The sequence below is a fragment of the Neovison vison genome, chromosome 13 (assembly GCF_020171115.1).
Source record: "Neovison vison isolate M4711 chromosome 13, ASM_NN_V1, whole genome shotgun sequence".
Lineage (NCBI taxonomy): Eukaryota > Metazoa > Chordata > Mammalia > Carnivora > Mustelidae > Neogale > Neogale vison.
Genome location: NC_058103.1, coordinates 37,071,686 through 37,360,043, shown reverse-complemented (window position 1 = coordinate 37,360,043; position 288,358 = coordinate 37,071,686). Strand labels below are relative to the sequence as shown.

Here is a 288,358-nt window from a genome sequence, read left to right as displayed (position 1 = left end):
TTCAGCTCAGGTCATGATCCCGGACTTCCAGGATCGAGTCCTGCTTCGGGCTCCCAGCTTCGAGTCCTGCTTCGGGCTCCCAGCTTCTTGGGGAGTCTGCGTCTCCCTCTGACCTTCTCCTCTCTCATGCTCTCTCTCAAATAAATAAATAAATAAATCTTTTTTTTTAAAAAAAGTGCACAGGATTTCTCTGTATTATTTCTTACAACTGCATATGAATCTACAATTATCTCAAAATAGAAAGTTTGATTAAAAAATAAATCAACATTTTATTTAGGGGGTGGGCAAAGCAGGTGAAGGTGGTCAACCAATACAACTTCCAGTTATTAGATAAATAAGTCCTGGGGATGTACCCTACAGCATAGTGACCGCCGTTCACAATGCTGTATCGTATACTTGAAAGTGGCTAAGAGAGTAGATCTTAAAAGTTTTCATCGCGAGAAAAAATGTGGAACTATGTGTGGTGCTGGATGTTACCAAAATTTAATGTGGTAGTTATTTTGCAACCCATACATGTATCAAATCATGATGTTGTATACTAAAACTAAGACAATGTTCTATGTCAATTATACCTCAAATTTTTTTTAATTTTTTAATTTATTTTTTATTTTTTATGAACATATAATATATTTTTATCCCCAGGGATACAGGTCTGTAAATCACCAGGTTTACACACTTCACAGCACTCACCATAGCACATACGCTCCCCAGTGTATACCTCAAATTTTTAAATGAAAAAACAATGACTCTGCATTCAGGAAAGCAAAACAAAGAAGTTCATTTTTAAGTATTACTGTTAAGAAGTTGAATTAAAACAATTAGAGGCTTAAAAAATAAATCAATCGATTTATCATTAAATGGGATAAATGCTATGATAAAAATGGATATGGAAAGCTGTGAGAGCTTAGACCACACAGCATCAAAAGAGATGATTTCTGGAATAGTGACTCCAGTGCGTTGGAAGAAAATACATTCCAGGCAGAGACATATCACCAGAATTGAGGGCAGAATGTCTGTCCGTCTTGCTCACCGTATTTCTCCAATGCTAGAACACTGACCAGCTCACAGTTAATGATCAAAACTGTTGAGTGAATAACTGAAGACATGGAAGAGGGTATGGCGAGTTTGAAAAGGTAGAAAGGGTCCTCACAGTCGAGCACACAGTGCGTTCATGAAGAGAGACAGGGATGAGGACGGTAGCAGCAGATAGGCTCCGGGCCAGGTAATCTGAAGCCCTCATCCTAATTCTAACAAAATAGGAGCCAAGTTTGTGTTTTAGAAATATCCTGTGGGCACATTGAGGAGATGGATTGAAGTTAAGATGCCGGCTGGGAAGGCTGCTGTGCAACCCAGGTGAGTACTCTGCGCCCAACCTCAAACGCTAGAAGTCCTGCGTCTAAAACAGAGGTGGCTGTTAAACATAGACTTTGAGGGGCGCCTGAGTGGCTCAGTGGGTTAAGCCTCTGCCTTTGGCTCAGGTCATGATCCCAGCGTCCTGGGATTGAGCCCTGCATGGGGCTCTCTGCTCAACAGGGAGCCTGGTTCCCTTCCTCTCTCTCTGCCTGCCTCTCTGCCTACTTGTGATTTCTTTCGGTCAAATAAATAAATAAATAAATAAATCTTTTAAAAAAATAGACTTCGAAACACATATGCAAAAAAGGTGAAATTAATTTTAGTGATTACTCCCAGGGTGTTGAGTGCCAGAAATAAGACCGTACTTAACCCAATATCACCCAAAATTTCTACATTTCAACATGTAATCAATATAAACTATTATTAATGAAATATTTTATACTCTTCATGTATCTTTTCCTCATATGAAGATTTTGAGACCAACTGACAGCACCTCTCAATTCAAACTTGCCACATTTCAAGTACTTGAGAGCTTTGTGGGGTGGTTACCATATTGGACAGCCCAGGTCCATACGTGGGGTGGTTACCATATTGGACAGCCCAGGTCCAATCCAGAGACATGCCGCACAGTGGCAAGGAGTATTTTTTTGAGCTCTTAGATGCTTTTCATATGTCACATTTATTAATTCTCACAACAGTAATCCTATGAAGTATTATTATCTACCCTTTTTAATGAAGAAACTGAGGTCAAAACAAGTTAAACAAATTGACCATGGCCTTCCAGGTACTCAATGATGGAGCTAAGATTCAAATTCGGCTCTGACCGATCTTTACCTTATCTAGCTGCTTTAGCCACAGCATCGTGCTGTTGCAGGGAGCAACCTTGACCTACAGTGAGGGGATCATAAGCTCAATCTTCTAGAAATATCTGAGTCCTCAGCCAGCTGAGCCTGTGTCCATGATGCATGTGAAATTTCAAAGTTTAAAGCAGTAAGAGGTACATTGAAAAATGATAGAGAGTGAGACTTACCAAAACATATATTTTTTCAGATTTCTGATCTGCTGCGTCTGATTACATAATTTGAAAGTCTCAATGTTTTCTTACCTAACGTCACTGAAGAGCCTGCTTCAAAATAAATTATGGAAAGAAATCTCTCCTAAGTGAAGATAGCCTGCCCTGACATTTACTGAATGATGAAGCCACGGTGATGATCAAGTCTAGAGAAGGGAAACTACTATGATCAAGGGGCTGGAGTAATTTCATAAGAAAGGATAGGCTTGGGGCGGGGCCGGGGGGTGGGGGCGTTGGAAAACCACCAGCATAAAGGATTAGCTGGACAGGCAAAGGCTGAGGAGAAGGAAAAGACCATTTAAGATCTCAAAGCCAGGACAGCTGCGAGTATGTGAGCAACAATATTTTTAAGGCTGACCTAAGACCCATTTCCCTCTGTCGCCAAGGCCCCTGGGTCCTGGTACAAGTAACCCACCTTTGCAAAATGTTGGGCAAGGATTAGCGATGTAGTTTGAGCCTTTAAGAACTGAGTGAAGTAAAAGTCTCAAATCCATGATTCTTAGATAACAAGCCATGGATAAAAAGCAAACTAGTCCCAGAACATAAAGCTCAAACAGGCTGCACATGAGGTACAGAAACACTTAACACTATCGGTTGATTTCCTCACTATCTACATGACCTCTTTATTTGGATGTCACAGAAATACCCCAACTTCATGGTGTCCCACGGTTGTTTTATCTCTCTCTCTCCAGACTCCTTCCCACCCACTTCATCTGGCATTTCCGATATCTGCAAATGAAACCTCTTGAGACTCGTGCTAGGCACCTCCCTGTCCCAAACTCTCCCACTCCCCACTGCACACACCCCCAAAATCCCATCCATATTGTTGACTCACCTCCAAACCCTGCTAGATCCCCAGCTCCAAGTAGATGCTCCAGGACTCTCCCATTCACTCTTACATCCCTAATGCTTGCACATCATATGCAAGAAATGTTTACATGAATGAGTAAAAGACTGAATGATTGTGAGGAATAACAAATATCACGTATGCCCACTTTCCCCAACACAAAACTTTATCAGTCTCCATTAACATTTAGCAAGTATTTCCAGGAGAGCAGTCAATCCCACAAGAATTGTTTTCCCATATCTAAATAAGAACCCAGGGGGGCAGTGCTGGTGTTCTCATGAAAGGCCCCAAGCTTCGAGTTAGTGCTGTATGAGGCCCACACATGGGGGTATAGACTTTCTGGCCCAACAAGCAGTCTTGGTAGCACTGGGCCCAAGGAGCAGGGTCAGGGCCCACCTCCCCATTATCATCTTTCTGACTCAAGACACTGAACCTGGTGGCTTCCACCCACCCCAACACTCACAATTTTAATAGATCCCTCCATGCGGGGGTCAGGCAGGGCATATATATGCTTCGTGGCACTTCTTGGCAACTTGGTCTGTTTGGTTGGGTTTCATGACTAACTTCAATTTCTTGGAAGCAGAAAAACAATTTCCCTTTTTGCAGCTTGAAATATCTCATCAAAGAAATGTGGAGAGTATGAAAATTAGATTTGATTGGCAGCCAGCTCTTCGCTTCCATCACTTCTGTTCTGTAGCTCTCTTCAAAAAAAAAAAAAAAAGGAGTAGGGTTTTCTGACAGCCTGATGGGCAATGACATAATTTTAATAATCCTCTCCTCTTTAGGTGAAATTAAAGAAAAAAATTTCACAATGAAATTACTGTGCCTCCAAGATGTAGTCACTAGATTCACCCTCTTTGCATTGTTCGTGTCCAGCACTCTGGAAACAAGATGCATATTTCAGGCATGCCTAACACTGTTGTTAATGCTCTACATTCTGAACTGCCTTGAAGGTTGATGAGGCCTAAAGCAGATGGAGCCAGAAGAGTGAAGCTTTAGAAATACTGTCAGAGTCCACAGACACATACACACATACACTCAATTCAACTCGGTTCATCGCATAAAATTACGAATCTGATTCTCCAATTTAAAGAATGACAAGACCTTTTATTTTGAGACTCCAGCCTAATCTTTTTCTTCCAATGTTATGCTCAGGATTGGTTGGGGAGAGGGATGCTTATCTCCCATTCCCACTTTTCCATAGTGGGCAAGAGAGAAGAGTGTACATAGAACACTTCAGGCTTCTGTCTCTGTATTCCACACTCCCACCATGAGTCTCTTATCAGATCAGTTGCTGAGATTGGGGAATAAACAAGCATGGTGACTCAACATCCTGAAGATTCAGAGTTCAAGTAGATTTATCAGTGAGGATGGTTCTAGCTGCAAGTACCAAGGACAAAGCACTGAAGGTGGCATAAACATATATAAGTTTAAGTAGGAAGAAGTCCAGAATCAGGGAGATGGGCATTGGTGCGGCTACTCAAGGACCCAGGTGTTTTTGCATTTTTCTGGTTGCCCTCTGAGCATGTTGGCATGCCTCCCTTCATGACCTGCTCCAGCTCCAACCCGTGTCCCAAAACAAAACAAAAGAAGAAGAAAGAAAAGGAATAAGAAGAAAGCACCTGTTACAAGCATTTCTATTTTAAGAGAGGAAACATTTCATAGGAGTTTCCTGCTGATTTCCTCTTTAATCCCTTGGCCAGAATCAGGCCACATACTCACGTCCTAGCTATAAGGAAGTCTGAGAATGGAAGTACTTTCAGCATCCATATAGACCAGTTCTGCTGGCAAGGGAGAAAGGCAAAGAATGTCTGTAGGGTAAACAACCACCTGCGCTTGTCAAATGTTTTGATATTCAGAGCTAAGGCCATTTGACTACATATCAGGTTGTACTCTCTAATTTAAATTCATTCGGTAAGAAAGCCAATATTTTTACCTGCTCGCATCAGATCCCTGTGTCTCATTTTTCTGTTAGTTTCAAGCTCAGAGCAAACGGAGGGTCATGGTTACTTGTCCCCCCAAAATACTAACAATTACTGCCAGGAGCATTGTTGACTCTAGGAAGATCAACCACCACCACCTCTTTGGATCTCAGCTTTATCTGGAAAACAAAGAATTTGGATGAGTGCATCTCCAAAGCTCCTTCCAGCCTCTGGTTTCATGACTGTGCATTCAAATGTCTCCAAGCAGTGAATCAAATCACAAGTAGCCTAAGAAATGTTATAAAAGGAAGAAATTTGACTCACATTGAGTCGCATTAGCCTTGGGGAATAAAAACTAGTAAATAACGATGAACTCTGAAGCTAGTGTCAGTTTAATAAGAAGAGGAACTTGTGACTGTGCCCCAGGCATGTGAGAGAGAGTAGCCAAGTAATGGACTTACAAGAGTTTAGGAAAATCGCTGCTCCCTTGAAATGGAGTCCTGTAAGTCTAGCAGAATGACAAGGCACTAAAAATGGATCTCTCCTTCATCTCTGTATTGAAATAACCTCTAATATCTACAGTGTACAGCCCAAAAACCTTGATGTAGTTTATAAAGGGTCCTTTCCAGCCTATCATCGCCCTACATCCACACACTGAACATACTAATAATAACAGCGAATATTTTTAAAGTCTTACTCTGTGCTCAATACACATGAAGAACTTTATCTTTCATTGTCTCTTTTAACCCTTACCATAAGAACGGTGTTATAAGATACCATCTTCATTTTACGTATGAATAAGCTGGAATTAAGTAATTAGCCCAAGGGCCACACAGCTAAAGGTGGTAGAGTCAGAATTTAAATTTAGGCAGACTGTGCCCAGAGCCCATGCCCTGAACCACTATGTTGTATTTCTCTGACAATATTTAAATATTTTTTAAAACTTGTTTATATTTCTTTTTCTTTTTTCTTTTCTTTTTTTTTTTTTTTTTTTGAGCGAGAGAGAGAGAGAGAATGCAAGTGGTAGGGGAGGGGTTGGGGGGGAGAGAGAGAATCTTAAGCAGGCTCCATGCTCAGCACAGAGTCTGAGGGCTCAGTCTCACGACCTTGAGATCATGACCTGAGGTGAAATCAAGAAGCAGAAGCTCAACCGACTGAGCCACCCAGGGTACCCCATTTCTATTTCTACCAGTAATACATAAGGGCCATTTTCTCTTCATCCCCTACGTCTGACAACTAGTAGATACTCCCATAAATATTTAAAGAATGCATGCATGAATGAATGACTTCCCATGCAGACTTTCCAGTCTTCTGCAAATGCACTCTACTCTATTACACCCCCATGCTCTAGCTTATACTGCTCCTTCTGTTCAGCAGACTCCTACTTTTACTCTTCCTTCAGGAATGGGTTTAAATGTCACATCCTTTTTCTGTTCCTCCCAACAATCTTCCAAAGAGAAAAATAGGTCATATGGAAAACAAGTCATAGAAGAAGGAACTAGAATCAAAAGGCATATGATTTACTTATTAATCAGGGTCAATTAACGACAGCTCCCAAACCTCAATAACTCACAATTAAATGAGGTACCAACTTCCAGTTATAAAATAAATAAGTCACAGAGATGAGAAGTACAGCATAGGGAATATAGTCAGTAATATTGTAATAACATTACATAATGACAGTTGGTGACTATACTTATTGTGGTGTGCATTGAATAATGTCTGTATAGAGCTGTTGAATCCCTATGTTGTATACTAAAACTAATATAACATTACAGGCCAACTATACTTCAACCAGTCAATCAATAAGTCACAGTCAGCAGAAGCAGAGGACAGGGTTCTTTAATCACTAAGGAACCGAGGACCCATCTTGTGATGGGCTTATAGAAACACTCTGCAAAGGGAAGAAAGATCTTACAGGACCATGTGAACCTGCAGTGGATGCATCACTCTATATCCACATCCCATTGGCCATAACTAAGCCTTATGGCCCTGATCTAACTGTAAATAAGGCTAAGGAACAAGATTGTCCTGAATGCCCAAGAAGAAGATGAAAGAAATTTGGTGAGCATATGATATTGTTCTCACCATAGCCTCTCTGCAGTGATACAAAAAAATGGCTTCAAACTGTTAATGAAAATTATTTTTATCTTTGAAAATTCTGTATCCACACCAATTTTCAATCAAGCATAAAAGAGGAATAAAGAAATATTCAGATATGTAAGATTGCCTAAAGTGTGTAGACCTTGTGTATCCTTTCTCAGGAAGCTACCAAAGAATGTAAACATTGAAATAAAGGAAGAAGAGAACATCAAATCCAGAAATCAAGGATCCAATGCAAGAGAGAATTGAAGTCTAGAAATCATAGCTATATGGAAGAGGGAGCAACACTGGAGCAGAAAAGGGTAAAATAAAATAAAAGGAAGCTGGTGTGATGTGTGGGCTCTGTTATACCACCATGCCCTGGCTTATCCTGGTCCATCATCAACCACAGTATGCAGTCCACAGATAATATCTAAAAGTTATAAATCTAGAAATAGCAGTATATGCATATGACTTGGAAATGGAGAAGTAGATTACAAAAGGAACAGCTAAAATGGTTGCTCCAGGATACTGAACTGGGAGGTAGGGTGGGATAGCACAAAAGAATGCCATTTTTCATGACAGCTCTTGGTAGAGCATTTGAGATTTTAATCACTTCTTTGCTAAAAATTTTATATATTTTTTAAATAAGAGAAGAAGGAGAATGAAGTTTTCATAACTGCTCCTTTGTCTTATCCGAAGAGTCCACCAAGAACCTTATTATGGTCTCAAAATGTCAAGGAGGGAAGAAAAAGACAGGGCAAATGTGCACAGATAGGACGTCTTCTTTAAACCCCAAGCACCCAAGCGGTGTATTTTCTCTTTCATCCATTTCTTTTTAAAAACACTGGTCAATGGCCCCACCTTCGTGAATAGGTTCAAGAAAAGAGGGAAAGGACTGGAAACAACAGATAGGACCATGAACAGAGCCCCTGGATGATCACTAGTGACCACCACCTATGCTGGGCCTATCCACCATCTTGCCAGAAAAAGGTAAAATAAGACATTTTAGGCATTTTTTTCTGAAATCAGTATACTCTATATCCTCCTTATCTACTGGCTTCATAAACCTCTCAACATTTTTTTAGTTTGACATGAGTTTTTGGTGAGGTCATGTGGATTGCCATAGGTATTGGTTTCCTAAGTATTTGTACACATATCAGTCTTACCTGTCTTATTTCAATAATTCATCTTTTTTTTTTTTTTATTCAGGAAGCATTTGTCCATTTCTTGGCCTCTTGCTGTCCTCCATGCTTCCAAAAGTTAACCAATAATGGTTCTGGTCTCAGTTCTATAAGACTGATTAGATTTTTTTTTGCTCAATTCTAAATACTTAACCACATTTTTAAATGTGGGGACATCTCAGTTGCCTCTTCAACAACATTCACCCTGCAGTCATCTACTGAGCACCATTCTAGGTATGGGGGGGTGAAAAATATGATAATACTTACTGCTATTGAAGGACTCAGTCTAGGGGCGCCTGGGTGGCTCAGTGGATTAAGCCTCTGCCTTTGATTCAGGTCATGATTCCAGGGTCCTGGGATCGAGCCCTGAATTGTGAATCTCTCCTCAGCAGGGAGCCTGCTTCCCCCTCTCTCTCTGCCTACTTATGATCTCTCTCTCTCTGTCAAATAAATACATAAAACCTTAAAAAAAAAAAAAAAAGAACTGGGACACCTGAGTGGCTCAGTGGGTTAAAGCCTCTGCCTTCCGCTCAGGTCATGATCCCAAGGTCGTGGGATCCAGCCCTGCATCAGGCTCTCTGCTCAGCAGGGAGCCTGCTTCCCCCTCTCTCTGTCTGCCTCTCTGCCTACTTGTGATCTCTCTCTCTGTCAAATAGATAATAAAATCTTAAAAAAAAAAAAAAAACTCAGTCTAGCGGAATAGGCTGAAAATTAAGTCAATAATTTCATCAGTAGTAAGCGCTATGGTAGAAATATGCATATAGACTGTGGGTTAGGAAAAACACTTGAAGCATCCTGGAGAAGGGAAAGGCTTCCTGGAATGAAGTATCCTTTAAGCACATGAAGGACTTAGGAGTGAACATGTTGAGAGAAAGGAAAGGGGCATTCTGGGTAGAGGAAAGAACATGAAAAAGCTCTGAAGTTGAGAGATCTTAAAAGGGCCAGGGAATCAAAAGTCATTTGGGCATAGGAAGAAGATGTCAGGCCCATTCAGAGAACAATGGGGGCATGTTTTTAAAGGAAGACACTGAAGGATTTTATTCAAGGGAATGTTGTAATTAGATATGAGTCTCCAATAGATCTTGCTGATTCAGAGAAGTTAAGTGTGTAAGTCATAAGAAGAGGAAGGAGAGACTGGGGAAAAGAGATTCTGAGCAGACATGAGACCATTGAGGTACGAAGGGGAGAAATCCTGAGAGTGTGGATGAAGACAATGGAAGTGTGAATAAAAGGGAAGAGAGAGCAACTGAAATCTATAATTAGGAGGTTAACCCAACCAGATCTGGCTATAAAGTGTGAAGGAGGTGAGACACCTCGGATGGCACAAGTGTCTGGATTTTCTGAGTTGGCAGATGGTGGTATCATTGGCCAGTCAGAAAGGGACTCTGTTGGAGTAGATTTGGGGTCAAGTGTGTTCACTTTGTTGTGATTTTGAAATACTTGTCAGACATTTGAGTGGATATGTAAATATCCACTGTGGATATTTATATATTTACATATTTACATATTGATTACATTGATTACATATTGATTATATACAAATTTACATATTTACATAATTGCATATTGAGTGGATATGTAAATATAGATAGGTAAACACATAGGTCTACAGTCCAGAGAAAGGTCCAAGCAAGAGAGAAAACAATTGAGTCATCTGCACATAGAGGTGGTGGAGGAGGGGATGAATGAGATTTCCTAGGAAAGATGTGTAGTAAAGAAAAGGATAAGAAGTCAAATAAGGAAGCTCATGGCTTAGTACTGAGCTCATTTGGACTAAAGTGTTTATCTTCTCAGGATTCCTACACCTTGACTTAACCCCATCATTTTGATGTCTATGTACTTTTATCCTCTGCTTTAGACACAATCCACTTGAAGGTAGGAGCAAAATCTTGTTTGATTTAGTATTCCTGGGATCATGTATACAACTAAGAATGTTCTATATGTTCAATAAATATTTATTGAACAATGATCCTATATTCATAGAGTTTATGGAAGAGAGAAAAATAACAAGTCTGATATGCTTCAAATTCAGGATAGCATGAGGTTTTAGCATGCTACTCAAAATGAATTTTAATCTAACAGCACACCTCTTCTCTCTGCCTCTTCATTCTCTTAATACTCACATAAGAATAGAAAAATAGTTTCTAGACTCTACCATTTGCTTCCTTTCCTCACCATGAAAACAGGAGTATTTTATTTTTCTGGCATGCCTTAGCTCACTTTAAAACTAAATTTAAAAACCATAGAAATAATCTTGATTGGCTTCTCCTCTCTGTTAATCATCCTTTGAGCCCTGGTGGGCAGGGTGAGATCAGGCTCCCTCTTGGAGATAATACATGGGCAACAATTCCAGCTCAAGAAAAAGCAAGCATGATTACTCTGCGTGAGCCTCCCTGGGACAGTTTACTGACATTGGAAATTCGTCATGGTTACCAAGTACTTTGATTTCACAAAAATAAGAGGTCTTCTTTGCTGAAGTGGAAAGTAGTGTTTCGGTTCATACAGATTAACTAGAGAAGAACCACAAGTTTAGGGTCAAAGAGTCAAGATTTTTCTCCTCTCCCTGAGCCAGCTACCAGGCTATTCAGAAGATAATGATTGGTGTTTATAGTTACTATATTGGCAAGTTTGAAAGATGGTAAAGATGGAATGGATTTTGTCTTTGAAAAGAGGCCACCAGAGGCAGGGTACTTCTCCATCTGCCTGTCAAAGTCTTCATGCTCCCCAACAATTGTGTTCTGGTTGGTAACTAACTAAGCAAATGCAAGTTAAGGTTCCGTGTTTTGCATACTGTACACAAAAAAGCAAACCAAAAACAAAAATGTTAGGTGACAAGATTTAAGTTCTGGGCTTTGGTTTTGGTTAGTCCAATGCAGCCAAGAGCCAAGGCCAGGGGTCCAGACAAAGCTGAGGACAAACTGCACCTGGGAAACTGCACCTGGGAAACATCAGCACCTGCACCTGGGAAACATTAGCAACTAAATCAACTCTTCAATTTCAGTGTCAACTTTTAATGGAAAGTGTTCTCCTCACTCTCCCACCTCTGAGACCAGAGTCTAGATGCTGATGGTGCCATTTCATACCTAATATCAGAAAATATTATACATATATTATATATATAAATATATGTATATATTTATATATGTGTATGTATTCTATCCTGATAAGGATGCTGTGCAAATAACTACCAAGGTTCTAGAGACCTCATAAATTCATACAAACCTGTTGGGAAACACTGTGTCCATAGGTCTCAAAGTCATAGAAAGTTTTCTGCTTTCTATTCCTGGGAATCTGTCTTAAGGAAAAAAATTCTAAAATGAGAATAAAACTTAGGCAAAATGCACTTATTGCAGCATTATTTTACAAAAATAGCAATAGGAGCCATTCTACTCATACAGGACAGCAAGGCATTCAATTATGATCCATCCACAGCTATGTATAGAAGAATGAAACTCGACCATTCTTTTACACCGTACACAAAGATTAACCCAAAATGGATGAAAGACCTCAACATGAGACAGAAATCCATCAAAATCCTAGAGGAGAACATAGGCAGTAACCTCTTCGTCATTAGCCACAGCAACTTCTTTCAAGACAGTCTCCAAAGGCAAGGCCAAAAATGAACTACTGGGACTTCATCAATATCAAAAGCTTCTGCACAGCAAAGGAAACAGTCAACAAAATGAAGAGGCAACCCATGGCAAACAAAACAAAGAGGCAACCCATATTTGCAAATGACACTACAGACAAAGGGCTGATATCCAAGAAATATAAAGAACTTTTCAAACTCAACACCCAAAAAACAGATAATCAAGTCAAAAAATGTACACAAGACATGAACAGACACTTCTCCAATGAAGCCATACATTGTCTGTGGCTAGCACAGACAACAAAATGGAGAGGCAACCCATGGCAAACAAAACAAAGAGGCAACCCATATTTGCAAATGACACTACAGACAAAGGGCTGATATCCAAGAAATATAAAGAACTTCTCAAACTCAACACCCAAAAAACAGATAATCAAGTCAAAAAATGGACACAAGACATGAACAGACACTTTTCCAATGAAGCCACATGTGTCTGTGGCTAGCAGACACATGAAAAAATGTTCATCATCATTAGCCATCAGGGAAATTCAAATCAAAACTACACTGAGATATCACCTTACACAGTTAGAATGGCAAAGATTAACAAAGCAGGAAACAACAAATGCTGAAGAGCATGTGGAGAAAGGGGAATGCTCTTACAGTGTTGGTGGGAATGCAAGTTGGTGCAGCCACTTTGAAAAACAGTGCAGAGATTCCCCCCAAAATTAAGAATAGAGCTACTCTATAACCCAGCAACTGCACTACTGGGTATTTACCCCAAAGATACAGATGTCGTGAAAAGAAGGGCCTCATGCACCCCAATTTCATAGCAGCAATGTCCACAATAGCCAAACTGTGGAGAGAGCCAAGATGCCCTTCAACAAACGAATGGATAAAGAAGATGTAGTCCATATATACAATGGAATATTACTCAGCCATCAGAAAAGATGAATACCAAAGTTTTTTATCAACATGGAGAGGACTGGAGGAGATTATGCTGAGTGAAATAAGCAGAGAAAGTCAATTACCACATGGTTTCACTTACTTGTGGAACATAAGGAACAACATGGAGGACATTAGGAGAAGGAAAGGAAAAGTGAAGGGGGGGAATTGGATGAGGAGATGAACCATGAGAGACTGTGGACTCTGAGAAACAAACTGAGGGTTTTAGAGGGGCAGGGATTCAGGGGATGGGTAAGCCTGGTGGTGCATATTAAGGAGGGCACATATTGCATGGAGCACTGGATGTTATATGTAAACAATGAATCTTGGAATACTATGTCAAAAACTAATGATATATTGTATGGTGACTAACAAAACACAATAAAATTTTTTTTTAAAAAGCTGTAGTCCGCACACAATGGAATGATATTTATCAATTAAAATCATTATAAATACTGTAGCATGTAGAAAAGCATTTGAAATATGGTTAAGGAGAAAAATCAGAAGAAAATTACATGGTATGACTATATCTGTTAAGCAATTATGCAAGCCTATGGATGAAAACTGGATCATCATATGAAAAATAATTTATTAAGATGAGTAGATTGTATTAACTGTAAAAACTGAATGATTTCAAATCTTCAAGGGAAGAAAATTCTAATAATATTTAAACAATCCCACAAAGAAGAAAAACATCCCAATTCTTTTACAAAAGCACTAATACTGAAACCAGAACAAGACAGCTCTAGAAAAGAAAGCTATGTAATCTTATTTCTCTTATGAACACTGATGTAAAAATGATAAAGAAAATATTAGCAAATTGAATCCAGCAATATATTAAACAAATACTACAGCCAACTTGGGTTAATTCCCGAAATACAAGGATGATTCAGTAACAGGAAATCTGTTCATATAATTCTCCATATTAATAGGTCAAATGAGGAAAAACACATGATATCATCTCAAGGGAGCCTGCCAAAGCATGTGTTAAAATAAACATGACAGTTATTCCTGATTTAAAATAATATTTAAGGAGTGCCTGGGTGGCTCAGTCGATTGGGTGTCTGCCTTTGTCTCGGATTGTGGTCCCGGGGTCCTGGGATCCAGCCCGGGTCAGGCTTCCTGCTCTGCGGGAAGTCTTTCTCCCTCTCCCTGTGACCCACCTCTCTGCTTGTGCTCTTGTTCACTCTCATTCCCTCTCTCTCTCAAATGAATTTTTAAAATCTAAAAAAATAAAATAATATTTTAATTCTTAGGAAAATAGGCACTTTCTCAACATCATATGTATATTCCCATGTGTGTATAGTTTTTCCCTTATGTATATAGTTATGGGTCATTCAGAACTACAAAAATGCAGCAACAGTGGTGCCTGTGTGTCTCAGTGAGTTAAGCATCCAATTCTCAATCTCAGCTCAGGCCTTGGGTCATGAGTTCAAGCCCCATACTTTTTTTTTTTTTAAGATTTTATTTATTTATTTGACAGATGGAAATCATAAGTAGGCAGAGAAGTAGGAAGAAAGAGAGGAGGAAGCAGGCTTCCTGCTGAGCAGAGAGCCCAATGCAGGGCTTGATCCCAGGACTCTGGGATCATGACCCAAGCCAAAGGCAGAGGCTTTAACCCACTGAGCCACCCAGGCGCCCCAAGCCCCTCACTTTTGAAGAAAAAAGAAACAGAAAGGAAGGAAGAAAGGAAAGAAGGAAGGGAGGGAGGGAGGAAATGCAGCAATAATTATTTGATCTGATGAGTTCCTTGAAGATTAAGTAGGTATAATGACCTTTCAAAGGCTCAAAGGCAAGCCCTGGTATCACAGTGTGCTGGCCTTTGAAGGTTGCATCTTCAGGTCCAAGTTACTTTACCCTGTAATTATTAGGATGCTTTGAGCTGCAATTAACCCCATTCTCAGTATTTTCCAATAGGTTCCCATGGCCTAGATGAGAAATTCCCTTCTGCAGCCTCTAGGGACCCACTCTCCCTCTCACCACCAAGCTCCATCTCATTGAGCTATACTGGTCCCCCAGTTTTTTTCTAAGGCACACAAAGCACTTTCCTGCTCGGGACCTTTGAATTTGCTGCTCCCCCTGTCTGGAAAGTTTTATCCTCCAATGTTTTAATGGCTGGCTCCCTGACATTATTCACTTTCCTGACCAAATAGCATGTCTCCTCCCAGAGCCATGACCACCCAACAACACTTCCTATCTCACACTCTGCTTGATTACCTAACATCACAGTACACATTCACGTGGTATTTCCTCTGCTACCAGAAATGACATTTCATGAGGGTAGGCACTTTGACCAGATCGTTAACTACTACATAGTCAGTACCTAGGACAGCGTCTGGCACATAGTAGCTGCTAAGTAGAAACAGGGTAAACATGTTGCTAGAGCAAGAGAAACTCTGACTCATACAGATTTAAACAATTAAGGAACTTGTTTTCTCACAAGGCTAAATCCCCAAGGCTTTTTCTCTCTTTCTCCACAATTCCCTGGGTTCTCCCCTCTTTTGAATGTCAGCTTTGTCCTCATACAGAGGTTGCATTTGTAGTCTCAGGATAATGGCAGCAGCAACCGGAACAATGTGCCCTCTCTCTCATGTCCATTTGAAAGAGAAGAAGGCTCTCCTCTTGTGTTTGTCAGAACTGTCTCAAGATGACACATAGGGACACCTGGGTGGCTCAGATGCCTGGGTTAAGCATCTGCTGTCAGCTCGGGTCATGATCCCAGGGTCCTAGGATTGAGTCCCACATCAGGCTCTTTGCTTTGGAAAGCCTGCTTCTCTCTCTCCCTCTGCCTGCCATTACCCCTGCTTGTGCATACTCTCTCTGACAAACAAATAAATGAAATCTTTTTTTTAAATGACACATTAAAAAGAAAAGAACAATTACAGCTCCTATCATAGAATAGAAGCTATTCCCTTCAGTCTGATTGAGCTTCCTTAGTTCACATGCCCACCCCAAACCAGACCCTGAAAAGGAGGCTTGAGCTTCAAAGTTGGCTCACATGAATTAGGACCCACCACTGAAGAAGAGCTGGAGTCAGCCTCCACTGCCTTCCCATGGGTATGAGGAAGGTGTGGATTGATGCTTGTCCTAGATAGACAACTAGCCAGGATTGCTACAATCTCTGACTTCAGGGGAACTTCTCAAGCCCCTGGAAACTTTTCCAGAGTAATTGGCCTCTTGGGATCTTGAAACATGATCACTTCCTTGGGATATCTCTTGAGTTAAATAGCATTCTTAAATCAGAGAGCTGCCTCAAAAGTTTTCCTCCAGAAGAGCCTAAGCACTGGGAGAAAGGGAACCAAATACAGCCCTTTCATGGGAAAGAAAAGGAGATGGAAACAGCAATGCAAAACACATTTCACAGGAGAGCATTTCTTGCAAATTGGTATCAAAACACAAAGCATGTACAAAATACAATATTCTTCCACAGAAATTAAAGATCATTTAATTCATATTTAGGCAATATGAATAGAGACAGCAATTCAGCCCAGGAGAAAATATTTTGTCAGCCAAATGAGCAAGGTTGTAAATTACTGAGAACATATCACTAGTCAGATACCCTGAACTGGTCAACAAATAGTTTGACTATGAAGTTGCTCAGGGCACAGCTCTCACATATGGGTGATTTACTAGGGAACAGACCCACAAGGAGACATTGAGAATCACTGGACAATACTGAAGTGTTGTCTGTCCTTTGAACAATATTACAATATCCTATATCACCCACTGCAAAAGCACAAACTAACTTCTAACAGATCACCCCTGAAGGATATTCAATCATTTTTTTTTTACATTGTGACTCCTTCACTGAGAAGCTTTACATCCCATATAATTATTTTCTTTTTAATTAGCTTTTGGGTTGTTGCTTAATATACTAAAAAATTAGAGGTGGTGACTATTTCACATGCCTTGAAAATGCTGTTTTCTCAACATTAGATACAGTAACACTATTATCAGTTGGACTCCTTCCCCTACTCCCGACACTCAAGCCTGCAAACAATGCAAAGCAAATACAAGCCTTTTATTTCTAACACAGAGAAGACAAGACTTTGAGTGTAACTTTCTTGCTTCTCTCTAACTGTCCTGCAAGGGCATCTTCTTCAAAAGGGCTTCATGTTTTTCATTTCATAAAAACATCCACTATTTTTGCAATGGATGAAAGGAAAATGTATAAGACTTGAAGATGTACAATGTTGCATGAATGGCTTAGAAAGTATACACAAGTTACTCCAGAATACACCCCCAGAAAGGGACAGAGCTGAAAGCAGACTCTAGTAATGACTATTCCCCACCAGGGCTCCTCTGCTCCAGCAGGGCTTCTACTGTGGAAAGATTGTCCCTCAGCCAGGCAGCAGGTCCCTTTCAGGTTTGTCTTGCTATAGAAACAGTAGAATCCCAGTCATGTGCTATAGGAAAGCACAGATTTAGCTGTGAGGTTTCTTTAATCCAAAACAAAGGTCTAGTGAAAATTTAAATACCCATAAGGACATACAGGTACATATCCATAAGGTTATACATAGACATATCCAAAACAAATTTGCTGAAAAGTGGATATAGTCAATAATATTATAATCACCTTGTATGGTGACAGATGGCAGCCATACTTGTGAGGACCATAGCATAACCTACAAGTTGAATCATGATGTTGTATACCTGAACTATTGTGACATTGTGTGTCAACTATACTCAAAGAAAAAATATTTGGGGAGGGTGGGACGCCTGGGTGGCTCAGTCATTTGAGCAGCTGGCTTTTGGTTTTGGTTCCGGTCATGAGCTCAGGGTCCTGGGATCCTGCCCTGTGCCAGGGCTCAGCACGGAGTCTCCTTGATGATTCTTTCCCTCTACCCTTCCCCCCACTCACATGTATGCGCTCTCTCTCTCTCTCTCTCTCTCTCAAATAAATAAATAACTCTTTTAAAAAATCTTTAAGTTGCACAAAGGAATCATAGCTATTCCTAGTTCTGAATATGAGAGAACTTTCTCCCATCACCACATATTAAGCATGTGAAATAGTTGACTGGAGTTCCACTCCATTTCCATAAAAAGTACAAGATGAATTATTTAGGCTGTGGCAGCCATCTACCAATCAGGAGACAAGGTTGATGTGATGAGGACAGCAGAGTGATAAGATGAAAGTCCCTGTGTCTCATTGTTCCACTAAATTAACCAATCTTCAGACTTCTAGTTGTGTGACTTTCTAAATATTTTCCTTGTTTAAGCCACTGTTAGTCCAGTTTCTGTTAGCTGCATCCCCATCCCATCTGACACATACAATGAGACCAGAAGAGTAGAATCCCACATTGAATTCGCTTAAACTAAAATATTCATGCATTTAGGTCAGAAAGTTCAGAAGCACCATTATTTGAGTGGGTTCATAAACACATTGTTGATAATATTTCTGATCAGCTAATTCTGGAGAGACTCATGGAAACAGAGATAAAATCTAAGCCTCACTCTAACCAATAATTTGACCCCCTTTTTCCTCTTAATCAACAAAACTAATTCACATAAAATGGTTTGCAATTCATATTTGTTGATCTTAGTTTGTACCAGCCACTATATTGAGTACTTTATGCATATTATCTTTTTTTAATCCTCAGAATAATCTTATGAAATAAAAAATATTATCATTCTTTTCTTATAAATGAGGGAAGTCAAGCTGAAAGTGGCCATCAGACTTCCATCTTGCCATAAATCTCTTCTGTGTTATAATCTTCATCCTTTGTTGTAATCACTTATGAGTAATGAAATACACAAATATCAGGAAGTAAAAGAAAGGAACAGAACAGTAAGAGTCTCCAATAATCCAATGTTAGAATAAGTTCATCAGTGCTTAGGCAAACAAAGCCATTCAGAACTTAGAATAAGCTAATGTGGAAAAACCGACTTTACATAAATTTCTTCCAATACTATTATCCAAGTTCTCTCCAGCAGGCTCGGAGTGGGTTTCTATCACAGTGTCCCATGACTAGATACTGGGAAAGTTCCCTTCAGAAAGGATACCCACCTGTTAATGAAAAATTCTCCAGTCTTTTCCAGACTTTCCCCTAGACAATTAATCTTCCAATTCATTTTCATAAGTTGTCGATCAGATGTCATCAATGGTAATGAAATCCACATCATTAAAATATAAAGCTTTTAAACTACATCTGTAGAAAGAAAGGACAAAGACAACAAAAGGCATGTTTGTTTACTTTGGGATAACATAGTAACTCTGCACTATTTAGTCAACTCTCCAAGTAAACCATGATTTCTATTATTCATAACCCTGACATTTGATCAAAGTAAGCTACTAAAAAGACTAAATGTGGCTTATGTCTCCATGCTCTTTTCTCTGGTAGTTAAGCCAAACACAAATTTCATTATCTGGTTTCTAGTCACAATAATGAGTCAGATTTTTCTAAAATCTCAAGACATCATAGCCAAGGATTTTTTAGAGGGGCTATAGGTGAATCTGAAGAAACAGAAAACAGTAGTAATGGCAATGGGTTTTAGGACTAATTTGTCAAGTGAAGGGGAAAAGTAAAGGTTGTGAGTAGGGATTTTTCAAAACAGTAATATAATTCTATAATCTCTCCTCTTGGAAATTGTCACTCAAACTCACTAAGGTTCCAGGATAGCTTTAGGATAATGTACTGTCATAGCAGGTTTCCCAACTCTCCATAAAGAATATTCTGTAGTGGACTTCATCACTTTTTCTGTTTAAAAGCAACAACAATCGTTGCTTAGGGGTTACCACTTGAATTCATTCTCCTTATAGGGGATGAAGAAAAATGCCCAAGTATTCCTTGTATGGAGATATCATTTGCTGGTGAGGGGGAAAGCTATAGGACTAAACATACCCCAGGAATGTGCTAGTAAAGCCATCAGAGAGGAATATAAGACTCAGATAAAGTCAACATATTTAATCACATATTTACGTCCATAACCAAGACCATCAAAGGACAAGTGGAATCATGACATGCATTTTACAGACATCTTCTAATCCCAGCAACAACCCCATAAAATGGGTCATGTTAGTGCCACTTCGCTGGAAAAGAGAGTAATAAACTCCCAAGAGTGATATTAAAAATCTTAAAAATCTCTATTATTGTCTATCCTATCTATCATATTTCAATACACAACAAAAACACTTGACACATACTTCCCAATCATCATTGCACAAATATTAAAATGATTCAAGGATTGAGATTTAGTAGAATGAATAATATGTACTTCTTTATCAAAGACATTTTTAATTGAAACTGACATTATTTTTTAAACTAAAAATATGTGTGGATGAAAATGTCAGTGACTACCACTGTATTATGGTTTGGTGCTAGTGCCTTAATTCATGCTAAGATGCCAGCACCCTTGTGTCCCACTGACTCTGTGTTACCAGTGGAAATGCCAACACATTGAGAGCAAATGACATCCTAGTGCTATACTGAAAATAAGTTTTACCTTGCCAATTCCTAAAAGGATCCCAGGGTCCAAAGGCCACACTTTAAAAAGCACCACCCTACGGAAAAGATAGCTAAGCTGAAACTAGAAGGAATTGGGAAGAGAGAAAAGGAGAGAAAGAGAGAGAAATTTGATTTCCGGTTAATTTGTTTCTAGAATTCACTGTCATTTTTCTACCTAAACTTATTCACGGTAGAACTAAAATAAATACATCTCAACACACTTTCAATAAAACAATCACTAGCTTTTATTAGTGGTTATGAAGTCAGTAATAAATGGACTGGCACCAATTACTGATCTTTCTTTCTAAACCGCAAAATCAAATCTCTGTAGTTTTTAAGAAAAGCTGTTTTAGTTGAAAGAATGGTTTTTACCTTAGATGATCAGTCTATTAACAGTATTGGATTATATATAAATTTCAAAAAATGTATTGCCCTGCAATATGGGCAATACATTACAATGATTGTGATATGGTATTGGGAGCTACCAAAAATTTTTGTTTACTCAGTGAATGGAAAAAAAAAATTGAGCAGCACAAAGTGCTAGATAGAAATTGTTTTCAGTCTTTCCCCTTCTTAACCCCCTTTAGGAACTTTGGATTGCTCTTGGCATAAAATTCAAATGCTTTAGTGTGCTTTAGGGTCAAATGTTATGTATGCTCTGGCTTTGCTCCTTGCTCTTTCTTTATTCAGGTCATCCATCTTCTCAAGGCCTTTACTGTAACTACAAGAACAAATTACCAGACCAAATTAAAAAAATATTCCAGATAGATAACTGATTGATTTTATTTATATATCATATATGTTGTATTTGGAGAAAAAGAACCTAAATCTTATGTCTTTTCCTTTTCTTAAAAAATTAACATATTTACATTATTTCAAAAGCAAACCAATAGTGAAAGTCTTTCTCCTGTCCCATCTGCTCTTACCCAGAAAGGTAAAAACTTGTGTTAATTTCTTTTTTTTTTTTTAAAGATTTTATTTATTTATTTGACAGACAGAGATCACAAGGAGGCAGAGAGACAGGCAGAGAGAGAGGCAGAGAGAGAGGAGGAAGCAGGCTCCCTGCTGAGCAGAGAGCCTGACGTGGGGCTCGATCCCAGGACCCTGGGATCATGACCTGAGCTGAAGGCAGAGGCTTTAACCCACTGAGCCACCCAGGTGCCCCTTGTGTTAATTTCTTACTTGTCCTTCCAATATCATTAGGCAAATATATCTTATTTTTCCCTCTTTTTTATTACAAAAAAAGGTAAGTATACTGTATAAACTCTCTTTAATACTTCTTTTGTCACCCAATGACTTATTTTGGAGATCTCAATTTATCAGTTCTTAGAGATTTCCCTCATCCTTCATTACTAGCTGCATGGTATGCAATAGTGATTTCCATATGTAATACCCTGTTGCTTCCAGTCTTCTGCTACCCCAAACCATGCTGTAACCAATAACTGAACACATACATGATGGCTTCTTAAACCCAGCCTTTCACTTCCTGGCCAGGAAGAAAGTATAAGCATACTTGTATTCTAACCCCGTGACCAAAAATGTGATTCCTTAGTTTCCAATCATTCATCCTAGAACTCCAAGGAGTTTAATTTGAAACTGAATGCTGGCAATAATTGTATAATTGTGCAAACAAGAGAAACCAACTCTGTTGGACTTAAGTGAAAAGAGAAGCCAGGCTGGAGGCCAGGCTCAGATATCAACCAGAACAAGAATGACCTGGTTAGGGAGACACTAGTCACAGGCCACCACAAACACTGTAACACTGACTAGCTCTGCTTGGGCCTCCCCCATTGGACACCAGATGCGCACAGTGGAGTCCTCATTACTGAATTATGAAAGTTTGCATCTTCTAGAGGCATCACTCCAGATCCTAAAGCCCAGGAAAGTGGCAGAAGATGAGCTCTATGGATTTTCCCATGAATAGGTAGGGGATTGAGATGTTGGCAGTCAAAATGAATGTATACCAATGAATGTGTACCAAATAGAAATCAGTAGCACAGCCAAAATTGGAACCCAGGTCTCATGGACATGAGTGAGTTGTTCTCCCTTCCATTTAGCATCTTATTCTGTCTCAGTGAAGAAAGCACCTCCACAAACTTGTCCCCAACTAGAATGCAGATTCTCTGGCAGCTCTGATGATATCATTAGTGAAAGTCGATAGAGTCTCCATAACAGGTAACCAGGAATAGATATTCTTTTCCTCTTTTCTATTAAGATTAGCTATTTACAATTAATTTTTACCCTGTAAGGATCTAGATGTGCCCTTGTTTGTAGAGAGCCCTGACTGATAAATGTCAAATAAACTAGCTCCCAACTTCGGTCTCATAAAGTTATACCCACTCAGAGCTAAAAGGGACTCTGTCACGGCATTAGTCCAATGTTTCTTTTTTTTTTCCAATTATTTTATCATGGAAACATACATATTATACGAAATTTACCACCTTACCATTTTTAAGCATACTGTTCAGTGGTCAAAAGTATGTTCATACTGCCATGCAACTACCACCATAACTCTTTTCATCTTATAAAACTGAAACTTCATACCCATTAAACAATAACTCCATATTTCTCCCTCTCCCCAGCATCCTGACAACCACCATTCTGTTTTGAGTCTCTATAATTTTGACTAGTTTAGTAACAAGAGGCAAAGAAGGACACTATATAATAATAAAGGGGACAATCCAACAAGAAGATATAACAATTGTAGATGTTTATGTACCCAACATTGGAGCTCCCAGATACATAAAACAGTTAATAACGAACATAAAGGAATTAATCCATAGTAATATAGTAACAATAGGGGACTTTAACAGCCTACTTCCATCAATGGACAGATCACCCAAACAGAAAATCAGCAAGGAAATGGTGGCTTTGAATGACACACTGTACCAGATGGATTTGACAGACATATTCAGAACATTCCATCCTAAAACAACAGAATACACATTCTTTTCAAGTGCACATGGATCACTCTCCAAGAAGAGATCACAAATTTGGCCACAAAACAAGTCTCAACAAATTCAAGAAAATTGAAGTCATACCGTGCACTTTTTCTGAACACAACACTATATAACTAGAAATAAACTATAAGAAAAAAATCTATAAAGAGCACACATACATGGAAGTTAGATAACATGCTATTAAACAATGAATGGGTCAACAAAGAATTCAAAAATTAAATGAAAACACAATAGTCTGGGAGGGGAGCAAAATGGCGAGGAGTAGGAGACCTTCATTTCAATAGGTCCCAGGAATTCAGCTAGTTATCAAGCCATTCTGAACACCTACAAAGTCGACAGGAGATCAAAGAAAAGAATAGCCCAACTCTAGGAACAGAAAAGCGACCACTTTCTGGAAGGTAAGACATGCAGAGAAGTGAATCTGAGTCCTCAAATGGGAAGAGAGACCATGGGGGGAGGGGGTGGAGCGGCTCCAGAAGTGGAGCACAAAATCAGAACTTTTAGAATTCAGCTCTACTGAGGGACGTCACTACAGAGGCTAATCAGGGGGGTGGAACACTCTTTGGGACAGTGTGGTCTCAGGTCACTTGGGGTAACAGAAACAATGGGGGTGTCTGAGTGTGGCAGAATTCCCAAGTATTGGAGGGGGGGAGCCGGCTGCAAAGACAGACGCAAGGGATGCCTGGGTGTCACAGTGATTATGCGTCTGCCTTTAACTAGGGTCATGATCCCAGGGTCCTGGAATGAGTCCCACATGAGGGTCCTTGCTCAGCAGGAAGTCTGCTTCTCCCTCTGCCTGCCAGCTCCCACCCTCTCCCCACCTGCTTATTCTCTCTCTCTCTCTCTCTCTCTGGCAAATAAATAAATAATCTTTAAAAAAAAAAAAAGGCAGAGCCTAGGAGTGATCTCTCAGCTCAGGGTTACCTTAAACTGTGTGCCTCGGATCACTACTCTTCAAGCAGAGATCCCACGAGCAGCAAATCTAGGGAGATCTGGGAGAAGTGGTGCTGGAGGGAGTGGCAGGAATCTGCTGGGTTTGGAGACTACAAACAGGGCCGTGCACCAGAGATAGAAACACTGGGTCACAGGCTGGGTGAGCTCAGAGTGCACCTGGAGACCACGGAGATGGGAGTGATTGACTGCTTTTCTCTGAGGGTGCACTGAGGACTGGGGTCCCAAGTTCTTGGCTCCTCCGGGTGAGAGATTGGGAGGCCACCATTTTCATACCCTTCCTCCAAAGCTGTATGGAAAGTGTTTAGGGAACAAAAGCTCCCCAGAGCAAACCAGAGCAGATTACTTAGCCTGGCTCCTGGAAAGGGCAGTATAATTCCGCCTTGGGCAAAGACATTTGAGAATCACTGAAACAGGCCCCTCCCTCAGAAGATCATCCAGCCAAGACCAAGTCTACCAATCAATGAGAACTGCAGAACTCCAGAGCCAGGGGGAAAGCAACACATAGAATTCATGGCTTTTTTTCCCATGCTTCTTTAGTCTTTCAAAGATAAATTTTTTTAATTTTATGTTTTTCTTATTCTATTTTTAAAATTTTTCCTCTTTCCTATTTTAATCTTTTTTAAAAACTATTTTGTCTTATTAATACCTTTTAAAAATATTTTTAATCTTTATTGTTATAGTCATATTCTATCCCTTCATTGTATTTAACCTTATTTTTTGTATATATATAAGTTTTTCTTTCTTTAAAATTTGGGAGGCAATTTTTTTCTAACAGACTAAAATGCACCCAAAATCAAGTGTATGGCTCTGTTTTATTCACCAGTCTATCTATCTATCTATCTATCTATACACTTTTTACATGTACTCTTTTTTCCTTTCTTCTCCCCTGGTTTCAGGTCTCTTCTGACTTGGTTAGTGTATATTTTTCTGAGGGCATCGCTACCCTTTTAGTATTTTGTTCTATCATTCACCTATTCCTCTCTGGATAAAATGACAAGGTGGAAAAACTCACTTCAAAAAAAAAAAAACAAACAAACAAGAGGCAGTATTGACAGCGAGTGACCTAATCAATACAGACATTAATAAGATATCAGAAATAAAGTTCAGAATGATGGTTATAAATATGTGTGCTGGGCTTGAAAAAAAGCATAAAAGATACTAGAGAATCCCTTTCTAGAGAAACAAAATCCCTTTCTGGGGAAATAAAAGAATGAAAATATAACCAAGTTGAAATCAAAAAAGCTATTAATGAGGTACAATAAATAATGGAGGCTCTTACTGCTAGGATAAATGAGGCAGAAGAGAGAATTAGTGATATGGAAGACAAAATGATGGAGAAAAAAGAAGCTTAGAAAAAGAGATATAAGCAACTACTGAACCATGAGGGGAGAATTCAAGAGATAAGTGATACCAGAAGACAAAACAATATTAGAATAATTGGGATCCCAGACAAAGAAGAAAGTGGGGGGCAGAAGGTATGTTGGAGCAAATTATAGCAGAGAATTGCACTAATTTGGCAAAGGGAGCAAGCATCAAAATCCAGGAGGCACAGAGAACCCCCTCAAAATTAACAAAAATAAATCAATGCCGCATCATCTAATAGTAAAATTTACAAGTCTTAGAAACATACAATGGTAGAATATTTTTTTTAAAGATTTTATTTATTTATTTGACAGACAGAGATCACAAGTAGGCAGAGAAGCAGGCAGAGAGAAAGGAAGGGAAGCAGGCCCCCTGCTGAGCAGATAGCCCGATGTGGGACTCGATCCCAGGACCCTGAGATCATGACCTGAGCCGAAGGCAGCGGCTTAACCCACTGAGCCACCCAGGCACCCACAATGGTAGAATATTTGATTGGCAGCAGACCTATCCACAGAGAACCTGGCAGGCCAAAAAGGACTAGTATGGTATATTCAGAACACTAAGCGAGAAAAATATGTGCAAAGAGTACCATTTCAAGCTAGGCTATCATTGAAAATAGAAGGAGAGATATAAAACTTCCAGGACAAACAAAAACTAAAAGAATTTGTAAACACCAAACCAGCTCTATTGAAATGGGTCCTCTAAGCAAAGAGAGAGCCTAAAAGTAGTAGACCAGAAAGGAACAGAGACAATATACAGTAACAGTCTCCTTACAGGCAATACAATGACACTGAATTCATATCTTTCAATAGTTACCCTGAATGTAAATGGGCTAAAGGCCCCAATCAAAAGACACAGGGTATCAGAGTGGATTAAAGAAACAAAACCCATCAATATGCTTTCTATAAGAAACCCATTTTAGACCTAAAGACGCCTCCAGATTTAAAGTGAAAGTGTGGAAAATAATTTACCATGCTAATGGACATCAAAAGAAAGCTGGGGTGGCAATCCTTATATCAGATAAATTAGATATTAAGCCAAAGACTATAATAAGTAGTGAGGAAGGATACTATATCATACTTAAATGGTCTGTCCAACAAGAAGATCTAACAAATTTAAATATCTCTGCCTCTAACATGGGAGCAGACAACTATATAAACCAATCAATAACAAAATCAAAGAAACACATCAACAATAATACAATAACAGTAGGGGACTTTAACAACCCCCTCACTGAAATGGACAGATCATCTAAGCAAAGATCAACAAGGAAATGAAGGCCTTAAATGACGCACTGGGCCAGATGGACAACAGAGATAGATTCAGAACATTCCATGTGAAAGCAACAGAATACACATTCTTCTCTAATGCACATGGAACATTCTCCAGAATAGATCACATCCTGGGTCACAAATTGGGTTTCAGCCGGCACCAAAAGACTGGGATCATTCCCTGCATATTTTCAGACAACAATGCTTTGAAACTAGAACTCAGCCACAAGAGGAAAGTTGGAAAGAACTCAAACACATGAAGGCTAAAGAGCATCCTACTAAATGAATGGGTCAACCAAGAAATTAAAGAATTTTTTAAAATTCATGGAAACAAAAGAAAACGAAAACACAACTGTTCAAAACCTTCGGGATACAGCAAAGATGGTCTGGAGAGGAAAGTGTATAGCAATAAAAGCCTCTCTCAAGAAACAAGAAAGGTCTCAAATACACAACCTAACCCTACACCTAAAGAGCTGAAGAAAGAACGGCAAAGAAAGCCTAAACCCAGCAGGAGAAGAGAAATAATAAAGATCAGAGCAGAAATCAATGAAATAGAAACAAACAAACAAAAAAGAACAAATCAATGAAACTAGGGGCTGGTTCTTTGAAAGAATTAATAAGATTGATATACCCCTGGCCAGACTTAACAAAAAGAAAAGAGAAAGGACCTAAATTAGTAAAATTGTGAATGAAGGAGGAGAGACCACAAACAACACCAAAGAAATACAAACAATTACAAGAACATATTATGAGCAACTATACGCCAGCAAATTTGACAGTCTGGAAGAAATGGATGCATTCCTACAGACATATAAACTACCACAACTGAACCAGGAAGAAATAGAAAACCTAAACAGACCCATAACCAGTAAGGAGATTGAAACAGTCATCAAAAATCTCCAAAAAAGCAAGATCCCAGGGCCAGACGGCTTCCCAAGGGAATTCTACCAAACGTTTAAAGAAGAATTAATACCTATTCTCCTGAAACTGTTCCAAAAAAATAGAAATGGAAGGAAAACTTCCAAACTCATTTTATGAAACTAGCATTACCTTGATCCCAAAACCAAAGATCCCACAAAAAGAACAATTACAGACCAATATCCCTGGTGAACATGGATGCAAAAATTCTCACCAAAATACCAGCCAATAACCAACAGTACATTAAGAGGATTATTCACCATGACCAAGTGGGATTTATTCCTGGGCTACAAGGTTGGTTCAACATCTGCAAATAACCAATGTGCTACAATACATTAGTAAAAGAAAAAACAAGAGCCATCTAATATTCTCAATAGATACTGAAAAAGCATTTGACAAAGTACAGTATCCTTTCTCGATCAAAACTCTTCACGGCGTAGGGATGGAGGGTACATACTACAAAATCTTAAAATCCATCTATGAAAAACCCACAGTGAATATCATTGTTAATGGGGAAAAACTGGAGCTTTTACCCTAAGGTCAGGAATATGGCAAGGCTGTCCACTATCACCACTGCTATTCCACATAGTACTAGACGTCTTAGCCTCAGCAAATGGACAACAAAAAGAAATAAAAGGCATCCAAATCAGCACAGAAGAAATAAAACTCTCACTCTTTGCAGATGACATGATACTTTATGTGGAAAATCCAAAAGGCTCCACTGCAAATCTGCTAGAACTTGTACAGGAATTCAGTTAAGAGTCAGGATATAAAATCAATGCACAGAAATCAGTTGCATTTCTATACACCAACAACAACGCAGAAGAAAGAGAAATTAAGGAGTCAATCCAATTTACAACTGCACCCAAAACCATAAGATAACTAGGAATAAACCTAACCAAAGAAGCAAAGAATCTGTACTTAGAAAACTATAAAGTATTCATGAAAGAAATTGAGGAAGACACAAAGAAATGGAAAAACTATTCCATGTTCATGGATTGGAAGAACAAATATTGTGAAAATATCTATGTTTCCTAAAGCAATCTACATGTTTAAGGCAATTCCTATCAAAATACCATCAATTTTTTTCAAAGAAATGGAACAAATAATCCTAAAATTTATATGGAACCAGAAAAGACCTTGAATAGCCAAAGGAATGTTGAAAAAGAAAACCAAAGTTGGTGGCATCACAATTCCAGACTTCAAGCTCTAGCACAAAGCTGTCCTCATCAAGACAGTATGGTACTGGCACAAAAACAGACATATATATCAGTGGAACAGAATAGAGAGCCCAGAAATAGACTCTCAACTCTGTGGTCAACTAATCTTCAATGAAGCAGGAAAGAACGTCCAATGGAAAAAAGACAGTCTCTTCAACAAAGGGTGTTGGGAAAACTGGACAGCCACATGCAGAAGAATGAAACTGGACCATTTCCTTACACCACACACAAAAATAAGACTCCAAATGGAGGAAAGACCTCAATGTGAGAAAGGAATCTATCAAAATCCTTGAGGAGAACACAGGCAGCAACGTTTTTGACCTCAGACTCAGCAACTTCTTCCTAGAAACACCACCAAAGGCAAGGGACGCAAGGGCAAAAATGAACTACTGGGACTTCATCAAGATCAAAAGCTTTTGCACAGCAAAGGAAATGGTCAACAAAACCAGACAGGACAGCTGACAGAATGGGAGAAGATATCCATAAAAGACATATCAGATAAAGGGCTAGTATCCAAAATCTATAAAGAACTTACCAAACTCAACACCCAAAGAACAAATAATCCAATCAAGAAGTGGCCAGAGGACATGAACAGACATTTCTGCAAAGAAGACATCAGGGTGGCCCACAGACACATGAATAAGTGCTTCACATCACTCAACATCAGGAAAATATATATCAAAACCACAATGAGAAACCACCTCACAGCAGTCAGAATGGCTAAAATTAACCAGTCAGGAAATGACAGATGCCAGCGAGGACGCAGAAAAAGAAGAACCCTCCTACACTGTTCGTGGAAATGCAAGCTGGTGCAATCACTCTGGAAAACAGCATGGAGGTGCTTCAAAAAATTGAAAGTAGAGCTACTCTATGACCCAGCATCACACTACTGGGTATTTACCCTAAAGATACAAACGTAGTGATCCAACAGGGCACATTCATCCAAATGTTTATAGTAGCAATGTCCACAATAGCCAAACTATGGAAAGAATCTAGATGTCCATCAACAGGTGAATGGATAAAGAAGATGTGAGAAATATATATATATATTTCTCACATATATATATATATATATGATGGGATAATATGCAGCTGTCAAAAAATGAAATCTTGCCATTTGCAATGACATGAATAGAACTAGAGGGTATTATGCTAAGCGAAATAAGTCAATCAGAGAAAAAAAATTATATGATCTCTCTAATATGAGGAATTTGAGAGGCAGGGCATGAGGTTGTGGGGGAAAGGAAGGGAAAAATGAAACAAGATGGGACCGGGGAGAGAGTCTAATTATATGATATTCCTAATCTTAGGAAACAAACTGAGGGTTGCTGAAGGGGGCTTGGGGGATGGGGGAATACGGTGGCTGGGAGATGGACATTGGGGAGGGTATGCACTATGGTGAGTGCTGTGAATTGTGTAAGACTGATGATTCACAGAACTGTACCCCTGAAACAAATAATACATTATATGTTAAGGGGAAAAAAAGAAAACCCAATAGTCCAAAATCTTTAGGATGCAGCAAACATGGTTATAAGAGGGAAGTTTATAGTAATACAGTACCTTAAGAACCAATAGAAATCTCAAATATAACTTTCATAGTATAAGTATCTCATTTATATGGAATTACACATTATTATCTTTTTATGACTGGCTTATTTCACTTAGCAAAATGTTCTCAAGGTTCAACTCTATTGTAGCATGTGTCAGAATTTTCTTCATACTTAAGGTTGACTATCCATTGTATTTGCATACCACATTTTCCTTATCCACTCATCTGTGGATGGATCCTTGCATTGCTTTCACATTTTGGCTATTGTGAATAATGTTGCTATAAACCTGGGTGTACAAATATCTCACAGACACCCCCCCCTTTCAATTCTTTTGAGTATGTCAAAATCCAGAAGTTGAATTGCTGGAATGTATGGTGATATTTTGGGGGACCCACTATACTATTTTCCACAGCATAGGCCAGTTTTCTTAATCCACATATACCCAGAATGCGCTTGGCTACCTCTTTTCTGGCCTACAGTACTGCCTAGGAGAGAACAATCTGCATAAATCTCCTTATGTTTATCTAAGCACCAAAAAATCTTGTCCCAGCAAGTGTTAATTGTCCACCCAGACAGCATGGACTGGTTTCACATGACAGAAGTACACTCCTCTGATCCGACTTCAGCCAAGTGCCTGGTGTAACTGGGCCAGAAGACCTCCAGTCCCTGTCTTGGCCTTCTTTGACTTCAAAGGCCTCACAATAGCCATTCTGGACCCAGAACATCAGCTCCAAATCACCCTCTAGTCCCCTAGTCTCTCTCTTGAAGGGAATCCAGGATTATCTGGTGATATTAAAAGATACTGCAAATAGTCACATACCACATCCCTGCTGCCGCTGTATGTGTTTGTTTCCTAGTGCTGTTTAGAATGAATTACCACAAACCAGCAATTTATTCTTTCATGATTCTGGAGGCCAGAAGTCCAAAATCAAGGTGTTGGTAGGATTGGTTCTTTCTGAGGGCCCATTCCATGCCCCTTTCCTAGATTCTAAAGGCCACCAGCAATCCTTGGTATTCCGTGGCTTGGAGTCGCTTCTCTCCAATCTCTGTATCTGTCTTCACATCACCTTCTCTGTGTGTTTGTGCATTTGTGTCTGTGTCTCTTTCTCGCTCTGCCTTTCTCTTCTAAGGGCACCTGACATTTGTTTTAGAACCTACTCCAAATCCAGGATGATCTCATCTTAAATTCTTAAGATTCTTAACTTAATTACATCTGCAAAGACCTATTCCAAATAAGGTCACATCTGAATTCTTGTCACATTCAGATTCGAGTTGGACATATATTTGGGGGACACCATTCAACTCACTACACCATAGACAAAGAAAAGAGAGAGGAGCTGAAGTGTCCTTGAAAGGAGACTGTCAGGGATGAGGAAATAGTGTGCTTGCCTCTATCAAGACTGCTTATCCTTTTTTTGCCTCTGGATAAGTTATACTCTGGGATTGATAATCAAAAATAATGTACAATTTGACTTGAATAGAACCTACTCCAAAATAATGAATAAAATAAGAATTACCTTTATGGGGCGCCTGGGTGGCTCAGTGGGTTAAAGCCTCTGCTTTCGGCTCAGGTCATGATCCCAGGGTCCTGGGATCGAGCCCCACATCGGGCTCTCTGCTCAGCAGGGAGCCTGCTTCCTCCTCTCTCTCTGCCTGCCTCTCTGCCTACTTGTGATCTCTGTCTGTCAAATAAATAAATAAAATCTTTAAAAAAAAAAAAAAGAATTATCTTTATAAATCTTTTTTTTTTTTTTCCGTAAAGAATTGGCATTTTCTGGAGTACCTGGGTGGCTCAGTGGGTTTATCCTTTGCCTTTGGATCAGGTCATGATCTCAGGGTCCTGGGATCAAGCCCCACATCAGGCTCCCTGGGAGCCTGCTTCCCATCTCTCTCTGCCTGCCTTTCTGCTTACCTGTGATCTCCCTTTTTGTGTCAAATAAATAAATAAAATCTTAAAAAAAAAAAAAGAATTGGCATTTTCTACTTAGCAAGAGACTCTAGGACTGGCTGTTTCTCACATCAACTATAATTATTGTTACCATTCAATCCTGTACCTGGGAACCCTGCCTCTTATCCACCTAAAAAGGAAAATAGATAATAAGTTCAATTAAAATTGATTAAAAAGTTGGACAAGAGCTCCTGGAGGTAATTATAAGACAGGGCCTCCCATAATTGAGAGAGTTTTCCTAATAGACAAGAAGAAAAAATAATCTTTCAAAAGACAAAGAGAATATACTTACATGAATGGAGAACAAGAACCTGACTGGGACTGAGGAATATATTGACCTAGAGGAAATGGAAACATCTATAAGGATAGGAGCTGAACACATGATAGCAATTTCCCATGCAGAAGGATGATTCACTCGATCAACTCAGTTATAAGGACACCAAGATATAAGGACATGCCCATGGCACTCATAAGATCATGTTGAATTAAGTTTATGCAGTACAGACTGAGTTAGACAGACATGATCCTTAGGGCACTCAAATGTCTATAGATTTGTCATCTTGGTATTTGCTACCAGAAATACTCCAGATTAGTAGGGACCAAGCATGAATACCAAACAGTATTCTTGAGCTAATGGAAGCCCCTAGGTATGATCCCAAGGCCTCTGGGTGTATTCCCGAAGTGGAACACATCATGGAATCCCACTGCCATCTTGACTCATTAGAAACAGAACAGAGTTGCTGGGGGGCTTTCTAGCCTGATGCTTCTTTACCATGTGTCAGGATAGTTGGGAACACTGGCTCCCACCCCAGGGGACAGCCATCACAGGAACTGCTCATCCTACTCAAAGGTCAGACTGCTGGAGGAAACATGAAGGCAGTGGCCCAATAGCTTGCTGGGGGAATCCATGCTTTGTGATGGGTTGGAGATCACAAAGCACAAACCCATCATCACATGTTCCATCCCTAATACCCTCTAAGCCACTCTTACATGTCCTTGTTGCTAATATTTTCTAGAAACCCCAAGCCTAGAATCTCTACCGAGTGGCTTTGCCTCAAGGAAATTTGCCCTACTCACTCAGCAGAGAGATATTTAATCCCACAAGCATAAAAATGTGCAGAAAAAGAAATCTGTCTATTATAATGGAATAACATGGTCAGGACAATAGCATCAATATTTTCCAGACAACCACCATCAGATAGTTTTTCTTATACATAACACGCTGCTGGAGTATGCTAAGCATTCACTCAACACTTGGGAATGAAAGTGAGCCAACTCTCAACTTTCCTTAACTCAGCTTGGAAGACATACATAAAACCTCTCCATATAGATTGGTATGTGGCAGTGGGGAGCTCCTGCAACCAATACCTAAAAATATAAGAATGGCTTTGGAACTGTGTGGATACTGGAAGAATTTTGAAGAACATGACAGACAAAATCTGAATCAGCTACAATAAGCTGTTTGTAGAAGGAATTTTGAGGACACTGCTGGTAAAGTCTTAGAAGGAAGTAAGGAACATTTTATTGGAAATGGGAGAAAATGAAATGCTTGACTTGTAGTGGTGGAGAGCTTAGCAAAGTTGTCTTCTGCAGCTAAATGGAAAGCAGAAGTAAGTAATGACCTTGATTATTTAGCTAAAGATATTTCCAAGCAAAGTGAAGAAGGCACCATCTGATTTCTTACCATTGCATATATTAAAATGCACAGAAAGACAAATTGAGAGAAAACCACTACATAAAGAAAAGCACTTAATGATTCTGAAAATTATTAGACTTCTCAAATGGCAAATGGGAATGGCTTCCTTGCACTGTCAGGAAAATGTGGCATAGAGGAAAAAACCAAGAGTGTGACTGTCCAACCTTTTGTTAAAATCTCAAGACAAATCAGAAAAACAGAATCACATAAAGGGTCCTCTCAATATATTAAGGGTATATCTCACAGATCCTTTTAATCAAATCAAAGTGTTGGTGGGAAGTTTAGGAGCCTTATCCTAAGCCATCTCAGCAGGAGCACAAGGTAGAAAAGGGCTTATCTCAGAAAGATCTATAAGGTGGTGTGGCTTTTGTTAATGAAATGAACTCCACTGAAATCCATGGAAGACCCAAAAAATTTTTGAGAAAGTTATCTCAGAAAAACACTACCAGGTTGCCCTGAAAGGAATAGAAATTCTACCAAGAAAAGAGGTATTTGGACTCATAAAATCCTACTTGCAGGAAGCAGGCTAATGGGATTATTTATCTGCAAACATGTCCTTCCATTTAAAAAGGCAGAATGGAATAGGGAGGAGTCAAGATGGCAGAGAAGTGGGGCATCTAGGTGGCTCAGTGGGTTAAAGTCTCTGCCTTCGGCTCAGGTCATGATCTCAGGGTCCTGGGATTGAGCCCCGCATTGGGCTCATCGGGAAGCCTGCTTCCCCCTCTCTCTCTGCTGCCTGTGATCTCTGTCAGTCAAATAAATAAATAAAATCTTAAAAAAAAAAAAAGATGGCAGAGTAGCAGCAGACTGAGATGACATCAAGTTGCAGGAGTTCAGCTAGATAGTTATCAAACATTCCAAACACCTACAAACCCAACAGGAGATCAAAGAGAAGAAGAGCAGCCATTCTAGAAACAGAAAATTGACCACTTTCTGAAAGGTAGAACCTGCAGAGAAGTGAATCCAAAGTGACAGGAAGATAGACTGCGGGGGGAGGGGCTGGCTCCCAGTAACTGGTGGAGGAACAGAGTACAAAATTTGAACTTTTAAAAGTCTGCTCCACTGAGGGACACAACTCCAGAGGCTAAGTGGGGTGGGGTCCTCATAGGGAAGTGTGGTCTCAGGTCCCAAGGTGTCACAGAAGGATCGGGGGTGTCTGAATGTAGCAGAGCTTGCAGGTTTCAGAGCAGGGAAGCTGGCTACAGAGATGGAGGTGGGGAGTGAGCTCTCGGCTTGGGGTTACCTTAAACTGTGATCTGCAGCACAGTCAGACCACTGTTCTTTGAGAAGGGACCCAACAAGTGGCAGATCTGGGGAAACCCACTTTCCTCCTCTGGAGGCAGGAATCTGCTAGGTTTGGAGACTCCAAACATGGCTGTGCTCCAGAGACGGAAACACTCGGTCACAGGCTGGGTGAGCTCAGAACATGGCTGGAGACCAGGGAGATGGAACTGATTGAGTGCTTTTCTCCAAGGGCGCCCTGAGGAGTGGGGCCCCGAGCTCTTGGCTCCTCCAGACCAGAGATTGGGAAGCTGCCATTTTCATTCCCATCCTCCAGAGATCTACAGAAAGCATTCAAGGAACAAAAGCAACAGACAGCGAACCCGAGCAGATTGCTTAGCCCAGCCCCTGGCAAGGGTGGTGCAATTTCGCTCCCAGCAAAGACATCTGAGAATCACTACAACAGGTCCCTACCCCAGAAGGTCATCAAGAATATCGAGCCAAGACCAAGCTCACTGATCAAGGAGAACAGTGGAATTCCAGAGGAGGGGAAAGCAAAGCATGGAATTCATGGCTTTCTCCCCATGATTCTTTAGTCTTATAAAGTTAATTAATTCTTTTTAATTTTATTTTTTTCTTATTCTAATTTTTTAAACTTTTTCTCTTTCCTCTTTTAACTTTTTTTAACGAGTTTATCTTAACAATACCAACCTTTTAAAAAAATCATTTTTTTAAAAGATTTTATTTATTTATTTGACAGACAGAGATCACAAGTAGGCAGAGAGGCGGGCAGAGAAAGAAGGGTAAGCAGGTTCCCCACCAAGCAGAGAGCCTGATGTGGGGCTCGATCCCAGGACTCTGGGATCATGACCTGAGCCAAAGGCAGAGGCTTTAACCCACTGAGCCACCCAGGCGCTCCTAAAAAAAAATCCTTTTAAACCTTCATTATTATAGTCATATTTTATCCTTAATTTTATCAACCTTTATTTTTTATACATATACAGGGTTTTCTCTTCTAAAAAATTTTGGGATACAGTTTCTTCTAATAGATCAAAATATACCCTAAATCTAGCACAGGGCTTTGTTCTAGTCTCCAGCCTGAGAAAATTCTCTCCACTTTTTTTCTTTCTTTTTCCAATCAACTTATATTATCAATTCCTTTTGTAGAATTTTTTTTAGTTTTCTTCTTTACAGTCATATTCTATCCCTTCATTGTGTTTACCATTATTTTTTATATATATATAAGTTTTTCTTTCTTTAAAATTTTGGGAGGCAGTTTTTTCTAAGAGACCAAAATACACTCAAAATCAAGTGGGTGGCTCTGTCCTATTCACCAGTCTAATATATGTATATTTTTCATTAAAAATTTTTTTAACTTCTTCTTACCCCATTTCTTCTCCCCCAATTTGGGGTCTCTTCTGATTTGGTTAGTGTAAATTTTTCTGGAGTCTTTGCCACACTTTTAGTATTTTATTCTTTCCTTCACATATTCTTATCTGGATAAAATGACAAGGTGGAAAAACTCACCACACACACACAAAAAAGAACAAGAGGCAGTACCAAAGGCTAGGGACCTAATCAATATGGACATTGGTAATATGTCAGATCTAGAGTTCAGAATGAAAATTCTCAAGGTGCTAGCTGGGCTCGAAAAAGACACAGAAGATATTAGAGAAACACTTTCTGGAGAAATAAAAGAACTAAAATCTAACCAAACTGAAATAAAAAAAGCTATTAATGAGGTGCAATAAAAAATGGAGACTCTTACTGCTAGGATAAATGAGGCAGAAGAGAGAATTCGTTATATAGAAGTCAAAATGATGGAGAATAAAGAAGCTGAGCAAAAGAGAGACAAACAACTACTGGACCATGAGGGAGAATTCGAGAGATACCATAAGACAAAATGATAATAAGAATAATTGGGATTCTAGAAGAAGAAAGAGAGGAAGGCAGAAGGTTTATTAGAGTGAGTTATTGTAGAGAATTTCCCTAATATGGCAAAGGGAACAAGCATCAAAATCCAGGAGGCTCAGAGAACCCCACTCAAAATCAATAAAAATAGGTCCACACCCTGATATCTAATAGTAAAACTTAAAAGTATTAGAGACAAAGAGGAAATCCTGAAAGCAGCCCGGGACAAGAAGTCTGTAACATACAATGGTAAAAATATTAGATTGGCAGCAGACTTAGTCACAGAACCTGGCAGGCCAGAAAGAACTGGCGTGATATATTCAGAGCACTAAGAGAAAAACATGCAGCCAAGAATACTATATCCAGCTAGGCTATCATTGAAAATAGAAGGAGAAATAAAAAGCTTCCAGAACAAACAAAAACTATAAGAATTTGTAAACACTAAACCAACCCTACAAGAAATATTGAAAGGGGTCCTCTAAGCAAAGAGAGAGCCTAAAAGTAGTAGACCAGACAGGAACAGAGACAATATACAGTAACAGTCACCTTACAGGCAATACAATTGCACTAAATTTACATCCTTCAATAGTCACCCTGAATGTAAATGGGCTAAAGGCCCCAATCAAAAGACACAGGGTATCAGAGTGGATTAAAGAAACAAAACCCATCAATATGCTCTCTATAAGAAACCGATTTTAGACCTAAATACACCTCAAGATTTAAAGTGAAAGTGTGGAAAATAATTTACCATGCTAATGGACATCAAAAGAAAGCTGGGGTGGCAATCCTTATATCAGATAAATTAGATATTAAGCCAAAGACTATAATAAGTAGTGAGGAAGGATACTATATCATACTTAAATGGTCTGTCCAACAAGAAGATCTAACAATTTTAAATATCTCTGCCTCTAACATGGGAGCAGACAACTATATAAACCAATCAATAACAAAATCAAAGAAACACATCAACAATAATACAATAACAGTAGGGGACTTTAACAACCCCCTCACTGAAATGGACAGAATATCTAAGCGAAGATCAACAAGGAAATGAAGGCCTTAAATGACGCACTGGACCAGATGGACAACAGAGATAGATTCAGAACATTCCATGTGAAAGCAACAGAATACACATTCTTCTCTAGTGCACATGGAACATTCTCCAGAATAGATCACATCCTGGGTCACAAATCAGGTTTCACCGGTACCAAAAGATTGAGATCATTCCCTGCATATTTTCAGACAACAATGCTTTGAAACTACCACAAGTTTTTCAGATAACAATGCTGTGAAACTCAACCACAAGAGGAAAGTTGGAAAGAACTCAAACACATGAAGGCTAAAGAGCATCCTACTAAAGAATGAATGGGTCAACCAAGAAATTAAAGAATTTTTAAAAATTCATGGAAACAAAAGAAAACGAAAACACAACTGTTCAAAACCTTCGGGATACAGCAAAGATGGTCTGGAGAGGAAAGTGTATAGCAATAAAAGCCTCTCTCAAGAAACAAGAAAGGTCTCAAATACATAACCTAACCCTACAGAGCTGAAGAGCTGAAGAAAGAACAGCAAAGAAAGCCTAAACCCAGCAGGAGAAGAGAAATAATAAAGATCAGAGCAGAAATCAATGAAATAGAAACAAACAAACAAAAAAGAACAAATCAATGAAACTAGGGGCTGGTTCTTTGAAAGAATTAATAAGATTGATATACCCCTGGCCAGACTTAACAAAAAGAAAAGAGAAAGGACCTAAATTAGTAAAATTGTGAATGAAGGAGGAGAGACCACAAACAACACCAAAGAAATACAAACAATTACAAGAACATATTATGAGCAACTATACGCCAGCAAATTTGACAGTCTGGAAGAAATGGATGCATTCCTACAGACATATAAACTACCACAACTGAACCAGGAAGAAATAGAAAACCTAAACAGACCCATAACCAGTAAGGAGATTGAAACAGTCATCAAAAATCTCCAAAAAGCAAGAGCCCAGGGCCAGACGGCTTCCCAAGGGAATTCTACCAAACGTTTAAAGAAGAATTAATACCTATTCTCCTGAAACTGTTCCAAAAAAATAGAAATGGAATGAAAACTTCCAAACCCATAATATGAAACAAGGATTACCTTGATCCCAAAACCAAAGACCCCATCAAAAAGGAGATTTACAGGGCGCCTGGGTGGCTCAGTGGGTTAAGCCGCTGCCTTCGGCTCAGGTCATGATCTCAGGGTCCTGGGATCGAGTCCCGCATCGGGCTCTCTGCTCAGCAGGGAGCCTGCTTCCTCCTCTCTCTCTCTGCCTGCCTCTCTGCCTACTTGTGATCTCTCTCTGTCAAATAAATAAATAAAATCTTTAAAAAAAAAAAGAGGAGATTTATAGACCAATATCCTTGATGAACACAGATGCAAAAATTCTCACCAAAATACTAGCCAACAGGGTCCAACAGTACATTAAGAGGATTATTCACCACGACCAAGTGGCATTTATTCCTGGGTTACAAGGTTGGTTCAACATTCACAAATCAACCAATGTGATATAATACATTAATAAAAGAAAGAACAAGAACCATATGATACTCTCAATAGAAGCTGGAAAAGCGTTTGACAAAATACAGCATCCTTTCTTCACAGTATAGGGATAGAGGGTACATACCTCAACATCATCAAAGCTATCTATGAAAAACCCACAGCAAATATCATTCTCATTGGAGAAAAACTGAGAGCTTTTCCACTAAGGTCACAAATATGGCAGGGATGTCCATTATCACCACTGCTATTCAACATAATACTAGAAGTCCTAGCCTCAGCAACCAGACAACAAAAAGAAATTAAAGGCATCTGAATCACCAAAGAAGTAAAACTCTCACTCTTTGCAGATGACATGATACTTTATGTGGAAAATCCAAAAGGCTCCACTGCAAATCTGCTAGAACTTGTACAGGAATTCAGTTAAGAGTCAGGATATAAAATCAATGCACAGAAATCAGTTGCATTTCTATACACCAACAACAACGCAGAAGAAAGAGAAATTAAGGAGTCAATCCAATTTACAACTGCACCCAAAACCATAAGATAACTAGGAATAAACCTAACCAAAGAAGCAAAGAATATATATATATATATATATATATATATATATATACACACACACACACAGTGGAATACTGTGCAGCCATCAAAAGCCATTTGCAATGATGTCGATGGAACTAGAGGGTATTATGCTGAGCAAAATAAGTCAATCAGAGTAAGACAATTATATGATCTCCCTGATATGAGGAATTTGAGAGGCAAAGTGGGGGGTTTGGGGGTAGGGAAGGAAAAAAAGAAACAAGATGGGATCAGGCGGAGACAAACCATAAGAGACTCCTAATCTCACAAAACAACCTGAGGGTTGCCGGGGGGAGGGGAGGAGGGAGTGTGTGGTTGGGTTATGGAATTGGGGAGGATATGTGCTATGGTGAGGGCTGTGAAGTGTGTAACCCAGACGATTCACAGACCGTACCCCTGGAGCTGAAAATACATTAAATGTTAATTAAAAAATATATTTTTTAAAAAGGCAGGATGGAACCAAGAACCCAGGAGACAGAGCCAAGGATAGTTATTTCCAGTACTCCTCTGTACTTCCCATTTTCCCCTTTAACTGAAATTTTAAACTGTGGCTATTTCACAATTTCAGGTTGCAAGAGCAAGAGGTGGATAACTTGTCTCTCTAGCTTTAAAAATTGATAAATCTAGAGGAATTTCACACAAAGAGTGTGGTTTCTGGTTTAGATGAGATTCTGGACTTTGAGTCTCTTGGCTTCCCTTGGAAGAAGATGAATGTATTTTGTGCATAGGAGGGATACACAGAAGAGAGTAAATCATTAGGAGCCAGAAGGCAGACAATGATTAGCAGATTCAAAGATTGTTCCCAGTGGTCCCCACTTGCTGGCATTCATACCCTGTATAACCTCTTCCCCTAGAGTACAGCCTGAACCTGTGATTTGCTTTAGACTAGAAAATGGCAAAAGTAATAAGATGTCACTTCTGTGACTACATTACAAAGACTGAAATGTCCATCCTGCTAGTGGACTCTCTCCCTCACTGTCTTCATTGTAGCTAGAGCACCCATGTTGGGGATGCCTACCTGGAAAGGAACTGAGGATAGCCTTTGGCCGACAACCAACTAGAAACTGAAAACCACACTCCACCAATGGCCAGAGCTAGAAACTGAAGTCCTTAGTGTTATAAATGCAAAGATTTGGATTCTGCTAACAACCACGTGAGCTTGAAAGTAGCTCCTTCCCCAGGCAGTCTTTCACATCAGACCACAACCTGAGAATGAACATAGCCTCCTGAGAAATCTTGAGCAGAAAATCCAGTTAAGCCAGACCCAGACTCCTCATCCACAGAAACTATGAGATAATAATTGTGTTTTCTTGTAAACTTCTAAGTTTGTGGTAAATTGTCACACAGAAATAGATAACTAATCCTGATTGTAGTAATCTAGCCTGAGCTCACACCTCCATGCTCAAGGCCCCATAGAGACTTCCAAAGGAGAATCTCACTCCCTGCAAATACCTTAGTCTAGTGGCTATGTTTATTTATTATACATATTATTCACTTATTCATTCATGCATTCATTCAATACATACTTATCAAACACCAAAGAATGTGCCAGGACTGTTATTCTAGGGGCAAGGTTATAGCTATTAGTGAGGCAAATAAAGTCTTTGCCCCTAGGAGGTTGACATTCTAGAAAAGGAGGTAGTCAAGAGGCAAATGAAAAAAAGTAAACAAACAAATAAAAGATATTTTCAAGCTGTGAGAAGCTATTTGGTAAAAAAAAAAAAAATAGGACAATGAGATGTGAGTGATTCAAAGAAGGGCCTCTTTTATTCAGGTAGGCCAGTCAGGGGTGTCCATTGAAAAAGTGACATTTAAGTAGAGAACTGAAAAATGAGAAGCAACTATCAATACAAAGTACCTAAGGCAGAGGAAACAAGTGCAAAGGCCCTGAGGCATGCCCTAGGAACAAGATGGCAGGCAGTGGAGATAATAAGTGATTAGTGCGTAAAAGAGGAAAGTAATGGCAGAGTACTTCAGGGAGTTGGGTAGTGCCAAATAACTTGACCCCTTGTAGACCATGCTTGGGAGTCTATTTTTATTCCTAGCAAATCTTGTAGTCATAGAAGGATTTCAGGATCTGATATTCAGAATGATCCACTGGTTTTCCTTCAGGCTTTCTTTCACTTACAGAACCAGTGATGAGTCACAGGATAGAAACAAATCATGAGTTTTCTTGAAAAACCATGGCCAGACCTGCACCTGAAGACTTTTACTACCTCCCCAGGTGTCGCTGACTACAACCACAAAGCTGGCAGGATGACAGCTGCTGTGACCATCCCCACAAGGGCTTACGTCTAGCTCCATCTTGACTGGCCCTTCAAGGAATGGACACAATTCCAGAGGCGTATAGCCACATCTGGCCACCAGGTGTACACAGGAGCCTCGAGCCACTTGTCCCTGGATGGTGGCAGCAAACAACCTGTCCCCTACTTCTTACTTTGTTTTCTCATTTTCATCTTTAAAAATAAATCTGTAAAAACCCAATGAGCTGTTCACGTTGAACGTGTGCACTCTTCTGCAAGGCTTTTCTACTATAATCAGCTGTGAAGACGGAAGGATGCATGCAACTTCATAATGAAAACAACACCTCCACACCTGATGTGTTTTTATTCATGAGCTTTTTAAAATGCTTCTGCCCAGCATTCCCTTCTCTCTCCCACTGCTGTAATTGAGCTAAACTGTTCATGTTGGGTTTTATGAATCTTCAGAGGTTTCCCTCTGTGATAATTCCTCACCAAATTACCAATAATAAGGGAGCAGGACTACACCCCCACAACAATCCCCGTGACCTTTGGGCCCTCAGATTTAGAGGTGGGGGAAAGATTATGAAAGCTGTCTGTCTCCCACCTGCCTCCTCCCAGATGCCCCCCCCAGTGCCACCTCTCCTAGGCTTGGGGGACCCTCCCACCCCCAGCATCCAGCTCTATCTTCTGGAGCTCTCACAAGGAAAACGCTTGCCTTTGAGATTCCACAGGCTTGATCCATTCAATCACAATCACTGACACTTCAGATGGCTCCTTATGTGAATTCACTATTGTCCGAGGCACTCCAGGTGCCGCAGTGCAAGGCGGAACAGTGCTAATAATATCCTTTTTGTGTCAGTGAAATAGCCTGGAAATGCCTAACGAATTAACACCACCTGATGTGCACATTTCCTCATTGGAGCAAGCTAGAAGACTGTGTGTGCCAGCTTTCTTTCTAATCTGGGACACAGTAAACAGGGACACGGGTCAATTCCTGAGCCTTGCATTCTTAAATGCTCAAAAACAAAAGTTATGTATTTAAGGGGATGTGAGCTCACTAAGTTGCTCCCTAATGCTTGACCTGGATCTGCCTTATCCTTCTATATGGTAATTACTCCAGCCTCAGAGAGAGCCCCTTTTATACCAACAGGCATATCTCAGTCTGCCACTGAGGTTGGCTATGGTCTGGTTTACTGAGCTTTTGAAAAAAGACTACTCACTATTTATTTGACCTATTTTTCAGGCATTGAGACTTCGGTGAAAGATAGCTCTGTTTCTTCTGCAGGATAACTCTCTTCTCTCCTTCTTCACTACTTTTAGCTCATATGGACTCCTCCAGCTGTCAGTGGTGGCTCCCACATCTCCAATTGTTTATACTGCTGTTCCTTCATTTAGCAACTCTACACACACTAATAATAATAATTTTTCACAATCTATGCCTCCCATCCTCCTCATACACTTATATCACCATTTTTGTTGCTTCAGTAATCAGGGATTACATCAATAAGACTATGAGAAGATTCTCGGCAGCCTAGTAACCTAGGTGACGTCATGTGCTTGCCATATGCACCGAGAGAGGGGCGTCATGTCTGAAGCATCCTACCAAATAATGCGTAACTTCAACTTAATCATGAGAAAACAGCAGAAAAACCAAATTGAGGGACATACTAAAAAATAACTGACCAGTACTGTTCAAAAGTTTCATGAATGAAAAATAAGGAAAGACTTGTGATTTTCTGAGGGTGTTTTAATAGTAACTTGTCAATGGGTGTGAGGGAGTATCTCACTGAAGTTTGGATTTGCATTTTCTTAATAATTAGTGATGTTGAGCCTATTTTCATGTGCTTATTGACCATTTATATACTGTCTCTGGAGAAATCCAAGTTTTTTGCCCATTTTGTTATTGGTTTGTTTTGTTGCTGTTGAGTTTTAGGTCTCTGTCTTTTCTGGTTATCAACTCTTTATTAGATAATATAATATGCAAACGTTTCTCCCTTCTGTGGGCTGCTTTTCTATTCTGGGGATAGTGTCTTTGGATACATGAAATTTTTTGAATTTTCATTGTCCAATGTATCTGTTTTTCTTTGATTATCTGGGTCTTTGCTATCATAGCCAATACATTATTGCCAAATCCAATGTCATGAAGCTTTTGTCCTATTTCCTTTGAAGAGTTGTATTGTCTTAGGTCCTACATTTGAGTTCTTGATCCATTTTGAGTTAATTTTTTTACATGGTATTAGGAAATGGTATGACTTTATTCTTTGGCATGTGCATATTCAGTTTTCCCAGCACAGCTTGTTGAAAAGAATGTCCTTTCTCGATCTAATGGCTTTGGCATCCTTGGCAAAATCATCTGACCATATATGTGAGGGTTCATTTCTGAGCTCTCTATTCTCCTCCATTGGTCTTTATGTCTGCCCTTGGGCCACTAGCACCATCCTATTTTGATTTTTGTAGCTTTACAGTAAGTTTTAAAATCAGAAATTGTGAGTCCTACAGTTTTTTTCTTTTTCAAGATTGTTTGTCTATTCAGGGTTCCTTGAGGTTCCACATGAATTTTTTTAATGGATCTTTCTATTTCTACAAAAAAACTTCATTGGGATTTTGAGAGTAATTGCACTGAATCTGTAGATCACTTTGGGTAGTACTGACATTTTAACATTATCAAGTCTTCTCATCCATGAGCATGGTATAGGTTTCCATTTATATATGTCTTTTTTAATTTCTTTCAGCAATATTTTATAGTTTTCATTGTACAAACCTCCTCATTTAATTCCTAAGGATTTTATTCTTTTTGATGCTATTTGGTATGGGGAACTATTTTTGTAATCTCCTTTTCAGACCGTTCTAATTTTTTTCCCCTTTAAATGTATTAGTCTCTTAAATAAGATAGTAAACAAAAGAAAGTACGGTTACAAATCATTGTTACAATAATTCTAGCTTTTATAGTTGCCCATGGATTTTTCTTTATTGAGATCTTTATTTCTCTATACAGCTCTGTGTCTTTATGGTCTATTGTCCTTCCATTTCACCTTGCAGGACTCCCTTGAGCATTTTTTGAGGGGTGGTCATAATGGGCACAAACCACCTTTTTATTTATCTGGGAATGTTTTAATTTTTCTCTCCCTTTTGAAAGACAGTTTTCCCAGATATAGAATTCTTTGTTGATTTTTTTTTTCTTTTACATTTGAATATATTAGCCCACCATCTCTGGCCTCCAAAGTTTCTGCTAAGAAATCTGCTGATAATCTGGTTGAGGATCCCTTGTATGTGATGAGTTGCTTCTCTCTTACTGCTTTCAATATTCCCTCTTTCAAGATCCTTGGACTTTTTGTGGTTTGGTTATAATATGTCTACATGTAGTCCCTTTAAAGTCTTCTTACTTGGAGTTCATGAACTACTTGGATATTGATATTCATACCTTTCATTAAATTTGAGAAGTTTTCAGCTATTATTTCCTGTAATATTCTCTGCCCTTTTCTTTCTCTTCTGAGATTCCATGATGAATATGTTTGTCTACTAGTGGTGTCCCACTGTTCCCTTAGGTTCTGTTCACTTTTCTTTAATCTTTTCTCTGTTCTCCGCCTCAATAATTTCTACTGTCCTATCCTTGAGGATTCTTCTGCCTCCTCAAATCTCCATTTGAATTTCTACAGTGAATTTTTCATTTCATTATTGTAATTTTCATCTCCACAATTTTTTTGGTTATTTTAGTTTTCTATATCTTTACTGATATTTCTATTTTGCTCACATTTCATTCTCTTGAATTTCTCTACATCTTCCTCTTTATTTGAGCAACTTCAAGGCAGTTGTTTTAAAGTCTTTATCTTGTATACTTGCCATTTGGTCTTTTTCAGGGAGTTTTTGTTGATTTTTTTCCCCCTTTGAATGGGCTATATCTTTCTTATATGCCTTGTAAATTTTTTTGTTAACGCAGCTCTTTGTATCTAATGATGTGGTAACATGGAAAATCAGATTCTCCTCCTTCTTCAGGGTTTGTTGTATTTTGTTAGTTTTCATTTGTTGTTGCCATTTTAACTGTTGTAGGCTGTTTCTATGTTGAGGACCAGCCTGGCTTGTAAACTGAATGTCTTTTCAGATTTTTTATGAGACTTTCCTTGGGCATTTTTTTTGTCACTTTCCAATTTTCCCTGCATATGCAGTTCTTTTTTAAATGTCTTAGCCTTTAATGGCTGGCTCCTGAAAGGGGGCAAATTGAAGCACAAAGGGGAGATAAAAAGGCTCTTTAAATCCTCTGGAAGTCACTTTGGCTAGAAGAGGAGGGACCGGCAACACTGAGGGAAGGTACAAGAACTGTGGATGCCTGCCTCTGCATCTTGGTGATCAGAAGAAGCAATCAGCAATCCAAATACAGATCTCCAACATTTGGAGGAGAGATCCCCTTTTCCCACTCTAGCGCCCACATATTGTAGGCAAGCTGCTCCAGGAATGTGTACAGATGCCTGCCATGGGGCTGGGGGTAAGGGATGGGTAACTACTACTGTACTAAAAGCTGAAACATTACAGAATTAACTATAATTTACCCTCTACAACTTCCTCTGGAATTTACAAGCCTTCAGTAGACTCCAGAGTTCCAAAATAGTTACAGCAGACAGATTCTGTTGATGCAATTGTTGTCTAGGTGGGGAGACAGATTCCTGGTGCTGCCTAGCCTGCCATCCTCTCAGAGCCCAGTGTCTTATAAAACAAATGTACACTGCCATCTGACCCCAAAATACCACCTGAGATATATCGGTAAGAAAATTAGAACCACATCTACAAAAATACTGTAAGAATGTTCATAGCACTGTCACTGACAGAAGCCAGAAATTGTAAACAGTCATTGATAAACAAACTGTGATATATTCATATAATGGGATGGCTACTCAACAATATAATGGAAATAAACAGCTGACACATGCATCAACAAAGATTAATCTCAAAAATATGTGTAAAAGAAGCCTTACACAAAAGAATGTATGTGGCATGATTCCACTTTCATGACATTCTGAAGAGGCAAAACTAATCTGCTGTGAGAAAAAAATCATAATAGTTCTCTCATGTCAAAGAGTATTAGGAATTAACTGGGGAGGTATAGAAGGAACTTTCTGGGATGATGTAATGTTCTATATCTTTTTTTTTATTAAATTGATTTATTTATTTTCAGAAAAACAGTATTCATTATTTTTTCACCACACCCAGTGCTCCATGCAATCCATGCCCTCTATAATACCCACCACCTGGTATCCCAACTTCCCACCCCCTGGCCACTTCAAACCCCTCAGATTGTTTTTCAGAGTCCACAGTCTCTCATGATTCACCTCCCCTTCCAATTTACCCCAACTCCCTTCTCCTCTCTAACACCTCTTGTCCTCCATATTTGTTATGCTCCACAAATAAGTGAAACCATATGATAATTGACTCTCTCTGCTTGACTTATTTCACTCAGCATAATCTCTTCCAGTCCCGTCCATGTTGCTACAAAAGCTGGGTATTCACCCTTTCTGATGGAGGCATAATACGCCATAGTGTATATGGACCACATCTTCCTTATCCATTCGTCCGTTGAAGGGCATCTTGGTTCTTTCCACAGTTTGGCAACTGTGGCCATTGCTGCTATAAACATTGGGGTACAGATGGCCCTTCTTTTCACGACATCTGTTTCTTTGGGGTAAATACCCAGGAGTGCAATTGCAGGGTCATAGGGAAGTTCTATTTTTAATTTCTTGAGGAATCTCCACACTGTTCTCCAAAGAGGCTGCACCAACTTGCATTCCCACCAACAGTGGAAGAGGGTTCCCCTTTCTCCACATCCTCTCCAACACATGTTTCCTGTTTTGATAATTTTGGCTATTTTAACTGGTGTAAGGTGATATCTCAATGTGGTTTTAATTTGAATCTCCCTGAGGGCTAGTGATGATAAACATTTTTCATGTGTCTGATAGCCATTTGTATGTCTTGATTGGAGAAGTGTCTGTTCATATCTTCTGCCCATTTTTTGATATGTTTGCCTGTTTCGTGTGTGTTGAGTTTGAGGAGTTCATTATAGATCCTGGATATCAACCTTTTGTCTATACTGTCATTTGCAAATATCTTCTCCCATTCTGTGAGTTGCCTCTTTGTTTTTTTGACTGTTTCCTTTGCTGTGCAGAAGCTTTTGATTTTGATGAAGTCCCAGAAGTTTATTTTGGCTTTTGTTTCCTTTGCCTTTGGAGACATATCTTGAAAGAAGTTGCTGTGGCTGATATCAAAGAGATTACTGCCTATGTTCTCCTCTAGGATTCTGATGGATTCCTGTCTCACGTTGAGGTCTTTTATCCATTTTGAGTTGATCTTTGTGTACGGTGTAAGAGAATGGTCGAGTTTCATTCTTCTACATATAGCTGTCCAGTTTTCCCAGCACCATTTATTGAAGAGACTGTCTTTTTTCCACTGTATATTTTTTCCTGTTTTGTCGAAGATTAATTGACCATAGAGTTGAGGGTCCAAATCTGGGCTCTCTACTCTGTTCCACTGGTCTATGTGTCTGTTTTTATGCCAGTACCATGCTGTCTTGGCGATCACAGATTTGTAATAAAGCTTGAAATCAGGTAACGTGGTGCCCCCAGCTTTATTTTTGTTTTTCAACATTTCCTTAGTGATTCGGGGTCCCTTCTGATTCCATACAAATTTTAGGATTGTTTGCTCCAGCTTTTTGAAGAATGCCAGTGGAATTTTGATCAGAATGGCATTACAAGTATAGATTGCTCTAGGCAGTATAGACATTTTAATAATGATTCTTCTGATCCAAGAGCATGGATGGTCTTCGATCTTCTTGTGTCTTCTTCAATTTCTTTCATGAGTGTTCTGTAGTTCCTCAAGTACAGATCCTTTACCTCTTTGGTTAGATTTATTCCCAGGTATCTTATGGTTCTTGGTGCTATAGTAAATGGAATCGATTATCTAATTTCCCTTTCTGTATTTTCATTGTTAGTGTATAAGAAAGCCACCGATTTCTGCACATGGACTTTGTATCCTGCCACGTTGCTGAATTGCTGTATGAGTTCTAGTAGTTTGGGGGTGGAGTCTTTTGGGTTTTCCATATAAAAAGTCATGTCATCTGCGAATAGAGAGAGTTTGACTTCTTCCTTGCCAATTTGGATACCTTTTATTTCTCTTTGTTGTCTGATTGCTGTTGCTAGGACTTCTAATACTATGTTGAACAAGAGTGTTCTATATCTTAATAAGAATGTGGATTATACAGGTGTATGGACTCACTTCACTGTATGTAAATTATACCCCAAAACAATACAACTGCAAACAAATATTGAAATCTGGTTGATGTACATGCTAAAGTATTTAGGAGGAAAGTTTACTTAGGTCTATCATTTACATTGAAATGCATTTTTTAAAAAAAGATTTTTATTTATTTGGGGTGCCCAGGTGGCTCAGTTGGTTAAGCATCTGCCTTCAACTCAGGTCGTGATCCTGGGGTGTTGGGATCGAGTCCTGCATCAGGCTCCATGCTCGGCAGGAAGCCCTCTTCTCCCTCTCTCTCTGTTCCCCATGCTTGTGCTCTCTCTGACAAATAAATAAATAATTTTTTAAAAAATATTATTTATTTATTTGACAGAGAGGAAAGAGAGAAAGACTGAGCACATGAGCAGGGGGAGAGGCAGAGGGTGAGGCAGAAGTAGTCTCCTCGCCATGCAGGGAGCCCCATGTGGGACTCGATCCCAGGACTCTGAGATCATGACCTGAGCTGAGGGCAGACGCTTAGCTGACTGAACCACCCAGGTACCCTTGAAATGCATTTTTAAATAAATAAAATGGATTAATGGGTAGATAAAAGATAAACCAGTACAAAGGTGATAAATGCAAACATGGTAAAATGCTAATGGTGAATATATGGCGTTCACTCAGATTCTCTCACTATGGCTGCATGGTTCAAGTGTTTCTTAATAAAATCTGAGCAGAAGGGGGAACAAAGGCAGAACAATGTGTGTGATCCTACCAGAATAAAATGTTAAGATTTTAAGAGTATAATTATGCTGAGATGCACATTAAAAGTTTTCTTGAAGACTACAAAAATACCTTTAACATGACATATGGTAAATCCACAAAACAGAATATTACTTCATAATAAAAAGAAATGAAAAAAAAAAAAGAAAAAAGAAATGAAGCATTGGATACACACTACATGAATTAACCTTGCGAACATGTAGAGTTAAGCCAGTCACAAAAGACCACATATTGAAGGATCCCATCTATATGAAAAATACAGAATAGGCAAATCTATAGAGACAATAGCTGGTGGTTGCCTGGGGCTGGGGGGCAGGGACAACGTAGGAATGGAGAGTGACTGCTAATGAGTTTGAGGGGTTTTAGTCTTCAGGTAATAAGAAGATTCTAAAGTGAGTAGTAGTGGCTGCATAACTAAATACACTAAAAACACTGACTCACTTACTCTAAGTGGGTGAATTCTATAGTATGTGAACTACATCTCACTAAAGTTGGGTTTTCCAAAAATGAGAAAAGAAAAAAAAGAATTTGAGTAGTAATTACCTTAGGGCAGAGGCTGAGGACTTAGGGCTAGACTTTTATCTTATGCCTTTAGAGAATGTCTGAATTAGTTTCCTTGAGAATACAATATTGTTTTTCGAACAACAATTTTAAGAGAAAACAATTGACAGTGCAAAAGAAGATATGGAGTGGAATGCAGGGCCTTGTGAAGAGGTAGTTAGCCAAGATTAGACTAGCGTGCTGGGGAGAAGCCCGTGGAGACAGGTGCTAGATCTAAGTGCATGAGTCGGAGTTAAAAACTGAAGAAGCTGGTAGCTGATAATCTCGTCTTCTACTCAAGTTCAAGTGGATGGGTTGCGATTAAGAACTTGAAGAGTGATACAGAAGTCTGGGGTAGCTCTTGGAGCAGACAGGGTGGTGACTGGAAATGCAAGGATGAATAAAATACAGTTCTTTCTTGAAAGAGAGTAAATTCCAGTCTTTTTTTTTTCCAATTTATTTATTTTCAGAAAAACATTATTCATTATTTTTTCACCACACCCAGTGCTCCATGCAAGCCATGCCCTCTATAATACCCACCACCTGGTACCCCAACCTCCCACCCCCCCCGCCACTTCAAACCCCTCAGATTGTTTTTCAGACTTTTATGTTATGGGGCATAAAACCTGATGTGTGTCCTCAGAAGAAGGCATCCTACTGTACAGAGATCACTGTTCAGATCAATTTGGAGTCAGAATCTTCCTTTAAGCCCTGGTAGCTGTGTGAGCTCAGAAAGATTACTTAACATATCTAAACCTCAGCTGTCTTATCCTTACCCATAAAATGGGCATAACATCTACCCCAGGATTGTTGTAAAAATCTAATGATGAATATAAAATCCTTGCCACAATATAAGGCATACAGATTTGATCAATGACAGCTATAGTGATTACTCATCCATATTTAAGTTACTACCATAAATAATAACTTCTATTGCAGGTAATAATTCCAGTTTACCATGTACTAGGCTTTGCATTAATTGCTTTATACATATTATCTAATATAATAACAACACTATAAAATAAGCACCATTTTGCCTGCATTTTACAAATGGAACTGAGGCTTAGTTAGATCAAGAAACTTTCCAAAGTCACACAAAGATTCCCAAGGGGCTCTGATTTCCAAGTCCACAGCCTTCCTATTGGGTGTTCCAGCCAGAGACATCTTGCCTGTGAGTTTGGTGAGGAGGCAGGGGGCTGGGCCTGACATCCATCCTGGTTCCAAGGTCTCATATCACCTAGTAGCAGCGAAGTTTGGCTCAAATTACATGAATAATTCCGAGTATGATCTCAGAACAGGTGAACTAGAGAATAAAGAAACAGAAAATTTGAACATCAGAGTATGGGCAAGACTATAATCAGAGCCAATCAATAAATACTGACCAATCCACCAATAAATCCACGTATCTTATTGCAGACTTCAGGGCTTGGGAAGGAGCACGGAGCTATGCAAGTTATATTGTTTTTAATCTGCCTTTTTAAAGAATAATATAATGAACACGTACCATAAAAAAAATTAAATTTTAATTTCCCCAAGCTATCCCATAATTTAGTCTCAATTAAAAAATAAAACACCCAATGTGACTTGATCTAATAGAAACCTACAGGATACGCTATTATATGAAAAATCTGGGAGACAGGAATTGGGATTATACATTTATTTTGCCTCCATTATTATAAATATTTGTTTATAGGCAGGAGGCAGTATTACAGATATTCCACTGAAATGAACTTAGATTTCTTTGAACCCTAAAAAATTTTTTGTTACCAGTTTCTTTTCCTTATAACTTGCCAACAGGGTGATCTTCAAACGTTACATATGGTTATGTTTTGAAATACAAACTTGCTGAACTTACAAGGATTTTTCTCTCCCCAACTCTGGAGTTTGAGCATGAAACACTGATTAACTCTACATAGTTCCAAATCTGATGTGATTTAATTAGCCAAGAGAGATCACACCTAAACAAATGCTTTAAAGCATTGATTAAAGACGACACTCCTCTTGTCACAATCACAGTGAGGTCTATGTCCCCTCCACTTGAATCTAAGCAGACCCTGTGACTGCTTGCTTGACCAATAAATTATGACAAGTGATGCCATGAAAGTCTCTGGGCCCAGGCCTCAAAGAATTGGCAATTTCCCCTTCCAGTCTTTATTAGAGCAATCATTCTTAGAACCCAGTTGCCTTCCTATGAGGAAGCCCAAAGAAGAGCCACAGGGAGACCCATGTCTTAAGAACTGAGGCCTCTGGCTGAACCCCAAGGCAACAACCAGCACCAACTTGCCAGCCCTGTGAGGGAGCCACGCCGGAAGTGAATTCTCCTGCTTCGCTTGATAAACCCAAGCTGACACCTGAGGAACAGAGACAAGATGTTCTTGCCAAGCCCGCCCAACTGTGTATCTGTGAACAAAACAATTAACGGCTGGGTCATGCCACTAAGTTTTGGAGTAGTTTGTCACACAGCAAAAGACACTGGACCACTCCCCAACATTACATCCCCCAATCATAAACTGGTTTTCTCGTAAGCCTTGAACTCACAGCTAAATTGATCGAATGTCTGAGTCATATGGTTCAAAAGGCGACGGGGGTCAGAGACAACACAAACAAACACGCACAGCCAGGCGCCTGAAAACTCTTCACTGCTTCTTTATTAGGATGTACCCGCAGTACAGAACCTCTCACATGTCTGTGAAAGGGGAAGGTTACATTTCTCTTCAGGAGCACCTTCGTTTTTGTTTCTGTTACCACTCTGACGAAAGTAAATCATTTTCAAAGAAAGACATTTTCAATTCCAAGTGTTTAAGACCCAGCTTGCATTTTGTTGTGTTTGAAAAGGAAGTAGCATATTTTAGCCAGAGCTGTAAGACTGTTTTGTGGCATTTTAACTTTGACTGTGGATCAGAACTCTTCACTGTCTGGATGAACCAGTCTATAATTTTCATATGCAATTTTTCATATCAAAAATGTTTCATTTTTAATCTCTACCCACAGATGCTCTTTGAAACACACACACACACACACACACGCACACGCACACATACACACAAACAATTAAATTTAAAACCAGTATGAACCACAGAATTTCTAACAGGGAAAATAAACTTTTGCTGCCCTCTCCTGCTAAAACAATGAAATACTAAAATACCAATAGATTTATAAAGCTAAAGCGAAATTCTCAAACCAAAAGCAATGGATATGTCATTCTCAATTATACCTTGATCAAAAATCAGACAACAACCAGAAATGTATTGATAATATTTATATTTGAAAGTTCCCCATTGATACATGAGGTCTGGATTACAACTTATTTACAATAAGTGATTTCAAAAAAACAAAAAAAGCAAAGGGAAGGGAAGGAAGAAGGAAAGGATTTGGAGAGAGGGAGGGGGAGGAGGAGGGAGGGGAAAAAAGAGGGTGGGAGGGAGGCAGGGAAGAAAAGGAAACCTATATTCATAGACATCATCAAATGGGACGTTTATTTCCAAGAGATACTACTGCCGCTATCGTGCACAAGAAGCAGCACAAATTAACATTCCACTAAATCAAAATTTCCTCAACTTTCTCTCAAGATGCACCATCCTTTTAGGTTTTCAAAATTAAATACCGAGAAATATAAAACGCATTGCCAATATGCCTACTACAGATATCCTTTGCGGGTCATTCTTTAACTTCACTCAGAGAAGCAGCTGAGCCAGAATATAAAAATAAAAATATCGATGTGCAAATAAAACACCACTGATCGTGTCTGGTGCCACCTTTTGCTACGGGTGACATAACTTTGTGATCACATTGGTTATAGCATCAAAAGAGAGAAATCTCTTCCTTTCCTGGGCCAGCTCAGTGCACCTAATTAAAGGGAAAGAACAAAACGAGAGAGAAAACAAAAACAAAACAAAACCAAAAAAAAAAAAAAAACAACAAAAAAAAAACAACACCACAAAAAACTCTGAACACTTAAAAATGCCAATAACATCCATACATCATCCCTTTTCCCACCCCACCCCAATCCCCACAAAAAAATAAAAAAGCTTTTAAAGCTCTAAATATACTTTTTTTTTTTCTTTCCATAGTGTGTTTGAGCCTAGGGCTATACATGTAAGTATAGCAGGTGCAATTACAAGCAGTTCCTGGCTCTGCACCCTGGACTGTCCCACGCATAGGAGGTACAAAATAAATTAAACCCTTCCATTTAGGCAAGCAAGCCCAAGATGAAGGAGCATAACCCTGCTTGTGAGTATCCAGCGGCATCGAGGGTATTATTTATTTCTTACTTTTTTTATTTTTTATTTTATTTTATAAAAAACAGATGTCAGGGAGAGCAAAATATAATAAGATTTAAAAGAACGAAAACTCAACACTGAAGGGAAACAACTGGGGACACTTGCACAATGAGAAAAGGAATGCATGCTTGATTCAAAGGAAGAGATGGGTCAGTTCACTCACATGGTTGTTCAGGGGCCCCCAACCCAGGCCCCAGCATCACTCTAAACCACAGGGGTTTTTTTTGTTTTGTTTTGTTTTGTTTTGTTCTTCCAAAGACACTCTTTATCCTAACCCTGAAACCAATATGGCAGGGATGAGGTTGGAGTGACCATCACTCACTAACTACAATATTTGCTATTTTAAAAATATATTTATATATAGTTCTGGAAATTATGAAGCGAACAAAATATAACACAAAGATGCATTTGTCACAACGAACTCAAGTTGCAGCAACAGCAGAAATGTGGGAAAGGACAGAGGGAGAGAGGGCTGCTGTAAATGCAGCAAGTACAGCCTGAACTATGTCACATAGTGCAACGGTCAGATCACCTCAGTTATTCTGCGTCACCGGACACAACATGACAAACGTCACATTGTCACTTTCGGTTAAAAAAGAAAAGACAGTGTTTCTTCTCAGAAGTTGCCCTATACATTTTAGACATATATTTATAATTGCGTCTGTAAATATGTCTAAAATTTGGCTTTGTTCTTCTCAGTTTGGAATGATCAAAATACAGAATTAACATCAAGGGTATCTGTGCAGTCCTCACCGTAACTTGGAGGTCAGGGAAAGGTGCAAAACGGGATCCTCATCTTTCTCATTTCAAATGACTGCATTTCATTGTAATGGGCAGAGATATTTCATAAACCTGTGACTTTAATGTATTCTGTCTAAAAAGATGAATTGATGGCAAACAAAAGTTTATACTGTCAAAAACATAATGCAGAGTCAAAGCTAACGGGCTCAAATCAAAAGGGCTAAAGGAGATGATTTGTTACAAATTTATTTTTTATCTTTAGTGTTTGAACTTGCACCTTTGCTCCGGCACTTTTAAAGTAAGTTGTTTCATTTTGGCAGCCCCTGCCAGCTTCACACTGATCCCCATTGATGCTCTTAAAAAAAAAATCTCTTCATTCCATTAAACCATGTTGTGTTGGGTGTTACATATGACTCTTTTACTGCTGTTTCTTTTTCAGAATTCACATAGCCAAGTTTTTTTTTGTCTTACAAAGTTACTGAGATGACAATATCCATCCTTAGTGGACTTTTATGCACAAACTGTGACCTGATAATCCTGAAACGCTTAATAGGGGAGAAAGGTCAGCGGCTTTCCCCCCCCCACCTTTTCCTTGGAAACAATAAAACTGCATATTCTACTTTATATTTAAGTGGAAGGAAGAGAATATACAAGTCCATGTTGATATTATATTTCTATTAAGAGCAACAACAGTTCGTATGTTCATGTTTGCTACTATCACAATTCAGTACATGAACACAGAATCAGCTCTATGCCACGAATACTGCTGGAGGTGATGGTTTAGGATTATCAACTCACTGCTGCCACGTCCATAACAAGCAAAACCATCCTGAAAATAAATTCCAAAACATGTTATCTTTCAGTACATAATAACGCAACTGCATCAGGTACGTACATACTGGACACAAATTTCATCGGCATTTTATCTCCCCAAGATGTCAGATTCCTCTTCTAAATACAAAGCAGAGAGCCAATAAGGTATATGTATAATACAGCCCTAAATTTTGTTTTGTTTTTCATTTTTTTCTTAAACAATTTGGTCACAATGCACCTTTGATAGAAAAGCATTTTTAAACTTTATTATTAATACTCAGGACATTAGGGATTTCCAGATTTTTTTCAGTAGCATTTGTAGAACCACTTTTGGTAACAAATACAGTAGTTAGGAATACGCATCCAATTCAGAATGCATAGTAATGTTTATCCTGAATCCTTTCCGGCTAAAAACAGGGCTGGCGCTGTGATGAGATATAGAACGAGAATCTACAAAAAACACTGTAATATGTTTGTTTTTTCCCAGAGGCTACATCCTCTTTTGCTGGAATACTTTATAAATACATATTAAAAAGTAAGGCAACAACTCCAAACAGTCCAAGCTGTTTGCTCAACTCTCTTCCCAATTAGATTCGCAATCCTGGCGATCAATTTCATGGTTGTACTGTTTAGTGTTTGTCTTTCTTATTACAAAATGGTCCAAAAAGATGTTTTCTGACATTTCTCGAACATCTCTGGTGTGTGTGCTCAATGATGTATGCAACTAATACTGGTCAGGTACTGAAGCCTATGATGTCCCAGTGCCTGTTTTCAAAGGATTCAAGACATTGATTTGGATTCACCATAAACTGATGCAGGAATCCAAAATTCCCTTCCCTACTATGTTTATCACCTCTTCTCGTTTACTCCTAATTTTAAAACTAAAGGAGTAGCAGGACTACCTGGTTACTGGAAAGATGTTCACTCCAGCCAACAAAACTTTTATCAGGGACCTTTACAATTCCTGGCCCCATTCCACATGGACATTCAACTCATGAAGATGTGCAAAAGGAAAAGATGTTAAGTTACAGTCAAGTTATCCAGAGGAGGATGTTATACAAACTTATAAGGAAATGACAGTCTTTTTTTTTCTTCCATTACTATAAATACATTTAACAGCTTAGCAGAAAGACAAGCTAAATTTAAGATTGTTCACATTTGAAAATTGTTTCATACTCTCTGCTAAGGATAAATAAGGAACTCCTGATAATAGAATTTTAACATAGCAATTTCATCAACAGATCTTTGAAGACTGCTTTTTTGTTTTTTAAAGAGGGTTAGAACAATGATCATGTTTGCAAAGTTCTGAGAAGTCCATCTACTGTCCAAACTTTGGATTGAAGTCCTTATTTTTTTTTTTCCGTTACTTAGAGACAGGTATATACAGTGCTGTTGTAATAATGAAACAAATGTGAAATCTACTGCAAAGTTGCACAATACAGAAAACTGTTGCTCCATCTTCTACTACATAAATGTGTGACTCCACAGGTTAGTGATGTTGCTGTCATTGTTTCTGTTAAGTTGGAATTATGCCATCACGTCTAAGCCCTCTCTTTAATTCCAGATCCTCCAGTTTTTTCCACAGTTCTTCACGCTCTTTTTCTTTCTTTTTCTCACTGGGGAGAAAACGGAATATAAGATAAACAACTAGGAAAGTCAGAAAAGATTATCTAACAATACTGCCCCTTTGACATACTTTTCCCCCATGTACGTTTCACAAGTAGTCTTTGAAAAGTTTGGCATTAAGCTTATGGGTGTTTTCTCTTTTGGTTCTTCTCTTGCTTTTTTTCCCCCTTGATACTTACATGCACAGAAAAGAAGTGTCAATGTACTAAGCAAGAGACGACAAGACTAATTTTAAGATTTCACATGAATAGCCCTTTGTACTTAGCTTACTAATGAAAATTAACTTCAAAACAAAAATGAGGATCATTTCTACGTATCTGTAATCTTAGAGATCCAAAAACACATTAAATGATTTTTACACGGGATCTAGTTAAAATTTAATTTTCTGTCTCCAAATAGTGTCTCAAAAGGGAATGCTAGAGATTATACTGATACAAAGTCATAGGTCAAGAAAATACACTTCCCCTTTAGTATTCTATTTCCCTTACACTAAGTGTATTAAACTCTTTAGCAGAGTCTTGTTCTTACTAGTATTAATAAACCACAAAATTCAAGTTATTAATTTATTCTGTACCTATATATACAACCAAATGAAATGTTCTTTTGTGATTTCAGTTTTAATGATCTGGAAAGATCGTTTACATTATTATGAATCAAATTTTTAATGTTCAAGCCTTCAAATTTGGTTCAATATCAAGTTGACTAGCAATTTCCAGATTTTCAGATTTCACTGTCTGGTAAATTTGACTAAAAAATTGAATGTCCAAAATATGGTCAACAAATTTTATTTGTCAAGGACATTTTAGATCACCATAGTTTTATAAAAGAAAGTATGTTAATTTTAACATCAACCAGGTAGAAATTATAAAATAGAGGAATATATATGACTATACTGTAAATTAAGTCAATTCCTATTAAAAATAATTTACTGCTGTCCCTAGTTTTCTCATACTGTGATGATCCACTAAACAACAGACTCAGATAATATTTGTGAATCTATAAATTCATATAATTCATGCCCTCTCTGGCATGGGGGATATGGTCCTTGTGCTACTTCACCCAGCAAGGATTTAGCTTCAATTATAATACAATATTTACTTAGGGAAGCCCACATAGGTTAAGTAAAACATATAAATTCATATAGTTTATATGATTTACACACAATACATATAATTCCAAAGCCTCATATTTTTTAATGTCATCACAAATTTATTAAAAAAATTATCTGAAATCGATAAACACAAATTAATTCATCCACTTTCCTGAAAAAAAAAAATCTCTAGAAATACCTAAGTAATCTTACATTCCCATTCCATAAGTCAGAGGAAATATTTAATTATGTAAAATATAATAACTAATATTATCATTTCATAATTAATTATTTCGGCAATTCACGCCTTGTATCCTGAACTAGTTTCAGATATCTGGAATACAATATGCATAATATGAATTTCAAAGGCCAAAACAATTTTTTTTTTTGAATGGCCAATCTAAAGCATTTATTTCCAATAAGGTAATATCATTTTCTTTTACTATTATCTAAAATAATCTCCTTTGTTTTTCCCTAATGATTTCAGAACAATACATTTAACCAACAAAAACATCATTTAGTAAACATTTGTTTAGTATTTTTATATAGTGTAATAACAGTTCCTTGGTTTAAGAATGTTCTTCTTGTTTGCTGTTTGCCTTTTAATTTTACATTTAATTTTTTCTCAACTAAGTTGTATAATTTGTATTTGCAAAATCTCCTTTATTATACTTAAAAGGTCTTTTGCATCCCAAGATTAAATAATCATCTTCTCTATTATATTTTATGCTTTCCTTTTTTACATTTCTCTTTAAATTATCTTTATCTCTTAATTTATGTAGGTATAAAATGTGATTTATGGGTCTAGTATAATTTTGTCCCATACAGTTAATCTTCCCAGAGCCATTCATTGGTTAATTAATTCCCATCCCATTAGTTTGGGCTCTTTATTTTTATTATGCACATACCTACACATACCTGCTTTGTTCAATTAACTTGCCATTCTTCCATCAAAATAACACTTTGAATTGCCAGCCACTTGGTTATGCATTTTAGTAATTGAACAAGTTGTCTTTGCTATTCCTTTTTGGGGGCAAATTCTTGATGAAGTTTAGACTTTATTCTTCATATTCCCCCAAAATTCAAATGATGTTTAGGATTACATCATGCTTATAACTTGGTAAGAATTAACATTTTGAAAATCAGTCCTCCTAGCCCATTTATGCAAATCTTCATTTACAACATCTCTTAGTAAAGTTCTTTTCTAAGACTGTTCTCTATGGAATTGAAAGCTGAGTCTCATCTCGTCTCATTATACTGCTCTAAAGATGTCACTCCAGTCACTGCTGGAGACCACTGGGGTCTCCACTGGGGAGATCCACTTTGTTACAAAAGAAACCAACTTGCAGAGACGAGGAAGATTGTTGCCCCAGTAGCATTTGTTTCCCTAAAATCAGCTCTTCTCCGCCCCTAACAATTTTTGAAATGATTATCTATTGGGTAATTTTGACCCTGAAACATGATATTTTAAAAAGAGCAACAGGGACAAAATTAGATGATACTCCCATCATTATGAATTCCAGATTCTTGACTGTAAGCTGTTTGGTTAAATTAATCATTTTTGGTTTCTTGGTAAAGGAAAAATACTAGGTCTAAATAAACGTTATCATGGAACACTGACAACCTTTTCATTTGGATGGAAAAGAAGTGGTAAGAAAGGGCCCAAGAACTTTCTTCAACTAAAACACAGGTTAAACATATTATTAGTGAAGTTCATAATGCCCTAATCTGAAGTTTAAATTAAGTGCTGACATCATGAAAACACTCCTCATCTTGCTACTGAAACATTTCAGTTGCATCTTTGATCAAAAGTTTTATGGCATTGAATAAAATTTATCCTGTGGGGCTTTTCTTCCAGATGAACTTTATGCTGAGTTATTAAATATCTTTTATACTGACAACTTCATCTTCAAAAATTCTAAATATTTCTGAAATAGTTACTGTCATCCCATTCTTTCCTACTTTTCTCTCTCCCTGTAGGTGGGAATGTTAAAGCTTAACCACACTGTCCTGCTAGGGATAGGGATACTGTCAATTCTCTTCCAATTTCAATTTTACATAGCACAAATGTTGGCATAGGTATCTTAACAGCACTAGTTATTCCGCTCACTATTTTCAGATTTGTATAAAAATTTGATCTACTGGGGCACCTGGGTGGCTCAGTGGGTTAGGCCTCCGCCTTCGGCTCAGGTCATGATCTCAGGGTGCTGGGATCGGAGCCTGCTTCCTCCTCTCTCTCTCTCTGACTACCTGCGATCTCCCTCTGTCAAATAAATAAATAAAATCTTTTAAAAAAAAAAATTGATCTACTGCAGAGAAAGGAGAACCCTCCTACACTGTTGGTGGGAATGCAAGCTGGTGCAGCCACTCTGGAAAACAGCATGGAGATTCCTCAAAAAGTTGAAAAGAGAGCTACCTTACGACCCAGCAATCACACTACTGGGTAAAATGTAGTGATCCAAAGGGGCATGTGCACCCGAATGTTTTTAGCAGCAATGTCCACAAGAGCCAAACTATGGGAAGAACCCAGATGTCCATCAACAAATGAATGGATAAAGAAGATGTGGTGTATATATATATACACGCACACACACACAAAACGTATATATATACAATGGAATACTGTGCAGCCATCAAAAGAAATGAAATCTTAACATTTGCGACAACATGGATGGCACTGGAGGGTATTATGCTGAGCGAAATAAGTCAATCAGAGAAAGACTTATCATATGATCTCCCTGATATGAAGAATTTGAGAGGCAAAGTTGGGGGTCTGGGGGATAGGGAAGGAAAAAAATGAAACAAGATGGGATCAGGAGGGAGACAAACCATAAGAGACTCACAAAACAAACTGAGGATTGCCGGGGGTGGGGTAGGGAGAGGGTGGTGGGTCTATGGACACTGGGGAGGATTTGTGCTATGGTGAGGGTTGTGAAGTGTATAAGCCCAACGATTCACAGACCTGTACCCCGGGGCTAATAATACATTATATGTTAATTAAAAAAAAAATTTGATCTACACCAGAACACTTCAATTTGGTGCCATCCAGAAATAAACTCCTGCAGGTAATTCTTCTCTAAGAGCACCAAATAAATCCCTCCTTTCTCTTTTCCTAGTCCCACATCCAGGGAGAAGCCAACTGTCTATTCAGCACAATCTGCTATAGCTCATTTGACAAAATATTACCATTACTTAAAAAAATCCTTCTCTCGTTAAAAAGTCCACTCACAGTAAGTCGCTCTAATACACTAGATCTTCAGAATCAACTTTGCTGTGTCTATTCTTAGACCCCTTGGTCAACAGTCCCTTTTCCAAAAATTTGGTCTATTTAGCTTAGATGATAAATGATCAGAAAAGTTTTACCACTGAAACTCAATAAATATTAATTTAATTTCATTTGAATATTTTAGAAATAAGGTCTTCATTTGTCTTAATTGGACTCTACAGATTTTTATTTAATCCTTTTTGACTAGGATAATCATTATGGGTTTTTGGTTGCTATAAAGAAAAAGGACATTATGTACAACACACTTTTTTAATGGTATGCCACAGTATGAGAATGTGTTCTTTATTTCCTCTACTTTGATAACATTTTTAAAGACTTGAAGTTTGACACGAGGAGGGTTACAAATGTAATGATTAACAACACCTATAAATATTTAAAAGTTCTTTCAATTACAAGTATGGTACAACATATCCCATAACTGATACTTATTCCAATAGTGTATAAAATATCCCAGCTTCTTCTGTCTATAGCTGAACATTTGCCAAATTCCATAATTAAATTGCTCTTCAATATAACCAGATCCTGGTAATTTTTGTTAAAAAAAAAAAAATCACTGTGATAGTCCTTTACCCCGCCACCAAATCTTTTCCCTCATTGCTCTTTTTATCAGTAAAATGCAAGTAGCACATGCAAAATCAGGCAAGGCAAAGAAGCAAGGCGACCACAGATAGCTTTGATCAGGAGGTTCAGCAAGGCCTTGGGTATGAACACTCGTACACATCCCTGGGATCTTCTAAGTCCATGGTTTTGTAATACATAAAGCTGACATTTGCTTCTGGATCCAAGCCAAACCAGAAGCCCAACTATTAACAAGCTCTCTAGACTTTCCTCAAGGTCGCCAAGTGTATCAATCCCATGGTCTGAATATTTGTGTCCTGTCCCACCCCAAATTCCTAGGTTGAGATCCTCACCCTCTGGGTGATGGGCTCAGCAGCTGCACTTTTGGAAGATGATTAGGTCATAAGGTTGGGGCCCTCTTGATTGGCATTAGTGACCTTAAAAAAGAGATCCCACAGAGATTCACTGTCCTCTTCTATCACATGAGACAGGGTGAGAAGGGGCTGGCTGAGAATCAGAAAGAAAGCCCTTATCCAACCAGGCTAGCACCACGACCTTGGCTTCCTGCCTCCAGAACTCAGAGATAAAAAATTTCTGTTGTTTAAAAGCTACCCATAACTTGGTGATATTTTATCATCAGCAGACCAAACGAACCAAGACAACATCTTTTGGGAAGCTGGACATGTTGAACAAGAAATAACAAAGTTGAAAAATCATGTAAATGAAATCAAGAAAGGCCTCACTAAGCCATAAGTGTTTATGTAAAGAGTTCAACTGGTTTTTCCTTCTTTTTGGTCTCAAACATTTCAAGATTGCTAGAATACCAGACTCTTTACTTCCATATTCTTTTCATTGTCCTTTAAATCCTAATGAACTTGTGTTCTGGAGCAGTAAGTTAGTTCTGGGCCAAAGAACTAAACAAAAATGGTGCCTCACCCCTCCTGCTGCTGGGTAAATTATACAAGATCTGCCCCCAACTCCAGTTCAAATAAGTTCAGAATGGGAGTGAACCCCAATGGCAAACCACCCCCAGGGGCAGGAAACATCCGGGAAATATGCATGACATGGCAGGCCCTTAACCCTGAGGCAGAAGAGAAACATTATGGAAAGGAAGGAGGAAAGTAGTCTTTCTTAAAATGATACTTTGTTACCTCCTGGCATGCTAATGAAGACACAGCTACTGAGCATGCAAAAATGAACATATAAATAAATTAAACTGTGCTGCTTAGGATTTCGGGTGCAATTAGGCAACTGCAGCAAAGAGCAAGGAAAGAACTCAACAGTTTTAAGCACAGCTGACAAAAAAGCTTTAAAAAGTTACCGCTGACGATCTGACTTGTATGTGGCTGTCAGCTCATCAAACATGGTGCTGTTCATTTCCATAAATGCCTTCAACACATTGTACACTAGCGCCACGATAGCCCTGGGAAGCACAGAGAAAAGAGAACGTGTTGGTTAGTCTTATATAACGGGAGGTGCACTGAGAAAGCCAGAGCACCACCTGCGTCTGAATGAATTCCTTGTATTGCAGAATCTCCATCCCTTCTCCGTTGGAACAACTAGAAAGGACCTACGGTTCATTTCCACATCAAGAGAGTTCTATTCTTTACTATTCTAGGCAAGATATCTTTCTGAGGGGTTGACAGGATCAGAAAAAGAAAAATCTAATTTTGCCCTTCTAATTATTGGTACCCAGAATAGACTTGCCTGTGGGCACTTGTTAACTTCATTTAGTAGGAAGACAAGTATAAAAATAAAGCCACTTCACCCTAAAAAGGAGCACCTGTGCTAGGACTAACCTTAGAGACTTAAATTTGCACAGAATGCTTTATTATACTTATTTATTTATTTAGAGAGGGAGATGGGGAGAGAGGCGTGGGGGGGGGGCAGTGAGAGAAAGGTTGGGGGTGGGGAGGGCAAAGGGAGAGAATGTAAAGCAGGCTCTACACCCATTGCAGAGACCGAAGCAGGGCTTGACCTCACAGCGCTGAGATCATGACCTGAGCCAAAGTCAAGAGTTGGATGCTTAACTGACTGAACCACCCAGGCACCCCTAGAATTTTATTTTGAAAGTGATAATACACATAATTCATCAAAATCAAAACCTGTTCTCATGGTAACAAATAAGATATATGTTATTCTTATAATCTCTGTAACCTCTGTAAGCTGGGTAGTTTACTGCACATTAAGTTTCTAGTTGTGATTTGTTTCAGTCCATTCACGCCTGCTAAGTCTCCTTGTGGACCCAACACATACTCTGGTAAGGTGACTGGCAAGCTGGTGATGGCTCCCATTAGCTGTGGAACAGCTAAATGGCCAAAATGGCAGCACATCTTTATCAAGAGGAAGAATAAGCTCTTGACAACATGAGGACTGTGACCATGACAGGCTTGGTATCTTCCGACTAGACTCTAAATATTGCCCTTCGCAAAAATGTGCCTTACTACTGTTTCGCTACAAACTTGCAACCAATGCTGCTGAAGAAAGCACTGGTAAGTTAGGTCATAGGTGAAATAAACCGTGGGTTTGATGCTTCCAAAACGCAAGTGTATTTGCTGTGTTTCTTCTGCCCTATGCCCATTAAAAGGAAAACTTCAGCTCCCTTCTGCTGGGGTGAATGACCTTCTCACGGACAATGGGCACAGGTGGAGAAGGGCCAATACAGCACACTGGGCAGTGACAGACCCTCGCCAGAACTACTCTCTAGGTCCTCAAGACCTAGAGGAGTGGGTGACCTAGATGATGAGTCTTCACTGTTTACAAGTTCTAGTAACAAACTTTGGCAAATTTGGAGACAACATGAACAATGACAGTTGGCTTTTAAAAAATGCATCATGCTAAAATGCAAATCAATTCAAGCATGGTCCTCTTTACGACTCCTAAGTGTTTCCTTATCTTCCACTGGTGAAGGTGCACGTGGGCTGCACTCCCCTTTTTAACCCCATCTTCCAGCATCCTCCCCAAAAGATCAGGTACTTTAGCCCTCTCAGATTCACACGTTTCAGAACCTGACAGGTGACTGTTACATTTTGGGGCCTTCTAATGTGAAGAAGAGACCCACACTCCGAAGGGCCCCCCCATCCCATCCACCTGCTGCATTCCTGTAAGACTCGGTTTGAGGGGCACCTGGGTGGCTCAGTGGGTTAAGCCTCTGCCTTCGCCTCAGGTCATGATCTCAGGGTCCTGGAATCGAGCCCCGCATTGGGCTCTCTGCTCCCTGCTGAGCAGAGAGCCTGCTTCCTTCTCTCTCTCTCTGCCTGCCTCTCTGCCTACTTGTGATCTCTCTCTGTCATATAAATAAAATATTAAAAAAAAAAAAAAGACTCGGTTTGAGCATCACTGCCCCATCAATATCCACAAACCCCTCCTCTCACTCCAGAGTATCCCCAAAATAGTTCTGCTACATTCACAAGCAAATCAGGAACCCCTCGAGTAAACAGATACTTTACAAAACAGTGTTTTTTAAATGCTGTTATGTTAAACTATCTGCTTGTGAGTCTCCCTAACACTGGTCAGTGAATTTCTAACAGATGGGCATTTTCATGTACCTGTCTTTACCAGTCTTTACCAACATGCACGGCATCTGGCACGTAGCAAGCACTGAAGACATTTTATTAAGCAAAAGAGGAGCAGGGAAAGAGAGAAGGAAAGGGGAGGGAGGAAGAATGGGAAGGGAGGGAGAGAAGAAGGGAGAAACTGAAAACCTACGGATTCCAATGTTCTTTTGAAATCCTATAAAGACTGGAAAACATGATGGGAAGGATGACATTGGAGTTTTCTTCTATCAAACTCATGATGTATTCATTATTCCAATAATACAGGGCCCTTTCTGCCACCTTTGAAAAAAAAAAAGAAAAATAATATTAAGAGAGAGAAAAAAACTGATAAAGCAAAATTAAAAATCTCTCCAAACAAAAATAATTTTAAGACTTTTTTTTATATCATTCAATCAAATGTGAAGTTAAATATTTATCACACTTTACATTTTTGTGGATTTTAATTTCAGAAAGTTCTAAAGTGGTTCATCAATTTGGGGAAGGAAAAAAGTTTTCCTGCCTATTTCTTTATGTCATCCTTTTTATAGCGCCCATTTCATCTGATTCCACATTTTCCCCACCCAGCCCCCGAACTCCAAACACCTCTTCTCTACTTCTAGATGCACACTGCTGTCCGTGTGTCTTTAACCCTCTTCTGGCTCATTTCTTTCATCCCACATACTTCCCATCACCCTGAGGGGCCAGCACAAAGCTGATATTTGGGAAAATCCAGCTGCCCATCTCTGGAGAACATTCTTATTCACTAAGCACCTTTCTTCTCTGGCCAGCCATGGGGCCTACCGTAGGCAGAATGTGCCGTCCTTACCGCCATCCAGGACTAGGTGCCCTTGGGTTCACTGTACAGACCAAGAGGCTGAGGCTCAGAGAGACTAATACCCTCACAAGGTCACCCTGTTAGAAAGGTGAAAACTGGGACTCAAAGATGAGTGACCAGACTCTTTCCAAAATTTATTTCCGGTCCCTTCCTTTGAACTGGGTAAGCCAGATGGGAGTCACTCAGTTTTTGGACTCAGAGACACTGACATTACACACAATTGCTTGCCATCTCCAATCCGTTTTTCTTTGACCACCATGCTATCCAACGGACTCTGTGATTTCAAAGGAAGACCTCAAAAAGAATAACCTAAACAATCTAAAAAGCAGTCAAATCAGGGCGCATGGGTGGCTCAGTGGGTTAAGCCACTGCCTTCGGCTTGGTTCATGATCCCAGGGTCCTGGGATCGAGCCCCACATCGGGTTCTCTGCTCAATGGGGAGCCTGCTTCCCTTCCTCTCTCTCTGCCTGCCTCTCTGCCTACTTGCGATCTCTGTTAAGTAAATGAATAAAATCTTAAAAAAAAAAAAAATTTAAAAAGCAGTCAAATCAAAAATCTCAAAAAAGTTAAGATCTCCTTTTAGAGATAGTTTTTAAAAGGGAAAAAGAAAAAAAGAGTGGCTTTGTTCATCCATCCAGATTAAGAAATTACGTTCTAATTTAATAAATTTAAATTAAATTTAAATTTAATAATTTAATTTAATGACATGGTACAAGATGTACCCACCAGGAGACTCTGAGAAATTAAGCCTTTCACTTACATTATTAAACTTGTTTCAAAAAAAAAAAAAAAAAAAAAAAAATCCTGGGACCATGAGGCACTAGAGCCTGAGAGTACAAAGAAAATAATCATTACTGAATGTTTACCCTATGCCAGGCACTGCGCTAAGTGTTTCACATACATATTATCTCATTTAATCCTCACAACCAGCACATAGCATAAGGACCATTATTTCCATTTGGCAAATGAGGAAAATGAGCCCAGAGTAGGTAAGCCCCTGCCTCGAGGCCATGTGTATCTGTTTGTTGCCATACAAAATCACTTACAGAGAGTAAATCAGTATCCAGTAAAGCCCCTTAAAGAGGAAAGGCACTGCTTATTTGCAAAGCAGAAATTAACAGAATCTGGACAGAATCATTACTTTCCTGGGACCACTGTCGTCCTTGCACATCGGTGTAGTCTCTGACTGGAGACCTCTGACCCTGATGCCACACCAGGGGGCAAGGAAAGAACCTCTTTACTGTCTTTTCTTTTGTTCTAAATTTTACTTTGGCCAAATAATTTTAAATTCTCTTTTCTTTCTGCTATGGATAAAACTGTCCCCTCAAATTCATCATTGAAGCCCTAATCCCCAGTATGAGTGTATCTGGAGACAGGACTTTCTGGAGGTAATTAAGGTTAAATGAAGTCATAAGGGCAGGGTCCTAATCCAACAGGCCGGGTGGTCTCAAGAGGAGGGAGAGGGAGATCTTCTCTTTCCTCACACACACACCAAGGAAGGCCATGTGAGGACACGGTGAGAAGGCAGCCAGCCATCTGCAAGCCAGAGAGGGAGCCCTCACCAGAAGCAGACCAGGCTGGCACTATGATCTCAGACTTACAGCCTCCAGCATTGTGAGAAATAAGTTTCTGTGGTTTAAGCCACATGGTCTGTGGTGTTTTGTTATAGAAGCCTCCTATGATCTGAAAGCTTCTGTCCCCAGAAAATTCATATGTTGAGATCCTAATCTCCCAAGATGATGGTATTGGTGGGCGGGGGCTTTGGAAGGTACTGAAGTCACAAGCCTGGAGCCCTTATGAATGGGATTAGTGCTTATAAAACAGACTCCAGGGAGACCATTAGCCCTTCTGCCAAGTGAGGATACAAGAAAACCACAACTCAAAGGAGAGGCCTCATTCAACTGTGCTATGGCACCCTGATCTCAAACTTCCAGCCTCCAGAAACAAGAAAAATAAATTTCTGCTGTTAATAACCCACCCAGTCAGCAGTATTTTGTTACAGCAGCCTGAGTGGACACAGCCGTGCTTATTAGACACTTTGTCTCCTTTCTAAGCCTCTGTGCATCATTTAAGCCTCCCTGGTGATCTTAAAAGAGATTTCTGAAAGAAAGGGTTGGGGGGGCTTCTGCTCTTTGCTTTCCACAATGTCAAACCTCCTGATGAAAACTGAAAAGTGAGGCAGACAATACAGAGCTTGGGGGAAAAGCCCACTGCTGAGTCTATCTCGTTAGCTGTGGGATTCTTTGCTACCAACGACAATATGAACCATCCTTCGAATCAGCAGGCAGTATATGGAGAGTTATTTTTCAAAGTCTGTGATTCGGACCTTCAGTTAGACAGCGAAAGGACAGAAAACTTGACACGTTTTCTTTCGCTCCAGATCACCCCCTTCCCTCCTGCGTGCGTTCTGCAACAGCCCCAATTGAGAAAAAGGTTGTCAGGTTCACTTCCCTGTGATCCCCTCAGTGGCCACAGGGAGGCAGAGTGGTGCCATGGGAAGGTGACCAGCTTTCACAAGAAGATACACCTAACTGACTTCACTCCCTAGGAAACTTGCAGCCCTTAAGGAAATCATTCTGAGTCTCGAAAACAGCAGGGTTGGGGGTGAGCAGGGAGGGCAGAGCCTCGTAGGATAATGTGAAATTTATAAATAAGGTATGAAAAGCATCTAGCACAGTATATACGCGTGTTCTCCTTGCCTCTGGAGCTTTATTTTGCATTCTCTCTTATATTCTATAAATCCTACCAGTCCACCTCTTACTCAGCCATTTTATTGGAGACAAGTTATTTTACCACTTAGACCTTCGGTGTTCAAATCATAACACTCTCCTTGTAGAGTGATCATGAGAATTAAAGTTACTAGGCAGAAAGCACCATCAAAGGAGCTGTCATACTGCACGTGTTGAAGACAAAGGTGGTTACGATGAAAATTATTATTGTATCAGAAAATAGCAAATAAAAAACAAGCAGCTAGTGCCTATGGCATGTCTTTCAATACAAATAAAACTTAACCAAATAACATCTGTTGCTCAGGCCACTGCGGTTCGTTCATCCTCTCTTTACTACTAACCTGAAAATGGGGGCTAGATACACACTTGGCAATTTGTTTAAACAAAGGTTCTTGAATTTTAACAAATTGTGAGGGTTCAATCACATCCAATATTTCTTCCAGCTCCCCAAGGAACATGACCTGTAAGTACATACAAAACACAAAATGTCAGATACTTCCTGTAAAAATCAAAATGAACGATGAGGATTAGAGTTTGTAATGTTTTAAGAAAAATTTACACCTAAAACAGAACAGGAACAGGACGGTTGTCTTATGTTAGATGTTCATGTCACAAAGAGTTCAGCAGAGGGCACCTGTTAAGAGCGAATTCTCTATAGTTTTGAAAGTATGATTCTATTTACTTTGAAAAAAAAAATCCTCTACATGCTACATCTATAACCCAGAACAAGGGGCACTGACACATTGCAGTTGGGCCCCCGGGGAACAACAGCCATGTCTCCGTGGGGCGCTCCTCTCTATTGCTATCAACCTGGCCATTTGCCCCCCTACTCTTATTTTTCAAACAGTGGGAGAGCAGCCTCCTGCATGGATGGACAGAAGTTCACGGTGGCACATGCAGCTATCTGCGAAATGTTTTCAGCCCCTGCTGTGTGCTAGGAGCTCTTCTAGGATACATTAGTGAACAGAACACAGATAGCCGGAGAGACACAAATGAGCAGGTTCACCCATACACAGGTACCACTTGAAACCCATGAGCACACACTGACCCAATCTGCACACGGACCAACGTGTGCACAACTGCTCACCATAAAGCACAATGAATCCCAGCCTCAGCACCATGGGTCTCAAGAAACAGAGCCCTAATTTTTTTGTTTCCCCCAAGATTTACCTATTTATTTTAGAGAGAAGGAGAGCAAGTGTGAGCTCGTAGGGCAGGGGGAGGGACACAGAGGGAAAGGGAAGCAAGAAGACTTCTCTGCCGGGAGCCTGACACAGCTGATCCCAGGCCCCTGAGAACATGACCTGAACCAAAACTCAAGAGTTGGACGGTTGACTGAGCCACGTAGGCGCCCTGAAACAGAGCTTTTAGGTCACAAAATGGAGCCAAGCCAATAGCACAGTCAACTGTTTTCAATATAATGGAAAACTGACAGAGAAATAAGAATCAGTTACCTATTTAGGCATTAAAAAAAAAAATAGTAATTACCTTAGGAAAAAACTAGGCAATTAAAATACGAAAAATGACCATGTTTTCCTATCCTGAGGTGCATCTGGATAGCAATATATAGCTTAATTTTGTCACACAGGTATTAAAAAATTAGATGACTTTCTGAAATTGTGTAAATTAGGGTTCTGAAGAATTGAAACTGATTGAGAAGGAGCATATTTCTGTTAAAAGTAATATACAGTAAGTAGGCAGCAGACCCTTGCCATTTGTCAACATACATAGAGAAGTTCTCCCAAAATTCTCTCCCAAATGTCAAACTGACAGATGACCTTTCTTGCTGGGCCATTTTCCACGTGGCCTCTATAGAAGAGTGAGTACAGACATGGCATCCGGCGAGCCTCACTTCTAAGCTAAGACTTACTCCCAGCACATGGCACGTACTGGTTAGGTTTTGGCAAAAATATAAATAATCGTAGGTCAGAAATTTCCAGTTCTGTGAACACCTGAAACTAAATGTCTGTAATATATCTTAAAATTGTACATCTCTATTATATTTTAACATTGGGTATTTGGGCAGGTTGGGCAGGCAGCAACACCAAAGCCTCCACCCTAGGAGTGGTCACTAGAAAGGTGACTTTGATAAAGCTAGACAGCGAGACACAGGACCACAGCCTGACTAGGGTTTCCCTGGGACTGAGCAGAGCATGATGGAAGTTCAGGGTTCAGGAATCACGGTGGCAGATTCCTAATCACTTAACACTTAGCATACCCGGCAGGCTACTTAAGCTCTCTATGCTTCAATTTGAAAACTAGTAAAGTGTGAATATTTACAGTCCTGCTTTAGAGAGAGAAAATGAAGATTGGATGGGACGCCTAGGTGGCTCAGTTGGTTAAGCGTCTGCCTTCAGTTGGGTCATGGTCCCAGAGCCCTGGGATCGAGTCCCACATCAGGCTCCTTGCTCTGCAGGGAGCCTGCCTCTCCCTCTGCTTATGCTCTTTCTCTCTTTCTCTCTCTCTCAAGTAAATAAGTAAAATCTTTTTTAAAAAATGAAGATTGGATGAAATAATGTATTTTTACACATTGGCTCAGAGGCTGACACTCTAGTAAGTTCTTAACACCCCAACATTAAGCACTTACCTCTTTTTGACTACATGTTTTAGGCCAAAATTTCATTAACCCCCTAATTACCTAAAATGAAAAGGAGAAAAACAATGGCAATTAATTTCCCATATATACTTCATGAAAGGTAGTCTTTTTGAAGTTTTTTGAAATTATAGATAAAAATACTTACTGGTTCTGTGAGTGAAGGATCTTTCTCCAGAAACTGTACTATGCAATACGCCAGCTGGAGAAACAGAAAAATGAAAGACAAAATTGGAAATGCTATATACTCAAAAGGACTCAAAAGACATATTAAAACTTCCTAAAAAGTTTCTAGACTCTGGTTTTAGTAACTTCATGTTCAATTCATTTTAAAAATAAAATATAAAATGAAAAAAAAAGCTACTTTTTCAAGCCAAAGAGTGACACTAATAACACCCCAGGGGAATTTTTTTTTTAAAAGAATACTGAGACATGAAGTATCCAGCTAATGAAAAGCAGAAATATCACAGTCAGTATATTCTGAAAGTATCTCATCTACATATGGTCTAAGCTACATCTCATGGGCTTCCCTTCTCTTTTTGCCAACCTCGACAGTACTGGGTTTTACTGTGTTTCTAGAAGAGTCCTAGACAAAAAAAAACGTAGCAGCACTTACTAAAACACCCTGCTGACTGCCTAAAGTGGCCCGTGAGAACTGAAGCAATTTCATGAAGAGACAAAAGGTTGTACCTGGCCACAGCTGGAGTAGGGAAGAGTTTTACATATGATGCTGGCTCATCTAGGTTAAGAATTCTTCTACACGCTCATGAAATGTGATAGCCTATTTCAAATACTAGAAGCAAGATTTGTAAAAGGGCTCGTAAAGATTTTTGGACAAGAAATCCACCCTTGCGAAACAACATTTTGATGGTGTTCTAAATTGGAAACATATGGACTAATTTTTCCTCGAAACACAGAATTTCACATTTAAAGAGGAACATTGCTCAGAAAAATGTGTGACATTTTTATGCAAACTCAAAACATTCCCATTGGTTTGGAAAACTAAAAATGCCACCACATCATTTATCTGTCCCCTAGTGACATGCTCACCACACAAGGCAGTGTCAGCACGGAAAACAGACTTGGGGCAAGACAGAGTAGGCTTTTTAAAGTAATGGAGGCTAAAAATAAGAAGATGTGAAAATACTGATTTGTTGACTTGTGAGGATGTTTATTTATGTGTATAAAGTGAGAAGGAAATAGTGAATTAACTAGGGGGCAAAGAGCAACTGATAGACTAATGCAAACGGGGAGATAAAAAATTCCAGAATATTCTAAAATGATGACACATGTGCAAAGTTTTAAATCTGAAAAACCCATATATTTGATTGTATGTAACATGTTCAACATATAATTTTGTGAATTAGGCAGGTCCTCAAAGTTCTCAGGTAAAAAGACTGAACAAATGCTCCTCCCACTTGAAAAATATTCCCATGGGGTGCTTGGGTGGCTCAGTGGGTTAAGCCGCTGCCTTCGGCTCAGGTCATGATCTCAGGGTCCTGGGATCGAGCCCCGCATCAGGCTCTCTGCTCAGCAGGGAGCCTGCTTCCTCCTCCCTCTCTCTCTGCCTGCCTCACTGTCTACTTGTGATCTCTGTGTGTCAAATAAATAAATAAAATCTTTAAAAAAAAAAAAAGAAAGAAAAAAAATATTCCCATGAATCTACTATGCACAGAAAAACAGAGCACACATTTTAATTTTCCTTGGGAGGCATTTTATATGAGTTTTTTTAAACTAAGGAAATATCAATATCAACGAAACACTGAGTTTGTAAACTTCTAATATTGCTTCCAAAAGTAGTTGCATAAAATTCTACCTGGGCATGGAAGAGTGATAAGCTCCTGACAGTGTGTAAAGGGATCAACACTTTCACCAGAAACTGTTTGTGTTCTGCCTTAAGAGGTAAAGCAAAGCCATTGATAATACTAGGAAAAAGAAAAAGAAACATGAATTAGCAGCATGATCACAACCAACTAAACTGAGACAACCAGCTCCTGGAAGACCAAGTTAAATATGAATCAATTTGGTTTGGTCCAAAACAACCCAAACCCCACCTGGCGACATTCAGGATTTCTGAGTTACTTCAAAGAATACATTTAAGTAGGAAGGAAATTTAAGAAAATTTGCTTATGATAATCTAGCACAGGCTCTTATGCTCTTAACATCTAGTTGGATGATGCCCAAAAGCTTTTGTAATCAGTAACTCTTTATTTTTCCTTCTCCTCAAAAATCATTGCCCTCCTCACTTATGACCTTTCCAGGTGCAGACATCATTCCTGAAGTTTCTTCTCCAACTAAGAATACCACAGACACAGCAACCCCACCTGGGGAAGTCACAGAAAAAACCATGTGACTCCACCTTCTTTTTCTCCTCACATTAGGAGAAGAAACTAAGTAATCACATTGTCCAGTCACATTAACCTCCCTTGTGTATAAAAACCTACACAGCAGCTGTCTCTTTCCAATTCATTCTACTTCTCCCAGCAGCAGCTGTTCAAGAACTACTCCTGGGTTCATGGTTCCAACGAAAATGGCAATCTTTCCAATTTATTTTAACTTGCTTTCAAAAGATATGGCAAAGGACAGGTAGCCTAGAAACTAACAAGAATAAGATGTTGTGGAGGCCTAGAAACTAACAAGAATAAGATGTTGTGGAGTAACAGGTTTGGGGGCAATTAGATGTATTTTCTCTGTAGCAATAAACGAACTGTTAGCTCTTTCAGTCATTCCAGTAGAATCAGCAATGCATAATTGTGGGACAAGGCGGAACAAGAAATCACGTCTTGTAGAGTCAGTTGGGAAACATGGGAAAGCACAAATTAAGAGTGCCCCATGTACCTACAGCAAGAGATGTAGGTCAGCATTTCCCTGTGCCACTTGAATCTCATTCTCAAAACGCTATTCACCTGAGATTAGCCATTAGCTAAAAATGTGCTTACCTTCCTAATATTTCCAGCAGTTCAGCTACACCATTGAAGTGTTCTGTTTCATAAACAAACCTTTTTTAAACAAGAAAAGAAAGAATCAAGTCAGTACACGATGTTCAAATATTTGAAGCTCATTTAACACTTCTATAAAACCACCAATTTTGCTTCTCCTTCTCCCCCCACCCTCCACTTACCTTAGAAAAATATTGTTAATCTGTTTTCGGATAAATGCTCTAAGACCAAGAAATTTGCCATAAATTCTGTGTAAGACTGTTTTTAAGTAGTCCCGTTCCCGAGGGTCTTCGCTGTCAAACAGCTCCAAAAGCTGTTGTAAAAGAAAAGACAGTGTAGCTGTCAAAAGTGGGTTCAGGAAACGATTTAGGAATTCTGCCACTCATCATTTAAAACCCCTCCCTCCTTTACTTCTTAAAAAAATTTATTGAGTATCTATTAAGTGCCAGGCACCAGTAGCCAGTCTTTGGAAAACTGATTCATAAGTCAGGTAAGAGGCTTACATTCTAATGAAGAGACAGACACAATAACAATAATCCTAACAACAATAATAAGAGAACACAAATACAGCTTTTAGAATGATCATCATGCAATTTTCTAAGCTACCCACTTGTAGTAACCCTCCCCATAAGGTAGTTTTTGGTCTGTTTGTTTAAGCAGGCTTCACTCCAATGTGGGGCTTGAACTCACGACCCCAAGACCAAGACCTGAGCTGAAATCAAGAGGGAAATGAACTGCCTGAGAGTCCCAGGTGCTCCCCTCCATGAGGTAGTTTTATCCCCATTTTACAGATGAGGAAATTGGAGCGCAGAAATGTTAGACAATCTGCCCATGGTCTCACTAATGTATGGCAGAGTTGGGGTTCGAACCCAAGCAATCAAGGCCCTACAGTCTGTCATTTCAGCTGCTGCCCTGTTGTAAAATAAACTACCCACTGACCTTATGTTTCAAATACACAGTCAAGAGGAAGCCGTCAGCTCTACTCGAGCATACAGGTAAATGAAACAACTTAACCCAAAGCCAACATCCAAAAGTCCCCAAAAGTACCGAAAATGTTCTCTTTATAGAGCTTGGTTCTTGTTACACAAGTATGCTAACTTTGTAAATCCTGAGATGAACATTTAGCATTTCTGTATGTATGCTATATATGAATAACATTTGTTAAGTTTCTATTCATTTTTTTAAATTTATTTACTTATTTGACAGACAAGAGATCACAAGTAGGCAGAGAGGCAGGCAATGAGAGAGAGGAGGAAGCAGGCTCCCTCTGAGCAGAGAGCCTGATGCGGGGCTCGATCCCAGGAGCCTGAGATCATGACCTGAGCTGAAGGCAGCGGCTTAACCCACGGAGCCACCCAGGCACCCAAGGTTTCTACTCATTTTAAGCTAAAGTTCAAAACTGAATGATGATATCAACCTGACAACAAAAACACTCGTACATGAGTGATCAGAGCAGCATGATTCATAACAGCCCCATCGGAAACAACCCTAACGTCCACCAACTCATGCATGGATGAGTAAAATGTGCTCCAGTGGACTATTACTCAGCCATAAAAAGGAATGACTACTGATCTACGCCACTGCATGGATGGACCTCTCAAACATCATGCTAAGTCAAAGAAGACGGACACAAAAAATTATTGTAGAATTCCATTTATGTGAAATATCTGGACTATGGCCAATCCATCCAGACAGCAGAAGGAAGAATGTCTGCTAAGGACCAAGGTGTTTCTTTCAAGCCCGATAAAAAATGTTCTGTAATTTACAGTATTGATGGTTGTAAAAGTTGGTGAATACACTAAAAACACTGAATTATAAACTTGAAAAGGGTGAATTTTATGGTATATGAATTATATCTCAATAAAGCTTTGTGGTTTTTTTTTTTTATGACAGGTTCTGGGCAGCTTCTTCTCTAGCTGAAGAACAAACCCGGAGACTGGTTTGAATTTTACCGTGTTGCTCATATATTCATTATCATCACAGTAAAGCAAGACTCACTGTTTATCCTTAAGTTAACTTTATAGTAAAAGCATTTACTATAGTAAATGTAAAATATTTCAAGAACATATAGACAGTCTACAAAGCAACACAGACTACCTTAATTACCAAAGAAGCTAACAAGACCTCCATAAGCATGAATCAGGTAATTAAGAGAGTAGGAGAATAACTCGGGCAGTAATCAAATTATCTACTTTTGCTTGCTGCTTTTCTTTGAGCAGAAGACAAAATTATAGACAAAGAATGGCCCTTCAGATAATGGCAGGACGTACAAACTGAGGGAGAATCTTTAAAATTGGTCAGTGAGACAGGTGCGATTTTTAGCTACACAATGTCATCCATCCGTCCCCCCATCCAAAAAATGAATTATCTCAGATAAATATGTGTGCCTATTAAGAGCCAGCCAATGGGCAAGGTGTCAGGGATATAATGATGAGCAAGACAGACAAAATCAGCTTTCACAGAGTCTAGTCTAAATGAGGACTATAAGTAAACAAAGAGCATAAGTGGTTTAGGATGCTAAATACACAGCAGACAAATCTACTGTATCTGGGAGGATCAGAGTGATAGCGAGGGTTTCTGGAGGAAGTTATACCCAGGCCGACCTATGAAGAAGTTAGGAGGCTGAAGTGGAAGGAGAGTGTTCATGGCTGGTTCAAGAACACATACCTTTACCAGCAGCCTATCAGAAGAGAAGATCCTATTAAAATACCTGCCATCTCTCTGCCCATTCAGCCACACAATCATTCAATCAGCCAATCATTCAATCTCTGCATATGCCAGGAACTGTCCTTGTTCCTGTGCGCACAGACACCACTGAATAAACCTGGAGCCCATCGGGAAAGCAATGAGCAAGTCAACTATAGATTTCCACAGGAAAGAGTCTAAGAACGAAAGGTATGTGACAATTATAAGTTAAAAAAAAAAAAGTCCCATGGATTCAGTATCTCTTATCTATAACACACACAAAATGATGTAAGATCTCTAACCTAATCTTATTCCTCGTTGATGGAAATAATTCATCTTTTAAGTTCTATTTTTTAAATCTGGTTTCTATTTTTGGGCCTTGTAAAAGGATGTAATGAGTAATCTGCAACCAACATAAATAAGAGAAAGTACACTCTGACGGAGTGTACTGTTAGCAAAACCTGAATCAACTACACTTGTGTATATACTGTTAATCCTAAGAGCTTAATGAAAATAAAGTAAGCAAAAATTATTTAACTAATGTTTTCATTAAGCCCTCAAAAAACATACATACCCAAGCATCTAACTTAAGTCATTTACAAAGCCACAAATAAATAACTAAATATGCGTGTGTATACATATATATAATATTCTATGAGAAAGAAAAATTACAGTATATAAATTACTTTTATGCTGCTCTACAGAACATATTTTTAATGATTTTATGGTGTAAAAGACAAAAGAAAAAGTATAATAATGCACAGGCCCAAAAATGGGGAGTAGGATGAGCTCTGATTTCCAAAACAAAGTATGTCTGTGCTTAGTCATATATACACTCCCCTCAAAAAAAGCAATGGGAAATACAATCCAGCAACTATAAATGCCCAGCGGACTGCACTCCCTACAATATAGCAACAACTTGTCAGAGAAAAGAAGCTGGAGAGTTTCCAAGGTGATTACAGAGCAAAGACAGACCTGCCAACATGCTGACTCCTAGTTTACAAAACCACCCTTCCTGAACTTAACAAACAGGGATGAACCGTACAGTGATATAGCCAAAGAACCCTCCTTTGAGCGTCATTAAAAAAATCTACAGTAAAATGAGAAGGGCAAAATGAAAAAGGCAGTTAGGGTCTTCCAATCAGACAGGGGAGAGAAACTTTCTCCCCCCAAGCCCTCTCTGAGATGAGAATAAAGGAATAAAAAAGGAAGAAACACACAGAGCAGAGAGGAGTAGAGAGCAGATGAGACAAATTTGCAAATTTTTCAAAGATGGAAAGTGGATGGCAAGGGGTAACTATCTTGGGTTTCCTCTTTCTCCACTCTGCTAAGTGTTTTTCCATTCTGCCAGCAGGGATGGAAGCCAAACAAGAAGCAAGCCAGTTCACAGCAGAGAACCCTTAAAAGGCTTAAGAATTGAAGACGCCAGATATATCTGATGGCAAGGGTGTGGGGAGCGAAAAAGAGGCCTGGTTGAAGTTTGTTGAAAGAGTAACAAGACCTCCCAGATCCATGTCCCAAGCAGTGGACTGAAGATTTACAATCGAAGTCTGGAGAGCATAAACATGCAAGTCTCTAGTCTTCAAGACACTATACACAGTAAAATGAAAAATTCATTGAAAATAAAAGGATTAAATAAAACTCTGCATGCTGAAGAATGAGACATTTGCATTCTCATTCTCTTAGAATGAGACTAAGCCCCCAAAATTCTAGATGAAAGTAGGGGATATGAAGGTCCCTTTTGAGGGACCTCAGCCTCAGCCTCTTGACAGCCTCAAGAGGAAGCACCCATTGATACCTATTGATATTTGAGAGTTTCCTGATGAAAGAGCAAGGTCTCTGCACAGTGTTCTAAGTGTCTCCCATCTGTGTGTATGCACATAGGCATGCGTGCACAAACACACACATTCCAACAAGGTTCTTAGATGGCCCTAAGAAGCTCTTTGATGACTAACATGTGACTATGAAGCCAAGGATCATCAGACATCCTGACATAAAAGATGGAGACCAAAACAATCATGAAGAACTCAGAGGAAATAGCCACAATGCAAGTAAAAAACAAACAAACAAAAAAAACCACGGAAAAGAACTTATCCTCAGAAATAAACAAATGTGCTGGATCCCTGAAACAAAACCAGAACTGTTACAGACGAATATTCAGAAAATAAAAAAGAACTTTTGGAAATTCAGGACATAACAGAAATAAAAAGTTCAGAAGAACTGGAACATTAGAATGAGCAACTGTATCCTGAAAGTATAACCAAAAGAAGACCATTTTAAAGAAGAAGGTAACTAGAGGATCAATCCAGAAGGTCCAACACGTTCCAAAAAGGCACAGAGAATAGGTACAGAGACACCAAGCAAAGAAAATGAAATTATCTGACAAAGAATTCAATGCAATTAAAAGGAAAAAAAAAAAAGGACATGAGTTTCAATATATATAAGGGCCATTATGTTCTCTGTACAATTAATAAACAAAGACCTGCACCAAAGCACATAACTTTGATTATCTGGACGCTGGGGACAGAGTAGATCTCAAAAGCTTAGGGACACAATGGGACACTGTAAAGGATAAGGAGTTCAGCCGGTGCAGGCCTCCTCAATACCAACACCAGAAATAGAAGACAATCGAGAATTCCCTAAAACTTTTGAGGAAATATGGGTTCTAACCCATAACTCTCTATCTGGCCAAAATGTCAATCAAGTATGTGGGTAGAATAAACATATTTAGAGAACTAGGGCTTGAAAAATTTATATCCCATTCATACTTTCTTAGGAAGCATCTAGAGGATGTATCCTGCCAAAATGAAAAAAGGGAGATAAGCCAGGAAAAACACAGTACAGAAAAGTGGCAAAGGGAAGTCCCAGAACGACCACTGTGGCTACAGCCAAGGGGAAGCCACCAGTGCTGACTAGCGCAGGATGATGGGGCTCCAGCTTCAGGAAGGAGGCCTCCAAGGTAAACAATGGAACTGAGAGGCTGGCTGATGCATGGGCCAGACTAAGAAGAGTTGTACGGTGCTCTCAGAAAAGAACTGAGCAGTGAACGAGTAACCCATACACAGGAAAGCAAGCATGTGAAAAATAAGGCACATTATTCATCCCAGAGGTTTTCGAAAAAGCTCTATAAGAAATGCAGTCATAGTCTAAGATGTGTCTCGGCTGAGAACATGTACACAGTCCTACTAATGCAACACTACAATTTCATTTCATTAGATTTTGTGACGTAACTAACCACATTATTAAGATGTAGACGTGGGAGATACAGAGGGAGACATATAATTTATAGTAGGAAAAGTTGTTCAAAATCAAGAAACAGCAGTAGAAGAATGCCTGTTAGAGATAGGAGGATACATAGAAGCAAACAGCTCAAGACTTCAATGTGGTTACTTTTAGGGAGTAAGACTCAGCTGGGGAAGGACTGAGGCAGCAGACTGCTATTTGTCTTTATAATCCATATAAATATACTTGAATTTTTTTAAACAGACATTACTTACTAATTTAAAAAAAATAAAGATGTATTTATTTGAGAGAGAACAGGAGAGAGCACGAGCAGGAGGGGCCAAGGGAGAGGGAAAGAGAACCTTAAGCAGAGTCCACACTGAGCAGAGTCCAATGTGAGGCTCAGTCTTACGACCCTGAGACCATGACCTGAGCTGAAACCAAGAGTCGGATGCTTAACCGACTGCACCACCCCAGGTGCCCCAATTAAAATTCTTTTTAAAAATTAAGAGCAAAAGGCTTGAAACAAAAAGCCCAACTGCCCTTTATTATGATAAAGAAGCAACTACCATGCCCCATTCCATGTAAAAAAGATTTTAAAGAACATCAGAAATGCTTAAGTAAACAATCAGTGAAATTGCTATTCTACATCTATTTTACATGTTTTTCATGTAAATGCTGTTTTCATCCAAACTAAAATCAGGTCTCCATATTTCTGGCTTTGTTTTTAACTTTAGCTCTTCTACCACCTGAAAAATACCTTCTGAATACCTTTGCTCATGAGAAAACAGTCCAGAACCAAGCCGCAAGAGCCAACAGCAGCCTGACTCCAACAAATGAAAACAACTCAGGAGGACCAACACATCAAATGAGCTGATCTACGGGCACCACTGACAAACACAGTATGGACAAAAGATCTAAAAGTTACACATTACAAGCTTCTAGCAATTCTGACTTCAAGACTCCTCTGGGAACTCAGTATAAAAATTTCAAAGGTGTAAGTCCTTTAAACATGAACAAGACTGCCAAGTTGCAATGCTTTTATTTTCTTCCTAATTTCAGGCATTCTTCCCACAAACTAGATAAGTCCATTCTTTTCTCCCTCAAGCTTTCATTTAGATTGATTCAACAAAAGCTGGCGATTTAAAATTTTAAGACAATCAATTTGGTCAGCATTTCAAGAAAGAGTGGTTATTCTACATAATGATGCACTTAGTGGGATGCAGGCAGGGACTAGCTACATAATTTGTGGGGCCCAATGCAAAATGAAAATGCAGTGCTCCTTGTGCAAAAACCACAGAGAGTTCAAAACAGCAACAGCAAAGCATGAAACCAACAACAGGGCCCCTCTCGGCATAGGGCCCCGAGTCACGGCCCAAGCTGCACACCGCAGAGCTGGCTCTGGATGCAGGAGCCACAAACGCTGAAGCCCTTCTTCAGCTACACTATAGGATGGACTGGATGGGGCCAGGTGAAGAGGAGCCTTCTTAACTGGTAATGGCTATCTGATAAAATTCCTCGTCAACTAAGTTCTCTTAAGTTTTATTTGCTATAGAGACTCTGAGAGAGAAATGCAAACATTTTGACATATTCAAGGAACCTGTTTGGAAAATAGCTCTTTGTATTAGAGCTGAGAGTCAAGGCCTCTTGGAATTTATTTCAGTTTAGAACTTAAAAATTTTTTAACCGGTAGGTTTGTGTCATGTCCAATGTGTCTTGAGTATTTATTTATTTATTGTCTTGAGTTTTTAAAGCACAATAATAAAAGGTGACTTTAAAGGACAGGGTAAACTATTTGCATAATTTGCATGATAATTATGGCACCTTTCAGCTAAATATAACTGCAAATGTGAAATACAAATGCTAAATCGCAATCTCCAGCAGTACATATGTTTATGGGGACGCCTGAATAGTATGTCTCTTAGCAACCACTGACTGCTTTTCAGATTTGCAGAGTGGTTGAAAGCAGTCTTTAGAAATATGCTACTAAACTCTTGCCACAATAATACACCCAGTGAAATAATTCAAGGTTTGGCAACCCATCTTTGGCTGGGGCGGGTGGGGGGAGGTGGGCAGAGCGGAGATCATAAAGAAACCATTTTCCCAACTGTCCTAACACAGATGAAAATTATCTTTATTGGGAAGATACACGTTCCATAAGCCTAAACCAGGCTGCACGCTTTATAGCATAAAGGTGGTTACTATGTCTAAAATCAACAACATTACCGTAGACAGGAGTGCACTATGTAATCAATTGACTATCCTTGATAATATGACAGCTTTCTTGTGTAAAGACTTAGATTAAGTATATAAGATATGCTAAAAGTTATGTAAAATTAGATTTAATAAAAATTACAATGAAATTTAAACAAGTCAGTCAGTCATACCATTCTTAAATTAAAAAAACAGCAAACTCTTCAAAGGTACATACAAGTCACAGAGAGTTTTGTCTGGCCCACACAAAAATCTAGATTTTCAGGTTCTCTTAACCTCTCTAGGTCATTACCGTTTTGGTCACTCCCTGTCACACCTATACTACTCCATTACTTATCACTTGTCTGGACTCCATAAAGATCTGAAGGTGTTATCCCTGTTTTTCACCTGTTAAAGGTATATAAATATTTACTTCTAACACTGGAAGAAATCAATGGTGAAATGAACCCAAGGACAGGAGAGACCACATTTAACATCTGGAAAAAAAAAACCCTCAATAACCAGAGAGGAGCCATATAAATAGAGTCCAAAGGATTTCTTTGATTTTTAGAATGGTTTAAGTCAGATTTCAAAAAATCTGTAACGTGGTAGTTAAGATGCTGATAGACCAACACTATATGACTTCGCAGCCTGAGGCTATTGTAGAAGGTATTACAAAAGAAGATTTTTTTTTCTTTTTAAGATTTTATTTATTTATTTGACATTTGACAGAGATCTCAAGTAGGCAGAGAGGCAGGCAGAGAGAGAGGTGGGGAAGCAGGCTCCCCACTGAGTGGAGAGCCTGATGCGGGGCTTGATCCCAGGACCCTGGGATCATGACCTGAGTGGAAGGCAGAGTCTTTAACCCACTGAGTCACCCAGGAGCCCCCAAAAGAAGATTCTCAAAACAAGAACTGATCCTAATTGAAATAGTTGTTATAGCAGTAACGTAACATTTACTGACCAATGACTCCTGTCAGGAATTGTTCCAAGTGCTATGTCTGTATTCGCTTATTAAATCTCCACAACAACCTGAGCATTGTATTGTGGATATTTTGCACCTATTTTTCAGATGAGGAAACTGAGGTAAGGCAATCACAGAACCTGCCCAAGGCCATGCACTACAAAAATGCCAGAGTCTGAATTCAAACCAGCATATATACACTTAACCACCAATCTATACAGCTTCCTGATGAGGACAAAAATTAGTATTGAAAAGGACTCTTGAGGCAATACTGGCAGCTTTCCATTGAACTTCAGATTTTATTTCATTTTATTTTTTTTATTTATTTGTCAGAGAGATGGAGAACACAAGTAGGCGGGGCAGCAGGCAGAGGGAGAGGAAGAAGCAAGCTCTCCACCGAGCAGGGAGCCCGACGTGGGGCTCGATCCCAGGACCTTGGGATGATGACCTGAGCCGAAGGAAGACGCTTAACTGACTGAGCCACCCTGGCACCCCAGAACTTCAGATTTCAAAAGGGCATATACATATATAAGTGATGAAAGGAAGGAAACACAACAAATGAGAACTACAAATGAATGGGGCAGTCTTACAGAAACAGTCTTAGGAAGCCTAATGCACAGAATCAGCTGAGGCTTATGAGAAATGTCAGGCAACAAAATAAGAATGTAATCGTAATCTAGATATTTTTACTACTCATACTGATTATAACATACATGTTCATTATTTTTTAAATGTTAATAAACAGAAAAATACAAAAATTAGAAAGTGGTGATCATCACATATAATCACATTCTACCAGATGACTAACAACAATTTGGTGTACTGCCTTCCAAAATCTTTAGTGCATATACAAACTCTCCTTTTCCCTAAAATAAGACTCAGATTCAAAAAATTCATACTGTTCCAGAACGTGCATGTTTCCCTTAAAAATAGATCATGTGTAGCTCTCATTCTCTTTACCATCTGAATATTCCATTATATGAATGTCCATGGTTTATTCAACTAAACCCCTACTGAGGAACTCTTAAATTGTTTCCAATATTTCTAATAATTATTAACAACGACACATTCAATATCCTTGTACATATATCTTTGTGTACCCATCTGACTACTTAAGGAATTGCTCAGTGGATAAAATTTAAGTTGATAGAATTTAAACTGACAGAATACTCAGTTTTCCTTTTCAGAGGGGTATACCAAGTTAATACATATATATATGCACAACACACATCTCTATTTATCTATGTATAGGTACATTTTTGGGGGGTTTTGGCACACTAAGAAGGGTCTTTTCTACCCAAGCCTCTGCTATGTTCCAGTCTCCCACTGTATCCAGGCCACACTGGTGTGTCATTGTGATGGTTTTTCTTTTTTTAAGATTTTATTTGTTCATTTGTTTGCTTGTTTATAGCACACGAGTGAGGGGAGAGGCAGAGGGAGAATCTCAAGCAGGCTCTGTGCTAAGGGCAGGGCTCAATCTCACAACCCTGAAATCAGAACCTGAGCCAAAATCAAGAGTTGGATGCTTAACCAACTGAGCCATCCAGGAGCCCCTATGCCATACTGTTTTCATTCATGTACCTTTATAGTTATATATGTTAAACATTTGTATGTTTTCATATCTAATAGGCAAAGGATCATAATACTTTTCTTTTTCAAAAATCTTTTATTTCATGAACTTTTGAAATTTTCAAATAAAAAAATCTACTAAACTACTGAAAATTTTTTAAATATTTTATTTTTTATTTGAGAAGGGGAGAGAGAGAGAACATGAATGCGGGGAGGGAGAGGGAGAAGCAGACTGCCCTGTTAAGCAGGGAACCTGACATGGGATGTGATCCCAGGACTCTGGGATCATGACCTGAGCTAAAGCCAGATGCTTAACTGACTGAGTGGCCCAGGTGCCCCCAAACTACTGAAATTTTAATTAGAACTGCATCAAATGTATAAATTAACTTGACATTCTATGGATAGCCTCATGATGGCAAATTTCCCATCTAGGAGTATGTTATTTATTCAAGGCTTCTTTGCAAAATCTTCCTTTAAGTTTCACATAAACTTTTACATTTCATTTCAAAAGGTGGAGATTTTAAAATTAATACTGGAATCAAGAAAAATAAGATATTCTGCTAATGTGGGTAGATAATATAGTATGAGAAGTATATTTAAAAAGGAATTAGTATTTAATGAGCAACTATTATAAACCATGCATGGTACCAGCAGATGTTTTTACAAGTCAGACCATTTTATCTCATAACAAGTCTACTTGTTAAAAGAGAGGTCACCATTATAGCCATTTTACAGAAGAAAACACTGACGCTCAGAAAAGTAAAAAATCTGCCCAAGTTTTCAAGTATTTGTTTACAAGTGAAGGGAGGGAGCCTGTCTTTGTATGTATAGTGCCAACTCAATTAAGCAGATTGACCAACTTTCAGTTTGGGGGCACATCCTATTTTCCTGTCACCGCATGTTACAAATGAGGAGACTCGAGCTTGGACAGAGAGTGCAGTAACGGGCTGAAAGTCACACTGCCAAGCAGGTGGGAAAGCCGGGGTTTTAGGCAGTTCTGTCTTACCCCACAGCACATATTCTTAGCTCCTGCAATATATACTACTTAAAGTATACAGAGGAGTCAGGATGCAAATCCACAGCTTGTTAACTTTCTTTCCACTACATCATGTTGAAATAGATCAATTCTTATTTTGCTTTTGTCTTTATTGATGGGAAAAATGAGAGTCAGAACAGACTGTAAAGAATACAGCTAGCTGCTATAGAAAATAAGGTTTAAATCTCATGGCTAGAATACATTATGCCTAACTAAATAAAAAAATTTTAAGTTGAGATCACCAAAATTCCTTTTGAGAATCCCCAGAGAATAAAAAATCTGCTCAAAGAAGAAGAATGCAATCAATGTCACCCCGACTTGCAAGAGGGGAAGGTATGAGGGTTCTCATGTCGTAAGAAAACCAGGCTTACGAACACACACACCAGGACTAGGTGGCACAATGGGGGTGCTGAGGGGAGAGAAACAGGCAGGGGAAAGCGGGGGTGTAAATAATGAATAAGCTGGCTATAGGGTACATAAAGGAAGGAGCTGAAGCTCAGAGACCGGTAAGGCATGGTGGCAGGAGGAAAAGGTAGGTGGGAGGGGCAGGACGGAATCCCAGCAACAACGCCTTAAGTTCCAAAAGGCCAACCAGGTCCCAGGTTGGAAACAAATCTCCCAGAAAGGGAGCTCAGGAAAATTACATAGGGGATTGAGACCCCACTCCTAGAGGGGGCTGGGATTCCAGGTAAATCATCAGTAGACTAAAGGGTAGGAAAAGGGGCAGCAGACCAATGTAACAGGTTACCAACATGAATGAACAGGGTATTCTGGAAAATGGCAGCTAATCGGCACCCAGGGGTTACCCCAACATGATAGGTAATGCTCTGTTAGTCATATGATTATATCCAAGTACCACCCAGGGGCGTTACTGATTTTGCCAATACTCTGCCTATCCCTTTCCTGACAAATTCAGGAACTTCTGGGAGCCCTGGGGTGAAGGTTGAGTTCATCACCAGACCCAGCAGAGGGAAGGTAAAGGAGGCAAAGGTTGTAAAAAATGAGGCAAAGGCTATAGAAGGATTCACTACATACTTGATTTCTTGTCTCCGGCAAAACTCAGAGGCAGATGATCAATCACATGGGTTTTAAGTACTTGGGACAAAATTACCAATAAGTAACAGTAGCCCCCAGAAGTTCATCAACGTCCCAAGGCAGATGAACGGCATTCCTTTTTATGAGAAAGTCTCAAGGCCCATAGATAAGGGGATGCTGTAAACACAGTGTTGGCTTCTACCCGTGTATCTGACAGTCTCTACTCTCTCCTAATGAACAATAACAACAAAAAAAAAATTATGTATTTATTTTAGGGGCAGGGAGCAAAGGGAGAGGAAGAGAGAGTCCCAAGCAGACTCTGCGCTGAGCAGAGAGCCTGACGCAGGGCTTGAGCACACAACCCTGAGATCACAACCTGAACCAAAACCAAGACTCGATTGCTCAACTGACTGCACCCCCCCCCGGTGCCCTGAACAGAATTTTAAAATGTAAGAAGGATGATGCTATTCTAGAGTAAATTTCTAACAGGTTTGAGGATGGAATCCAAAGACTGCGGATTAATGAACCTGTGCTAAAATAGAGGAAAGCTGCTGAAGACGTGCCGGAGGCCTCTGTCACCAGTGCTGGCTACTCTAACAATTTTAATCAATGACCTGAGACGAAACCAACAGCTACTAGTACAGTTAAGAAAGTCAAAGATGTGATAAAGACGGAAGGCACAACGAATACAGTGGAAGACAGACTCAAGATCAAGAAAGACTTCAAAAGGCTTGGAAGAAATGATATTCTGCAGGAATCTATGTCAAAGCCTACACTTAGATTAAAAGAGAAACTGTACAATGAACAAAAAACAAGGGAAAAGATATCTTTACAACATCATGCATAACACTAAATTAGAAATCAGCTCAAGAGGACCCTGGGTGGCTCAGTGGGTTAGTCCTCTGCTTTAGGCTCTGGTCATGGTCTCAGGGTCGTGGGATCGAGCCCTGCATCGGGTTCTCTGCTCAACGGGGAGCCTGCTTCCCCACCTCTGTCTCTGCCTGCCTCTCTGCCTGCTTGTGATCTCTGTCTGTCAAATAAATAAATAAAAGCTTTTTTAAAAAAGCTTTTTTTTTTTAAAAAAAAGAAAGAAATTAGTTTAAGACCACAAGCTTAACATAAGTTAACATAAGTTAACAGCAAGAAGGAGCAGCAAGAGTAGCTAATAGGACTTGCCCTTTAAGAGACCCACACAAGGGAATGTAGAACCCAACTCTAAACTGTGCGGGACCGGCCAGGCTCAGGGCGCTATGTTCAGACATAGACATCACTTTTAAAGACAAATGGACACATGCTGAAGACTTCCAAAACAGACAAATGACATAGGGCTGACAGAAGTAAGGACGTAGTCTAGAGCAGAGAATGCAAACTGACAGCTGCTAAGCTAGATCCAGAAGGCAGATGGGTTTAGTTCACCAGAACATTTCACATAAAAATCTGGATTTGTTTCTCTTGGGCAGGGCGGGCGGGGGGGTACAGGGGGTGTTGTCTAACTGAAAGAAGAGGGGCAGCCAAAGCTCCCTTTCATAGAAACCTGTCTACCTCCTATTGTCCGACACCTGGTCACCAACTTGTTAGAAATGAGGCTACAAGCATTTCAGCTGCTACTCTACTCCTGTTCCTAGGAAAAAGCCAAGAGCTAAACATAAGTGCTATGTCCTAAGACCTGAAACGTTATGTCCAAGCTAGTGAACACTAAAGGACTACTCTGGGAAAATAAGGCCAAAGGGTACAAAGTATAGGGAGGTTCAACATAAAGAACTTTCTAATAAAAAACAGAACAATCTGCCCAGATACATGGTCTTTCCTCACTAAAAAAGCATAAATGAGAGTCACCCCTTCTCACGATCTCAAAGGAGACTAACTCACTGGGTGAAGAACTAGACCAGACAACCCAGAACACCCCTTTTCAAGTCTGGGTTTCTCTGATGTTTTAAGCTTATAAGCTTTATTATCACCAGTACCCATCAACCACAAAGAACACAGTGAGCTGGGCTGGGCCTAGCATGCTTTTCACGTGAAAAAAAGCACTGGCTTCATCCTGAGATCCTAGTTCTTACTGTTTCCATGTAAACTAAACACAGCCTTCACTATCTGATCTTCTTGGGTATTTTAATTTACCATAAATATAAAGGAACTTTAATATTTCATTAGTGTTGAGAAGTGAGGGCTAGTCCTACCTTGAAGTCATTCCAAGTTACAGTGAGGGGAATCACAAGGAGGCATCATGACACAATGGACAGAAAACCAGAACAGGAAATGTGCTTGGGAAAACTTGAAGAAGTTTCTAGACATCAGTTTATTTATCTACAAAATGGGCCTGAAATTTAGCTGTGTCTGTTTTAGATTACGGTATGAATGAAAATAATGCATATAAAAATGCTCTGACAATTACGGAGTGCTTTATAAATGCAAGGACTTTCCAATACAAAACACAGACCTGTTACGTGTTGCTTTTTTGTCTGAGATGCAATTTTGCCTTCTTGGTATAAAAATCTGGATCAGCTGACCTGTTCACCCAATGTTCCATGTAACCACCTATTTACCTACCTCTCTTTATCCAAAGCCTCTTTGCTAAAAACCTCACTTTTCCAAAGCCTCTCAACCGAACACACCCCAAATTCTAAGTTTATTAATTGAATTAAGGAGGGGAAATGAGGTCATCACAAATGTTATCAATCTTTATCCAGGTAAGACATAGAAGACCAACTTCTGGCCAAAGTAATATTTGAACTTTGAAGTTCTGCTTACTGGCTCACTAGGAGATAAATATTTATTCTTATCAACATGAGGTGTTCATTAATCACTTAAAAAGGAGCTACTGTACCCAATACACCAGTTGGTTCAAGTACAGATTTTTACAGATGAATGTCAACAACAGGACCAAGAAGGTGTTACCTAAAATTTCAATGTCATGAACATTCTCAAGTTCCAGGTAAAAAGGAAGATGTGGTCCGTTGTTATAAAATATAAAATGGCAAATCAAGAAGAATATGCACCCCGAGAAGCTCCAAACAGATGGGTGAGAGTTAATCACTTTAGAGGAATTTTAAGGTACTAAGCAGTGCTATTTCCTAGCCGTGAAAGCTCATTAGTATCTGACTTTACTTGATGAAGGTTATTTATGCTATTGACCGTGCTTATTCAGTTTTAACAGATCTATGCAATAGTTCCTTAAGAATCCTTATGCAAATAGGAGTTTTCAGGCTACAGAAAGATTCACACAAACTAGAGGTCTTATAAATGAAATTCCTTTATAATTAAATTTTAAGAAACTGCAGAGATTTAGGCATTATCATTCCTTGTTGTTTAAAACAAAATTAATTTCCATTAATAAACTAACAATAAATTGAAGAAGTACCTATTACTTTTAACAGGCAATAATGGAACTAACTTATGTATACAGTATTTGTTTAAAAGGTGATATAACCATTGCGGAAAGATTTTTGAACAACGAAGAGAAAAGGTAAAGTGTTACAACTGAATAATCAATACAAACCATAAAACTTTCTCTGTTTTGCTTACCTGTAATACAAATTTCTGATCTATGTATTTTTTGGCAATGCTGGGTTGGAATTCTTGGCTTTCCAAAAATCGTATGAAAAATTCATATACAAGCTGCAACAAACAGATTATAGTTAATTTCAAATTATAATTCACTGAGCGTAGTATCAAAAAACCATAAAAAGCCTATAACACTGAAGCTGACAGGGCTTAGAAAATTGAGTTTTAATATCACTTATAAGCTATGCTAGCCCTTCTTGTGGCTCATAGTTGCTATTATGTTTTTTAACTTTTTAAATTAAAAATCTGAAAATACAGCCAAACAAAGCAAATAAAAATCCCGCACTGCCTCACCATTTATGATAACCACTGTTAACAATTTAATGTATGAACCTCCTGATTTTTTCTATATTTCTGCAACATATCAATGAACTATAAATATATTTTTATATAGTTTTCAAGTTACTTTTACCATCTAAACATACAATTGATGTCAATAATATCTAAGCTATCGGGGCGCCTGGGTGGCTCAGTGGGTTAAATAAAGCCTCTGCCTTTGGCTCAGGTCATGATCCCGGGGTCCTGGGATCGAGCCCCACGTCGGGCTCTCTGCTCAGCAGGGAGCCTGCTTCCCCCACACTCTCTCTCTGCCTGCCTCTCTGCCTACTTGTGATCTCTGTCAAATAAATAAAATCTTAAAAATAAATAAATAAATAATAATAATAATAATAATATCTAAGCTATCATTCTTAGTAGCTACAAGTAGGCCATTATACATAATTTATAATGAATAATTCCATTATTCATAATCGATTTAACCAATCTCCTATGTTTGGACATCTAAATAGTTTCTGATTTACTTCTACATCAAATTATGCCACAATGTGTATTATGTAATATACATCATGGTGCATTTGCTCAATTATTTCAGAAGGAAATATTTCTACAAGTGAATTGTTAGGGCAAAACATATCCAAACATTTTAGGATTTTCAACACCCACTGCTAAATCTCCTTTCAGAAAATGTATGGCAATTTGCACTCCTCTACCCAATACACGATAGTTTATCAGAATACTCTCATCTGCAAGGAATAAAAATATCCTCATCTGTAGAGTCAATCTCAAATAATCGTTCTGGTAAACAGTAGAAGATCACTGTTTATGCTCTTTGCAAAATAAATCTATGTTAAAGTATACATTAGATCCTGGTGGAATATAGAACAGTATATAAAAAACAGAACTTTTTTTTTTTTAGTTAATTAATTAATCTTTTTTTAAATTAACATATAATGTATTACTAGCCCCAGGGGTACAGGTCTATGAATCAACCAGGTTTACACTTCACAGCACTCACCATAGCACATACCCTCCCCAATGTCCATAACCCAACCACCCTCTCCTTACCTCCCTCCCCGCGGCAACCCTCAGTTTGTTTTGTGAGATTAAGAGTCTCTTATGGTTTGTCTCCCTCCCGATCCCATCTTGTTAAAAACGGACATTTAACAAGAGACAGACAGGCACTGGAAGTATAGCTCTGCCCCTTACTAACTGTGTAACCCTAGGCAAGTTCATTTCTCTAAGACTGTTTCGTCACCTGAATAACAGGGGATGACAAACCCTACGATTAAATGTGGTAATATATATAAAGCGCTATGCACAGTGACTAACACACAACACCATTATCACTTTTGCCTAAAACAGCGTTCTCAAACTTTTCAGTCTTGTTCCTTTACATTTAAAAATTGTTGAAGATTCCAAACCTTTTGTATATATAACATATATATATGAAAATACATATTTACATATGTAAAGTCAGAAACACAACCTAAGAAAATTTAAAATACATACTTACTATTTCATTTTAAAGCAATAAAATATATTAAATATTAACATATGTTAGTGTAGGAAGTAACGTTATTTTTGTGGGAAATAACTTTATTTTCCAAAAAGAATTACTAAGAAGCATTATTTTTCTTATTTTTGAAAAATCTCTTTAATTGAGTATTAGAAAACAGATTATTGTTCGCTTCCATATTCAATCCATTACAATATACTGTTTTGGTCGAAGTATATAAAGAAATCAAGCCTCATGCAAATCTAACAGTATGAAAAAGGATGAGTATTTTCATAGTCTTTTCACATAATTGTGAAAATTCTTCTTTGATACTACACCAAAACTTGAGTTTCTTAAATAGAAGTTGCAATGCAGCATCTGAAGCCAAAATCAATTAATTTTTCATACTCTGTAACACTCAATTCCAATTGTCTGTCTTGCACTTCGAAAGGATTTTTATCCATGCATGGTTTCCTAACATCATTCACTGGCCAACTGGAAAATACTGGTTCACCGAGTTATACAGATTTTTCAAATGCTGACAAGTTTTATTATATAGTATCCAAAGTCCTATTCCTTAAAATCTCCAATTTTATCAGAAAGTCTAAGCTTTTATAAACGATAAAGTTCAAGTTGACAGCAGAAAAAGTTTTCCAAAATTATAATTCTAAATTTTGCTTGAATGCTCTAATTTTATCAGTTGTTTTGTCTATTTTCAAGAAAACATCCACCGAATACCCAAAATAGAACTACAGTTTGCCAGACATTCCTTCCAGTAAAAATACTTCATGAAAAACCAGCTAGTTTAGCTGGTAGCTCAATCAATCACATAAATGCTTTAGCACAAGACAAATTGATATACTTCAGTATGTAGTCACTGGGCTTTGGGCATACTTCCATTTCCCTCTTTGTCACAAAGAGTATTTTTAAAATTGTGTACTCATAGGTCAAGATTTAATATTTAATTTCATAACTTTTATTGCTTTTCCAAGAACATTTTTAAATGAAATTGCCTTTTTTTTTTTAATTGTCAGCCCACGGCAGTAAAGAATATGATTACAAAACCAATTTGCCACAACCATCTTGATTTGTGCTAAGGCAGCAGCAATTTCAACCACCAATGCTTTTATAACTCTCCGTTCCAACGTCAACACAGTGAAAACAGCAAATAGCACAGTAATATTATGAAACTAGTTTTGACTTTGCAGGCCTGAACATCAGGGTTCAGGCTCCCCCAAGGGTCTGCTGTTACCACTAACCTAAACGCATCATACAGTGACCTTACAAGACTTCAGACTCTAGTAGCGTTAACACTTTAGTTAGGTATTCACGTTAGGATTTTACTTTAAAGTTTAAAAAAAAAAAATTGTTTTTCTCTTTGAAACTCTGAATTTGAAAAACTTCTTGCCCACTGATCTGAACATTGTCAAGCTGTATTCCTACGCATAATAATGAGTGAGCCCCCAACACCCTCTAGAAGAATAGTTCTTTCTTCAATACACTAATTTTTCAACTCTTTCTTTTATAAACAGAATGTCAGCCTTATTCAAACAACCCATAAAAGGGGGTTTAATTCACACAAAGTGGAAAGATTCTCATCTAGCAGGCCTGACTTGTGGGCTGGCAGGGCTTTCTAGCGGGACTGGCAAAGTGCTCCCCTCTGGTCCCTTGAAAGCAGATATAGTTTAAAACAGTTTGGTGGAAACACTTTAGACACATTTATTAATAAGCATAAATCTTCTCTACACTTATGAGACAGATTTTTATCTCAGAATCAAAAATCTCCCTTGAATTTCTAAAGGGAAAGAAAGACTAAGGACTGAGAGAATAATTTCACTGTTCAAAATCACATACGTGAACGTGAATGCTCCAAGGAACATGAGTTAAAGACTTTTTAGCATTTCTGTTTTTCCGTCTCAAGTGTAAAGCACTCAAAACAATCCCCTGATTGTAAATGGAAGTCCTGCAAAATTATATTCTACTGGAATTACAGACACAAATACAAAAAACACACACACAAAAAGCCATAGTAACTATGGACTACCAGTTTAAAAGATACCAAGAAGATAAGAGAAAAGATCAAATAATACACATACAGAAGAACCTTAGATATATTTAAACTAAAAATCTGTGGATTTAAACTTTTTTCTATTTTTCTTCAAGTTTATTTATTTATTTGAGAGAGAGAGAGAGCAAGCGAGTAAGGGGAGGGGCAGAGGGAGAGAGAGAGAATCTCCAGCAGACTTCCCTCTGAGCACGGAGCCCAAGATACAGGGCTCAGGGCTTGATCTCATGACCCTGAGATCATGACCTGAGCCAAAATCAAGAGGCAGACACTTAACAGTGGGCCACCAAAGTTTCTGCTATTTTTAAATATCTCCAAAGATCCATTATTTATTAGGTGTAGTTTCATATGGGCCACAAATTTAAATCAGACCAGAAGCGTGCAAAACAGTCAACTGGCCAGGCTCATCGCCCCCATTGCCCAATAACCATGTCTCAATGCAATTTTCTTATTGCGTACTATTATCAGGTATCTGGTAATAAACACTGTGCTTCCTTATAAAAATGTGATCCAGAAGAAGCAGCCCCTGCTAATGCTCAAGTTAATAAAAAGTGGAAAGGTCAGAGAAAGTGCTATGTTTTGGCCAGAAAAATATTGCTGGATCAATTAAAAAGTAAAATGTTAAATTTAGTAATAACTCACTATCACATGAATGACCTGTCATGAACAGATAAGGAGATTTTCTTGAATGCTCAGTGAGTGCTCTTATCAGTATTAAACCACCTACCAGTGAAAATGGAAAGGTGACCGATTTGTAGAGTTAGAATACATAAGAGAAACACAGGAATCTTGAGTACAAAGACCTCCAGAAAGGAACAGTTGAAGACAACAGTGTGCCTACTGACTTGACCTTTATTACAAATGAAGGTTAATTTGTAAATTTTGAAAGTAGATTTCCCTTGGAGCACCTGGGTGGCTCAGTGGGTTAAAACCTCTGCCCTCAGCTCAGGTCGTGATCCCAGGGTCCTGGGATTGAGCCCCGCATCGGGCTCTCTGCTGTGGAGCCTGCTTCCTCCTCTCCGTCTGCCTGCCTCTCTGCCTACTTGTGATCTTTCTCTGTCAAATAAATAAATAAAATCTTTTTAAAAAAAAAAAAAAAAAAAGTAGGTTTCCTTTACCTGATCCAGTCTAAGTCATATTTTCCCCTAAGCTAAAGCAGGGATCAGAGGCTTATAGGCTTGAACAGGGTGTCAACAGAGATGAAGCCAGCCCGTTTTGGAATACACTTTGTGGCTTTACATCATAAGGGTAAAGGTCTCATCCTCGCTCCTCATTGTCGCTTTGGTTTTACAGTTTCAGGTGAATTAACAGTTAATGCTCCTGTAGGAATGACACAATGTAAGCTAGAGATTTTTGGTGACAGAATTTAGATTCATAGCTTTAGAAATTAATTTGGTCTGTATTTTACAGAGTCATTAAGCTTAGGAAGGATTAACTGAAATACTCAGTTCAACTTTACTGTGTTTTAGGGGAAATTTATATCTCTGGTGATCATGATTTAGAGCATTCAAAAAGCTCTTGCAAATGACAAGAGTAGTCTACCGTCTCTGGGATGTAGAGAAGAGAAGTTGAAGCTCTGCAGACAGCTTTCTTCTTGTCCTTTCCAACCATGAGATGTGGGACTTTCCTGAAGAGATTATCTTATTTGTTTTGGTTTTTAAATTTCTTCCAGACTACACTGCACTTTAGGAACTCGTGCCAAATATTAGGAATAAGACATGACAAGAAGTCCACCTATTCAAAAGAATGATTTTTTTTTTAATTTTAATTTTTGTCAATCTGGGATACACCATGAAAAGCACAAATAATTTTCTAAATTTCTTAGATTGCAGATAGTATGTCTGACACCTTTAAAAAAAAAAAAAAATCAAGCAGCTAAAATAGGAAATCAGCCACAGCATTTTAACTTATTTACTCAGTCTTGGCATTGGCAGCAGGAATACATATGTATAACACACCCGAGTAAGAGCTGAGGAAATGGGAGGCCCAGAAAGCTCTCTCCATAACTAGGGGAAACGGCATACATGTATGTCTGTAGCAACCTTGAGCTACCAAAGCAGGACAGGGAAAGCTGCAAACTGATGTGAAAAATTCTGAAGTGGGGAAGAAAGAAACTTGAAGACACCCTTCTAGGCCTCGCCTCCCGCAGCAGTTTTCTGCTCTTCTCAAAGTCAACAAGTAGCCATGAGCACCCTTCAAAGATACAATGGCTTCTGCCTCTGGCTGAAAGTATACAAGGTTTTAGCCCCTCTCTACCAGCCTTCCCTCCTGGCTGGTAGTCATCCAGCCTCTGAGGACATTTTAACTCAATGGAAAGATAGCTTGGGGGAGCATTACATTCACATTTCCTTGTTCTATTCCTTTGGAAATGTTGGCCTGCAGCACGAGCCACCAGGAAGGGAAGACGGAAAATGACTGGTATGGACTAGTATGGGTAAGTAAATATAGTTCAGATGGGCCTGGTACTGGCACAGGAGATACAGGGATGGCCATCCTTGACCTGTCCTGGTACATGCTATGACTGGAAAACATGGCTTTCCCAATGCAACAGAACAAAACTGTCCTTCACATAAGCTTTCTATCAGCTGTTGCTCTGCCTTACAACACTATGAAATAACTATTGCAATTTGCTTTTGCCCTTGCAGGCTACAGAAGCACATCTGTGGCTATCAGGAAGACAGGCATTCAATCCCCAGGGAACCTGCTGATGAAAATGAGATATAAACTCTATGACCTAATCACATCCAACTAGTATTAATGTGAATATAGTTCAGTTCCTGTTCGCAGCTCCAGCAGGCAGGATCACACAGAAGCTCTCATCAAAGGGCAAGAACTGCTGGCTTGACCCACAACCTGGGAGGAACCACACTAAAGCATTATACCACAACTTATTATTTTATTCTTTTGGCATCCTAATTACCGAGAGAGAGAGGAACACAGCATTCTCCAGCTTTCCATTAATGTACTCTAATTTGATTTCTGCGTGAATAAAGGCCTTCAAGAAATTCCCATGCTAATTAGCTAATGAGTTAATGGAGCTTTCTTTTATAACAAATGGTAGTTCAAAGTACCTGTAAGTGTGGCCACGATGCCTCAAGGGTAGGTTCGTCTTCTTCTGGATCAAATTCATTGCTGTCACTAGGAGGGAGAGTTCTGAATATATTGCAAGATACCTAAAAATAAACAAGCAGCAGAGTTAAATAAAAGCACCTCCTGGGCAGCCGTATACAAGGTTTGCAGCCAGCCAAAAGGAACCCCGACGACAAATGACAGCAACACCACCAAACTGGAACGGGGACCTCTTTCTACAGTCCTCATGGCCTGGACCACCTCTAGACAAAGCCAGAGAGCAGGAGAGCTGCACCTCCTGCCCGCTTGAACAATACTCCTTGTCCTTATATGGCCATCCCCACCCCAGGCCCCTGTGACTTTAGACCTCCCATCAAAGCCGGCTCTTGGTTACTTACTGGTCAAGTGTGCTTCTAATTAACCAATTTACATGAAGATATAAATAACCGCTAATGGGCTTTGTGTATTTCCCTTTTCAGGTTTATTCACAATTTGCAAATTTACAGGTTGAACTAATGGTAAAATGTCAGACATTTACAGAAAGCAAATCAGAAAAGATTATTTCCGAACCTAACACCCTTGAAATCATACCTCATCTGTTCTCAGTGGGTTTACAAAAACCAGGGTGCCTGACAGGCTCAGTCACAAAAGCATGCAACCCTTGATCTGGGGGTTGTGAGTTCAAGCCACATACTGGGTACAGAGATTACTTAAAAATAAACTTTAAAAAAAAATAGTAATGATGCCCAGGATAAGATGTATCTGTGATACAAATCTCTATAAGCTAATTAGTTATTTCTATTGGCAATTTCCAGATTAAATGCTGGTTGCTCAAAGAATGGCTCGGAGTTGATTTAACCACAGAAACTGGGCGATGAAGAGATGAGGACTTATTATTCTATGCTACTATTTCTGCATATATTCCAAGATTTCTGCAGAAAATGCTTATTTTGAAAATGTGGTTGCTACTATTCTCAGGGTTCCTTCTCAATTTCTATTCTGCTTCTCGTCCTACTTAGTCATCTATCCTCTCCCAATGACCCAAATACGTCCTCAGATACGAAGAATAAAACAGGAGGGGTAGCAGGGGGGTAAATGTATAGAAAGCAAGAAGGGAAAAGAAAGGAGACTGAACCAGAAGCCTTTGCTGGACTTTCTACATAACGCAGAAAATACAAAGTATGATATGCTGCTCTGCAAGAGGAAAGCAGAAAGGCTCCTGGGGTACCACATAATCTGTATGTGTTTATCCATTTAACTAATAGTCATTAAATGCTCATTATATTCATACACTATTCCACACACTGGGAAAATAACAGTGAACAAAGCAGAAAAAGGTGTGTATTCTCCAGGAGCTAATATTTTAGTTAAATTCACAAATACCCTAATTTTCTTACTATAGAAACTGAGCCCAGATATGTAAGCTATGGAAAGGAGAAATTTGATTTTAAGTGTCATAGGAAGCCATCAGTTGATCTTAAACAGAAATGTGACAGGATTTTATTTTTCCTTTAAAAAAAATCATTCTGGTAGCTCTCTCTGTATTGAACAGACAGGGAAGAGACAAGTTAGAAGCCTATGGAGGTGGCAAGCCAACGATGATGCCTTGGACTGGAATGATGCAGAGGAGACAGAAGTAGACTGATTCCAAATCTACTCTGGAAGTAATATCTGCTGCTGGCCTGGATACGTGGGATAAAGAAAAGGAAAGAATCAAGGATGAGTCACAGATGTAGGCCATTTACCCAAGATGGAGATGGGTGGGAAAAGGAAAGCTTTCTTTGTTTACTAGTTTGGGGTAAAGGGGGGAGAATCCAGAGATCTAGTAAGGAATGTGTTAAAGAAGCAATATCCAGGAGGTCATCAGACATGTAAATCTGGACCTTAGAGCTGTACATGTCAGGACTAGAGATATAAGGACTCCTTGGCGTATAGATGATTTTAAAGCCATGAGCCCAATGGATCACCTTGGAAAGGAGTAAATAGGAAGAAAGGAAAGGACCCACAGGCATCCAACATTTAGAAATCAAAGAGAAAAAGAACAACCAAACAACACAAATGAAAAGGAATAGAAGGTAGGAGAAGAAAAGAACTAGAGTTTGGGGTCTCAGAAGCTAAGAGGGAAGAGTATATTAAGAACAACAAAAAGGTCAACAGCAGTAAATGCTACTGTGTGGTTGACTAAGATGTGCACAGAGCAGTATCTATTGGATTCTACAGCCCTATGAGGGGGATACCATCATGATTTCCAATTTACCCTTAAGGAAATGGAAGCACAGGTGTTGTTAAGATCTGAGGTTACACGTGGTAACCAGCAATTACAACGGAACCCAGGCTGTCAGACTCTACCACAGTGTTAAAGAAGAGTTGGCAGGCCACTTCTCTTGCTTTACTTTAGCTTAGACGACTGGGAAAAAAAGAAAAAGTCATTACATTAGAATGCTTTTGCCATGGCCAACGACAGCCTGCACAGGTCTATTATGTTATTTTCATCCCTTCCAATGATTATCAGAACTCCCGTTTACAAAGAAACTAGTGACTTTTCAGAAAACCGTCAACCCATGACTTCTCTTCAACCAGCCAGCCACACTGTAATCAAAAGGGCAGAAGTCTTTTGGTTACTTCCAACTAAACCATTTGTATCTACCTTACTCTGTAACAATTTTCTTTTTTAAAGATTTTATTTATTTATTTGACAGACAGAGATCACAAGCAGACAGAGAGGCAGGCAGAGAGAGAGGAGGAAGCAGGCTCCCCGCTGAGCAGAGAGCCCGATGTGGGGCTTGATCCCAGGACCCTGGGATCATGACCTGAGCCGAAGGCAGAGGCTTTAACCCACTGAGCCACCCAGGTGCCCCTGAAACAATTTTCTTTCCTCTCCCAAGATGTAAAAGTAAACCATGAAAGTTTTTTAAAAGGTGGGGGGAGGTGCTCCTGTATAGTAAGAAATCTGGATAAAAGGACATGGAAACTTCTGCTCCCTGATATTCCTGATCGTATAAACCTCTTACAGAGCCCACCATGTGCTGTAGCAATTATTTATTTACATATTTGCCTGTCTCTCCCTACTAACCAAGAATATGCAATGTCACATTCACATTTGTTTTCCTAGCAAATACAAGGCATCCAATAAACATTCACAAAATAAAAATTTGGACATATTTACAAAACTGTGTATTTTGGTTTGGCTTTTTAAAAATTTCAAGTTAAAGTGTTCTGAGTGATTTAAATTAATCTAAGTTATTTAACTTAAGATGTTTTAACTCTGAACAGTGAGTGATCTAAAACCTCTGATCTGGTCAAAACTTCATCTCTCAATTATCATATCAAAAAAATGTTAAGTTGTGTAAATTATGTGTGGACAGCAACTAGTTCCAAAAGCATGCAATTCTCACTCAGCCACATACTGCCATTTCTTCAGATGTGCCTTCCTTAATAATGCTTAATTTAGCTTACTTCTAAATATCCACCAGATGAGTTATGAGGAAGCACAGATCTATTAGGCTAGACAATGAAGAGCTGACAATCGGTTAAGTAGTTCTCTAGCAAATATGGAAAGACTGTCAAAGCATATCAAGTGTCATGGAAATGGCCAAGCTTTTGAAGCAGCCGGGGACATACAAGGTACTTAATAAAAATGTCACCAAATAAATGAATCTTTGCTCCCATTCTTAAGAATCTGTTCTAAAAAAACTAATCCAAGACAAGTCTGAAAAAACTACTTAAAGCAGTCATCTGCAACATTCTCTAAAAAGTGTAAAATTGGAAATAATCCCTATGTCCAATATTTAAGAGGTACATAAAACTTAGCAGAATACTGTGCAACATTAAAAATGATGGCTAGGGCACCTGGGTAGCTCCGTCGGTTAAGTGTCTGCCTTCGGCTCAGGTCATGATCTCAGGGTCCGAGGATCAAGACCCGCATCAGGCTCTCTGCTCAGGAGAGAGTCTGCTTCACCCTCCTGCTAGCCCTCTTTCTCTCACCCTCTCTATCAAATAAATAAATAAAATCTTAAAAAAAAAAAAAAGATGATGGCTATATGGTAGCACGAAGAAATGTTTATGACTAAAGATTCAGGGGGAAAGACAACAAAAAATGATATGACTATAACTATAAGGGATGAAAGTGGATAGCTAAAAGGAAATTTTTAAAAGCTGTAGTAAAGCAAGAGGAATATGGATGATAAACTAGTAGTTGCTGTTATCTCTTGGGGCATACAAAATAAGTCCTAAATCTATAAAAAGCCTAAGTTAGAGACATACAGCATATAAGTTATCCCTTAATTTCAATATGAAAATGGGCTCTTGAATTTATTTGAATAGAGATTATTACTGTCAGGAAAGAGTTAAAAATCATGGCTTCCTACAATGCCTAGAGCCTAGCTCATGAATGAATGGTTGAAAGATTTAATGAATGAACCAGTTTAACTGTACAGTTAAATCATTAATTTAAAACTTGAGCTATCCATGGATGGGGGAGCTGGGTGAGGCAGTCCGCCAAATTCCCTGACTTTTCTGCAATAATTTTGTATGGTGAGTCCAACTGGGCAAACAATCCAGTTGCTTTGGTCAGACTTTCAAAAGATTCCCAAGATCTAAAAATGGCCTAAAAACCACTATCCAAAATGGTACATTTGCTTCCCTTAAATCCTTATCGGTGGCAGTCACTTCTGATGTATAGTCCAGGTTTTATTTTCTAAGCTTTTATTTATTTATTTGAGAGAGAGAGAGAGGAGCACAGGCAGGGAGGGGCAGAGGAAGGAGAAGACACAGGGAGCAGGGAGCCCAACACAGGGTTCAATCCCAGAACCAGAACCCAGAATCATGACGTGAGCTGAACACACACACTTAACCGACTGAGCCACCCAGGCACCACTATAGCCCAAGTTTTAAAGGGATTACTAAATAGGTAACATTATTAAGTTGGTGACAGCAGCTGTATCCTTATGCAAATACATCATGCAGAGTCTATGCAGGTAGATTAAAATGCACCAAAGTATTCCTAAAGTCACAAAAACTGTCTCTATAATATATTTAAATAAATGAGGCTCTAGTCCTAAACTGTCAATTTTATTCATTCAGGAACGGATTATCCAAAATGAACAAAATAAAATTTTTAAGTAAATCACAAGGGTTTATTTTCCAACTATTTTATTTTCATCTACACTGCTATCAATGCAAAGAAAAAGAAGTTTAAGAAATAAGTGTCTTTGACGTAGCCTGATTCATTTTCATCCCAAAGGCATTGCAATAAACACTGGAATGCTGGAATCAAACTAAAGGTTTGAAGGCCCTGGGGTGGCCTCCAGAAAGTGGCTCTAGGGACAGAGTCTGAGGGGACAGGAGAAAAAGGTATTAAAATCTAAATAACCCCTCCTCAAAGGCAGAAATTTAGGATTAGGGATTCTACCGGGTTCCTTCTAGAATCAGATCATGTTAGAGACTCTCTCATCCAACTCCCTCCTCTTACAAATAAGAAAAGTTCAAAGACGGGCGCCTGGGTGGCTCAGTGGGTTAAGCCGCTGCCTTCGGCTCAGGTCATGATCTCAGGGTCCTGGGATCGAGTCCCGCATCGGGCTCTCTGCTTGGCAGGGAGCCTGCTTCCTCCTCTCTCTCTGCCTGCCTCTCTGCCTACTTGTGATCTCTCTCTGTCAAATAAATAAAATAAAATCTTTAAAAAAAAAAAAAGAAAAGTTCAAAGAGCTTGTGAATTTTTCAAGATAACACAGCACCATGATATGCACGGAGGGATCTCAGGGTCCCCTCTCTGTCACTCCACCTCCATGCCATCCACAAACACCATGCATGGACCTATTTTGTCTCTCTTTCCTTCTCTTCTGATTCCCCCACCACATTTCTTTTTATCAGTTTTTACCCTCTCGTTTTCTCATCTCTCCTCTTCCCACCACCACCCTCCTATGTTACTGGCCTGCCGGTGGCCCTCAGAGGCACTCGCAGACCGTCTTCCTACCTGTGCGCCTTCAGAGCTGCAATGACCTTGCTCAGCATTAACATAAAAAACATAACACTCCCTTCATCCCCACTGTCTCGTCCAGACCTTCTCTTCAAACATCTGGATTACTGCCAAGTTTCCTCTCTGGTGTTCCTATTCTCCACATCCCTTCTGCTCCATTCCCCGCCTCCCACAATCGGATTTTGAGCTCCTCAAGAACACCTTACTAAATTCTGAATGCCTAGCACCTTCACATTAAAAAAAAAAAAAAAAAAACTAGGAATAACAAGAGTTGCCAGATAAAATACAGGACAACAATTAAATCTGAATTTCACATAAACAAATAATTTTTAGTTCAAGTATGTCCCGCACCTTGCATGGGCCACAGCTAAGACTTAAAAAAAAAAAAAAAAAAAAAAAATTTAGCTGAAATTCAAATTTAACTAGGTGCCCTATATTTTTATTTGCTAAAACTGACAATTCTGACACTAATACTAAGAACCTCTTCTGGTTACAACCCAGTTGTGATGCGGAACTGTAGCACTGTTGCAGGCAAGGCCTTGAACCCAACAGCGACTTGCTTTGAGGGACCAGCTGCTCTTTTATTTTTCAGCTCTTTGGTTTACCGCCAATTACTGTGAACTACGGTGCTAAATAAATAAATAAATAAATAAATGAAATTCAAAGTCTTGGCCAAATGTCAAAGAGACGACTTAGAAGGATCCCAAGTATGTGGCCCCAGAAGTAAAGAGGAAGGAGTGTTCACGCATATTTTAATCAGGTTTTCACTAAACAAACAAGTTACTATTTTCTGACTTATAATACAAAATACAACTATTAATATATTTTTTAAAGATTTTGTTTATTTACTTGAGAGAGAGAGAGAGGGAGAAAGTGAGCTAAAACATACAAGCAGGGGGCAAGGCAGAGTGAAAGTGAGGGGGAGCCGGACAAGCAAACTCCCCGCTGAGTGGGCAGCCCAACTGGGGCTCAATCCCAGGATCCTAAGATGAGGACCTGAGCCAAAGTCAGACACTTAACCAACTGAGTCACCACACAGGCACTCCACAGCTATTAATATTTTAAAATATTTATTTAAGTTACTGCAAGGAGAAAACCCCTCCCTTTCCCCAATCTGTTTATCTTCATAGAAACTACTAATTTTAAATTTTGGTTGATATTTTGCTGTTGTATAAGGAAAATGACTTATAAGCACGTTATAAAAGAAGAGAATTTGGCTAGCGCCTAATAACTATTCACTAAATATATGCCAAGATTAGCAATGAACAAAACAGAAGGTAAGAAAATATAATAAATTATTAACAACAACTACTACTACTAATGAACACTTTCAATCAGGCATATTATGTTCTTAGGAAGACACTTTTAACTACAGTACAAGCAACTTAAGTCATCCTCTCTGTGTTTTACAATACTACTTTCTAGATGAGTAGGTATCATCTTTTCCTGGATAACAGCGTAAACTAGTTGACCTCGAGAACATTTCTTCCCTCTGTTATCTGTGACACCATAATTTTATACAATTATGCAACACTGCAAATATATTGACTATAAATATAAAAATAATGACATCACAGCTGTAAAATGGATTTTGAGATTACATCCACAAAGTAAATTTTCTAACAAAAAGGGATGATATGAATGATGTTCAATAGAAAACATCTAAGCAAATTTGAAAGTACCATTATTCCTCTAGCACTATTTGTATTAAGATCCCAAGCAAGTAATAATTTTAATAATATCCCTCAGTTTTTTCATCAAGTTCATTCATTCATTCATTCATTCTATAATCCACCATGTACTGAAAAGAAACAAAATTATTTAATCAAGCATTTAGAACCAGAGGGAGGACCCAGCAAATGCAATGTTGAAACTGTGTCATCATGCATTCTTCTCACAGTATTTTGTGTTGGCCCAAAAAAATGCAATAAGATAAAACATATTAAAGTAAGCAAAAGTTACTTTAAATCTCAAAATCAGACATTTGAACAGAGAAGACTATTTCTAAACATATCAGAATTTGTATTAATATTCAAACTCTAACAATAAGAACTAAAATTCGAACAGAATTTGCCTAGATACCTTGCTATTTATGTTTTGAACATAAAATAAATAATAAACATACATATAATGGTCAAGTTACCTCTGGTAATGCCAAATTTAAGATTTCTTAACAGTCCCAGTGATAAAGAACCTTTCAAACCTGACTCTCAGCCCCTTTTAGAGTAATTATTAATAATTATTGATAAATGAAATCAAGGAGAAAAATCCCAAAGCATTTGTAATTATGCTCAAGAAACTCAGAATCAGCCCTGGGGCAAATGGTACATTATATGATAATAAAAATAATTTTAAAAAAAAGAAAAGAAACTTAGAGCAGATGTATATCTTTCAAGCTGGGACTTTGATTAGGAAACAAATGGCAAAATTTTAAAACTTTCATTAGCACTTAATTTAATTCACTGGCAATTTGTTCAACCAGTAATTTGTTTCTGGAGCCAAACCATGTCTTTTAATTACCATAGTGTTTACTGTAGTTTTAACTTCAGACTAGATATAAAGTCTTTTTAAACCTCACCATCTATGTGAATTAACAGAGCTGTTTAAAAGTTATCTGAACTTGTGAAACCATTAAAATCCCTTATTCTAACATAAAGACATGTCCTTAGCTAAATCTAAAAAGGAGAAATTTAATTAAATCAGTATGACACTGGGGCGCCTGGGTGGCTCAGTGGATTAAGCCGCTGCCTTCGGCTCAGGTCATGATCCCAGTGTCCTGGGATCGAGCCTCATATCGGGCTCTCTGCTCAGCAGCGAGCCTGCTTCCCCTTCTATCTCTGCCTGACTCTCTGCCTACTTGTGATCTTTTAAAAAAAAAAAAAAAAAAAAAAAGGTTAAAAAAAATAATAATAAAAAATAAATAAATAAATAAATCAGTATGACACTGTCCTATATTATGAGCCACCCACTGCAGTCTACCTTTATTCTGTAAGATATTAAATATGTAACTGTCACTACTATGTAACGTTATCAATATAATTAAAAAGTTCAGCAAGAATTTCCAGAAGTTATTATTACAAACACGTTCACCTGAGTTAAACATGATTCCCTGAGCCAAAATAATCTCAAACCTGTTGTTTGCCACACAAGTAGAGGTCTCAGCAACACAAGAGGGACTAAAACACCGTGACACATAGGTATGGTCAAGCCACTCCACCAACGTGTCCACACTTTTATCATAAAAAAACTTCTGCGGACAAAGCTCACGAAGTTCACAGTCAGTGAACCAGAACCAAAGACAGCATCCACTGTTTACATGTGACTAAGAAACATGCACTTGTGACAGCTGTTAGATTTGTTTTACAACATCCAGAAATCTAAAAGAGGATGTAAAAAATTTCTAAAGTCAAAGATTTCAATTTTATTATTGTTACACAACATGGTCATACCTTTAATCTTTATTACCAGCGCTTTCTAGGCCATAGCAACTATTCTGTGAAAACTAATTTCTGAAATGAGGCAGAGGGAACATCTTAAAAAGATAAAAGCAGCTTAAAAGTCAGTTGGAGAAAGGGAAAATCAAACAAAAAAGGAAGTTCAAAAACATACTGCCCAACTAGAATTTTCAAATACGAAACAGATAAGATTACTGGAACACTGCATCAAAAACTGATGATGTATTTTATGGTGACTAACATAACACAGTTTTTTTAAAAAAAGGTAAGATGAAAGTAATAGACATCTTGGACATGTACTATTTCCCTAACTCACAAAAATGTCATTTTTATTTGTATTTCCTTTAGCAAGTATTTCTTTCAGAATCTACTATGTATGGCCACTGTTCAGATTTCTATAGACTACAATGAATCTGTTTTCATTGTTATTACTGCTGCTGCTTCTGTTGGCTTAGCTGATCACTGTTATCATCCCTCGGTATAACTGTACTTAACACACACTGATTGTTTCTGAAAATAATTTGATCCCTTTTAGATACGCAGCTTCTAGAAGGGCTAGAGCACTGACCAACTATGGAAGAAAGGAATCTATCCATGAGAGCTCAAGAACAGAGAAGCAATAGAATTTGAACATAAATCAAAGTAAATACAAAGTAGTTTTGAAGAATACATCAACATTTAGTTATAAGGAGCAAAAAGGAAGAAAAATGTGTGAAAGAGAGTAACTCGGTCTTTTGTCTACTCTCTTTGACCTACCGCATGGCCATCAGAGGGGAGAGAGATTGCCACACGGCAGGGAGAGAGATGGGGTGGGGGGTGAAGATGCAAGGGAAAGAGGGAGAATTGTGAGTCGAGTCCCCTCCATGTACATTTTATACAAAGTTCAAAATCATACAAAACTAATTAACAGGATTAATGTCAGGAGAGCGTCAGAAGAGAGAATTCAAGCCAAGAAAATCTGTGCCCTAATTACAGTTGCATACCCAGGCATATTTAAAATGGAAGCTCTGGATGACACGGTGGCACAGAGTCACCGAGGAGTGGGCTTGTCTGGGGTGAGACTGGCTGGCCTATTTCCTTCCCAACATCCCCCTAAGAACTTTCCTTTAATTGGTGCCTTTAGGTGTTTCTTTTGGGCTTGTCTGACTCTCTAAAGAATTACCCATCCATCTCGCGATGAGAGGCACACGGGATCTGAGAGCTGAGTGAGTGGCTCTGAGACCCTGAGAGCTGAGGGTTGAGGATCTTCCCCGTTCAACGTGCTCCACCACTTTCAGAAAGGTACCCACTGCTCGCGGCAGTGCCTAATGTCCCCGAACCAGATTCTCCCCAGCGTAGCCTCTACAGAGAGTCAACCTGCAGTCTTCTGGGTCTGGTTTTTTTTTTTTTTTTTTTTGGGGGGGGGTGGGGGGGAATCAGGAATTCTAGCTACTTCTTACACAGACTTTTCACCAAGTCTCTTCTTTTTGTCTCCATGCGCCCTTACTTGTTTGAAAGGCATCTTTCTGAGCCTTCCCACAGTTAATGTGGCATGAGTTGGCTACTTCCAGACACTCCCTACAGCTGCTTATGACTTCGGCTTTTCTCATCTGCCAACATAGTGACCACCAGTTCATTCGCTTTGTAGTGCCGATTCTGAGACCTCCTCTCCATTTTGTTTATACTTCATCTGGGTTTAACTTCTTTTCAGTAATTTTTGTCTGATTTCAGGAGGTAAAGGAAGTAAATATATGCATGTGTTCAATTCCCCCCATTTACTCAAAAGTTAGCAATTATTTCTTATTAAATTACACCTTCCATTCTCCAGTAACTTCTACTAATTCAAGGAATTTAATTTTCTTATGCAAACATGTCAATCCCTTTTAGTAGGAAAGAATCCAGTAGAACCACAAGAAAACTAAATGGCAGCTGCTCTAACTTTAGCCAAAGTAAAGTGGTATCACCACCACAAGTTTTATCACATTAATAGGTCTTAGTGTGAAGCGAAAGAGAAAGTAAAGCACATTCTGGATCTTAAGATCATAAATACAGAAGTCAGATGAATGCCTGAAAGTCATCTTTTCACCCAATGAACAACACAAATCCTTACCCAAAGAAAGTCAGCATCAGAACTCAAGGTAGTGCAAAACTGAATCCATGGTGTGATGCTCTTCTCTCAATAATCACTGCTATGCCCTCTTCTACTAGGACTTCTATTTCCAGGGCAGGCAGATGTCCTTAATTTCACTTTTTCCAGTTATATACAGAGCAGTTCTGACATCTCCCTAGATCTCAAATTCAATCTAGTCAAAACCAATCTCATCCTCATTGACCTCCACTTCCCTCTAGAATTCCCGTCTCAACTTCCTCATTCTAAGTCTTTAGAATTTTCTTTAACTCTTCCTCTACTGTATTGGCTTTAAGTCAATTTACTTTTGCCTTCACAATGGCTCTTTGATGCTATTGGTGGTGTTATTTTTAAGAGTGGAAATTTGGAAAACAGTTTAAATGTCCCAAAACAGTTAAGTAAACAATCATATACCCCCATAATGGAATATTAGGTGGCCATTAGAATGATGTTTTTAAAATTTACTTAATTACACGAAAGCATGTTTATATCACCATGCTAAAGAAAAATTTTTTAATTAAAATCATATAATTATATGTGCTAAGTAATAATAATAATAATATATATATATATATATAAAGTAAGCTCGGTATGATATAATTTATATATATTGTAAGACAGGGGAAAAGTGTTTAACAAGAAGAAAAAGGAGGGTGCCTGGGTAGCTCCGTTGGTTAAGCAACTGCCTTCAGCTCAGGTCATGATCCCAGAGTCCTGGGATCAAGTCCCATATCTGGCTCCCAGCTCCATGGGGAGTCTGCTTCTCTCTCTGACCTTCTCCCCTCTCATGCTCTCTCTCACCCTCTCTCTCTCATATAAATAAATAAAATCTTTAAAAAAAAGAAGAAGAAAAAGGAAAAGGAAAGAAAGGAGCACAAGGCGATTTTCCTGAGTAATGGCAATCTTCTAAACCTGGGGTTATGGCTATACGAGTATAGACAATTATTAAATTCAGTGACCATTCACTGAACCAGGGGCCTAAGCCCCGTTCTTAAAATCTGTGTTGCATGTTAAGTACATCTGGACTTTTTTTCCTTTTTTTTTTTTTTTTAGTTTAAGGGAAAGCCTCATTTTAAAAAACAGGCTAGACGGAAATTGGCTAAAATGTGAACAATGACTACATTTAAATAATGAAACTATATATAATTTTTTGTCCTCTGGTTTAAATTTTCTTTGATGAGCAAAGGAGAAAAATTTAAGAGATGGGAAGTTCTTTTATATATCCTTTTCCATTTCCTCTTCCTTTGCCACCATCTGACTAGATTAGGACAACAGCCCTCTGCCATCACCTATCCTGGGTAAAACCTGCCAGCCTTAAACCTCCTTAAAGGAGCTGCCAGAAGGGTACAGACTTTCTAGGTGGAGGCTAGAGAAAGAAAAATAAGAATATCACTTACATTTCATCTCCTGTTCAAAAACCTTAGCAGCTCCCTGATGCTGTCTATAAGATTAAGTCCAACGTCTCTGTAATCTAGACCTGCCCCCTCCTCTCCCCCTTATTAGCCACAAATCCTAACCATGAACCTTCCACTCCCATTAGGCTGCTATGGCAAGACATAACTTTGCTCAAAACAAAAAGCAATTTTTTACCTGCTGAAATTTGACAGTAACGTTAAATTAATTCTCTCGAGTCACAGGGAAATGGTATTTCACATACAGAGATAACTATATTACACTGTCTCCAAAATTGGAAATGTAGCAGTGAATCCAAAAGTGAAGACTGTTGATATTAAATCTTAGAATCCAAAAATAGACATGTAAACACTGCAATAGTCATAGCGCTTCCTGTATATAAATACAGAGCAGGTCCTCGTCCTTGCTAGTGTTTGCAGTGAAAGCACACATGCCTCACACGGAGGCTGGCTATGCAATACCGGATTTTTGCTACATTTTGTTGTGCAGGGACTTTGGGTCTTCAATCCTAGAAAGGTACTAAAACTGCTAAATAAAGTGATTTCTGGAAGAGCCAAAGTGCACAAGCTGATAAAACAGTAAAAACATGGGGCTTTTTGAGGACACATATATTCTACCATCTGCTTTGATCACTTTATGATTCAAAATCAGCTAACACGAAAAGAAAAATTAAACCTCTTAAACACTGAGTTTAAAAAACACACAATGCACTTGGGGCTTCTGATGTTCATTTCCGGCAATTGAGTATGTGTCCTTATTTGAAATCACTAAAAATAAACAGGAAACCGCCGGAACTGTCACAGTCCCTTATTCTATATGTGTCTCTGTCTCTGTGACCCTTCATTAGTAAAACAAACCCTGGGCTAGCTCGTGAGCTATGAAAACAAAAACACACCTGCATTAAATATGATCACAGATTAACATCCCTCTTTACCCATACAGCTTCATAACAAATTGAATGAGACACGGCACTCCAAGGGAGGGCAAGACAGTCAATCCTCCCTCAAGAACCTCACAGAGGCATGCTGGCCTCATTTAAAGGGGGAGGCTGGAGTGCAGGTGGAAGTGCCTCAGAAAGAACCCAAGAAAGGGCTCTAGGGACAGGAACTTCCCACTATCCCTGTTAGCTTCCATTTTAAATGCAGATTTAAAGATAATTGCCTTCTGATTTTTTTTTCCCCCTCAAATAACTACTCTTACTTTCCAGAACAGGGCACAACAGATTCCCTAGTTTCTACCTGATGGCAGCAGAATTACAAACTCAATTTTCCAGTACCCTCTCTGTTGCCTAAACTCAATACATTTTTCTAACCTCTCTAGAGAAAAGGCCATAAGTCCCATAAGAGGAAGAGGCCTCCATTATTCCAGAGTGTTCTACCCTATTCTCATAAAGGCCTTAACTTCTTTAGGAAGGGAAATTCCACAGTATTTCAAAACACCTCATTAAGTAGCTAACACTATCTGCCCCGCCCCCACTCCGTTTCTTACCTACGTTTGTGAAGAGTCAAAGAAACGTTACATTCCCCAATATAGCTTGCTTATCCATTGTATTAAGAGATAAACTTGCTCTCCAACTTACCAAATAGTTATAACCAGTCCTACTTTATTCCGGAACATCCTCTCCCCTCTGCGTCACCCCTTGCCCTCCTGGCACTGCTTTTCCTTGCCCAGGACCTGTGGCTGCCTTGGGCTCCGGTCTTTCTAGTTTTCCCTTCACTGCTCAGCAAACCCCCACCTTTCTCTATTCAACACTGTAACTGCATTTTAACTCTAGAAGTCCCTTATCTTATCCTCACTTTACAGAGACAACTTCCTCTGCAGAAGTCTCTGGACAGCGTATTTCTTCTTGTTTTCATCTACAGATCAAGTTTGGCTTTTCATATTGGTCAGAAGCCAACTACCTCCTGGAAATGACCTGCTCGTTGTTTTCTTGCCAAATTCTTGCCTCAGGCATTACCGTCTCTGAGAATTCCACACTGAGGACACTCATTTTCTCCAGCTTTTCCTGCTCATAGGCATCACAGTGGTATAACCAGCTTCCTCCTTAGAGAATCAAGTAATAAATCTCTCCCCCTCTCATTTCTGTCCTTGGCAGAGAGACACCTGAATGAACTACATAACCTAACAGCAAGTGCTAGAATTAGCCAAGACCCACTTATATATATATATATAAACCACAGGCAGTATTACCCAATCATTTGATCATACATTTTTCTTAGTAGATTTTCCCAGAAGTATTCCTTACCCCTCTAGCCATATTTTCAGTTTCGAGGTTCAACTAAAAGGTAGGAGAAAAGAGAAACCAAAACTTGGATGCAGTACTGTAACTCATCCTGCAAAATTGTGCTGCCAGCTTCGGGGGAGAGGGAAAAAGGGGGAGCATTCTCCTTAGAGTGAGATGATCGTATTGGATACATCAGTGCTAGACAAGTCGCAGCTGTCAAACAATTTTAAGTATATTGAAGACTCTGAACAATCTGTAAAGCAGTTAAGCCAGAAGTACTACAGCTTGTAAAAGAAGCAAATAGCAATCATGAGTAGCTCAGTTGCTTCCTGAGTAAAAACCCACTCCTTAGCACATTTAAATTAAAACCAAACACATTAAAATCCCTGTCAGATTCCTTAAGAGAGAATGTTTGCATCAGAGAAATGGTAAATTATTAATATCGACATGAATATGCAAGTATATCAGGAAAATTTTTATTTAGGTAAACTAAGGATGGTATATATACACACATGTATATGTAATTATACACACACAGGCACAGGCAGATTTACAGGATACTCCCAAAAAAAAAAAGACTCGAAATTTCCCACAGAGAATTAAAATTTTAAGTCAACAATCTGAGAAAAAAATATGGGAAATTACCTTAAAGAGACAAAAACAAAAACAAAAAAACTTTCAGGCTATCAAATCTTTTCTTGTAACCAGAAAACCTGATTAACCCATCTAAAGAAAAAGGCAAGTCTAGCAAGGGTGGTAGAGGTAGACTATGACTAATGATAGCGATAATAACATCACAACAACCTTATAAAGTCACAGGGGGGTAAGAAGTTTAAAAAGGTGAAGACTGGTCTAAGATCCCAGCTAAGTGGTAGGACGGGGCCCAGGTCTGTCCATCTACACCATCCACCTGGGGAAGGACAACAAAAAGTAGGCTGTGCATACGTAGGTGCTTCCTAGGATGAGAGACCATCCTGGAGATGGAGGGATGTTCAAATCATCTAACTCCCTCGCTCTAAATTCAAGCTAAGCAAGCAACATAAGGATGCTTTGGCTGCTGGTAAAGCCTGCCTGCTTCCAATGGTGGGACAGAGAGAAAACATGGGGGTGGGAAGGGGGTGGCACATGAACTTGGGAGAGAGGATCATCTCACGAACTGTAATTTGGGTGGAACAGAGGAGAGTTTCAAACTACCCAGGCCTCCTCCTGAGCTCCTCTCCACCCCCACCCCAAGACCATTCACTCTCACAGACGGGGGGAATGAGTGGCGGAACAGGCAAACAAGGTGAAGAAGCACTCCTACTTCTAGAAGAACACAAAGGCAAAGTAGGGAAGTGGTGAGGGCAGACAGTGAAAGGGATGCTGTTTCTTAAGCAAAAAGGAACATTTAATCCTGAAGCCTACTATTTGGTCTGGCCTTGTCAGAAGCAGCAAGATCCAGGGAAAAGCTAATCAAAAGCCTTACTACCTGTTTATTTAGGAGAACTCAACGAAAAGAACACAGTATAGAGGAAGGAGTCCAACCTTTGGGTTTTACTCCTCATTCCCATTGTAAAGAATGATTCCAGGAAAGCATTAGGCACAGCAGTCAAGAGTATTGGCTCTGGAGCCAGACAGCCCAGATCAAATCACCTCTGCCAGTTACCGTGGTAAGTAGCTCCGGGCAAGTTTCTTAACTTCTCTCAACTTCCTTTAAATCATCCGTAATATACATAATGCCACTATCTACCTCACAGGGTTTGTGTGAAGACTGAATTAACTCCTATGCCGTAACTGCGGCAGGTAATTATGCTTGTTAACCATAGAAGTTGTACAGATACTCAAGATCTTCTTTTGGTACACACCTTTGAGAAGAAGCTCTATGGATTCAGTATTTGAGGACAAACTGTAAATTGTAAAACTATTATAACAGCCTACCGAAACTGACACAAGATGAAACAGAAAATCTAGAGTCAGACACATATTAAAGAAACTGAATTCACTACTAGAGGAAACCTTCCAACAGAGGAAACCAGAGGCCCAGACTCGTGAAATCATTCTAACAATTTCATTCTTTAGTTATTGCCATAAATAGGAAGATGCTGCTCCCTTCCAATCTATCTTCTATTTTCCAAGAAAGCAGCATCTAGCAGAGCTGCATGTATAGTAAAATCAAGCTTAAACCATTCTGGATCAGATAAGTCTTTGAATATTCCATCAAAAGCTATGGCTCTTCTGCCACAAAAATACACAAAACACTCAAAATTCTGCAGTCAACATCAGAGGATCCACAGACCCTATAAAACCAATCTACAGAAACCCTAAGATCCTAAATGAATATTAGGGAGCATTAATCAAAGAAGAGCAGCACTATTGTTTAAGATTTACTGTCATTAAGGAAAGGACAACATGCCTGCCAGTTTCTCTACCCTCTGATAAATTACAAATGGTAGCAATCTACTCCTAACCTTGAGCAGGGAATTCTTCCTAATCTCATTCTTAAAAATGTCTTTTGCTATCTTTATCATCATAACCTTAAATTCTTTTCTAAGTACCAAGAATTCTTTACCTTCTAATTTAATTCTCAAGTCCTATCTTTTAGACTTATCCTATCCTCAAAATTTGCCAATAGTTTCAGTTCCTAGATGCCTTTCCCAGATATCACTCGATTCTCTTCCAATTTGTATACTCTCAATAGTGTAAACAGCCCATCTCCACCACATCACCTACCCCCACCCCCACCACCACATGAGTCAGATCTTATCACGTTTGAGTCTGAAGAGTCACCTCCAAGGCAAATTCTGGCCAGGATTTATGGTTACATTCCTTATCAAATACCAGAAGATAAAACAGAAATTTCATATTCCCCCTCCCCCCTAGCTATCATTCCTAAGGCTACTTTTAGACAGTTATCTTATGAAAAGAAACTCTCGTCCTTCAGCCAATAAAGTATGTAGTGAAGTTAACAAAGCACTCCTAAAAATCTGTGTAGGCAGACTCTGAGACCTTTAATTGCAACTTCATAATTTTCTACAAAACCATATTTTTCTATTAAGAGGCGAGTCAGAGCTGTGACTTCCAGTTAAGTCAAAGGATGTATAAAAGATAAAACACTTAGATATAACCAAATGACAGGGTGTAATTTGAGAGTAGGAAAAACAAAGCTAACAATGGCCAAGAAACAATAATTAGGACTCAAGGAAAGACTTCAAGAGAAAAGAAGAAAAAACTGTCCAAAATATTTCTTAAAACTACATTACTTCTGGAAAAATCACATATTCTACGAATTCGGTATACAGGAATTTAACCACAGACTGGGAATGGGGCAGACTTTAAAACCAGTAAGTCATAAGGAACAAGTATAAGAGTAATACTATCGAACAACCAGTGCGACAAAATATACTTTCCCCAAGAGGGAAATGATAGGATTTTATTCTAATAAAGATTCCACCACTGTTCATGCAATCACTGTCTACAATTATCACCTCAACTTCCTTCTACTTCATGTTCTCCTCAACCAGCTAGTTCCAACCTGATTGGAACTGATTCCCCCATGATTCCCCCATGATTCCCTTGTACCACTGGAATTCCAGCACTGTTCTTTGTCTCCTGCTTTCCTCCCATATTACCAATCTTCATCTCCAGCTTTCCACTGGTTATCTAGGTCCCATAACCTCCATACCTTCAAAGTATGAACTCTGAAGTTCATACATCAAAAGTGTAACTCCCCTCAGCTTCCATCCACGCACTGCTCTCCCTCCTGCTGTACTTTTCTGAAACAACAACACAATAAACCCCCTAAATCGCAAAGCTATCCTAGATCCCTTCCCCTCTCTCACACTCCACACACCCACACAAATGCCAAGTGGCTTCAATTTTACCTGCTAAGTGAGTCTCAAATGCCGTCCTTTCCTCTCCTTCTCTACTTATACACTTGCTTTAGGCCCTTTACAACTTCTCTATAACAACATTTCTGATCGAGTCCTCTTGACATTCAATTTCAGCCCCCTCCAATCTCTCTGGTCACTGCCATCGCAATATAAACCTCACCATGTCACTCGACTGCTTCCAACTTTTCAATGGTTATCCACTGTCTGGGAGATTCTTTCAGGATCTGGTCCTCACCTGCAGCCTCCGCTGCCACCATCCACCTCCTCCTGCTCCCCAACATACACACAGACACACACATAATCCCGCAACAACACAACACTACCGTGTTTCTCTGAATATATTATGGGATTTGGAAATTCCTTTACATCATGTAATTCTCTTTTTAATTTCAACACTATTTCAGCCACTTAGAAAACATACATTTACCTTTCAGCACCCTGAAGAGGCTTCACTCACCTTGTGAAAAGCCTTCCTTGGCCATCTCTACTAATCTCTAACCAATCGCCACTCACTCTATTCCTTCCTTGCCTTGTACATACTCTGTTAAGTTAATGCACATATAACATTTTGTTATTTGTTCATGAGAATCCCTTCTACCTATTTTTTTTATCCTGTTTTTTTCTACCCTGCCTTTTTTTATCATCAAAATGTAAAAATGCAGTTCTTAGTCATTCAGTAAACTTTACCTGGACTTCACTAAAATAATGTCTTCAGCAATGAGATTTCAACTCACACTCGAACTACACCCAAAAGAGACATTTTTGAAAAGGAAGATGTGCAGATATAAAAAGAATAAAATACAGAGAATTTGAGTTTGGGGGGGGAAGGGGTGCAGCGCGGGAAAGTACAAGATGCCTGGGAAAGCCAGAAAGTCTAAAAAGCCTTTCAAATGGATGCATGGCAACAGAACCAAAAAGAAAACATTAGCATAATGTGGTAAAAATGCTGCCTCAAGGACAGAAGCCTGACACTTGAACTGATATAAAGCAGAATGCACCAAAGCCTAAAAGTACTACAATCCCTGATTCTGGTTTTTCCATCAGATCTGCCCTCATGAGAAATACAGACCTAAGCAACTATTTTGGGTGCAAAATCCGCTCTAACTTTCTTACACTGTGTTGAAACCAAAAGAGCTGACTGTGTTCAGAGCTGGAAGGTGGGGGGAGGGGGTGATCGTCATGAACCCCTTCCATTCACAGCAGGAGAAACTAGGGCTTGAGAGAAATTACTTGCCCAAGATCTCACCATCAGTGAAGTGGAAGATGAGAAACGAGGTCACTTTCACATTTTCCCTCTGGGGCTCTCTCCACTACCCCACACTACTCTTCTGCAGGTAAGTTAAGTGCTACATTGTTCTATTTTATTTACACATAAAGAGCTGTTTTGCTTTCTTAATTCCAGCAGCCCTTGAGGTGGCATCCAGACTACATTTTAAATGCTAAAATTGGCTTCCACAACTCACTGATTACTTTTACCGGTCACTCTTTTCTTGCCCTAACAGGGTTAGAATTCTCACAGGATAGGTTCCATCAGGTTAAATCAAAGGCTTCTCCTAACAGTGCTGACACCAGAACATGTCATCGTTGGTTAAGTCATGACTCATCCTAGTTCATAAAACCTAGCTATCATTTCATTGATATTTCACTAAAAGCACCACCATTTCCTTCACTAATCCCAGTGAAGCAGATGCATTTTACAATAACAAGGCAGACTGGGTAGGGACAGTGACTTTCGCTCCACAGACAGGATCATCTTGGAATTGCAGAATTTGAGGACCACACATCCACTTGACAGCATCTTAAGTCCATAAACAGGAACTCTGGGTTCCCCCAATGATTGTAAAATCAAGTACATAATAAGGGAATTATCAAACAATAATAATATTATTGACTGAATGTGTTAGGGACTATTTTAAGAGCTTTATACACATCCTTACTGCCAATGCTCCCAAAAAGCCCAAAAGGGCAATAATGATACACATAAGGCAAGTAGGCAGTGGCAGCACCAAATATAAGGGGCCTAAGAGGTGGCAAGAGCACGTCAAGTGGGGCTTTGGTTCCAGCCCTTCTTACAGAGCAGTCAGCGCCCAGCTTGTTAGACTGTGTACGGATCTGAGGTGGTGAGAACCTTGCTGTACAAGCAAAGCACAACGATTTTACTCATGCAGAGTATTTACGGAGCAGGGCAGGAAGGACTATGGCCACCCTCACCCTGATCCCATGTACCTCCCAGCACCACACAAAAACCAAGGGCCCCGAAGACAGATGGCTCTGTCCAAAGTGATGGAGCAAGTTAAGTGTGGCCAGAGCTGGCACTTGAACCCAGGCTTGTGTGGTTGCAAAGTCCCTTCTCTTTGTACCCTTCCCCACTAGCTCTGCAAATGCCCCCAGATGGCCTAAGAACAAAAATAATAGCTACAATTTCACAAATCATGAGGTACGAAAAATAAACTACACCTCTGAGAACCCTAACCTACCAACTGGAAAGAAAATTTTCTAATGCCCTAGAATAGCATGTGTGCTACAGATTTAACACCTCCTAACGTAGGGCTCAAATATATTTTAAAATGCACATTCACACACAACTGACAGGTGACTTTTAAAAAAAAATTTTGATAGGGATTTGGGAGAGAGTAGCAGAGAAGGGAAGAGTCTCCTTTAAAAAAAGACCAAAACTGGTTTAGAACCAAGCTGTTTTCATAAGAATAAAAAAAAAATTTTTATCATGCCAAATACTGAATTTAAAAACTGAATGTAATCCAAGAACATTCAATATCTGAATCATAATTCGAGAGCCTGGAATGCTGACATTTAAGAGAGAAGTCATTCACTCATTCAACAAACCTTAGGTAGGCCTGTGTTAGGAGGTATTCTGGAGGCCACGAGATGAGCACGGCATAGTTTCTGCCTAGAAGTGCCTACAGCATAATTAGAAATCTTGGATTAACACATGTGAAAAAATTAAAAAGCAGCAAATGAACAAATTCCAAAAGGGTGGTTTGCCAAGAAGTGGAGGAACCGAAGGAAGGAGACAACTCGGGGCTTTTCGGGCAACAGTGGAAACACTTTAAGCCAAGTCTGGGAAGGAAGGGGGAGAATCAGAACTAGAGGCGGAGGCCAGGAAACACATGAAGGTCCAGAAACAGGAAAAACAAGGCTATTTAAAAAAAAAAAAACAAATCAGTAAATACACAGCAGTTCTTAAACAAGGGGAAACCGACACGTGTGTGTGTGTGTGTGTGTGTGTGTGTGTGTACCCATATATATACATATGGATATTCATAGGGTGGTAGTTAAATAAATGTTAAATGAAATAGTGTGTAGCTGTAAAACTGAGTAAGACACCTTTATGCATACTATATGATATATATGATATACTGGTAAGTAAAAAAAGCAAGGTACAGATAAGCATGTACACTATGCCACCACTTGTTTATTTATACCTATATGCTCGTATATGCTTACATATTCATGGACTATCCATGGAATGATACAGGAGAAAGAAGTTAGAAACAGTGGATACCTCTGTTGGCTGAGGTCGGGTAGATTAGAAGCAACAGGACTTGCTCTCTGCAGAAACTAGATGGACTAGAGAAAACCCTAAATATCAGGTTAAGAAGTTTAGATAGCATGCAAACTCTAGAGCAGAGCTTCTCAACAATGGTTGAGACATTTAGGGCCAGATAATTCTCCATTGTGGGACTGTCCTGTGCAGCATAAGATGTTTAGCTGCAATCCGGCCCCTTCCATCCCTGGTTGCGACTGCCAAAAATGAGGTCTCTGGACATGGCCAAAGTGCCTTGGGAAGCAGAATCACCGCTGGTTGAGAACCACTGTTCCAGAGCTACAATGTTAATGTTAATCTACAAAACATTATGCTACAACAGTCTTGGAAATTAACAACAAAGGCAATCCACACTCAGATATGGACCTGGCGAATACACTGGACATTGTTTTGAAATGATCTTCACCCATCAGTCATTGTTTCTCAAGTTATGCTAATTCATATCCCTTCCCAAATCTGTACTGTTCACTTTTGACCACATCTACTCCATCACAGATGTCTCTTTTCTGTATTTGTTGAACACAAATGATAAAAGTTGGAACTGAAAAGCTAGACAGATTTCCGGGACTACAGAGGGAGTGGGCCAGATTCTCCAAACGGCTTCCCAGTGGTGCACTGACCCTTTTGGATCTCTGCAGCACAGTTTCACCAGTTAGCAGAAGAGCTCCACCTCCCCCAAGAGCACGTACTCTCTAGATCCAAGATCTTCAGGGATGCCAAAGAAGGCAATCTTCCCATAGAAATCTATCAGAAAACCCTATTTTGGCTTAGCTTTTTAAAAACTAATTACTGACTCAATAAGAACATAGTTACTTCCATTATGCTAATAATGTTTCTCCTCGTAACTCCTCATGACCACACAAAGTGCAAGACACAGTTCAAAAATAATGCAAGACATCACCCCTGATTTCAAGATTATGAAGACAATGATTAGTTTATAAAGCCAGGACAGGCTTTAACTAGATTCTACAAGTCACAATTTTATTATGGTTAAAGCCATTTCTAATTTACCACAATGAGCCAGAGGCGGAGGGGGGGATTAAGACATCCAACAGGCTTGAATATTTTTCAAACACAGATCTAAAACTCGTGTTGATTCTCCTGCAGCTTTTCTTTTCGCAATGCCAGAAATCCAAGAGTACCTGGCAATCTTGGCTTCATATTTTGAAGTCACTGATTCCTCCAGTACTGTTGTAGGTGAAAAGTTCTGGATCTCATTCTCCTCAAATCACACTCTTCAAATTCTAGTATTGTTCCGACTACTTTAGCTTAGCTCTCAGAAGGCTGGCTCTCATTTGTGGAGGTGACCTCCAGTGACCTGACTCTGCAATCAATACACCTGTGAGTCGCTATGGAAGGTGCTTAAAAGTGTCCGCGGCGAAAAAAAGAAACTCACCATTCTAACTACTTCAGGGTAAGTCTGCTCTGTCAAACAGCCTCTGCTTATTGTAATGTAGTCCACCAGTTCATTAAGAGTGGAGCGCTTGTATTCTTTCATTTTAAGATCAGATAGCGTGTCCATGAAGTCAAAAATGACACAGCACTGCTGAAGTTTCTTTAGGAACAGTTCAGGCTGCTCTGAGGATGGAACGTCTAAGAAAAAAAAAGGAAATGGTGTAAGTCTGTCATCAATTTCTAGGTAACAGGAATTCTCTGTGAAAGTTACTTCAAAAGCAAGCTCAAAAAAATAAGAATTCACATGACAACAGTGTTCTTTTTAACAATTACACATGGGCGGGAGGGGATACCATAGCCACTACGTCAGAGACCTTGTCTTTGAAAACTACATGGTACCAACACAATGGACAAGCATTTGCTATTCCACGACCAGATTGACCAAAATCCCAAGAGCCATTAGAAAGTTGAAGCACATTTTAACCAAAAACACCCCCATGTCAAAACCCCTCAGCCAAAAACACTGAAAAAGGTCAAACTTCCCATTATAAGGTAAAGCCAGAAGTTTTCACTGTTGGTTTAAATTAGTTTTACTAAAAAAATTTCAAAGCAGAAATGTCAGTAAATTCATTTTAATTTCATGCTGACACCCTTGGTATTTAAAGCAACTGTTGTATGTGTATGTTTATATTTTTTGTTTTGGTTTGGCTTGACATCTATGAAGTTTCTTTGTCAAAGAAACTTGAAAAACCAACAAGATGAAGTAATATCAAATCTCTCAAAAAGAACATACCAGTAATGGGACAGTAAGAGTAGACTCTACTTAAATCTATGCTCTCTCTTTTGACCCATCTTATTCCCTCACAGTGGGAGAAAACCACTAGCAGCTTCATTAATGTGTTCTTAGAATAAACATCTGCTCTTTTCCCACAAACAGCACATCAGACATTTGGTTTGGTATCATTTCTAAAAACTAGATAAAATTTTTAGGTTAAAATTCCCCAGTTAGAATGAAAAACTAGATAAAATTTTTAGGTTAAAATTCCCCAGTTAGAATGAAAACCTGATCTATAGCTGGACTTGAAGCACACCAAGTTGTATATGACCCATTCCATTCCTGTTTTATTTTCACTATTTTATTCCCCAAACTGGAACTTCTCTGCAAAAGCAATGAAATTATAACCAGGGTAGGCTGCTGCCTCCATCCAAGGTGATTAACCCATTAATCCTCAAAACACTCTTAGAGGTGAGCAGATGGCATTCTATTATTAGTCTCCATTTTTCTAAAAAGAAACTTCAAGGTAGTCACTGAGGTCCCACAATGAATGAGTTTCGGAGCTGGGCACAGTGCCCAGGTCTCTAACCACATTTCCACATTCCCTTTGTACTACTCAAGAAGGACTTTAACAATGTTTGGCCAGTCACTTGCAACCACCCTCCGTTGCCAGCCTCCCTGTAAATGCTTTACAGCAGACATAAAGCATAAGCCACCTAGTCTCTGGAGGTAAGTGCAACAATTAACAGCGCCCACCAGCAGCCCAGCAGACAGGACTGGGAGCTAGGCTCCTCTTCAGAGTCCACGTGACTCCTCTCCACAGCCCTCCTCCCCTGCTCACACCCCACAACCCACATGCTAGCCCAAGTACCCAGGACCTCATAGGTAATTCCCCCCCAAACACTGCCTCCTGACATCAGCTTGAAGGTAAGCCTAGATGAGAGTGGACAGAACACCTGAAAACACAGGATTTCTCTACCAGATACAAAGGAACAAGAAATAGTCAAAAATTTTGAAGGTATATAGAACATCACTGCTAAAAACAAGATGTAAATTTAGAAATTATTCTTAACCAGTATGTTTCCCCTCACACCACCACCCCCACAGGTCCCCCAAAGCTTAATGTAATGTACCTTAGAGTAAAAGACTCTGGGATTTGAGTTAAACCATGAGATGTCTTATTCTATGCCCCTATACTTAATCACTTAAAAAAAAAAAATCTAACTTTAGACTCTAAGAACTAAATTTAGTCAGACCAAGCATTCTCCTTAATTGCTACCTGTTTCAGGTGCCAAAATAAATTAACTAGTTAAAAAAAATACTAAACGAGGCTGCTTATGAACATAGCTATATATCCTTAACCAACAACTAGTTACATGCACAGGACCATTTTTGGTTAATTACTGAAGTCTTGTAAGTCCTAAATCAGACCCCATACCTCAAAGCTGCATGGAAGTTTTGATGCTGCATAGAGGAAAAAATCTTATTAATGTTAACATCAAGGTTAAAATCATTAGAAGAAATTGTAATTAATCCTATTTTTGTTACAGTAACTTTAATAAAGCTTAAAAACCAGACCATCTACATGGAGAACTCAGCACATACGGATTATGAAAGCATCTATAAATGATAGCCTTTCCTCCAAAAAGCAAAGCATCACTTAAGTAGTGACAACAATGATTAATCTTTGTGGTCGCTGTACTAATACTCAAGAGATTCATATATTTGGCTATTTTAAAAATTTCAGGCAATTAACATTTAGTCTTTTTCTTTTTTAATGTTAGGCAGTTGAAATTTATTCTCTATCCAAATTGATGTAATGTAATAGGCAAATGTGAAGCAGACTATCCATCTGCCTAATGGAATAATGGTAATAGCTTACATTTACTAAGCACTACTGCATACATTTATTATGTACTAATCTAAGCATTTTCATATATTCTATCTCATTTAATCCCACCAATTTATACAGTTGGCACTATTTCCAATTTACAGATGAAAAAAATCAAGACACAAAGAAATTCAGTGACTTGCCCAGAATCATACAGCCAACAAGCAGTGGAGACAGGATTCAAATGCAGGTGAACTGGCTCCAGGGCCAGAACTCTTCACCACTGTCCAACACTCAAACTCAATATAAGGCAAAAAGAGGAATATCTTATTTCAGAAAACTGGGTGTGTGCAGACATAAGAAGAGAAAGAACACAGAAAGAAATCAACCAATCTCCAACATGCCCCATTCATAAAGGATCAACCTGAATGAACCCCTACCTCCTCTCTAGCCCATTCCCAAGATTAATACATACAGCAATAAGTTATTCTTTATCCTTTAGCATAGACTAAATTTTTCTAAGACGATCTCCTCTCCTTAAATTAAAGACTGACCGAAAGAAGGAGTGGGGAATGTTCCTCAAAGAGCCAATTCCATTATAGCAACAACTTAAAAAAATTTTTTTTCATTCTCACTGAAGGAGGACCTAAATCAGTCTGAGCAAAGGACTCTTCTTGTAATGTCTGGCCCTCAGAGTGCCTCAAATAGCTATGCTTCTCCCAAACTCCTTGCTTTCATCTCCCTAATCCCAGTAAGATATGTAAAGGGGTAATGTGAAAATGTACAACAGGCCAGGATCAGAGAAAAAACACTTGGAGTAATCTAGAATGTTTCAATGATATAAGTTTACTGTCTATGGAACCAGTCCCAGAAGCAGATAATAAATATCTTTGTAAAGAAACATTTATAAAAAGTATCAGATACTAGGCCATAAAGAAAATATCATAAATGATAAAAAGTAGAAATTAGATAGACAATACATTTTTGAACATGAAGCACTAACACTAGATTTTAACAATTTAAAATGACCCACCTCCCAAATCCAAGCACCTGAAAATCGAAACACTTTTAAATTAACTTAGATTGAAGGGGAGGGGGGTAGATTATAAACATTTAGAAATAAAATGTAAATCAGAAAAATTAAAGGTCATCTCAGAAACCCAAAGCAGACCAGGCAGTGATGCTTGCATCATCTCTCTTCCAATGGAAATCTCTGGTCTACACAGGCCATCCCTGCCCCCTGGAGAAGAATTCCATAGAATCATAAGCATAAATAATGAGGAATCAATAAGTGATTATTTAATACCATGAAGGTCATTAACACAACAACCCATCCATCCCATATTAGCATTTGTTTAAAGGGGAGATAACTGACCCAACTATGATAGCATGGTAAGATTCAAAAGGTCAGATTTTCTGCTCTGAAACAACTCTTTTTTTTTTATTTTTTTTTTTTAAAGATTTTATTTATTTATTTGAGAGAGAGACAGTGAGAGAGAGCATGAGCGAGGAGAAGGTCAGAGAGCGAAGCAGACTCCCCATGGAGCTGGGAGCCTGATGTGGGACTCGATCCCGGGACTCCAGGATCACGCCCTGAGCCGAAGGCAGTCGTCCAACCAACTGCGCCACCCAGGCGTCCCTCTGAAACAACTCTTAAAATTAACCTGATTTCCGGTGTATGTTTCTCACCCAAGAAAATAATGTAACCAGCTAAGTGGTCAATCCACTTGGCAGTTACATTTCTCACTTGTACTGTCCCCCTTTTTCCTTTTAAGCATTAGGTATTTTCTCCCTATGCCTTTTTTCTTTTTTTTGAAAGATTTACTTGAGAGGGAGCAAGCGTATACAAGTGGGGGAGGGGCAGAGGGAAGTGCAGACTCCTCACTGAGTGGGGAGCCCAATACAGGGCTTGATCCCAGGATCCTTAAGATCATGACCAGCTGAAGGTGGTTGCTTAACCAACTGAGCCAGCCAGGCACCCCCTGCATGACTTTTCCATCACCATTTCCCAGCATCCTCTTATCAATTCTCATCAATAAGCTGAAGAAAATGACTACTCCCACTTACAAGGTGTTCATACCCAAATAATTTTAAAATTTAAGTACGAGAAGGACTGGGAACATGGATGTAGAATTCAATAGTAGAGGGAGGATGAAAGTTCAAATTAAAAAACAAAGATTCTCAGGGCTCTGAGAGGGAGGCTCAGTTGGTTAAGCATCTGACTCTTGATTTCAGCTCAGGTCATGATCTCAGGGTTGTGAAATCAAGCCCTGCGTCAGGTTCCACACTAGATAAGATTCTCTTTCTCCCTCTCCCTCAGCCCTCTCTCTCCTCCCATAAAGGGAAGGAGAGAGAGACACACACACACAAATTCTCTTTGTGTCCAAAGAACAGTCAATAGGAGCTATGTACATTTTAGCCACAGTCCAACCCCCCCACACACACACACATTAATGCACACATGCACACACACACATCTCTCCTCACCCTTACTATGATTTCAAGGGCTGGCTGGAGATTAGATGGTTGTCTGTAATTGGAAAAAGCAGCTCATTCCTCCCCTAGTCAACAGCTTCCATCATTCCATCACATCTAATGTTTGGGGCACAGGATCATGGATCCAATACCGGCCCATCTTCCCTCGGGGCCTGACCCAATCAAGACTTTGCAAAGCAAAAAGGAACAAAGGTAGAAGAAATAAATCATAAGCCAGGTGTCCTTTGGGTCTGGTGCTCTAAGACTCCGTTAAACTTAAGTGGTTGAAAATCAGAATATTAAATTCACACTCGCAAACAGGCCAACCAAGTAAACACAGAAGGCCCACATCATTATAACACTTATTAGCTACGTATCAAATCAAAAAAGGCAAAGTGATTTAGGAAAAAAAATAATGTGGGCTGGTAACTTATTCACACATAGGCTGTTAAAATGAATGTGGAAATACAGTGAATCTATAAAATGATGCTTGCACTGGAAGCTAAGCATTATTTGAGCTCCTAATGAACAATATTTATAACCAATTATTTCAATTCAAAAGATGTAAAATAAAATAAAATAAAATCCTACTAAATTGCCAATGCTTTTCACCTGAAAATGTCCTAAGCTCTTATGTGGCCTTTTTACAGTACCAGCACAGATGGGAATATAAACATGGCCTTTGATTCCCCCCTCCCATCTCATCTCCTTAGAATTTTCCTTAAGGTGAATAAATTCCCAACCATGGATACTATCAGTCCCTCACACACAACCCTCTAAAACTTCCAACAAAGTCATGAGACCTTACTTCCACAAAGCGTATCAACCTATAGTTATAGAAAACTAGTTTCATAGTAGTGATGAGAGCTTAGCACTCAACATAAAGTTGTCTTAGCCTTGAAGGACTGAGGTATGGCATGCTGGTACACGTGGCAAAATGCCTAACTGCCTGACCATGTGGTTTGTCCAAATCCTTGGCACCAATTTTACTTCTAAACACAGATATAAGCGGCATTCTTCCTACAGCACATATTCAGGAAAACTTAACGGAATCTTATTTTTATTAGTGAACTATGCTTAAATTAGAAATTGTTTTTGACACCCACAAAATTACAAGTACTAACCAGCAATATTTCATCAAAACAGGGACACAAAACTATCAATCTTTCAAATGAACCAAGTAGTGTCAGGCCTCTTGTCCTATGAACTATAACATGTTGATTTCACAAGTTATTTCAGTGTAAATAAACAAATGAAAAACTACCCCCAAACTAACATGTCAGTTAAAATAAGTATGAAAGACTTGACCATTCTAAGGCCTTTATTACAGTATTCAAAGCAGTGGGTTTAAAAACCGTGTGTTGGGGCGCCTGGGTGGCTCAGTGGGTTAAGCCGCTGGCTTCGGCTCAGGTCATGATCTCAGGGTCCTGGGATCGAGTCCCACATCGGGCTCTCTGCTCAGCAGGGAGCCTGCTTCCCACTCTCTCTCTCTGCCTGCCTCTCTGTCTACTTGTGATCTCTCTCTGTCAAATAAATAAAGAAAATCTTAAAAAAAAAAAAAGTGTGTTGATGTAGATGACAATGTTGGTGGTAGTGCATTGTTTCCATGACTACAGATTTTTTTAAATCATCTCAAGTGATTTTAATGAGAGGGCATACTTGAAAACCCCTATTTTTTAAAGCATTAACTATAAAATCCCTCATTTATCTTCTTCATCTTTGAAATTCTTTTTCTTTTAGTTTATTTAAAACTAACCATGGAAACTTTCCATTTCCACACAAAAGAAGGTACGGGGGAACATCTACAACAGTGAAAGCATCCTTCTTTACCTGGGCTGGAAAGAAGTGAATGGACAGTGGGCTGCTTTTAGACCTCTTTCCAATCTACTGGGAAGTTTGGAAACACTTTGCTGATTGTTAGCATGCCCTTTTTTCCACAGGTTCAAAATATGTCTCATAGAATGGCTACACAGATAATACAGTGTCCAAAAATACGAGACCAAGGTTTGCGTATCAAACAAACTTAAACAATAAACTGAATAGCAGAAAACTCCAGTGCTGGTATTTCAAGGTAAAAGAATGATGACAATGATAATGAACACTGACTGCTGCACAGCACTGGACTAAGCTCCTTATGTACATCATCCCCCTTTAATCGGCAGAATACCTTATGAGTGGCTGCTATTAATATCCCAGTTTTTCAGAAGAAAGGACTGGGGCCCAGAACGGCTAAGTCACTTGTCCAACATCACCCACTCCTAAGAGCTGCAGCTGGTATCCGAACCCAGGTAGTTTTATCCCAGAGCCAGCGCCAGTACCAACAACGATGACGACAGTGACAGTGATGGTAATGAATCACAGCAACTAACAACCAGCACCCCCAATGCAGCTACGGAGAAATTGTCATGGTTAGCGATGTGGTTAGGAAAAGTTGTAATCTAAAAGCAAAGGGAAATGTGAATGATTTTGTATAAGCATTTATGTATTTTAAAACAAACAGCATAAAATCTGCCCTAAACTAGTAAACAATGGAGACAGGTAACTTCAAGTCTTAGTAAATAACAATACATTCATTATGATACTCGCTCGGACAATCAACACCTATTTGTTATTACTCTTTGGTGAATCTCTCCAGTTTTCCTTTCCCAAAAACTGAAACATATGCACTTTCCACTTTATAAGTAAAACCCAAAGGTCTCCACGGTTGCAAACTAGTGGCTGCAGCAGCAAAATTAAAGGATTCAAGGCTTTCACATTATTTTGATGCTTCGTTCCAATCAAAATAAATACAGAATCAGGCTCTCTACTCAGCAGGGAGCCTGTTTCCTCCTCTCTCTCTCTGCCTGCCTCTCTGCCTACTTGTGATCTCTGTCTGTCAAATAAATAAATAAATAATCTTTTTAAAATAAATAAATAAATAAGTACAGAAAAATATGCACATTCCAATGTGCACACTGCATACACACACACACACACAACTTCTATTAGATACTTCTATTTGCAACCCTTCGTATTAGCTATCCCTTATGCTTTATCTTCTAATGCCGAGGCAGTCACTGCAACTTGTCAGGACAAGAAATATAACATTTTAAAATTGATCAATTCCTAAGTGAATTGTCAATTCCTAAGAATTTCACTTGAATTGATCAATTCCTAAGTATACTAAGTTCTATACTTAGTATAGAACTAAGTATACTACTCCTAAGTATAGGTGTAGATTACTTTCCTGCCACCAAATTCACCCATAAAACAGAAGCCAGAGTCAGAAGTCCAAGTCAGTCTCTCTATTATTAATTCACTACCTAAGGGCTTATTTCCAGAGATGGAACCAGGGTCTTTGAACACAAGAAAATTTCTAAAGCATGCTGGGCTACTGCCCCCGCCCCACCCCGCCCCAAACAGAGGGCTGCAAGAATTACACAGTATTCTAAAGTATCTTTGTCAGTGATTCCCTTTTTTGAGAGTTTTACTTATCAGTGGAATTACAAAAGAGACCAGGTTGACTTTTCTTTTTTTCCAGATAAAGTCATTAAAATAGTAAGTGACAGGGCGCCTGGGTGGCTCACTGGGTTAGGCCTCTGCCTTGGTTCAGGTCATGATCCCAGGGTCCTGGGACTGAGCACCCCACCCCCCCCACCCCCCAATTGGGCTCTCTGCTCAGCAGGGAACCTGCTTCCCCCTCCCCCTCCCCCTCTGCCTACTTCTCTACCTACTTGTGATCTCTCTCTCTCTCTCTCTGTCAAATAAATAAAATCTTAAAAAAAAAATAGCCATCAAAATAATATGTAAATACATTATATATTATAACTATGGGGGTGTACACTATGGGGGAAAAGAGTACGCTGAGCAAAAATATTACAATCATTTATTTTCACTATAATTTCATTTGCTAACAAAAACAAAAAGGTTCTTCTGAATAATAAAAGAAGAGAAAGGGCAATCTTGGAATAAAAGACAATCCTTCCCAAAGAAGGAGGGTGGCACAGATGCGCATGCTGTGGTATACACATACATCCTATGCTCTTCACCCTACCTCCAACCCCCACCCCCAGCTTCCTTCCCTTCTACTTAGTGTTCACTTTGCCCTGCACCAGAAACAACTTTTCCACAGGCCTGTATCTGGGAATTTGGGACCATATCACTCCTTTGTTTCAATATTTGTCTAGTAGCAGAGATAACTGAGTTCTAGCTGTAATGACATACCAATTTCAATTGTGTTTAGATGACCATGAAAGCTAAGAAGAGAATCCTATAACCTACAACAGTACAGGAGCTCCTCACTTTACACTTTACACTTTACACTTCCCTGTAGTCCTTAGAAAATATGTAACATAAAAATTTGCACAAACTTCCACTGAAGTACTTGCCACATTATACTGGAACTTTTTTTAACCAATGAATCAAATACATGTTTTGTTCATCTTTTAGTATCCAGCCCCAAGGAGAAGTTTCTAGAATATGTTAAGTACAAAACAGATACAGGTTCAGTCAATAAATTCTACATAATAAATCTTCGTTCTCCATGTTTCCAATTCTAAATTAGAACTTTATTCCTCTGGAAATAATATTATACTGAAGAATAGAGGCAATTAATATTAAATTAAATTAATTATTTCCTAATATTTTAATAACACCAAGTCATAAAATACAAATTAAAAAATAAGGATGGACTGAGCAAAATAAGTCAGACAGTAAAAGACAGATACTATATTACTTCACTTAAATGTGAAACCTAAAAAACCCAAACTCATAGAAACAGAGACCAGAACGATGGCTACCAGGGTTCTCAAGGGTGGGACAAATGGAGAGATGTTGGTCAAACATCCAGAACAAACTTCCAGATAGAAAATGAGTAAGTTTCAGGGATCTAATGTATAGCATGGTGATAACAGTTAATAACACAGACTTCAAAGTTACTTAGAGAGTAAAACTTAAATGTTCTCACCAGGAAAAAGAAACGGTAACTGTGTGACCCTGTGGAGGTGTTAGCAACATGCTGTACATCTTGTAAGAAGTTATATGTCAGTTATATTTCCAAAAAGGTGGAGGGAAAGGAGAAAGGGAAAGGGAAGAGGGACTGGAAGAGGAAAGGAAAGACACACAAGGATGCTTTTTAATGATAACAGTATCTATGAATGTAAAAAGAAAAGGCCATTTTACTTGACAAAAACCTAACTAAAAAATGAAGTTCCTTCCTTTCTTTAAGTATCACTTTCCCCCACTAATATCTAGTAAAATAATGACTTATTTTCTAACACTTCATTTTAAAAATCCAGTTGATATTTTAAATAAACAAAATAGTTTATATTCAAGGATGAGAGAAAAAAAACAACCAAAATGAAGAAGGTACAACATTAATGAAGCAGTATAATTTGGAATGCCCTCCATAGCCAAAACAACCTGATTAATTTGCCAAGTGTACCCTTAATAAGTGGAAAGTTGGAAGGTTTAGTGCAAATGGCTTAGGCTTTACACTTATTCAGTCAGTCAATCAGTCAGCCAGTCACCAAATAGCCACTGAACTCCCATTGAGGGCCCAGGACTGCTGGGATACCACAACAAGAAGAGACAAAACCCCTTCCCTCACAGAGCTTTACATCCTAGCACAGGAGACAAATAATTGCAACTAAAAATAATATATAAATACATTATATGGTATACACTATGGGGGAAAAGAGTATGCTGAGCAACAGTATGCTGGGGTTGGAGGGTAAGGTTTTAAACAGAGTATTCACCTGGAAGATGGCATTTGAGCAAACACGTGAAGGAAGTGATGTGGTCAGCAAAGAGGGCCTCTGGGGCAAAAGTGGCCCAAGCAGAGGGACAGTAAGTGCAAAGGTACTCTGAAGCAGGGAGTGTGCTGGTGAATCTGTGCAAAGAAGCAGATGTGGCTGGAGCCTGAGTGGAAAGTGGGGGAAATGGATCAAAAGAGGAAGGTGTGAGTAGGTGCAGGAGACCATCTTGGGCCTTATGGAACACTTTGACTTTGGCCCTGACTCTGGCTCTGAACTGGAATCACACCTTTACTGCTTTACTAGGAGACACTAGACAAGCCACCTACTTCTCTGAGCATTAGTCTCCTCATCTGGGAAACTGAGAAAATGTACTTCACAGGGTTGAGTGAGGATTCCGTGAAAAAGCTATTTGTAAGATGGAAAGTGCTTTCACAAAGTTCCCATTCATTTGACAAACATCTACCAAGTATCTATACCATGGATCCAATCCCTTATTTTACAGCTCCCATTAAAATTATTTTCTTTTTTTTTTTTTTTTTGAAGACTTTATTAATTGTCAGAGAGACAGAGAAAGTACAAGCAGGGGGAGCAGCAGACAGAGGGAGAAGGCGGCTCCCCAATGCCAGGCTTGATTTTGGCATAGCTTCAAAGTTATTTTAAAACTATTTATTTATTTATTCATTCATTCATTTATTCATTTATTCAGAGAAGGTGGGGAGGGGCAGAGGGAGAGGGAGAGAGAATCCCAAGCAGGCTCCACTCTGCATGGAGCCAGAGGCAAGGCTCGATCCCACAACCCTGGGATCACAAATAGCATGGAGGACAAGGGGCGTTAGAGAGGAGAAGGGAATTTGGGTAAATTGGAAGGGGAGGTGAACCATGAGAGACTATGGACTCTGAAAAACAATCTGAGGGGTTTGAAGTGGCGGGGGGGTAGGAGATTGGGGTACCAGGTGGTGGGTATTATAGAGGGCACGGCTTGCATGGAGCACTGGGTGTGGTGAAAAAATAATGAATACTGTTTTTCTGAAAATAAATAAATTGGGGGAAAAAAAAAAAAGAAGACACAGATTTTAAGTTTTCATCCATCTCTTAGCAAAATAGTAATAAAGTTTTCATTATTAGTTAAAAAAAAAAAACTATTTTTCATTCATTCATTCATTTATTTATTCAGAGAAAGGTGGGGAGGGGCAGAGGGAGAGGGAGAGAGAATCCCAAGTAGGCTCCACACTCAGCATGGAGCCAGAGGCAAGGCTCGATCCCACAACCCTGGGATCATGACCCAAGCTGAAATCAAGAGTTGGACACTCAACCAAGCCACCCAGGCACCCCTTTAAAACCACTTAAAAAATAAATTCTGTAGTATTCCTAGAAATATTAAACTTGTGTTAAAATTTTACTCTAATAATATCAACCTTCAATTAAACAGAGGCCATCTACAGTATTTAAAACCCTCAAATATCATAATTTCTCTTCTGCCCTTAGCTTTTAAAAGAGGGAGGAGGCCATAAAATCATAATCTGACAAAAAGGAATTAAGAGGACAAAGTTCCAAGATGTGTTTGAGAGTCAACATTGTTGAAGCCCAATTTTTAGCTGGGTTCAAAAGTAGGAGCAACAAGAACCTTCAAAAGGACTATTTTTACTTACATCATGATTATAAGGTAAGGAAATAAATTAACGGAATTACAAATTTTCAGCAAGCACTACCCTTCATTTGATCCTCCATCCAAAAAAATAAAATAAAACCAATAAAAGATCCCATCACTTTTTTTTTTTTTAAAGATTTTATTTATTTATTTGACAGAGATCACAAGTAGGCAGAGAGGCAGGCAGGGGCAGGGGAAGCAGGCCCCCCGCTGAGCAGAGAGCTTTATGTGGGGCTGGATCCCAGGACCCTGGGATCCTGACCTGAGCGGAAGGCAGAGGCTTAACCCACTGAGCCACCCAGGCCGCCCAAGATCCCATCACTTTTAAGTATTTCAGTTAATTGAGGGTTTCCCTTCCCCCAGAGATTACTTCTACAAGGGATAAAAAAATGGCCCATCTACTTTTTGTTTGTTTTGAGGATTAACATCGATGTGAATCAGTTGGGATGAACCTGCAGCTATTTAACAGTATGATATAAGGTTTAAAAACAAATTAGATAGATACGCACATAGATACCACATTAACATCAATTAAGCCCACTGCTATTTCACAACTTAACGCTGACACCAAAGGTATCTTTAAACTTCTTTTTTAAAAAAGATTTAAAGTATAAAAAAGAGTCAATCCCGGGTCCCTGGGTGGCTCAGTGGGTTGAGCCTCTGCCTTCGGCTCAGGTCATGATCCCAGGGTCCTGGGATCGAGCCCCACATCGAGCTCTCTGCTTGGTGGGGAGCCTGCTTCCCCCTCTCTCTCTACCTGCCTCTCTGCCCACTTGTGATCTCTCTCTCTCTGTCGAATAAATAAATTTTAAAACAAAACAAAACAAAAAAAGAGTCAATCTGGGACACCTGGGTGGTTCAGTCGGTTAAGCAGCTGCCTTCAGCTCAGGTCATGATCCCAGCATCCTGGGATGGAGTCCCACATCTGGCTCCTTGTTCTGCAGGGAGCCTGCTTCTTCTTCTGCCTCTGCCTGCCACTCTGCCTGCCTGTGCTCGCTCGCTCGCTCGTGCTCTCTCTCTCTCTCTCTCTGACAAATAAATGAAATCTTTAAAAAAGAGTCAATCCAGTGTTTCAATGCCAGCTTAGAGATGCTATTTCTGAATCTCAGTTGGGAATTTTAAATATGAGACCTTAAGCTCCTGAGAGTGACAGGACTGAGTGAATACAGTGGCAGAATGGCCTCTCTAATCCCAAGAGTGTACGTTTATAATTGAAGTCATCATCTGGACAATATAATCTGGTGACAGCATGTAGTACATCTCACTTATTGTGGAATTCACATATGCTTCATACAAGGCATACTACTTAATATAAATCAAACATAAATGTAAAACCCATATATAAAATAATCATTGAGGAAATGATTTGAAACATCATACTAAAAAAAAAGAAATTTTAAAACCTTGCTTTTTAGGCCATATGAAAATAGTGCTGTCAAGCATAGAACAATAGAGAGAAGCTTACAAGTATGTATTTATGGATGTATATATACAGGTATGCATAACTGTTAATGCATGACTCTGAAATTAAAAACTTCAAGAACAGTAATACAAAGATTTTATAAAACACAAAAATATGTCTCAAAAGCTTAACACTTTCAGAGCAAAGAAGCATTTTAAAGCACTGAATTGGGAGGGGGGGGAGGGGCTGCGCCTGTGTGGGTCGGTCTGTTAAGCGTCTGCGTTTAGCTCAGGTCATGATCCCAGGGTCTAGGACTGAGCCTGGCACAGGGCTCTCTGCCCAGCGGGGAGCCTGGATTCTCCCTCTCCCTCTGCCAGCCACTCCCCCTGCTTGTGCTGGTAAGTGCTTGCTCTCTTTCTCTCTCTGTCAAATAAAGAAATAAAATCTTTATTTAAAAAAAAAAAAAAAAAAACATAAAACACTGAATGGTAAGCTAGGATACCAGTGTAAGCCAGGATATTTACAACTTAAGTCCCTTCTTTGCTACTGACCTCCTGGCCACAAATGGTTGTCAGTGAGGCAGAAAAATCACTGAAACCTGAAGATATGCACACTGATGATGCAATTCTAAGCACAAGCCTTTTTTCTGAATCTTGATATAATTCAGCATTCTATTCCCAATGTTGTAACCCCAGGGCTTCACTGAACATGCCATCAGGTAGTACAAACATTTTCTCTTCAGTTATACTATAATGAGTTTCCTTTCAGAAAACACATTCCATAACTACATCTTCCACTGAAGCAGCCAGGCATATAGAAGAAACAGGAGCTGGCATTATTCAGAGTAATACAATTAAACCTAAGCTGGGCAACTAAGTCCACTATCTCAAAAGTCTGCTAGTTGTTACTCTGGAAGAACATCGTAGAAACACTCAAAAACACTGACAAAAGTCAATTTCTTTTGGCACAATTGGGAACTTAGGGGGAGGAAAAAAAAGTGAACCCATTCTGCTTTCTTCCAGATGGCTGAGGATGCTCTTTGGGCCACACACACGCACACTTTGAAGTCAGGGAGCCTACGCTCTAATCAGTCTCCACCACGGTCCAGCTAGACAACCCAGGGTGTGTGGTGTGGCAGTTACAACAATGGGCTACAAAATCAGATTGCCAGGATTCCAAGCCTGGTTTTGCCAGTTCCTGCCTGGGAAGCCATAGGTAAGTGTCTGTGCCTCAGTTTCCTCATATATACATGAGGGCATAATAATAGTAGCTGCCCCATATGGCTATGGCTGACATAAGAGTTATGTGAGTGAATAAAAAGAAAAACACACAGAACATTATCCAGAACACAGTAAGTGCTCAATAAACTCCAGCTGCTAATTACTGTTAAAAATCACTGCTGGACCTTTGTGTCCTTTGCAAAATGAGCCTAAGAATAGTCACTCTGTCACAGCAATAGCTTGAGAACTTCATGAGAGAATACATAACATGTTTCACATAGTGGGCTCCCTGCTCAATGAGGAGCCTGCTTCTCCCTCTCCCTCTACCTGCCGCTCGCTCTGCTGTGCTCTCTCTTTCTCTCCCTCTGTCAAATAAAAAATAAAAATGTTTTCTAAAAAAAAGTTTCACACTGAACATGAAAAATGTTCAATAAATGTCAGCTTTTTAAAAAAACACATCAAATGAACAGCAAAAACTGCTAACACATACAGGGCTTCTTCCCTTCTTCTGTGTGTATCCAATTGTGAAACAGTATTGAGCTCAACCTACTAATATCCAGTGAGATTACTTCAAAGTAAAATTGTAATTTGATTAGAGCAAAGGTAAAGAAGCTGACTCAGTCTGATGTGTGAAATGATTCATCTACCAGGCCAGATATCAGCAAAGTGCCCAAATCCTGGAGAAGGAAGGGAGTTGGCATTTGGATGAATGAATGATGCACTAACAGAGCTTTTGGGACAGAAAAGCAAGAATTTTTTTTTTAAATATTTTATTTATTTATTTGACAGAGAGAGACCACAAGTAGGCAGAGAGGCAGGCAGAGAGAGAGGAGGAAGCAGACTCCCCGCAGAGCAGAGAGCCCGATGTGCGGCTCGATCCCAAGACCCCAGGACCATGACCTGAGCCGAAGGCAGAGGCTTTAACCCACTGAGCCACCCAGGCGCCCCAAGCAAGAATTTATGAAGAATTCAATAATTTGGAAAAGCCCTGCCAAGAGGAGGACACACCCATTTCTTACACATCCTCAAAGCTCCCCTCAGACATAATCAGGTTTACGCAAAGTTGGCAAACCAAAGAAAACAAGCAGAGTTTGACAGCTTTGTCCTTCTAATTTAAAATTTAAGTTAATATTCGTATTCACAGATATTAATACTTAAAAATATTAGCTAAAAGTAATAATAGTAATTTACACTTAGTTCTTCATAATAACATATCTGTAACAAAGGTTATTGACCTCCCACTAAAATAACATTAAGTACTGAACCACCTCAAAGTATTTTGTAAACCTTTTCTCTTTTCCGCACACCCTGTTATTTAAAGATCTAAGGCACTAGCTAAAATTCTGCGAACTTTTTATAGCCCCCTACAAGGCCTCAGGCTATGTCTGGAAGGAATATGATAGGTAGTTTCAACCTTTCCAGAACAAGTATTTGCTTAGAACCTACTATGTTTAACTTACTAATCAATCATCCATTCATTTATTCCACAAATATTTACATAACACTTCTTGCATGCCAGGCACTAGTCTAGGCCTTAAAATTATATTTCTCAGCAAAATCAAATGTGGCCCTAGCCTTCATGAGGCTTATAGACCAAAAGTGAAGAAAACCTAATTAAATGGGCATATAAATAAATGTAAAACAGGTTGTACTATGAAGGGAAAGGTACAGGTACATAATGCAAAGAATGAAAAAAAAATGGTACTTAACCATAAAAAATTTATAGTCTGGTGGACAGTAAGATTAATAAATATAAATAAGAGCAAGAAAATGCTATTAAGTAAATTTCATGGACCAAGTTGAGAGGAAAGGGAAAAGCACTTGGCGAGGACCTACAATATTCTAGCTAGGGTCTTCCTGTGTTTTCCCACTGAAGCCTTATAAAAATCCAGCAAAGTGGGCATTAATACTCTCATTTTACAGATAAGAAAACTGAGGCTATACAGCCTTCGGCTTTACTAGCAATGGTACAGAAACAGCTTCATGACCTAAAACCAGAAAGCAAGATAAATTTAATACCAAGAGAATAATTCTTTGACATTAATTTGGACAGATGTAGGTGGCAGCAGGAATATGGACATGCCCCTCATCCTTTACCTCCCTTTTTACAAAAAGCCCACCTCCAGCCCCCCCTCCCCACCTGCCACAGCACACATTATTTTCATCACAATCACACCCTGTGCTCATGACCTTTCCACACCTACAAAGATCTGCCTTTGTCCTCTGAAACTATGGTCATTGACAACCCTGGCTGCTAAAGGGACAAGAAACATATTCACATTATTGCAAAGAATTCATAGGAACAGTAACAAAACAGCTTCATCCAATGACCATAATAATAATAATATTATTATTATTATTATCATCATAATCTGAACAATAGGAATTTCAGACCCAAAATGGGCAAATTATTTAGAGCCCCTCAAGCCACAAATACTCTACTTTCACAGAATCATAAGGCGACCATTATCAACAGATAACAGAAAAAAATTTTCATAAAAAGAAAAAATATCTTATTCTGAAGTTTTAACAATTTGCATTGCCTGCTTAGAGCATTAGTGCATGCTGGTATCATCACACAGTTGACCAAGCAGTAGCTTCTGAGCCACTTTCTGCCATTTCCTTAGGTCCAAAGACTTGAGAGTTCTCGGGTATCACATGCAAATGACAATGTCTCTTTGAAAAGGGCCAAGTGCAGCAATTTCAGCAGAAATTGTTTTGAATGACATTCATCTAGATCTCAGAAAGGCTCATATTACATAAATCTGGAAAAATATGCACTAGGCTCTCTGTGGAAATGGAAAACACATACAAAAATGTGTATCTTCCAACCTTCTGATGAAATCAGATGCTTTATCTACAGATTCTTCAGAAGTCTGGATAGACTACGAGACCCATATTCACACAACCCTCACGGGAGTCTTTTTCAGAATCTATTGAAAACATCATGATCTCCTACAATCTGCCCTTCTAAGGATCTATAATGCTACAAACAATGTTAAAAGATATCTGTTAATGAATAAATAAGCCAAAATAAACAAAGGTCACCAAGGACACACCAGGCAATAAAAAAAAAAAAAAAAAAGATACACATTCTGAAGAGCCATTTCCTGTTTCACAATAAATAGTTCTTTCTGAAAATTGGGAATGAGTCATCTTTTCCCAGTCATATCATATATAACATAATAATAGTAAAAACTTAGTAAGCACATACTCTGAGACAGTCACTGTTCTAAGTAGTTTATGTGTACTGACTCATTTAGTCCTCTCCACAATGCCATGAAGTGGATATTATCATCCTTATTTCACATATAGTAAATTGAGTCCCAGAGGTATTTAGTGACTTTCACATAGCTAGAAAGTGGCTCTGCTGAAGTTTCAGACGCAGGCAATCTGGAACCTGTACATTAAATCACTTCTGCTAAAGAGTAACATAAACTTCCTTATCACTAAACCACTGGTATTTTTTCATTTAATGCCTACAACATTACACTAGGCGGGACCACCTGGAAGGGTTAATCTTCCTAATAGATTCTTTAACACAAACAGAAGCAGACATGAGTTCAGTCATCTCCCTCCACTTTACCAAGTAAAATGCAACTACCATGGGTTATACAGATTCTCCAGCTGGCTTGTTATTTCGGTTAATATTTAAAAGGACCCTTTCTAGTGGTGGTAAGTCTCTCAAAAGATGACTTCAAGTCTTCTGTGGCCTTCCAACATTTTCCTTTGCACCTAAGCTGCCTTATTTTAAAGACTTCAACATTCCCTCTGTTCCAATTGAGTTTAAGGAACTGGAACACAGAAGTTCAGCTGTTTAATTGTTTTGGAACACGTGACATTTGTTGACTCCAGCTACGTTTTGATAACATGCAGTAGGGTGAACTGCTCCCAGATGGCAATGGGGAAAGAAGGGAGGCATAACTAGAAAACGGAGAAACATAGGATAGGTAAGAAGACATCTTGGTTAGGAAGAGCTTGCAGGTTAAGAGTGAGCACACTGCACGGTGAAATGTGAGAAGATACGCAGGACTAGGCAGAAGAGACAGAGGACTGGGAGGAACAGGAGACAGGAGTGAAGAATGTGAACGAACTTGGCAGTAAAGGACCTGAAAAAATGCAGGGTAATCTGGATGTCGTGCACTGACCACATACATTGGGCTAAAGCGAACATAATAAATATGTGCTTTAGAGAGGTTCAGAGACAGGTAGTCAAGTTAGCCAAAACACTATCACCAAAACTAAGCAAGAAGAGTTACAAGGAAATATCCTAAGTTGGCAGCAGGGGGAGAACAGAAGAAAAGACAGTCTGCGATACATTTAAAAAAAAATGAAAACCAAAGAATTTTTTGTCATATCAGATGTAATGAAAAGGAAAAGACCAAAAATTATTAATGTTTCTAGGTTTCGAGAATAATATCACCGGTAAAAATGAAATCACGAGACAAAGAAGTTAATCAAGGAAGTTCAGGCAGGTTAGTGTTAGAGACAGTGGGGTAACTCCCGGGCATCCAAGAGAAGAAAGATTCAAGATAGTTTTGGAAACATGGGGTTATCCTAGACAATAGAGATTTTAGAGTTCTCCCATAAAGGTGAAAGTCAGAGGAACAGATGAGTTCAATCAAACAGCAAATGGAGAACAATGAACAGAGGTTAAAAATGGAACCATGGGGCAGCTAGAGACAAAACAAAGAAAACTGGACAATAAGGCAGAAAGCTCAGTGTGTGAAGAAACAGAACCGAGAAGATGAAGTGTCACCAAAAACAAGAAGTAAAGTTCCAAGTCTCTTCTAACGATAATAGTATATGACAGATATATAAGCAGAAAAACTTCTCTGGTAGCCTTAAAGAAATTCCCCTCATGCTAATGAAACAACCCAAACAGTTCTCCAAGAGGCCTAAGAGATACCAAATCAAATCAAAGAGCTGGGGGACTGAGACAGGGCTAGTCATGATTTGAATCAGGTGTGATTTTATTAAATTAAGATGAAGAGTAAGAGGAAAGGGGATAAGATAAAAGGGAGGAAAATCAAGTCCATTCAAGTTTTTAGAAACTCAAGAGTTTTAACCCACATGCATTTGATTTTAATATTAAATTTCAATTGGCAATGTCAGGAAAATTGTGTGGAAAAAAAAGTCCAGATGAAGAGAATATCAAAAGGCAAAGGTAAGGAGTTTGGATTTAATTCTAGATACAGTGAAAAACCAACACAATGTTAAAGCTTGAAGGAGAGACACAGCATACAACTTGTATTTCTAAAAAGATCACTCTGCTCAGTATGAGTTAAACGAATGGAAAAGAGGCAAGAGAAGAAGTACGGAAACCAGTTAGAGGACTACTGTTAGAGAATCATGATGATGACAAAGTGGACAAATTAGAAACAAATATTGGATGCAGAAGCAACAGTACTTGCTGACAGTAACTATTCTGGGGGTGGAGGGCGAGGATCTGAAAGTGAATAGAAGGCAAGAAACAGAAAGGAATCAAAGATGACTATCAGTTGTCTTGGTTACAACAGCTGGGTAGAAGAGTTATTAAGTCAAAGAAAGAAGAAATGGTTTGGTGGGGAAGTCAAGTGTTCCACTGAGAATGTATTAAGTTGGAGATGTCTGGAAAACATATACTTGAAGATGTCCAGTCAGCAACTTCATCTACAAGACCGAAGTCTGAACTAGAGACAGAAACGAGCAACAATATGTAAATGGTCTTCAGGCCAATGGAATAAATGAGATCACCTACCGTGAGACTGCAGAAAGTAAAGCTCACAGAGCCCTGAAAAAATCCAACACACATAAGTTAAGTAGAAGAGGAAGACCCAGCAAAGAGAATGAGAACAGACAGAGGCAGAAAGAAAACCTGAGTAGTGTCACAGAAGCCAAAGAGTATGTTTCCACAAAAAGAATGTAGTCAAGTAACAAATGCTACTGACAGACATGAGTCTATCAGATTTTGAGGTGACCCTGATAAGAGTACCTTCGGTAGGGGCACCTGGGTGGCTCAGTGGGTTAAAGCCTCTGCCTTCGGCTCAGGTCATGGTCCCAGGGTCCTGGGATCGAGCCCCACATCGGGCTCTCTGCTCAGCGGAGAGCCTGCTTCCTCCTCTCTCTCTCTGCCTACCTATCTGCCTACTTGTGATCTCTGTCAAATAAATAAATCTTAAAAAAAAAAAAAAAAGTACCTTCGGTAAAGCATTGATAAAGGCAGAAACATATAACAGCAAGGATTTATGGAATCTAATGCTATGGCCCCATCATTAACACACCTCTTTTTGTCTTTAGCTTCCATTCCTGCCTTCAACTGCTCCATGCGAAGTTCAAATGCAAAGGTTCTGATTGGTACACCAAGTCACCCTCATCTCTGGTGAGTAGAACCTCTGGGCTAGATTACCGCCTAGACCAAAGGCCTGCCCCCTAATCTGATTAGATGATCTTGGGTCAAGTGGCCCAAACCAGTCATCTGAGACCAGAGCACCAGAGACCAGTCACCCATTAAATGGATGGCGGTCAGTGGCTCTAAGGGGGTATTTTAAGTCTTGGCCTGTCTCTAAATACACTTTACTGAAATTTGTAACAAAGACTAATGAATACAATGAAGGTCTAAGAATTAAGTTTATAAATTATAAGCCATTAATTTTTTCTTAGCTTGGAATAGGTATCCAGATGTTCAGACAAGGTATCAACACTCTTCGTATCTACTAATAGCTTATAAAAACGATTTACATTCTTTGAACTTGGATACACTGATGACAGAGATCACTTTCAGAGAAAAAACTACCAAAACAGCAAAGAAAAACTTTTTCAGTATGGCATCACAGTATCTAGTATTTTTTTAATTAAAGAAAGAAAAGTACTTATCAGTATTTTAAAAACTTTTATGATAAAATGTTATAAAATACAAGAAAACACACAACAGTTTTGAATAGCATGCATTTATCCTCTATTAAAAAAAGAAAAAAGTTTCCATCCAAAACCATTGGGGCCCCATAATTTTATCCCACAGGAAAACCAAGCTAAAATGAAAAAACGACCAAAAGGAAGTTTACAGTGGAAACTCTGACAAATGCTTGACCATAGTGTCAAGAACAACAGTGTGATCATATGCATATGTCTACACAGCTAGACACAAATACATACATTATTCATTTCAGTTAGTGGTCAAAACTGAGGATTAGGATTCTTAAAGCTTGTACTTACCACTGATGAACCTAAACAAAAAATTAAAACCATAACATGACTTGGAGTCAGAACACTCCACAAACAAAGCCCTTACACTTGAAAGTAGAACTGATGCTAATTTACATTTATAAAGTACCCAAAAGTTTTTCAAGGCGTTCTCAAGGTATTATTTCACTCAATAATCCTAACAAACCTATGAGCGAGGCTGGCTAGGTTTGATATTCTTTGCAACTGATGCGTGGTCTCCTCAAAATCAAACATATAGTAAGTAAATCTATGTCTTTCGGACTACAAGAAGCCCACTGCTCCTTCCGCTAACATTTGTATTAATACAGCCTTTAATACAGCCTATTAATACTAAGGGCTTCAAATCCCCACTGAAATTGGTTCAAATATCACATATCATATTTGGACTGCTAAAATAGCCTCAACTACTCACTCAATATATTAAACATGCTATCATTATCAGTTTGTTTGTTTTTTTAAGATTTTATTTATTTATTTGACAGACAGAGATCACAAGTAGGCAGAGAGGCAGGCAGAGAGAGGGAGGAGGAAGCAGGCTCTCCGTGGAGCAGAGAGCCCGATGCAGGGCTTTATCCCAGGACCCTGGGATCATGACCTGAGCCGAAGGCAGAGGCTTAAACCACTGAGCCACCCCAGGCACCCCTCATTATCAGTTCTAAGGCATCTGATGCCCTTGTACACTGATGTATTACTAGAAAACCAATACTGACAGTTCATTCATTATGTTACTGTATTTATTTTCCTTAATGAGTACACAGAACTTGTTATAAGGCTGCTGGTGGTCACTGTGTTTCCACCCTTTCTCAGAATTCCACTGATGTCAAACATGTTAACAATTAGCAGCCATAAAGCAATCCACAAATTATGTATTCATGACATTCATAAATAAGATCATGCATTTAACAATAACCTAACTGAATGAAAAGGAACTTTATTATACCTGACCATTTTCCACTAATAGCTAAAAAGTAAAGAACAAGGTGAATGGGTCTAGACTGCAAAGTCCTAAACACTTTTGACTTTACTACATACACCAAAAATGACTCCAATACAGCTCCCTTTTAAAATGCTTATTTTGGGGTACCTGGCTGGCTAAATTGGTAAAACATGTGACTCTTAATCTCAGGGTTGTAAATTTAAGCCTCACATTTGGTGTAGAGATTACTTCAAAACAAAATCTTTTAGAGGTGCCTGGATGGCTTAGTAGGTTAAGTGTCGGTCTTCGGCTCAGGTCCTGATCCCAGGGTCTTGGGATCCAGCCCCACATGGGGCTCCCTGCTTGAGGCGGAGCCTCCTTCTCCCGTTCCCTCTGCCTGCCGCTCCCCCTGCTTGTGCTCTGTTTCTCTGTCAAACGAATAAAACCTTTTTAAAAATAAAAATAAAAATAATCTTTTTAAAAGAAATACATAAAATGCTTACTTAAAACACCGAATCCTCCCCACTCCCCATGTAATGCAATGGGCTATTCTCAGAGCATCCTTGATCAAAGTCCAGAATAGCTACTGACTATCTGGATCACAGCCATGGAATACGAGCACCAGTATCACTCCATAAAAAAGAAAACCATCATTATTAGAAATTAAGACAGCCTATAAGAATACTACCACTTCATATCTGTCTCAGCCAAACTCCGTGTACACCTAAAAGCAAATGAGTAACTACCACCTCCAGAGCACTCGATACATTCCAGGAACTGCCAATCTGCTTCAATGGTAACAAACAACAAAACACCTAATGGCCGCTGACATTTACTGAGCCTGTACAGTGTGTGCCTGGCAATGTTTTATGTGGTTTACATTAGTTATCTCATAACACCACACCTTACAAGTGAAGGAACTAAGATACCCAGCGACAAAGTATTCTGCCCAAAGTCACGGTGGCAGTAACTGTCTTCACCATTTGGGGTAGAATGGGCTAATTTAAGTAAAGTGCTCAGAACAATGGCTGATACAGATAAACGCTCAGTAAGTACTAGTAATCACGGAGAGCATTATTCAATCTTCACAACAATCCAGTAAATTGAAAAAAGCAGAAAATAGAATGAGAAATGCAAAAGGAAACTGGAAAGAGAGCAGGAAGTAGATCAGCAGACAATACTTCCAAAAGAAAAAGAAAGCCAAAGCTTTCAAAAAGAATGAGCAATTTAAATGATGTCTGCCCAAAGGTCTGTTTTATAGCCTTTGTGTTTATGTCTTTTTCTATCATTTTACTGATTGGTTTATGACCATAAAAGGAGATGGGAAGGGAGAACAATAAAGGGAAGAGAGGGAAAGAGAAGTTAACACATTCTCTGTAAAAAAAACAAATAAATGCAAAACCTCATTTTAAGGCAGCCCCTTCCAAAGAAAAGTATAAATGCAGGACAACCACAGTTATAAGTCTCTAATCTATCCACTACTGGATCCTTCGGAAAAGGTGCTTCATAAACACGTTCATTACAGTTAAAAACAAAAATCTATGTGAGAGAAACAATGAATTCTAATTAGTACTGCTCTTAAGCAAAACAAGGGCAAACAAATCAGTATGATTTAACTGTGGGATCCTTCAAATACCCACTTTAGGCTGGCTTACTTCCTCAAATGTGAAAATAATAACAACAACAACAAAAAGACACACCTCAGTTTCATTTAATATTTGGTTCATTTAATATTTGGTCATCTGTTGAAACTACTAATAAGGAAACCAAAGAAGGGCAAACTGATTCTTTTTTTTTATGATGTATACACCTGCCCTGTAGTACTGAACACTGAGACTACTGTTTTCAAACAACCTGTTAAACATCAAATGAAAACTGGTCCTTGGCAACCTAATATCCAACAAACAATTTCTTTCTTTCTTTCTTTCTTTCTTTTTTTAAAAAAGAATGACAAAACTGAAACCCATAGTGGTTAAGTTCAACACAGAAGCAAAACAGTCCAGTGAAAAATGAATGCATACTGGAATCAGACATAATTGGAAGTACGATCTTGGTTTCCTCACTGACTAAATGTTGCCTCATTTCCCCACCAATGGGAGAATTACACCACTCTCCCAGGAAGCTGTGGTGAGAAATAAAACAATGTACAGGGGTGCCTAGGTGGCTCAGCCAGTTAAAAATCTTGACTCTCGATCTCAGGGTCATGAGTTCAAGCCCCTTGGTGGGCCCCCCGTGGAGCCATGTGTTAAATGGCAGCTATTGGTATTACTGTTACCATAATCTCCTTGTGAGTGGCTCAGTAGGTGACAGTTATCACTGTTTCTATTAAGAATACAACCTTCTGGGGAGCAGGGACCATATCTGCCTTAGGCAATGGCCTGGCACAGAGTAGCCCTGAAATACAGGAGACAGGGAGGAACAAAAGAAAGATTACACAAGCAATCAGCAGAAAAATTGATATTCAACACAGTTCTCCAAAATTCCTTCTAGAAGGCATTATGCCATATGTAGAGTAACAATATGTTCTATTTCATTATTTTTTCAAACTCATTTAGGGGGCTATAACATCGTATTTTTGTAAATCAAGAAGGACAGAATACAACATAATAGAAACAAGTGCATCCAACATGATAAGCGTAAATTCTACTTCATTTAACGTCAATACATGTACGCTCTTTTTTTTTTTTTTAAGGTTTGATATGGCGTGTGCGCATATGCACTGGGGAGTGAAGGGGGAAAAGAGTCTTTTTTTTTAAAGATTTATTTATTTATTTATTTGTTTATTTATTTATTTGGGGGTGAGAGAGGGAGAGATAAAATCCTGATGCAGACTCCCCGCTGAGCATGGAGAATGACATGCAGCCGGGTCCCAGGGTCCCAAGATTATGACCTGGGCTGAAATCAAGAGTCAGCCACTTAACTGACTGAGACACCCAGGTGCCCTGAGAGAGTCTTTTTTCTTTTTTTTTAAGATTTTATTTATTTATCAGAGAGAGAGGGCGAGAGAGCAAGCACAGGCAGATAGAATGGCAGGCAGAGACGGAGGGAGAAGCAGGCTCCCTGCCGAGCAAGGAGCCCGATGTGGGACTCGATCCCAGGACGCCGGGATCAAGACCTGAGCCGAAGGCAGCTGCTTAACCAACTGAGCCACCCAGGCGTCCCGAGAGAGTCTTAAACCAATTCCACACTCAGCGTGGAGCCCAACATTGAGGTTTGATCTCACGACTTTGAGATCATGACCTGAGCCAAAATCAAGAGTCAGATGCTTAACCAACTGTACCACCCAGGTGCCCCACATGTGCACTGTTGCATTAATGTGTGTGTATGTACTGGGGTCCAGATGTAAAATGAATTCTTGACTTCTAGAGATAGCACCAAAATCAGAAAAATACCATCCTAGATCATCCAGGACAATTCTAGTTTCATGTGATCTTGCATTTTTTTTTAGTAAACATGAAATGAAGTATATTAACTAAGTGGGATCTGAGATTTACACACGTTTATCAAAAATAGGAGCTCCTGGGTGGCTAAGTAGATGAAGCATCTACCTTCGGCTCAGATCATGATCCTCCAGAGTCCTGAGATGAAGCCTCACATTGGGCTCCCTGCTCAGTGGGCAGTCTACTATTCCCACTCTTTCCCCCTCTGCCATACCCCCTACTTGTGCTCTCTCATGTGCTCTAGTAAAGAATAAAATCTTTAAAAAAAAGAAAAAAAATGTATATCAAAAATTATGAAGAAAAAAAAAAATCTCTGCCCAACCTAAGCTGCCTCTATTGGTACAGTACCTATCTAAAATCCATAGCCTGAAACACAGATCCAGAACTGCACCAAGAAAGTCATCCTACTGAACTCAAGTGAAACTAAAATCACATAGCTTCGTAGTTATAAACCATGGCAGCTCTCCCCCCCTAATTCAAAACAAAAATTACTATGAATTCAAGGTCATTTCCAAGCATCATAATTCTTTTGTGAATTACCACAAAATAATCATATGATATATATTAGACTCTCTATAGCAAGGATGAAGTATCAGAGCAAATTGTACCCTGGACAAAGCTCTTCATTGAGCTCTCCAAAAAGAAAATGCAGAGGTTAGATCTATTTAACACAAAAGCCATTTTCTGTTGTAATTTATGGCATGTGATGACTAACTCAGCAAAAAGTACATTAAATGCTCAATATCCTCTGTAAATTAAAAAAATATAAAAGTAACACATGTAACTAGAGGAACAGAAAACTCTGGGTGACAAGAGCCAAGGTAGCCAGGGCAGCCCATTTTGAGACCGACTAGTCTAGAGTATGTGGGACACAATGAGAATCCCTGAGAACCAGACCCTCCGCTGACTTACTATGATATGAGATTAAATCACTTAACTTCTCTAGATCCTAATCTCCTTCTGCTAAAGAAAACATTAAGAACAGTACTTGTCTCTGGGTTGTTATTCCCATACTCCACAACAAAGACAAAAACACAGAGATACACTCTGAGCTCTTTAGAAGATTAGTTTCTCTTCTAAAGTCAACTTGTCAGGGACCATTCAGGTGACAGCTCCATCTATCTGCCCAAACATTCTCTTCTGTTCACTCAACACCTCACTAAATTAACTGACCAGCATGTTTGCCCACACTTAAGAAAAAAGAACTGAACAAACCAAAACTTAAGTCTTTGGTACAATAAAGGAAGAGGCAGCTGCATGTTTAACTCAGTATAAACAGCACCTGACCTGTATTGACAGCAAATGAAAATTCTTTTTGACAAATCGTAACTAAAAAATAGAGTGTTTGAGGAGCAAACTGAAAAAAATTCTCCTTGAGCCATCGAGCTCTGTTCCACTTAGTGAAATGAAACTGATGGGCAGGGGAAACTAATACATCCAATCAAATAGTGTTAGGTTGAATCATATGAAACTGTCATTTTTGCAGGTCAAAGATGGTCAAATATTGGCAATTCCACTTGGATTAATCCGAGAGAATGCCTTCTTTTGCTAACAGCCCTAAGACTAATGGTATCAGTAGCATCAAAGGACGGGGGTCTCAAACCAGAATACACACATGGGAACATTTTCCACAAAGAATTTTTGCTTTGTTTTGTTTTACTTTTTTGTTAGGTAAATATTAAAATACACTCAAAAGTAGAAAGAACAGGATAATGAACCCCCATGTACCCATCACCCAGCTTCCGACATTCTCCAAATGTCAGTATCTACAAGATCCTGGAAGTTCCATGCTGTGTAAATTATCTAAACATACAAGAAAAACTTTCCCGAATCAATGTAAAAATCCATTATCTTACAAAGGTCTTTCAAGCTTAGACGACCAAAAATGTTTGAAAACTGCTGGCTTGGGGCATGTATGATTTTGGACCCTATATGGATGGTACAGGGTCCAAACTTGGGTGAAATATTTTGATTCAGTTGTTGAGCATTGGCTTATCCAAGAAAGGGGAGTACCGTAAGTGGGCACAAAACACACCTAGCCGACTAAGACATCTGAAACTAATAAATAGAGTAAACCAACCTTTTACAAAAGGACAAAATTTATTTGAACAGATGAAAATTCTAAAAAGTATTTAATTAAATTTACTTCTAAGTACCAAACAAAGGCACAGGCATATACCCCCTAGAAAGTCTAACAGAATAAATTGCTCATTAAGAGTTTAATTTATCCAATGCCTGCTGTGAGCTGTGCCCTGACATACAAATAAACGTTTCTTCAACAAATTTTTCTCAGTATTTTCTATGTATCCAACATTATTCTAGGCAATGATGATTCAGAGGTGAACGCGAGACAAAGATCTCTGCCCTAGTAGAGTTTCCGTTCCAGCACGGGGGTGCAGTTAATATTACAACTAAGAACAACATAGTATGTTTAAAGGGGATAGGTAGCAATCAGAAAAAGAAAAAGTAAAGCAAGGAAAGGGAAATGGGGAGGGAGCGGGAGATAGCCATTTACCTGATTATGACATCAAAGTGGTAAGTACTACCTGATATTTGATATCAAGATTGATATCAAGACTAATGAAAATGTGGAGGAGGAGGCACTTCATTCTGCCTCCTGGGGGAAGTGATGTCTGAGCCAGGAGTTAAGAGAGCAAGAGAAGTTGGCCAGAAGCGTAAAAGAACTAAGGGCTCTCCATGTCCAGAGAACAGTACATGTGTGGGCATGGAGAGCAGCAAGAGCCCAGAGCACTGGGAAGAGGCTAGAACCTAGGTATGTGAGGGGGAGGAGGCAGCCAGGAGAGAGGCAGACAGCGGTCAGATCAGAGGGTTTCCATTTTCTATGGGGGGACGGGCAGGAGCTAACGGAACTTTCTACCACAGAGCTGGGAAACAGAAAGCTCACACTGGCAGCTCTGAAATAAACACATTTTACTTCTTGCACAGCCAAGAAATAAAAGAGCAGAGCAATGATGGGGAAAAGAGGAGGCAGGACAGATTCAAAGAGGTATCATGCAACTGGAGGCAGAAGACTCAGAGCTCTAACAGTTGGGGCTTGGGCTACAAAGGAGATAATGGTGCCACTCACCAAAATGGGGAAACTCAAGAAGAGATCCTAGAGAGATTCGGGGCATGCAGAATTTGAAGTGCCTGTGAGAGCAATGAAGGAATAACTCAAAATGCAGGGATGGACTGGAGAAAATTCGAGCCTGAAAATATAGACTGAAGAGTCTGAGAGGGAGATGTTGGGATGCCTGGGTGGCTCAGTGGGTTAACCGTCTGCCTTTGGCTCAGGTCATGACCCCAGGGTCCTGAAAGAGAGACCTGCATCACACTCCTTGCTCAGTGGGGGAGCCTGCTTCTCCCCCTCCCACTTGTCCTGCTTGTGCACTCTCTGTGTCAAATAAATAAATAAATACGTAAATCTTAAAAAAAGAAAAAAGTCTGAGAGAGATGGCAGAAGGCATCAGAATGGTAAGATTTCTCTCTCTTTCTCTCTCTCTTCTCTCTCTAATGTCTCTCTCTCTCTCTCTCTCTCTAACACACACACACACACACACACACACACACACAATGATATCAAGTATGAAGAAGAGCACTGGGACACCTGGGTGGCTCAAAAGGTTAAGTGTCTGCTTTCAGCTCAGGTCATGATCCCAGCTCTGGAATATCTCTCTCTCTCTCTCTCTCTCTCTCTCTCTCTCTCTCTCTCTCTCCCTCTGACAAATAAATAAATAAAATATTTTAAAAAGAATTTTAAAAAATAGAAAAAAAATAAAAGGAAGAAAGGAAGGGAGAAAGAGAGGAGGTGGGCACTAAGGACATCTAATCATTCCCCTTTTCAGAAAGAACTAGCCTGCATCAACAGTACTATTAATATCTTTCATATGTCCCAAGCAGGTACTACACCAAATGCCCACAATTACCCAAAAGCAAAAAAGCAGCTTCTTAAAAGAGTGAGGCAATGACACAAATGAGGCTATTACAGATAATTTTCAGAGCTATGAGCAATAATGTTATAATTCAAACCAAAGAGAAGTTATTCAGAACCCATGCAAAGATCTGGAAGACCAGACACAATCAGGTTCTAAACCTAAGACGAGGATATTTGCTAAGCCCTTCACAGTTTTCTCAGGGTAGTCAAAGATACAAGGTTTCAAAACACTATCACAGGGCACTACAAAGTTCAACTTTCACAGCCTCGTATTTGAATAATTCACAATGAAAACATATAAAACAGTAATTCCTCTTAATTTGCAGAAGACTGAGGCAGAAAAGAAAAGCCATTCACAGCCAACTAAAGCAAAAGTTTGCTCATCTCTCCTCACAGGGTGCACTTCTGACAATACTCACAACATGAAGAAATGATGCTTCTTATTTTAAAAATAAGTAACTTTTCAGCACTTTAAGAAAAGGGAAAAGAGGGGCGCCTGGGTGGCTCAGTGGGTTAATGCCTCTGCCTTCGGCTCAGGTCATGATCTCAGGGTCCTGGGATCAAGCCCCGCATCAGGCTCTGCTCAGCGGGGAGCCTGCTTCCTCCTCTCTCTCTGCCTGCCTCTCGGTCTACTTGTGATCTCTGTCAAATAAATAAATAAAATCTTTAAAATAAAAAAAAGGGGGGGGTGAGAAAAACTTTCTCCTGAAGCAATTATTATATCATAACTCAACAGTTCATTTCTTTAAATAGTTGCCTCACCTGCTTTGTTTTTCTAAAAGTAAATGTTCTATCCAAATGAAGCATCAGTTCTTTTTGTAGATTTCTGGCCTGATATTGCTCTGATTCACAGGGGAGCTAGTACTGCTGCGGTATTCAAATAAGATGAACTATGAAATACACAGGTCCTCTTCCATGTTTCTCTTACTTTTTTTAAGATAGGGGGAAAAAGATAAAAATCTACAGACATTTTCATTTTTAGTAAAATATAACTTGGAATTAATCTGTTACAGCCTGAGTGGTTGTTTGTACATATACTGACAAACATTTTTGATGGAGAACCCCCCCCACAAAGGTGTTTCTTCTAAACCATGAGTCCTAATTACATTTAGCTGTAGCTCTGCTCTTCCCACTGCTTTTCACTTTTCTCCTCTCTTCCCCTCTATTTCCCTGGTTCAGATACATACGGACACGCACATGCGCACCCACACCATGATTCTTCCACCACGGAGCAATTTTTTCCCATGATGCTCCTCGGTGGAAACATTTGCACAAATGGTAGGTTGTCTACAAATCCCAAAAGAAACACTTCCAGAGTACGTTACACACACACATGCACTCATACATAAAGATTATGTACATATGCCAATATTCTTACATTGAGATATATACTTTATCTTGAGATATATACTATATAGCAGCACTGCAGGTTCTCTTCGTAAGTCTTTTTTTTTTTTTTTAAAGATTTTATTTATTTATTTGACAGAGAGGAATCACAAGCAGACGGAGAGGCAGGCAGAGAGAGAGAGAGAACCAGGCTCCCTGCTGAGCAGAGAGCCTGATGCGGGACTCGATCCCAGGACCCTGAGATCATGACCTGAGCCAAAGGCAGCGGCTTAACCCACTGAGCCACCCAGGCGCCCCTCTTCATAACTCTTTATCAACACCATCACTTAGGTCATATCAGAATATAAAACTGCAAAAAGCATGAGGTCCACAGTACTCCACCATTTCCCCTCTCTGCCCATTTTCTTCCCCAGCCTATTACTGCTTTCTTGCCTCCCCTCTCAAAATAAACAAACCTATGCAAGACTTCCCTCTCCCTGTTTTGGCCACCTCAAATGCCCCTTCCCTTTCCAGCCTCTATCACAATCGCTTCTTAGAAGTTCCCTCTCAAATGGCAAATCTTCCATGAAGCCTTTCCTGGTGATACTCTCAACCTGATCTCTCTCCCTACCTGTGGGCTTCAAGGGTCCCTTGCTTACACCTCGCTCACTGCACTTAACCAGACTTCCTGACCCAATAACATGTGCCCACTTGGAATTTTATTTAATTATATTTGTGTTCCTGCAGCACCTAAGAGACCAGCACCTAACACAAATGAGCTGAGCTGTCTCAAACGCACATTTCTCGAACAAATAACTTAATAAATAAATAAATACAACTGCCCATAAAGCCCCACCTGTATTCAGGCCCTTTAACAAGCATAGTTTTTACTTGAGGAAGTTACTCAACCAGAAAAGGAATATAAAACCAGTCTGCTAGTATTCAAACACATTGCCTGGGTTTCCATAATGCCACCAACTAAACAAATTACTTAAATGAAAACAAATATTAGCTTAAATTGTTAAGATATTTTAAAACAACAGGAAAGTAGTATATTCCACTAGGAAATAAGATTTAAAAATTAAAAGAATTAAACAATTACAACAATTTATCCTGTCTCTCTTTTAAATTCTTCTGTTTGGTCTTTCTCCAGAGCCAACAGATGTTTTTCTTCTTCAGCTTAGTCATTTGGAAAAGAAAAGGAGCTTGAAAATTGTTCAAAAGCAGAAGTTTGGAAATTGATCAGATATTTTCTGAAAAACATCTCAGAGATTACTACATAAACCTAGGAGGAATTTCTGTGTTCTGAGGGTCTCCACAAATCTGTAATCTTTTTTACTTTACAGATTGATTACTCTGCTTTCAAAATGACTTTAAACCCAGCAATCAATTCACTGTATGCCCTCTAAAAATTTACTATGTCAGAGAATCCTTCCTGCTGTTTCTAACACTCAAGTTTAATTTCAGGGTTCCATATTCACAGTCATCTCAACACAACCACATTTTCTCAGTTATTCTCTCAGATTTAGTCCAAATATCCTTTTCTCAGATTATTCTAAATACTGCTTTATTACAGTACTCTCAGCATTTTGTTAACTTCCTCTTCTTTATTTATCATGTGAACTATTTCCTTATATATATATTCCTTCCCTCCTAACTCCATATTTTAAAGGGTGTTAAAGAGATACTGAACAGAAAAGCACCTTTTAAATTGTATAGTACAATGCACAGACTCACTGTATTGCTATTATTCATTCTCATCTTTCTGCTTCCTTCTTTTCTATCCCCATTTCAACGTCCACCCCTTCTTAGGGGTCCACCCAACTTCTTTTTTTTTTTTCCTTAATTTTTTTATAAACGTAGAATGTATTATTAGCCCCAGGGGTACAGGTCTGTGACTCGCCAGGTTCACACACTTCACAGCACTCACTATAGTACATACCCTCCCCAATGTCCATAACCCAACCACCCTCTCCCTAGCCCCCCACCCCAGTTTGTTTTGTGACATTAAGAGTCTCTTATGGTTTGTCTCTTCCAAATTCTTTAGAGCTAGGGGACACTGCTTAACACTCAGGAGGGCATCTAATAAATATTCATTCAGTGTGTGATTTCTGGAGAAGCTCCTAGATGCTCTGTGAGCTATATATTCCTTCTAAAAACTTCTCCAAAAGTCTTATGTAGAAACTATCATGGAACTGTATTACCATACGACCAAAGACCCAAAGAGCCTAATCGACTATAATGTCTAGTTCTACAGATAAAGAAATGGGTACCCAGACTTGCCCAAAATCACAATGTTAACTGACTTGCCCCAAATCATATAGATGGTTAATGACAGACCAGAATTAGAATCCAGGTCTTTGTGTACTACTGGTGAGTTTGGCTTGTTGGTTTTTTGCTCTTTTAAGTTTTGTTCCTTCAATGGGGGGGGGCAGTTTATATCTGATTACAAAAATAGTACAGGCTCACTGTAAGATATTTGTAAAGTAAAAAGTGAGTATAAAATAGTGTTGATTCACTTCCGGTTTTTGTTGGGTTTGTTTTGTTTTGTTTTTAAGAAATAGCAGTGCTTTTTTTTTTTTCCAGATTTTATTTCTAAGTGATCTCTATACCCAACATGGGACTCAGATCCACAACCCCAAGAGCAAGAGTTGCACGCTCTATTAACCGAGCCAGCCAGGTGCACCTGTTGATTATCTTTAAGGTGTCACTGTCTCTCACATACCCTCACCCAATACAAAGTATCTGTCTCAAAACTGAGTTTCATTTACTGAAGTTTAAGTTTAAATCCCATTCAGACCGCCTCAATGTTTAAAGTTTAATGAAGATAGAGCCTATTTTCTTCTTCATGGATTTATATGGTGTCATACTCAATGTTGGTCACTGAATACCCAAATTCTTAACTTCAATTATCAACAAGAGTCCTGATGACGCGTAGGTAAAGAATGTTTCTATCAGAATATATTACAATTCACTGTACGTAAAAGTTATTTTCTTTGTCCTTGGATGATGCTTCTCTCAGTTATATGCCTGTTTTTAAAAAATACACGTCATTGGAAAATTGGCATATGCACAGTCTCAAACACAGTGAAGTCTGGGCCAATCTACACTGAAGCATGACATATTTTGATTTTAAATAAGAGTGGTTGAGGTTACCAACTACAAAAGTTTTCTTCTTAAATTATATGTTAGTATATGGACATCTCTGACCGACTGTCCCGTAACTAGTAAGCAGTAAAAAAACATTGCAGAATTGAAACAGACCATTTAAGACTGTGATGTCCAGAAGGGAGATGTTGGATGTTGGTCAAAGAGAATAAACTTTCAGCTATAAAATGAGTAAGCTCATACAATTCATATGCTTAGCCTAAACCTAAATGGTCAAGAAAAGAAAGAATAATATACCTTATTTTCCAACAGGAGACCTTCCTTCTAATTCAAAAGGAAACATACTTCATGAGAATCTCTGCCCCAAGCAGCTATTCTTTCCTGTTAAGGACCCAAAAATTCCAACCTGTTTTTTTCTCTTACATGACTGTTGATGATACAAGAATTATGGCCAAATATAAAGGTGCCCTTTAGAAAGACTTCCACTAAACAAGCAGTAGTCCCTGTCATTATGGCTCTCGAGGCCTCTTGTAGAGATTTTTAAAGGGTTACAACAGGTTTAAATTAACCCCATGGAAAGAATCTGGCATTTTAAAAAGATCTGATGACTCAAAACATTCTTTTGGACTTTCCCAGCCTCTTCACTGGAAATGCACTCAGGACAGTCATACCAGTTAGCTCTCTTTTATGCTACCCCAGGTCAAGTACAAACTTGAAATGTGGAATAAGGCAAATTACTTTAGGTTCTTCCTGTTCACCAGGTGTTTTGTTTTTGTTTGTTGGGAGGTTTTTTTGATTCATTGGGTGGGTGGGTGAGTGGATGTTTGTTTGGGGGGAAATGAGGTTACATGTTTGTTTTACTTCTCCATTTGAGTGCAAAGGTACTTACTAGCAAAATAACCCTAGCCACTTTTGGTTCAGAAATTACCAGAATCCTTACCAGATCTCAGAAGTTGAGTATCTACATCAGGCTCTCCTTGCCAGACTCTGCCTGTCTCTACCTCTAATCAAAATGTGAGAAAAGCTAGCAATTCTAACAACAAAGTCCCCCAAAGGTAACCAAGGCTAGCCATAGTCATCTGCCAATCACTCTAGGCACGGAATCCTGATATACTAAAGATATGCCTGGTATGTAGCTCCAAGAAATGGAGAAGAATAAGCTTAAGTAAAGGAATCAGGAAGTTGTAGACTGAACACCCCAATCTTCTTTATATAGGGCTGGGTTTCTCAGCCTTAGCATTACCAGTATTTTGGCCCAGATAATTCTTTTTATTTTTTTAAGATTTTACTTATTTAGGGCACCTGGGTGGCTCAGTTGGTTAAGCAACTGCCTTTGGCTCGGGTCATGATCCTGGAGTCCTGGGATCGAGTCCCGCACTGGGCTCCCAGCTCCGCGGGAGCTCCCCTCCCATGGTCTCTCCCTCTCTCTCTCTCAAATAAATTAATAAAATCGTTTAAAATATATATATTTATTTATTTATTTATTTGACAGACAGAGATCACAAGTAGGCGGAGAAGCAGACGGGGAGGGGCAGGGAGAAGGCTCCCTGCTGAGCAGAGAGCCTGATGCAGGGCTTGATCCCAGGACCCTGAGATCATGACCTGAGCTGAAAGCAGAAGCTTTAACCCACTGAGCCACCCAGGTGCCCCTGGCCCAGATAATTCTTTATGATTGGTGGATGTTCTGTGAGTTACAAGATCCTTAGCAGTTATCTCTGGCCTCTCTAGCCACTAGATGCTAGTAGTAACACCCTCCCTTCCTGACCCCCACTCCCACCCCACATTTGGTTCTGACAACCAAAAAGGTCTCCAGACATGGCCAAATGCCCCTTGGAGGGAGCACAAGTGTTCCAGGTTGAGAATCAGAGCAAAACCACCTGAAAAAGTTGCTGCGGCAGCCACGTCAAAGGCACCCCGCTGTATCCAAGCAGCTGGCCCTGCACACCTAGTAAGAAATACTCCTCACCAAGTTTCTGATACTATCCAACAATGAAGATAATAATGTAAGGAAGTACTCGAGGGATGGCGAACCAGCCAAACTTCTTATGACACACAGTTCTTCAACTACAGTGGAAGCCAAGGTTTCCGGGCTCAGTACTACTTTACTTTGTTCATTTTTTTTTAACAGATTAACCAGTAATGATGACCAACTGCTCAGAAGACAGGAGGTTACAACTCCTAAACTCAAACTGTTATTTTTTTTTTAAGATTTTATTTATTTGAGAGACAGAGAAAGCAAGAGACAGAGCAGGAGCAGAGGGGGAGGGGCAGAAGGAGAGGGAGAAGCAGAGTCTCCACTGAGCAGGGAGCATGATGTGGGGCTCCATCCCAGGACTGAGCCCAAGGCAGACCCTTAACCAACTGAGCCACCCAGGTGGGCTCAGACTGTTATTTTCAAGAAATACAGATTTAAAGTAAAAATAAGATACCACCCTCTGACCTGTATAACCAGCAAAAATTAAGAGGACTCAGAACTTTCAGAGACTGCAAGAATCCCTTGCTAGGAACGTAAGTTGTTACTTGTAAAGCAATTTGGTGGCATCTACCAAACTTTTAACGTTTTACTCAGAACTCCACCTGTAGGAATCTACCCTACAGATATACCCACCCATGCACAAGGAGAGACAGGTATTAAACAGTTCCCACAGCACATCTGTAACAGCAACATACTGGAAATTCTTCAAATGTTATTAACAAAGAAATGGTTTTAAATAAGTTACTGTATATTCCCACCTTGGAAGACTGTATAGTTATTAGAAAGGCAACAGTATACCAAAAAAAGTAAGAAATAAATGCTCAAAGATATATAGTCAGAGTATGGTCCTATTTTTGTTAAAAAAAAAAATGTGTAACATGTAGACAGAGACAGAGAAAAAAGTCTAAAGGAATATATATCAATTTATTTTCATTATTTTGATAAGTATGTGGGGTTTTTTTAAGCAATTAATATTTTTCAAGACATGGATTTAGAATTAGACTTAGGCTATCTTCATTTCTCAAATTTAAGGCTTAAAAGCTTTCTTTCGTAAATCTCACTTTTTCTATAAGTCAAGGTTTGTGGATGTTTCTGTACCACACATTGGGATGTACTGGTGTTTACCAATTGTCCACCAATATTACACTGACACTGGTGAGCCTTCAAATGAGTTACATAAAAAGGCTTAATTCAATTTGCCAAAAAACTTCAAAGAAGTAGGAATCCTGACCCAGCCGACCTCTGGAACCATAACCAATCAACCACTAACAACATATCCAGAGAGAAGTAGCTTAAGTTATAGTAGAATTTTTTTTTTAAGGATTTTATTTATTCATTTGTGAGAAAGAGCACAATGGCGGTGGGGCGGGCAGGGGGAAACACACATGGAGAGGGAGCAGCAGACTTCCCCTTGAGCTGGGAGCCTGACATGGAGCTTGATCCTTGGACCTGGAGATCATGACTTGAGCCAAAGACACACCCAGCCATCTGAGCCATCCAGGCACCCCAGTACAATATTTACCTTTAATAAATATTTAATATATGTTCCTTATTAAACTTAGCAGAAGTTTGAAATAATGCAATATGAAATAATGAAAGAATATACAGTCAAATTTAAGTGATTCTAATTTTCCTTCTCAATTTATTGACCAAAATGATCAAAACTTATTGATGTGGCTTTTCCCCTCCTACTTAAATCTTGCGTGAATAACCAAAGAAGTCAAACATCTGAAAGACTGACAAACCTGACACTTAATAAAAATTAAAATCTCAATTCTAGATTTGGAGTAACGATTGTGTCTGGGTGCACAATGAAAAAAGCAATTTTCCAAGAAATTTTTCTGGTTCTTAAACAAATGAGCAGACATACTTCAAAACAAAATGTCAGACACACACCATAATAGCTGTGGCCTTTAAACCACCCCAGCACCCCTCCCCCTGCCCACATCTCTAGCCTGTTGAACTGCTTTTAAACCGAACCCTCTAAATTACTAAAAATAAACCATATCTATTTCCTCCTGCTTCAGTTTTCCCATTTTTCCATGACATTTTAAACCGTTATACAGGCAGTTATCACAAGTACACAATATCCATGATACCATTTCTAAACATTTTATATAGGGATGCGTGAATGTGATAGTATTTCCTTTCCTTTAAAGAAACAATACAACCTTAGAACCTTAAAGGTCTTTATTCAATTAGGATCCTGGATCTGAAGCCTGGCTCCATGGGATTTCATAAAACTTGGCTCCACATCAAAAAGCCACAATTCTTCACTTGACAAGCACCACCTCTGACTAAACCACAACCCATGCCTTTCCAAACTGCCCAACTCTCTACAGAGGAAGGAACTGGGTATAAATATATGCGCCTGCTCCAAGTTTACCCACAAAGCTAAAAGGTGACTCAGTGGTCACTGCAAGCTGTCACAGAACACTACTCCATTCCTGGCCAGAAGCACACTGGCGCTAGCGACATCACTTGGTCCACACCTCTACTGTGCGCTATTTCTTCTGTAACAAATAGCAATAAAGTTCATTTTCTTATTCACAGAAGAAGATAACATATTGGGGAACTTTTAGCAAAAAATGAATTCAGTGTCTGTAGCTTAGGTCTTATTTTAGGCATGATGACAAGTTAGTGAGCAAAACTAATCATCTTATCAGAAATAAAGTTAATGTCTTTTCCTTATAAATTCAATTGTTTAAGTTAGGATCAACCAAATCTTGAGGTTTGGGGGGGTGGTGCTGTGTGACATTTTGCCTTGAGACCCAATGCCCTAAATTCATTAAAGAGGCAAATAAAGTAGTTTTATTAAGTGAAAAGGCAAAGATTGATTAAATTCCTTAGGTTTTACTCAAAACAGAAAGCACTTAATATAGCTAAACAAAAGTATAATATCAGGTAGCCCTACCCTCCTCACCATTTCACTACCTTCTTGACATGGCTGTAGAAAAGAACGTTTCTAGGCTTCATATATATGAACCTTCGGAGGGTTTTTAAGTGTTCTTGGATCACATGCTAGTAGTAACTGTTATCATTGATACCATTAGTAAATTGAGTTTAAATAAATCTGCACTTTATTAACCACAAGCATCTATATACATTTAAGAAACACCAGCATATTTATACCCAAGGTCTACTATATTCTGCAGCTCAGGGGTTTGTATGGTTGACTAAACACCTTACAATAACTTCATATACCTCTCCAATTTTCAGAGCCCACAGTTGTAAACCACTAGCAAAGAACACGAAACCTAAAACTATCTAGTTAACACACAGAATGGCTCTTTAAAGTAAGTGTTTGGAATCTTAAGTGAAAATTTATTGTGTCAGGTGCCAATGTTTTTTCCTCTATAAACTATAATACATAATTTGAAATCAAAATTTGTCACAAAAACCTTCTATATATAAACATTCACTTCACAGGCAATTTTTAAGAAGTGCAATTATTCGTAAAAAGGCCTAAAGACATACTGGAACACAGGACATGCCAGCTTCCATTTCCAGCACAGAAGGAAGGCTGATTTTGGTCTTTAGCTCAGTCAGAGAATCTGTAACTAAAATCTTAGTAAGATTCTGAAGGCATCACAGGTCAGAGCTGCCTTCAAGAGATGAATACACATGGCAGAAATGCAAAAATTCAAATAGTAAAATAGGTACCTCACTGTGAAACTAGAAGGGCCATCGCAGTAATGAAATAGGAAAAATAGCAGCAAAAAGACAAATTTAGATTTTTCTCTTCCATATTCTTCCCTTACTAATGCACAGAGAATCAACTGGTGTTTGGTAGCATCTCGTTTGTTGTTATCAGAAATAAACCAAACATCTTCACTCTGGAAAAGTCCCCAAGAGACCATCTATCCGTTCTAGCCCCACCGTCTCATTTTACAGGTAAGGAGACTGCTGCCCAAAGAATCTGAGTGGCAGGCTCCCGGTCGTTTGGTTGACCAGGAGAATGTCCAGGTCCTGAACTTCCGGTTTCCAGTCCAGCATCTCCAGGGTCTTACCTGGTATTTCACAATGCCTCTCATATGCCCTCATCTAAATGCAATTCGCATTTCTGTTGAAAATTATTTTGACAGTCATAACTATTTTAAACAGACATTTCTCCTGCTTCATTTTACTATCCTGAAGATCATTTAAATAGATCCTAAGAGTTTTCCCATCTATGGAGGTGGTGGTGGTGGATATATTTTGGGTACTATGAATTTTTCTTACTGGAATATAAGATTTTGGAAGTCTATGAGAAATATATGTGTTTTAAAAAATCAGTTTCAAATGCAACTTTTCAAGACACAAACTTACTTTAACAAAAGTACAACTCGGTTTTCAGAAGCCAATGCCCTAGATTTACTTATACTTTAAATCAGATGGGTGTATCATCTCTCACTCAAATATACACACCAAGGTGCCAAATGAGATGCACAATTAGACTGCCAAATGCTGCAGTTTTTTTCACCAAATAAGGTCTTCACAACAGGAACAAGTTTATAATGACTAAACTCTAAACTCAGAATTTAGGACACAATACTAAAACTGACCTAAATAATTTTTATATACTTATAAGGTTGGTCATGAACAATGCAGAAATAATAAATACTAATATGGAAAACTACAAAATAAATTAATTAAAAATATGATCTTAGCCTAATAACAACAGCTAAGATTTACAGAATACTTATTATGGAAAGACACAGCTTTAACTGCTTTCCACATGATAACTTAATTCTTACAACCGCCCCATGCAGACACTATTATTATCCCCCACTTTACAATCTAGGAAACTAAGAAAGAAACAAATTATATGACAAGTGCACCATCAGAGAGCTAGGATTTAATCCAGACAGTGGAGCTCCACATAGAAAATGCTAACAAGATAGATAGATGATGGAAATCTTATAAGAATATTCAGATCAGGCAAACCCAGAGAGTCAGGGAGTAGATTAGTGGTTGCCTGAGGTGGAGGGAATCCAGGGAAGGGGCAGAGAGAGAAATGGGCAGGGACTATTAATGAGCATGGGGTATCTTTAAAGGTGATATAGTTATGGTTACACAAATCTATGAACATACACTAGAAACTAAGGAGCTGTACATTTTAAATGGGTAAACTGCATGGTATATGAATTCTATCTCAATAAAGTTGTTTTTAAAAAAATGATGGTGAGATATATTCAAAACTGAACATACTCAACAGAAAAAAAATGGAGATGACAGTTACATAACTTGCTAGTATTAGGGGAAGCAGTTTGAATTTTCTATTTTTGTAACTTTAAATCTAAAATTAATTTTTTTAAGTTTCAGGGGTTTTTTTTTAACTGGAACCATCAACACAGCAAGAAGTAGAGGGCACCAGATTTGGAGGCAGGAAGTACTGATCCTACCACCCATAACCTTTGTTTTAAAATTAAGTAAATAATGAGATTGATAATACTTATCTTCCTCACTCCCTCACTTACAAGAGGACCAAATGAAACATGATTCAATGAAAATGCTTCTAAATTAATTAAATAGCATCTATAGGAAGGATAAATGTTACCATGTTGAGATTTTAGAAAATCAAAATTACCACAGAAGATTATCGGAAAGTTATACAAAGAAGGCACATGAAAGCTCGAGAAATATAGCAGTAGTAATAAAAATTAACAGTTAATTCCCAGCACTCATGCCACAATGTTGGGAACATTACTCATCTGTTAGAGGACACTTCATTTTTACAACAAGCCGATAAGATAAACACTATCATTATTTAGCCCCATTTGAGAGAAGGAGCTACTGAGGCACTTGCCAAAGGGCACACACTTAACAAGTGGCTGAACCGTGGTATGAACTTAAGCACACTGGCCCCAGAGTCCATGATCTAATCCAGCATGGACACTGTTCCTAAAATAAAAATGATTAACATTTGAAAGCTATTCATTCATCACATATACATTCATTTGACTCATTCATCTGGACTCCTACACCAGACAAGTAAGACATAGCTGGGACCCTCAGGGCACTTACCCTGCAGTAGGGAAACCAGGCAAACACACCCCAAATGCCAAGTGCTCCAAGAATGTTGGGGATGTTATCAGAGTACAGAGTGGTAGCATCCCCATGAGGCCAGAAGTCACAGGTCTCCTGCAGGTGGTATCTGAGCTACACCTTGTCAAATGGAGAAGAGTCCAAGAAGAAAAGGAAGAGGAAGAAGAGAGCCAGAATAACAGAAGCAATGACCAATGAAGCAAGGACTAGAAGAGGATAAATCCAGAGCAGAGATGGAAAAATGAATTTACTGAACAGCAGAAAGAACACCTTCTCAACTGAAATAAGATGGAAAACATTTGGGTGCATACAAGAGAAAAGACAGGACAGAAAGTTCAGGAAGCTCAGGTTAATTTATGTCTGACGGTCATCACAAGGGATGTTCATGGTGGGGTGTGGAGAAGTGGGGAACAGAACAGGTTAAGACTAGAGACTTAACGAGAAAGTGGTTATCTCATTTATCCACCAAATTAATCTTTTGAGTTTGGGTTTATTTCCATTTACGGATGAGCTAACTATGACTCAAAGCAGTTAATTCTTGCTAAAGGTCACACACAAGTAGAAAACAGCAAATCTGAAAAGCTTGTTATCTTCCACTATACCGTACTTCTTCTATGAAAACAAGAAATCTTTTTATTGGCATAAGCCAGCAGTAATTTGGATTCTTTCTGCCTAGAAGCTGTAAAGGATGAAAAGGGAATTGGAGAAACATACACATTGTGTCATAAATCATCATTCTTCAAAACACAGAGAAGCTGAACGTGAACACTCTCCCTCCTCAAACCATAAGCAAGTATGTTCTGACTCAGTGTTCACCACACACACACACACACATACACACACAATCAGTGGTTCCCTAAATCAAACAGGTACATAGTTTACTGAAGCAGAAGGACATGCCATCTAATACTCTAGTAGCACTGCTTTGTATTCTTTTTATTTCAGACTTGTTGTTCAATAGCGCTGATCTGAGCAGGAAATGTTCTACCACGCAGACAAGGCAACCACTCAATTTGACTTGATAAAAAGGCAAATTAATATAAATTATTCACAGTGATGACTTGTCAAACTTTTACTGAGTCAGTTATAATACACAGATAGAAAAGAACTAAGCCCTTCCAAAAAAATTCTTTGGATTAGCTCATGTGTGCGTGCGCACGTGCTCTCTCTCTTGCACTCTCTCTCTCTCTCTCTCAAACAAATAAATAATCTTTTTTTTTTAATTACTTATCATAACCTTAGAAATTATAAAGTGGAGTCCTGGTAGAAAAAGAACTCTAAAAATTAAAGAAGAATATTCATTAAATTTAAAGCTGTGGCTAATCTTAAATCATTTCTGTTAGTATAATTCCTTTCTAAATAAAAGACAAAATAGTACCACCACATTTATCTGTTATATGAAATTGGTTCAAAAACTTGTGAAGAAAATAAGCTGACTATAGTTACTATGTGCTATGGAGAACACGAAAACCTAAGATTATTCCTATTTTGAGGCATTTAAAATCTCACTGTGCCTGGATGGCTCAGGGGGTTAAGCCTCTGACTTTGGCTCAGATCATGGTCCCAGGGTCCTGGGATCAAGCCCCACGTCCCGACTCTCTGCTCCGCAGGGAGCCTGCTTCCTCTCCTCTCTCTCTGTCTGCCTCTCTGCCTACTTGTGACCTCTGTCTGTCAAATAAATAAATAAAATCTTTATAAAAAAAATAATAAAATAAAATCTCACTGAGAGAAATGGACTATTTTTACACTAAAAGACAGAGGGTCAGCACATAATATCATCCAGTATACAACCTGAAAAGCTGTAGATGGGAGCCCTGAAAGATATACTAAGTAAGGCATGCACAAAAAAAAAGAATAGTACAATGAGCAAGACATACCATAAATCAACAATATTCACAAGAGCCTGAAAAGGAAAGATTATGAGTAAAACCAGCTCAATGAAAATAAGATAGTATCACAAATGTGAAGATAAACAACAAATGACCCTTGTCCAGAATTAAGGAGGTAAGAGGAACAAATGAGACTTGCAAATTGTAAACTAACCAAATGCAGCAGATCAGCTCTAACCAGTACTTATCATGGGATAAAATTTCTGTAAGAGCTCCTGATGTCTAGATGTTGGCAATTTTTTTTTAAAGATTTTATTTATTTATTTGACAGAGAGAGATCACAAGTAGGCAGAGAGGCAGGCAGAGAGAGAGAGAGAGAGGAGGAAGCAGGCTTCCTGCTGAGCAGAGAGCCCGATGCGGGACTCGATCCCAGGACCCTGAGATCATGACCTGAACCGAAGGCAGCGGCTTAACCCACTGAGCCACCCAGGCGCCCCTAGATGTTGGCAATTTTTAAATTTTTATTTATCATATTTTTATTACTATTATTATTATTATTATTATTATATATTTAAAGAGGAGGGGCAAAGGGAAAAAAGAATCTTTTTTTTTTTTAAAGATTTTATTTATTTATTTGACAGAGAGAGATCACAAGCAGGCAGAGAGGCAGGCAGAGAGAGAGGAGGAAGCAGGCTCCCTGCTGAGCAGAGAGCCTGATGCGGGGCTCGATCCCAGGACCCTGGGATCATGACCTGAGCCGAAGGCAGCAGCTTAACCACTGAGCCACCCAGGCGCCCCTCTTTTTTTTTTTTTTTTTTTTTAAGATATTATTTATTTATTTGAGAGAGAGAGAGCACTGACCAGGGAGAGGGAAAAGCAGGCTCCACAGTGAGTGTGGAGCCCAGCAGAGCTCGATTCCGGGACGCTGAGATCATGACCGGAGCTAAAGTCACCAGATGCTCTACTGATTGAACCACCCAGTTACCCCAAGAAACGGGATCTAAAGCAGGCTCCATGCTCAACATGAGGCACACCCCGGGGCTCAATCTAACGAACGTAAGATCATGACCTGAGCTGAGATCAACACTCAGATGCTTAACCAACTGAGCTACCCAAGTGCCCCCAAATGTTGGCAAATTTTTGAAAACTACCATATATACAGAGGAGTTTGGAGGAAGGCACCATCAGGGTGGGCTAAACTAGAAGAGATAGCTTCTCAGGAAGCCCACCTCTGGAGTGGGATTGGAATTATCAACACAGCAAGTAGTTGAGCTCTAAAGAGACAGAAGGGGGGCATGTAACTCTTGATCTTGAGGATATGAGTTCAAGCCCCACAATGGGTACAGAGATTACTTAAAAGAAAATCTTAAAAAAAAGAGGGGCACCTGGGAGGCTCAGTTGGTTAAGCATCCAATTCCTGATTCCAGCGATCAGGTCATGATCTCAGGGTGGTAAAACCAAGCCTCACCCTGGGCTCCGTATTGGGCATGGAGCCTGCTTAAGATTCTCTCTCCCCCGTTCCACACCCAGCTCTCACACACATGCTTTCTTAAAAAAAAAAAAAAAAAAAAAAAAAGAGAGAGAGAGAGAGAGAGAAAGAGAGAGACAGGCCGATGAAGAAGGTGGGGAATGGGGCAGCAGGCAGGCCTAAGTGGAGGAAGTACTAAGCAAAGAGGTTAGAAAGAAACGTTGCGAAGCTTCCGAATCATTGCCCAGTCTGTGGCCTGCAGCCTCCAAGCCATCTGGCCGGCAGGTCCCTGAACAAGATCTACTGATCAGAACCACTGAGAGACCTGGGGAGAACTGACAATGGGAACCAACTCCTCTGATTCTTACGCACACTGAAGTTTGAAAACTGTTCCCCAGCAAGAAGGTGACATAATGAAAGCAGCAAGGGCAACAACCAGTACGTTTAAGTCACATTTTAAATGTTGCAAGGAAGACAGTTGTTTTAAAAGATGTTGTTTTAATACTCCCCAATCCCCTCCTTCCCCCAAGTCATGTTAATGTATTATGTATTTTAATGTTTCACATCTAATAATCATAGTCTGACTCCTATTAGGTAAAATGAACTATGAGAATTGTATGAGGGCTTTAAAAGCCTTTATAAAAAAGGTTCAAAAGGCAGAATGTGAAGAAACCACTTGGAAAAAACTCCGATCAACTGAAACAAACAAAATTCTGCTTTACTAGGAAGGGCACAGCTCTGGTTTCAAAAGCAAAGCAAAACAAAACAGAAAACCTCTTTGAAGTTCTGACTGAGCATGCAGTACCACAATCACACGCCAGTGTCCTGAGTCCAAAACTGGAAAGCGTTAAGTCCATTATTCAGAAATGAAGAGGGAATATGAGAAGTTCTAAATAACTCCCCCAGCTCCTTCCAAAAGAAAAAAAAAAAAAAAAAATCAGCCACACTACCATTTTCCTTGTGTAACCACTTACAGGACCTGTACACACTGCATAGATTATAAACTCCAAAGTTCTGATTTCACCAAATAGGCCTCATGTTTTCTTGACAACAGAGGTTTTTCTTGGCAATCAAACAAACCCCATCCAAGAAGTCAATCAAGCAATTCTTGAGAACTCTTTATGTGGCATATTAAGATGATCAGGGGAATGAGATATAAAAACATAGCTGACAGTCTGACTGCGGAAAGAAAACCAAAACCCACGAATAGCGACAACCTTTAAAATGCAAGAGCCTTGCCCATCTTCTTCACATTTAACCCTTAGGGTACAGCATAAAATATGTGCTCATTAAACACACAAATGCCGGTATAATCACCTTTGTCACTCCAGCATTCACAGGTTCCCAGTACAACATTTGCTGAATGAATGAGTAAGATAGTGCAGGACACATAAATATGTCTTGCACAACTTCAGTTAAGAAAACAGAAATCAGGGCGCCTGGCTGGCTCAGTGAGTTAAGCCTCTGCCTTCGGCTGGGGTCATGATCTCAGATGGAGCCCCGCAACCAGGGAGCCTGCTCCCCTCCCCCTCTGCCTGCCTCTCTGCCTACTTGTGATCTCTCTCTCTCTGTGTCAAATAAATAAATAAAATCTTTTTAAAAAAATAAAGAAAAGAAAACAAATCATTGAGGACTAAAGTAATTAAGAAATATTTCATAGGGAAGACAAAGTCATGAACCATGACATCGTAGAGCTGAAAGAAATCTTACGGCATCAGTAGGATCATGTAATCTGGTAACTCCCAAGGACCTTTTCAAAGATGCCAAAAGCAGCTTAGCACCTCTAAGGTTAAGAAGATAATTAAACTTGGTAGTAGCTCCTTTAAAACTGAGGAAATCCACATGGACAGTGGTTTGACGAAACAGTAATAACCACCTCCTCACACACTCAACTCTTTGCCATGCACTCTGTTCTCCCCGCTCTGTCCCCACACTCAAAACATCAGGCAAGGGAGGCAGTATTCATGGGGCCAACCTATCCAGTCTCTGTCACTAGAGAATATATTTTTTGAGGATTTAACTCCCCACATCCTTCTGCGTATACTCAACAATCTTATCTAAATTGGTTCATGAAAGCTGAGAACCAGTAACCTAGCCCAGATGCATCCTCTCTTTCACTTTAAAGAGCTCCCCAAAGCAGCTCATCCATTCACAGGCAACATTTACTGACGTCCTTATGCTATCCTACGACACCTGGCAGCAGCTCAGCTTGTAATATAGCACCTGCTGCACACAGCTTGGACATAGAACTTACCTCCCAAGGTATCACTGGGTGGAGGAAAAAGATATTACAAATAAATTGCAAAACAAGGTAGGAGTATAATAACAGGTATGAGAAAGTACACATTGTAGGAATCCATGAGAGGAAATGATAACTTTGTAATAAAAAGCAAAGCAAGGCTATCAAGAAAAGGTAGTGTTTCTTTCAATCATTTAACAAATATTTACTGGGCACATACTATCTGCCAGGCACTGCATGGACATATCAATGAACATGTGCCCTAAGTGTCTGAGAGACTAAGTGGGAAGCTTACTAAATAAAGAGGAGCAGGGGGTGGGGAAGGCATTCTTAGTCAAGAAAAAAGCACTTGCAGAGCCATGAACCAAGAAAAGGGTATGAGAGATTTAGATGTATGGGAGATACTTAGCTCCTCCAGAGAAGACATGCTGACAGAAACAGAGTAGGCCAGCTTGTGGAAAAGCTTTAAATGCCAAACATAAATGTTTAGATTTTATCTGTTATGGACAACAAGAAACCAATGAACATTTAGGAAGAGGGAAGCAATATAATCAGCTCAGATCTTCTAGGAAAAGGTCACTTTTGTGCAGGACAGACTAGTGTAGGCAAGGCAGTTACCTGCCCACTGTCAAACAGCTCACTAGTGGCAAAATGGACTAAAACTCAGGTGCTCTGATTCCCAGCCCAACAGTCTACAGAATAGCTAGGTATTAAAAAAACAGTATTAAAAGCACAAGCAATAGAAGAAAAAATAAATATACAGGACTTCATCAAGATCAAAAACGTTTCTGCTTCTAAGGACACCATGGAGAAAGTAAAAAGACAAAGCACTGAATGGGAGAAAACACTTACAAATCATATATCTGATAAGGGACTTGTACCCAGAATATAAACTCAGTAACAAAAAAGCAAACCAAAAATGGCCAAACGACTTCAACAAACTTTTCTCCAAAAAATATACACAAATGGCCAATAAACACAGGAAAAGATGCTCAGCACCATGAGCCACAAGCGAAATGCAAATCACACCCAACGGAATGGCTATAATCAAAAACACAAAAAATAACAAGTGTTGGCAAGGATGTGGAGAAACTGGATCTCTTATACTGCTGGTGAGAATGCAAAGTAGTGTAGCCACTTTGTAAAAAAACAGCTAGGCAGTTCCTCAAAAAGTTAAACATATTGTTACATATGACCTAGCAGTGCTCGCTTCGGCAGCACATATACTAACATATGACCTAGCAATTCCACTCCTCAAGTGTTACCCACACAAAAACAAAGTAGCATTATGAATAATGGCCAAAAAGTAGAAACAACCGGAATGTTCATCAACTGATGAAAGAATAAGCAAACTGTGGTAGGAAGCAAGCAAAATTATTACTTGACCATGAAAAGGACGAAGTACTGACACATGCTACACCATAGGTGAAACTGGAAAACAACATGCTAAGTTAAAGAAGTCAGTCACAAAGGGTCACTTATTATAGGATTCCACTTATAGGAGATGTCCAGAATAGGCAAATCTGCACACAGAAAGTAGATTACGGATGCCCAGGGCTAGGAGTGACATGGGTGGAAGTAGAGAATGAGAAAAACCAATAATGGGTAGTTTCTTTTAGGAGGAACAAAAATGTTCTAAAATTAGACAGCAGTAATGGTTGCACAATGCTGTGAATGTACCGAACACTTTAAATGGGAGAATGGCATGGTATGCAAAATAGAGCTCAATGAAATTGTTCCAACAAAAAGGAGTAAGAAGTTGGGTATTTTAGGCCATGGGAAGAGAGAACATAAGATGGGGAAGCTGTGAGCACTAAAGGACTGTTAATGGCGAGATGCCTTGCAGAAAGAAAGGATTTGGGGTCAACAAGGCCTGGGAGAAGAGTAATGAGGGGCACCTTCTGCCTGTCGGCCAGCTATGACTTGGAAGCACCTTCTAAAGCCCTTCAGTCTTGGCAGTCCAAATATCCCACTGGCTAATTACCTTGCTCCTGGATTAATCGGAGGACAGAAGTGCAAGCACCTTCCAGAAGCCACGGGGTAACCATGGAGCCATTATGTTTACTAAAAACAGCCAGTTTTTAGAATGAAAAGAAGCTAGGGGCACCTGGGTGGCTCAGTGGGTTAAGCCTCTGCCTTTGGCTCAGGTCATGATCTCAGGGTCCTGGGATCGAGCCCCACATCGGGCTCTCTGCTCCACAGGGAGCCTGCTTCCCCCTCTCTCTCTGCCTGCCTCTCTACCTACTTGTGATCTCTATCAATTAAATAAAATCTTTTAAAAAAAAAAAAAAGAAAAGAAAGAATGAATGAAAAGGAGCTAATAAATTATGAAACACGAAAATCTCTGAATTTTTAAAGTAAAAAAATAAGCTTCAAGGAATTGCAGGATTTCAGCAATTCTCTTATACCTAGGGACACCCACATAGATAAATTTGAGCCTCATCCTAGGAATCTTGTCGGACACCAACAGAAGAACCTTATTATTCTTCCAGAGATTCGGCTCTATCATTCGCCTTTGCAGAGGGCAGCTTGAATGGTTCCTAACTGCCTCTGGAATCAAATATTATTGCCAGACTGAAGCCTGCAAGCCCTCACTCCACCCTCCTACCCCTATGGCTGTCCCCAACACTCCTACATACTAGTGTCCTCTTCCTGCTCTGGTAGCTCTCTGCCCTCACCACCAGGTATGTACTTTTCCCTCTTCACACACCTCACACTCCTCTCTCTGGAACCACTGTGCACATGTGAAAGGCCCGGCCCATTCCTCACCAAACCACCCTATTCACTACCCACCCTAAGCCACTTTTCTTATGAATGCTGTGGCAACCCCTTCCCTCTGCCTGACACTCGTCATGCTGTTCCTCTCACAAACTGCACATATTCAATATTTTCATAGGAGCCAAAGCACCACACAAGACTATGCCCTGGTGCCAATGTAAGCCCTGCTGGTATGAACATTCTTCCAGATTCTTAAGAATGCACGCCTTCTCCTACATACTAGCTAACATTTCCTGAGCGTGTACTATGTGCTTCTTCTAGTACTAAGCCTCTGACACACATAACTTTATTCCTTACAACCAATCTAAGACACAGGCTCTACCAGCACCCCCCCACCTTTTTTTTTTTTAATTAAGTAAGCTCCACACACAACATGGGACTTGAACTCACAACCCTGATATCAAGAGTCGCATGCTCCATGCACTGAGCCAGCAAAGCACCCCCAGCACCCCCATTTCTATCACAAAGGAAGCTGAGATACTAAATAACTTACTTAAGACCACTCAAATAGTAAATGGCAAAAACCAGACTAAAACCCTAGGCCGTCTGCTTCCAAAGTGCAGGTTCTTAACCCTGGTCCTTCCTGTCTTATGAAGCCAGAGTCCAGAATGGTCCCACAATCCCTGTTGTCACTTTTTCGCGTTCTCTTTCCACTAAAATCTTTGAAACCCCATCATTTTGTCTCCCAGCTTTCTAACTCAACCAGCGTTGGATCAACAAAAACAAACACATACCCACCCATTTTCTAGGATAGGAGAAGATGACAACCTGGACAACCAGAGGACGAGAGCCGAAGAAGTGAAACCTCAGGTCTCAGCTCCTCCATGTTCCCGTTTTAAATGCAAAGAATGTGATTCTAAACAAGCAGCAGTCCACACCTGCACATTTTGAGGTCCTTACCAAAAAGGAAAATGTAATATAACAATCAGTAACATTTTCAAATCAAAGCTTTCAAGAAATTAATGATTCCTCACATTCTTTGGATTAGCCCTTGAATTCTGAGTCAAATACCCCTTTCCTAGACTTTGCTGCTCAAAACTCTTAGCTTATTCTGTATGCCCGTTGTGAACTGTAAATATTTCCATTACTGCTGCTTTCATGGCTCATTATACCCCAGTTATATATTAGTCTATCATGTGCACCATAATTTAAAAATCATATAATTGTCTTTCTTTTTAAATAATCTGTGATTCAGAGGTTTCATTAAGCTAGACTGTCCTTCCTCTTACTCATTTCCGTCCCATCTCATTCTTCCAAATTAGAGGTTTGACTATCTGTTACTAATATATACCTGCAAATGGTAAACTCCTGCGGACAAACAGAACTCAGGTAAAAAGCCCGAGAAGCAGCTACAGGAAAGTCATCAGAGAGACAAATTACACTTGAAGGACAGCAACTTCCCGCCTGGATTAGTTAAAGCTCAGAGGAAGTCTGGCCCAGTGGGGCCTGAGCAATTTGGCATACAGGTCTGAGTGAAAGAGGCTTGGGGGACTGAAGGAATTTCAAGAGTACCTAAAGATGGTATTAAAACCACAAGTACGTGAGCCTCCTTGCCTAGTCTAAAGGACTTGCCATGTGCCACCCTCTGCAAAAAAACCTACATATGTCTATCTGTGCATTTACATAAACCATGTAACATGTAGCATGTAACAGAATGACTGTATTCCTAATCCATGAAGATAGGGATTTGTAAAGGAAAATGATCCCCAAATCATCAAATTAAAACTGCCTTAAATTTTTGAAAGGGGAAAAGGATGAACACTCCATTAATTACGAGCACACCAATCCAGGTGAACAACAGGCAAGGGGAAAACAGGATGCCTCCAGCCCAGGATTGTTGGAACACAGGCTTCACCAGCTCTGGAGAAAAGAGCCACCATGAAGACCAGATGAGAAATATCACTTTACAGCCATTCCACGGAGACTCATGGAGCATAAACCCTGCATCAGGCCCTGTTGTGGGCACTGGGAATAACACTGTCGCTGCCTCTCATGGAAGAGACAGAAAATAAACAAATGTCATGTGGTGGGTGTCACGGAGTACAGTAAAGCAAGCCAGAAAGGTTGGAAAGAATGTTATTTTATGTAGGGATATTGGGACGCCTGGGTGGTTCAGTTAGTTAAGCATGAACCTTCGTCTCAGGTCATGATCCCAGGACCCTGGGATCGAGCCCTGCGTCAGGTTCCTTGCTCAGCAGGGAGCCTACTTCTCCCTCTGCCTGCCACTCCCTTTGCTTGTACTCACTCTCTCTCTCTGGCAAATAAATAAAATCTATAAACAAACAAACAAATAAATAAATAATGCAGGGATAACAATGAAGGCCTTTCTGAGGAGGGGACTTACAAAGAGCCCTAAAGGAAGTGAAGGAAGCAGCCACTGAGCATCTGGCAGAGGAAAGGCAGATGCGAAACCCTGAGGCAGGAACGTGTTTGGTGCCTGTGACTAACAGCACGGAGGGAAGCATAGCTGGGAGAGGATGAGTGAGGCGGGGTGAGGTGAGGTCAAAGAAAGGGCCACGTCAGGTAAAGCCTTGCAGCCCCAGTAGGAAATTTAAACTTTATTCTGAATGAAATGGGAAGCCAATGGAAGGTTCTGAACACGCTCTGACTTCTCTTTTGAAAAGTTGGCTCTGGGGGCGCCTGGGTAGCTCAGTGGGTTGAAGCCTCTGCCTTCAGCTCAGTTCATGATCCCAGGGGTCCTGGGATCGAGCCCCAAGTTGGGCTCTCTGCTCAGCAGGGAGCCTGCTTCCTCCTCTCTCTCTGCCTGCCTCTCCACCTACTTGTGATCTCTGTCTGTCAAATAAATAAATAAATAAATGATTTTTTTTTTTTTAAGTTGGCTCTGGTTGCTATGGAGATCACAGAGTGGGAGGGCAGAAGCAGGGCACCTGTGAGGATGCAGACACTGAGTGGTCTGCACTTAGGGGCAGCACAGGAGGTAGTGAGAAGTAGTTAGAGGTCCAGATGTATTTCAAAACAGAGACAATATCCACTGAACCAAAATAGGAAGTCCTCAGAATATCTGTGGCAGGCTGCAAAACTGGCCACAAATTCTTCCCCTTGTGTCCATGCCACGGCAGTACACTCAGAGCTCCACCCACAAGAGATGGAGTCTGCCCCCTGGAAGTTCAGCTGGCTTCTAACCAACTTCAGCCAAAGAGATAACTGCAAACACAAATGCAAGGAGAGAACTGAAAAGTGCTTAGCAGTTGTGCTTGTCCTTTCTTACTGCTCTACAGAACCCCACAACCCACCACGTAAAGAACTGCAGGCTAACCAGCTGGATGCTGAGACTCACACACCCCGGACACCCCTGTAACCACAACCGACCAACAGTCAAGCCAACCATCGGATACGTGAATGGGACCATCAGCTGCCAGCGGACTGCAGGTGCATGAGTGAATCCAGCAGAGACCAAGACAATCACGCAGCTGAACCCAGTCCAAACTGCCAAACCACAGGAGGACGAGCTTAATAAATGGCTATTGTTTTAAGCCACCAAGTTCTGGAGTGGTTTGTTAAGCAGCAAAAGCCAATTCAGTATCTTTTTAGTCCTCAAATCAAACGCAAGCCACTAAGCCCTCTGGGTTTCTCTGATGGCATTACCAAAATTAATTAATTAATTAATCAAATTCTAAAGTAAACTGATGCAGAATGGGCATAATGTTGATGAGCTGATTAGAAAAGGAGAGGGCACCAAGTCACAAATTACTGTGTAACTCTAGCTCATTAAAGTGCCGTGTATGACAGCCAAGAAGCTGCATTCTTTGTGCAGTAAAATCACCAAGATAAGTATCTCAGAAAACAGTGAGAATAAGAGATTTCACACCAACAGCATTTATCTTTTCAATGCCCCACACACCATATCTGAAAATTGCTGAGTACTTTACCCTCCCACTGAACATCAAAAATAATGTTTTTCAAGGTTATCCAAATAGATGAGCAATTAAAGCTCTTTCCTTACAGAAAAAAAAAATAATAATAATATTAAAGAGATGACGAGCTGAACTTCTTTTGACTATTACAGACAAATGGGTAAATGGATGATGGGTAGATGGAAGATGGAAGGACAGACCAAACACACATACACATCAAATAATACTTTGATTATTAATTACTTGAAATATAAGCATTTATGCTATACAAAAAGAATCCTGTATATATTTCCTCATGTTACCACTGCTTACATAAAGCCTTAATCTAATGATCACCAATGGTCAATGGCTCATTTTATTCCCAGTAGTTTGCTTACTTTTACTAGCTTGGGAAACAGACACATGATTACCCTTCTGTTTTTTAATTAAATTTCTTTAATGTCAAGGTAGAAAGTGAAACCCTCTATTTCTGTTCCCCAAAGATAATCACTGTTAAGAGTCTCTTTGCGGGCGCCTGGGTGGCTCAGTGGGTTAAGCCGCTGCCTTCGGCTCAGGTCATGATCTCAGGGTCCTGGGATCGAGTCCCGCATCAGGCTCTCTGCTCAGCAGGGAGCCTGCTTCCTCCTCTCTCTCTGCCTGCCTCTCTGCCTGCTTGTGCTCTCTCTGTCAAATAAATAAATAAAATCTTTAAAAAAAAAAAAAAAAGAGTCTCTTTGCATCTCTTTCTAGAGTCTTTTTTTTTTTTTAAGATTTTATTTATTTATTTATTTGACAGAGAGAGAGAGAGAGATCGCAAGTAGGCAGAGAGACAGGCAGAGAGAGAGGGGGAAGCAGGGGAGCCAGATGTAGGGCTCCATCCCAGGACTCTGAGATCATGACCTGAGCTGAAGGCAGAGGCTTAAGCCACTGAGCCAATCAGGTGCCCCTCTACAGTCTTTGAAAGATGTATGTCTGACACTGCAACTTTTAAAACCAAAACATTTATAATTCTTTCAAGCCATCCCATAAATCAAGTAGACTCCTACCTATACGTGTTTATCAGAGCTTTTCAAACTTCATAAAAATCTAACAGTCATATTTATTATATACGATGAATGGACTGATTTCTGAAATACCCCATCTATTAACACTAAAAAGAACTCAACAGCAGTGAATGAATAATCAACTCTCCCTCAAAAAGAAAGAAAGAAAGAAAAAGAGAAACCTGAGTATTTAATGGGGGGAGGGGAGGTGGATTACCTTTTAGAACTGAAACAGAAACTGTTTGGTTAATGAAAGCACTCGCCAGAGTCTATGAGCCTATGTTATATTTGACATGCGGGAATGAGGCTTCAGAAAGAAAGAAAATTCCTGGAGACAGATCTTGATTGCCCCCATTTCTGAAGATAATGCTCAGCAAAGAAAGGCCTCCCAGGGTCATGACTGGCCTGTGCAGAAAACACGCTGCATATCCTTCAAGTACCAAGGACAAGGACAGGACAAGGAAATATAGTCTTACTGAAATATGCACAGCAAAAGGAAGAGCCCAGAAAATGAGGTTTCTAGTAAAAGAAAATCTTCCCAAATACTGTACAGAGATTTTCAAAAATATGAGCCACTAAGTGTGTTTTTTATGTTCCCTAAAAATTTAGCAAACCACATCAAATCCTTGGACCTCCTATTATATACTACTTCTCACTAATGAAGGGATAGAGATGTGAATAACCTAAAATCCACTTCTTCCTGAGTATTAAAAAAAAAAAAAAAGTACCAATTGTGGGGGGCAAGGGGAAAGGGAGCAGACTTCCTGCAACAGCAAACAGAAACTTTTCCTTTTTAATTATGTTTGCTGAAGGCTAGAATTAAAATAAGTTTTTTAAATTTCCTGAATACACATCAAACAAAAAAGTAAAGACAGACTGAGTGAAAAGTCCATCCAAGAAGAAAGAGAAACTACACAGAGGAACAGAGTAGTAACTTCTATAGCACTTACCTTTCATTAATCATGATGAGTGTCTGAGCTGACATAAATCCCTACAAGGCAAGGGGGGCCAGAGCGAAAGAACTAGACATCACACTCTCTCCCACAGCTTACATCCCCTCCACACAACCCTCTCCCCACCCCCCAGAGGAGAGTTACATGGTTAAAACTGATTTTCAAGTCCTGGGTTCCAGCCCAGGGAAAGGTTTTTCTATGATATACCTCGAGGAGCACACCAAAGTGCCAGGTTAGTGCCAGCACCAATTCTTGTGAACCAACAAGTCTCTGGTTTAAACCCGATATGTGACAGGAAACCCAGCTGCTTTTATTGTCAAGTCTGCACTAAAATTCACGAGGTGTTTGTACACTAATTCTACTCTCCAAAGCAGATCAAATAAATACTGCCCAATAAAGACCTCACTATATTTTGCTATCTGAATAATCCCCACACTCATTCAGTCACTGAATAAACACTCATTCCATGTCTCCTAAACTCCAGACTCAGCCAGCTCTCAATCACTTTTTTTTTTTTTTTTTTCTCAATCACTTTTGAAGAGACTGACGATAAAACCGGAAACAAAGACTTCTCGGGGACCTTTGATAATCATGGGCCTTTCAGAGACTGTGCTCTGTCCAAAGCAGCACCTTTTCAGCTAAGCAGTACAGGCCACAATCATAAACCTTTGTCTTTAAAACTATGTTCAGTTTATTACCCAAACCTCTCATTTAAAAAAATATATATATTCTTTCAAAAAGTATTTAGCACACAAATGAGAAAAGAGAAGGGAATGAGTAAGAAGTTATATTATGAGTCAGCACTGCTTCATATCCATGAAGAGTTCCATTTCTACCTGAAAGGATGGTTGCACTCAGCAGGTACCCACTGAGCAGCAAAGATGTGAGGGGGGCACTATCTTGGACAATGGAAATACAATTATGAGTGGACATGGTCTCTGACTTCAAGGACAGAAATCTATCAATTTCCCATTGTGTGTCACATCTGTACTGGTCTAGGCATTTCACATACACCATCTCTCAAACTAATGCTGCAAGGTAGATGCTATTATCACCACTTTACAGATAAGCAAAGTTAGGCTCTAAAGTCACCCAGCTTGCAAGGAACACTGACTGGAATTCTAAGACTGGCTGGCTGGCTGAGAAACCTATTCTCTTCCGATGACTTTACCTTGCTGGACAGGCAACATCTTTGAATTGTAATCATCAGTCTTCCTAGCTTCCCATACTACTTCTATATTTCTGAGCTGCTCACAGCTCTACACAGCCCTAAGCAAACCTACCTGCAAAACAACTGAAGGAAGGGAAAATACAGTAGTCCCCACTTATCCACAGTCTCCCTTTCTGCGGTTACCCACAGCCAACCTTGGTCCAGAAACAGATGATCCTCCTTCTGACTTACCATCAGAAAATCAATAGTAGCCTAACTCTAGGTCACACGGCCTACATCATTCACCTCGCTCTATCTCATTACATAGGCATTTTATCATCTCACATCATTACAGCAAGGGGGTGTATAGAACAAAGATATTTTGAGAGACAGACCACAGTCATATAACTTTCATTACAATATGTTGTTTTAACTCTCATTGTTGTTAATCTCTTACCATGCCTAATTTATGAATTAAACCTTATCACAGGTATATAGCTATAGGAAAAACCATATTATATGGAGGGTTAGGCACTTTCTGCATTTTAGGGTTTTGAAACATAACCCCCACAGATAAGGGAGCTATTACACAAAAAGAAGAAAAAACAAATGTCAAAAATTTATTTTTTAAAATATGTTAAATAGATGGGAGGAGAGGAGCACCTGCGTGGTTCTGTTGGTTGAGCATCTGGTTCTTGGTTTCAGCTCAGGTTATGATCTCAGGGTCCTAGGATCAAGCCCCAAGACCTGCTCAGGGTGAGTATGCTGGAGATTCTCTCCCTTTACTCCTCCCCTCAACTCGTGCTCCCTGAAGGGCTCTGTCTTGACTGAAGCTTTCACTGCTCAATCTTTAACTCTTTATTTAAAATCTTTAGGATAAAAAGTAAGAACTCAAGGTAGAACAGAAAACATGATCATCTATCAGCTCAAGAAGGCATCTTGGAAGAAAGAATTCTGATCGACATTCCAATTCAACTACACTTACAGAACTCTAATCTCTCAGGGGTTTCTTGGTACCTGGGTTTCCTTCATTATGTATCTACTTCAAATATATGTACATATTGGTCTTGTGAACATATTCACTCACATTCAGTTATTTTATTTGAATTCAGCATGAAAGACAAAAATTCAGAGGGCTGAATACATTTTCTTATCTGGATAGAAACTGAAGACCTGGGATGGCTGAATGGCTCAGTGGGTTGGGCCACTGCCTCATGACCGCTCAGATCATGATCCTGGGGTCCTGGAATCAAGTCCCACATCGGGCTCCTTGCTCGGTGAAGAGCCTGCTTCTCTCTCTGCCTCTGCCTGCCACTCTGCCTGCTTGTGCACTCTCTCTCTCTGACAAATAAATAAATAAAATCTTTAAAAAAGAAAGAAAATGAAGACCTGTCAAAGACAATATTCATTATCTTGAGGTAAGTACGAGAAATGAGTGGCTTACACACTGTGATAACCATAACTTCCCATGAGAAAAAGGAAAAAAAAAAAAACTTTCTCTTTTTTTCGAGTCTTCGAATGAAGACTAAATACAGGTTTCGTTGCTCATCAGAATTACATGTATACAACAAATCCAGTAATTTCAGTTCATAAAAATAGTTTTAGGTAAAAAACTCACAAATAAAGAAAAAATTTCTAACACATGAAATTCATATTGTAAGCCACCTGCACCAAAGATACTTTTGCCAACTCCTAGCAACTCCTTTATATTTCTTTTTTTCAGATTTTTCAGTGCTCCCACTTAATGAAAGATGTTAGGATAACGGCTGTGTTCTATCTCCAGGTAGCATCCACCAACCTCTTAACTTCATTCAGCAACCACCAACAGTCCTTCCCGAGGTTTCACAGTGACAATGTTCACTGTCATCACACACATCCAACCCCCCAATTTCCCCAATGCACCACACACATCAGATCTAGGCAAGACAGGTGAATTCACTGCTTTAACATCTGTCATAAAGCAACACAGTTCACATGTGCCTAGACTAGTCCTTGGGTTCTATAAAATACTGACTTTGACAGCTTCCAAATGTTACTTCACTCAAAAATTCTTTTCATTAGCAAATGTAACAGTGGTAAGTTCTTTTACTTAAAAGATTTAGTTTATGGATAAGCTTAATGGATTTAAAAAAAAAAAAAAACACCCACTTTCCTAAACACAGAACACAAAAATAGATCACCTTTACAAGATCCACTTGAAATCCAAGTCATAAAATACAGATTAGTACTGATAAATAATGATAACAGCAATGATAAAGATAGCTAACATTTACATAACATTCACCATGATCTAGGCCCTGCTCTTAGCATTAACTATGTTAACTTGCTCAATCCTCAAAACCACCCTATGGAGAGGTTCTTGATCTTTCTTTTCTAAATGAGTAAAGTAAAACTTCAGAACTAACTCACCAACAAAGAGGCAAATAGCTGCTCAGTTATCCTTGTATTTATGGAGAGAAAAGAATATCCATCATGAACTATGATACCGTAATGTGAAGAAATTATTCTCTTAACAGACAGTACATTATAAACAGCCTTGCTCAAAAACGGGGGGAGGGGAAAGGGAATGTCTTCACTCTCTCTACATTAACACATGTAAGAAAAATAATATTCCATTAAGTAAAACTGTAAAAAAAAACATGGATTTCACTAAGATTCTGTTAATTTTGAATATAGATTTGCACTCACAGGAATGCACATTGTTTGACTAACCATGAAATGATTCTATAATCATTTTGAAATCCATTAACCATTGAGGTATAAGAGTGATGTTCTAAGTACTATCAAAAACTCCAGACTCCCCCATTTTATTTATTTTGTTGGACTCTCTCACAGGTCAGAGTCTGAGATAATCCTAGATGAAGCTTTCCTCCTTATGTAAACCATCACAAATCCAGTTCTGCTTCAAGCACTAGTTCTGAAAGCACATACTCAATTTTTACCACCCACAGAATGCAGCACAGATAACGCTCAATAATTTAAATCATAATAGCTCGGGAAAACTTAAAATTAGCAAGTGATGAGGAGGTGGATTCAATTTTTAACTTCATTCAATTTGCCAAATTTAAAATACTTTCAATTATTTATTTTTCCAATCTTCACAGAAACCATAACACCACCAACGTTAATTGCTTTGCCTAACTGTGGTTTTACTGTTGCCTGCATTCTCATTTAATGAACATCAACTGGTGCTGACAGCAATTCCAGCTCTAATCTTCTAAACTTTTATTCTCTTAATGAATTAAATCTATTGTATTATGTCCCCCACTATTCCAAGCAGCAGTTCATAAATCAGTGAATCAAAACACATGAAAACTTAAGATCGTGTACTTAATAACAGAGTGCCATCTGTAGAGTATATGGGTTGACCCACAGATGGATTTTACTTAGTTTTAAAGGGGCTCAGTATGTTTCTTACATTTTGTACATTTCATGTTTATAGCCTGTCGGTAAACTAGTAATGTTTTTCTTTAAGATTTTATTTATTTGACAGAGATCACAAGTAGGCAGAGTGACAGGTAGGCGGGGGTGGGGGGGTGGGGGAGCAGACTCCCTGCTGAGCAGAGAGCCGGATGGGGGACTCAATCCCAGGACCCTGAGATCATGACCTGAGCAGAAGGCAGAGGCTTAACCCACTGAGCCACCCAGGCGCCCCAGTAATGCTTTTTTAAGCAAGCAATCATTAATTTGTTCTCAAAGAAACCTCAGTATTATAAAATGATAAGCACAGTGCTACCATAACAAGAGAATTTTTTAAAATTCCAACTCCAACAATAAGACTATCTCAAAGTAATTACAACACTGTTAACAAAAACAATTTTTAGCTTAACACAAGAATATATAAACATGAGGGGGAGATATTATTCCTCACAACTGGGTAGGGAATTTATGGGTGATTTATATACTCAGTGATCGTGTATTTACAGACAGGTACAAATGCTCTTAGGATCAAGGACAAACTTCAACCCAGCCAGAATGATTTGGCTCTAGCAACCTCAGTAGCCCCATCAACCTTTGAACTCCAGCTACAATCAATGGCCTTTTGAGAAGAACCACATCCACCTTCTTGTTTTGCTCACCACGGTGTTGTCAGGGCAGTGCCTGGTGCATTACACTGCTTAGTACAAATGTGAGGAGTGAATGAACCGAATCACGCAGCCCACAGAACAATCACAAAAATGAGAACACAAGGCCCTTGTAGGACACTACTTAGCCAGCTCATACAGTGACTCCTTTTACTCCTTTTACTCCTTTCTTCATACACACTTTGAAAAACATTTGCACACAATTCATTTCACTGAAACCTCATCATAATTTGAGAGTATGAGAACAGGGTCTATCACTCCTAAACCCAAAGGCATCTAAAGTATATACCATTTCTAGAACATCCTGCTAAACCAGGAAAACCTAAATAAATTCCACCATTAGTTCAAATGCCTTTTACAATGTTAAGATAGAAATCTAAATACAACAAAATATAGCTCCACCCAACATCTTTAAGGAATCACCAGATCTAGGTAGTAATGCACGAAGTTTCCTCAACAGTCAAAGCCTATGTCAAAGTTCCTTAAGCCTAAAACCTTAGAGACAGATATCTGCCTAGATCCAGCCACATGCCAGATAATTTTTAGGTCTTCTGAGTTTCAGTACTTCAGCTCAACTGTTTTTGATTAAAATGGTATCTTTAAGTTTTCTTAAAGTGAAACAAATATTATTTCTGGATGACTGGCTACCATGAAGGATACTAGTTAGTTAAAACAGTTGTAGATGGAGTTGAAGAGGCGAAGATAGAAGGATGCATGGAAGACAGCGTAGTTCAGAGTACCAACACTTTCTTTTACTTTTTTTTAAAGATTTTATTTATTTACTTGACAGAGATCACAAGTAGGCAGAGAGGCAGGCAGAGAGAGAGGGGGAAGCAGGCTCCCTGCCAAGCAGAGAACCCAATGTAGGGCTTGATCCCAGGACCCTGGGATCATGACCTAAGCCAAAGGCAGAGGCTTTAACCCACTGAGTCACCCAGGTGCCTCCCTTTCACTTTTAAAAAGTCCTTTGTATAAATCTGCTTTCATTTTGACTTTGGCTCACAAATTAAGTATCCTTTGGATACATCACTTTTATTCTGAAAAATTAACCTGATAAGACAAAGCAGGCTTCTGATCCTCAAAAGGAACTTCCCTTTTGCTATCAATGTCTTTCATTTCAAAATACTCACTCATTAAAAAAGAAAAGTGTTTTTTGCTATGATTTTCAACCTGCGAATGTAAGATAGCTAGCTCCTCAGGAGCCTGAACTCACTCTGATTTCCTTACAACAAATGGCAAAGGAAGTATTTCCTTCCACTTCCAGATATTGTCTTCTGGAGGCAGTCCGGTAAAAAGCTAATTCCAAAGCCTCTATCTTCCTTATTAGAAGATAGGACTTTTTTCCTGAAATGCTGCCAAGTCCCAATTTTCTCCGTGTTTTTTTAATGTTTTAACATTTTACTTAAACAGCGTTCCAGGCACCAGCAACCACGAATTAATTAAATTACAATGTAACACCACCAGAAGGTAAAAGTCTCTCACGATGCCTACATAAATAGATAAATTTTTGCCAGATCTCTTCCCTCACAAGATCTGAAACAAGATGCAGGTCCTCAGGAGTGACTCAAAGAAAGATCGATGACAAACAGAAAGATAAAGGAAAGAATATTTATTACACAACCAACTGTATATTGGGCAACCTACCCACATTATCTCCCTCCTCACAACCACATTGGGAATTGTGAGTCCCATTTTACGGAAGATGTTAAATAACTAAATAACTAAGCTCAGTTCACAAAGCCAGATTACTACCTAGACTTGAACCGCCACCCTTTCCTACTTAAGCTAGCTCCTAAGGATGTAAAGATGAATGGCAAAGAACACCACTGCCACAGTGCTCCACGGTGCTACCAGGTTACCAAACCCAAACCATTCCGTGACTGACAGGACTTTATCGTGACAGCGTGAGTCCCACAGGATCCAGAGTGGCATCTTGCCCTTTCTCCCTGCCTCTCCCTCACCTTTGCAATCATCAATACTGGTTACCCTTCATGCCTGCCTCTTAGCAGCATTGCCTGGCCTTTCTAAGGAGCCAACTCTGAGGTCTGCTACTCTTCTGTGACTCCTTCCATCACTCCTTCCGTCACTACCCACCACCCACAGGGCTGTTACTGGCCTGGCTGCTAGCCCTCTTCTCTTCTCCACTTCTCTTTTCATCACTTCAGTCTCCCCACAATTTGCAAGGTTCTGGCAAGAGGTAGTAAAATAGTTCACTTGGTAAATCATCCTAGCACAGCATGAGCAAGATGGTGGTTAGCTCCAGTGCTCACTCATGTTCATGCACAAAAATAGAGAAGGCACTGGCTTTGGGACCAGAGACGCCTGCAGTCCCCATCCTGGCTCTCTCTGATGTGATGAGGAAGTCACAGAGCCCTCAGGTAACGACAAACATCCCTTGTTATTGGTTCTGTTGGGAAGCTTCAGTGTGACACCAGAGAGTACATCACCTGATTCACAGTGGAACCTACAGATGATGCTTCTCTTCTCCTTCGCTGGTTGCAAAACTACTTCTTCATCAGCAAAGATAACCTGAGTTTCTCCTCCCAGCTTCTTCGGGTCTATAGCTATTCCAGAATAAACACTTTTTGAAAGGTACATTCAAGTTTACCATTGGTAGTATTTACTCAGCTTAATTTTTCAAATGATACTGATCAAAAAGTTCCAAACAACCACACCAGAGTCATGTAATAACTTCTATATTCAACCTTTTTTGGGGGCAACCCTCTTGGGTCCCCTCCTTCCTCAGGAGCTTTACAGTATCACTTTGCTACTGCTCAATAAATCTTGCTTGCTTTGCTGCCTACCAAAAAATTAACTGATTAATTAATTAATTAATTCTCTTTGACATCAAAAAGAACTAAAAGGAGAAACAAGCAGAAATTTTTTGTCAGGCGATCTTCCTTCTACAGAAAGGAACTATACGACAAATTCTCTCCTCAAGTGAGGAAACCAATACCCACCACCCAAAGCAGTAGCTCCTAGCCTTCAGGGAAACTCCTTTGAGAACCTAATGAAAGCTCTGAACCCTTTGTCCATAAAAATGACAATCTGTACAGAGACATAAAATACCGCCTGGAATTTCAAGGGAGTCAAGGGCCCTCTGCAACCCACCCATCAATAGCAAGGTAAGAGTACTCAACAAAGAACCATCTCCATACTTTTTTTTTTCATCTATGTACTTCTTAAATGGGCAAAATCTTAATTCAGATTTTGTTTCTTTAAGGCGCAACAAATTTAAAAACCTGGACAAAAAACTCAAGAACATAAAGAAAAGTTTTCTCATTCCACTCTTCACATCTCTCTGGCTTAGAACAAAATGCTACAAAATACGGCTCTACAGCTGAAGAGGTTCTCTCTTCCAGGCAAAATCTCAAAACAAAGATGTGCTCAGGGCCAGTGCATGTGTTGGAGGGATGGGTAAAGGAAAAGGAGGTACCAGAATTAAATATTAGATCATCTATACATTTCATATTTCAATATCATCTTTTTTAACTTTCTGTATTTGTGTATTTTCTTAATGTGCATTATAGTTGTCTAAAAGCACATGTATTCTATACATAAACAAATACATACGTTATTTTTTACTGATATGAGTAAGCAATGACAAAAAAAGATTAGAGATCCTGTCCTAGTAGATGACTTGCAAAATAAGCTTATCAAACAATATTTTTACCTGGTAACCCTCCACGAATGGAATTTCCCTTGGAAATAATTCCATTATCTACTTTATGCTCTTATTCCTGAAATGAGAAGCCAGTCTGAAACTGATGTTAACTGGACAGTAATGCTGAGATTGTTCCATAAGAACTAGTTCTCCTTTTTGGCTTTAAGAGTCTGATTTGCAGAGTTCTACATGCTCCATATTTTTCTTCCTTAAATGGAAATAACCCGTGTAAAGTATTAAGAGAATAGAAATCAACTGAAAAACTCAGGTAAGCATTTTTCTATAACACAGCTTTTCCTACAACTGTAACAGTTAATATTCTTCAACCCCTACTATGTATCTAACACTGAGATAAATGTTTTAGTTACTTTATGGCACTTAATCTGACTATATAAGGTGGGTTCTAATACTCTCCCAATTGGGAGATAAAAGAAAACTTTGCTTAGAAGTCACATTAAGTGTAAAGAGGCCTCAAAATTCAAACCCATGGGTATGCCCCCTCAGGGCCTCCATTCTTACCTCGGGGAGGCCACCTGCCTCACTTAGATAACATGTTATATGTATTAGGCACTTATTGTTACATACTGGACAAAAATATAATAATATAATAACATTATTTTTATCCCATCAATATGTTTATCACATGTCTAATTCTACTGTAATATAAAAATACAATCCCATATTTGTTTTCAGGAAATCTGCAAATACGAAGGGTAGAAAAGTATTAAGTAGTAAAACAGGATGCTATGCCATCATTAACAAACAAACCAAAGAACTACCTTACCCAGCATTTTAGAAATATCTAGAAACTTTACTCTTTTGCAAGCACTACAAAATCTAATTAATATTAAGAGCTAACATTATTATAAGACAGAAGTTTTAAAGATAAGAAAATTTAACCATAAAACCCTGTTCTGAAAGCCCATTCTAATATTCAGATATGCTATTTCCTCTTAAACTATGTAAAGAAAGAAAGTCTGGTGATTTGATTAGCCCTCAACAGTCCTCAAACATCAGCAGAAAAAAGTGTTCCATCTGCTGCAAAAGGCCAAGTGATGAGTCCCCTAAGTAAAAGGAATCACTCTTAGTATGTCACACATAAAACCCCCTCTATGCTCTCCCCACAAGATATTTCTGTTCCTAACCTGAAACATTCAGAATTACCAAAGCATAAGTCCTCACTCAAGATTTTAAGTGAACACTCAACAATTTGATCCTTTAAAAATATCAAGTCTTCATTAAACAAGTTTGTAACTTTGTGTAAATTATAACTTGAAATAAAACTTGCATGACCTGGATTTGGGGGAAAAAAATTTAGTACTTAGGAAGAAAAAAGAAATGTTTATACTATTATCACTAACAATTTAGATGTCAACCCACAATGTTAACTGGCCAACAAATATTTATTGAATGCCAACTATGTACTAGGCACTAATCTAAGCCCTAGAGGTACAGAAATAAGATTTCTACACTGAAGATTATATTCTAATGGGGCAGGAGAAAGAGATAACACACAAGTGAACTAACAAAGAGAAACTAATTTCAGATTATAAATATAATGCAAAAAAATGATAGACTGATAGGAACTTCAAAGAAGACTATTTTTTAAAAAAAAGTCAGGAGGGACAGTTCCTAAGAAAGCCCCATGGTGCAATGAAACTTGAAGAATGACACTAAGTCAGGGAAAGAAAGTTCTAGGTAGAAAGGGTCACCTCGCCTTACGAAAAGATTAATTTGGCACCTAAATATTTTATGTCTGGGCTGAGTCATATACTGGAGAGATCCACATTATGATGAATTCTGTTTATAGCTTACCATGTTTACTGTTAAGTGTCCAATGGATATGTGTACATATACAGCTAACATAATACTCAGAAAATAAGAATACAATTCCCAATCTTTTGGTCTAACCCAAAAGTTCTTAACTGGAGAAAGAGCAAGAATCATTCGGCAAAATCGTCTAGAATCTGAGATAAGCAGTGAACTGTGCTCTCCCAAAAAAAAAGCCCACTCACAGAAACTTCACAGATTAATTTTAGGAGGGTCTTAGAACATAAAAGCCCAACCACAATGCACGTACCTTATCCCCAACCAGAAATCCATGAACCCAAGGTTACGAACTAAGCAGTAAATATCATACTCAGATGGAATGGTATATGAATACAAATTGCTATCCTACTTTTAAATGATTATAAATCAGGTATGCTTACTCTCAAAATCTTTTGGCCCACATACAACTCTATGTGGGACTTTTTTCAATGCTATAAATTATTAGGATATCTAAAGAAAAAACATTTCCCCCTAAAAGTAAATGAAATACCTCCTCACTACAACTAAGTATAATCTTTCACACATGAAAACCCAGCAACTGACATTTGGTTTTGTGCAAAATCTTCTAATTTCTTCCCAAAAAGAAAAATGTTGCCACATTGTCACAAAGGCTACAAAGCTGAATGTTATTACCTATTAACTTATATTCTTCTAGTTCAGAAGAAAACTTATGATTATTTCTCAAAACCACACACACACACACACACACACACACACTTTCACTTGCCAATTTAGCTATCAAAAAAACATTTATCATTAATCCAAGGTACAAACTAGATCAATGAGTTTTGTTTTTTTTTTTAAGATTTTTAAAAACTTATTTGACAGCACAAGAGAGAACAAAGCAGGGGAGCAGCAGGCAGAGGGAGAGGGAGAAGCAGGCTCCCTGCTAAGCAGGGAGCCTGCTGTGGGGCTCAATCCCAGAACTCCAGGATCTGAGCCAAAGGCAGATGCTTAACCGACTGAGTCACCCAGGGGCCCCTAGATCAATGGTTCTTAACCTTTCTTGATTCAAACACCCCTTTGAGAATCTGAAAAATACACTGTAATTCTCCCATTTAAAAAATGGATATACACATATAAAATGTGCATCTAATTTCAGGCTGCAAAGTGCATTTCAAATTCAGTGAAAGGTTTAAGAATGTCTTCATCTTCTACAGAAGACTATTATCACCGATTGCTTCTGGGAAGGGCAAGTAGGAGAACCAAGTCAGGAAGAAGATTTTTCACTATACATCCTTTTGTATTTTTTAAGATCTGAACCATGTAACTATATTACCTATTCAAAAATAAATTTTAAAAAAACCAATACACTAAAAAATGTAGCAGGATACCAATGTATTTGGTGAGGATCTCCAAATAAAAGTGTTTAAAATAATCTGTCTATGAAATTCAATAGATTTGCAAACTGTTTCTCCCAATTTTTTGGTTGAAAAAGATTCATCCCTACAAAACATGGTCTTGTTTCATAGTTGAGAAATTTCCAATTTCAACTTTTTGCTGAAAAAATATAAAAAGTGAAATAATAATTCCATATTGTTCATATTTTAACTTCTAAAATCCCAGTCAAATAATGCTAGCTAGTATTTACTGAATGTGGCATTGCCGTATCTATTGACTACTACTATCATCCCCACTTGATAGTCAAGAAAACCAAGGCTCTCAGGAGTTAACATACTTGTCCCATACAACATAACTAGTGAGTAAGGCAGGACTCTTCCAAGTAACAAGGCCCATGAGCTTTCCCCCAGGTGACACTGCACAGTACAAGGAAAATGGCAAACACTAAAATAAAGGACATTATTCCTTAAGAAACTAATGTCATTATAAATACACCTTAAGGCACTAACCCATTATAAAAATTGGGACTTACTTCTGCATATTCCTTTCTTACACACTACACAAAGCAGAAATGGATGAAAAAGAAGGATCCCCTCAACAGATCAGAAAAGCATCAACATTAGTTTTAAATTGGGATTTTTAAAAACCTCACAAACTGTCACCCTAAAAAATAAAAATGTAAGCTGAATCACAAGCCTAGAGATTAAAAAAAAAAGAGAGAAGAAAAAGAGGTTTTCATTGAAGAAGGAATTTAAAGAAACACAGTGTTACAGATCTAAAAGTTTTAACACCAAGGGGCAGAGTTTCTGCTGAAGAGTACCTCCAGTCATCACAGTTTTGGGAACGTTTAATTATTGAATGTCTGAACTATTAGGAAAATGCCTTGAAAACATATAAAGAATTATGAGGCTAGAAATAATGACATACTCTCATTATAATTCCATCTTCAAAGAGGTGGTTCTTGTCAAAAATATTTCACTCAAATCTAAACTTGCATAAGCTATTAATTAAGGTCAAAGAAAGAAGGAAACAGGTCATAGGGAGGATGGGGGTGGGGGGGATTAATCACCTAACCTAGTAGTACTACTAAGGTTACTACTACTTAGTATTACTATGATGATAATAATGATAAATATGTGTGTATATATTTCCTAAGTGTTTTTTTTATTTTTTTTAAGATTTTATCTGTTTATTTGTCAAAGAGAGAACATACAAGCAAGGGGAGCGGCAGGCAGAGGGAGAAGCAGGCTCCCCACTGAGCAAGGAGCCCAATGTGGGACTCCATCCCAGAACCCTGGGATCATGACCCCAGCGGAAGGCAGATGCCTAACCGCTGAGCCACCCAGGCGCCCCTCCCTAAGTGTTTGGTTTAACTGTCCTTATAGAGATGGGTAATTGTCAAAGCTTGCTTCGTATCATGCCATGTAGGCACAAGGAAAGCATACAAGTCTTTACATAAAGCACTCAAACTTTTACTAATTCCCCTTGAGTAAAAGTCCTTCAAGTTCAAAAACTTCAGGAGTCTCTGGAAACATTTTCAAAAGTATATAAAGACAGAGAAAATTCAAATGTTTCTATTTCATTATAAATTGCTGAGGAAAACCAGCTATGTTCACAGAACAACATGCTAACATTGCTTTCTGTTGAAAGTAACATGGTTGATATAAATTACAAGACCCCACCTATCAGAAAAGAGCAAAAAAGATGAAACTTTTCCTTAAATTTTGCAAGTGAAGAGACTTTTAAAATGCCAAACGCTGGGGCGCCTGGGTGGCTCAGGTAGTTGAATGTCTGCCTTCAGCTCCCAGGATCAGGACCCACGTTGGGCTCTCTTGCTCAGCAAGAAGTCTGCTTCTCTCTCTCACTCTCCCCCTGTACTCTGTCTCTCTCTCACATAAATAAATAAAGTCTTAAAAAATAATAATAATAATAAATAAAATGCTAATGGCCATTATTACATATAAACCAGTCAAATATTATGATGCATATAATAAACATTCTGATAAGGGATACATACAAAACAAGTGATCGTTAATGAATACCTAATGTTTCAATTTTCAAAAATTACATATTAAAAAGATGAGTTACAAAATAATACAATTTCTGTTTCAAAGTCCCCTAAAATTAAAGATCTTAAGGACATGAATTTGACTTTATTCTTTAATGAAACCCACAAAATTCACCTGCCATTTATATTACAGTGCCAAACAAAATTAATTCAAACCTTCCTATTTGGTCAAAGCAATACTACAGAAAATTACATCAGTTACTACCTTTGGCATGTGCACATAATTTGTTCTGGTTTCTCCTAAGGAAATAGTAAAAAATAAAATAAAGAAATTCCTCCTGTATTTTCTTTATATTCCATAAATTACTCCCTGAAGTGAGAAAACTGCACACAAATAAAATTCAATCCATCGTATGAAAAACAAATGTCATTTAACAAATAAATTCTCTGTAAAAATCAAGAGCAAGTAAACATTTCTGAAATCTACATCTGACTATTACTTCTCTGTTACTCTACAGATAGGGAAATCGAATTTATGGAATGCTTTCCAGAATATTTTCCCATAACACACTTACTACACAAGAATCACTCTCAGTCTGTCTGGAATTAAGCTGTGGATCTATCTAGTACTACATGGTCCTGTTGTGCTTCAATTCTCCCATGCTGGCAAAATACACAAGTTCACAAAAATGATATTCCTGGAGAGCAGGGTTCTTGGAAATTTTTCAGTATTATCAGACTTCACTTAAAAAAAGGGAAAAGGATATACAAACAGCCAGTAAACACATGAAAAGATGTTCAACATCATTCATTAGTCGTAAGGGAAATGCAAATCAAAACCACAAAGAAATACCACTTCACACACACTATGATGGCTATTATTAAAAAAAGAAAAGAAAAAAAAAAAAAAACAAGTGTTGGTGAGGAGGTAGAGAAATTGGAACCCTTGTGCATTGATGGTAAGAATGTAAAATGATACAGCTGCTGTGGAAAACAGTCTGGCAATTCCTTAAAAATTGAAATATATGATCTAGCAATTGCACTTCTGGGCATGTACCCAAAAGAAGTGAAAGCAGGGGCTCAAAGAGACACTTGTACACCCATGTTCACAGCAGCGTTCACAAAAACCAAAAGGTGGAAATGGGTCCCCAAGTGTTCACTGACAGATGGATAAATAATATATGGTATATACACAAAGCAGAATATTATTCAGGTTTAAAAGGAAGGAAATTCTAACACATGCTACAACATGGATAAACCTTGAGGACATTATGCTAAGGGGAATAATCCAGTCACAAAAAAACCTAGAGAACAAATCCATAAAGACAGAAAGTGGAATGGCGGTTACTTACCGAGGGGCAAAGGGGAGGGGAGAATGGAGAGTTACTGTTTAATGGATAGAGTTTCAGTGGGGGGAGATGAAGAAGTTCTGGAGGTGGGGGGGGGTGCCCAACAATGTCAGCGTCCCTAACGTCACACTTAATGCATACATGAAATAGTTAAAATGGTCAACTGTGTTAGGAATATTTTACCATGATTTTTTTTAAAAAATGAGATATGGAACAACAAAATCTTAAAATGTGCCAAATTCTTCTCACCCATGCCTTTTCACTACCCACAAAACCAATCAGTGGTCAGTTCAGTTCGAATGTAAATGTTTGCCATAAGCCCCAAGATAAATATAACAATAAAGTTTAAAATTCTTTTTAAACCTAAAAAAGTTTAATCGTCTTCCTCAAAATAAAGTCCTTTGCCAGAAAGACATGCTAATAGCTCTTATATGTCTAGTTCGATTAAAAAAGTTGCCAAGGAATCCATACGCCTCACAACTTTGTATTTCAAGCTTTATCCTTAGAGTTTTTCCTTCCTTTATTTTCTGAAGCCTCACAAAGACTTTTTCATTTTTACCAGCAAAACCTTTAGCTAAAATTTTCTCCCCCACAAACTCATAAGAGCTCATCTCTACAAACCAGTACATGTATCATTTTTACAGTAATCACAATTCATTTAGTTTCCACCAATTCCAAGTATATACCTCAGAATCTTATTTGTGACTCTAACTCCCAAAAAAAAAAAAAAAAGTTCACATGGGGAAAAATAGAAGCCTGAAATATCCTAGGCTAAATTTTGAGGATCTTTTCTAGTCAAACTCCAGTTCTTCTTACAATACCTTCCAATTTCACAAACTGTTTCAGAAGTAAATGTTCATTAACGAATCAGGTTTTCTGGTTTCCTCTGAGCTACAAAAGTGTACTGCTTTGTTCATGTTCCCTTTGTCCTCACTCTTAAGTGTTCAGCAGATAAAAATCTACTTTCAAAGGCAGATTTCAACAGTTTCCATGCTATAAATACTACATTCTGATATATTTCAACCGTGACTGTTCATAAACATAAAGCAAACAAATGAAAATTAAAAGGAACAAGAAGTGTCCACATATACATACCAAAGGCTGAAAGGCCCAATTTAGAAAAAGCAAATCTCATATTAAAAACTTGTCCTTAATTCATTCCAAAGTAAAGACAAAAGTAGTATTAAACGAGTATGATCATGTTTTCTACATGTATTATCTGAAAACACAATTACAACCATTTTTTATTTTTAAAAATGAATTCTTTCAAACACCACTTTCTGTATGTAAGTTAATGGTATCATCTCCTCTCCTAAGTCTACTTCCTGTGACTAAAACTATACAATTTGTAGCTATTATCACATATGATGTATATACCTAAATGTCAAGAAAAAATGAAAAACCGCAGACTCAGGTATCTTAAAGTTTCTCTGGCATTCAGTTTTTCTCTTTATCAGCGTGAGAGAGGGATAACAGGTTTCTTTACATTTGTTCACAGCTATTTATATTAAATTGAGCCCTTTAAAAAGGAAAGTGGGTCTATCTGCCCACATAGCAGTAACTTCAACATGTCCGAAATCTCCCCTCCCTTCAATTTGCCACACAGAACTTTAACAAATATGGAATTCTGCAAAAAGAAGATTAAATACAGATATATAAAGATCAACTGGAAAGGAATCCATCACCTGGTCATGAGCCTTACCTTTTAGCAGCGGCAGAGGTGTTAACTCAATAGGCTTGCCTTGAGACCTAAACTGTGAGGAACTTTGCGACCTCTTCTGTCTGGCTTTTCTGACGGACTTCCGAGAAAATCCGTCTACTTTATCCACTGATGGAGGAGTAGATGGTGCTGAGGACATATCCCTACTGAAGAGAAAGAGGTATCATAAACATATTCCCAAGGTGGAAGCATACGCATGAATTACACAAATTCGAAAATTCCCATAAACAATATGCATGAAAATTGGAATGTGTGATGAAGAAAGCAAATAAAATCAATTAAGAAAAGTCATATGTTCAATGGGGAAACATGAAAATTTGATGATAAACAGAAGGAATTTAAGTACCATATAAGCAACATTGTAGTTCTAATGCACGGGCTGCTCCCATTCTGATAAGCATTAAAGATGTTCACTGACACTTGAGGAAGTCTTCTAAGTCATCTACTCATTTTCTAACTGCACAGTTCTTCTCATCTTGAGATTCCTGAAGTAATTCTGGAGCTATTCTGCCACTGGAAAACTTCCATCGATACATTTTCCCAAGATATTTAATATTATAAATGGGCTCTGGAGTTAAAACCCTTATTGTACTTCAAGAATCTACACCATGTATCACAGCAAGGGGAAATTTACAAGTACTGAAACTATGTAGGTATGACTTTTAATGCAATGTGCTGTGTTAGCTATGATAAACTATACCGCACCAGAAATGAGGACAGGTTAGATTAAACAGAACACATAAAAAGCATAATTAGAAGCATTTCAAAGAAGTCTTCTTTTTGAATGAAGCCATCTTAAGTTATTAAAGCTTAATAAACAGAATTCTGATGAAATTGTGCACCAAAGTTGAAAACATAAATTCACACCCTACTTTGACAACCAAGTTGAATTCCCTTTAAGTTCATCATCAGATATTAATTTTCATTCCATCAAGCTGATGGAACAGTTCTTTTAGATTTTTTTAACATTCTCAAATTATTAAAATGAAGGCTAGTTCCTAAAAGTAACAAGACTTAAGCTCAATTTCATTCTCCAATTAAACATATGCCATCATTTCCATGGCACTGAGGCTCCATGCAAGATTAATGGCAGACTTGAATAAAAATAATGCATATGGGGGAAATACCAAAATGCAATTACTCACCTGTCATTCCAATACATAAGATAAGTGTTTTCTAACCTCTAAATTAAAAGGTAAGGGAGTTTCTTCCTGAACATGCATGAATAAAAAGTTATCTGGATTATCCGGATTCCGACAAAGTAAAAAAATAACAAAAATTTGTTAAACAAAACCCAGGATCTTGAGGTTTGGAATTTTGAAGTCTTGTTTGATTCTCTTTAAAAAAAAAAAAAAGTTTTTAGAAAGCTACCTACTTTAGCCTTAAATAAAATGGGACAGATTCAAAATGGAATTGCAAACTATGAATGACTATGATAGAAGTAAGATCAGTTAAAATTTTTCACAATGACTGCATCAGCAAGTTCCACATCTCATCTGTATGTTGTAAATTTAGGGGCAGCTTTTCCAATGTGGTATGTGAATTATTTAGATTTCATTTAACCCAAACAACGCAAGATTTCGGTAAACCCTGTTCCTCCATCACTCTTTTTGTCTTTTCTTCATTCCTCACCTCCCATCTCTAAAGATGATTTATTGCTGGCATTTTTTTTTTAAACGCATTTGCCCCTTCTGCCCGCGGCCCAGAATAAACGTCAAGGATCTCAACCCTAAAGCGCTGCAGAACTGAACTTGCAGTAGCAGTGGGTCCGTGCAAAGCCCGGAGAAACAGGTTTCGCCCTGGACCAGGACGCCAGAAGCTTTATCATCGTCTAAGCAGCGGGCACGGGGCATTTCCAAGGTTCAGGATAATCCAAGGGGGGTGCTGGGGTGGAGGAGAAAGACAGGGAAGGGGTTGGTCTGTAGGGATGCTGACATACTCCCTTTGCTACCCCCCCCCACCCCGCCCCAAGCCCTGGAGAAGATAAGCTGTTACAGAATCCTCCTCACTACATCAATCGCCCCCCCCCGCCGGCTTCCCCCCGCCCCCCGTCAGTGGATAAAGGGGGACAAGAATATGCCTCCAATGCCGGAAGGTGGGGGGGGGCGCGGGGGGAGGAGAGGCAGAGTAAATGGGCGGCATCGTCAGAAGCCTTTGCAGGTAAATCAGACAAGTGGGACGGGCGCTCCCTCTCCCACACCCCACCCCACCCCACCGCACCCCTCGCCTGCGCCGGCCCGGCCTTCCCGAAGCCGGTGTTCTGCAGGTTCCTGAGGAAGACCTGGAAGAGGAAAGGAAGCGGGCGAGCCGAGGTGCTGGAGAGACAAAGTTACCTTGAAGCTTCTGGGGAAGAATCCGAAGATGATCTGTGGTTTCGAGGGGAGACCGGTGTGAGGGCCGCAGCGGGGGCGGGTGGCGGGACCGGGACGTGCGGGGGGAGGTCCGGACAGCGGCAGGGAGCCCGGGGCGACGGCTGTCCGGCGCGGCGTCCCTCCGGTTCCGCGGCGGCGGCGCCTCTAGGCCTCACGGCCGGACCTGAATCTCAGCGCTCCGGCGGTGGCGACGGCGGCGGCAGCCTCACGATCCTCCCCCGCGGGCCCGTCCCATCAAATCGGCACCGACCCCGTTGCGGCTCCGCCGGTGGCTCCTCGCTCACATTCCCGGCGGGCGGCGCCTCTGCTCGTTGCCCCGGACCCGGCGGCGGCGGCGGCTACGACGTGGGGAGGGGGGGAAGGGAGGGAGGAAGAGTGGATCCGCAGCGGCAGCAGGAGAAGGAAGGAGAAGGAGGAGGAGCCGCTGGAGCTTTAGCCGCCGCTGCCAGAGCCGCCCTTTGGTACCCGCGGTGGGTCCCCGTCAATGCCCCTTTCTCTCTCCTATTGTCAATATCACCGGGCGGCTGAGTCCATGGCACACGCGCAACCGAACCTTCTGGCCAGCAGCGCCCGCCTCCGGCGCCCACTCACTGGAGGCTTCAAACGGGAAGCGAGGCCTCATTGGCCCGCGTCCGCCTTCACTCCCATGCCAGCAGGTTCGTCTGAGAGCCGATCAGGGATTGGCGGCGGGGGGGCGGAGAAACAGGAGGGTGGGAAGAGAAAAGGCCGAGGATTGGGCTGAGTCGAGAAGGACCCGGATGCAGCCGCGATCTCCGGCCGCGCTGCTGCAGCTTCCGCCAGGCGGGTGGGTAGACTGTAGTACGGGAGCACTGCAGCCCGTAGGCCTTTGAGGAGCTCCTGAAACCCGGGAGGTGTGCGACTCATAGATCAATGGGATGGCTGGGTTTCCACGCAATGCGGCTTCTCTGGGCGGCGGTTGTCTTCAGCGAGAGGATTCCAAGGGCAAGGGTCGGCTGAGGGTGGGGGAGGCCCCTGGGCCTTGGATCCGCCCCCTTCAGCAGCTAGGCTGGCGGGTCTGGGCTTGAGGAGCCCCAACTTGGGACGGGTACCAGCGCTGAAATAAGCGCAGAAAGAAGGAAGGTGTCCCGCCCGCGCCTGTGCACCACTGTGTCAATGGGCCCCTTGCAGCACACCCTGAAACCCCCAGCAGTCGCTCTCCCCTGAACCTTGTGGGAGTCCTGGCACCGAAATCTGAACCTCTGGGCCTGGGCCAAGGGTTGGGTATCGCTTCGAATTCTGACTCACCTCGTCTCCGTTTCCCTAAACCTCTCTGAGTATCAACTCCCTGAAGCTCCTGCAAGCCTCGATAGCGGCTAGCCCAGTGTAGCTCTTGCAGGAGGGATCGCTGTCCCTGTGCTCTGCAATCATTTATCCGGATCAGCTACGTGGGGCCTCCTGCTGCACGGAGCTCAAGGAAACCCAGCTCCAGACTGCACGAGCTTGTGAGATTTTAATTGGCAAACTGGATCCGAAAGAGTTTATGGAGAAAACTTCTCTCAACTCCAGCTAGACAAGTAATAAAATACTTAGGGATGTGTTTACGTGCTTGCTGAGCCCAAACCGAAATGGTGCAATTCCAGATCGTGTTATTGGGGCTCTTCGTTCCATTTGAATGCACGCGGGGCACATCTTTTTGGGGGGTTGGGAGGGGTGGGCTTGAGGCAGGAAGAAACAAATTCTTAATGGTAACTACAAATGACAGATCACCAATTGCTGAAAACTTGGAAGACGAAAAATATTTTCTAACATTTATAAACCCTGTTAACATTTTGATGTACTTCCCTCCAGTGTTTTTTTTTCCCTTTAATTTTGTATGTTTTGTTCTGTAGCCTAGTTTTTCCCCCTCAGCGTTTTATCGTGTTTTCTATACAGTTAAGAAATAAGACTATGTACCATATGTACAAGTAACAACAACAGCAACAAAATGCATTTCTTGTTTGTTTTAACAGTGAGGTGTTGCAAATTTTTATTCACACTCCCGTAAATGGATCTTGAGTGAAAAATAAAATTGTGTGCCATGAAAGATTTTTTTAAAAAATCCGTCTTGAACAAACGGGAAACAGGAAAAGATCGCTTTCTTAGGTAGAAGTGGTTTCCTCCTACTGAATCCAGATGATTGGCCACTGTATAAATAGTACCCATTTTTGCCCTGCAAAGTTCATCACTAGGCCTTATAAAAGTGGCCTTCCTTGCACTTTACACCATTCTCCTTCCTTGCATTTCGGTACCATATACCAGTCTCCATGAAAAGTTCAGGGTCCCAGCCATGCAGAACTTTTATGCTCAAGTCTCTGACTGAGGGAAATGCAGAATTAAAACCAAGGAAGATTTCAAAGCCAACTCCATTTCCCTTGGCAACAGTTGGACCGTCAAAGAGTAGTGCACGTTTGAAATGCTCACAGCTGTTGCTTAGAACATTTCACATTTTGCAGAGTGGGGATTTTGCTTGAAAATTAGGATCTCTATAAAGAATTCATTTCGAAAGTCTTTCATTTTCTATAAAATGGCTGAGTAACTGAAATGAGCAGGTCTTTTAAAATGGGAACATCCTTGCCTATGTGAGAAATTGTTCCTTGGACAATATTTTCTAAAGGAGGTCCATGCAAGCCAGGGTTTTCTATGTTCCAGGAATAGTACAAGGCAATCCATTTGGAAAGCAGAAGAAGAAAATATGGAGACATCTGCTTATGCTTAATTCTAATTGAGAAGTAGTCCTTTAGATCAATTAATATTTTATATACAGAATAAGTGACCCTGCACTCAGTCCATGGAATCATCTCTTGACCTAGAACAGCATAGGAGATGTCCTCAAGGAAAACTGGAAGTTACCCATTTCCAGGGGTGGGCAGTGGAAATCCCACCCAGTCAGTCCCGGTCAACAGGTAGTGACTAATTGCAACTTGCTAGGTTCAACTTAGTGGATTTACTGATGGTTTTACCCAGGCTTGATTTAACCTGTAGAGAACAGACAAACACCTTTACCAGGACCCAGGGTCCTTTGCAAATAAACCACAGAAAAACAAACACTGCAGAACACTTCTAATACTAGATCTTTGACAGCCACATTTCAAAGTTAAAATAACAATCTAATAAATCTAACCAAGTTTCTAAAAAAATATATATCTAATTCATCAATGAGATTATTTGAATGAGGATTTATATCCACTGTCATTGACAATGCCTTTTACCATAAGCATATATTTTGACTGAATCATAAATGAAAGCTTGTACTTTATAAGCAAATATACATATCTTTGGTTAGAAATTGCTTCCAAAAAATATACTGATGGGAATAAATGATCAAAAAAAGTTTAGAGACTTGTTACTCAAAAAAAACCCCAAACAAACAAAAAAATACCTTACAGTCATCTGGGAAGCCATTATCGAGTGACAAAACACTGTTCATTACTATCAGATGAAAGCACTCACTTCCCAGATACCAAGGCTGAGCTTATCGTTGATCTACTGAGACTATCAAATGGTGGCAGACTGGTGAACTAAAGAAGGGTCAGATAATAAGCAGAAACATCATCAAACCAATTCTCAGCCACTAGAGGAGGAAAAGATCTGCACTGACAAGACATCACAGAGGTGGACAAGCCCAGTGTTTGTGCTGGGGAAGTGGGGTTTGGGTTGAGAGGGAAGAAAGATGAAAAAGCCTGAGGCAAGAGCTGCTCTCTGGAAAAACAAGAAAATTACACAGCTAGTGTAGACACAGGACTGTGCTGTAATATTTCTCTGAGCCACATTTATCTACACTGGCAACACCCTGAGCAGTGACATTTTCCTGGGTCACAATTTAAGTTTTGTTTTGTTTTTGTTGTTGTTGTTGTTGTTGTTGTTTTTAAGATTGATTGATTGATTGATTGATTTGACAGAGGTTACAAGTAGGCAGAGAGGCAGGCAGAGAGAGAGAGGAGGAAGCAGGCTCCCTGCTGAGCAGAGAGCCCGATGCGGGGCTCGATCCCAGGACCCTGCCCTGGAATCATGACCTGAGCTGAAGGCAGAGGCTTTAACCCACTGAGCCACCCAGGCGCCCCCGTTTTGTTTTATTTTTTTTTAGAGAGGGAGAGAGGGCATAAGCAGGAGCGGCAGAGGGAGAAGGAGAGAAAATTTCAAGCAGACTCCACGGATATGGGGCTCGATCCCACAACCCCAAGATCATGACCTAAACTGAAACCAACAGTCGGCACTTAACCAACTGTGCCACCTGGCACCCTACTTAGGTCACACTGTAAATAGTACAGTCGCGTTTTCAGATGCACCTCTGGGTGATAGGTTATTCATGGCTTTCCATGTGATTAATGTGTATAATCATTACTTGAAATTGAAAACATTTAGGTACTCCAGTTTCCTACCTAGCAGTGAGAGATCCTAGGTCACTGATGGATCAAAACAATGGGGAAAGAGAAAAGATGGGGAAAGAGAAGGTCAGCTTCAAGTGCACTTTGGTTTGCACGGGATAAAACAAAATAACATACCACAACAATTTTGCTTTTAAGACAGTTAAATTACACAATTAAATGAACTAAAGCTATAACTAATTATAAGCACAATGCTGATTACACAGACTCTAGAATCAGATTTACCTGAGGTGGAATCCCAGCTCACCCAGTCAGGAGCTGGGGCAAATTATTCACTTGTCATACCCTTGGTTTCCTGGCCTGTAAATGGACAGACTCATATTTCCTAACTCCTGGGGCAGTCATCAGATTTTCATGAGGTTATGCATTTACTATATGACACATGTCTGCACGTGTTCACTGCTCAACAAACACTAGTTATGACCATAATCATCCACTTTGTTTGTATTTTAATAGTTGCTATCCACCTAGAAACTTCTAGAAAGTTTTTTTTCCCCTCGAAATTTTATTCTGGCGTGTCCCATTGTGACAGGAAGAAAACAAGAAGCAAGGAAACGAGGCATGCCTTTCAATCCACTTCCATGCTAAATTATAGACGGTGTGTGAAAGCATTCATTAGCAATAACAAGAATTTGCATCTTACAATATACATATACTTCTAAAAGTGAAAAAATGGTCATTTGACTTAACATCCTTTCAGAGCTTTATCTTCTTTTCTAATTGACATTCCTTTAAAAGAGGCCCAAACTATTTTTGCTCTAAACTTAGCTATTTCTCTTCCTCTCTGTAACCTGGAGAATGGCACTAGGAGCAAGGTCCTGATTTCTGTCCTAGCCCTGCCCTTAGTAATAGCCTAGACTTGATGTGGTAGATATCTGCTTCCGTCCACCGCTGCCTTTCCTTGGAGGATCACACCACTTCCCTTATGTGATCCTGGTGGACAGGTAATAACCACGCTGCTAATGTCTTTCCTCCCTGCAGAGAGGAAAGTACAAGACCCAAGGAGATCAAATCCAAGATTTCCTCTCTGAATGTTGGGAGAGGGATACCTTTCTTCCTCTTGGAACAAACAACCGTAGAAAGGATGTAAATTAGGGCTACATGTCATCATTATCCTCTTCTTCCTCCATCTTGGAGGAATCCAATACAGTAGAGGTAACTTTGGAAAATGCCAGGTTTTAACAACACAATTGGAACTGCTGGATCCAGTTCTGTTTGAAGGTAGTTTCAATTATATGAGCCCGTAAATTCCCTTTTTTAAGCTACTTTGGAGTTGAGGTTCTATAACATATGCCCAAAAGAATCCTGTCTTATAAGACACAGGCAAGTCACTTAACCTCACCAAGCCTCACCTTAGACCCTGGATCTGGGGTTTTCTAGGAGTTGCACTAAATGAAATATTTAGACAAAATCTGATCTTAAGCACGAAAGGCAACCATTTAAAGGGACCCTGCCAAGAATTCTTTCTTAATGTAATTCCTCAAGTCTAATTTGTTTGTTGGCTTTTATTTTTAAGACTCGAAGCAGATATTCTTAAGAATTATACTTTTAGGGATGCCTGGGTGACTTAGTTGGTTAAGCGTCTGCTTTAGACCCAGGTCATGATCCCAAAGTCCTGGGATTGAGCCCCGCATCAGGCTCCTTGCTCAGCAGGGAGCCTGTTTCTCCCCCTGCCTGCTGCTCTTCCTGCTTGTGCTCTCTCTCTGACAAATAAATAAAATCTTAAAAAAAAAAAAAAAAGAATTATACTTTTAGAATTAAGTGCCCCTAATATACACCTGCATGAGAAGAAAGAGTACAGTGATCTACCAAATATGAAAATGAGCTTTCTTCTTAGCAAACTACTGCTTTTCAATAGTTTGTTTTACTGCATCCCTTAAAACACCAAGGCCAGGGGCGCCTGGGTGGCTCAGTCATTAAGAGTCTGCCTTCGGCTCAGGTCATGATCCCAGGGTCTTGGGATAGAGTCCCACAACAGGCTCCCTGCTCTACAGGAACCCTGCTTCTCCTCCCACTCCCCCTGTTTGTGTTCCCTCTCTCACTGTGTCTCTCTCTGTCAAATAAATAAATAAAATCTTAAAAAAAAAAAAAAAGACAAACACCAAGGCCAGATTTCAGGAAATGCAGCCTATGGTTGAATGTTGCTTCTAGGGTTCCACTGCTCTATTGAAGAGAGAAAACATTATTTTAAAGGTATCAATAGAGTAAAGCCTATGAACATAGGGTAAATTTCTGCTAAAATGTTCTAAAAGGGCAAGACAACCAAAGAAGGTAAAAACTTAAATCTGAGCACACTGTTATTAAAACAAAATAAACCAATAAGGACAACATATACAATCTTCTATGGTACTGACCATAATAACTAGAAACATGTATAGCAATTTCAGTTCACTTTCATATGCACTATTTAATTGGAACCTTAATGCTGTAGATACATAGTATTTCTTTTTTAAGATTTATTTATTTATTTGAGAGAGAGAGAGAGAAAGCCTGCAGGTGAGAGTGAATCCGGGGAAGGGGCAGAGGGGAAGAGAGAGAATCTCCAGCTGACTCCCCACTGAGCCTCAAGCCCAATGCAGAGTTCAATCTCATGACCCCTAGATCATGACCTGAGCTGAAATTAAGAGTCAGATGCTTAACCAACGGAGCCACACAGGTGCCCCTGTAGATACATAGTATTTCTAATTTATAAATAAAAAACATGAGGATCAGAGAAGTTATCCAGTGTCATACAACTAGTAACTAGTAAAACTACAATTTGAACCCAGATCCAAGGGCCAGGTGGTTGTCTTTTGTTTGTTTGTTTTTTTAAGATTTTATCTATTTATTTGAGGAAAAGAGAGGGGGAGAGAGAGAGAGAGAGAGAAAGCACAAGCAGGGCAGGGGGGAGGGGCAAGGGAGAGGAAAAAGCAGACTCCCTGCTGAGCAAGGAGCCTAACAGGGGGCTTGATCCCAGGACCCTGAGATCATGACCTGAGCCAAAGGCAAATGCTTAAATGACTGAGTCACCCAGACGTCCCGTGGACCAGACCTCCTTATGCTGTATCAAGTTGCCTCTGTCTTTAAATCTTTGCTTGCTAACAATATGTCCAATTGATTGAATATAAAGCTACTCTTTTCCCCATCACATAGAAGAGACTAATAAGATACAGAAGTTAAGTGTCTAATAGCAGATCATAAAGAAAAGAAAGTAGAAATAATGGGCCAAGTCTTCCATCCTCATCAACACAGTCTCCCATTCATTGAACACTATGAGCCAGAAACTATGGCAGACATTTTGTATGTATTCTTCTCGCAATAACCCATTGCTGTAGGAACTTTGGTCCCATTTTACAGATGCAAAAAGTAAGACACAGAAAGTTTAGTTTTTTTCCTACGTTATACACCTAGTAAGGGGCAGAACCTGGGTAGGAGGTAAGACTAGAAGGCACTGAAATTCTAAACTATCTTACTGCCTGTCCCACTGGAAATCTTCTACACAATCAGGTTTGTATATAGTGCTGTGTTAGCATATATATAAAACGTGAAGGCTTTCTACTCATTTCCCTTGGTATTTTTCTCTCTGCAAAATAACAAAGAACGCCCATCTGTCTTTGTGAGAAGCACACTTTTTTGGTAGAGTGAGGTTACTGTATGGATTCAAGTCAACCTTCTTTTTCAAAAGAGCTTTTTTTTTTTTTTTTTTTTTTTTTTTAGAATTTAGATTTAAAGAGCTTTGAAAACAAGGATGATGGCCATAGCCACCTCAAGTATTTGAAACTGTTTTGTTTGATGGTTCTTCTAAGTCAAGAAAGCTTATAGTCTCAGATTTGGAAGGTTAGTGACCCAGTTAACATACCAGTTGGCAACTAGAACAAAGTACTTATGAAAAAGTATTTTTGAAAAAAAGCATTGGGAGAGATTCAGTCAAAGTACAAAATTCTAGCTGTCTTGACCTTCTGAGGAAAAAAAAGTTATAATTAACTAGAACTCATGGGTCCCACAGGCTGACTGTGGCAAATGCTCCACGTCAAAAGAAATTCTCATCACGATGGTCAGACATTTCAATAAGCCTTTCAAACACTTAATATAGGAGAACTTTCGTAACCAAAACTTTCATTATTTTATTTAATCATTCCCTCATGCATTCATTCCAAACATTTAAGTCCCTACCCACCCTGGGCCCTGGGGAAGTTCAAATCCGAGTAAGACAGAAGTACTATCTCTCTGCTGTATTTATGAGATGTTATGATCAAGGGCTACTTGTTATGAAAACCCAGAGCCCAGGGTAAAATCCTATGACCAGGAAAGGAAAATGAAAAAAAAATTCGGGAAAAAGAGGAGATGATATGTAAGCTGAACTTTGTGACACTCAGAACTCCCATTCACTCCTGGCTTGGTACCTGGTTTGTGTGTGTTTGTCTCTTCAGGGTATTCTTTTTTTTTTGAAGAGTCTTGAGGTCTTTTATTTTCTTTACATTTATCATGCCATGAATTCATAGGGAGTGGGTTCCAGCAGTTCGGGCTCGTTTCCATTGGTTCTCACGAACCGTGTTTCTCCCGGCGGAGCAGGCCAGCGCTTCAGTTGTACCCAAGTACCTTTCTCTTTGGCGTCCTTCTTTTTCTGGTCATTTTCCTTCAGACGCTTCAGGAAGCTATCTCGGCTCTTTGAATGTTTAATATGCTCAACGCGTACATTAATTCTCTTGGCAAGAACCTTGCCCTTAACTTGTTTACAACAATGCTAGCAGCATGCTAAGTAACATTGTAGACTCTTCCCGTTTTGCCATGGTAACATTTGTGGAGCATTCCTTTTGAACAGTGCCCGTTCCCTTGATGTCCACAATCTCACCTTTCTTGTAGATTCACATGTATGTGGACAAAGGAACAAGTCCATGTTTTCTAAAAGGCCTGGAGAACATATAATGGGTATCTCCCCTCTTTCCCTTTGTGTTGGTCATTTTGGACAGTTACTGGAAGATGGCGGTTCCGGCCGAAAGGAAGCCAGGGTATTCTTTATTATGGGCCAGGAATTATCCAAAGTGAGTCACATAGATTATTTTTATTTAATTCATAAGTGTTCAACCGATTTAGATTCCTCCTTCCATCCCTTCTCACCTTCCCCGTACACCTCCAGGTCAGAGTCAGAAAGTAGGATATCCCTCTTCCTTCTCTAAGTGCTGGGATATTTGGGAACAAGCATGGTTCTCTCTCTCTCTCTATTTTTTTAGATTTTGTTTATTTATTTATTTATTTATTTATTTATTAGACAGAGAGTGTGAGAGCAGGGAGGGTCAAAGGAAGAAGCAGTAAGGAGCCTGATGCGGGATTCGATCCTAGGACTTCCGGATCATGACCTGAACCAAAGGCAGTCCCTTAAACAACTGAGCCACCCGGGCGCCCCATGGTTCTCTGTTTAGAGTCAGAGCCCAGGAGACTTACCAGGCACTTATGGGACCTGGTGTAAGCGAAGTAGGGGGAATTGTTAGAATGTTGGACAGGGCTGTGCTTCACCTCGGTAAGCAGGGACTCGCAGCAGACCAGCAAGACTCTGGGCTCTTTTTCGTTTCTGTCTCTTGCTGTAATTGTGCTCCAATTTTTTTGTCACACTAAAGAGGGGCTTTCTTTGAGGGCCAGGCCATGTGGTACAAAATGGCAGATCAAGCCCTCATGTTTGCATTGTCTTGATTCCAGAGAGCAGCCAGGAGTTCAGTTAGGATCCCTGGAAGGAGGTCGTGGCCCAGCTCGGGTCAGGTACCTGCGGTAGTTCAGTCAGCTGTGGTCAGGAGATCAGTCATGTTGCACAAAATGAATGTTGGGGGCTCTTTTTTATTTCCAGGTGTGCTGGGGAAGAAAAAGTAGAGAATGACCTATTGCCCAAAAATAACACACAGTGATTGTCTATTTATAACACCTTAATTTTTCAAATTAAATTGTTAATAGTAGAATTAATGAACTGAGAATATGAATAATTTTAAGTTTCTTTTTTAAAAGATTTTACTTATTTGAAAGAGGGACAGAAAGTGCGTGCATGCCAGAGTGAAGGAGGAACAGAGGGAGAAAACCTCAAGCAGACTTTGAGCTGAGTGCAAAGCCCCACACAGAGCTCAATCCCACAACCCTGAGATCATGACCTGGGTCAAAACCAAGAGTGGGACGCTTAGCCAACTGAGCCACCCAGGCGTCCCAAATATTTTTAAGTTCTTGATTGCATTCTGCCACTTTGTCAACATGATTATTCTTTCTCATCCTGTCTAAATTTATAGGCCTAAAATTTGAAACCGATTATCACTTTCATCTTTCCAACCACAGAGGTAGAATAGTTAAAATATTTTCCACACATTTGATAGTCATTTATATTTATTTTTCTGCAAATTATCTAGTGGTGTTCTTTGGTTCTATTATAGTTTTATTGTTTTAGTGATTTACTTAAATCCATTTTTTATATGTTGAATTTTACATAGAGAAACATACCATAATTCCTTGGAGGTTTCTTTCATTGCTAAGCAAAGTTCTTAAAAAGTCTTTCCCTTAAAAATTCCTCCTCCTGAAAATCTTTCAAACAAAGATACTCCTAAGGTTCATCAAGGATATTTATTGAAGAATTTTAATAACAAAAAATAGAAACAACCTAAGTATGTATCAGTTGAGGGATAGTAAAATTATAGCATATTCATGTCATGGAATATTATATAGCCATTAAATATGAGGGAGATGTATATATATATATATATATATATATATATATTTGTATGGAGAGGTGTCAATGATATTAAGTGAAAAAAAGCAAGAATTACAGAATTATACGTAAAACAGTACCCTATTTATATTAGGAAAAACATAATATATGAAATATATAGTTACCTAGACAAGGTAAATAATAAGTCTGGAAAGATATACTTGGAATTGTGACTGGTGAATTCCTTTCATCATGGTTTGGAGTTAATGATTAAATTATGTATTTAGATATTGTTTTAATTTTTTAAAAAGATTTACTTATTTATTTTTAGAGATAGAGAGCACAAGTGGAGAGGCAGAGGGAGAAGGAGAGAGAACCCCAAGCAGGCACCATACTCAGTGCGAGCCCAATGGCAGGCTCAGTCTCACGACCCTGAGATCATGACCTGAGCTGAAACCAAGAGTCAGATGCTTAATGCCATATACCACTCAGATGCCCTTTGTTTTAATTTTTCATAGGGAATACATATTACCTTTAAACTTTATTTCATGCTGTGTCCAGGTCACTCAGTCCATTAAGGGTCTGACTTTGGCCTAGGTCATGATCTCACATCTGGAGAGTGAGCCCCTGTGTCAATGTCTCTGCTCAGCAGGGAGTCTGCCTGCCTCTCCCTCTGCCCCTTCCCCACCTCCTCAAATTAATTAATTAATTAATTAAATCTTTTTTTTTAACTTTATTTCACAAAACATTTTAGACATAAACATCATTGAGTGAATAATATAACGTATAGCCATATACCTACCACACAGCTCTAGAAATAAATACCAGCACAATGGAAGCCTCTTGTGTAACCTTTTCCATCACATTCCTTCTGTCACATGCCCCTAAATTGGGTGCTTTTTAGTCCTATGATGTCATACCTTTACTAAATATGTACATATTCTTAAACAGCATGTAATATTTTTGCATATTTTAGGATTGTAAATAATTGGTATTATGTATACAATTGGTATTATGTGTATAATTGGTATGTTATATTTTGTAGCTTATTTTTTCACTTAACATGATATACTTTTTTTTTTTTAATTTTCTTTATTTATTTGAGAGAGAGAGCCACCACGAGTTCGGGAGAGGGTGAGGGAGAAGCAGACTCCCCACTGAGTAGGGACCCCCAATGTGGGGCTCGATCCCAGGACCCCAGGATCATGACCTGAGCCAAAGGCAGACATTTAACTGACTGAGCCCGCCAGGCACCCCATGGTGTGCTTTAAATTTAACCATGTTAATATAGATACTTCAGATAATTCCCTTTCCCTGTTACAGAGTATTCCATTTACAAATGTTCTGCAGTTTGTTCATATGGTTTTATAATGGTAGGTTTCCAGCTATTTTGAACAGTGGTGCTGTGAGCATTTCTAGGCCCATATCCATGTGTATGGTTCTCAAGTTCGTGTGTGTGTGTGTGTGTGTGTGTGTGTCTAGCAGTAGAATCAGGTCATAGGGTATGTGCTTCACCCTCACAAAATAGGGACAAATTGCTTTCCTCAATGTTTGTACCAATTTACATTCCCAGCAGCAGTGTATCAGAGGTTTTGTCATTCTAAAAACTCCTTAACCCACTCAGAGAGCAGACATTTATCTCTATATATTATCTTCTCATTTTTGTTTTATGTGTCTCTTACAGTATACTCTTTAATTGAGCTTGAACTAATTTTGCTATAAGTTGTGACATGGGACCTAAAATGACTTTTTTTTTTTTTTTTTTTTGGACAGACAGAGATCACAAGTAGGCAGAGAGGCAGACAGAGAGAGGGAGAGGAGGAAGCAGAAGCAGGCTACCGGCTGAACAGAGAGCCCAATACAGGACTCAATCCCAGGACCCTGAGATGGTGACCTGAGCTGAAGGCAGAGGCTTTGACCCACTGAACCACCCAGGCGCCCCATGACTTTTTTTTTTTAAACAAATAACTAATTTTCCCACCGTTGTTCATTGACAAGGCAAGTCCTTTTTCATTATACTTTTAAATCTTTCTCTTACTCATTCTCATCTGATGGTTGAATTTCTCATCTGGTTGAATTTCAGTATCATTTTGTAGAGTATCCTAAATAACCTATTGAGATTTCATTGTAATTGCATTAGGCCCATGAATTATTTGGGTCTAAAACTGGCATTCAACAGCTCATATCTCCACTCTCAAAATGAAATAACTGATTCCTCACTGCATAGAATCAAGCATCTTCAGTCTGCTCCCGAAGTCCCCTATTATTTGTATCCGTATTCATCTTTCAGGATCATCATTTTCAGCAGGCCAGTGTCTTCCTTGTCCACTAAGCTTTCCTTAATTTTTTTTCCTACAAACTTTGTTCATGAAGTTCCCTCCAATCAGGAATGCCAACCCTTGGGGGCCTGGGGGGGGGGGGTCCAGATGGTTGGACATCTGCCTTCGGCTCAGGTCATGATCTCCAGGTCCTAGGATGGAGCCCCCCACCCCAAATCGGGCTCCCATCTCAGTGGGGAGTCTTTAAAAAAAAAAAAAAAAGAATACCAACCTTTTCTTCCATTCCCTTTGTTTTGTTTATTTAAAACTTTTCCTTCTTTCAAGGGCCTGCTAAGCTCTTAGCTAGAGTTAGAGTCCTAGACACGAGTTAGCCCGCCACGTTGCATTGCTATTCAGTCTTCCAGTAAGTCTGGATTTAATTCCACCAATTCTATGACTGAGTTAACTAAAATAAGACAATGGGAGACGAGAGGAACTTGAGGGGAGAGAAGTCAGGAAGAACAGTTGTTGGTAAGAGAACTTTTACTCCTGTAAACTTGGAGTGGACAGAATAGCAGGACAAGTGGAAGAGAGAGGCTGGAGCTCTCGTCTCAACATCCCACCTTACCCTCCTACGACCAGAAAACAGTGGTGAAGCCAGGTGTCCGGCATCCGCACCATCAAAATGCCTTGCATTTGAATAGTGCTTTAGGGTTTGCTAATTTGCACACACATCATCTCATTTAACACTTGCAAAACTTTGAAGTAGGTGACATATCTCCATTTCACCAGTGAGGACCCTGAGGATTAGACGTTCAAGGTCCCCAGCTAGGAACTGGTAGGGCCAGCTCTGTGACTCCAACCTTCCAGTGATACCACTTCATCATTCATACTCCCCGTTGCTTCCGTGTTGACTTCAAAATTTTTCAAATTTTATTTTTAACTGTGGCCAAAAAAAAAAAAAAAAAATCCTCACATAATATGAAATTTCCCTCAACCACTTTTAAGTGTATGGTTAATCATGTTAACTATATTGACTCATTCTATAGCAGATCTCTAGAATTTTTTCATCTTGTAAAACTGCACTTCTAGGGGCACCTGGGTGGCTCAGTAGGTTAAAGCCTCTGCCCTCAGCCCGGTCATGATCCCAGGGTCCTGGGATGGAGCTCCACATCGGGCTCTCTGCTCAGTGGGGACCCTGCTTCCCCCGCACCCCCCCCCCGCCTGCCTTTCTGCCTACTTGTGATCTCTGTCTGTCAAATAAATAAAATATTTTTTTAAAAAAAACTGCACTTCTATAGCCATTGAACAACAGTTCCCCATTCCTCCCTTTCCCCCAGCCCCTGGCAACCACCGTGCCACTTTCTGTTTTCATGATTTGGATTACTCTAGATATCCTCAATAAGTGGAATCATACAATATTTGCCTTTTGTGACTGGCTTATTTCACTCAGGCTGATCCTTTTGGGAGTATGTGTCTGAATTTCTTCTTTTTTAAAGCAGAACAATATTCACTTGTATATATAATACCACACTTTCCTTATCTGTTCATTTGTCAATGGACACTTAGGTTGCTTCTATCTCTTGGCAACTGTGTAATATTGCAATGAACACAGATATACAAAAGTCTCTTTGAGACCCCGCTTTTGGTTCTTTCCCATATATACCCAGAATAGGATTGACGGATCCTATAATGATTCTGCATTTAATTTTCTGAGGAGCCGTGTTAACTTTTACACAGATAGTCCCATTCTCATAGACTCTACTGCGTTATGTTAAGCAGAGCATACCACCTTTCCTCTAATTAAATTGAAAACAGCCATCATGCTCTTATAGAACCATTAAAATATGTTTAAACTTCTTACTTAAGATGCATCACTTACCACTTGGGCAACTGTAAATGCTTTCGTTTCCTCCCAGTCTCAGTGAACACATTCTTCTTCACGTTTACCTCCCCCCCACCCTCCACCCGCTAAGTCAGGGGCACTACATGAGAAGATTCATGATGGAAGGACCAACCTATTTTTGTGCAATTCTGCGCCTCAAGTAACTAGCACAGTGACTGGCATATAATACGCATTCAAGAAATGGTTAAATAAATTGGTGAGTGAGGGGGCCTTGGTGGCTTGGTCAGTTAAGCGTTCGCCTTCGGCTGGGGTCATGGTCTCAGGGTCCTGGGATAGAGCCCCTTGTCACACTTCCTGCTCTCCCTCTGCCCTTCCCACTCTGCTCTCTGTCTCTCAAATAAATAAATAAATAAAATCTTTTAAAAAGAACTCTGACAAATAAGTTAATAAAACTTAAAAAAAGAATTGTGAGTGAGTGAATAAAAGACTATGTTCTGGGCATAGTCAAAAAAACTGAACTTATCCCCCAAAGTGGATGTTGTCATTTTTAAGAGAGCATAGTTCAGGACTTTTTTTTTTTTTTTTAAGATTTTATTTATTTATTTGACAGAGAGAGGTACAGGGAGAGAGGAACCACAAGCAGGAGGAGTGGGAGAGGGAGAAGCAGGTTCTCCACTGAGCAGGGAGCCAGATGCGTGGTTCAATCCCAGGATCCTGGGATCATGACCTGAGCTGAAGGCAGACGCTTAACGACTGAGCCACCCAGGCACCCCAGTTTAGCACTTCTTGTTCCAGCAAAGCAGAAAGTAGATCCCATATGGCAAAGAGATATTCAACGACATGAATTTTACCAGAACGATACGATCTCTAGGATAAATTCCGACTAAAGCTCTAATGGTAACACAGAATCATACCAACTATGAGTATTTGGAGAGCTTGGGAAGCCCTTGGAATTCTAAGAATGTCCTGCTGGATTAACAGGACAGAGCTCAAGGTAGAAAAGCCAAGAGAGGGTGCTAATAGCGCAGGACTGTATTTCTCTTCCCTTCTGCCAGACAGCATGGACCCTGGTTAGAGAGCATTGGCAGCAAAAGCATTGTCACACCAAGCGGCAGATTTCCTCCTGGCCAGCTTGCTGTGCATTAGGCTGACTGGTGCCCTCTAAGGAGGACAGGGGTGTGAGAGCAAAGAGAGGATTAAACCCCTGGGGATAAAAATACATCATATGTTTATTTAAAAATTTAAAAATTAAATAAAATTTTTTTAAAAAAAGAGAGAGGATTAAAGAAACTGAGAGCAGTTATTTTCTCCTAAAGAAAGCAAGGTCTCCTGCTAAAGGCTGCTGGCTATACATCTTTGGACTTGATATACACCCTTATGAAAGGAGCTGGAGGAAATGGAATTACAGTGTATCAGCAAAACTTAAATCTAGACTTCACAAAAATCACATGAATTTTCCAAGGATAGAGGCCCTGGAACAAATTGTTCAGTAGAAATTATGCTCTGCACATATTTAAAGAATGAATGAATTGTAGCTCTCTTCCATTCAAACGGGAAGATGGAATTCAAGCGAAAAATAGGCGTGTCCTCACAAAAGATAAAAGACAAGGTTAAGTTGCTAGATGATTATGTGAACTCTTTTCCCATTCTCTTAGTCATGAGTTTATTATTTTTTCTAAAGATTTTTTTTTTTTTTTTTAAGAGAGAGAGAGAGAGAGAAATCCCAAGCTGGGGCAGTGGCTGAGGGAGAGGGAGAAGAGGGATCCCCGCTGAGCAGGGAGCCCAGTGTGGGGTTGGATCCCAGGACCTCAGGATCATAACCGGGACCAAAGGCAGACTTTCACCGACTGAGCCACCCAGACCTCCCTCTTAGTCATGAGTTTAAATTCACACTAGCAGATCAATATAGTAAATAGTGGGACCTTTTTTATATATTGCTTAATATAGGAGACAGCATGGTTTCATGGAAAATGCTAAACACAGGTCAAAAGACTTGCCTTCTGACACTAGTATCACTTGGACCACAATGGCCTTTCAGAAAATTATTGGTTTTCATTGCCTACGGTGCCAGAAGAATGGTACAAAGCTGATCATGTCACTCCCCAGCATAAAATTCTTCTTGGGCATCTGTCACTTGTAGACAAATTCAGAGCACTTTTGCCTAGTAAATTCCTTATCTCACACCGACTTACCCAAATAGCTTAACGTCTATCATTTGCCCCTCCAAACATGTCAAGCAGTACTGAATGATATGTAATTTCCTCAGGATAAACCACACTCATTCATGCTTTCACTGCTTAAACACCCTTCTCCCTTCTTTTCTTTGGCTTCTATTCATGCTTAAGTGCCACTATTCTGACTTTCCTCTAGGAACCTCCATGTGTCCCCTTGTTAATACTGCCATAATGACGTTGTATTATAATTAACAGTTTGCATGCCGGCCTTCTCATTAGACTCTTCTCCCACCGCCATAAAAGTAATCTCTTTCTATCATATAAATTCAAACAAAGTGTAGAAAGTAAAATGTCCCCTTGAAATCCACTCCCAAAGGCAGTTCTTGTTAACACAGAGCAGGAAACTGTAAGTTTCCTTTGAATTTTCAGAACATAGCAGTGCCTGGTATATAAGAGGCCTCAATAAACAGAGCTAAATGGGGGTGCCTGGGTGGCTCAGTCAGTTGAGCATCCCACTCTTGGTTTTGGCTAAGGTCATGATCTCATGGGTTATGGAACTGAGCCCTGCTTTAGGCTCCAGGGTCAGTGGGGAGTCTGCTTGAAGATTCTCTCCTTCTGCCCCTGCCCCTCCCCTCTATCTCTTTCTAAAATAAAATAAATCTTGGGGTGCCTGGGAGGCTCTGTTGGTTGGGTGTCCAACTCTTGGTTTCAGCTCGGGTCATGGTCTCAGGGTCATGGGATGGAGCCCTGTGTCAGGGCTCTGTGCTCTATGGGGAGTCTGCTTAAGATTCTCTCTCCCTGGGGCGCCTGGGTGGCTCAGTGTGTTGGGCTGCTGCCTTCGGCTCAGGTCATGATCTCAGGGTCCTGGGATCGAGTCCCCCATCAGGCTCTCTGCTCAGCAGGGAGCCTGCTTCCCTTCCTCTCTGCCTGCCTCTCTGCCTACTTGTGATCTCTCTCTGTCAAATAAAAAAAAAAAAATCTTAAAAAAAAAAAAAAAGATTCTCTCTCCCTTTCCCATTGCCCCTCTCCCCCTTGCTCTCTTTCTCTAAAACAGATAAATAAATCTTTAAAAAATAAAATAAATAAATCTTAAAAAAAATAAACAGAGCTAAGTAAATGAATCTGTAAAAAGAAGATGGCATAGCTGGCTATACCAGCCAGCAGTATGTTGTGGTGATGCAATCATGCAGGATAATGACTATGAAATCTCTGGAAAGCATCATGTAAGTCCAAAATCTCATGACAAGTGGCTAAGGACCCTGGACCTTATTTTATCTGTCATCTTGGTTTCAATGATGCTGATGCCGATGATAAAAATAAACAATAGCTAACATTCACTGAGCACTTTTCATGACTGAAGTACTGTCCTAAGTGTTTCACCTGTATTAACTCACTTAATTATTATAAGAATCTAAAAGGTGAAGACTATTAATTGCGCCATTTTTTTTTTTCAGATGAGGAAACCAAGGTACAGAAGGTTATGTAACTTCCCCTCCAAAACCACCTAGGTAATGAGTACTACAGTCAGGATTTTACCCAGAGGATCTCGCACCTGGATCCACACTCAGCCCCGTCACCGGGATACCCCCGATATACAATCCTGAGGTCATAAAACAAGAGCCAGTTCCTTCCCATTCCTACAGTGCTTCTTGATCTAGTTTTAGAGTCGGAAGTACCTTAATCTCTGTCGTCCTTTGTTTCCTCACATGTAAAATGGGTATATTAATGGCCCCCATCTCACGAAGTTATTTGTGCGGAGTATCTCCAACTCTGGCTCAGGTAGCCGAGCCAGAAAGGGGATGAAACCCAGACCCTGGAGCCAGGGACCGATCACTGCAACAGAGAAGTGGGAAAGGAAGACAAGAAGACTGCACTGGTGATCCTAATCTCAGAGCTGCTCAGCGTCCCTCAGCAAGTGTATTTGCCGGCAGATGAATGCTGAGAACTAGCACTCACCCTCGGGCCTTTTCAGTCAAAGTCTCGGTGGCCAAGGAAGCAGGCTCCCGTGAAGAGAAAGCCAACTCACAAGATGGGACCCTCACTTATTAATCTGGTTCTTTGGCTCTGGTCTGTACTAACGGCCACAATGGTTGCTGGCTACCTATACCTGATAGGACAGGAATGGAAGTGAAACTTGACAGCGTGTCACGTGTTTAACAGCCGAGGTACCTGCGCTCAGTACTGTGGAAGCAGGGAGAAGACTACACTGGCAAGTGCTTACAGATGGCGCTTGGATCTGGAACAGTCTTCAAGGCTTATAGAAAACTCAATCCAACTTTCAAAAAGGAATTGCCAAGGCAGAGTGCTAGAGCTCTATCCAGCCAGGTGACCGTCCTATCACACCAGGCTCAGGACCCTGTGGGAGTCATAGTTAATGAGGGTCTCCAGGGAAATAGTACTTGGTTAAGCCCCTGCTGGGCTCTCATTCAACTCCTGGGCCAAGCTCCTTTATTGGTAAAGCCCTTAAGGAAATATGGAGCCTTTATTCTGTCCTAGAGAAGAGAAATGAAGGCACAGATGGCAACTTCATACATAGAGTCTAGTTTAATCAACGAGGAAGTTACTGGAACAACAACAAAAAAAAAAAACCTGGGGAAAAAACAAAACAAAACAAAGCAACCCTCAAATTAATGCAGCATTGCCCCTAGGCTAGGTACTAAAGACAGAAGGTGGAAAACTGACAAATCTGCTGTTAACTAGAAATGAATAGCTAAAAACTAACCAGGAAGTTTTTCCAAGGGATCTTGCAAATGCTCTGAATGTCAGACCAAAGAGTGAGCCTCTAGAAGGAAGAGCTCCCAAATGCAGGGTGCTTGCAGGGTGAGTCAAGAGGTAATGGGGGGAGGGGATTTGAGTGGCACTGAGGAACACTTCTTTAGACTAATAATATTAACAACTTTGGCCATACCTAGTGGCACGGAGTCTAGAAAACAGCACAGGGAAACATCGTCCTCAGAATTAAAACAGTGAGAACACAAGGCATAATAGATGCAATGAGCCATCTGCAGAGGTAAATCACCCTAAGAAATGTTTCGTGAATGTGTTTGCAGAGAAACTTGGGAGGACCTGAGTCCAATGCTCATGACTAAAATTAACCACGTATTTTATGCCTCTGCGCCTTTGCACATGTTTTCCTTCTGCCCGTTTTATCATCTGTTGCTCTTTTCTCCCCTTTTTCCAGCCTATCGGGTAAATTAGTTTTCTTTCAAAATACATTCCAGGCATCATCTTCTCTTAATGTGTGCCTGAGAACAGAATGAATCATTTCTCTCCCTCCTCCCCCTGCTTTTGCACTTCTGTACATCTTCTTTTTATTAGTTGAGACTCTGTCTCCCCTGGTACATTGCAGGCTCTCTGAGGGCAGAGACCAAACCTTCTCTAGCATCACCCACTACAGTGCCTAGCCCAACGGACACTTAGTTCAGCTAATCCACTGAGCAGGTCAGAAGAGGGGAGGAAGGTTATGTCTCCTCTAGAAGTGGTACAGCAGGATCTTTGGGGTGAGGTTGGGAGGTGTGGTGTTTTGCCACATCAGCATATTAAACCCTGCCATTGGTTTAGGGGCAGTAGCAGAATCTACAGGAACCATGACATTTTTGTGTTTATTGAAAGAGAACTCTAGAGGCACCTGGTGGGCTCAGTTGGTGGAGTGTGTGACTCTTGATCTCGGGGTTCTAAGTTTGAGCCAAACATTGGGCATAGAGATTACTTAAAAATAAAATCTTTTTTTAAAAAGGCAACTCTAACTTTTTTTTTTTTAATGAGAAAGCAGTTTAGTAGGGAGACAAATGTGTAAACAAAAATATCCAAGTTGCTATAAAAGTACACATAAGATTAAGAGCTAGTACAAAGCAATGGGAGGATTAACTCCCTAGATGGAGATCAGAAAAGGTTTTGCAGAGGAGGAAATGATTGAGCTGGGTCATAAGGACAAATAAAAGTTTGTCAAACAAACCACTGGGCAGAGGGAACAACCTTACCAAAACATGGAAACAGTGTAACATTATAATTATGACTTCGTGCTTACTCTACTCCCAGGCACTGTCCTTTTTTCTTTTTCTTTTTTTAGATTTTATTTCTTTTTTCAAGAGAAAGAGAGAGCACAAGTGGAGGGCAGTGCAGGGGAGAAGCTGACCGCATGGAGCAGGGAACCTGACACAGGGCTCAATCCCAGAACCTTGAGATCATGACCTGAGCCAAAGGCAGGTACCGCAGAGGTACTGAGCCACCCAGGCACCCCAACTCCCAAACATTTTTCTAAGAGCTTTTACATGTATCCACTCATGTAATATTTTCAACCATCTTAAAAAGTTTATACAGTGTTATCAATTAGATTCCGCTGCTTGTAACAGAAACTTGAAATAATAGTTGCTAAAGCACAGGGCAGTTTCTTTCTCCACAAAACCTCAGGGTTCCAGACTCCTTTTAGCCAACAGCTAGAAGCTAGTCGTGGCTGTTATCCTCACAATCCAAGACGTTGGGTAGAGAGCTCCAGCCATCCCATCTGCATTCCAGACAGTTGGAGAGGGGGCACAGGAAACTCAATAGCTGTCAATTTATGCAGATTCTTAGAAGTTTCCACATACATTCCATTGCCCCAACATAGTCTTTTTTTTTTTTTTTTAAAGATTTTATTTATTTATTTGACAGAGATCAGAGGTAGGCAGAGAGAGAGGAGGAAGCAGGCTCCCCGCCAAGCAGAGAGCCCGATGCGGGGTTCAATCCCAGGACCCCCGGGATCATGACCTGAGCCAAAGGCAGAGGCTTTAACTCACTGAGCCACCCAGGTGCCCCCCAACATAGTCTTATAACCACAAACACTTGTAAAATATTCTGGGAGATAGTCCTTATTCTGGATATTACATCCCCTAGCTATGATTTGGAGTTTGATAACTATGGGAAGGGAGAACAGATAACGAAGACAGGAGTTTCCGCACCTACTCTTATCTCCAGTTTGCAGATAGTGAGACCAGTGCCCAGTGGGGCTACATTTGTCGTGACGCATTCAAGGATTGCAAGTAGGTTTTGCTTTTTCTGTTCTGGGGTGTGTGTGTGTGTGTGTGCGCGTGCGCGCGTGCATGTGTGTTTTGCTTAAGCATACAATGTAAAGCGGGAAGAATGAAGGACGACGGGGCCTCAAAGTTAGATGATTTTAATTCTGACACTTTACGTGATCAAGCGATAATGGGCAGTGTAATGCAGAAAACCCAGGCAGCACTAAAGTGCCAACAACATAATGTATGAGTAATCGCAAAGCTAGATAATTGAGTTGGTTTGTGGATCTGAGAGATGGATTAGTAAAATGGGTCAGTAATTGAATAGCAAATTGATTCACTATGACATTGCAGACTGCAGCGGCAGAAAATCACATAAAATTTGCCAAAAGGACAACAGATACCATCTGACACATTTTTCAGTTTCTCATTTTAAATTTGTTAAATGTCTCCCTCTCCTCTAAATAAGCACCCAGTAAAGGTCGAATGGCTTGCGTTGAATGCATGTTGATGAAAAAAAGTAAAACAGTGCAGGCTAACTCTTGCTTCACAAATACTTTACATTCATTTGAGTCAAGGTTCCAATGAGAAATATTTTGAAGAAATCATACACGTGACTGAAGTCAAGCAGTACCTATAGAAGAAGTGGGTGGCCACCTTCCCAGCAACTACTCAATAACCCCAACCTACTTTTTGTATCCTTCCCTGGACCCTGTACTTCAGAAAATTCTATGTTACCCCCAACCCCACAGGTAGTGAATCACATGTGGGCCAGTTGGTGGTGATCGCATTTCTCCTGTTAGTGACTATTTGAGGCATGTGGGCACACAATGAAATTCTGGCCAGTAACACTTGCTGTGAGGTTTCTCAGAAAGTGTGTGTTTGTGTGTAAGTGTGCGATCATTAATAAAAAGAATCACAAAGAAACACTCTCTTTTCCACTGGACATAGTTGAGTGTGGATGTGATCGTTGATGGATTATAGCAATCTTGGGAACTTGAGGCTGACAAGATAAAGACTGGCAGAGCAGAAGAATGGAAAGAATTTGCCTTCTTGCTAACAAGCAACCTTGGAAATGCTCCACTTCTGAACTTATGTGAGGTAATAGGTTCCTTATATAGTTCATTTGAAATGATCTGTTATTTGCAGCCAGAAGTATCCTGATATTCCACCACAAGGTATCCTATGACAAATACTGAAGAACAAAAACCAGCACTCCCCTAACCGATCTCTTCACCCCAGCTCTTCTCTAGAGGGAGTCCCTTTCAACTTGTTTAACTTTTTTGGCAAGCAATTTACTTACATGTTTCTAAATAATGTGCTTCTAGTGCTATTTTCTTGATTTATCCACAGAGTGTTGACTCTCTGCTATGGGAGAGGAAAACTAAACATTTGCCCACATCTTCCACTTCTCTTCCCTGCTCTCAATAGTTTTACAACATTTAAATAATCAATACTGTGCTTACAGTATTATGACTCCATAAATATAATTTACCAGTGAAGGGTTAAGTAGTGTACTGATTGTATTTTTTTTTTTAAGATTGTATTTATTTATTGACAGAGAGAGAGAGAGAGCACAAGTAGGAAAAGCAGCAGGCAGAGGGAGAGGGAGAAGCAGGCTCTCTGCTGAGCAGGGAGCCCGACGCAGGGCGCATTTCTTTTCTTATACATTTTTTTACCCCCACCTTTATTCGTATACATTGCTTTCTGAGTGCCTGTTATTCATTCTTAAACTCTCCAACAGATGTGTAATAGTCTTTGAAAGTTATTTTTTCTTTCCCATTAAAGTTTCTTTTCTGGGTGCCTGGGTGGCTCAGTGGGTTAAGCCACACTGCCTTCGGCTCAGGTCATGATCTCAGGGTCCTGGGATTGAGCCCCGCATTGGGCTCTCTGCTCAGCAGGGAACCTGCTTCCCTCTCTCTCTGCCTGCCTCTCTGTCTTCTTGTGATCTCTCTCTGTAAAATAAATAAATAAAATCTTAAAAAAAAAAGTTTCTTTTCTACTCTTTCCTCCTTCCCTCTCTCATTCTGCCCTCCTCTTTTACTTCTAAATTTACTTCCTTTCCCTTCTCCCCCTATACCAGGCAATCACTCTGTGGTCACTAATATGTACAACTTTGTATGTCCTTGCAAAATGTGAAGTTCTTTGTATATTTTTAATTTATATAAATGGCTTTCCCTATGTATGCATTGTTTCCCATTTCCATTGGGTACTATCTTCTTATGGTCAAGCCATGTGGCCAAGTGTACATCTAAACCGTGGCTTGTAAATACCACAGAATACTTCATTGTGTAAATCCAATACATTCTTACCTGTCTCTCAGGGACGGATGTCCAGGTTGTCTCCAACTTCACGACATCACAAATAATGCCCAATAATGGACCTGTATGAAAGTATCTTTGAGACATTACACCAAGCAGGACGACTGCTAGGCCAGAGAGTACGTCAGCACAGAAGTGTCCGCTCTCCAGAAGAGCTGCCTCTGGGCCTATGCTCCTATCACCAGTGCGTGGTGGTTCCTAGATACCCACATGCCTCCAACACTTGGTATCATTTAGTTTTCTAATTTTGTTCTAAAAGGTATAAAATGATTAAGTCTTCATTTCCCTAATTTCTAAAGAGTTTGGCCACCTTTTTAAGCTCTTCCAAAATTTGCCTTTTCATAGTCTTTTTAAAAAATTTTAAATTCAACTAGCCAACACATTGTACATCATTAGTTTCAGATGTAGTGTTCAACCATTTATCAGTTGTATATTCCCTTCTCACAGTCGGGTCATTTTTCCATTGTCATTGTTTTCTGTTATGGATTTGCAGTTCCTCCTATAGTCTAATTAACCACTTGTTGATTTCAAATATATTTTCTTGCACTCTGTTGCTTATCTATAGATTGTCGGGGACCGCCTCCGGCCGGGAAAGTCCCCACCATTACAAGATGGCGCTTGGCTCACTGCCAGCAAAATATGCTGCAAGTAAACAACGAACTTTCTGGTGAAGCTTGCCTAAAGGAGGACATAGTCATTGGCTGTTTCAAATTTAATCAGCATAGTAACAGGATTCTCATTGGCTCTCCCCATTGCTTGGCCCCTTATTGGTCACCTTGCTCGCTGATTGGTCATGCAAACGTATATAAGTGTGTAGACTTGCGGAAATAAAGAGAGAGAAGATACATCTGAACCGGGGCTTCTTGTCATCCTTGCGGGTCGAGGGCGACAATAGATTTTGGGGGACCAGAAATGCTTAATTTTGATATAAAATTTCTTTTTTCTTTATACTTCATACTTTTGAATTTTAAGAAGTCAATTGCTATTTGTAGGTCACAGAAATATTGTCTCATACTTCCTTATATTATAGTTTTCATCTTTTATCATTTAAGTCTACCATTTAAGGAATCTAGTTTCATTTTTCTCTATCTAATGAGCTAGTATCCTCAAAACCAACTAATAAAAAACTCTCCCTTTTGCATTATGTCACGTTTATAAGATATTAAGTTGCTAAATATCCATGCTCTCTGTGCTCTATTCATTGACATTGTTCTAAGGCCACACCACAGTTTTTACTATGAGTTTGTGGTTATCTGATAGTCTTAATGTCTGGTAGGGAAAATTCTCCTTTTCTAAGTTTACTATTCTTTGTGGACCTTATGCTTTCATACAATTTTTAAAAAAGATTTTTATTTATGTGTTTGAGAAATATACAGAGATAGTAAGAGAGAGCACAAGAGGGGAAGAGGAGAAGCAGGATCCCCAGTGAGCAGAGAGCTCAGTGTGGGCCCGATCCCAGGACCCTGAAGATCACGACCTGAGCTGAAGGCAGATGCTTAACTGACTGAGCCATCCAGGAGCCCCAGCTGTTTTTTAAGTAGGCACCAAGTCCACCAGGGAGCCCAACTCAGGACTTGAACTCATGACCCTGAGATCAAAACTTGAGGTGAGACCAAAAGTCTGACACTTAATCAACTGAGCCACCCAGGTGCCCCATCCATACAAAATTTTAAAGTAAGTTTGGGTTCTTAAAAAAGTCCAACTGGGGGGCAGCTGGATGACTCAGTGGGTTAAACCTATGCCTTTGGCTCAGGTCATGACCTCAGGGTGCTGGGATCAAGCCCCCATCTGGCTCTCTGCTCAGTAGGGAGTCTGCTTCTCCTCCTCTCTCTCTCTGCCTGCCTCTCTGCCTACTTGTACTCTCTGTGAAATAAATAAATAAAATCTTTAAAAAAAAAAAAGTCCAACTGGAATTTGGTTGAGGTTACATTACATTTTCAGGCTAAGTTCAGAATGGTTACTTTTATAATACTGTCATCTCACTGGAAGCAAGGTTTCTTAGAACATCTATTTTTTAAAAAAAGATTTTATTTATTTAAGTTAGAGATAGAGACTGAGAGAGCAGGAGCAGGGGAGGAGCAGAGGGAAAGGGATAAGCCAAATCCATGCTGAGTGTTGAGCCCTCCTCAGGGCTTCTATCCCCCCAAACCCGAGATCATGACCTAAACTGAAATCAAGAGTCTGAACACTTAACCGACTCAGCCACCCAGGCACCCCACGTCTTCTGTCTTTATTGGAGTTTTAAAGTTTCTCCGAACAGATCTTGAGTATTCTTGTTAATTCCTTGATACTTTTTAAAAACTTCCTGCTATTGTAAAATGATATTCTTTAGATCTTCGTAGGCTGACCTTGGTCTGGCAGCTTTGCTGACTCTCTGAATAGTTCAAAGAGAATTGAAAATGAGTCTAGGTATATACCTAGGTAGTTATCATTTGCATACTGGATTTTCTAGGTATATATAATTTGCAAAGGAGTTTTTCACCTCTTCTCTTCCAATCCTTACACATTATCCTACTTCTTCTTTCCTTAGAGTATTGGTCAGCATTCATACTAATGCAATAAGCTTCCTCATTGAATCTTGGTATTAAAGGGAATGTATTTAATCTAACATTTCTCCAAAAAGAATAATGCGTACTCTAGATTTTGAGGTTAACTCTAACCAAGTTAAAAAAATTATTCTATCGATAGCATGATGTTTATATTTTTCATAAGTAGGTGTGAAACCATACTGTTTTTCTTTATCAATTAAGATAATTGATTTTTTCCATTTTGTCCATTACCGTGATAGATTGTGTGTGTGTGTGTGTGTGTGTGTGTGTGTGTTTTATTTGACAGACAGAGATCACTAGTAGGCAGAGAGGCAGGCAGAGAGAGAGAGAAAGAGGGAAGCAGGCTCTCTGCTGAGCAGAGAGCCCGATGCGGGGCCTGATCCCAGGACCCTGAGATCATGACCTGAGCCGAAGGCAGAGGCTTTAACCCACTGAGCCACCTAGGCGCCCCGACTTTTTTTTTTTTTTAAAGATTTTACTTATTTATTTGTGAGAGAGCATGAAAGACCATAATCGGGGGAGGGGCGAAGGGAAAGGGAGAAGCAGGCTCCCCATTGAGCAGGGGACCCCCCTCCACCCGAGATCATGACCTGAGCTGAAGGCCGATGCTTTGCTGACTGAGCCACCCAGGTGTCCCTGTGATAGATTTTCTGATGTTGAGTCATCCTGAGATGAACCCTAGTTTGTCTCTTTTTTAAAAAATGCACCATTGGATTCGGTTAGCTATTTTTAACAGTGAATATATATTCATAAACAAATGAACCTCACTTTTTTCTTCATTTTCATCTGGCTTTGGAATTAAGGTTGTATTAAACTTAAATTCTATTTTGTCAAGGGATGCCTGGGTGGCTCAGTCGGTTAAGCATCTGCCTTTAGTTCAGGTCATGATCCAGGGGTCCTGGGATTGAGCCCCATGTCAGGCTCCCTGCTGAGCAGGAAGTCTGCTTCTCCCTCTGTCCCTGCTCCCATTCTTGTTCTCTCTCTCTCTCAAATAAATAAAATCTTTTTAAAAATTCCAATTCCTCCCTGGTTTTTGGTTCATATTTGTCATATATATATATATATATGTGACATATATATATATGATTGATATATATATATATTTGGTAACAACTACATTTGGATAAAATTCACATGTAATTCATTTACTCAAAGTGTACAATACAATGGTTTTTATTATATTCACAGTTGTGCAACTATAATCACCATCAATTTGCATCACTCCTACACCCCCCCCCAATCATCTAAAAACCCTCCCATTTCCCTCCCACCTCCCAGCCTTCGGTAACCACTGATACATGTTCTTCTGTTGTTCTTCTTCTTCTTTTTTTTTTTTTTTTAAATATTTTATTTATTTATTTGACAGACAGAGATCACAAGTAGGTAGAGATGCAGGTGGGGAGAGAGGAGGAAGCAGGCTCCCTGCCAAGCAGAGAGCCCAATGTGGGGCTCGATCCCAGGACCCCGGGACCATGACCCAAGCCAAAGGCAGAGGCTTTAACCCACTGAGCCACCCAAGCGCCCCTGTTCTTCTTCTTTATAGACTTGACTATTCTGGGCTTTTGACGTATACGCGATCATACAGGATAGTCTTTTGTGGCTATTTTTACTTAGTATGTTTTCAAGACTCATCCAAGTTTTAGCATGTATTAGTACTTCCTTTCTTCTTATGGCTGAATAATATTCCATTGTTTGAATATACCATAATTTACCCCTCCAACAATTGATGATTATTTGATTGTTCCCACCTTTTGGTATTATGAATAATGCCATTAAGAGCACTCATGTACAAATTTTTTTTTTTAAGATTTTATTTATTTATTTGAGAGAGAGACAGTGAGAGAGAGCATGAGCGAGGAGAAGGTCAGAGAGCGAAGCAGACTCCCCATGGAGCTGGGAGCCTGATGTGGGACTCAATCCCAGGACTCTGGGGTCATGACTTGAGCCGAAGGCAGTCGTCCAACCAACTGAGCCACCCAGGCATCCTTTTTTTTTTTTTTTTTTTAAAGATCATGTACAATTTTTTATATGGACTTACGCTTTCAATTCTCTTCAGCATATACCTAATTTGGAACCACTGGGTCAAACAACAACTGTTTGAGGAATTGCCAGACTGTAGCTATGCTATTTTACATTTTTTTTTTTTTTAAAGATTTTATTTATTTATTTGTTAGAGAGAGTGAGCACAGGCAGACAAAGAGGCAGGCAGAGGCAGAGGGAGAAGCAGACTCCCTGCTGAGCAAGGAGCCTGACCTGGGACTCGATCCCAGGATGCTGGGATCATGACCTGAGCCGAAGGCAGCCACTTAACCAACTGAGCCACCCAGATGTCCTGATATTTTACATTCTTAACAGCAGAGCAGTGTATGAAACTTCCAATTTCCCCATAATATCACCAAGATTTTCTTTTATTATAACCATCCCAGTGTGTATGAAGTGGTATCTCATCGTGGCTTTGGTTTATATTTTCCTGATGACTGGTAACACTGAGTATCTTTTTTCTCTATCTTCTTTGGAGAAATCTATTCAGATCCTTGACCATCTCAAAAATTGCATTCTCTTATTACTGAGTGGTAACATTTTAAAAAATATGTTTTTAGGGGCGCCTGGGTGGCTCAGTGAGTTAAAGCCTCTGCCTTCGGCTCAGGTCATGGTCTCAGGGTCCTAGGATCAAGCCCCACATCAGGCTCTCTGCTCGGCGGGGAGCTAGCTTCTCCCTCTCTCTCTCTGCCTGCCTCTCTGCCTAGTTGGGATCTCTGTCAAATAAATAAATAAAATCTTTTTAAAAAATGTTTTGAATGCAAGTTCTTATCTGATGTGTTATTTGCAAATATTTTCTCCCATTCTGTGGGTTGGTATACCTTTCTTCATCCTTTAACTTTCTTTTAACTCTATGTCTTTAAGTGAATTTATTTATTTTTAATCTTAAAAACTTTTGAAATTATTTTTAATATGAGGGTCTCTTTCAATTTGTGAGTTTAAGGCACTTATTTCATTTTCCACATGGTAAGAAGTAGTGACCAATGTCACATTCCAATGGTCAAATTCACTTCTCTCCCTGGACATCTCCCTCCTTCATGTCCTCTTGCTCCAACCCGGACTGAATACTGTGGGCCTGCTGCAAAGCTGTTATCCTGCCACTATGTTGGGTTGGTGCCCTGATTCACGGTATCTCTTGTCTTCCTGGATTTACTCCTTTATTCTTTGTGGAGTACATCCTCCAGTATCCTTTTTCAAAAGCTAAACAGAAAGTAAAGTTTTAAACCTCCCATGTGGGCGCCTGGGTGGCTCAGTGGATTAAGCCGCTGCCTTCGGCTCAGGTCATGATCTTGGGGTCCTGGGATCGAGTCCCGAATCGGGCTCTCTGCTCAGTGGGGAGCCTGCTTCCCTCTCTCTCTCTCTGCCTGCCTCTCTGCCTACTGTGATCACTATCTGTCAAATAAGTAAATAAAAGCTTTAAAAACAAAAAAATCTCCCATGTTAGGGCAATTTGATCTATAGAATTATAGGTGAGAAAAGCAATTATCTCCTGAAATCCAAATTGTTAAATTCCTAGTGGAATTGTGGAATTTAAATTGTGGAATGAGTGTGGTTAACAATGGATATTCTGTTAGGAAAATAAATCTAGTTCCTCAGTTTCAGAAGGCAAGTGAAAAATATTTGCTTAGCAAGGGATGTCTCAAAAAAATTTACTGTCATTTGCTTCATGAGTTTGGAGAGCACAAGTTCAGATAGCAGGAAATTGTCCTCAGAAGTTGGAACTTTGATTCACCATCTTGTGTCATCCAGATTTGCTAATGAAGAGTCTAATTCACATGTTATCCTTGTACCTAAGTGATTGCTTCCCCCCTCCCTTTCTTTGGAAATTTTAAAAATTTTCTCTTTGTTCTTGGAGTTCTGACACTTCACAGTGCTATACCTCAGTGTGGATCTTTTTCATTCATTATACTTGACACTCTGTTGGGCCTTTCGATCTGAAGACTAAAGTTCTGGGCATAGCGTCTAATGTTATTTCATTTTAATAATCCCTTCAACCTCCTTTACATTTCTTTTCACATTGTAAAAACTGATAATCTGATATTAGACTCTTATTTTATCTTCTGTGCCTTTAATCTTTTCTTTTACTTTTTCTCTCTTTGAGGTCTACTTTCAAAGGTATTTGCTTACCTACATCTTCTAACTCTATTAATTACTTTTTTTTTGGAGGGGGGAGAGAGGGAGAGAGAGAAGGACAGAAGGGGCAGAAGGAGAAGGAGAGAAAGAACGCTCAGCATGGAGCCTGACACAGGGCTTGATCTCACACCTCTGAGATCATGGCCCTAGTCGCCATCAAGCATCTGACATCGAACCTACCCACCCACCCAGGTGCCCTCTATTAATTACTTCTAAAGTTTAAACATTTTTGAAAGTTTTACTGTTTTGATAACTGTTTCATTTCCTGTGTCGTTTTATAAATGCAGTGTCTCCAAGTCTTTTTATACAGCTTTTCTACTTACATAGTCAGCATTATCTCATATCCTAAGTATCTTAAAAACATGGTTTTTTCATTTTTACATAGTGCTCCATCAAAAGATCAAAATGTACCAAAGATTTTAAGCAGCATGAGGCATTATCAAATCTGTGTTTCCTACGTTCAGCCTAGAAATAGTGGGAAGAATGAATTGGAGCAGATTAGAAAAAAGGGTCTGTAATCTAGGAGAAATGATGAAACTCTTATCTAAGGCAGTAGTGGGGGGGTGTGGTAAATGCAAAAGAACAGCAGACAGATTCTGGGAGGTGCAGTGGCACAGGTCTTGGTGATTGACTAAATAAGAGAAAAGAAAAAAGTCCAGAATTAACCTCAGGTTTATGATTTGAACAAAAGCAAGAACAGGTGAATTTTTTCAAATAAAAATTACGTATTTTGAGGGGCACTTACTTGGGTGGCTTAGTTGGTTAAGCCTCTAACTGGATTTTGGCTCAGGTCATGATCTCAGGGTCATGAGATCAAGCCCTGCCTCAGGGTTCCCGCTCAGCATTAAGTCTGTAGAGATTTTCTCCTTTCCCTTCTACTCCTACTGTTCATGCTCTCACTCTAAAATAAACAAATCTTTAAAAAAAAAAAAAAAGAATTATTTATTTTGAATATGCTTAACAGGGACTTAACTATTGTTCCCTCTCAAGTGAGTGAAGCTAGATCAAACCTACATGTACGTTGGACTGTGCTGTACGATATGATTTTCCCCTAGTGCTATGGTCTCAGTGATAAGTCATTAACATTTAAAGAGAAATGTACAAGGTTCTCAAGTAATGTTTGTATTTTTCATGAGAAGAGTTTTAGCTCAAAAGATAAAAACATTTTAAAACATCTTTATAAATATTCTTATCTACAAAGATATTTTTATTTGTAATTAAACATAAGAAAACATACCAAACCTTTAGAGCGACCAAATTTTTAAAAAATAGTTTATTTGTTTATTTGAGAGAGAGAGAGCACACGCGTGAGTTAGGTAGAAGCAGAAGGAGCGGGATAAGCAGATACTCCTCTGAGCACAGAGCATTGTGGAGCTCAATCTCATAACCCTGAGATCATAGCATGAGACAAAATCGAGAGTGAGATGCTTAGTCAACTGAGCCACCAGGCACCCGAAGTGACCAACTTTTTAATTAAGATTCTTTGGAAAAATATTTAACAGTAAGGATGAAAAAACTGGCAGCAAACAAAAATTCAAGTTCAAAATTATGGCATCGTCCTTTCCCAGCAGCACCTCCTACATGGCCCCCACTCCCCATGGGCACTTAAGTTTAAAATTATGGATGAAACACTATGAAAGAAAATTTTATCACAAGATAGTAGAATATTTTGAAATAAAAAGTCATTCTGCTATATAAATACTTTCATTTTTTGTATATTCCCTTTGAGTCTCAAAAATGAGTTCTGCAAGATAATTTCCTTTTCATCAGTGAAATATCTGTTTACCATCTAACTATTTAAAGATATAGATGCAAATAGGGGTGCCAGGGTGACTCAGTCAGTTAAGCATCTGACTCTTGATCTCAGCTCAGGACACGATCTCAGGGTCGTGAGTTCAAGCCTTACGCTGGGCTCCATACTCAGAGTGGAGCCTACTAAAAACAAAACAAAACAAAACAAAACAAAAAACTATCTATCCATATCTATCCAGATAGATGCAAATATATACTAAATATCTTTTTTTAAAATAGATGCAAATCATTTTATTTAAAAAAAAAAAACCCTTAGTTCTACTTAGAATCATTGGAATATTTATATTTAAATACTCCAACTTAATTTATGTGTATTAAGCAAGTGGGAGTTCCTACAGAAAAGTCTGATTTGGTTTTATAAATAATGAAGATGATTTAAAATGTAAAAAAAAACCCTAAACTTAAAAAACTCAAACCACTTGATTTTTTAAAGTCACACCAGCCATCCACTTCTAAAAAGTCCTTATCAAAGCTATTTCTTTAAACCCAACATTTACTAACTCAACAGATGGGTTTTAAAAATGAGGAATGTAATTTTACTTTCAACTCACTGATTATATACTCAACTGGCAGCTTTAAAAAAAATAATTTTAGAATACATGAAGACCTGAATTAAACCATTTTCAACATTTCTCCAGGACTGTTTGCTAACTGGCTTGTTTTTACACAGGAGCTTTAAACATAGCTATCACAGGTAGTACCCAAAAATAACTACTTGAAACTATAAAACCTCTCAAGTAAACTCCCAACAGAACATCACTGCTTCTTCCTTCTCTTGTAAGAATCATTACTGTGAACTCGTACTCGCTGGGACACAGAGGATGCTATTTTCATGCTGTCTTTCTTTGTAAATGTCTTCTCTATTGGTCCGGGTTTCCAAAGTAACAACTGTGCGTCTTCTCCTCCGGTTAGCAAAGAATCATCCTGCATATTCCAAGAGAAAGAACGGACTGTAGCAGCATGCCCTCCGTGAAGGCTGGTCACATGGCTCAATCCTGATGTAGTGCAGCTCATTAAGTGAATAATTCCTGTGTTTGTTCCTCCAACAACAAACAATTTGTCCATTTTTTCATGATATAGGCCACCAATTAAATAGTCCAAAATACCTTCTTTCAGATTAACCACTTCTCTGACATCTTGGATGTTCAAACATGTAATTGGTTCATCAGTATTCAGATGATTAAGATCCCACCAAGAAAACCCTTCATCGTGTGTCATGCAGTAAATCTGTTTATAATCCTTTCCAGACCAACCAATACAGCTTACTGATGAAATGGAGTTGCAGGTTGTAATCAGTGCATCTTCTTCATTATCCACACTAATATCGAATACATTTACCAGGCCATCAGTTGAACCGGAGACTAACATGTTGGGATTGTTGGGATGGAAGCACACTTGAGTGACATCATCACTATGAGTCTCTGAATATGCTCCAAGTGGGTCTTTAGTAGTAGACAAATCCTGAGAACTAATTCTTGCGTCCCAAAATACCAACAAGGCATCATCGTCAACTTTTTCTGTACCAGCACAAATGACATGATCATTGCAGTTGATATCAAAACTAATAAAAATATTGGAAGGGTAACCCTTGAATAGCTGGACAGGTTGTGCACTGGCTAATCGAGCATCCCAACACTTAACGGTGCCATCGCTACATGATGAATATACACTGTCACTAGAACTTGCAAATCGGACTCCATTCAGAAGTCCAGGATATCCACTAAATTCTCGTAGTACATATAACCTTTCTTTATCATATATTCTGATTGATCCATTAGAACATAAAACAGCAACCAAGTTTTCTTTTTCTGCTTGTACAGCTTTTGATGTGTCTATACCAAGCAAATAAGTAGGCTCTTTAGTTTCCGAGGAACGTTTAACAATGCTCAGATTAGCAAATTGTTTCTCAATCTTCTCCATGTCAGGAGTAGCATCCAAATGTAGTAAAGATCTGTAATAGAAATACAAAAATTAAAATTAAACGCAAAGCTTCTCCAAAATTATAATCGAGTCAAGAACACTTTCCTCTGAGGACTGGCACAAAAGAACAGAAATAAAGTCTATTCTAATATTTTAACCTTTCCCTGCCATGATATAACTAGAACTCAGTTGTTTCCCTCTAATTCAATCACTCTGGAATACTGAATCGACCACATATACCTTATGTCAGTAAGAGAATTTTAAAACATGTACATATACTGCTCAGTAGTTCCTTTTAGCTTACACCCAACTTTTGGTCCAACTCATAATTCTCAGCATTAGCCAGAATGCTGGCTTCTCCTGGCCCCAGCTGCCTGAGGCAACTTTTAGAATTTAAACATAGGCGGGAGGGTGAGCCGAGTGGTAGGTATTAGGGCACGTACTGCATGGGGCACTGGGTGTTATATGTAAACAATGAATCTTGGAAAACTACATCAAAAATTAATGCTGGTGACTAACCTAACATTAAAAAACAAAAGAATTTAATGTGCAGATGTGCAGAGAAATGGTCCCCCAAGATATGGATGCCTTAATCCTTGGAACCTGCGAATGTTAGGTTACATGGCAAAGAAGAATTGAGGTAGCTTATCATTTGATCTTTAAAAAAAAATTTTTTTAGGGACACCTGGGTGGCTCAGTTGGTTAAGCAGCTGCCTTCGGCTCAGGTCATGATCCCAGGGTCCTGGGATCGAGTCCCACATCGAGTCCTTGCTCGGCAGGGAGCCTGCTTCTACCTCTGACTCTGCCTGCCTCTCTGTCTGCCTGTGCTCACTCGCTCTCTCTCCCTCTGTCTCTGACAAATAAATAAATAAAAAATCTTTAAAAAAAAAAAAATTTTTTTTAGGGGCACCTGGGTGGCTCAGTGGGTTGATCCTCTGCCTTTGGCTCGGGTCATCATCTCAGGGTCCTGGGATCAAGCCCCACATCGAGGTCTCTGCTCGGCAGGGGGCCTGCTTCCTCCTCTCTGCCTGTGTCTCTGCCTATTTGTGATCTCTGTCTGTCAAATAAATAAATAAAATCTTTAAAAAAAAGGTGGCTCAGTGGGTTGGGCCGCTGCCTTCGGCTCGGGTCATGATCTCGGGGTCCTGGGATCGAGTCCCGCATCGGGCTCTCTGCTCAGCAGGGAGCCTGTTCCCTCTCTCTCTCTCTGCCTGCATCTCCATCTACTTGTGATTTCTCTCTGTCAAATAAATAAATAAAATCTTTAAAAAAAATTTTTTATTATTGATGTATAGTCGATACATGTTACATTAATTTCAGTGTACAACACAGTGATTCCACAAGTCTGTGTTATATTATTCTCTTCACAAGTGTAGCTACCATCTGTCACCATACAATACTATTAGAATATCACTGACTATGCTGTACTTTTTACCTCTATCATTTATTCATTCCATAACTGGAAGCCTGTATTTCCCACTCCCCTCCATCCATTTTGTCCCCCCCCATCCCTCCCCTCTGGCAGCCATCAGTTTGTTCTGTATATATTTATGTGTCTGTATCAGCTTTTTATTTTTTAAGTGCCACATCTAAGGGAAATAAAATGGTATTTGTGTGACCTATTTCACTTAGCATAATATCCTCTAGGTCCATCCATATTGTCATGAATGACAAGATCTCATTTTTCTTTTTTTGTGGCTGAGTAATATTCGTGTGTGTGTATGTGTGTGTGTGTGTGTGTGTGTGTGTACATGACCTCTTTATCCATTTATTTATCCATGAACACTTAATTGCTTCTGTATCTTGGCTATTGTAAATAATGCCGTAACAAACATAGGGGTGCATGTATCTTTTTGAATGACGTATTTATATTTTCTTTGAATAAATACCCAGTAATAGAATTACTGGGTCATACTGTACTTCTATTTTTAATTTTTTAAGGAACTTCCATACCATTTCCTACAGTGGCTGTACCAATTTACATTCTCACAAGCTGTGCATGAGGGTTCCTTTTTCTCCATATCCTCACCAACACTTGTTATTCCTTGTCTTTTTGACTCTGGCCATTCTAGCAGATTTAAGGTAATAACTCATTGTGGTTTTGATCATCCCTGATGATGAGTGATACTGAATACCTTTTCCTGTATCTGTTTGCCATCTGTATGTCTTCGTAAAAATGCCTACTCAGATCCTCTGCCCACCTTAATTGGATTATTGGGGTTTTTTGTCGAGTTGTGCTTCTCAGTTGATCTTAAAATAGGGAGATTATTCGGATTATCTGGCTGGGTCCAGTGTAATAACCATTGTTCTTAAAAGTATGAGGAGGCAGAACATGATGCGAGTCAGAGAGAGATGTTACTATGGAAGAAGGGCACAGAAAAATATATTGTTGGTTTGGGGGAAGAAGGTCTTTAAGTGGGTGGCCTGTAGAAACTGGAAAATGCAAAGAATCGTCCCCATTTAGATTCTCTAGATGGAAATGCAGCCCTGCCAACACCTTGATTTTCACCCAGTGAGACCTATTTTGGACTTTTGACCCCTCAGAATTATAATAAATTTGTATTTTTTCAAGACACTAAGTTTGTAGTAATCTGTTACAGCAACAATAGGAAACTAATACATAGGGGTTCCCAATATGAAATTCTGGAGAAGTAATTTTCAGGCAGTAGTAACTTATAAATGATGGAGCTGGAATGTGACCCTATGCATTCTGGCTTCAAGGACTGTACTCTTCACCACCACACCATTTTGCCCTCCACTTTTTTTTCTCTTAAAATATTTCATTTTGGGGGCTCCTGGGTGGCTCAGTGGATTAAGCATCTGCCTTCAACTCAGGTCATGATCCCAGGGTCTGGGATCAAGTCCCACATTAGGCTCTCAGCTCAGCAGCAGCCTGCTTCTCCCTCTCCCTCTGCCCGCCGCTCCCCCTGCTTGTGCTTTCTCCCTCTCTGTCAAATAAATAAAATCTTAAAGAAAAAAAAATTTTTTTTTTTTAGGGGAACCTGGGTGGCTCAGTGGGTTAAAGCCCCTGCCTTCGGCTCAGGTCATGATCTCGGGGTCCTGGGATCGAGCCCCGCATCGGGCTCTCTGTTCAGCCAGGGAGCCTGCTTCCTCTTCTCTCTCTCTCTCTCTGCCTGCCTCTCTGCCTACCTGGGATCTCTGTCTGTTAGATGGGTAAATAAAATCTTAAAAAAAAAATTTTTTTTTTTTTTAATTTTTAAGGAATCTCTACACCCTATGTGGGGCTTGAACTTAGAAGTTCCTTAATGGTAGAACAAGTTCAAGGCCAGAAAAACTTGCATGCCTAGTGACTTTATCACAAATTTCCTATTTTGCTTTTACCAAATAAATAGTCTACCTCACAAATTAACTCTTTCATTCTTATGATGAAATGATTTTTTTGTTGTTGCTTTAATGATATCTGTCTTTTCATCTTTAAAAGAAGAAATGAGTACCAATTCAAGAGTTGTTAGAAGAATCAACTAAAATAATGTGTTCAGCACAACACCTGGAAAATAAAATACATATTCAACAGATGTTATATAAAAATTATCAGTATGGGGCACCTGGGTGGCTCAGTGGGTTAAAGCCTCTGCCTTCAGCTCAAGTCATGATCCCAGGGTCCTGGGATTTCTGCTCAGGGGGGAGCCTGCTTCCTCCTCTCTCTCTGCCTGCCTCTCTGCCTACTTGTGATCTGTCAAATAAATAAATAAAATCTTTTAAAAAAATTATCAGTATTACCACTACCAATACCACTAACACTATATTGGAGACAGGGTGAGTTTGGATCTAGGTATTGTTACTCAGACCTCAGTGTCACCTGCCTAGAAAGATCCTCCCTAGTGAACCGATCTAAAATAGTCCCTGTCACTTCCTATCATATTGCTTGTTTTATCAATTTAAAAATTAAAAATGCCTAATTATAAAATATTTCAAATATACAAGGCTTAGAAAAAAGTGTGACACCCAAATATAGACAGTCAGATACTCAGATTTAACAGATGTTAACATTTTACCATACTTGTTTGTTTTTTATTTAAAGAAACATTACAGACACAACTGCTCTGCATTTATAACATGGCATTGCATTTATGTCTTCTTTGCATTTGCTCTTTTCACTCAGTATTTTTGAAAAACCCTATTTTGCTGTTGAAGTTCTTATTCTTTCTTACTTATCTAGTATCAATAAATAATTGTTGAATAAATGAATAATTGATTCAACTTTCTTTTATTTTACTTTATTTTATTTTTTTTTAAGATTTTATTTATTTATTTGACAGAGAGAAATCACAAGTAGTAGGAGAGGCAGGCAGAGAGAGAGGGGGAAGCAGGCTCCCCGCTGAGCAGAGAGCCCGACGTGGGACTCGATCCCAGGACCCTGAGATCATGACCTGAGCCTAAGGCAGCGGCTTAACCCACTGAGCCACCCAGGTGCCCTGATTCAACTTTCTTGCTCTTGTTCTAGGAGAAACAGAATAAACCTAAAAGGATATTGCATGTGTTATGTGTTTTCAGGGGGAGCTCTGCTCATGGAAATTAGTAAAATAATGGGATTCTTGAACAGTACTTTAGGGCATGAAAAGGAACTACAGAGAAAGATTTTATATTGTAAAGAAAAATATTATTTAAAAAAAAAAAAAAAAGAGTGTATTTCCTATACCCTCCAAGGAGAAACAAACCCTTTTAAAATTCCAGATAAAAACTATCCATTCTTGAAATGTTCCAAGAGTTAATATGAGGTTATAAAATAAATAATTTTTCCTACTGCTTCATTTTGATTTTTGCATATGAAAGGTCAGGTTGATGGAAATTTTAAACAATCAAACAAATTAGCTTTTAAGCTAATAGTAATTTGTAGGACTATGACCATGCACTCAAGCAGGATAGTAGTACAGCACTCCCTCCCTCCCCTACATTGCCTGGAGAGTCTATTTCATATTGGAACAGTACCCTAAATGGCTTCAATTCAAAGGATTCTAGGGGTGATGGCCCCAGATTGAATGCTACAGCAAACTTAACACTTCAAGACTGTGGAGATGGGGGCACCGGGGTGGCTCAGTCGCTAAGTGTCTACCTTCAGCTGTCATTGTCCCAGGGTCCTGGGATCAAGCTCCTTGCTCAGCAGGGAGTCTGCTTCTCCCTCTTCTACTCCCCGTACTTGTGTTCCCTCTCTTGCTGTCTCTCTCTCTCTCTCTGTCAAATAAGTAAGTAAATAAATAAATCTATCTTTAAAAAAAAAAAAGATTGTAGAGAATGGTAACAATCACAGTGGTTGTCCACTTGACACACTATTCAAATGCAATAGAGCTTCTCAAGAAAGAAGAACTAAAGGATGGATGGGTGGGTGGATGGATGGATGGATGGATGGAAGGAAGGAAAGGGAGAGAGACAGAAAAAACAGAAAGGAAGAAGGGTATTAGAGGTAAGGTAGGTACATCTCACAAAGCTCTCAAGCTATAGAGCTTAGAGAGTACACAGATACAGTGAAATAATTTGATCTCTTACAGAGAAACATGAAAATCTCTAGCTTATGTTTTAACACATTAATATGCAAGTGAGTCATACTTGAAATATAGCCTTCCTAGGCTATGTAGCTAATTCTTAATTTTACATGCTAATGAATCATTCCAAGATGATAAATATTTTTTCTTCTATGCACAGCTTTTATCTGCGTTTTCTTTGCGTGATCCACCTCCAGTCCTGAAGAGAAGCCATAGGCTCTTTTCATCCCACAGCACACTCTCACAGGGTGACTTCATTCACGTTCACATGCCGTCTATATCCCAATGATCTCATCCATTTACAGATCTGTATTTCCAACCATCTACTGGCCATTTCTTTTTGGATGTGTCCCACTACACCCCAAAATAAAAGTGATCATTTATGTTTCTCTCCTCCCCCACCAAATCTTCCCTTTAAAAACAAAAACAAGATATATTTCACAATTTTCTCCATTTTGATTAATGGTATTAGCACCATGACAGCCCTCTGATCTGCCTGGCTAAGCTAGAACCTCTGGGATATCTAATTCTCCCTCAACCAATCAGTTTCCAAATCCTACTTCTGGCTTTGGGCTGTGGGAATGCTTAGGGGAAGTATTAAGTTAAATCTATTTCTGTTGATCAGAACAATATTGACAATTTCGTATGATTCAACCCAACAAAAACATATGATGAGAACAAGTAAGATTAACCATAATTTCTATCTTTTCTCTATTTGTTCCTGTTAGATGCATAAAAGGAAGCTTAGTTAGCATTCTAGATCTTAACGGGCTAGAGAGAGTTGAGGATTGTGGACTGAGCCCTTCTTATGTCAGCATACAAACATACAGATACACAAAGAAAGAGAGTGCAAAAAGAGGGGGACACAAAAGAGTACTAAAGAATATAAAAGAGAAGAGAAATGAAAATAAGCCAACAGGGAAGAGCAGAGCAAAGAGAAGGGAATGTACAAAAGTGGGGGAAGTTACTACCACTGTCTCTGGAGTCCTACACGAGGGAGATACTGCAGTTTGTACTCTGCCGACACAGAGATGAGATGAGAAATTCAGATAATGGAAGTTTAGGAAAGTCTAAAGCTATGGTAATTTGTGTGGCTAAAAAGAATTTTTTTTTTTTAAAGATTTTATTTATTTATTTGACAGAGACACAACAAGAGAGGGATCACAAGCAGAGGCTTGATCCCAAGAACCCAGGTTCACGACAGGAGCCGAAGGCATCTGCCCAGCGACTGAGTCACCCAGGGGCCCCAAGAATTTTTCTTCATTTAAAAAAGACTGCTTGTTGGGCGCCTGGGTGGCTCAGCGGGTTAAAGCCTCTGCCTTCGGCCCAGGTCGTGATCCCAGGACCCTGGGATCGAGCCCCACATCGGGCTCTCTGCTCAGTGCAGAGCCTGCTTCCCTTCCTCTCTCTGCCTGCCTCTCTGCTACTTGTGTTCTCTGTCAAATGGATGAAAAAATCTTTAAGAAAAAAAAAAAGACTGCTTGTTATAATTCAATAATTATAATTATAATTAGCCTTTATAACCAACTTCAATATGGGCCTAGGTGTTCTGAGAACAGTGGTAGAAGAATTACTAATATCTCATCTTGAGCCACTTAGTATAGATCAGACAACAGCAGGACCCCAGAGTTGCTATTGTGGTTCTTACTGGAATACAGGATTCTCCCATCCGACTATAATGCGGAGGGTGGAAGATATTTAGAAAAGCAACCCAAAACAAACATTTTGGATTAAGTTTAATGTGGTGAGAATATCAATTCCTGATGAACTGCCATCTTGGAATATAGTAGGTGGGAAGTGCTGACTAATCTCTTACCTGAATAACTGTCCTTACATAATTAGGAATTGTTTACTTGGGACGCCTGGGTGGCTCAGTTGGTTAAGCGGCTGCCTTCAGCTCAGGTCATGATCCCAGAGTCCTGGGATAGAGTCCCACATCGGGCTCCTTGCTTGGCGGGGAGCCTGCTTCTCCCTCTGCCTCTGCCTGCCACTCTGTCTGCCTATGCTTGCTCTCGCTTCTCTCTCTATGACAAATAAATAAAATAAAATCTTTAAAAAAAAAAAAAAAAAGGAATTGTTTACTTAATAACAAAATCCCTAAACATAAGTATGAATTCCTTGTCGCTTTTGCTTTTGTAAGATTTAAGTTCTTTTATCAGTTGAAATGCTATTTCATTTTATTTCCTATTAAAATATACCCAGCAAAATGTTCTTTCTGTAAATAAAGTACATCCCAGACATACCTAGTGCAACTAGGTACTGCTCTGCTTCTGAGATGGTTAAGTTTAAATATGAAATCTGAAGGACAGACTAGCTTAAATATCTCCATAACAGAAGAAATAGCTTTTTTCCCCCATCTGAACAAGAAACAAAAAGGGAAATAACATACATTTTATACCCATTTAGAAAATACTGATTACAAAAGGCACTATACTAAACATCTTCTGCATATTATTTTGCATGAAATCAGAAATGGCAGTATCCTTAGAAAAAGAAGTATTTCTTTCAGCTATGAATGTTCATATGCCTGAAAGACCAGCCAGCATCATCAGCATCATACACTACATTTTTACTACTGAAAAGTAACAATTGTATGTGAAGTATATGTTGAGTATAGGACTAGTTTTCTTGACAAAAGTTATCAGACTTGAGTCAGAAAAACCTAATTCTCCACAGCTGAAACTTAATGTTGCTCACTTATAAGTAATTAGCTATAATGACTGTGGAATGCAGACGTCCAGCAAATGTCCCAAATGTGGGAAAAGGTTTCATGGGAAAAGGCATTCAGGAATGGACGTTAATGACTTTACAATCCACACCTATAATTGACGACAATGCTATACCCACATTTATCAAATTGGGCTAGGATACCTGAGCCTCACAGAGAAGAAAATAATCATAATTGGAGTTCAACAGAGGCTAGCCTATGGGCTACCAACTTATATCTAGTCACTTTTTTATCATAATCATTTAACCCTATAAGATAGGATTATCCCCATTTTATGGCGGAAATTGAAGCTCAGAGGGACTAAGTAACTGGTCAATGTTCTCACAGCTCACAGTTACTAAGGGGAGAAAAAGGGGGTACTGTGGTTTGAAAACCAAGTTGTCTCTTCAAAACGTGTGAACCTGCGTTCACGCTAATACTACGCTTCTGCTCTTTTATGTAAGTCCTGAAGCATTAATGTCAACTATAATTAAGGAATATGCCTATTAGCCTTTGAGAGGGTGAATTACATGTTAACCCTACAGATAAGCAGAGGAGAAAGAAAGAGTGCAGGATGACTGGGGGGGAAAAAAAACCCACTGGCCTAGAAAAAGGTTACTGTAAGCAAACATCACTTATTCTTTATTTTTTTCTGTCTCTCTTTTCAAACTTTTTAATTATGGAATTTATATGGAGTAGAGAATAGTAAAAGAAACCACCATGCATGCATTGGCCAGCATAAACAATTACACTGCTCAAAAGTTATTATTAGGGTGAGGGGAATCAGTTATGTATCATATATATTATTTGAAGAGCAGTTAAGGAGCTCTCATGGACAGTTTGATGGAACCCCTCCAACTCATCCCCCTCCTCCATGTGGCATCAGCATGGTTTCAAGACTTGACCCTAGCTCCAGGAGCAGATCCTGATTAGCCTAAACCAATCACAGTAATTCTATTCTTTTAAACCAGTAACTGGTCCAGAAACCTTATATTCCTGCCAACCCATGCATGTATTCTCCTAACTACAATTCGTTCAGATATAGAACACTAATTCTAAAGTGGACCCAATCCAACTGATGGAAAGAACTTTTATTCCATGTTAATGAGATTCCACATTTTCTATTTATGTCAGTTTGCAGCAGAGTTTTTGTTAATACAGCCAGAGCCTCTCTAACTAATTGAAGATAATCAAATAAAGTTTTGTGATTTTCACCAAATATTCACTTTATGTAAGAGTCTCCTACAAGCAAAGATTTAGGTAACATACTTTAAAAAGTCAAACTTTATTCATACTGAAATGAGGGATTTGGTCTTTCATTCCCTTTAGAACATCTATCTATCCTCTCCCCCGCCACCCTCTATATTTTTTGTTCAAAAATAAAAGGGGAAAAAATAAGAAACACAAAGGAAATCAACAAGATAAAAACACAAACCACTGAAACGATACAATGTTTTAAAACTTTAAGTTAGGGGCGATTAGGTGGCTCAGTGGGTTAAAGCCTCTGCCTTTGGCTCAAGTCATGATCCCACCGTCCTGGGATTGAGCCCTCCATCGGGCTCTCTGCTCAGTGGGGAGCCCGCTTCTCTTCCTCTCTCTCTGCCTACTTGTGATCTCTGTCTGTGAAATAAATAAATAAAATCTTAAAAAAAAACAAAAAACCAACAAAACAACTTAAACTCTATCTGGTGAGTTTCTGGGTTTGTTTGTTTCTTTCTTTCTTTCTTCCTTTCCTTTTTCCTTTTCCTCCCTTCCTCCTGCCCCCCTTCCTTCCCTTTTCCTTCCCTTCCTCTCCTTTCCCTTCCTTTCCTTCTTAAAGTGGGCTACACGCCCAGCGAGGAGTCCAATGTGGGGCTTGAACTCACAACCCTGATCAAGACCTGATCTGAAATCAAGAGTCAGACGCTTAACTGACTGAGCCACCCACGTGCTCCTGTGTATTTTTAAAAATGCATTTTTTAGGGGTGCCTGGGTGGCTCAGTGGGTTAAAACCTCTGCCTTCAGCTCAGGTCACGATCCTAGGGTCCTGGGATCGAGCCCCGCATCAGGTTCTCTGCTCAGCAGGGAGCCTGCTTCCCTTCCTCTCTCTCTGCCTGCTTCTCTGCCTACTTGTGATTTCTGTCGAATAAATAAATAAAACCTTTAGAAAAAAATGCATTTTTAAATATCCTAAATAGTCGTACAGTTCAAAATTCAAAAGGTTCCAAAAGGGTCCTCAAGCCCCTTTCTTCTCCCAGGAAGCAACAAATGTTACCAGTTTCTTCTGAATACTTTCAGAGATTGTCAATTTGAAAATAATGCATTGGGACACCTGGGTATAGTCAGTTAAGTGTCTGACTCTTGACTTTGGCTCAGGCATGAGAACAAGCCCTGCATCATGCTCTATGCTCATCCAGGAGTCTGCTTAAGATTCTTTCCCTCTCCCTCTGCCCCTCTTCCCATTCTCTCTTTCTTTCAAATAAGTAAATAAATTGTTAAAAAAGAAAAGAATGCAGTGAAGTATTTCAGCTTATCAAAAAATTGTCAGTGTGGTACAATAGAAAAAACAATAGGTTTAAGAATCAAACGTCCTAATTTCAAGTTGTTATTCTACCACAAACTAGCAAAGTCATCACTGTACGAATTACCTAAACTCTCTAAGTCTGTTTCCCCATCTATAAAGCAGGGATAAAGGGGAGCCTGGCTGGCTCCACTGAAGAGCATGAGGCTCTTGATCTCAGGGTCATGGATTCAAGCCCCACACTCGGTGTAGAGAAAAATAAATTAATTATTAAAAAAATAAAGTAGTGGGGCGCTTGGGTGGCTCAGCGGGTTAAGCCTTTGCCTTCAGCTTGGGTCATGATCTCAGGGTCCTGGGATAGAGCCCCATATCAGGCTCTCTGCTCAGCGGGGAACCTGCTTCCCCCTCTCCCTCTGCCTGCCTCTCTGCCTGCTTGTGATCTCTGTCTGTCAAATAAATAAAATAAAATCTTTAAAGAAAGGAAAATAAATAAATTAGAGATAAAAATGGATAATCAGGGGTGCCTGGGTGGCTCAATGGGTTAAGCCTCTGCCTTCGGCTCGGGACATGATCTCAGGGTCCTGGGATCAAGCCCCGCATCGGGCTCTCTGCTCAGCAGGGAGCCTGCTACCCCTCTCTCTCTGCCTGCCTCTCTGCCTACTTGTGATCTCTCTCTCTGTCAAATAAATAAATAAAATCTGTAAAAAAAATGGATATTCAATATTCAGTGCCTATTATGGCCAAGTATGATGGTAAATGCTAGAGATTCAGATGAAAACAAATTTGCTGTCTTCAAGAAGTTAGGAGACAGAACAGTAAAGAATTATAATATAGGGTGATAAGCACAAGGACAGGGGTAATCATAAGATCCAGGAACACAGAGGAGAAGTATGCAGAGGGCACAATTTGACAGTAAGAAAATAAGCAACAAATGGTATTTCCTTTCTTCTAATTAATTTTCATGTGATTTACATTCATTTAATTTCATTTTACATTCACATTTAAAAATTTACAATTCTTATAGCTCTTAAAACAGGTATAAGCAGTCTCAATTACTCTTGTATTAAAACTTTTTAAAAAAAGAATCAATACATAAAATTTCATGAACACAAGTATCAAACATAATTCTCAATTCTGAATAAACTTTACATCAAATTGCTTTTTAAGATTTTTTCATTTTATAATGAAAAATACATTTCTAAAGAGCAAATAAACTTCCACATGTTTTAAAAGACAACAGAGCTTCACTACTGTATAAACTTCAGTGAACTTCTCCAAGATTCTTATCTTTTAGTTAGGTACTAATTAGAAAAACTTGAGCTCTAACCTATTTAAAATAACCTTGGAGGGCGCCTGGATGGCTCAGTGGGTCAAGCCGCTGCCTTCGGCTCAGGTCATGATCTCAGGGTCCTGGGATCGAGTCCCACACTGGGCTCTCTGCTCAGCGGGGAGCTTGCTTCCCTCTCTCTCTCTGCCTGCCTATCCGTCTACTTGTGATCTCTCTCTGTCAAATAAATAAATTTAAAAATCTTAAAAATAAAATAAAATACCCTTGGAGCTCTTTGAACAAATGGCTGATTCTAGGTCTGGGGCAGGGAAAATACAGATAAGCCAAGAGCACCAGATAGTGCCAGAAAGTAAAGTAATGTTTAAAAAAAATAATAATAAGATACAAGAGCCAAAGAATAAAATAAATACCCACGAATCCATACTGATAAAAATAAATGACTATATAATTAAATAAATGAGGGAAGAATTTCAAGTAATTTAAGTAGCTATACTTCCTAGCAGGTAGAGCTTAATTCTTCTCCCCTCCAGTACAGACTGGACTTAATTAACCTGCTTCAAAGAGCAGAATATGGAAAGAGTAAAAGATAATAATTTCAAGTAGAGGAACCTGGAAGACGTTGCCTTAACCAACTGGTGGAGTTTAACATCATCAACAATAAGTCAGTAAGTCGTGTTGATGTCACCTGCCCCCTGGTGTGACACGGGAAGAACACTTCACTTCTGTGGTATTCTTCTCCCCAAGTCTATCACCCCAGTGTAATCAAGAGAAAATACCAGACAAACCCATTCAGGAACATCCTACAAATACCTGGTTAATACTTGTCAGAAGTTCTAAGGTCATGAAAAATAAGCAAAGTCTGAGAGATTATCACAAGTTGGAGGAAGGAAGGAGGTTTGATGACTGAATGCAATGTGGTATCCGTGACTGGACTGACCAGAGAAAGGATGTTAGTGGAAAAGCTGGTGAAATCCAAATAAACTTTATAGTTCAGTTAACAGTATTATACCAGGGTTAATTTCTTAGTCTTGGTAAATGTATCACTGTTACATTAACATTAGGGAAGTTGGATGAAGGGTATACAGAAACTGTAGTATCTTTGCAACTTTTCTACAAACCTAATATTACTCAAAAAAGCATTTTAAAAAAATGCCCTCAATACATATCTTGGATATTTAGAGGTTCTAGGTAGGAAAGGATTTCAGGTACATACATACTAGGAATGTTCCTATGTGGAAATGCTCTTATGTCATCTCAACTCTAGACCTGAGATGACTCCCACAGGCTAATCATGAATGCTACCACCAAGCTCTGCCCCATCACCTCTCTATTTTCATGATGAAAATATAAAAAAATAAAATCTACTAATGCTCCCAAATTGGGAAAGAAGCCAACTGAGGAGGAAGGTGGGTGACCTCAGAAAAACTCAGAAGTAAACACCCTTACTTACTAATGCAGGAGCTCAGCAAAGAGGGCTGCTAGGGCTTACTATATTTCTAAGGTCTCCATGCTAATTTGGGAAATGAGAAGCAGCCCATAGGAGTGAGATAAAATTGGGATTTGGGACAGAAAATATCATGGGATCTCAGAAGAAAAAAACAGAGACCAGGTTCCCCTATCAAGACTGATGCCTCAGTCTCAGTAAGTAGTTTTTGCAAGTAGAAGTGAATCATGTCATGTATGGGTCAGGTGATCAAGAGGTGGTGGGTATGTTTTTACCTTCTCTTCACTCAACTGCTGGCTGGATGCAGAGGACTTCGAAGCCCTACAGGATGGCTGAGCCAAAAAATGAAAGGAGTCTGAGTCCCCCAGCCACCACATGAAAGGCTACCTGCTCACCAGAAAAACCTACATCTGCCTGTATCAAGCAGTTGTGAAGACATCTGAAAGATGTAGTTTAAAAAACTGCAAAATAAAACCCCAACGTCTTAGTCAGGTTAAATTCAAAGGGAATTAATACCTTATACTAAAGAAACACCAGAATTTCAGCAATTACCTATTTATTTATTAAATCCAAGTTAAACTAAATATAATACTATTTAGAGAATGTATACTATACCATCCCACTTTGATAAAATTATTCCTGTGCAAGTTTCTGCTCACTCTATCTGTATATATGCACAGAAAGGTCTCTAGAATAATGTTCATAAAATGTATTCCAAATATCTGGAGTGTCTGTATGCACACACACGTACACAGGGGATGTGTTGCCTTCCCAGTACTTTTCTACACTGCTAAAATTTTTAACAATGATGATATAACCTCATAATAACTCCATAAGTACGATTATGTTCACTACCCTAATGAGAAAAGCACAGTTAATATACAGTAAAACCGGTTTCTGAATTCAAGCATTCTTGTTGCAGAGACCGTAGTATCAATGCCTACATTACACTGCCTCTGTAAGTATATGTCACATTTATTTATTAATTTAGCAATTTCTACATCCAGTATGGGGCTTGAACTCATGACTCCAAGATCAAGAGTTGCATACTCTACCAAGCCAGCCAGCCAGGTGTCCCAAGTACATATATATATATTTTTAAAAATACGGGCAGCCTATGTTACCTGTAAAAAGAAATATACTACACTTATTTTTTTTTCCAATTTATTTATTTTCAGAAAAACAGTATTCATTATTTTTTCACCACACCCAGTGCTCCATGCAAGCTGTGCCCTCTATAATTACACTTATTTTTTAAAAAGGGGGTGGGGGCTATATTAGTAGAGCACCTGGAAGGAGTAGCTTATGTCACGTGCTAGTGGCAAACATGACGAGTCAAATGGTAGCCACAAACTCTCTATGCTGGATATTAAAGAGGCTTATTGTTTATCAAGCATCTCTCAGGTCAGTGTATCCGAAGCAAAACTGCTTAAGTAAAATTTAGGAATCTGGCAAGTAATGTTTATTTGAAAACCTGGGAAGAGTGACATAGTAACAGTCACTCCTCTTCATTATCAGTACGTCTCAGAAAAAACACCACCTTGGGGTAAAAAGTATGCATTGGCTTAACGTCAGCAGAACATCTCTCAGAAAACGTTTATATCAGAAATTCAGAGAAATTTGTGTGTATAGTTTAACACAAAATGGGCTTTGAAACAACTTGCCAAAGAGCCATTTGTTTTAAACTAGGAAGAAGTGCTGAATATTTAGTGGAAGGTATGCTAAACTGACATCTGCTACAACTTCAATGTCATTTTAAATATCATATTCATTAATGACTGAGATTAATGTCTTTGTAGATTAATCCTGCTCAGTGAGTCTGAATATGCTATTCTTATTCACATGAATGTTCAAGATACTGGTTGCAGCAACATATGGCATCTCATACACTGAAAATCTTAGGAAAGCACAATTTTAAAGTGCAGGAATCTGTTACCAAGGAAAGGGGGGTGGGGTAGAGGGAATGAAACACACACTTTCTCATGCAGTATGAGATACAACATTCAAGTATCAGGTTCCAGATATAACATTCCAGTATCTTTTTAAAAACAAAGACACTTTCCTCAATAACATCCTGAGATGTCAAATTTCTCAAGGAAATCTTCCACCCAAAAGTCACCCTTTGAATTAAATCTATGAATGCCCTGCTTCTTTCAACAAGAACAATCAACTGTGTTTGCCTTTCCAGAACAACCAGCTGGTTAACCAAATACAGAGAGAAACCAAACTTCCCCAGTCACCAGATGTCTTAATTTGGAACAGTTAGTAACAACGTGGAATAATCCAAAATTTTGAGCTGGTACTCTATGTTTACTACTTCTTTTTCTAATTCTGAATAGACGCTTTTAAAAATTAAGCAAACGTGTTCTTCGAAAACTGCAAATCTACACTGACATGAAAAAATAAAGAGAACTAAAAATGGTAAACATGAGGGTAAATTTAAGAATTTTAAAGATTAAAAATTTTGAGGTGCTTGGGTGGCTCAGTTGGTTAAGTATCTGACTCTTGATTTCCACTCAGGTGATGACCTCAGGGTTGTGAAACTGAGCCCGGAGTTGGGCTCTATGTTCAGAGCAGAGTCTCCCTGAGATTCTCCCTCCCTTTCCCTCTGTCCCTCCCCTCACTCATCCACACATTTGTGTACTCTCTCTCTCTCAAATAAATAAATAATCTTTTAAAATTTTCTTTAAAAACAGTTGATTTTCTAAAGCAAAAAATAGTAACAACATATTAGAGTGCTATTAAAAGTCAAATATTTGACAGCACTAGTAGGAGGATGGGAAGAAAGAAATGGAAACATATCCAGCAAGGCTCTTACAACATAATTAGGTGTCATATTATTTTAAGGTAGACTTTACACAAGTTAAAGAAGTATACTGTAAACCCTAGAGCAACAACTAAAGGACAAAAGTGGTAAAATTAAAAAACCAATAGCAGAGATGTAATGTAATAATAAAAACATGTAATAATAATAACAATGTAATAATAAAAACATCCAAATGTAATAATAAAATGTAATAATAAAAACAATCCAAAAGAAGGTAAGAGAGAAGAAAAAAGGAACAACAAAAACAAAAAAAACCAAAGAACTGAAGAAAATAGAAAATCTATAAACAACTAGCAAGATGGTAGATTTAAATCCAACCATATCAATAATTACATTAAATATAAATGATCTGAACATCTCGATTGAAAGGCAGAGATTCTCAGGTTTGTAGAGGGCAGAGGAGAAGCAAGACCCAATTGTATGTGTCTAAAGGAAACCTATTTTAGCAAAACTATGGAAAAGAGCCCTGATATCCATCAACAGATAAATGGATAAAGAAGATGTGGTGTACATACTACAGACACACACACAATGGAATACTACTTCGCCATCAGAAAAATGAAATCTTGCCATTTGCAATGACATGGATGGAACTAGAGGGTATTACATTAAATGAAATAAATCGATCAGAGAAATTCAATTATCATATGATCTCACTCATATGTTGAATTTAAGAAACAAAACAGAGGACCACAGGGGAAGAGAGGAAAACAAAATAAAACAAAATTAAATCAGAGAGGGAGACAAACCATAAAAGACTCTCAAGCATAGCAAACAAACTGAGGGTTGCTGGAGGCGAGGGGAATGGGGAGACAGAGTTACTGGGTGATGGACATTAAGGAGGGCACAAGATGTAATGAGCACTGGGTGGTATACAAGACTGATGAATCACCGATCTCTACCTCCAAAACCAATAATATATATTAATTAACTGAATTTAAACTAAAAAATAATAATGAAAAATTAATAAAAGAAATCTATTTTAAATATAAAGTAGGTTAAAAGTAAATGGATAGAAAAGTATATATAATGCAAACACTAACAAAAGGAAACCTGAAGTAGCTTATTAATACCAGACAGAGGAGAAGTCAGAAAAGAAATTCACTCAAGATTGACCATAGACCTAAATCTGAGAACAAAGAATTACAAAATTCCTGGGAAAAAAAATAGGGAACCAAGGACTCCTAAGTTAGATGAAGATTTCTTAGAATACAAAAAGCATGTACCAGGGGCACCTGGCTGGCTCAGTCAGAAGAGCATGTGACTCTTGATCTCAGGGTCACGAGTTCAAGTCCCAAAGGGACTGGAGAGATACTGAAATAAATAAAAAACTTAAAAACAAAAACAAAAACAAAAAACATATACCAGAAAAGAAAAATGTGAGTTAATTAAAATTTAACTTTTCTGCTTTTTGAAGAAGAGTGATATGAGTTTGGGGCACCTGGGTGGCTCAGTGGGTTAAAGCCTCTGCCTTCAGCTCAGGTCATGGTCCCCATGATCGAGCCCCGAGTTGGGCTCTCTGCTCAGCGGGGAGCCTGCTTCCTCCTTTCTCTCTCTGCCGGCCTCTCTGCCTACTTGAGATCTCTGTCTGTTAAATAAATAAATAAATACATAAAATCTTAAAAAAAAAAAAAAAAAGTGTATAAGGGACAGTTCATATGAGAATTTCACAGAAGGTTAGATAGCCGGCTGAAAGGTGTTAAGTATCATATTATTTTAAAGTACTTGTGAATGTGAGTGCCCTGACAGGATGGATACAAGATGATCAAAGAGGATTCCAGAACAAGCTCTTCTGTAGTCTTACTGAAGCAGCAGTAAAAGGTATAGCTGTAAGGTATGGGGATCGGGGGGTGGCACCTTCAGGCTGCTAGATCTAATTTTTGGTTGTAGTAACTTAGAGGTCAGTGATAGCCCCCATGCTTTTGGGCAAGTACTCTGAGGATATTCCCTTCCTTTCCCTACAAAGAGGAAAAGGGTAGCTGATAATTTGGGTGTCCCGGGGCAGATGAATCGATTTATTAAGCTTTCCTGCAGGGTCTTGAAGACCAAACCATCTTGGTTATCCCAAACAACATGCTATATGTGGAATACAGGGGCTGAACCATGAAAGAGAAATTTGGGATCCAAGTACAATAACCAGCCAGCCCAAAAAAAACCCATTAAGTAACATTTGGTTTTAGGGTTTGGAAAGTTCAAAATGCCTTGAAGCTTATCAGGATCTAGGTGTAGTCCCTGTGCTGAGAGTAAATGTCCTAAATAGGGGCGCCTGGGTGGCTCAGTCATTAAGTGTCTGCCTTTGGCTCAGGTCATGATCCCAGGGTCCTGGGATCAGGCCCTGCACTGGGATCCTTGCTCGCAGAAAGCCTGCCTCTCCCTCTACTACTACTCCCTGCTTGTGCTCTCTCTTGCTATCTCTCAAATAAATAAATAAAATTATAATAAATAAAAAAATATAAATGAATGAATGAATGCATGTCCTAAATATTGAACTTTGGTTTGGATAAATAGCAGTTTTTCTTTGGAGACCCTATGCCCCTTAACAGCTAAGATTTTAACAGGTAAACACTCTTTTTGTGAGAAGCCTTGGAAGGGCAAGCAAAGAAGCAAATCAGCCACATATTGCAGTAACAGAGCCTCCAGACAATTTTATGTCATTTAGGTCAGCCTTTAAAACTTGTAAGAAGCCTCTCAGTAAAGCCCTGAGGTACAACTGTTTGGGTATATTATTGTCCTTCCCAGGTAAAGGCAAAAAGATACAAAGGATATTAAGAAAATCCACTCTATTAGTCAGCCAGAGTAAAATAATTGCTTTCAGTTGGCACAGAAACCAATAGCATGTGGGGATTAAGGATGACTAGATAATAGCAAGAAATTAAGTTGTTATTTATTACTCTAGATCTTAGACAAATTTATTCTCAGTCATTAGATTTTTTATGGACAAAATAGGGTATTAGAAGGACTAGTGCAAGAGATAATGAGTCCTTGAGCCTTATAGTCCTCTATAAGTCTTATGTCCTGTAGCGTTTATTTATAGGGTGCTGTTTTTTGTTTTGTTGTTTTTTTTTTCCCCCTTGGGGGAGTTTTTTGAGGGGTCAGTCTAGATCTTAATGGGAGGGCCACTATGAATTCTGTCTACATCTGTTGAGGATCTTGCCCGGAGTTGAGGTTACTAGGTTTAATAGTGGAAATGAATCCAAAGTTTAGACATCCTTGGTTTATAGAGTACAAGTAAAGACAAAGGGGATTGAATTTTCCTAAGTGTTGGATTCAAACTCAAGGGTTAGTTCCCTTTTTGGGACCCCTGGGAGGCTCAGTCAGTTAAGCATCTGCTTTTGGCTCAGGTCATGATCCCAGGGTCCTGGGATCAAGCCCTGCTTTGGGCTTCCCACTCAGTGGGGAGCCTGCTTCTCCCTTTCCCTCTGCCTACTGCTCCCCCTATTTGTGCTGTCAAATAAATAAACAAAATAAAATTTAAAAATCCTCTTTAAAAAAAAAAAAGGGTTATAAATAAACTGAGGGTTGCTGGGAGGTGGGGGGGGCAGGGATAGGGTGGCTGGGTTATGGACATTGGGGAGGGTATGTGCTATGGTGAGTGCTGTCAAATGTATAAGCCTGATGATTCACAGACCTGTACCCCTGGGGCAAATATATTATATGTTAATAAAATAAAATAATATTTTTTAAAAAGGGTTATTTCCCTTTTGACGAAAAAAAAGGCAACATTAGATTTCTCCAGGAAATTTTATTTGAAGAAATATATGGGAACTAAATAAATTATATGTTAATAAAATAAAATAAAATTAAAAATAAATATAAAAATATATAAAAATTAAAACATATATAAAAATAAAAAAATTTAAAAAATAAAAAAATAAAAAAAATTTTTAAAAGGTCATTTCCTTTTTTGACAGAAAAAATGGCAACATTAGATTTCTCCAGGAAATTTTGTTCTAAGAAATATATGGGAACTAAATCATTGAGGACAAATGAGTAGCTCACTTGCAAAGGTCTGACAAAAATATATGGGCTGAGAAATGGGCATATGTTGTGGTTTTTTGAAGACCCACACCCACCCCACATATGTATTACTTGTGTATTACTTAGATGAACATATGTATTACTCAGATGAAGAGACTCTTTACCTGTAGGGCGGTTGAGCACTGATAGTGTAGCTCCTACATCAATTCCTAGCAATCCATTTCTAATAGCCAGGAGTTTTGCAATCATGATATAGTCCAGTAAGATGGATTTGGAGTTTCCATCTGTTAAAGGTAAATATTCAAAATCTTAGTTATCTTTTTTCTGGCGTCATGTTTCTATGGTGCAGGCTAACAGATTATCCAAACTGACAAAGTCAGGGGTGCACACTGTCTCCCATTTTATATGGGTTCTTTTGACCAACAGGGGTAAGTCTCTGTTTAGGCCATTCGAACATGGAATTATAAGCTGCCTGAGCGGCAGGGGCCTCAGTGGCGGGTGGCTCAGTGAAGCAGCCAATTTGGATTCTGCTCAAGTCATGATTTCAGGGTCATGAGATCAAGCCCCAGGTCAGGCTCCTGCTCCAAGCTATGTCTGCTTAAGATTCTGTCTCTCCCTCTCCCTCTCCCTCCTCCTTCTTGCATGTGGGTAGGCATTCTCTCTCCCCCTCCTATAATAAATAAATAAATCTTTTAAAAAAATAAATAAAAGCCACCCGAGTGGATTCAGCATCTATGGAAAGTCCAGAATTTTTTAAAAATGACTTGGAGTCTGTTTTATTAGTCATAGACAGATTTAGTAGGCTTTTGAATGTATGCTTGAATTTTGTTCTGGTTTAAGGTTTAAGGAAGTCCCTAGGGATGGCTTCATGTAGCCTTTGACCATACCACAAACTTGATCATATAAAAGGACAGTGATTGGTTTAATTTAAATCTTATAAATTGTTGGAGGACCTGGGTGGCTCAGTAGGTTAAGCATATGCCTCTGGCTCAGGTCATGATCCCGGAGTTGTGGGATCGAGGCCTGCCTTGGGCTCCCTGTTCAGTGGGGAGTCTGCTTTTCCCCCTCTCTGTCTGCCTGCCACTCCCCCTGTTTGTGTTCTCTGCCAAAGAAGTACATTTTTAAAATCTTAAAAAAAAAAAGCACCCCCCCAGCCTAGAACTTGAGATTTCCCCAAACTGCAGTTTGTTTGTTTGTTTGTTGTTGCTATTTAAGATTTTATTTATTTATTTGACAGAGAGAGAGGGATCACAGGTAGGCAGAGAGAGAGGGGGATCCCCACTCTCTTGTGGCGTTTGATCCCAGGACCCTGAGATCATGACTTGAGCCGAAGGCAGAGGCTTAACCCACTGAGCCACCCAGAGGCCCCCCCAAACAGCAGATCTATTGTTGAGCATGACCTTCTCTGATAAGCAGGTAGGCTAACTGATAAGAGATGGAAGAGCAGGGCGCCTCGGTGGCTCAGGGGGTTAAGCCGTTGCCTTCGGCTCAGGTCATGATCTCAGGGTCCTGGGATCGAGTCCCGCATCGGGCTCTCTGCTCAGCAGGGAGCCTGCTTCCCTCTCTCTCTCTCTCTCTGCCTGCCTCTCCATCTACTTGTGATTTCTCTCTGTCAAATAAATAAAATCTTTAAAAAAAAAAAAAAGGGATGGAAGACAAGGTTGTTAAGTTAGAGTTACAATACTGAATTCCTCTGCAAATGCATGGAGATTCCCATTTACCTTGAGAAAATTCTAAACTATAGTCCTAACTTTGGCCTTTGTGAATGGGATGTAGGAAATCTGGGGTAGTTTAGAAGGATCCTCCGGTTTAATTTTGAAAGGGAAGGTTTTAATGGGATCAGTGGATGGGGTTTCAATAATAGGAAAGAAAGAAGTTCAGAGAGAGGTGAAATGTTAAGAGAGGTAAAGGGGAATATAGGGAGGTGGAGTAGTAGGGTTAGGGAAGACCTTGGTTATCCCAAGGAAGAGGTCCCTGGTGTTTTTTGTATGTTAGTTATTTATTTTCTTCAGTCAATTTAAAAACAGTATTTTGTAAAGAGGCAATTTTAGAATCCTAAACACATTTAGAAGCTTCCAGACACCAGTTAAAATACCTATCCCATTTGGATTGTTCAATAGTACAGCCACGGTCTTCTAACTTAGAGAAAAATAAGTATGGGGAAATCAAAGTTTCCACATAATCGTCACTGGACTTCTAGGTTATCCTTAGTAAGACTGGTTTACTTAGTCAAACGTGTGTGAGGAAGGACTGTAATTTTAAAAGATTTTATTTATCTGAGAGAGAGAGAACATGCATGGGGCGTGCAGAGGGAGAAGCAGACTCCCTGCCAAGGGGGAAGCCTGATGCAGGGCCCAGTCCCAGGACCCTGAGATCATGACCTAAGCCCAAGGCAGGTGCTCAACCAACTGAACCAACCAGGAGTCCCAGGACTGTAATTTTTTTTAACATAAAACCAGCCAGTGTTCCTGAAGGGGGAGGGCCACCCTTAGAAAATTCTGATGACCGGGATCCCATTATCGGAAATAACAGTACATACCAGAAGGACAATCTGTCCTTATCCAGATCCCAAATAAAGTCAGAGAGCTCCACCAAAGGAGGGAACTCAAGACCTAAGAGGAAATTTGCCAAACTGAAAAATTACCTTAATTGCAGAAGCAAAGAGTGCAAAGGGCTCAAGTGCAGGAAACTCACTTATTTCTGGACGTTGGTATTCCTTGGTGGTCACCTCCTTCAGATCCCACTTTTGATACCATGTAATGTCTATCTAAGAGAAAAGAGATAAACCAAGACAACCTCGAGTTACCAAAAATCAAGTTTATTGAGCAATAGTTGATGAATTGCAGCTTGGGATAGGCCAACTGCAGCGAGCTATAGGAGAGTCTGCTGAAGGTTCAGCTTGGTTTGCTTTTATGGGCAAGGAGCACAAAAGGAGAAAGTCCAGCTAGGAGCCAAGCAGCAAGCATGAAGATGAGAGAGATTCTTGGTGGATGCTTGTCAGTCAGAAGATAAAGTTCAATCCTCTATAAATCAAGCATTTATGAGAAATCAGTCCCAGTCTTTAAGTTTCATTTTTCTGAGGGCACATGTATGAGGTTCTCCACTTCATATCCTTTGGTTCCATTTTATATTAAAATCTTTCCACTGTTTTATCCATCTCAAGCCTGAAGGACATGTGGGGATGCCAGAAGCTGGCATATATCCAGAAGCTGGATATACAGCAGATATTTGGATACATTAGTCTACAGCTCAGGGGGAACGTATACAATTGGCTCATCAGATTATAGGTAGCAGGCAGTAGTTAAAAACTAGGAAAGTGGATAAACCTACTGAAGGGAAATTATACAGAATGATATAAAACAGCAAGTCAAAAATGGAACACTAGAATAATACCACTGTTCAAAAAATGGGCAGAATAAGAATGAACCATAAGGGAGACAAAGGAAAAAAAGAACTAGAAGAATTTCAGAAAAGTGGCCAGACAACAGGTTATGTTAAATGATCATTAATATATACATTTTTGTATCACATGTATTGCTTCATTTAACCCTACCAGTGACCCTAAAAGATAATCTTTTTATTACTGCTTTTTAGATCAGGCAACAGAAGCTTACAGAAGTAGGTCTTGCATGGTAGTTAAAAGAATGGATATATGCTCAGGTTCAAATTCTGGTGTCACTAGCTATGTCTTTCAGCTTCCTATTTTTCAAACAGGGGTAACAGTTGCAACATCAGAGGGTTGTTAAAAGAAGTAATTTAATTACTACATGGTAAGTGCTCAAAATGATGCCTGGTACAAAAGAACAGTAAGTGCCACAACAGAGAATTTCGAAGAAATGCAATGGTATCAAATGATAAATCTGTAGAATAAACTATTAGGTATAAATTCTGTTATCTATCTATATACGTGTGTGTATATATATGTATGTATATATATGTGTATATATGTATATATGTGTGTCTATGTATACATATATGTATACAGCACATACATATACATATATATACATATATACACAATCACTCATATACACACACTCATAATCACATATATATACATAATCACTCATATACACACACATACACAGAGTGATTATGTATATATACGTATACATGCATATGCACATACCCATGCTCTTAATCATGGTAACTGAGATTTAAAATGTATACACGCAAGGGCACGCACACACAAGGTGGGAAGGAGGGGAGACAGACTAGATATATCTAAAGTGAATTCACAGTATGAACTAGTCCTCAAAAAAGTCACCAAACAGAAAGATGCAAAAACAAAACAAAACAAAACCCCAAACCACCAGAAAAATGCTTTAACATAATAATTCTTTAAATTTCCACTGTTAACCAGTGTTACCCCGACACTGGATATCTTGCAATCACGTCAACGTATCTCACACAATCAGGCAATATTTTATAAGAATTTATAAATTGATACTTAAAGATACTTTCCTTTACATTCTAAAGTAGATTCACTGTTCAATACTCCAAATTGGGTAATGTCCAAAAGGGATCTGTTGAAATTGAAATCAACATGGCAAAACCCTTGAACATAAATATTTATAGCTTTATACTTGTGTAAAGATACAGTAGAACAGACGAGTTCTCTTAACTACTTTGTGCCATTATCATGGGCAGATCAGAATCTAGTTAAATTCTAAATTCATTTCCTCTCTTCTGAACACAGTAAAAGATCCTGATAATAGAGAGATAACCAACAAAAGGAATAATTCTTGAACCATCCTGCAAAAGCCGGATATTAAGAGAAAAAAAAATTCACACTTACTTTATAGATCTGACGTGAAGGATAAAAAGGATTGAAATAATGTACTGTCGACTGTAAGTTTACTAAACACATGAAAATGTTTAGTTTAGGCTTACGCTATCAAACTCTTTCAATACTTGCCTTCAATGCCCTTGGAATTAACTACTACTGCCATCTAGCAAAAGGTCGAAAAATCAGAGAATGGAATAAAAAAAATCATTCAGGGCTTACCTACAAAGTCTAAACAGACAGATGCTTTAACTGATTAGTAATTATTGAAATTTTTGCTGCTAACCATGATAACCAAAATTGAATTTCTCTTACTTGTTCTTTCCTCTCTTCCCCATGCAACATAAATTATCATCTCTATGTGAACTCCTAGATTTTACCATCAAACCTGATCTCTCTTCAAAATTTCAACCTCATATTTCTAATGTCTGCTAGACCACTATCCCTGAACATGCTACCAAAACTTCAAATTCAATATACCCAAAATATAACACAAGTACCTGTATTCTTCATCTACATAATCTTCTTAGTCATCTGGGCTCAACATCTCAGAATCATCTTTGATTAAAGAAAGTCAAAGGACAAGATGCAACTAGCCAATAAACCCTACCTTGAAAATCATCCCACACATTTATCTCATCACTGTCCGCCCCACCATTATCCTCCTCCAGCAGTCCATTACCTCTCATCTGCCAACTGCAATGGTTTCCTGTATGGCCCTGACACAGAACAGGGCAGGAAATACTTGATTTAACATCTAATTCCTGGAAAAAGATGGGAAGAATAGGACAAATTCTTACTTCATATAAAAAGTTTTGATCTTAGAAATCAATTTCATGTAAAAAGTACTGACATTCAGTGTGACATGAAGTGGAAAATAAAAGCAGATCAGTGATTTCACAAACATTTAAGGACATAAAACTACTTAATTTAAAAAAAAATTTTTTTTTAAAGATTTTATTTATTTATTTGTCAGAGAGAGCGAGAGTGAGCACAGGCAGACAGAGTGGCAGGCAGAGACAGAGAGAGAAGCAGGCTCCCCGCCGAGCAAGGAGCCTGATGCGGGACTCGATCCCAGGACGCTGGGATCATGACCAAATTTACCCTCATGTTTACCATTTTTAGTTCTCTTTATTTTTTCATGTCAGTGTAGATTTCCAGTACTACTGTGGGTGAATAACTTTCTTAACATTTCTTATTCTATGTTCTGCTGGTGGTGATTCTTCTCAGCTTTTGTCTGTTTTTCCTTTTACCCTCTTTTCTGAAAGGTATTTTTTGTGGGTACAGAGCTTTGTATTGACAAGTTTTCCTTTCCTTTGAATGATTTAAAAATGTCACTCTTGGTCCACTGACTTACACAGTTTTTCTAATTAGCAGTCACTTCCAATTTCCTCCTTCCCCCAGCCATTGGCAGTCGTTAATCTTTTTGATCTTTAATAGGTTTGCCTCTTCTAGACATTTCATGAATGGAATCATACAATATGTGCTCTTTTGTGTGTGGCTTCTTTCTCTTAGTGTAATATTTTAAAGGTTTATCCATGTTGTAGCATTTAACAGTACTTAATTCTTTTTCATGGCAGAATAGTGTTCCATTGCATGGATATACCATATATTGCCTATCCATTCATCTACTGATGAACATTTAGGCTGTTTATATGTTTTTACTATTATAAATAATGTTACTATGAACATTCCTATACATATGTTTAAATTTATGAAAAACCGCCAACCTGTTTTTCAAAGAGAGGCTGATTGAATTTCAAGGCAGCTGCCCAACCAACTGAGCCACCCAAGTGTCCCTTTTTTAAAGATTTTTATTTATTTATTTGACAGAGAGCGATCACAAGTAGGCAGAGAGGCAGGCAGAGAGAGAGAGGAAGGGAAGTAGGCTCCCCGCTGAGCAGAGAGCCCGATGCGGGGCTTGATCCCAGGACCCCGGGATCATGACCTGAGCCGAAGGCAGAGGCTTAACCCACTGAACCACCCAGGCACCCCAACTACTTAATTTTTTATAAAGCATCATACACGTTCTCTTGTTTGTGCATGGGCTGCAGTGTTCAAACATGTGAATCACACACTATATTTTATAGCAACCCCAGACACAGCAATGTTTTCATGGGTGAAGTATTTTCCCCACAATAAAACTGTAAAAAAGATTGCTAATCTTTTCAAGAATCCTATATTGTCTTCTTGAGTTATCTAGATCCTACCCATGCTTCAAGATCAAGATCAAACTCTACCAGTACTATAAAATTATTCTTAACCTGGCCTAAAGCAAGTTTTTACTTAGTCCGAATGCCAAAATATATTGTTATTTATATAGCAGTAATCATATACTAAATATATTGAAGCGTTATTTTTGAGTTATATTTCACATATTCACATATTTATATTTGTTTCTCTCTACTATTGAGTATACATTTCTTAAAAGACAAGAGCCATGTTTTCCAATTCTCTTAATATCAATCCTCTACCAGCCTGAGGCTACCTCTACCTCACAAAATCCTCCTTCCCAGAGAGAAGTATAAAAACACAAACACACACAGAACACACTCCAAAGAGGAAAACAAAGAGGCAAAGATAAGGAACTACACAAAATGTAAAACAATGACAAGGATAGGACACACACACACACACACATACACACCCAAAGCCATAGACACAGCCATCCCTTTTCTGGAAAAGCAAAGAAATAAAAAAAAGAAAAAGTAAATAAATAAAATCTTAACCCCCGCCAAAAAGGAATTTCACCGTTCTGTAAATTGTAGCAGAGCTAGTGGTTAAGAGCACAGATTTTTAAACCAAATTGCCTGAATCGAATAATGGCTGCAATTACTAGCTCTGTGATCTTGGGCTGTTTACATGTAACCATTCTGTGCTTCAGTTATCCCATCTATGAAACGGGATAATTACAAGGACTTCATAGCTGTTATAAGAGTTAAATGAGTAAATATTTGTGAAGTGCTTGAAACAGTGCCTGACAAATACTATTAAATAAATTCCTTGTTTATAGCAGCAATGTCTGCAATAGCCAAACTATGGAAAGAACCTAGATGTCCATCAACAGATGAATGGATAAAGATGTGGTCTATATATATATAATGGAATACATATGCAGCCATCGAAGAAATGAAATCTTGCCATTTGCAATGATGTGGATGGAACTAGAGGATATTATGCTGAGCAAAATAAGTAAATCAGAGAAAGACAATTATCATATGATCTCCCTGATATGAGGAATTTGAGAGGCACAGTGGGGGATTTGGGAGGTAGGGAGGAAAAAAAATTAAACAAGATGGGCTCAGGAGGGAGACAAACCATAAGACACTCTTAATCTCACAAACTGAGGGTTGGGGAGGTGGGGGAGGGAGAGGGTGGTTGGGTTATGGACCTTGGGGAGGGTGTGTGCTATGGTGAGGGCTATGAAGTGTGTAATACTGACGATTCACAAACCTGTACCCCTGAGGCAAATAATACATTATATATTAATAAAAATAATAATAAAACAATTTTAAAAATAAATTCCTTTCTTTATTGAGGCACTGAGGCACTGCGTGCTGCAGTTGGTTAAGCTTCAGACTCAGGATCTGGAGATTGAGCCCTGCCTCTGAGCTCTGTGCTCAACGGCAGAATCTGCTTGAGATTCCCTCTGCCTCTGTGCCTCCTGCTCATGCTTGTACATGCTCCCTCACTCTAAGTAAATCTTAAAAATCAATTTCTTTCTCTGATTTTATTCAATATTATTCATCAAGTATAAATATGAATATGGAATAAGAAGAGAGAAAGCTCTAGGTTATGGTTTATATTTTTAAATTTACCATATCTTACAGCTGATACTATTTTAAATCTTTTTTTAACCTTGTAAATACTTGGAATTTGCATGTCCAGGCAACTAAAAATAATGCTGGACTTCACATCATATGGTATTGGTTTTGATATTAAATCTTTGCTGGTATTAAGACTTTCCACATGTATGTGCTTTAAATTTTTAACCATGTTGCTTGGTTGTATGAGTGTTATTGATTCATCTCATTTAATGCAGATGAGAATTATAACAACTTTACATTTGAATGACCATTTAAAAATGCTTTGTAAAATACATCTTTTCTATCATTTGAGGGTCAGTATAAGAAAGCATTTAAGAGTGTGGGCTCTAGGGGCACCTGGGTGATTCAGTCAGTTAAGTGTCTGCCTTAGGCTCTGGTCACGATCCCAAAGTCCTGGGATCAAGCCCCACACTGGGCTCCCTGCCCCACCTCCCTCTCCCACTTCCCCCTGCTTATGTTCCCTTTTTCTTTGTCAAATAAATAAATAAAATCTTTTAAATAAATAAGTAAATAAAATCAGATTTCTTTTCCTGTCCCTGTTATGCACTGTGAGCCAAAGGATTTTTGGCAAATCACCTGCCTTTTGTAAGATTCACCTTCTTCTAGAACCAGATAAGTAAGGTACTCTATAGGGTCATCCAGAGGTCTAAATGAGATACAATGCATATAAAGCATTTAGAACAGTACCTTGCATACAGCAAGAGTTCAGTCTATCTTAGTTACTATTAGTATCATTGATGGATACAAAAGAGCCAATAATGGGGTGCCTGGGTGGCTGTTTTTGGCTCATGATTCCAGGGTCCTGGGATCAAGTCCCACATCGGGCTCCCTGCTCGTGGAGAGTCTGCTTCTCCCTCTTCCTCTGCCTGCTGCTCTGCCTACTTATACTCTCTCTCTGTCAAATAAGTAAATAAAAATCTTAAAAAAAAAAAAAAAAGCCAGTAAGTAGAACAAATAGAAACATGAGAAAACCAAGATTCAGATCAGATTCAATGATTAAAAGAAGGTCATGTGAAAAAGGTACGCCTGCTTCTAGTGCAGATCTTTTCCCATAACCCCTCTTTAGCTTATTCATACTGACCGAGTCCACCCTAAAGACATGTTCCTTTATTTCCCATTGTGTTTCCAATTCTTGGCTGCTTGTCCGAGTATTTTCATCTTGGTTTTCTTTTTTAAAGACTTTATTTGACAGAGAGAACGAGAGAGAGAGACACACACACACACAGAGCAAGCACAGGGGGAACGGCAGGCAGGGTTGAAGCAGGCTCCCTGCTGAGCAAGGAGCCTGACATGGGGCTGGATCCCAGGACCCCGGGATCATACCTGAGCTAAAAGCAGAAACTTAAACAACTGAGCCACCCAGACGTCCCTCATCTTGGGTTTTCATCCTATCAGAGTATTTCTCTTCATAAATTCTGCAACCCTGTATTACTTGGGCTTTTAAGTTGTTAGCATGCATGACAGGCATCTATTTTTTAAGAAAGGAAGAAAGAATAGATACTGAAGCTAAGTTTTTCATAAAGGTTAGTTTTTTTTTAAAACTTGTGATCCCATTAGCCTATTATTAATTTGTATTTTACATGGCACTGAATTATTTTTATAAAGCTACTTATCTCCTCCAAATTGTCCCCTCTTCTTCCTCCCAAAAGGTTTTACATCTATTAGCTTGACATCCATCCATTTTGAGGAAATAAAGACACCAAAGTGAAGCAGCTGAGAAAAGAATTTCTTTGGAAGGTATTTGTGAAAAAATATTATGACATTTTTTTCCTTGTTCCCACTTTACCAAGGATGAGTAGCTCAAACTTAGATCTTGATCTGGTCCCCTGTAGATTATGGATACAGGTTCTATGCCTGGCAAAGTCTAAGAGACTGTGGCTCTCTACCTCCTCAAAGAAAACAAAGAAAAGTGACTGCATTGCATTGTTATTGGCCTGTACATGCAGACTTTGTCAGGGCCAAGGATGTGAAGTTTTTCCTGTGGACCCGATGATGGCACTGGTATGGAACCAGCTTAAGAAGGACTTTTGGCATTTGGATGCCAGGGCGAGTTCATAGGGCAAAGAAACTAAAGGCTGGAGGTTAAGGGCTGAGAACAAATCTTAAGCAGCTGGCTAAGTACTGCCCATTGTGGCAGAGACTAACTCATCAGCAGATCTGCAGTGAGGCACACAATTACACATTTGCTAGATGTGACTTTCTGTTAGAGAAAGCAACATGAGAAAAAGTAATGCAGATCACTTCCAGGCCTGGCCCATATAAATGTCCCACACATACTTCTCCTTCCCACTCCATTGACAAAGCATAAAGATCTTTACTGAATAGTTCGTACATACTGAATACCTATTCAGAGCTGGGCTCCTTTTCATACTCTTATTCCAACATACCTATCAAATGGTAAGAAACCCAACTCATCAGATCCCGTCTCCTAATTATGACTTTCAGACAGACATGAGAGCAATTGTTGGGTCATTTTCTTCTGAAGATATGACAAAAACCTGGTCATCAGATCTGTCTTGCTGGGGGAATTGGGAGAGTATTAATGATGAGGGGCTGTCAGTCCAATTCTCCATGAAGTTTAGTGCACATTCTAGCCTTAGGAGCAATGGGACCCAAAGTCTTTACCTGGTTGCCTACATGGCTTCCTTATGATGAATCCCCATCATCTGAGGTCATACTTCTTAAACTGGGGGACACAACTATGACTGTAGTAAACTGGCTATTATAAGTCACAAAACAGTCTAAATCCCTAAAACAGCAATGTTATGATGTGGCAAATAATTCAGAAGTATCAAACATGGGCATATTATGAAGTCAAATACAAAAGTCACACAAATTCTTAAAGTACAAGATTAGAACTCAAAGAAATTTCACTCTTCATGCATATTTGATTAGACTTTAAGCCGCACGAGAATAGGATCCCCTTTACCCTCTTTATACCTTTTGTAGTAAGATGAAAGATGGCCCCCAAAGATATCCAAATCCTAATTCCTATGAATGTTTCCTTACATGACAAAGGGGTTTGTAATTAAGATTTTGAGATGGAGAGATTATTTTAGATTATCGAAGTGGAACCTAAATGTAAGCATAAGTGCCTACATAAGAGGAAGGTTCAACTATAGAAAACAATGTGATTATGGAAGCAGAGATAGCTGTGACATGCTTGGGAAGATGAAGGTACCACAAGCCAAGGAACATATGCAGCCACCAGAAGCTGAAATAGGCAAGGAAATGAGTTCTTTTCCTCAGAGCCTCCAGAAGGAACCATAACTGAGAAGTTATTTGAGCTGAGCTAGCTTTATGCTATCTACATCAGTCTAAGAATACAAACTATATAACACTTCTGCATTTACAGGGTGCACCATCCTGAACCCTGGATGAATAGATGAGGGGGCCATAGAGGTTTCAGAGTATTTTGGAGCTTCCAGACTGGGGAACAAATGAAGACTGCAGAGAGCAGAGTGCCTACAGAGAGCATGGAAGTTTGAACGCTTTCTGCATACCTCACTTTGCATGCATCTCTTCCATCTGGCTGTTAGGTCATATACTTTTTCATAGCCTTTAATAAGCTGATAAATGCCTGCAAGTTGATCAAGATGCACTGGGGGATGCTCTTCAGGAAGCGCTCATTAGGGGCAGTGCTGGAAGTGATGCCACGGACACCTCACACTGGCAATGCTACTCATCAAGCCAGACAACAGATGATGGAACATTAGGTTCAAAGCGTCCCGGCTTCTCTCAATGGCCTTTCCATTCCTAATGAAATGCTACTTAAATCATTCATGCGGGCTGAAAATTTCAGGGAGATGAAAACCTAGCAGATTAAATGGCGGGGGTGGGGATCTTCATAAAGAAAAGAGGTAGTTCACACGTGGTACTAAGCTACATATTACCACTCTTTTTTAGACACAGAACATATAAAACTACATATATAAAATTATCTATCTATGCTATTTAATGCTCGTCGGGCCTCACAAGAAAAAAATTTGAAAAGCAAAGTGATTATCATCAATAATTTATATATTACATCCGTTCTCCCATTTGATCCTTAAAAGTATAGGACACAGTCACGTAGTCAGGTCTGGTATTGATTTCAGTTCTGCAGTCGAGGAAGCTGCGGCTCAGAGAGTGACCTGCCCAAAGGTTAGGAAACGGTTCCTAGTCCAAGGTCTTCTACTAGATGACTTTACATCCATAATATCAACTCACTTATAAGTATGTTGTGTCAACTTCTAAAATAACTTCAAGTTCGGAAAGAAAACAGGAGCAACATTTTACAATTTAAGAGTGTCTTTTAATTTTACGTCTTTGGAAACCAAACGCCACACTCAAGAGACCAGCCGAAGACGACGTGTGGCCGAGTTACTTGGCGGTCTTGTTTCCTCACTTGAAAATGAGAACAGTTAATAGGACCCCTACCCCTTAGGTTCCTATGTGGATTGTGTATCACACGTAACGGGTTTTTAAGACAGCCGGTCTCACGGTTTGTATTACATATTACAGGGCGTCTGTTCCCAAATGAAAAATGACTTTCCGACTTCGAAAGTTTACGAACTCAGGAGATAAGAAAAATGAGTTGCAGGAGAAAACCAAAAACAGGTCCTGGGTACCGTTCCTTGAACATTAGACGAAGGGCACTTCGCGTCTACAGAAACGTGTCACAGAGGCGACTCCTCTGTCGCCGGCGACTGCGACCCCAACACCAAACCCGCGAAGGCCCGCAGGGCACCGACAGAGCGGTTGTGGTGCGAGGGCTCCAACCCCGGCACCAGAAGCCCCGACACGTGGCTCCCTCCTCCCAGCACCCCCCCCAACTTCCCTCAGAGATTCTCGTGCCAGAGAATCAGCGACAGCGGCTTTCTAGTCTCAAGCCACACTGTCGCCGACCGTGGAGACAACTGCCCAACACGCGAACACGCCCAACCCGACCCTATGGGATATACCTCAACTGCAAGCCCACAACGCGCGCGGGAAGAAACGCGAGCTCAGCCTGGAGCAACCGCTGACGACCGGAACTCCACCCCCTACCTCTCTGATAGGGTAAACGCGCAAAGGGAGATGAAGCGCATTGGTCAGCGGTCCAGAGGCGGGGGAAGCGAAAGAGGACGGGTGGGGCGGGGCGACGAAGTGCCAAGACCCAGCCTCTCTCCGGATTGGACGAAAGCAGGACGTCTGCGCCTGCGTAGACCCAGTTTCCGTAAAGCGCCGCACAGGACCTCCCCTTTTGCGGTTCGGTAACGGAAGTTTCAACGACTCATTGGTTGTGACGAAGGTGGAGTCTCCTGGCTGCGTGGCCAGTAAAGGGCTAGAATAAAGCAAGTTCCGCCTCTTCCTCGGGGGACTGAGTCCTTCCGTTGTCGTCGGGCAATGTGAGTTCCTTTTTGCTTTAAGACGACGTAATTTCCACTGAGACAAATTTAGGTAGAGAATTGTTATGGTGACCAGGAAGCTTCTACTGCGAGTAAGAAATACTTAAGAGTTAGGGCCCCGAAACACCCACGTACCCTCAGAACTTCTAAGTATGACTGCAGAGTTGGAAGGTTAAGAAACCGGTTCTTTAGTCCCCCCCTTTTTTTTGCGTGGCTTTGTCATTGGCTGAAATAGCTATCAATTTGAAAGTAGCTCCGCCTGCGCCCCTGGGAACTCTGGGATTTGTAGTATCAGACGCTCAAGTCCTGTAGCTTTAAATGCGGTTGTTGCTGAGTTCTGCCTAACACCCGCTGACGTTTATTGTGGTTTTGATGTGTTCCGTTGCGCTTTTATCTTTTCACTGATCAGCACCGTTAAAGCCAGAGGACACTTAGGGAAATTGAAAAGACGTCTTGTGTGTCTGTAAAGATAAGTAGTTGAAACACTGTACAAACATTGTACTGCTTGTGCTTAGGCGCGCTGTGCTAGATGTTCATAAATACGGTACTAAGATTCTTGGATTGTAAAAATTTTGCTATTACCATAAAACGGTCTTTGATTTTCAAATTAGTGCGCATTCGAAAATACTTGAAAAGTTCCCGAAACTTGGGCGGTTACATACACTGTTTTGGCGGAGGTAGCAGCTGCTTACATCAATCAAGTGTTGATAGGGCCGGGAGCAGAACTGGCTGCTGCCTTGACGGAAGAGCGCTGTAGTTAAAATGTCAAGCGTGACCAATCTCAGGTTACACGCATTGTGTATTACTCAAGATTGTATTGTGAAGTCCATTTCCAGCCTTTATGGAAACATCGTGTTCTTTAAGGCCAGGTTTCCCTACCTTTACTGAATCGTTAGCTTTCACCTCCCTGAGCGCATTTAGTAGTGTATCATCACTTTTGTGTTTGGCAAAAGTAGAAATCGGTCTATAAACTGAGTGGTCTTTTCCCTCTCGACAATTTTTTTCCTATTTAATATATAATACAAACTGTTCCATTTGTGTAAGAAAACACATGATTAGTGATATATAATAGTTCTACATTCTGGATTTAAAATTAAGTACATTTTATAGGATTACAGACAAGCAAAAACTGCTTTTATGACTGACACTTGGAATTATTGCATTTTTGCTTAAAAAAATAATTTTTATGTCTTTTTTGTGTCTTCTAAGTGACGAGAGAAGACATTGTTTGTAAATGAGACATGGAAGATATTTCTTTTTATTCTCAGTAAATGAAGAGCAAAACTAAGTGTAATCACCACTATTTCTCCTTTCCACATTCCATATGATGTATTAAGTAAAATATATGAATACAAAAGTCACCCTGAGGCAAAAATTCAGAATTATCAGTGTTTTGGGTTTTTTAAAAGATTTTATTTGTCTGAGAAAGAGCACAGACGCAGGGGGAGCAGCAGGCAGAGGGAGAAGTAGTCTCCCCAGCTGAGCAAGGAACCTGTTGTGGGACTGGATTCCAGGACTTTGGGATCACCACCTGAGTTGAAGGCAGATGCTTAACTGACTTAACCACCCAGACGTCCCTAGAATTATCAGTTTTAATGGTTTCCATTTTAATGCTATTTTTATAGCATTAAATGCTATCTTATTAGCATTTTAATGCTACTTTTCCTTTTGCCTCCTAAGTTAAATCAGTGTCCACATCTGGGATATAAGTTAAATTCATATAACCAAGAATGAATAAACATTAAAAACTGGAGATGTCAAGACTGCTACTGTGATTAGCAGTGTTTAGGAGAGCCAACTGAGTGACTGAATTGTGAGCACGTTTGGCTAATCTGTATTAACTGTCCTAAGTGCTTACTCTTTTGGAAGCTCCCAAAGTGTTCCACTTAAAGAGAAAAAGCTTAGTTATTTGTTCAGAATTTAAAAAATAGAAATTGAAACAGATACCATTACTTGCTTTTAAGATGTGAACCCCGGAATCATTTTTGTATCATGTCTGTTGAGAAATAGGTTACAGAATGGCCTCAAAGTGAGATAAATGCAAGAAGAGTCTTGAGATGCAGGAAGAGAATATTACAACTCCTTTTTGTATTTACTTTTTTTTTTTTAAAGATTTTATTTATTTATTTGACAGAGAAAGATCACAAGTAGGCAGAGAGGCAGGCAGAGAGAGAGAGAGGAGGAGGAAGCAGGCTCCCTGCTGAGCAGAGAGCCCGATGCGGGACTCGCCCTGAGATCATGACCTGAGCCGAAGGCAGCGGCTTAACCCACTGAGCCACCCAGGCGCCCTGTATTTACTTTTTTAAAAAAGATTTTATTTATTTATTTGACAGGCAGAGATTACAAGCAGGCAGAGAGAGAGAGGAGGAAGCAGGCTCCCCGCTGAGCAGAGAGCCCGATGCGGGGCTCGATCCCAGGACTCTGGGACCATGACCTGAGCCGAAGGCAGAGGTTTTAACCCACTGAGCCACCCAGGCGCCCCTGTATTTACTTTTTAATCTCAACATTTTTCTTTCCATTTTTGTGTCTTAAAAAACTGCACATGATATGACAGTATAGATTTCTTGAAATCTAGCTATCTGATTTGGAGTGAATGGTAAAAAATTTGTGATCAAAATAGTCTGGGAGTGTTAAAGAAAAAAATGTTCACGATACTTATTAAAGGTGGTGAGACAGACTACTCATGAGAAGCTACTGTGGTGGGGTTTTATAATAGGGGAGAGATACTGAACTCAACGCCGAATATACATGTGGGAATTTATAGCCAATGAGCAGAGTGTAGGAGTGAGTGGATAGAAAATTACTAAGAGGAAATATCAGGGTAAGGGGGATTATTGCTAGATTGAGTCAGCAGTATTCTTACAGAAAATAGGTTAGGGTAATCAGACATCATCTGGGGGATAGTGAAGAATGAGGAACCCAGTCAGATATGGTCAACCTGACTTAGCATTCTTACTAGAACTGGACACTGCAAGGGAGAACTTGGGAGCCCAAAGTCAGGCCTACTAAAAAAGAGAACAAGTATACATGTAGACCTACAGAGACACTCTCCTATACACACACAGAAATACTTATATTTGCTATTAAAATACAAAGTCCAAATTGTACATAAAACTTAGAAATACTGATGTTCAATCACTATATCAAGGATCAACCAGGGAAACAAACAGTAGAAAAAATTTTATATTATATTAATTTTATTAAGAAATATTTTTAAAGAAAATTTTGCAAGGAACTGACTTGCACAATTTTGGGGGCTGGCTGGGGGCAGGTCTGAAATCTGTAGAGCAGGCTGTCAGGAAAGGCAAGCTGGAACTTTCAGTCATGAGCTGAAGTTGTAGTCCATAGGCAGAACTTCTGCAAAACCTCAGTTCAGCTCTTAAGGCCTTTCACACGATATCAGGCCCACCCAGATTTCCCGGGATAATCTTTATTTAAATGCGTTCACAGCAACACACAGATGAAGAACTTCAAATCATGAGTTTGAGAGTGGAAGTGTGGGGGGCTGGTGGTCAGGCCTGGAAGTCATTCCAGAAAACCATGTTTGATATAGTGGGAGTGGATTAGTACACACATACAGAATGCACAAACCAATCCTGTCTTCCACTGTCCAGTAAAATACATCTAAAAGGAACAACCCTACTTTAAACTTCATTCCAGCCTGCTTCTTTAACTCCCTGCCTCATTTGGCTGGCTCGTCCTTGAGACCTCGGCCTAAGAGCCTCCATTTGAAGCCTCTGGCTTCATTCCTAAGCTCCATATTCCTCTGTCCAACTCTTGGATCCCAGAGCCCATTGAAGGCTTCCCAATAATATGTAAGACTTATCCCTAGGCAAGCATGCTTTTTAATATGTAAGGGATTCTTCCTGGTAAGCTACCAGATCTGGCGCTTTTGAAAATGCCAATAAGACTGCTGTTGAAGCCACAGTGGGTGGTGGTGAGGACATCCTGTGACAAGTGCCAGCTGGTTTATACCAGTCCCCATGACAAGAGCTTTTTTCAGTGGTGGTATTTTACCTCAGTTTTAAGATGGACTTTATTATGACTCCTTGTAGTTTAGATTGACAAAAGTTGTAGAAGAAGAAGGGCTAGTATGGAAACAGATAATCGTGTTCATCAAAAACAGCACCGACTGCCAGAAAACCTCTTGACAGAGCTGCTTAAAGTGAATTGACTGGTTTAAGCTTTATATTCTCTTCCTGCCACTTGGAAGTTAAAAAGAATGAACAAATAGTAAAATAGCACACTAAGTGGTGCTAAGAGTTGAGAAGAGAAAAAGGCCAGAGTATTAGACAAAGTAGTCTTTGGGTCTTTTATTTAATTAAGAATTAGGATTATAGTTTATTTTACCCAGTATGGTTAGGACTGAAACAGCTTGGGATCTTCTTTTTTTTTTTTTAAGGTTTTATTTATTTATTTGACAGAGAGACACAGGGAGAGAGGGAACACAGGCAGGGGCAGTGGGAGAAGAAGAAGCAGGCTTCCCACTGAGCAGGGAGCCCGAGGTGGGGCTCGATCCCAGGACCCCTGGATCGTGACCTGAGCCAAAGGCAGCAGCCCAACCGACTGAGCCACCCAGTCACCCCTCAGCTTGGGATCTTAATAATTGCTATGAAACAAATTCACTTTTTTCTTAAATCAGATATGAAGGTGCCTATTTGCCCATGCATGTGAAGTGATTCAGAGCTCCTGGCAAGGTTAGCTCTAAATGGAAGTAGCTGAAAGAGTTAGATAATGAATTGCTAAGGTGAATGCCGCTACACAGTTACATCCTCCTCTCTTTTCCTCCTCCTTGCATCCAGTTGATACCAATTTTACTTTTCAGGTTACTTACTTTTAAAAACTGTTCAGTTTGAGAAAGTTCCATCACACACAAAACTAGAAAAAGTGGTATCACAAACCCTTAGGTATATGACCCTATCACCCAGCTTTAACTGATGGCTAAACTTAGTTATATCTATGCTGGCACCCACATTCCTGCCACATCTCCTATCCCACACATCATTTCGTTTGTAAGTATCTCTTTCTGTCTCTAAATGATACGGATTTTTTTTCTCCAAGCGTAACCTCAATAGGCAGATATTTTAATAAGGACTGTTACTCAAGACTAGGTGTGTGAGTTTGAGCAAGATACTTAATCTCTCCAAACCTCAAATTACTCATGAGGTGACATTAACTCCCTTTCAGGGCTTTTCTGAAGATTAGCATAACCTCAAAACACCCAGCACAGTGCTTGACACATTGTAGATATTCAGGAATTGTTCATTCAAGTTCTGACCTTTAGTGGCTTATGCCACTTAATTTGAGAAGCTGTAGGAAAGAAAACAAAAAAGGATGTTTGCTGAGCATTTTAACTGTTGAAAATGATCCTTGAAAAAAAATTTTTTAATTATTACAGGAGGAATGTACAACAGCTGAAACTGGAATCAAAGAAGTTTAAATGAGGTAGATCAAAGTTATGTGCAAAGTAGAGCCCAATAATAAAGACTTCATGTGAACTTACATGAAATACAGACTATTTGCTTAATCTTAGGATTTTTTTTTCACATATCTCCAACTGCTATATGTGATGATATAATACATAACTATTTGAGCTATAAAAGAAATAAAGCCTTCTGTTTTCTTTTGTAGCATTTCTGGAACTTTTAGCCCCTCATAGTCAAATAGCAGTTGGGTTCTTACTGTCTTCATCTTTTTGGATTTACTTATTGGGTTTACCTGTTTCTCTCCTCTGCTATTCTGGGAAAGTATGTAGTAGAAGGTTAGATTTAATTTTCTAAGCATTATATTAAATGAATTTCCTTGCCAGATAATACAATATCCTCAGTTATGCCAAACATTATAAAGATAGATCTGATCATGATTGCCAGCATCTTAATATCTAAGCAATAACAATGTCACATTGCAACAAAGTCTTGTTTTCTTTCATTTTAAAAATATGTGGTAATGATAAAGGAGATAAAATACAGTCACAGAGAGAGTCAGCAGCTTGAATACGTTTGTAATTAGATGATTACAGATGGTTACCCTCAGGCTGATGAAGTGAAATTTTAGAAGAGAAAAGGCACATTAAATAGGTTAGGTCACAGTTATGAATATATTAATGTAATTAATTAGCATTTTCTCAACCTTGAAAATTTTGAAAATCAATACTTGATAGTTGTTGGTTTTTACTACAAAGTGGCTACCTTTTTTTAAAAGTGACTATTTCTGATAATCATTTCCCACTGAAACTTGTAGCATGTGATAATTTTTCCCATAAATTTTCCACCTTAAAAAAAAAACTACTTTTCAAAAAACTTTTTTGACTACTACTTAGAGCAGCTTGATTGGTGAAAACTGTTTCATTCAAAAAGCAAAAATAATAATAATGGTAAGCAAAATAAGAGAAAGACAAATGCCTTATGAGTTCATTCGAATGTGTAATTTATCAGAACAAACAAGTGAAGGGTTTAGAGAGAGAGGTAACCCAAGAAATAGACTCTTAACGAAGAGAACAAACTGTTGGTTACCAGAGGAGAGGTGGGTGGGGAGGGGGAAAATAGAGGATGGAGATCAAAGAATGAACTTCTGAGGAGCACCAGGTGTTGCATGGAAGTGTTGAATCACTAAATTCTGCACCTGAAATTAATATTACACTGTATGCTACCTAACTGGAATTTAAATAAAAATTTTAAAAAAGGAAAAATAGGGGTACCTGGGTGGCTCAGTGGGTTAAGCCTTTGCCCTCGGCTCAGGTCATGATCTTAGTTAGGGCCCTGAGATCGAGCCCCACATGGGGCTCTCTGCTCAGCAGGGAGTCTACTTCCACCTCTCTCTCTGCCTGCCTCTCTGCCTACTTGTGATCTCTGTCTGTCAAATAAATAAATAAAATTTTTTTAAAAAGTAAAGAAAAGAAAAAGAAATTTTTAAAAAGGAAAAACATAAAAATCATAAATACTAAGTATAAGTGGGATAAATTTTAATCTTTGTGCCCCAGCCCTGGGAGAAATCTCTGGGCAGAAGAAAACAATTCTCCCTCTTTTCCATATATTTGCCTTGCCGGCCTATTTGATCAGCTAAGATAAGGAAAAGCAAGAATTTCAAAGTTTTACTGTGTCTTTGAGTAAACAGATGGCAGACTTAGGGTAGATGACTCTAACATGAAATGGGCACCACTGTGGTCATTTCTTATGCACAAGTAGGCATCTGGGCATGATTAGGAAACTGGAGGTTAAGAAATGAGGAATGGAAACCACTCTGCAAAAACAGTATAAATAACTACATCTGTTATGGCTAGGAACTTACATAAAATGTGTTTTATTTAGAAAATGTTTCTCCTTAATATGAAATGATTAATTCATTGAACAAATATCATTGCTCACATACTATATGCCTGATATATTTTAGGTACTGAAGATTTAATATTTTAAAAAGTCCCTGCCTTTATACGGCTTACTTTCTAAGTGGCAGACAAATATCTATAATTTATATTAAAAATATATAATGTAATTTCAGCTAATTATAAGTACTATGTAGGGTGGAATATTCAAATATGTAACTGGTATGGCCAGTTTATGATATTTGGTATGGTTTCACATCCCCTTGTATTCCCTTGTGTTTTCTCTATTTTTTTCCTGCCTTACTTCCCTTTCCTGCTCACTCCAACTTCCTTGACGTTGAACTTCCCAATAAAGTGTTAGTTTATAAGCTTTCCCTCCCCTCTCCCACCCACTCAAGTGTGAATGTGGGCCAGCTTAGTGGCTGGTGTTAGGCCTTCCATTGCTGGATCCAGGGAAGGTCTGGGAGATGCATCAGGATCTGGGGCAGCAGCTCTCTGCTTTCCAACACAGAAGTAAAGTATTTTAATATTAGAGCAATTGATGTAGCCATGATAATGTATATCCACTGAAAAACAGACATGGTCTTTGAAGAAAAATAGGGCAGGCCAAGAGGATAGGGTGATAGAATAATGCTGTGTTAATTCTATCCTTTCTGAGTATAGTGTCCTTGGGAGGTGTCTGTGTATGCGCACGTGTGCACGCACACACACACACACGTGGATATTTTATGTCTGTTGGATGACTAGAGAGCATGGGAGTTATCCCTTTACCACACAGTGATGGAGAGATTCAGTGGGACAGGAACTAGGAATGCCAAAGCCAACCTTACACTCTTCTGATGAAGCCTCCTTTGTGTTGTTCTGGACTGAATAATTCATACTTTAGGATATTTGTTACAATGCATTATTGTTTCCTATAGATCGAACTGGTGGAATAGAGACAGATACAAATCCTAGTGCAAGACAAAAGCCTTGTGTAGGGGGTTGTTTTCTGTGTGTGTTTAAAGGGGAGCAGAGTTTGCTAAAATGATATTCTAGGAAGCTCAGGAGCACCCTTGTTTCTGAGGTTGATCTCTGCCCACTTAATCACGTGTCCTCTGAGGTCTTGAATGAATTGTATCCTCACTTTATTTTCTTTTTTTAAAGATTTTATTTATTTATTTATTTGACAGACAGAGATTACAAGTAGGCAGAGAAGCAGGCAGAGAGAGGAGGAAGCAGGCTCCCTGCTAGGCAGACAGCCTGATGCAGGGCTGGATCCCAGGACTCTGGGATCCTCTCCGCAGAGGCTTTAACCCACTGAGCCATCCAGGCGCCCCTTCTTACTTTATTTTCAGCCTTTTCCTCATTTCTGTCTTTTCCTTCTTCCTACAAATGTATAAGTCTCTTTTGTTCTATGAGTCCTGTGACTCTGACTACCCATTGATTTACTCCATTTTGTTTTTTGATTTTTTTTTAAGATTTTATTTATTTATTTGACAGAGAGAGATCACAAGTAGGCAGGCAGGAAGTGGGGAGAGGAACAGACTTCCCGCTGAGCAGAGAGCCCAATGTGGGACTCGTTCCCAGGGACATGATCCCAGATCATGACCCAAGCTGAAGACAGAGGCTTAACCCACTGTGCCACCCAGGCATCCTTGATTTTTTTTTTTTTTTTTAAGATTTTATTTATTTGACACAGGGAGAGAGGGATCACAAGTAGGCAGAGAGGCAGGCAGAGAGAGTGGGGGAAGCAGGCTGCCCACTGAGCAGAGAGCCTGTTGCTGGGCACGATCCCAGGATCCTGAGATCCAAAGGCAGAGGCTTAACACACTGAGCCACCCAGTCGCCCCTCCATTTTTTTAAAATGTTTATTTATTTATTATTTATTTATAGATTTCATTCATTCATTTGAGAAACAGAGAGAGAGAGCATAAGCAGGGAGACAGAGAGAGGAAGAATCAGGCTCCCCGCTGAGCTGGGAGCCCAACATGGGGCTCGATCCCAGGACCTGGAGATCATGACCTGAGCTGAAGACAGATACTTAACCATCTGAGCCACCCAGGAGGTGTCCCTGTTTTTATTTATTTTTTTAAGTAATCTCTTCACCTAACATGGGGTTTGAACTCACAACCGCAAGATCAAGAGTTGCACACTCTACCAACTGAGCCAGCCAGGTGCTCCTGATTTACTCCATTGTCTATAATACTTTCTATACTGCCTCCATTCCATCTCACCTCACCTTCAGTCTGCTGTGATATAGCTTTACTCTTTAGGCTTCCACAAAAAACCTTTCTCTTGCAGGTAACCAATCAATTGCCAAATCCAAGGGCTTTCTGTCTGAGAAGACCTACCTACAATTTGAAAATGTTGACTCCCCATCATGTGAAACAATTCGTCCTTTGGTTATCTTTCATTGCAGTCCCTTTTCAGTCCCTTTCCCACCTTCTAAGTGTAAATGTCACCAATATTCCAGGCAGGATTTTCTCCACCTTCTGTGTTCCCTTTCTCACTGGCTGCACTGTCTGAAAAGCCTGAACAAGCCTAAAGCCACACTAAAAGCCTTAACATAATTTTTTACCTCAACCCTTTTCATCCAATCACACATTGATAGTATCTGGAGGGAAAAACCACATCATTTTCATGCACCCTTGCTTTCTTCACTGCTACTATCCTTAGTCCTTCATTATAGTTTGCTTGGACTTTCAATAGCTTTAAACCAACTTTGCCTCCATTTTCTTCCTCCATCAGCCTCTTCTCTATAAAGTCACCAGTGTTTTATCTTTTAAAAAGACAGAGTAAATCCTTAACTCTCCTACTTAAACCTTCAGTGTACTTTTGGTTTTAAAAGGTAGAGTAACACAAGTTTCTCTCTGTTTCCTCCCATTTTTTTTCCTTCCTTCCTTCCTACCTTCCTTCCTTCCTTTTCGTGGTTCCTTCATTCGTTCCTTTGTTCTTTAACTAGGCTCTTTGCCCAGCGGGGAGCCAAGTGTGGGGCTTGACCCTGAGATTAAGATCTAAGCAGAGATCAAATATCAGTGTCATTTAACAATCTAAGCCACCCATGCACCCCTCCTTCCTTCTTCAAACAAGATTGTTAAGGAATGAAAAAAAGTTATTAATCCTAAAGGACCAAGCAAACAAGAGAGAAGAAAAGGGATTTTACTTGATTTATAGAAGGTGAAAATTGAATGGAATAGTGATTCTTGATTTAGCAGGGTGGAGGAACTAACAGTTTAAGGAACAAAAATCAGACGTGTTAATGAAAAATGAGACAGTTAACTCCGAAGAATCCCTGAGAGACTCAGTACTTGTAGATACCAAATCCACAATATGGCATTAGACCTAACACCTAAAGTCTGTCATTGGAATACCAGTTCCCGTTTCCCATCCCATTGATCCTCACCCCTATAAATGAACAGGCAGCCAAAGATTCCAGACATTGGAGGAAAACCTCCAACAAAAACCAAATAGGGTGTGGAGAAAATAGGATCATGTAGGGAAAACTTTAAAATAATTTTTCTCAGGGCACCTGGGTGGTTCAGTGGGTTAGGCCTCTGCCTTCGGCTCAGGTCATTGTCTCAGGGTCCTGGAATCAAGCCCCACATCGGGCTCTCTGCTGAGTGAGGAGCCTGCTTCCCCTTCTCTCTCTCTCTGCCTCTCTGCCAACTTGTGATCGCTCTCTCTCTGTCAAATAAATAGAATCTTTAAAAAAATTAAAATAATTTTTCTCAGGGCACCTGGGTGGCTCAGTTGATAAAGCCTTCATCTCAGGTCGTGTTCCCAGAGTCCTGGGATAGGGCCCCACATGGGGCACCCTGCTCAGTGGGGAGTCTGCTTCTCCCTCTTCCTCTCATGCTCCTACTGCTGTGCTCTCTCACTCTCTTACGCTCTCACTCTATCTCAGATAAAAACAAAATCTTTTAAAAAGTAAAGTAAAATAAAATAATCTTTTTCAAAGATTGATTTATTAGAGAAAGAGCGCATAAGTGAGCTGTGAGCATGAGCAGGGAGGAGGGGCAGAGTGAGAGGGAGAATCCTTAGAGCCAACCCCTCCTGAGCATGGAGCCTAACACGTGGCTCCATCTCACCATCCTGAGTTCATGACCTGAGCCAAAATCAAGAGTTGGTCTCTCAACCAACCTGAGCCACCCAGGTGCCCAAAATAATTTTTATTATACTGATAAGGAGTTTGCTTCCATAAAAGAATAACATGATGTTACATGTAATTATGTATGTAATTATATGTAATATCTAACTACATATATCAGTTATAAGAAAGTTTGATATACATTATACATATGTGTGTGTGTAAAAGAGATACACAACATACAGGTCTATATTAGGTATGTATTATATATGTATATAAAGTATGTTATTAGTTAACAAGAAAGAGCTCTTGGAAATGAAAGAATTCTCACAGAAAGTAGAATAAAGGGACACCTGGGAGTAGAATAAAGGGACACCTGGGAGGCTCAGTTCATAAAGCATCTACCTTCAGCTTAGGTCATGATCCTGGAATCAAACCCTGCATCAGGCTCCCTGCTCAGTGGGGAGTCTGCTTTCCTCTTTTCCTCTGCTCCTCCCCCACTCCTCCTCTCACTCTTTTTCAAATAAATAAATAAATCTTTTTTTTTTTAAAGGTAGGATAAAAGCAAAGAAAAGGAAAAGAGAAGAAAAAACATTTCTATTCAGTTTTTAATTTTAATTCCAGTATAGTTAACATACAGTGTTATATAAGTTTCAGGTGTACAATATAGTGATTCATTGCTTCCATACATCACCTGGTGTTCATTACAAATGTGCTCCTTAATCCCCATCACTTATTTCACCCATCCCTCCACCCACCACCCATCTGGTAACCATCAGTTTGTTCTCTGTAGTTAAGAGTCTGTTTTTTGGTTTGTCTCTTTTCTCTCCTTTGTTCATTTGTTTTGTTTCTTAAATGCCGTATATGAATAAAATCATATGGTATATGTCTTCAGAAGAAAAAAATTTTGAAGAACTTCTAAGTTTCCGTTAATATGAGGTACAGAAAGAGAGAAGAAAGAAAATGGAAGACCGGCATCTATCAAAGAAATAATTCAAAAACATGTCCTAGAACAGAAGGACATGAGTCTTTATTATGTCTCCCAAAGAGTGAATGAGAACACACAACTACGGTATGTTACTGTAGGGGCACCTGGGTGGCTCAGTCAGTTAAGTGTCCAACTCTTGATCTCAGCTCAGGTCTTAATCTTGGGGTCAGGAATTCAAGCCTGGTGTTGATTTTTAAAGGAAGAAGAAGAAGAAGTATGTTATTGTAAAATGTCAGTATTCTAGGCCTACAGAGAAGATCTAAAGAGCATTCATGATAGTTTGGGGCGGGAGTGGTAAGACCTTGGCAGAATGAACTCCTCCACCAGGGTGGAAAGTCAGTATCTAAAATCAGTTTTTAAATAACCTATAATGGGCTCCTTTGTGGCTCAGTTGGTTAAACATTTGACTTCCGCTCAGGTCCTAGGATCAACCCCACTATGGGGCTCCCTGCTCAGTGGAGAGTCTGCTTCTCCTTCTGCCCTTCACCCCACTCATGCTCTCTCTCTGTCTTGTACTCTCTCTTGCTCTGAAATAAATTTTAAAATCTTAAAAATAAAATATCCCTTAAGAGCATTGTTTAGAAATACGACTGTAGAGGTGCCTCAGTGGCTCAGTTATTGGGTGTCTTCGGCCTCAGGCCATGAGCCCAGGGTCCTCATGGGATTGAGCCTCACTTTGGGCTCCCTGCTTGGCGGGAGGCCTGTTTCTCCCTCTCCCACTCCCCCTGCTTGTGTTCCCTTTCTGGCTGTGTCTCTCTGTCAAATAAATAAAATCTTTAAAAATTAAATGTCTGTAAATTTGGGTAAACACCTAAGAGTTTAGGATAGTTGCCTGAAAATAGGACTGGGAGTAGAGCACGCCTACTGTTAGAATCATGATCCTTTTAGTATGTCTTTTTTAAAACTGTAGACTTTTTTTTTTTTTTTTTTTTGTAAGCCCTATGCCCAATACAAGGCTTCGAACTCATGACATTGAGATCAACAATAGCATGCGGGGGCACGTGGTTGCGGGCTCAGTTGGTTAAGTGTCTGCCTTCAACTCAGGTTATGATCTCAGGGTCCTGGGATCGAGCCCCACATCAGGGAGCCTGCTTCTCACTCTCCCTCTGCTCTTCCCTTCCTCTCTCAATCTGACAAATAAATAAATAAAAATAAATTAAATAAATTTAAAAATTTTAAAAATAAATAAAATCTTAAAAAAAGAAAAAGAGTTCTGTGCTCTACTGATTGAGCCAAACAGGTGCCCCTTAAAGTGTAGACTTTAACTGCTTTTCAAAATAATAAGTAGTATTAACAAATACCTTGCTAGCTTCCTTGTTCCCTTTTGCCTGCAATTAAGCCTTTCATCTCCAGAGTCTGGTCTCTAAAATCAGGCTGGCTCCTGCCTTCCGATCTCATTTATCAGCCGTCTCTCCCCAGCCTCACACAATTTGCACTCCAATCACTTATTCCTTCCAGAACATCGATTGAGCACCTACTGTGAGCTAGTGGATATAAAAAGGTCTAATGGTAGAAACAGATGCATAAAAAATAAGCACTTCCGTGCATTTGATGATTCGATAAAAGTATGGACAATGGTTTATTCTGTGGGAATCCCAAAGAAAGAGCAACACGTTGCCCGAGTTTGTCTCTTACTCGGAGCTCCATGCCCTTGATAATGGTGATTTGTGTTTTGGAATTTTTTGTGGCCATACAAAAGGACAACATGAAACTTTCTCTTACTGGTCCTATCCTGTCCTTCCTCCCACAAAGGCTTTTCTTTCTTGCTCACCAATCACTTTGTCCATTGTCCTCTGATTCTTTTTTACTCAGCAAGCATTATAAGATAATTAAGAACTCAAGCTGTGGAGTGGAGAAGACTGGCATTTAATACGTGATAGGGCAGGCTACATATCTGCTTAGTGTCCAGTTGCTTCATTTGTTAGATGGAAGGTAAATCTGCTCATAGAATAGGGTTGTTTTGAATATTATGTGGGATAATTCATGTTAAATGCATGGAACATACTGTTTATTATGGTCATATCAGTCTCCCTGTTGGATACAATCCTGAGGGGGACAAGGATTGTGTTTGCTTCAACTTTTTATCACTGATATCTCGTTCAGAGCTTGACAGCGGCCAGGCCCCCATTTGCTATGATAACATAGGAAGAAAGAAAAGCACATTTAATGGAGACTGTGGGACCGGAACTTGTATTAAAGGAAGGATAACATCTAGTCTGTCTTGGATAACATCCCCCAGATGGGCGTGGCCAGTGCAAAAAGTCCATCATTGAGAAAAAGTATGTGGGAGCCACTGAGGCAATCAGCTTGCTTATAGAGAGGGTGTGTGTTGGGTTAGTGGGAGATAAGTTTGGTACGTGGGATGAAGTTGTGAGCATGAACAGGGGCAGAGGTATTTAGACCTGAGATGATAAACAGGGACTCAGAGACTCTCTTAAGCAAGAATAATGCTACAATGCCAAATCTTAAGGAAGGTTAGTGTGTGAGTCAGAGGGAATGCAAGACTCCCTCCCACACTCTCCACACCTGATGCGTCACCATGGTTGGTATGGAACTACATGAAAAGCATGCATCTGATTTCCAGCAGCGAAGGAAAAATCAGAGACAAGTCTGGCTACCTGAGCATCAGGGTCAAGCAAAGATACATTTGAAAAGGAGAAAAGATTTAGAAGAAAACTGGGAGAGCAACATTCTTTTTTTTTTTTTTTTAAGATTTTATTTATTTGATAGAGATCATAAGTAGATCGAGAGGCAGGCATGGGGGCGGGGAAGCAGGCTCCCACCGAGCAGAGAGCCTGATGTGGGGCTCGATCCCCGGACCCTGGGATCATGACCCGAGCCAAAGGCAGAGGCTCAGCACCCACTGAGCCACCCAGGTGCCCCGCAGCATTCATTTTTGAACTCAGCAAATACTTACTGAAAAAAATACTTACTGAGCTTCTTTTACATACAGAGCATTGCTGAGTACAGTGATGAATGCAAAGAGTGCTGTGTCTTCTGGTAGAGGCAGTAATACAGGTGCACAGATCTGCACGTGTAGGAAGGAACATGCTAATGCCAGGAGAGAGACAGAAGATGAATAGAGCATTTTATTTTACTTACTTATTTTTTAAAGATTTTATATATTTATTTGAGAGAGAGAGAAGCAGCTCCCTGCCGAGCTGGGAGCCTGATGCCGGGCTGGATCCCAGAACCCTGGGACTATGGTGGCTGCCTCAAAAATGAGCATTTTAGACTAATTCTCAAACATTTTGTTCTCAGGACCCCTTTACACTCTTAAAAATTATTCAGGACCCCAAAGAGCTTTTGTTTATATGTCAATAGTTATGTATTTGAAATTTAAAATTTTAATATTTTAATTAAAAATTAAATTAAATTAATTAAAATTAAAAATTTTAATATTTACCTCTCTTTAAGTAAAAATTGAAAACCCATTACATGTTAACATAAGTAACATTTTATGAAAAGTGCTCTGCAATCTATACTTTTAATGCCATTCCGATCAAAATTCCACCGGCATTCTTCAAAGAGCTGGAGCAAATAATCCTAAAATTTGTATGGAATCAGAAGAGACCCAGAATCGCTAAGGAAAAGTTGAAAAACAAAAATAAAGCTGGCGGCATCACGTTACCTGATTTCAAGCTTTATTACAAAGCTGTGATCACCAAGACAGCATGGTACTGGCATAAAAACAGACACATAGACCAGTGGAACAGAGTAGAGAGCCCAGATATGGACCCTCTACTCTATGGTCAATTAATCTTCGACAAAACAGGAAAAAATATACAGTGGATAAAAGACAGTCTCTTCAATAAATGGTGCTGGGAAAACTGGACAGCTATATGTAGAAGAATGAAACTCAACCATTCTCTTACACCGTACACGAAGATAAACTCAAAATGGATAAAAGACCTCAACGTGAGACAGGAATCCATCAGAATCCTAGAGGAGAACATAGGCAGTAATCTCTTCGATATCAGCCACAGCAACTTCTTTCAAGATACGTCTCCAAAGGCAAAGGAAACAAAAGCAAAAATAAACTTGGGACTCATCAAAATCAAAAGCTTCTGCACAGCAAAGGAAACAGTCAAAAAAACAAAGAGGCAACCCACGGAATGGGAGAAGATATTTGCAAATGACAGTACAGACAAAAGGTTGATATCCAGGATCTATAATGAACTCCTCAAACTCAACACACACGAAACAGCCAAACATATCAAAAAATGGGAAGAAGATATGAACAGACACTTCTCCAATGAAGACATACAGATGGCTATCAGACACATGAAAAAATGTTCATCATCATTAGCCCTCAGGGAGATTCAAATTAAAACCACATTGAGAGGGACGCCTGGGTGGCGCAGTTGGTTGGACGACTGCCTTCGGCTCAGGGCGTGATCCTGGAGTCCCGGGATCGAGTCCCACATCAGGCTCCCAGCTCCATGGGGAGTCTGCTTCGCTCTCTGACCTTCTCCTTGCTCGTGCTCTCTCTCACTGTCTCTCTCTCTCTCAAATAAATAAATAAAATCTTTAAAAAAAAAAACCACATTGAGATATCACCTTACACCAGTTAGAATGGCCAAAATTAACAAAACAGGAAACAACATGTGTTGGAGAGGATGTGGAGAAAGGGGAACCCTCTTACACTGTTGGTGGGAATGCAGGTTGGTGCAGCCTCTTTGGAGAACAGTGTGGAGATTCCTCAAGAAATTAAAAATAGAGCTTCCCTATGACCCTGCAATTGCACTTCTGGGTATTTACCCCAAAGACACAGATGTCGTGAAAAGAAGGGCCATCTGTACCCCAATGTTTATAGCAGCAATGGCCACGGTCGCCAAACTATGGAAAGAACCAAGATGCCCTTCAATGGATGAATGGATAAGGAAGATGTGGTCCATATACACTATGGAGTATTATGCCTCCATCAGAAAGGATGAATACCCAACTTTTGTAGCAACATGGACGGGACTGGAAGAGATTATGCTGAGTGAAATAAGTCAAGCAGAGAGAGTCAATTATCATATGGTTTCACTTATTTGTGGAGCATAACAAAGAGCATGGAGGACAAGGGGCGTTAGAGAGGAGAAGGGAATTTGGGTAAATTGGAAGGGGAGGTGTCGCCCTCGACCGGCAAGGACGACAAGAAGCCCCAGTATGGTGTTAATGCTTCTTTTCTTTATTTCCGCAAGTCTACACACTTATATACGTTTACATGACCAATCAGTGAGCAGGGTGACCAATAAGGGGCCAAACAATGGGGAGAGCCAATGAGAGTCCTGTTACTATGCTGATTAAATTTGAAACAGCCAATGACTATGTCCTCCTTTAGGCGGGCTTCACCAGAAAGTTCATTGTTTACTTGCAGCTTATTTTGCTGGCAGTGAGCCAAGCGCCATCTTGTAATGGCGGGGACTTTCCTGGCCGGAGGCGGTCCCCGACAGGGAGGTGAACCATGAGAGACTATGGACTCTGAAAAACAATCTGAGGGGTTTGAAGTGGCGGGGGGGTGGGAGGTTGGGGTACCAGGTGGTGGGTATTATAGAGGGCATGGCTTGCATGGAGCACTGGGTGTGGTGAAAAAAAAATGAATAATGTTTTTCTGAAAATAAATAAATTGGAAAAAAAAAAAGAGAGAGTTGCTCTGTTTCACATATTTGTAAATCTCCTTAATGTCTGGCATATAGAAGATACCTGGATTCTAATAGGTGCCTCTGCCAGTGATTCAATCGTTATTATGTTCTTCAGTTTGAGTATTTGAAGAAAATCTGGCCTCCTACAGATACGGAGTAGGAAAACGGAGGAATTCTCAGATTCCTTGACTGGGTCTTGGAGATCCTCAGGGGTCCTCAGTCCGTATTTTCAGAATCCTTTTTCTAGATGGTAATCAGTTATTTAACCTTCCAGTTAGGAGCCGTTTTTAGGTGACTACCCCATTTCCAACATCAATGAGGGCTAACAGAAAGTGAGTGAAACTTGTTGGATATAAAAAAATAATATACCCCCCCCCAAAGATACAAATGAAAAGAAAATTGCCCTTCAACTCCCATCCCAACCACCCAGATTCCCATGCAGGAGGCAACCAACATACCGATTTTTTTGTCTTTCCCACCAGAGATATTCTTTTTTTATTTTTTTTAAAGATTTTATTTACTTATTTGTCAGAGAGAGAGAATAGAGCTGCAGTGAGAGGGAGAAGTGGGCTCCCTGGAGCCAGACACAAGACTCGATCCCAGGACCCCAAGATCATGACCTGAGCCAAAGGCAGATGCTTAACCGACTAAGCCACCCAGGCATCCCTCAACAGAACTACTCTTTGCCTAGATCAGATAACATATGACATACAATGGCCAGTTAACAATATACCTTGGAGATTTGTTCATACATACATATAAAGCATACATTATTTTATAATACTTTAT

The 288,358-nt window shown here is 39.5% G+C and overlaps 2 protein-coding genes and 1 pseudogene across 8 annotated transcripts; all 3 read right to left on the bottom strand.

Annotated features, from left to right (window-relative positions):
• Positions 1 to 53,972: 53,972 nt before the first annotated feature.
• PPP2R5E (protein phosphatase 2 regulatory subunit B'epsilon) lies at positions 53,973 to 200,328 on the bottom strand. Of its 4 annotated transcripts, none has more exons than XM_044231274.1 (14): positions 200,206 to 200,328; positions 197,855 to 198,018; positions 123,548 to 123,744; positions 99,547 to 99,648; positions 92,598 to 92,690; positions 76,551 to 76,681; positions 76,369 to 76,428; positions 75,246 to 75,354; positions 73,578 to 73,631; positions 73,424 to 73,474; positions 71,178 to 71,297; positions 67,445 to 67,572; positions 65,058 to 65,159; positions 53,973 to 58,792 (listed from the first exon to the last, which is right to left on the bottom strand). In XM_044231274.1, exons 2-14 carry the CDS (start codon positions 198,009 to 198,011, stop codon positions 58,693 to 58,695), a joined length of 1,404 nt encoding a protein of 467 aa, XP_044087209.1. In that variant the 5' UTR covers positions 198,012 to 198,018; positions 200,206 to 200,328; the 3' UTR covers positions 53,973 to 58,692. The 4 variants fall into 4 exon arrangements, with proteins under 4 accessions (XP_044087209.1, XP_044087212.1, XP_044087210.1 ...); XM_044231277.1 differs by having other exon boundaries at positions 65,073 to 65,159; XM_044231275.1 differs by having other exon boundaries at positions 197,855 to 198,015.
• Positions 200,329 to 209,087: 8,759 nt separating this feature from the next.
• LOC122893616 lies at positions 209,088 to 209,569 on the bottom strand (annotated as a pseudogene).
• A 23,958-nt stretch (positions 209,570 to 233,527) lies between these two features.
• WDR89 (WD repeat domain 89) lies at positions 233,528 to 269,206 on the bottom strand. 4 transcript variants are annotated; one of them, XM_044230715.1, is made up of 3 exons: positions 269,136 to 269,206; positions 258,274 to 258,346; positions 233,528 to 235,365 (listed from the first exon to the last, which is right to left on the bottom strand). In XM_044230715.1, exons 2-3 carry the CDS (start codon positions 258,333 to 258,335, stop codon positions 234,171 to 234,173), a joined length of 1,257 nt encoding a protein of 418 aa, XP_044086650.1. In that variant the 5' UTR covers positions 258,336 to 258,346; positions 269,136 to 269,206; the 3' UTR covers positions 233,528 to 234,170. The 4 variants fall into 4 exon arrangements, with proteins under 4 accessions (XP_044086650.1, XP_044086651.1, XP_044086653.1 ...); XM_044230716.1 differs by having other exon boundaries at positions 258,274 to 258,342; positions 269,136 to 269,199; XM_044230718.1 differs by lacking the exon at positions 269,136 to 269,206 and adding an exon at positions 255,744 to 255,863 and having other exon boundaries at positions 258,274 to 258,313.
• Positions 269,207 to 288,358: the final 19,152 nt, after the last annotated feature.

Excerpts from the sequence above, each read along its gene's own strand:
- WDR89 (XM_044230715.1), bottom strand. The coding sequence starts at position 258,335 with ATGGTATCAAAAGTGGGATCTGAAGGAGGTGACCACCAAGGAATACCA. Across the intron at positions 235,366-258,273 it reads ATACCAACGTCCAGAAATAA|ATCTTTACTACATTTGGATG; the intron begins GTGAGTTTCCTG and ends TTTCTATTACAG.
- PPP2R5E (XM_044231274.1), bottom strand. The coding sequence starts at position 198,011 with ATGTCCTCAGCACCATCTACTCCTCCATCAGTGGATAAAGTAGACGGA. Across the intron at positions 99,649-123,547 it reads ACCCTGAAGTAGTTAGAATG|GTATCTTGCAATATATTCAG; the intron begins GTGAGTTTCTTT and ends GTTTATTTTTAG. Across the intron at positions 76,429-76,550 it reads ATTAACAATATTTTTCTAAG|GTTTGTTTATGAAACAGAAC; the intron begins GTAAGTGGAGGG and ends TGTTTAAAAAAG.